Source organism: Chelmon rostratus, chromosome 2 (assembly GCF_017976325.1).
Source record: "Chelmon rostratus isolate fCheRos1 chromosome 2, fCheRos1.pri, whole genome shotgun sequence".
Taxonomy (NCBI): Eukaryota; Metazoa; Chordata; class Actinopteri; order Chaetodontiformes; family Chaetodontidae; genus Chelmon; species Chelmon rostratus.
The window spans coordinates 23698479-23976678 of record NC_055659.1 but is presented as its reverse complement, the minus strand read 5'-3'; the positions used below and the strand labels follow the sequence as shown (position 1 = coordinate 23976678).

The window sequence follows — 278200 nt, the reverse complement described above, 5'->3', positions numbered from 1 at the left end:
TTATGCATCAAGATGCCTGAAAATGTAATCAGACCGTCAACTCAACCGAAGGAAGCTGTGGGGAAAGTATGAAGTTTCTGTCAGGTACTGCTGCTGAGAGTCAGACGTCGCTGTGGTGGCAGGACAGAAAAAAGCAAATGATCAGGGAGGGAGGAATTTATTCTAATATACACGTAATGAGACTGCAGTTCCATTACAGACGCTTCCAGGTGATTTTTGGAATCACTACAATAGGAGAGTTTTAAACAGCGCCTTCCTTCAGTGTCTGGCCTCCAGGAGTCTGACCATTCCCCCCTTTTGTGCCAAAAAGGCAGCTTCAATCACCTGTCATGACAACGTCAGCACAAAGCTTGGGTGTTGATTATTCTAGTCAACACAATTTAAAGGACGAAGCAGTGCACAAGAAAGAAACAGCAGCGTTCAAGCTTGGGAGTGTGCAATGTGTGGGGGTGAGTAACAACAAGTCAGGGAGGCTGGCACCAACCATGACTGCGTATACTCCCTCTATACAATAAACACCCATCAGCATGCGTGCGTGCACACGAGTGTAAACAGCCTCCCTATTGAGACATCAAGCTGTGATTTAAGCGCTCTCATCGGTCACCGCGCTGTGATGGAGACAAAATGTCATGTCGGAGCAAAATACTTGTGGGCCAATGCTCATCCCCAGCACAGGCAGCCTGGGAGAACAAGACACACACATCTATATCGCTACACACACACACACACACACACACACACACACACATAGTTGTACAACAGGACACCTGCTGAGTCTAAGTGGTCTTGTAGCTGCAGATGAATACAGAGAGGATGAAAGTCTCATCCGAAGCAGCGCTGGAGTTACAGGGATGTACATGTTAGGGATTATTTTCTCTGCCAGCAAATGAAATGTAAAACAACTACGAATCGAATGCAGAATTCCCTACTGACTGGCCTCCAGCTGGTTGTCTGCCTTTAACACGCCAGCTCTTTGGGCCATGACTTTTACTTTCGAATGTGAAGACAGCTACTATTAGTGACATTATATTTACCATTTTCAAGATCGGTATCATTATGTAAAGTGTTCTGCACATTGCAAATGTAAATAGTGCCAACATGTGAATTTTATACATGATTATGAACACGAAAACAGTAAAACATGACAGCGCATGCACATCCACCTAACTGTGCAGCCAGTAGGGTATACTCTACTGTATGCCGAAGCTTCACGTTGCAGAAATGTAAGCTGATCATGCAACAACATGCACGATAAACACTAAGCACTAAGCATTGTAATAATCTGTGAGGTCATTTGACGGAGCAATTCCAACACTTACAAGCTTTTTCTGGAGCTTTCAACCACATCACTCAGTGTTCATGTCAACAGATGCGTCTCCGTGACAACTGAGAAAACTCTGTCCACTGATGAAGACCATGAGATGTGGTTGTGTTTGGCTGCAGTATTGTTGTAGTTTATATTACTTTACACAGGGAGGTGAGCAGAGTTCACATTTCTGCTTGACTTATTGCTTACGCCCTCCAATATATTCAAAACCTAAAATAAGTTGCCAGACAATACAACACGTACAATACTGCATGTCACATGATCTACACAGATATATATACACACACACACTGCATCCACACACTGTCTCAACCTTCACTGTTGAGTTAACACAGCGAGGGCACAAGCAGGGTCAGGGGTCTGCTTCCATCTGATTGGTTTATTGACCCTCTGTCCTGGGTTTTTACAGCCCTTAATAGTGGTTGTTGTTGAAGCTGCATCCATACTTTCTATTTCGAAATCCAATTATCATTTCTGTCCAAGTCATAAATATTTTGGCTCATTTCATAATGGAGTTGAGGGGCAGCTGGAAAGAGGGAGCAGGACGGCATGAAATATGGAGAAATACAGAGAGTGCTTTAAGGGAAATCATGAGGGAGAGTAAAATCAAGCCAAACTCTTCTGGAGACTCATCTTTAATGTATGTATATCTTGAAATGATGGCCGAGGACAAATAACCTTCACACACAGTGAGTGCACATATTGCCATTTCGGTCATTGACCAGAATACGCTTGGTATCGGGAAACAAATCCATTTTTCGAACAGACTCTCCAAAGGTTAGATGGGTAATTCAGGTTTGAGAGAGGATGAAGGCCTTTGTGTTGTCCTGTTACCTGAATTATTTATCAGCGAGCAGAAATATGGACCTGAAATAGCCAACCATTGGAAAACTAAGCTTGGGGAAGAAGTACAGACAAGAGAAAAGGTGTGTGTATGTGTGTGTGTGTGTGTGTGTGTGTGTGTGTTTCTGACAGAAGACAGATGCTGAACAGAAAGCCACTTGGTGAAAAACGATGAAGTTACTTAACTGCAAGGAGGCAATTAGAAGACAATTTATCCATTTGTGTGTGAGCTGGCGGCAGCAACACAGAGAAGGGGTGATGATGCGTTGACACACACACACACACACACACACACACACACACACACACAGGCACGCACGCACGCACACACACACTCCCTGTCTTCGTGAGTCCAGCAGGATTTGGTTTGCCTCCTTCATGTTCACAATCAAAGCCGTCCACAGCAGAACGCGGGCACGGCGCGGCGGAGACACAGCTCAGACCAGAACGCTTTCATCAAGACTTCTCCCTTTTTCTCTTTGCTTTCCTCCACCTCCACACTCCACTCTCGCAACCAAACCCTCCCTTCTCCCGCTACTCCTCATCTCGCCTGCTGTGTCTTGCTGCATTTAGTTTCACTTTTACAGTCTTTATTTGTCCCTTTATGCGTGTCTCTCTCTTTGGTTGTTTTGCGATGCTTGTGATGAACAGCTGCGACAGAAACTGCACCATGCAGCATGTGGACTGCTGGACATCTGATTTAGCCAAGTTTTGTGAAACGCTGAGCAGCATTGTCCCATCTGACAAAACTCTAATAGATACTGTTCTGCCAACTATTTTCTAGATTAATGATTTGGTCTAAGAAATAACAGAAAATGGTGAAATAACCACATTTTGCATGAGGGAAGGGAACAACATCCTAACAGTGCATACCTAATAACATTTCACATGACTGCAAAATGTGCATAAAACAACCGAATCGCTGTTTTCACAGAACAATGACAAGGCCTTAATGTTGCTTCTACTCCTCATTCTGCCCTTAAATGGGTGATTAAGGGGGTCAAGTTGTATTTAGGTGATTTCTCCCTAAAAAGGGGAGACAGAGCCACCGTCCCGCAACTAATGAACCCTGACAGCTAGTGGGGGGTTTATGGCAGCAATTTAAAGCTATTTTCAGGCATGTTTGGCCCCTTGGCTGTTGGCACACGCAACAAAACACAAATGCAAAACATCGCGAACACACACAGCATCCACGCAGACAACAGCGCTTTGATGCACAGCGTGCACGGTGAGATGTTTCCAGCGCGGACTCCCTGCGGAGCGTGGGAGAAATACACAGCCTCAGAGCCCGTAACTGTGTCAAGCACCTACTCCCACATGCGGCCCCTTGTTTCTAATAAAACCCGGATTCCTCTGCTAAATCGATATAACCTAACAGCACGTAGAGCGCTGCGTTATGCGCTGCACGGGAGAAACACATCCATCCTCGAACCAAATAAATGTTATAAAGTTGGACACAGTATGCACGACCAACAGAGTGTTTGCAGTCTATAAAGATTTCGTTAAATATCCACGAGAAAGGTTACAATTGGATTAAAAATACGCTGCGTAAAAGTTCAACTGAGGCATTTTCCAAAGTTAAAACTGGCGTTTTAATGCAAGTTTAAGCGCGCGTTCATATTATCATCATCTTCATCATCAAAACGAAATAACTGTCTTTTTTAACGGACATTTGAAGTTACTGTTGGAGCGGATCGGATGCCAAGTGCTTCCCAAGCGGCTGCGCGATTTTACACTAACATGCCTTTATCAGACAAACGGCTGCCAATGCAAAAAAAGAAACGGAGTTACCACAGATTCAAAAACACACGCTTTCCTGAACAAAACCGTGCGCTTACCTCTTGTGTCGGAGCCGTGCGCTCACAGATCCATGTCTGCAGCCTGTGCGCTGATGGCAAGCGTCCCTTCTGTCCTGTGGAGCAGGCGAGCACATGCTCAGCAGCAGCGGCGGCTCAGGGGCTCAGTGGGACGGACGCACGGACGGCTGCACTGTCCGCCAGCAGTGCTCAAGCTCCTGCTGGATGACTTCAAGTGACTGACTGAAGGAGGAGGGAGGGGGAAACATCTACCACCAAGGTCATTCACAACAAACAAAGGTTTGAAACTCCACACTTGTCCGTGATGGTGGTTTTTGTCTCTGAGGCAGAACTTTAAAGCTGCAGTGCGAATTTTGGGGGAGGGGGGTTAAATTAATATTCATGCTATTAAATGAGGGTGGGGAGAGCTCTGATAACAGCATGTGGGGCTACTAGTGCATATATGATAAAAGTTGAATAAAGCCTTCTGTGTCTCCAGAGAGAGCTGCGTAAAATCTGATGACTTGCCTCAGGTGATGTCACTTGAGTCAGCATTGGTTGGGATTTAAGTTTAAAAAGACGAAAATCGGGGGAGAAATGATCTTACCAGACCTCTGTAGCCCGCTCCTCATCATTTACTTGAGACTAGCAGCTGGAGACCACATGAGCCGATCCACAGTGGAAACTTGAATTGTCTTACACATGTGCGAAAACGCGGCACTAGAGCAGAACTGGTTGGGTAGTTGTTAGGGTTAGAATAAGCTAGTGCCAGCCAGGCAGGATGATTCTGGCTGAACTGTGTGGTAGGCCCCAGGTTATGACAAGGAAGAAAGAATGTATGGAGTAAAACAAGATATCTCTGGCTATATGCACCAATTTTGATTTTTTTTTTAAAATGTCCATCCCGATTCTAATGATGTTCTAGGAGTGAAATGCTAAAGTGGTGGACTGATCTTTTAAGAATAAAAATCTACATTTTGAGTGCTTCTCAACTTTTCTGATCACAGGCCTGTTTTCCTGCTCTGTGAAAAAACTAATAACACAATAAGAAAATACTGACTTCTGTTGTCCTGGGATCCTGTTTAAAAAGCTGTCAATTAATTAAAATGAATGAAAGCAGCTTCCACTGTTGTTTAGTTTTTTTAGTGGTGTGCTGACCCTGTTGTTTACACTCAGATTAGAGGTTGTTCCTTGTAATGACTGCAGAATATACAGTAAAGCTGTAATTTTGAGCTCAAACTCCAAGGTCAACCAACACAAAAGCAGTCATTGGTTGGATATTTTCAGCTTGAGTATCTGCACATGTTCTGTGAATGGAAAGAAAAATCAAAGCACTTGCCAAACAAACCTGTTCAACAGACGGGCACTGAGCTGATATTGTTGAAACCAATCTGAACATAGTGAAATCTAGTGAATGACTATAATTCAATACACTTGAATAGTGTAAAACACGAGACTGTCGGCAGCACGCACGTCATGACTAATTTCAGTGCAGAACAAGAAATGGCATGTGACCAATGTTCACCTTTATGTTGTGTTTGCACGTGGGTGTGCAACTAGAGTTCATGCATTCATATGAGATGCCATTTAATTGATGCAATGCCAATACAAAACAGGAAAATATGGTAATGACTCATTACCTCATTACATTTAAACATATCCCATATGTAGTACATTAGAAAACAGTGAAGCTACTGCTATAATGTGGGGGGATTTACTGTATTTCATGTAAACATGGGCCGAATCAGAAATGACCATCTCTGGCCATTGTTTGCAATTCGTCTGGTCATATTTTTTGTGGAAAGAAAATGGAGACAAAAAGAGCGTGGACCACAGCGATTCTCTGACTCCTGACCTACTGAATCCATACCTCAGACATTTATCTCCTTCAGGAGATATCAGACAGCCAATTTGGTTCAAATCTGTCTGCAGCTTTTTGCTGCCACCTTCCACGACAAGATGGCAGAAGTGGTACTTCTTCCACCAGCAGAAGCCATCTCTCTCTCAGGATAATGGTTTGCTTCCACCCCCCCTGCAGCTGCCTGCTCTTCTTTCGTTCTCTTCCTCTGGGTTTCTAAGGCAGAGGCAGGCTGCAGCTGACAGGACAGCACAGGCCAGGGGACAATTAGGGAAGCGTGGGAGAGACAGCTGGACCTGTTGCCAATTACACTGACTATGACCAGGAACCGTCCAACCACACACACACAGCACCAGCTTAATGAGCTGATGCTGCACATTTAAACCCACTTGCGGACATACTGTATGTAGACTTAAATGGACTTTCAGGAATGGGAAAATAAAAAGTGTTAGTTTTATTTATTCATCTCCATAGGAAAAAGTTAGACAGTTGTGTGTAAAAGTGCTTTCTGAGGAATAACATGTGGTGACGGCCTCTACGTACACATGGGACAAAAAAAGATGTAACAGAACAAGAAAGTGACTGTGAGAGGAGACGGAAATGTCTGCAAACGACGACATGAACAGGTGCAGATCACCCGTTTCATCTGCGACATCTACACTGTGTCCTAAATCTAAGACGATGTGTTTTTCGTCAGCTCTAGTCCATCATCAGTGAGATATCTTTCCCAGCAGCATGCTCTGCAGCTGCCTGATCCGGCTTTCCTGTGGCAGCGCCAGGCTCTTCTCCGCTCGCTCCTCCTCCTCCAACAGCTGCTCGATGTAGCAGGAGGAGCCCAGCAGGATGTGGCCTGTGGCCTGCATGGAGAAGATGGTCCATCGCAGAGCCTCCCTGGGAGCACGGCACAGCGGGGGAATTGAGAGAGAGCGGTCACAAATAGAAAACTGGACACATAAAATCACAGCATTTGAGAGATGTGGGATATGCATATGTATGAGAATATTATCAAGAAAAAAGTGACATGTCATGTCTTGAGTAACTGTCACATAAACTGAAATTGACAAGCGTGACAGACCAGCAGCCGCTGATGAGAAAATGAGTGACAGGAAATATTCACAACCTCAGATAATCATTTCTCACATTAACTGCATTTCATAAGACAGGCATCTAAGAAACAAACCTCTTGCGGTTCAACATGACCACAAAAGCCTCATATTTGACAAGTCTGCAAAATTTAATCCTCTCTGACTGAAGCTGCATGGCGAAGCTGAAAACCAGCAGATCTCAGCAGCAATGACATAACTCCCAAATTTAATCTGGGTAAAATCTAGCTTTTGTTCTTCTGCAATCTGACCGTTTCAGCTCTGCCACCCACACAGTAAAATATGAATTTAGAAATGACATGTTTAGCATTGTGTGCAAACTACTGTAACTGTAGTTAATATGATCAAAATGCAGCTGGTATACAGTAAAAAAAAATAATCTGAAGATAATTCAGTGATTAGTGGCTAAAAACCCATTAAAACAGCTGAATTTTTATCTGTAACTGGATCAGACTATTAGGAGGAATCCAATAGGAACGTTATGTAATAGTTCAAACACAAAAGCATAAAAATATCAGAAGGCTTCAGGTATTTGGCAGGCTCTATCACTCACTTCAGCATGTTTTTGGCAGCATAACAGCGCAGGTCATAGGACACCGAATAAACACCGTACAGGGTTGCTTTCACGTTCAGGCAGCCAATGAAATCCTTGGGGCTGTTCTTGTAGAGGTCAAAAGTCAGCTTGGCCACATCTGTCCGGTGCTGCGGCCTGCACTCACTGAGCCGATCTCTGGAGGGGCTGTTCTATGAGGCAGCAGGAAGAGAAACATAAGGCGGGGTCAAAGGGGTCCAGACACATTTGATGGTATGACTGCAGCAAACTGGGCTAAATGACAGCACCCAGCCTTGCCAGCAGTTAGACTGAAGCAGCTCCCACCAGCGATGGGTGAAAAGGCAAATGACAATGACGCAAAGTCAGTGTGAGGTCACTAGAGTAAATAAGGGGGGGCAGGCGTGCAAATCACTGCATGCATCAATTTCTATGGAAATTAATTGGTTTTGGGTGAATGCCATTGAAATTTGATGATACCTCCAGGTCTGATTAATATTCAACCCCAGCCTTGGATTTTTCTCTAAAAATAAAGGAAGAAACTAATCTCTGGTGTTCAGCCTGTGTTCTGCCTTTACTGACATATGACTCCCCTATTCAGGGTGAAGAACCAAATATTTGGTGATTAAATTTCACTGAAGAGTTAGTGCAGATCCACGCACCACATTCACAGCTGCTGTATTTAAGACACAGATATTTTCCTGCCTGTTCAGTCACCACTTTAAAAGACTCACTGGCAAAACAAACTCAGAATAGTCGAAGATCATCGTGTTAAGCATCACTTAACGGCGCAATTTTAAAGCTGAAGCAGCTGGTCCACAGTGTCACCTAGTGGTTGATGTGAAAAAGGTCAAAACACTATCCTACTGGATGTGGGGTCCACTTCTGGCCCTTCTCCAGGACCATGAGGACAGAGTTTTCAGGCAGCGTCTGGAAGAACTCCTCTGTGTCCACCCCTGTGCCGTCTTCATCCAGCACCAGGGCGCTGACACACAGTACACTCAATGAGTCGCTGACCTGAGAGAGCACACACATATAAGCACATTACACCCAATATGGTCCATTCTGCAGAGAGAGTGTGTATGTTATTACAGTCAGATACACCTCAACTGTTGTGAACCAACATGAGCTTTAAACATGCGTGAGCCTCACCGATGGTGAAGCAATAAGTGAGTCAAAGGTCGATCTGTATGGGGTCATTTTTATCCTCTATACAAATCGCAGGATGTCTCCCTGCTTCCCTGCTCCCTCACTCTATTTAGTCTCAACATCACTGTGTGAACGTCATCCACGCTCAGCTACATCACACTTCCTCCCTCAGCTCTTTCAACACGTTCCCTCTCTACCTTGTTCATCAGGTCTTCGAGCGTGTCTGCCATGATGCCCTTCTTCGCACTGCGGTCAGCGTTTGTGACCCTGAAGGGCCTTGGCCGAGGAGCTCGGCCCGACAGGAGCTGCTGGGTCATGGAGGCGCTGGCTGAGACGCTGGCTGTCACGCACCTGAGAAAAGATACGAGCTGATAATGCTAAACCGTCAACTCCTGTGACACTGCTGACCGGCACATTCAACTCACGGAGCAGTGCTCTTACTTGGAGAGGGAAGACGGAGTCAGAAGGCTGAGGGACTTCATAGCGTAATCCATTTGAGAGCACATCCGCCTGCGAGTGGGAGCAGCATAGGTGTAGTAGTTAGACTTTGAACTGCATCATCACTTGTAGAGGGTTATCATTACTAACAGGCCTCACGGAGGGAGCAAGTTGCAGCTTTGCGTGAATATTGCAGCATGAACGTTCATACATTTTACAGTCCAACAAAATTAAGACAATGACCTAAAGTGAATTCAGGTCCTGAAGGCCCTATTTCGTGTCAAGACCTTGATCCGTCATAACTAAATCTAATGTAGGAAACAAACCCTTTTCTTTTAAAAAACTACACACATTTCGCTGTAATATCCCCCCAAAAGACATAAATAACCTTACACTTATAGAAAGGTGGCACTTCACCAGCTGTCGTCCTGCTGTTTGTTTAATCCTCCTCCAGTGCTCGCTGTGTCCTGAGGTGCTGCTCCCGACTCTGTGTTCACCACTAAACCTCCACGATAATGTACACTCTCTTCTCTTGGTGCTATTTCTTGCAACACTTGGTCACTGAACTTTGTGCTGATGACTGCTGAGCTAGTTGCAAGTTGTCATCTTCATTGAGTAACTCTTCATGACCACTCCCACTGACCCTCCCCTGTGAAAGTCCTGCATTCCAGTTTGTTACATGCACATAGCTTAAAATGCAGCATCTCACTTACCACTAGGTTTAATTTGTACAGGTTTTTCATTGGAACTACTTTCTACTGAACAAAACACTAAGACATGCGTTATGTGGATCACCAAAATACACTGTCAAGGATTTTAAACTGTAATTTTTCAGTGCTTTGAGCAGCACAAACCAGAGAGCACACTCAAATGTGAGATGTTACTTTCAAGTAAATGTGATTTCCAAAACAATCTTGACATCAAGCTAAACTGAAAAAATCACATAAGAAGAAGAAACAGCTGATAGCTGCCATGTTTTCAACCTGTGACGCAGTCAAAAAACAGCTTTGATGAGTCGGTGATAATGCTAAACTACAGGTATTTGGGTGATGCATGCAGTTATAAATTCACATAGACCTACGTCAGCTTCAGAGACATCACTCAATGTTCAATCACACACACACAATGGTGTCAGCTTGCTCAGACAAGGAGTGTCCACACGTCACAGTATTATCATCATGTTACACAACTAAAGCTACAGGTAGTCTGAGATCACCCCTGTGCACTCCGCACAACAATTACAACCTGTGACAGAGATCTTAACCAGGTACAATTTTAAATCTCTGTTTTAGAAACGGAGACACAGCTATTAAGATAAAGCAGGAGTGTCAAAGAAAAACGTCAGTGTCTCCTTGTTCAAGACCACATTCAACTGGCAATGTTCTCAAATGGTTTAAAAAATGAAGATTTCTGAATGTTTGAATCACTGTAGAGAAAAAAAAACTGAAAAAAATAAAAAAGCATCAGATTGTGTGGATCAGAAGTGACCCGGTACAACCTCTCTGACGTGCCTGCTGCGAAACGAAGAGATATATAAAGAGATTTACTGCCCCTTAAAATAAAATTTAGTTCAGATGAAATGCGAGAGAAAAAAGACTTGAAGTCGCACTGCTGTTCTCTCACACTCTTCCTCTGCCAGTGGCTGTATTTCACTTAGTGCTTCACCATGTGTGAGTCTGAAAGGTTACACACAGCTGAACAGCACACTTCACACTCCTCAGCCTCCTGCACTGAGCTGTGGCACCAGGAGAGGAACCAGAGGAAAACAGCAGACAGCCCTGACATTATAACTACGCATACTGTTTGCCCACTGGACAGACTGTAATCCTCTGCTCATGTTTAATGTCACTCCATGACACCAGCAAACAAACACTCTGTAAAGTAGGAGAGGGAGCATTAAAACTGGGAGTCTGAATTAAAATGCAGGCTTTTCAGAGGAGGACTGTGTGAGAAACATCATACAACAGAGTCCGGAAACTGAACTAAACAGGCTTTCTTTGTTTTCTAGGATCACACAGGCCTATATGCAGCATCCAGACAGATCTCAAGATATTAAAATCCCTAAAGACCGTCAGATGCTTTGTTCTGATTGGAACATTTGCTGATTTAAAATGACTGTAGGCTATTTCTCAAGGACTTTAACTTACAAAAAAAGTTACAAAAAAAACGTCTTCTACTTAAGTATGGACAGACTGAGGTGGACTAGATGGTGGAGGGGAGAAAATGAGTTTTATACAGAAAATAGGAGAAACTGGTCACCTTCATATCAAATAAAGAGAATACAATACCACCAGAGCAAAATGCCAAATTCATACTCATAGAAATGCATCAGTTTTTTTTAAATGTGCACACAAAATATGATAAAAGCAGAAGAGGCCAACGGTGAAATATTCACACTTACTTTTCTTTCTTTAAAGTGCCTCCACGTGAGCCCGCCACTGCCTCAGCCGGCGCTAATTAACAACACCTGGAGGAGCTGATTAACCGCCACCGTCCGCCATGTTCCCGTGTGTCCCTCTGTTTGAGCCTGCTAGCTCTGTAGCATTCAAACAAAACGCTATCCGGTGAAGAAGTGAGCGCGATGCATGTATCTGACCCATATGAGGAGCCATCTTCGGCCGAGCTGCAGGTGAATACAGTCGGTGGTTGAACGCAGGTGTTTGCAGCGTGTGGACGGAAGAGAAGCAACGAGGACATCACGTGGTCAAACGAGCAACTGCTTAGGTCTGACTCCGGCAGGTAGGAAACACCTGCCGTCCTACATTAAAAAATGATGCTGTCAGCAACAGCCTCTATGTTATTAGTGATGCATTAATGTGTGAGCTGTATTTTAATGTGGAATTGGATGGAAACTTTAAATACTGTTTGCTAAGAGGGCACCATATTTCACAAATAAGAAGATAATCACACCTTTTGCATGAAATTTCAATGTGTAACTACTGTATACCTGTCAGATAAATGAAATGTAGTGGAGTACAAGTATAAAGTAGAATAAAATGGGTATACTGAAGTGATGCGTACCTCAAAATTGTACTAAAACAGTACTGGAGTAAATGTGTACCACTGGCAATGGAGGCCACCTGGGTCCCAGTTTATTTCCTGGAACATCAGCGGCTGTAGCAGAAATCTGCTTGTCGAGGCAAATCTGTGAAACTACTTCAACCCCAAACTGAAAAGGCTAAATAAAGACTGTGGTTTCTCACAGGGCTGCGCTCATTACATAAACCAGAGTAGCCTCCAGTTAAATGTTTATTGTGATAACTGCCTCATGATGATGACGACGACGACGACGACGACGATGATGATGATGAGAGGAGTTTTATTTTGTGCACATTTTCCTCTCTCCACTCCCCCAGACTGCATGGCTGCAGTGTGGGAGCAAAGCTTTACTATGAACAGCATGGTTTCTAGAAAAAGCACAAGCGCTGGGTTTCTCAAGGCAATATAAACAGCCCTGTGCTCACTGATGCCAGCTGGAGCAACAATCAAATGCTAATTTGTCTGAAAAATTGCAGGATAACTGGGGTTGGAGAGTTTCTGTGGTGACTACATAGTCTGCAGCCGCTTCACATTATTTACTGTTCTTGTAATATTTCCAGTCTTGGCTTTAACGGGACTGAAGCGACCACATCTTGAAGTGATACTCGAAATAATTCCAGGTCATGAACCAGCGTAGAGCAGAACAAACTCATATGTAACTCAGATGAGCAGCTTATTTCACTCTGTTGCTTCACATTTCGTGCTCACTGCAGGAGCACCGATGAATCATGCCACAGATATTAATCTGATGTAGAGCAGATAATGCATCAGCCTTAAAATAGCCGCGACTTGTTTGCCAAATTTATCAAGTATTTGCCAACAGAAGTCTAAAGAAAGGGTCTGTTCTTCTTTCGGAGGTCAATATCCTGCCAACGTCTTTGTCGTGTTATCACATATCAGACCCCGCTGTGGGTGACGCAGGCTCATCTGGCTCAGACCCATTCATTTGTGCTTTATGGGTTGCTGATGCTTGTAATTATACTAAGCGTGCCTGATATCAATGCAGAGTGAAATGAATTAGACTTGAGAAAAAAAACGTGAGTATCATATTGGATTTAATTGAACAACCTTTTCTTTGAGTTCAAGATTACACATGCAAACACAAGAAACAGATTTCAGAACTTGATCACAGTTTCTGACCGGTGGGTGAGTAATGTTTGAGACAAAAGACCGGCTTCATCTTACATCGTTTGTCACTGTTTGCATTGTCTTTCTGTTCATGTTTTACATCATTCTTTCCAATTACTTCACTGTTTTAAGAGTCAGTCCATGGAGTGGTTAGAGTGTAGAATGAGGTAATATAATCATTCAGATCTAAGCTCTAAAGGACAGATACTGACCGCAGTGACTTCACCTGAACTAACATTGTTTCTAACCAGGTGCCAGTGCCACCATGTAAGAAGTGAAGTCCTCTGTGAGGTGAGATTTTGTCCTTCGAGCCCCCGACAGCTCCCAGGGGCCACGCTTCTTATTTCCTCTTGCCTATTCGTGCCATCAATTCTGCGTTGGCTGCTGCCTTGGTTCTCATGTCCTGGTTCTTGGCCAGGTCAATGAGGACACTGAGGATGCTGGTGGGAACGTCGAGGGACAGGGCGAAGCGGGACCCCTGCTGGGCTCTCTTTGGCACCTGGGAAGCTGGGCGCGGGGCTCGCGCTCGCCGCAGCACAGTGTTGTGCTCTGATCGGAGCAATGAGTTCAACACGCCGCTGCGGTTCAGGATGTCGACAGCCAGCAAGTCCCTCTGTGCGTCTTCGTCAAGTCTGGCCAGAGCGGGGCTGCTCCTCTGGCTCTGGACGCACCAAGGCAGCAGCAGAGCCAGGCAGAAACACACTCGCATGCTTCTCATGGTCGGGACTCTGTCTGCAGGGAGAGAAGAAGAACAGGTCAGCCAGCGCAGGCTCCGAATTACACAACTGTAACACTGCAAGGCTCCTCTCTGTGATGGCACGCATCAGGAATTTTCTTCTTTGCAATAATGACAGCAAAGAAACCATCTGAAAACAGTCAGTCTTGACTCATTTCCATCACACATCAGTTATAAAGGGAGGCCAGTGATGTCAAACAAGAGGCTTTTAGGTAGTATGATGCAACAGTATAATGACATTCCTGTTATTTTGTACATAGAATGTAATATCCATCACCAGAAACATCCACGTTAGATTTACATATCAGCACTCCCTACCAATGCACAAAAGGACATACATGATCTGTCCTCTGTGCAGTAATTGGTAGATTTGAAATGTAGCTTTGAAAAAGACAGAAAAGCAAATGTGCAGAGGATTAGCCATTCTTCAATATTTTGTCCACTTCTCCTTCAAATTATCCATAAGTTTGTCTAATTTTCTAATGAATGATGCAATATTTTCTGACATATGTACAGATAAACTTGAGTAATCATTATCAAGTGTCATAATCCCAATCAGTACTTACTCTGTGTCACCACTGTGAGAAGTTGGTAAGTGGACAAAAAGGCACTTGTCCTTCCTCTGGTCTAAAGCAGGGCTTTCGTAATGATCTCTTGTGTTTAACCCTCAGATATCCTGTGTATATTCTGTCTCCCAGTTTCTTCCGCTTCTTCAGCTACTGGAGGAGCGACCAGTGCGGCATGCAGTCGGATACTCAACTGGACTTGTGCCTGCTTGTCCACGACTTTGTCTTCTTCCACGTCGGTCTTCGCCGTGACACTGCCCCTTCCCCTCTCCGTTTATCTTTTACATCTCTACACCCCATCACCCTCCCCTCATTTCATCTCATTTCCTCCACGCTCATTGCTGTCTTTCTCTTGCTAAAAATAACACGATGGTAATCACAATAGTTTGCCTATAATGAATTGGACAGTTGCCCCGGTCTGCAGCCAAAGCACAGCTGAAACCCACTGTCTCCATTCAAAAGTCAAGTACCAACACGCAGCAAAAAACAAATTTCACCTTCTCATCATGGTGTTATGAGTTCATATTGTGTCAATCAACCATGCAGACTGGGTTACCATAGTCTCATAATTACAATGGGGGCATATGATATCTTAAGAGACAGTGGTAAGACAAAAGACATTTTTTATTTTTCAGAAACATTCAATTAATTCTAGTGCCTAATCTTAATGCAGTTAACACAGAATTACTGACGGCCTCACACTGGCGTAACTGTGTAATGACCTTCATGAGACAATCTCCAGCAAAAGGTGTGACAATACTCAGCTAGTTTGTAGTTTTACTGAATTGGCATGTTTAAAATAGTATATATTAGTATATATTTTTAATATATACTAATATTAAAAATATATACTATTTATAATGTATTTATAAATAGTATATATTTTCTCATCAATTAGTCCGATATCAGACAAATGTTTTTTTTATATAATTTAAATTTTTACGGAAGTTTTCAAATTACAAAAAACACAAAACAGCACAGACTAGAACATTACAGCAAAATTCCACCACATTGAAACAAAATAAATAAATAAATGAATAAAGTACATTTTGGACTCTAATGTGTCTGACCCCTTAAATAAGACAAAAACAAGTCCCAGACTTGTAAGTAAGTTTCCCTCCTCCAAATGTTTGAAGACAAATGTTTTAGGACCTAAAACAAGCAGCCTACGTCACAAACTCCAAAGAAAAAAAAAAAGAGGCAGTTCTACATGAAAGAGCAGGCCCAAATTCTCCCACATTACTGTGACAGTGATTTCATTCTACAGGGAGCGTTTAGATGGGAGCAAATCCACTACATGTGATGTCATCAGTTAGAGTTTAGGGAGACGATTGCATCTTTTAAAAGGGGACTTATATGTTTTATAATAATTGAAGTAGAATAAGTAGATTTGCTCATGGTCCCAGTTTTGATAATAATACAATCATCAGTATGAGCCCTTTTTTTGATTCTGTCAGCTTCTCAGATCTGACTTTGTGCCATGACAGCCATCGCGGCTATGTGCTCATGTCTCCTTGTGCAGCATCTTGAAATGTTTGCCAGGTATGAGACTGGAAAATTCAGTCGCCATACTGAACATTGTATATTGTTGCCACTTATGGGAACATAATGTATGAGTACACAAATGTATGTTTTTACAGAACACAGAGGAGGAGAGCAGGGCAGTGTTGGGAGGTTAGACAGAGGAGCTATCGTCAAGAAAGCCCTCTGGAGAATAACAAGGAGGAAGAGGCTGTCAGGCCCAGGAGGGAGGCTGCACAAGACAAAGCCTTCCTCCTTTCCTGAGTCACCTCCAGTCCAGCCCATCAGTGGACGTATCCTCATCTGACTAATGATATGAATATTACAAGTACAGCCTGATTACAATAGCTGGGCCCTCGGGGGCCCTCAGGATTACAAGCCATCTCAGTTAACCTCAGATAAACAAACATGGGTCACACAATGTCAACGGCAAATGCAGATGTCCGGGTCACATACCAATAGCATTATTGTCAGATACAGCGTGAGGCAGAGCTACACATGGATCTGAGATGATGTAATGTCTATGATTCAAGATACAACATTCTGTATATATATCACAGCAGGTCCTGGTTTGTCATTCAAGCAGCCTACTGACGTAGATTCTTGATCTGATAAACTCAATGTATCAGAGGGCATCTCATCACAATTACTTTGATCAGTGACGTCACACTGAAGTTTGCAATATGGCTGAATCCTAAATAAACAAATCGTAGTACTACTAGACTACGAAAGGACAATAATGAATGCTGAGAAGATGTTACTCACAGTGGCCAAATGCAAGAAGGCGACCCACACCTCAAGCCATAGATCCCTGATCAACCTGATGGTTAATCCAAACACAGGGACAATGAAAAGAGGATATGTGTGCGTTTAGGAGAAAAATTAAGATGCAGGGACAACAGCTGTGCTCATCACTGTTATCTCATGTTCTTCTAGAAACCTGAAGACTACAAGACAGAGACACTGAAGGTCTTATGGCTTTCAGTCCCAGCAGGAATTGTACAATCAAATGTGGGGAAGGCATGGCTGTTAATTTCCAAATATGCATTTTAGATTTTTGTAATGTAATATGACTGATTATGCATCGCAATATACAACACTTACAGAATGAGGTCAGTCACTCACATAAAAAGTAAAGGTATCATTAGGCTTATGTACTGTATTGTTTATTAAAGACTTTCATTTGGACATAGGTGTGTTGGCACTTATTTTAAACCTTTCCAAAACAATACAATAACCCCCCAAAAAAATCACTGGTGTTGACCATGACTCTAAAAATGGTATGCTAAGAACATAAAGAGTCATAGGTATCTAAAAATGTAAAACTTTGGGAAGTTTGGAAAGTGCATATGAATAAGACAAACCACATTGGGCCCATGTTTTACAGTATTTTTATTTTGTCGGAATGAGAGCTTCTGTTATGTACAATAGAGGACAGAAACAAATGTTACAGAAATTATAAATATATTCTTGCTCCAAACCGGTTGTTTTCTGTACCAGCTGTACTGTGTCAAGTAGATGATGATTTACTATTCAATCTGCCCTCTCTCCCCTCCCCTCCCCTCCCCTCTCCAGAACTGTTCCAGGTGATGAGGACCTCTGTTGTGTAATCAAGAGGTAACAGATACTTATTTCAACAATCACAATGTACAGACTTGCTGGCCCTTTTGCTGTAAAACAAAGAGTGAGCAGTGAGTGGATAAGAGAAGGAGGTGGGGAGAAGAGAGGATGGATGGCTGCCTGTGCTGTCAAACCAACGTGTGGACAATCTTCAGGCGTTCACTCTCGCCGTGATGACGGGAGCAAAGCGTTGAGGATGAAGATGAGGAGCAAACATAGGACACTCGGAGCAATACAACATCTTATCTTAAAACCTCAGCCAGTACATGGCACTACGCATTCTGTTGTAGTCTGGTAGCTGCTCGACGGGACCTGGTGGAGAGAAGCAGGAGGGACAGATTAGAGGATATTACTACAGCGTCCACCCTGATGTTGCTGCAAAAGGTCTGAAACCACAAAGGACTCACCTACACCTGCCACAGCAGGACACTTATCGTAGATATATTTGGAGCAGACGTCACGCACCATCCTGGGGGTCACGGCCTGAAAGCAAAATCAGAACTCTTATCATGGAGACAGACCAAGTATACAGATTTTTTTTTAACTACTGTTAAGAAATAAAAAAAAATACCAGAGAAGAAATTCTGAGCACACCTACAGAGCTAATTTCCATTTGATGGTATGAACTTATAAATACAAACATGTAACTAATTATTTATCTATTTGTAGGTACTCAACACCTTTCTGGCAGAGAGCAATGCTAACCAAAAGTAAACTAACGGGTAGTTCACTATTGTTGTTTCAGATGCAAAGCAAAAATCTGTATGAATGAATTGAGGCGATAACATTGTTTCCCAAGAGTTTCATCTTACATGTACACATGGATTCACAGACACCAGAGTTTTGAAAAATTTGCACTTTATGACATTTCAAAAAAAATCTATATGTGGACAAGAGGCCCAAACGCAGAGGTAAATGTTTGTGTCAGAAAATACCTACATATCCATGTTCTATCTCATACATGCTATAACATGTGCAATATTACATTTTCCTTAAATACTACACCTATGCATGTATATTTTTATTTCAACTGTGACACACACACACACACACAACTTGACTTATCCATACCAACCATGTGCAATATAGTCAACTTCTTATTTTGTATTTTTTTATTTTCCATTGCCTTGCTATTGCTATTTCTATTGATGCTGCCTGTAACACTGAATTTCCCCAGCTGGGGATTAATAAAGTTTATCTCATCTTATATATGTGTGGTTAAGGCCTTGAAGACTGAACTATTTTAGCAAATTCTGAAAAAAACATTGCCTCATGTAAACAATTCAATTGTTTTAATTGTACAAATAGTCTGGGGCAGAAGTCGACTTCAGAGTGTCAACTCACATCAATCCGAGCGTCCCACTCTGCCAGAGGAATACGGCGCCCATAGTTCAGGATGTGTCTGCCAATGTCATCACAAATTGGTGTTGTTCCTAAAAGAAAAACAGGCATGTTGACTGGTGATCCTGAGGAGTTTGCATGTGTGTTTGTGTAAATGTATGACAGACACATTATGTACCATTGAGCTGTCCAACCAGGCTGGCCTTCAGAGCGTTCTTGCCTCTCGCTACATCACTCTCTGTCACTGTGGTACACAGGTTCATCCTGCAGGGGACACAAAGTGAAAGAATTAAGACCAAATATGTGTACTGCGCTCTAATTAAAAATGACATAAGTTACGGTGTTGTGTGTGTGTCCCGGAGTCGTTACTGACCAGGCGTTCTGGGACCAGTGCATCATGTCTTCGATGTAGTGCTTATCAGCCACAAAGTGAATGCCCAACAGGCCAGTGTCACTGTACGAGGAGTGGAAGGCCTGGAAGCTGTGACACAGTTTTTCCTCCACAGCCAGGCGAGCCAGACGGCTGCTCAGATGCTACAGGTGAGAAGAGGAAATGGACATTGATGTTCACAGTCACACCAGGACCATGTATTAGGTTGATTATCAGCAATGTTTATAGTGTTAAATGTGAAATAGAAACTGTCTTATATAGTTCTGTGCATTTCACCATAGTTCAACATATAAATGTGTATGTTGTAATATTTTTCAAAAAACAATACATTTTAGCTTTTCAGTAAATTTAACTATAAAATATTTTAAATTGCTATTTTATCCAAGGAGGGGCACTCCATGACTAATCCCAGTTTTAGCAGCTGCAATGAATTTCAGGTCTTGTTCCTCCCAACAGGTCCAGAGGCAGGGGTGAGACCCCTGACCCAGGTTTACAGAGAGGATCATAGTCTACCCCTCAATAATGGCCACTTAAGATATTAACAACCTCAAGTGGGCAAAGCTTAAAGGGGACATGGCTGAACCAATAAGATGAATTCACTTTTAAAGGAATCAGTTATAGCTGCCTATTCCATCCTTGTCTTTTATTAACTGCACAAACTGGCAAGTACAAAAGTGTATTTCACCAACCTTTCCGCCACCATAGGTGAGGTCAAAACTGCCAATGATGGAGTTAGCCACCATGAGTGGCACGATGTCTGGGCTGGTGGCACTGGCCCCTTCCACAGCGATCGCAACGTGTGCCAGAGGCAAACCATCATCACGCATACGGATCTGAGGAGAGGCAGGAAGGGAACAGATCAACAAAACAATTTACAATGACAGTGAAAATAATATCCCCACCCATGCTCTATGCTCTGTCACAGGCCAGAAACACATCTAATGCATCCAATGCATTGATCACAAATAGAAGTTAATTCACTTGAAATGAGTCTGTAACTGCTGCATTACTCTGTTATAGATTCAAGATCAAATTCAGTGAATTTCTCCAACTTGTCTTGACAATGGATTAAAAAACTAAAAAAAAAAATGGTGGTTAAGCAGTGGAACAAGAGATGTGTAATAAAACAAATAGAAAAATACTTGTGCAAAACACTATCAAATCTCACTTCACTGCCTGTAAATCTGCAGGGTGACAACACAGGGACGGCATCTCCCTCATACTCAAAAGACACTCCGCTGAAGTGAGATTTGGCCAAACCGACCAGCTCCTCGTGGTTCACACCTGTAGAGGAAACACATTAAAAGAACACAGTCATTCCAGAAAGAGCAGAAATTTACAGGCGGCCAGCGTAACTACTCAGAGTGTGTTTGGAGAAAGAGGACCTACCTCCAGCAGCAGCCAGCACCATGCGAGGAGCTTTGTAGTGGCTGTTGACATAATCCACTAGGTCCTGGCGGGTCAGAGTCCTGGGAGAATTGAATAGAATATTAACGGTGACTTAGATAAAGGTGCAGGGTTTAATATGGAACCAAAAGGAAAAGGCAAAATGTTACATAATGACAAATTCAGAGTGTTGTGATCAGTGCATTGCTATTATTGAAACCATAATTAACATCCTTATAACACCAACTGTTTGAATGCAGTGAGGCTTTGAGCTCTGAGATCTGAGACTGTGACAAATATCTAAAAGGATGTGTGTGATGTGTGTTCCTCCTGCCTGGCATTGCTGGAGGGTCCCAGCACACTGTGTGCTAGAGGTGTGCCCTGGAAGGCTGTGGCATGCAGCAGGTCCAGGCAAACGTCTTGGAGGTTACCCTCGACTTCCTCTAGCTCACGCAGCACAACACTCCTCTGCTGCTCGATCTCTGCCTCGTTCAGTGAGCAGCTCTGCACCACCTCTGACAGCAGCTCCACGGCTAGGAAAACAGAGAAAAAATGATTGTTTACAACTAAGGATATGTTCACACTTATTCTTGATGTCTTCATCTTGTGAAAAAGAATAGGTGATATTTTACAACAATGTCTCTGAAATCAGAAACTAAAAGCAGAAGCAAGCACTTAATTCACTGCTTCAAAGCAGGTTGTCTTACCTTTTGGCAGGTCTTTGGCCAGGGTCTTCATGTAGTATGCAGTGTGCTCCCTGGAGGTGTAGGCGCTGAGGTGAGCACCCATTGACTCCACCTGCTGCTCCAGGGCTGTCTGAGGGTGCTTCTTGGTTCCCTGAGAGGTGAGAACAAAGGCAAATGGAAGGAAGTGTGTAATGGCATTGTTTGGCTAACAGGTAGATATACACGTTCCAAAGGAGACTTAAAGGTTCCCTGTAGAGTTTTTTTAACCTCTAGCAAAATGTATAGCAGCTTTTTATAAGTAAGTCCTTGTTTTGTTTGTTTCACACATGCGCACAAGGGCATACATGCATGCAGGTGATACAATACACAGTGTGGCTAATTTTTTCACACTATTCAACTGATCAACAAAGGCAGAGAAGAAGCCTGCTAGCTAAGAGACATTAATATTTAGATTTCAGACTTTTAAGACATATCACCTTGTATAATGAGAGAGGAAATGCATTTAACATGTTTGGTAGACCTCAAGGATACACAATGTATCCAATGTGTTACATTGTGTAACAACTATGATTTGTTTACAGGAAAACTCTACAAGGCACCTTGATGTCATGAAGTCTGCTAAAGTCTACCTTGAAAGCCATGTGCTCCAGGAAGAAGCCTGCCCCATTGTTCTTCTCACTCTCATAACGACTGCCAGTACTGATCCACAGTCCAACCTATGACGGGGAAGAGATATGTGAAGAATGGGGGGAAAAAAGCTAAACTACAACTCTCATTTATCACATACAATTCAATGGCAGTAAATCAATAAAACGCTATAAAGGCTCCTACGTGGTTGTAAATAGACTCCCTGTTCATGTGTTCTTACAGTGCATGTGGCATGTCCAGTCTCCTCAGATGCAACCCTCAATCCATTGTCCAGAGCAGTGAGGCGAGTTTCAGGGGCTCCCACCAGGCTCTGGGCATAGCTAACTGAGGCTTGTCCACGCCTCAGAGACAGCAGGATGGGCTAGATAGGTAGAGACACCAAGAGTCATTTTAAAATCCTGCACATTTAAAAAATCTGATTTCCTGTTAAGAGGTGTTACTGAGAAATATTTTGCAAAATACAAATGTCCTTCATTATGCACATTTGAAAGTGTTCTAACTTTAGCTGTGGCTTCCTGCCTAGTTCAGCTGCCTGTTATTATTCTTTCGGAACAAAGGCCGCTGTTTCAGGTTCCATTTGTTTGTTTGTTAGCAGGATATCTCAAAAACTTCAAAAGAGCACACTTTAGAAAGCATTGCTATTTTGTACAATACATGTTCAGCTGCACATAATATGGTACATGCATGCCCTGATTGCTTAATACTATGTAATATGTGTGAGCTACTGAACACCTGTAGCCAACACTTATTGATCCATTTACATGCAAAGCAAGAGCAGAAATGCTTGGCATAGTGCAACATCTAAACTTAAGCCTGGCAGCTGACATCGACACCACTCCCACATGCTGTTGACCACCAAATAAATGTCTAAAAATAGACACAACCAGAAGACAATATCAGTATATATCAGGTGAGTTCTCTAGTTTAACACATCCATCACACTGCACTGTAGGGTTATAGTTGGGGTGGATGGTACAGGTGTGTGTTCTGCCCTGACATGGATGTTGCATTACCATGATGATTGATTACCATGATGTCATTACCATGATAAAAGTTTTGGCATATTAAAAACAATGTGCTTTATGTTGGCTGCAATAATATGCAGGTAGATGGCTATGCACATATTCATAGAACTGGAGTCACATCTAATAACTACCATTTTTCTAGCAGAGGTAACGCTAAGATGTGGAACGTAACGTAAGGAGCGATGCATGCAAATTTCTCTGTTGTTGGCTGCAAGAATCAACACAAAAGTCTTCATCTACTCACACTACCTAAGGAAGTGAAGACCCAGTGGATTAACTGTTTGAAATGTCCCCACACAAAACAGGAAAACTCTTGCAACCGTGTGTGCTCAATCATTTTACTTCAAATCAGGATTCACTTCTAAAATGAAGCGCAGGGATGGATAAATACCAACTTCAAATTTGGAATCTATCAGTTTTGCCATTTTTATGTTGCATTACAGTTGATTTTGCTACAAATTCTGCAGCTAATCTGGCTGCTAAGCATCTTCCAGTTGTTACGGGGACATTTCAAACAAAGTTAATTCACTGTGTCTCCAGCTCCTTGGGTGGTGGGAATAGTTGAAGACCTTTGTGTTGGCCCTTCCAGCCAAAAACTGAGAAACTGGTGTGTGCTGCTTACAATGTTAGCTTCTGCATTTTCGTGTTACCAGAGTCAGCCTTGTTGCAAGGAAAATCGTAGTTTCTGGGTGTGACTCCAGTTCTATGAGTGCATAGACCTCTACCTGCATGTTACTGTATCCACAGCAAAGCACATTTTTTATTATACTGAAACTTTTATCATCCATGTTGTGGCAGAGCGTGACAGGAATGACGGTAAGAAAACAAGTATACTGTCCACCCTTACTATAATCCCATCACCAATCAGCACAAGCCTACTAGTTAGCCTACATGCTGAGGCTATGCTTCAATTTCATTGATATTTGGAGACAATAAACACGCTGTTGATTTTAGTCATTTTTGCTTAACATATGCTCCCTTACATAGCCATTAGCATAAAAAGAGGTGGGATCATGTTTTGAGTGGAGTATTCTTTATTTTTATACCATCAATGTAATAAGAAACAAATACCAACAACAACAAAACATACAAACCCTAATAAATTTTTAGGTCGTGGTCATATAACCATGGCTGCAGGAAGTCAGGAACTATTTCTAGAAGGTATTAGTATAGTTTTAAATTATATCTATTTCTAAGTTGAACCCAAAATGACAATAACTGTTTCTTACAAATGTGTACAGTAACAGGTTGCGCGATGACTCAGAATTATTTAAAAAGAAAAGAAAGACAGATAAAGCTAATGTGAAAGTAGACATTGCTCACCCCTATTCCACACAATCGAAAATCAGCGTCACCATGCAGTTTTCACGTTATCGTTCGACAGGGTACAAATATAATTATTCAGCAATCAAATATTTTGACGATGGTCTAAAATTCAGGATTACAACTGCCAGCATCTGCCTTTCCAAAGTCACCGTGCTAACGCTGCTAGCAAAGAAGCTTAGCCGCGATAAGAGGGCAAGTGAGGACAAGTCATAACTTTTCAGCTGCTGACCTTGTAAATGGCCAAAGATGACTTAAACGACGATCAGTTGATTTGAATAACACACATGTTAAATGAAAGTTACACGTCAGGAAGTTGTTACAAGACGTACTTCTTCATTTGACAGGTGACCTTGCATTCGCTGCTAGCTCACTAATGCTAACCGGTTAGCCAAACCCTTCCCGTCCCTGTACAGTGGCCAGCCCAGTTAGCCTGTTAGCAAGTTAGCGTGTTAATTTAGCAAGCGGGCTAACCTCTTGGGTTACTTTCAGCGTTAGACCAGAACTAGAACAGTATCCGTAATGTTATCCCGCTTAAATTTTCCTATGACAAAAAATATTTCTGCGTGTCCTTTAAATCTGTACTTACACTGCGGTTCTTGGCAAGGACTCGACCAACAGTGCTCCCAACTCGGCACACACACGCCGCCATTTCTGAGGACGGTTATAGAAGGTGGGAGGCTCGGCTGTTCTCGTGAATCGCTTCTTCTTTGCCGTCACGTGAACATGCGTGTTACCTCTGCAAATGGGTATTATCGCCACCAGCTGTTCATTTTGTGGTATTGAGGGTAAGGTCAGTGGGTGAGAGTTCGTATTCGTAGTCATTTCAGTAATATATCAGGCTTCCTTCTTGCATTACGCATTGACTTCTGTAGGTTAGTGGTCAGGTCTGAAAGACTCAGTCTTCATCAACTTTAATTTCTTTCAACTCCAGCATGACCTTTGATAACTGCTTTTGTCATAACTGCTTCATATCTCCAATTATTACTAAATCATCATGTTTTGACACTGTTTTGAATGTGACACGTCTCATTCTTTGATACATTTGACAGACTCTTTTCCATATCTCAACTGAAATCATTTCCACAACAGGCACAGACAGAAACCTGACATTACTGCCTTGGTGGTTTACCCTGCCATGTGAACAAATTCAGTGTTGAAAGCATCAAGCCATGCAGTTTGTCTAGTTTTTTATTTGCCTAGATTTTTGACTCCACAGCACAATGGATGATATTTTGTTTCTGATGCCCACAGCACTGAAAAATGGCATTTTAGAAATTCAACAGCAACATCCCTGAAACTCTCCCTGTCTCTCTGGATAATCCACACACGTCACTGTGAACATGAAATGGAACTACTTTCCACCAAAGAAATAGTCCCTATATAAGATGTTCAGTGGAATGTCCACAGTAAGAGGGGCACTGTGATGTTAAATCAAATTATTGAATCATAATTGTTGAAAAGAGCATAATGAGTGACAGACAAGATTTTGGAATCTATTCAGTTCTGACTTTATTACGAAGTAGGCCAAAAAACCCTGAAAAAAGAAAATTCAAACCGAACAAGCATGTCAATAATTTAGTCAGCAAACCTTCTTCTAAAAAGTCTTTCAGGATCTCATGGTGCTGGTGGGTGCTGGTCTGGACTGTTTTGGAACAGTAATCTCCAGAGGCAAAGTAGGACTTTGGTGCTACTCTATGGTACATGGTTGGACTTTGTCTAGGCAGTCTCTTAATTCCTCTTCCACAAAAACATAGAGTGAGACTGTGTACTTAAGGGCAGGTGGATAGACTTCATGGTCCTTGGCAGGTGAAGAGTGAAGGTTTCAGCAGGACCAGCACAGGCGGCTCAGGAGGAAGAAGAGGAGGGGGCAGAACCGCACTGCTGGCATTTTTCAGCTGCGTCTCTGCACTCTTCAAGAACATCTTAGGCAGAAGTTTTACATTATCTGCAGCAGGATCCTTCTTCCTGACGGGGCCCCGGTGTTTTGGTGCTGAATGGCTGGAAGTCCTCAGTGGAGGAAGTGGGCAGGGGCATTTGATCTTGAAGCCCTCAACAAGCAGGTGAACTCCTACATACTGTGGCACCTCTACTGCTGCCTGGAGACCAAAAGCAACATCTAAAGTACTGGATATCATCCTCACAACATGGGTCACTTAGATGCACAGTATAACATGAAGAGGAGAGGAAAACTCTACTTTACCTGCCTATATATAAGCTGAAAGTCTCCAGTGTTTGCGGTGCGGTCTGATCTGCGGTCCAGGACGACTCGTAATGTGTCTTCCTGCACAGCAGTGCAGAGGTGGGCTGTCACAGGGGTGGAGGGAGCCATAGTGGGACTGGCATTGATTTCTATCAGCCATGGATGCAGGTTACAACCTAAGAAACACGAAATAACATATCTCAGTGGTGGTGAACTTCCTTTTGCTTTCATAGTAAAGGTACATATAAATATTCAATTGAACACAATGAAAAGAAATAAATAATAACCAGTGCAATTTTACATCTCTGAATAGGTAATTTTTCATAATCTGAAAAAGCAGTTTTAAAATATAAGATGATGCGTATTGATACAGGCAGTTTAACTTAAATATAGCGTGAACTTTACAGTGATCAAATCCTACCTAACATGAAGTCGGCGCCATAGAGCTCAAATGTGTTTTTGCGTGACTCCATCAGATCTTGACTCGTCTGTAATGCGTGGATCACAGCCTTCTTCATCCCCGGGACCACCACACTCTGCCACTGAGCTTCCCGGCCCTGCTTGGACAGATAGGTCTTGAACTGGTCATCCGACCACATGTTGTCTGCTGGGATGCCTCGATGGCGTTGTCGGGAGGGCCTCAGGTGCTTCTGGATGGAGTTATTACACAGGTGGACAGAGCTGAAAGGATGGGGAGGCCAAGATGGGAAAGAGAAATAAGAGGAAATGAGAGAGAAAGAACAGAAGCACAATGAGACACAATGACACAAGTCTATCACTACTTCTACTTCCCAGTTTGCCTTTAAATTACTTGTAAGGCATGCATTATCCATCAGATCTTGACTTGTCTGTAATGCATGTATCACAGCCTTCCTCATCCCCGGGACCACCACAGAGTTGGCTCTGTCCTGGACTGCCCTCTGGACGCCATTGAGGAGGTGGGTGACAGAAGGATGTTAGCCGAGCTGACATCAATCATGGACAACCCCTCCCATCCCCTGAATGAGACGGTGGGGGGCTTAAGCAGCTCCTACAGCAGCAGACTGCTGCATCCAGTGTGTAAGAAGGAACGCTACCGCAGGTCCTTCATACCAACAGCTGTCAGATTATTCAACTCCAGCATCACTTAACATAAGACTGTGTACAACATCACAAACCAACTTTTTTGCACTAATGCTACTTATCCTGCTCATCCTAAATCCTTTATTTATTTTGCAAAACTACATTTTTTTTTACTGTTTTGTATTTTTTCATCCACTGTGCAATACTATTAACACTGTATTTATTATCCCTTGTTGTCTCAAAGCAACAATTTTTTTTATACTCTTGAGGCAGCAGTATTCTCATAATCCTGTATATAATGTACGTGTATATACATAGCTGTTCTTCTATTTTTTCATTCTGTAAATCTTTTTTTATTGATTAACATAATTCTCCGACCACATGTTGTCTGCCGATGTCTCCAATGTCTATCTTTTATTGCTTGCTGCATGTAACAATTTAATTTCCCCAGCATGGGATTAGCAGTGCCAATTTATTTTATCTTATAATTCTATATATATTTTTGTAGTATTTATTTGCCATATTTCTCATTTGTTGCTTATAATTTGTGCAGCATTGGTGTGGGTAGAAGTACTCTTGGATATACTGTAAGTGGGCAGGTGTTTTAGAGGCAGTTTGGGGGTTGATTTGAGTATTACTAATGTCAAGAACAGCAAATACACAGATTTGAATATACCCTGAGGATAACAGCTGCTTTAATGCCATGCACTGATACAAAATCAGATCTCCCGCCAAAAACAACGAGCATGACCATTCCTTACTTTGTATCTGCCTCTCACTTCCCCTTTTTCAAAATTAACGTTCATCACCGTTTCACATCTGCTTCTGTGTTTAATTTTCTCCCACCTCTTCATCAGTATCACTGTCTTACCTGTCCAGTGTATCTAGTGAGTAGGGCTGCGTAGAAAAGCGCAAGTAGCACTTCTTATAGAACCAAACAGTCAGGGGGTTCCAGTCGGTGACCAGGAACCACTGGCGAACATCAAATTTGGTGCCGTGGATCAGCAAGGGGCGCTCTAGGTATTTCTGCACCACCCACTTGCTCTCCTTGATCAGAGTTGGATCACGGTCCACAAGTCCGAGGATCTGATCCAGATGCTTGGTGCATTTGATACCTTGAAGACAGGTGCAGCAGGTCAGCCAGGACTATGGCAGATATTCTGTGAGCTGTCTGATAGTGTCTGACTCCTCACCTCTGCCCCTGGACATAGCTCCAGGTTTGATGATCCAGATGTTGTGTATGCCATCAATGTCCAGCTGTGGACTGACCTCCACTAGCCTCTGTAGCATGGCTTCACAGCAGCTCACAAAGCGATCACTGTTCTCAATCTCTGCACCTCCACTGAGCAAGGAAACGGAGTGAGGGAGGGACAGTAGTGAGATCCTGACGGCCACTTTGATTTACCAGTTTTCCTTTACCTCTCGCTCACATACACTGTACTCACTGAACAACAAGGTGGTAACTGTCAATGAACTCTGCCCACTCCTCTTGTGTAAGAGTTTGTGATGTTTCCAAGCTTATGTCTATGTCACTATGCTCTCGACTCTCCAAGAACTCCTGGCATACTTTGAGTGCGTTGTCAATCATTTGGGAAAGGACCACTGGTCTAGTTCGCCGTTTGCTTCGGTTTCTCTTATCTGATGGTGGAGCAAGAAAGTGATGTCTCTTTTTATTTAGCTACACTGAGTAAGTACACGGTCATGTGAGAGATGCTCATACTCATAAAACTGCGGCTTGTTGCCTGTCCGTGAACACCCCGCTCCCTCGCCACAATGTACTTCAAAAGACTGGTGCAGGCTGTCCTCCTGTAGTCCTCTACACAAATCACAGAGAAACAGTAATGTGTAATAACTCTAGTGATTACTGAATTTTAATCTAACTTGATGGGCCAAAAAGTCAGATCTGACCAATGAAAGCATGCTTCTCATCCTGTGCTCCTAGTCTGTAACAGCGGGGGAAGAAGGAGTCTGGGTCAGCTGAATCAAACCAGTGCAGGTTCCTCAGGTTCACACACAACCCCACCTGTCAAACAAAGACAAAGACTGACGGTGGGCGTGACAGGAGACCGCTGCTACTGTAAGAATGATATAAGCATAAGTTGTATAATTATGCAATATAATATTTAGAATATAAATGTACCTTCGTAGTGAAGCTGCCTGCTTTTGCGAAATGATTGGTAATCTGTTCTTTGTGCAAGGTGTTGGTGTTGATGGCGTTCCTCCGATTTGTCCAATAGAAATAAACCATTTCATTCTGCACCAGGTGAGACTGTAAGAGCAAGGGAAAGGAAGAGAGCTGAATCTGGGAATCTGTTGAATTTTGCTTTTATGAACCTTAAGTTTCCTGAAAGGTTATCAAGGTAAGCAACAGCCTTTCACTTGCTGTTCACCTTAGCCTCATGTTTGCAACGTTAAATGCAATTTTTACCATGAGATCATGCAGTCCATCTGGGTCCAGCTCTTTATCGAAATTGTCTAAGAAGAACGAACAATGTTAATAGGATACAGACAGAATCCACAACCAGCAATAATATAAATGATGTCTAAAGGGTCACACTTTCATCAAGCTCACCGTCATCGTCATCACTGTCACCAGCACCATTGGAGCTGGCTCTGCCCTCATTGCTGTAACGCCGGTGAGCATGTTGGTTTGGGCTGTGCACACGCTGCTCAACCCAGCCTCTGGCCCTCAATGCTGCTCTGATGACAGGGTAAGGGCCCTGGATAGAGAATACCTTATGCATCTGGACAGGAGACACAGAAATTATGGACAACCTCCTCTAGAAATTAATGTGACCACAGACATATGTGTCAATACATCCAATGATGTAACTCACCTTGACAGCTTTGTCTGCCAATGCTTTGGCTACCCTCAGTCTCTCTGGGTTAAGAACAGGTAGGCTAACAAGACTGCGGTGAACTTTGCCCTCAGGAGTTGTAGCTGATGTACACATACGCACACACACAGACATACACACTTACAAACTGCTGCTGTAACAGGTAATGTTGCAAGACTATCTCGCAGGGTATACCTACTCGTTTGTGGGCTTTTGCCTAGGTTACATTGCCGAACCATAGCTGTGACCTTCTGATCCTTAGCCTGACCTTCTGTTTCCCCTGCAGTAACATCAGAAGCACTTTTTCATACATGTTGCATCAGTGCAATGGGCCATCCCACATCCAAATGTTCCTAACCTACCATAAGCATGTTTGCACTCAATGGAAGAAAGAAAAAGTCATATGGAAACTTAGCATATTATATATGGCCCAGCCTTCTTTGGTGGCACAACACGCCAGCACAGGGCATTTTGTTACATGAAGGACAAGAGTTTCTTACAATGTACAACAAAGCACTTACTGTCGTGCATTTAAAATAAAAAATGTCCACAAACTGGCTGATGAATAAGACATGCACCTAAATCATAACATAAATCAAATATGACTGGGCAGCACATAGATGTAATAAGTATACACTATAGGTATACCATTGCAAAGCTTAAGACAATGTAACTAAAGCTTAAGGCTTGGCATCTTCAGCTTGGCGATAAAAAGAGCAAAGTCATGAAACTTTAATACATGGCCTCTGAGTTGAAACATTTGGCCATCTGTCCTGAATGTGACCTCATGATTAATTCAGCTTACCTGATCTATAAGCCGACTCTATGAATGCAAAGGCCAAGTCTTCCGGAGGTGTGAAGTGATACGGTAGAGAACTTTCATATTTCAGTATAGACATGGGTTCCTCAGCAGCAGGTTACAACATGTTAAATGCCCAATCTGTACTTTTTGACAACATGAAGTCATAAAATGACAAACAAATGAGTTTTACAAAAAGATGAGAAATAAGCACGTTGTGTGTTTCTCATCTGGTTAGAAGTCCAAATATAGGCATGTGTTACTGATACAAGAATTGTCAACCAATTTGGGGGCAGTGCATGTTTCCAGTGCAGCGTGGGCCACCAACACTTAAAGAAAATACACCTTTGTGAATTCCAGTATTATTTCTCAGGTCTTTGGGATACTCAGACAGGGACAGTGTTTCCTGTGTTGTTTTCCATCTCTCACCTCTGTCTGGGCATTGTGTACGGCGTCTGTCAGTAGCTTGGTGTCCCTCCTGGCCCAGGTGGACAGACTGTCTGGACCTGGTGGCCTCCATATTCATCAGGTATCATTCTCCAGGGGAACCTTTCCTCTTGCTCTGCTTCATGGTTTGGTCAGGCACAAACTTCTGCAGGGGACAGTCTAAGTCTTAAATTACCACAATCATAAATGTATGCACAAACGTTGCACAATAATGTGTACTTATACAATGATTAAAACTCTATAAACAATAGCAGGTGTGACACATCTTGGTGACTTGAAGATTAGCCTGTCCCCAAGAGCAGTGGACTATGAAGTGGGTCAAATTGCTGTGCAGAAGACAGCTTGGCTACACCTGTACCCCAGGCAGGGTGTGATACTCACTCTGATTTCCTTCAGTCACCTGTTGAACAGATGCCAACAACCAAAATACCATTAACGTTATACACTGAAATCACATCAGCCTGTGCACAGAACACACAAAATATTTATAAAATGTTGCTAAAGCCACCACAGGTTGACTTACAAAGTTTAACTAGAATCACATACTGTGCAAAATAAACCACAGCCTTCTCAAACACTGTCTCCTCTACTGGAACTGGCTACTATACGTTACAGCAAGTCTGTCCTAATGTAAGCACGACTTCCCCATCTTGGTTTATTGTTTGTTCCTCTTACCTGCTAAGTTCCACAGGTGTATTAACTCTGGTGCCCGTGGAGTTTCACCAGAGGAACTCAAGGTGCGCCTGACTCTCGACCTGTTTATCGTTACCACGGCAACCCCAGGATAGCTCCTGATGCTAACCGGACAGTGAGAGCGTTTTCAACGTTTTCTGTAGACGCCGAGGTTACAAAACCTTAAAGCACACATACAACGTTGTATATTTTGACATGTTCATACCATGTCATACAGTGTCAGCAGACTGTTGCGTTTGCTTATCATGCTCGTGTCATTGAAAATGCTCGAATCCCTACTGGAGGTCATGCTAACGTTAATTGAAGCCATGGAATACATTACCCTTTGAATTCTGCATTTTAACTTTTGACACCTGCTGTATAACTTTAGAATACGGGGCCTCAATTGCACACTGTGTTGTTGCTGCGTTCACGGGTGCACTACATTTCGAAATAACCATTTCTTAGTTAAGTGAACTCATTTGGTATATTTGAATATCTTATTTTTGTTTGTGTTTTGAATATTTTTCTCAGGCTGGCCGCCATCTTGGATCCGACACACTGGGGGAGGAGGGAAGTGCCGCTGTATGTCAACTGTCACATGCGCGCTCGCTCTTCAGCCTTTGCCCAGACAAGTCCTCTCTGTACGTTCATACTGCAGGGGTGCAGACACACAAACACGCTCATTACATAATACACACAGCGAGTTCAACAGTACGCTGTACATATATCATAACACTCGAAGACAGGTAAGCCGAGCATCGTTTTTAATTGCTTCCTTTATAGCCAGTAAAAAATGCGTTATTTCTTGAAATTAACTTAAGCTAACATGCTAAAACGGTGGAAGTGATTACGTGACGTTACTTAGCTTAACGCTGACCTACATTTAAATTGTGCCTCAGGTGCCTGAAAAGTTCCGCTTCAGCCGTAAAATGTGTGGAAGAACTGCGTGTACTCTTGCCCCCGACGAGGTGAGCCGAGCCTGCTCCTACAGAAGCCGGGGAGGTCGGCGGAGACAGCCCCGCTGGAAGGATGGAGACGCGGACAAATACCGACCTTCCTACAACAAGAGCCCCCAGTCTATGAGTCCCGTGCTGCTGTCCCAGAGACATTTTGATGAGGTACGAACAACTTTATCCGTACAGCTGTGCGTGTACAGTACAATTCAATGCAGCAACACAGCCTTAGCGCTAAAAGAATGAACCACAGACGAGAATCACAAACACTTCTGTCACTGTCTTAACATTGTGGAACATTGTACGCCGAATAAAGCTTTTACTGCAAGGTTTTTGCGTTGAATAGCATTATATGGTGTCGGTGCTCATGTTTTATGTTCACTTCTTGTTAATTTGCAGAATGCTCCTACAGATGAGTGCGTGTTGGCTTCCATGCGTTGGGGTCTTGTGCCTGCCTGGTTCAAGGAGAAGGACCCGAGGAAGATGCAATTCAGCACCAGCAACTGTCGCAGTGAGAATATACTGCAGAAGAAATCTTACAAGGTGCATGCATTTTTAGGCACTGCTAAGATATACATCTTTCCTGTTTTTTATATCTTGCTCTCAGTCCTGGGTGCATGCACACAGTGTCTTATCACTTTGACATCTCTCTGAAGGGCCCCCTGATGAAAGGACAGCGATGCGTCATCTTGGCTGATGGTTTTTATGAGTGGAAGAGGCAAGAAAAGCACAAGCAGCCTTTCTTCATATACTTCCCTCAGACTCTGGGACCCAGTCAGGAGAAAGCAGGGGATCAGGATGACCAAATGACCTCAGCTCGCAATAAGGAGAATGCAGAGGCAGTGTGCCTTCCAGAGGGGGCCTCCCCCAACTTGACAGAGGTTCGTTTTGGGTTTTCAATAGCAATATAAGCACCATGAACATGTCCTTTCATCTAACACAGAAGTAGAGAGAATGCAGCTGCGGCGGAAATTACCACTGCAGAAAATATCCTGTGTGGGAGAGGAGCCAAATCAAAAGTGTGCATGTGTCCACCAGGCGGTTCTTTAGCATTCAAAATTTCATGCTACATACAAACTTGTTTTAGTTTTGATGGTAGTGCCAGGCTAGGGAATATAAAAAGTCAGAGCGATATCTGCAAAATCTGTCACATTTCTTATTACATCTGCCAGTGTATTTAAAAGATACAGTGGCCATGCCCCTCTGCTCTATGTTATGTGTTGGCCAGGAAGGAGAAGCCCCAGGTGAGTGGACTGGATGGAAATTGCTGACTATGGCTGGAGTTTTTGACTGCTGGACACCGCCAGATGGAGGAGAACCCCTTTACACGTATAGTGTCATCACTGTGAATGCTTCCCCTAGCCTGCAGAGCATCCATGATAGGTAAGGGTAGTTAATTGAAAAACATGCCCCTTTTTTCATTTGTGTGAAATCCAAAATGACTGTGTGGTGGTGTTTTAGGATGCCAGCAATCCTGGATGGAGAGGAAGAAGTGAGAAGATGGCTTGATTTTGGAGAGGTGAAGCCTCTTGATGCTTTGAAACTGCTCCAGTCTAAAGACATTTTGACTTTTCATCCTGTCTCTTCACTTGTAAACAACTCACGCAACAACTCTCCAGAGTGCCTTCAGCCAGTGGATTCGAACAGCAAAAAGGTATCCAATATACTGTGGTATTATACTCACTGTGGTTGGAAAATTTTAGTGGTACAGCTTTAATTTTTAAGGTAAATAGAGGTGTTTAAGCTGAAAAATCTGACCCTTGACCCCTAGGAGCCCAAACCCACAGCCAACAGTAAGATGATGATGAGCTGGCTGACGAGCAGCACACCTTCAAAGAGAAAGGAGCCCAGTGCATGTGAGAGTAAAGAAGAGCAAGAGAGCAAGTCTACTGGAGCACTTCAGCAGTGGCTTCAGGGCACCAAAAAGAAACCAAGAACCAAATAAAGATATGAACAAGGACTGAAACTCTGCAGTGTTTAAAAGACCGCCTCGGTCTTTTTTGTTCCACGTCATTTGGACAGTTATGAGAAAGATTCACGTTTAGGGTTTCTCTTGAATTAGGAACATTTTTCTGGGAATTATAAATATGCACAGATACTGTTTCATGTCTAAATGTTATGAATAAATGTCAGAAATAAACACAGAATGATTTATTCAAGATTTTTATTACCCTTATTACTTGAAACGCAAAGACATTTTGAAACAATGTAGATGCTATGCATTTATCATATTAATAATATAATAATGATGAATGCCAATACTTCCCCCCACATTTTTTTTTCTGCTTTTAAAGTTACAGTATGTATGCTATCTTGTAATCTAAAATGCATTTCAGAGTTTTAACAGAGTACGAACAGACAGTTAAAGATCTGATCGGTTAAAAGAAATGTCAAGCACTTAAATTGTTTGCCAACACGAGCAACTGGCAGAGTCAGATATGGAGATTTACAACACAACTTTTTGCCTTCCCCACACAATGACTGCGAGGTTTGCAGATATACAAAGTCTTGCAATAATTGACAGTAAAAAGAAATGTACTAGCTAATAGTACAGTTATGAATGATATTTATACTTGTGAAAAATCTCCTTTCCAGGACTATCAGGTAGAATGACATGCTGTCTTGATTTGGTTCATTCCCATGTCAAATGTTGTACCAAGAATAACTGATTACTACAAGACAAACCTTGTTTTCCCCACAAGAGGAACAGCAAATACCATGTTGGGACAGCACTTACATCAAGGAGCAGAGTCGGGATTCACATGTCTTCAACCTGAGCTACAATTGCATTTATTGTGGCTCCAAAATGAGATGTCTAAACAAGTGTTTCATTATTGTGGATGACAGCAAAAAAGAAAAGAGGACCTGTACACACTTGTCTGATGGGCTTGTCATCAAACTGGCTTTTCAATTCTGCACCAATTAGTGAGAGCAGACAGCATATTACTGTGATCCACACACGCACCTTCACACGTTGTGATCCTTCACTTCTGACCTCATTTAAGTTTCAGAATTTTTTTTAAGGTTGCATGAGGTAAAGTGAAACCATGGTAGCAAGTGTTTTTGAGAGTGAAACAAATTTAAGCCACAAAACAAATGAGTAAAACGGGGGGAGCAGTGTTTCCTCTATTCATGCAGCAGTGGCGGGCCATCAGAGTAAGAAAACAACCACCACTGCTAAAGAAACTGATTAAAAAAACAAACAAAAAACTTTTCTAAGTTTACTCAACAAAAACATGTATAGAGATGAGGATAGAGATAATACTTCAATTTACCACTTAAAGTATCCAAATAAAAGCAGTTAGAACCAAAACTGGGTGTGAAAGTAACGATATACATGGAACTGAAAATGAGATTAGCCCAAACCACCACCGCCATGAAACAGTACATGGGGAAACACTGGGAAGTAATAAGCATCATACATGTAAATTCCATAATGTTTCCTTAAGGTGTTCTTTGGGCTAGGAGACTCATTTTATAGAAAATGTGTGTGTTTTGTATACATAAGGAGGTGAGTGCAGCATGTTTGTGTTTGTTGTAGTATACTCTATGAGTGTGATGCTGCTTGTATGTTGGGCATTAGGGATTAACACAGTGGGCTTTGGGAAAGGGGATATATAGACAAGGCAAGACAGGGTAGTGAGGGCGGTGACAACCCCCCCCCGAAGGTCCTCAGCATCCTCAGCAGCTGCAGGTCTCCGCCGACGGCTTGGCTCGTTCGTTCCTGTCCAGCTTTATCGGCTCAGGGAACTCGTTGTACAACTCCACTTCGGTCTCCTGAAATCAGAAAACACAGCCGAGTGAGAGCTTGGCCCTGCGCCTGCCAGCTTTCACAGGAACAGATATTGATCTTAATCTTCTCTCTCTCCACACTGAAGAGACCGAGACAAACTGCAGACTCGGATTTCTCACTGGAGCCTATTACCTGTTTAAGGGCATTGCGTGCAATAGTCTGGAAGGCCTGCTCCACATTGATTGCCTCCTTGGCGCTGGTTTCAAAATATGGGATGTTGTTCTTGCTCTGACACCAAGCCTGTGCTCGCTTGGTTGTTACCTGAAAGACAAAGGAGATGATGTTATATTTAGAAACATCAGATATCAGAGAATGGTTATTTTTGAAAACGTTCCATTCCTCTGAGGTTTCGACAAAACATTTAGACCCCAAAAATGAATAACCCACAACTGTACATTTCCTCATGAAAAAAACAAATAGTGCACATAAAATAATGTGATTATCAGGCCTCACCTGTCTGTTCTCCAAGTCAATCTTGTTGCCCAGCACCACAAAGGGGAAATTCTCCGGGTCTCGAGGACTGGCCTGGATCAAGAACTCGTCCCTCCAGCTGTCTAGAGTCTTGAAGGTGTTGGGTGCTGTCACGTCAAACACCAGGACGCAGCAGTCTGCTCCGCGGTAGAACGCTACGCCTAAGGACTGGAACCTCTCCTGACCTGCTGTGTCCCAAATCTGAGATAGCGAGCAGAGAAGACATGGTGTGTTTACATGCACTAAATAACGTGATTGCTGCAAATAAAGAGATTAAGGTGATACTTTGACAGTATCCCTATCCCATTAATCAGATCTCCCTAATGTGTTTATGCTATTTGTTTGATAGTTGATATAATGTCTGGAGTTATGAGTTGTACCATTCAAGAAACTTTGAGGAAAATAAAGGGACTTTGTTGGTGTTTGTGTTCGCCATTGACAGTTTTGTTGCTTTAACAGCATTATGGCCACCATCATTGGGTTTAATGCTGTTTGTGTTACAAAATGATTGTGGTTGTGAAAATAACATCATTTAACGTAGCACTGTGTTGATGTTGTTTCAAAGCACAACATCACAAACCTACTGTTTGCACTACTGCGTTATTTATGTTTAAGATTTGCTAATATCCTTTACATCTGCGCAAATAGAACAATGCAAACATTACATACTTTTTTTTACTCTGCTTATGTTGTTTCTATGGTGTTATATATTTTCTACTGTGCAATAGTACAAAACACTGTATTCTTATTATCCATATCTTACCATGTGCAAATCAAATATTCAAGGCAATGTTATTTTTAAACTCTTTTTGTATATAATGTATAGATATGTAGTTGATCTTATTTTCTAACCCTTTTTTTATTGTCTATTTGCTTTTTTCTTCGTTTCCCTTTTATTCTTGCTATTACTGCTGTCTGTAACATCTTCATTTCCACGGCGTGAGATCAATAAAGTTATATCTGTCATCTTATCTCAAACTTAAACCCTTAAAAATGCATTTTCCTTAATGGAAGTATAACATTTTGGGATGATGACATTGGTAATGTACAATAAACATGATGATGTGTTTGAATAAACTGCTTTTGCATTAAAGTCATAGGAAGAAATCAAGCATTTATATACTGTTACACTATTTAAACCCTTGGCAATCCATCAGCATTTCAATTGTATTCTGTGATTGTTTTGGATGTGTATCAACGAGAGATAAGTCAGCGTGAGTCTTATTTCTTCAGTACCTGCATTGTGACAAGTCTGTCATCCACCATGACTTCTTTCGTCAGAAAATCAGCACCTATTGTGGCTTTGTACTGGTTACTGAACTTCTTATTCACATACTGGTTCATCAATGAGGTCTTGCCAACTCTAGGGGGGATAAAAACAATCACAGGGCAACATTCAGAGCATATAAGAAACAAGGGAAACAGAAATTCACTGTGATAAATTGACGAGTGAAACACAAAATGGTCCCTTGCTTGCTGTTTTACAGCAAGTGTATTATCATCAGACTAGATTCTTTACCCAAATGAAGTGCTTTCTTTTCAATAAACCATCAGGCATCGCTCCTATGGCTCAACATCACTCACCCAGAGTCTCCGAGAATGATGACTTTGAGTAGTACTTTCTTCCTTGATGTCATTGTCCCACAACTGCGAAGACAAAAAGTACATTAGAGGGAAGAAGACAACTCCTAATAGAAGCAGACTAATGCTGGAATTGCTCTAACAAGATGGATAGAGCCAAGTGATGACCCGTTTGATATGGGCTAACAGGTTTCACTGAAAGATGATCGGGTCTGTGTGTGTCTCGAAATACACACTCCAAAAAAATGGACTGGTTCTAGGAATGAAACCAAGTGCAATGTCTCCAATACGTGGGTTTACTTTACTTCACAAAGAAAAATACAGTAATAGCTGTAAAACAATGTGCTTCACTGGACTGTACCATGAGGCCCTAAATACAATTCATGAAACAAACAATTCACTACTTTTTTTTTTTTTTGTCCAAAATACACTGAACAATGCAGTGCTGGGGTTGTGCTGAGATGACATTTGCTATTTTTCACCACAGCTGCTTGTTTGTATTACACTGTAAAGTGGTGATTTTGTGATATTTATGCTGCTGACAAACCATTCAACAGAAAAAAACTACATTGCTTCAGTCCTAACATTACAATAAACTGAAAACAATAATGGAAGACACCCAGTTTCTCCACAACACAGAGAATGAAAGCATGAACCATGTTAATCATTACATGTCTATACTGCAGGGCCGCAACTAAAGATTATTTTCACTGGTGTTTAATTTGTTTATTATTGTTTCGATTAACTGATTAGTTGTTTGATGTATAAAATGTCAGAAAATGGTGTTTCGCAAAGCCCAAGACAAAGTCTTCAACGGTCTTGTTTAGTCTACAACCCAAAGATATTCAGTTTACTGTCTTAGAGGAGTGATGAAACCAGGAAATATTCACTTCAAGAAGCTTTTTCTTTAAAAAAATGACACAAACTGATTAATCGATTTTCAAATAGTTGGCTATTCATTTAATAGCTGACAACTAATCAATTAACAGTTGCAGCTCTAATATACTGTAGTGCATCATGATGACTTCCCGACTGAAAACTAAGTGAAACTGAAACCATATTTAGGACATGTTAGTTCATGATCCAGACCATCAGAAGTACAGATTATTTCTGCAGTCAGATCCATGTGGATCAAACATCACCAAGCATTTCTAACCTTAGTTGAGTCTGCTCTGTAATAATAAACTACCTCATACAAGTGTGATGACCAAAGTCCAAATTCTATTTACGATGGGCTTTAAAACCATAATTCCATTCGAGTCAGACCTTGGACAGAGCATTATGAAAAAAAAAAATGATTCGTTACAGGTTTTATTCACACATCATATCACTTCTACATCCACTTAAGTGTCTGAAAAGCTACGATTTAAATCCATACCTGTGCTATTCTGAGCCAAAACGAGTATAAAGCGATCGGTGCGGCTCATAATCTGCACCCCATGACACTGTGTCAGGGACTGATCACATGGCTTTAAAACACAGGACTAACGGAACCATGACTTGGCAAGCATGATTAGCACAGCGAATGCTGTAGCTGGATTCAATACACATACCGGTATAACCCAAGGTTGTGATCATCCTGTCGACCTGTCTTGGTGTAAATATTCCACTTTACAAACTATAGCAGAGAGTCCTTTCCCAACATTTTACCTAACGACTATAAAGACGTCAAATACACTTGCAAATGGTTAGCAAGGCAAAATAAACATTACAGTTGGAGATCAAATGCTACATAGCTAGGTAAGCCAATGCAAGGAAAGGATTTAACGTAGATTGGGGAACAGCATCATCATCAACTAGTGAACCTTTTCAAAACAAGTAAAGCCAGACATTTTACATACAGTGCCTACTAACATACCAGTGACACTTCTTATTTTAAGCTAACGTTTAGTTAGCTAAGCAAGGTTTATTTTTTGTGAAACTTAGTGAACGACAGCTACACCGTTAACATATATCGGTGGTAAAACCATTACCTAAAGTCAACACAAACCAACCTGAGCGCTGATCCTGCGGTAAAAAAGATCAAAAGTGGACTTTTCCTCCGCCTCGGTTGGAGCGTTAGCTAACGCACAGGCTAGCTAACAGGCTAAGAGCTCCTATAAATGTCTGTCGTAAGAAAACAACACGTTTAGAGCGTCGACGGCTAAATGATCTCCGACAGCTAGCCTCGCAGCTAACTCTAATTATCAAAATCAAAACTGCCACTGACAACGTATATCTCCCTTCGTGTAACAGAAGCGATTTGTTACAATGGTCTGTTTCGTCCCGTTCCCGTTGACGCTTGCTTTTCCTGACAAGCTAACGTGCTAGCTGCTAGCCGAGCTCACTTCCTCCAAAACAAGCTGTGTCGGTGGGGGCTGACGTCACGCGCTGGTCACGCCTTATTCCACTGGACCCGAGAAGTCACAGGAGCACGAGAGCAGTCATAAATCATAATATAGATTTAATGGCATCCATCTAGCAGATTATATGCATGGTCATACATATTTTAGTACGTAATCCATACAGCTCACAATTCCAATGGCTGAATTAGTGCTCTGCTGACATGGTCTCAAGTGAACAGTAATACTGCTACAAGTTATAAATAAAAGATGCAAATCTAATGATCACATTATATCTAACGGATTCAATAAATCTGTTGTTATTGTGCAGAAGAAGAGAAAAGAGAATTTAATTCACACCCCACACTTAGTGATTGATGCTCAAGAGCCAGTTTACGGGCATATGCAGATATGTTTCTTTTTTCATTGAAGACACTTGAGACCCAACTCCTTTCTCATCACCGCACAGTGTCTAGGTGCTGGACATATGGGTAATATGTGTAATAATGACTTTTGAAGGCAGTTCCATCAGCAGCTTCTATGTCCTCTATTGGCCAACTTACTATACCATCTGGGTATCTGATGATGACCGATGTGACATATGTAATGATGACTTGGATTTTGGATTTGTCTTATTTTATGTAAGTAATTTCACACTGCCGTCTTTCACGCCTGCTTGCTATGGTTTCTATGGAATTCACCGTCACATTTAAGGTATTTGGCAAACTTTTGCATTATAGCTACATTATCTTACCAATTCTGTTTGTCTCTGGTGTCTAGATTTTTAATTTTCAAATCATATTTTATTTACACTTTTTATTTGGATTATCTTTTGCTTTAAACAAAATGCAAATCCACCACTGAAAATATGATTTTTTTTTTTGTGTTCTCCCTTCATAAATTTTAATAACCACTCATTATTTTGATCCCAACATGGAACATATCTCCACTAACCTGAACTCTTACCAAGTGTTATGAATCGTTCAAAAATCACTTAAATAGCGACACAAATAGGAACGTGGGTTATTTTGAATGGCATACAACCAAATAGTAATACTCTGTTGTATTTAATGGTTACATAATGTGGAAATGTGTAGCAATGTGTGTGTGTTTTCTTTGGAAAAAAGATGCAATTTAAGGATACAATCTAATTAACAACCAATGGAATAAAGCACTGCAACAATGCATCTGTCTTCTCTAGCTGACTGTACGATGTGGAACTGTTTGCAATACTGTTTGGTTCCTTTCGAGTTATTTCATTGTCTGCTTGAGTTTGCAAAAGGCTTAACTTTACAAGACTCCTGTTTTTACAGATATGTTTGGTAGAAATAATTCATAAGTACTGTTATAGAAATACATTTCAAATTTATTAGAAAATATACAACTTATTCTCTCTCTTGCACACAATTGTAACCATAATACACACACACACACACACACACAAGAAATTAATGAAAGAAATATATAAAATAAATTTAATAAATAAACTGAATACAAAATCTAATAATTAAAGCTAGGAAACACTCCTCTACAATATATACACTAAACCACAATATCGACACACTTTGCCAGGAACACACAATATTTGTCAGTATATACAGTATGTTATTTCTGTAATGCTGATTTTCCTGAAATAGCAGACCTGTTATATGGGATGACGAATGCTTACTTTTACTTACTTAAATAAAGTTTTGAATTGAATGTAGGACTTTTCACAGTGAGGTATTTTCACAGTGTGGTATTAGTACTTTTACTTAAATGAAAGGTCTGAATACATCATTTGCCACAGCTTGTAGCCGTTGTTTAGCCTTAAATAATGGCACTCTTTGCCCTAACAGCTGATCAAATGTGATGCTCACACTGATTTTTCTGTGTGTTATTGTTTATATCAACTATGTGTGTGCAGGACAAGATGGTTTTTGTGTGGACTGTTCTGTCCTCTCAGGACGAATGCAAGGGTTTGTACCTTAGTTTGTGAATTTTATTTTGCTTTCTCTGAGCAGAGCACAATCACACGCGGTTAAATTATCCAATTATCTACAAGGTCTGAACACTGACCATGTTTAAACAACACACTTGTGTCTTGAAGAGGTATGAATTAGAGCCCCCCCTGAAGAGTTCTGCTCGGAGGAGTCCAAATACACTATGCTATTTTGCCATGTAAGCAAGCCACAATGCGGTTATTAAAATCATAGTTCTACTAAAACAATGGTGATGATGATACTATATTCAGTCATTGTTTCATCCCAGGTTGCAAAGTGTGACACCTGCGGCCGCAAAGGGGAACTGAAGCAGAGTCTTCCCACGCTGGGAGAGCTTCTGTGACCTGACTTGTCTGCTACAGTTTTTGCTGTGATAAAGTGGCAACGCAGGGCGAGGTCTTCAGAGGTGTGCATTACTGATGCCATTACAGGTTTTATTTTCCTGTGTTGGGCTTTCAATTCTAAAATTTTGATTAAATTTCTACGAAATCAGGAAGTAATATCCCGCACTGATTCCGCTGTGTTTCCTCGTGTTTTGTTTTCGGGGACGATATAGCCCCGATTTCACAAAAGTTGGGACTGTATAAAACGTAAATAAAAACAGTAGGCTAAAATTACGAATTGCTCATCCAGTTTAGCATGTTTCAAGCTCTAGTGACTCTCTCAAACGAACCTACACTAACTTGTGAGGTATATGGTCAGATCAAATAACAAAATAATCCTTTGTCAATTTTTCTTGGAAAATTGATATCAGCGGTACGTGTGATTCAGATTCTCGGCACCAGGGGGCGGGCTCCGTCTAATCCGTGTTGTACCACAAATGAGAGCAAATGTGAAGGTTTTATGAAGTCTTGCTGGTGAAATAATAAAAGTGGACATTTGTTTTCACCACTAATGCGTCACAGTCTGACTGTGAACCCCTTTTAGTAAACTGACATGCAGTTTAGGCCTTAATCACGACACAAAACTAATTTCACAAATAAATAACAAATGACATAATTGAATGCAATGCATTTTGACATAACTAATGCAGCAAATGGATGTTTAGGCCTTCAAGCCCAGTGAAAGAGTGAGTGAAGATGACTGTTAAAAGATCATGATCAGTTTTAGTATGATTAAATGTAGGCAATCCAAACCCTGAATGTCAACAGTATTCATGTTTTGTTGTCAATTTCCTATTTCCTGTTGGTGCATCTTCACCTGCAGTACTCCCTTTTTATATTGTACTTCTTTCATGTTTATTGTTATGCACCAAAAAAAAAACCAAACTGATTCTTCTGGCTGAAACCAAAAATCTGAACCAGAAGCAGAAACATTCAGCACCTCGGACAGAGGCAGCTCACATTATGACCGAACTGCTGCTGACTCTGCCAACACACTCTGAACACTTCATTGTTAAAACTGAATTTTATGTTGTCTTCCAAAAACGGATGGCACAGCACTGACAATTATCTGTCTGCTTTGTTTATTCATAACAACTCATTATCTTATTATCTTTCAACCAGCAGACCTTTAGTCTGAATTAAACATCTGCAGCTATGCAGCAAAGAAAAAGAAAAGAGACAGTTTCAAACAGAAATACAATTTCCAATCAATTTATTTTGTTGTTGTTGTTGAATTTATTTATATTGAATTAATTGTGGGGGGAAACCGAAGCACTCGGAGAATACCCACAAGCGAAAGTTGAAAAAGGCTTTGCCATGGTCCTGAAAAGATCGGTGATGGCCGTTTTGATGTTGATCTTTTTTGGCTTCACCAGATACTTAATCATGCTGTCTGCCATATATTCTATTATGACCTCATCCTGTAACAGCATGAGCCTTCGCAGCAAGCCGGGGCTGCCAGTCTTCTTGCACAGGTCCTTGTGCGCCGCCTTGGCTATCCTTTTGAAATGGCGGGGTCCTGGCTTCACAGTGATGCAAGAGTCTGCGGTCTTTGCCAAGAGCAATGCTTTCGTTGTCAGCGTGATGTCTTCGGTTACATCGCGTGACACTCTCAACGATGTATGTTTCATAACCCGCTCAACCATTGCTGCTGCCATCATTGTGAAGGCCAGGTCGTCCCACGCTTCACCGGGCTGTGCTGTGTCCTCACGTGGAAGTTCAGCAGCTTCATCTCTGATAGCTGGTTCATCAGTGATAGACGCTGACACTGCTTCAGACACAGGTGTGTCACTTTCCCTTTCCGAGGGGCCCTCTGTGAGTGCTGGCAGATTTACCTCTAGTCCCGTAATCTGCCTCAGAGCATCACTCACGAGGTTTGTCTTCCCTTCAGGCTGTTGTGCCTGCTGCTTGAGCCAACTCCGTGTCAGCTCCATGAAAGTGTCCACTTGCGTCTGAACCTCGCGCACAACGTGAAGCCTTTGTCCTCGTTCTGGATTGAGGTGGCGAAAAGTGACCCCTCTCAATCGTTGAGACATAAGTGTGTGCCGCTCGTTGGAAATGTCGCTGGCAATTCTTTTGTAGAGGCACAAGTCATCTGTGCCCTTCGTCGTCGCCTGATCTTTCTGTGGCGAGATCATGTCCTCCACCATCCAGTCCACCACATCCATCAGCTGCTTCAGTGAGGACGTCTCTTCAGGTGCTTGGAAGCGGTCACAATTCTTCCTCAGTTCTGCCAGAGAGTGAATGAATGACTCCTTTGCAAATCTGCGGAAAACAAAGGCTTTGATTTGACTTCCCACCCTTTTCCAGCAGGATGCTTCGCTGGATTTGTCCTCTGATTCCAGCTGCATCTCAGGTGTGGCGTCTGTCTCCAGTTGAAGTTGGTTCATTATAACTTCAACAATGTCAGAAGCGGCCTCGTCTAAATCCTGGGAGCAGATGGTCTTTAGCAGCTCCCTTTCCTGTGTGGTGAAGTCCTCATAATTGTTGCTGGCAAATAAATCATTCAGCTGGTTCTCCAGGATCTTCTTGACTGCTTCGGTGGTTTTGTCTTTGAAGCTACTGCCAGAAGAAACTTTTCCTGGTTCGTCTCCTTCCAGAGAAATGACGGGGGTCTGCCATGTGTCCCCACGTTCAGCCATCTCATTGTCCGGTTCAAACCTGTTTTCCATGGTTTGTGGTGACTGTGTTTGTGCCAGCGGAAAAACGTGAATGTTCTCTGAAAAACTCAACTCAACTAAACTCTGAACTTGAGTCGCGTATGAAAGCTACAAACTTGCAGATCGACTGTGTTCGTGTTCGGATGCGAATGTTTTCTCAAAACTCTCAACTACACTCTGGACTTGTCTCGTACATAAAGTCAAGAAGCTGGCAGATCAACGGATTTTTTCTTATCATATGATCTCCACTGCTCCACTGACGTCACACTTCAAGGCAAAAATGAGAATCTCTAAGCCCCGCCCCCAATCAACAAATCAGTAGCAACCTAGCAACAGTAACTAGGCAGGGATGGCCAAAAAATGGATGGCCTCTCATAGGCTATCTATCTTGTTCATTTATAACTACGCGTGATCTTATTATCTGTTAACCAGCAGAACATTAGTCTGAGTTACACATCTACAGCTATGCACAAATAATAATAATAAAAAAAAATACACATTTTCAAACAGAAATGTAATTTCCAATTGGTTTATTTTACTTGCCCCCCCCAATAATTACTCGTTGGAGCCTGAAAGGCTTGGCCATGGTGTTGAAGAAGGACCTGAATTTTCCTTCGGCTGTGATCTTCCTTTGCTGTTTCAACAGGTGCTTTTAAAGAATTTCAAGGATGAGAGTCATAAAAAGTATTTTCCCAATAGAAGATGGCAATCAAAGGCTGTCTCCAGGGAAACAGGTCAAACGGATGTCAGTGGCTGAGACCAGAAATCAGGACTTTGGACAGCAGCACCGCAAAGAGTTGAGACAGATCAGCAACAAACAGGCCTGTGGCTGTGTTATGATGATTGTTGTGAAGATTATTATAGGTGAGCAGCATAAGGTCCTTAAATGACCTTTACTAGATGCAACATTTAACTGATGCTTACACATTAACCCATCAACAATTCTAATCCAATAATGTACTATTTATTATTTTTGACATGGGCCATTTTGCATAATGAATAATCTTACTTTTGCTATTTTAAGTCCATTTTGATGCAAATACTAAAGGATTTTTTCTTGTAATAGAGTGTTTCTACACTTGGTAGTGCTATTTATTTATATCAGCTGAAACTACAAATTATTGGCTCCCCAGTGAAATGCCTTAACAGTCTTTTCCCATTCAGGATTTCATTGTTGGATGGGTCAAAGCCATTTTAGCTGGGTCTTTTCATTACAGAAGTTACTGCTGTTTCCAGCTAGTCTCCCTCAGACGACTATAGCGCGTCTGGTTATTTTAACACTTTCCAAATCTGTTTCAATACAAAACATTGACGTTTGTATTTATTACCAGAGAGAGGACTTGAATTCAGCACAGGGTTGCACACAGCTTTTACTGCAGCTCTCATCACAGTACACAGCTTCCTGACAGATGGTGTGTTGGCCTGTGCTTTTGTGTGTTCAGTTCTGGGAGGTGATCAGCGACGACCCAACAGGAACCGACCACGGAGACAGCGAGCTTCAGATGGACGGATCAGTGTGTTTTACAACGAGACAACTGGTAAGTAGTACATCCCCACATGTCCTGAGATCCGTGATAAAATGCACTGCAGGTTTAGGTTGTGAATGAATTGCGGATACATCAAACCAAGCTGATGTGTTTTTTATCAGAACCAGCAGCAGGTGGAGTTGTGTGGAGCGCGTCTGCACTGAAGGTCATAAAGTCCATATCAGGCTACAGTAACATACGTTTGTTTGTCTGGTGAACAGATCAAAACCCAAATTTATTCAGTTTATAATTAGAGAAAACAGAAAAAAACGACGCCAAAGAGTGTCTGAGACCGAAAATCAGGCCCTGTGCTGAGGAACATTCAGCATCTCGGACAGAGGCAGCTAACAGAGTGACTGAACTGCCGCTGATTCACAACACTTCATTGGATTTCAGGATGTTTTCCAAATGCGGATGGCACAGCACTGACAACTATCTATCAGGTTAATTTATAAAAACCCATAACTGCCTCACATCTGCAGTTAAATGTTTAGTTCAGCACATTAAAGAAAACACCTCATTAAGAGAGCACTGAAAAAGCGCCAAAAGAGACCAGAAGGAAGAATGACAGAGCAATTTAAGGTTATCAACTTTCCATAGGTAAATAAATGTTGTACACTTAACTGGAAGAAAGAAGACAAGGGAAAAGACGGAGAAAGCAAGATTTAGCCCTTCTCAAGTAGTACGCAGCCTACGAGGTATCAAATTTATGTTTATACCGTTTGTCTTTGTGGTGGCTCAGTGTATTGTCTGTTTTATAGCTGTACAGGGAAATTCAGAGCTGTGAATACAAGACATACATACGTGCATATATTTATTGTACTGTATTTTATTTTCTCTTTTCTATCAGTTGTCACGGGTTGGTTCCAGGAATGAAGCCCTGTTTTAACCATGATCTCTGCCTCATCGCGTCTGTTACTGGAGGGAGCTACAAAACCCATGATCTTATTATCTACTTACCAGCAGAACATTAGTCTGTACCACCAGCACGGGACCCGCCTACCCCGATGTGACAACACAATAATAACAACAATAAATTACCGCGGCTATAGCTGCCACAAAGAGCTGGCCTCTACAGAAGGACTCTACGAGTCTGGCCACTTGGCAGGGGGATCCTGTTGATGCAAAGACACAACATGTCATGCTCTCCACACCTGGTTTAAATTCAGGTTTATTTCTACAAAACCTGAAGCGTCCTGTTGCCAGCTTCACGTGGTGCCATGCAGATTTGCCACAGGACCAGCAGCGAGTGGTATAAGCAGACACTTCTGCCACAGGGCTTTGATGGTCGCTCAGTGTTTGTCCAGTTTCAATCCTCAGCCCCACCAAATACTCTGCCTCTGTCCATCCCTGGGACACTGCACTCATCCACACCCTGATAAATACAGTATGAGTACAGCAAAATCAAAAACACACAATATCACAGGCAGAAAGTAACACATCTGTCAGAGTGTAACTTGTCACAGCATCAGATAATTGTATTTTTGGATAAGAAAAATAACCCCACCATGATAACTCACCAGCGTTAACAACAGGCGGCTAAAAAGAGGCCCTACTTCCTTCCAAGCACCTTGATGTTGACGCAGTGAACAAGGTCCCCTAAGTGGCTGAAAAGCAGTGAAGGAGGCTTGACTGCCGGGGATGCAGCCTCACACTCCTGGTTCATCTGTGGAAGCCCTCCTGGAGTCTGCTGGACATTCAGTGAATGTATCTGAATCTACACAGGGGGGACCGTAATTAACAATGACACTATCTGCACGACATGCACTGTGACAGTAACGTTACGCAACGACAGTAATGAAGATGGAAATGTCGGTCGTCGATTGGCCGTCCGGTGAAAGATGGAAATGGCGATGCGCGATTGGCCTGGGAAAGATGGAAATGGGGAGAGGCGATTGGAGGAGAGGAGCCACCGTTATTTCGGCTGTGAACATGATCGGTTAACTATTTATGACGCAGGTGTAGAATTTACGACGATTCGTTCATTCGTTTATTTTTATATATTGACGGTAGAATAACACGGGTGCCTTTGGCAAGCCAGAAAAGGTCGCTAGCACAGACATTTCATGGCCAGACAGTCTAACAAGGACCAAAATTCATTAGTAAAACGTTTCATCGTTTAAAAAACCTGCATACATGATGTTTTTCTATGTCAGATTTCACAGGCACATGCGACGCACAGTGCGTTGTACAGAGCGCGCCGTGACGTCATCACGTCCGACTGAATGAAGCGTCATCCTTTCTGATGTAGAGCGGCACGGCGGCCTTTCTTTGCTGCTCTACATTACCCCAAAATCTTCCCGCTGTTATTCAGGCATTTGTGCTCTTTAATTTCTTTAACCATGACTCGGAAGTCGCCACTGCTGGCCGCTTGCTTGCTGCTTCTGGCGGTTCTGAGCTCGAAGGTTTCAGCGGACGGGTTGGTAAACGAGGAGGTGAAGAGGACAGTGGACTTGAGCACTCATCTGGCCAAGATCACCGCGGAGATCGTGCTGTCCAACCAGGGACACTCTGCCGTCCAGAGCTTCATCTTAGCGGTAGAGGCTGACCTGGCCCCGCATCTGGCATACATCGGAGCCTCGGTGAGACAAACACGAGTGAATGAAACAACGCCAGCACCCCTGCTTGGAACCGGCTCGCTAGCTTTAGCTTGTTAGCTACTCCATAGTAAACTTAAGCTACACATATGTCGGCTGAGCGAAACCTTACTGCTCTCAGATGTTGCATTTTTCTGTGTTAAATCGACAGCGGCAGTAGTGCACGGGCTTATAGCATGCTACTATTCAATGCGTTCATTGAATGCATGGAATGACAGCTATTAGCTAGGGCTATGTGATATGATTCAGTGAGCTCTGCAAGCTCCGAAGTCAAACGGCCGCAGTCAACGAAGGGTAGCTACTCTTTCAAGATTTATATTGCTTAGTGCAAAGTATTAGCTTCAGCTGATGTGTTGTGAGCACAAATGCACCGAACAGCTCGACCAAGATTAGATAATTCATTCAGAATTGCTAAGGATGTGGGTAAGAAGACATTAACTTCCGCAGCGGCGCACGCTCTGTCAGTGGCTGAATGACACGTATGCGCTGGGCAGCTCACTTCCGCGTGTGACTGCGCAGGCCTGCCCCTTCCACTACTAACGTGACGGATTCAATGTTGTGTTTTTAGATAGAATAATAAGCTATACATGGTTCATTTAAAGAACTATTATCCATTGCATTATAAATCTCTTGCTCGTCCTGTAATTTGCTTATAAGTGTTTTGATTTCGAAGAGACTGCTTAAACCACCATGTTTTTACAGGTGAAGGGTGATGAGGAGGAGGATGGCTCACTTGAACTCCAACAGACATCACTTCCGGGCCAAAGGTAATTCCCAAACCTGTATAAGCAGCTAAAATGATGAAAACACACTGCATAATTGTATTTAAACCAGTGTTTGATAACTGAGTGAACTGACTCTGAAGTGTCCCAGTGGCACTTGTGATAGAACTTTTTGAATTTGTTTTACCTTTTGCCAAGGACACACAAGATAAGGTTGTTGTCCCACAGCAGCAGCATTAACATCATTATGCAGATGTATGTTACCCATGCCCCTCTCTGTTGTGTCCCATCTGTTCCCATGCAGTGGTCAGTTTTACAAAGTGCAGCTGCCCTCAGCTCTGGCAGCAGGTGCTCAGGTGAAAGCGAAGGTGGAGATGACATTCAGCCACGTGCTGAAGCCCTTCCCCACACACGTCACCCAGGCTGAGCGCCAGCTGGTGATCTTTCAGGGGAGCCACTACCTGTACTCCCCGTACCCTACCCGCAGCCAGACCACACGTGTCCGTCTGGCCTCCAAGACTGTGGAGAGCTACACCAAGCTGGGCAACCCCAACAAGAATGATGACATCATTGAGTATGGACCCTTCCGCGACGTGGCTCCGTTCAGTGAGGTACAGCTCTGACCCGATTTGACAAGCTTCGATTGAAGCTGTGAGAAAGTTGCCAAAACGTTCTGCTTTTTGCATGTTCTCTGCTGTCCAGGATACGATGAAGATCCATTATGAAAACAACACACCCTTCCTCACCATCAGCAGCATCATTAGGACCATTGAAGTCTCTCATTGGGGTAACATTGCTGTGGAAGAGACCATCGACTTGAGGCACACAGGAGCCGTCCTGAAGGGGCCTTTTTCACGTTACGATTATCAGCGTCAGTCAGACAGCGGCATCTCGTCTGTCAAATCCTTCAAGGTATCGCATTACACACATTACCCCTGTTGACTGACTTGTTTTTGCTGTTAAGGTGATGGTGATGATAATAACTACATATGCCTTCTCCTCAACAGACTATCCTTCCTGCCTCAGCCCAGGACGTCTACTACAGAGATGAGATTGGCAACATCTCCACCTCCCATCTGCAGGTTCTGGATGACTCCGTGGAGGTGGAGATCAGGCCTCGCTTCCCCTTGTTTGGAGGATGGAAGACCCACTACATCATTGGCTACAATTTGCCCAGCTATGAGTACCTTTATACCCTGGGTGAGTTGATTTCTAATAACACTAAAGCTTCCTGTCCACCAAGCAGTCCAGTTCAGTTCATTGCAGCCCGTTTCTTCGTTGCCCCTCTGTTAAAGTTCCAAGCGAGTGTTGCACTGCAGACCAGTGGTTAGTCAGTTTTTTGCAGCAGTTTTTTTTCTTGCCTGCCTGCAGCCTTTTCTCAAACAAAGCTTATCTCCTTTTGGTATTAAGCAACCACATACAGAGAAGAAAGAACATGAAACATTCAATGCCCTCCGTTGTGTTCTTGTTGTTATAAGAGTAGCATAACTCAGTGCGTAGCGAGTGAGTAGCAGAAAAGTGGCGGTGAATGCAAGCAGACCAGAGGAAAGGGTTAGCAGTAATCGGTCAGTCTGACAGTAGGTATGAGTTAGATACAGCTTTCAAGGGTATAATACTGACCATGTTTGATGGAAACGCAGCTTAACTAACCCAAACATAGGAGGGAACTTGGATTCATACTCATGTTTTGAGAGGTAAAGGCAAATAACTGAGAACAAACCAGTGTCTTGCTAAGTGGCTACCTCAGCAGGGCAGGCAGCTTCCCATTTACACACGTCCTTCCTAATCACAGAGTTCCATTATGTGTTGCTAACATGTCACATGTTTTTATCGTCTAGGTGACCAGTATGCACTGAAGATGAGACTAGTTGACCATGTGTATGACGACCAGGTCATTGACTCACTCACTGTGAAAATAATCCTGCCAGAGGGAGCCAGGTCAGTGTTTGCAAAAAAAAATCTCCAATTTGTTTGGGCTGAGAAGAGATTTTTGCAGTGTTTGATGCTGATTCCTCATATTTTCCCTGTGATGTCCTATCAGAAACATCCACGTGGATACACCTTACAAAATTGATCGCATGCCAAACCAGCTGCACTACACATATCTGGATACGTTTGGCCGACCAGTGCTGGTCGCCACCAAGAACAACCTGGTGGAGCATCACATTCAAGATGTTGTGGTAAGACACACACACACAGCTGTTGCATATGTTTTAAAGGTAAACAGGAGGCCTACATATTTTCTAAATGTTTCCCCTGCAAACAGGGTTTTTCCTCGTATTATATTTCTTGGGAAACAGGAAATGCCTTGGGTGGCCTGGGATTAAACCTGAGCAGCCACAGTGTTATTAACCAAAATGTCCAGATACATTGGAGCCAGATAACCCGCAGAGCTGTAGAACTCAGTGAGCTCTCTTCTTGTGTGACCTTCAGGCCAGAGTTTAAACACTACACACAACATATCTTAGAATGAGCTTTGTGCTACCTGTAGTATGGACCTTTGGTCTTGCCCACAGAGCCATCCTCAGGACAAACAAACTGTTCTAAGAAGCAGGTTTACTGAGTTATCTGGAGTTTGCTGAATAAAAACAGGAACAGGTCTGTTTACATTTGTCCTTGTTCCAAACTTGAGGAGGTTCAGAGTTATTTGTATAAATTGGTAAACTCACTGGTAAAGCATCACTGTAGCTCAGTTGTCAGTATGTTTATGTTTGTGGGATATTATGAATATGAGAGTGCTATGTATGGCTATACTGTACTTTTAGAATACGTTATTCACAGTAATGTCGCTTCTCAGCATCAACAGTCAAAACAAGGTGTTGAGTTTACAACAATGTGTTTCAAAGAAAAACATGCAATGTCCAGATACTTGAGAAGCTTTCAGCAGCACCGGTTTTGTATTTTTACTTCATGTATTACTTGATTCATCATTATCGGAGTAGTAATTTATCAATATTTAGTCCTGCAACTAACTAATGAATTCAGTAATTATTCCAGCACTAAAAATGAGGTTATTTAACTCTCTAAAGGTGGGGTTTCAGTTTAGGGAAAGAACATCTCATACAGGGCGCCCCATGGCTTATAGGTTAAGACAGACCAGTGACCCCAACATTCCTGACTCTAGAATGGCTGGGGACCTTTGTTGTTTTGTCGTTCACCATTTCTCTCCCCTCATTTCCTCTCATCTCTCAGCCATTACTCTCTAAAGGCATAAAATACCAAAGAAAAAAAAACATTGGAGAAAAAAAAAAAAAACAGTCAACCAATCAGTCAGATACATGCTTTTGCGCAGACCATTAATGTTTGGGGTTTTTTTTGGAAACACACGACTTGACGACTCTGGGCCGGAGCTCATCTGAGATGGACTAACGCAAAGTGGAAAAGTGTGCTGTGGTCTGACGAGTCCACATGTCAAGCTGTTTTTGGAAATCATGGATGTCGTGTCCTCCAGGCTAGAGATGAAAAAGACCATCCAGATTGTTACCAGCTCAAAATTCAAAAGCCAGCATCTGTGATTGTATGGGGGTGTGTTAGTGCCCATGCCTTGGGTAATTAGCACATCTGTGAAGGCGCCATTAATGCAGGAAGGTACATTCAGGTTTCGGAACATATGCTGCTATCCAGATGACGTCTTCTTCAGGGACGTCCCTGCTTATTTTAACAAGACAATGCCGAGCTGCATTGTGCATGTGTTACAGCATTGTGGCTTTGCAGTAAAAGAGTGCAGGTACTCAGTTGCCTGCGGGCAGATCCTAGATTGTTGAGCACCTGAAGTCGTAGAGCAGTCGAGACAATTATTGTCCTCAGCTCCCAAACAATTACTGAGTGTTGGTAAAAGAAAAGGTGATGTAACACAGAATGAGAGTATATTTAAAAACAAAAACAACAACAAAAAATGTAAGTTTCAGTTTTAACATTAGATCTCTTTGTACTCTTTTTTTAAATTGAATATAGAGCAAAGCAGATTTACAAATCACTGCATTCTGTTTTGATTAACATTGTACACTGTGTTCCAACTCTTTAGGAGTTGAGGCTGTATGTGCTGTGCTGGGGAAAAACTTCAGCCTCACTAAATTTACTTCACAGTTGTGTGAATTTGAGCTGTGAAATTTTGTTGAGATCTTAATTGATAAACCTCTTTTGTAATTACCAGGTTCATTATAACTTCAATAAGATCCTGATGCTGCAGGAGCCTCTCTTGGTCGTAGGAGCCTTCTACATCCTCTTCTTCACTGTCATCATCTACGTCCGCCTGGACTTTGCTATCACAAAGGTATGACAACAATAAAGGGACCCTGCTTCCTGTTTGCCTCATTTATTCTTACACTTCCCTCCTTTGGCAGATATTCTGCTTTCTTCTGTCTTCATTCAGCTCTTGCCGCTTCACTTCGTATGTTTTAAATCGGTTTTTATGTCTTTCATCTTTGGTCAGGACCCTGCGGCTGAGGTGCGCATGAAGGTGGCCTCCATCACGGAGCAGGTGCTGACTCTGGTCAACAAGCGCCTGGGTCTGTACCGACACATGGACGAGGTGGTCAACCGCTACAAGCAGTCCCGCGACACCGGGGCGCTCAACAGCGGCCGGAAGACTCTGGAGGCCGACCACCGCGCCCTCACCAACGAGATCAGCTCACTGCAGGCTCGCCTCAAAGCCGAGGGCTCCGACTTGGCCGATAAGGTGAGTTACGCGCGATTGGATTGTTGTTGACTGACCTGGATGGGCAGGTGAGCCTCACTCCCCTCTCTGTGCTCTCAGGTCGGGGAGGTGCAGAAGCTGGATGGCCAGGTGAAGGAGCTGGTGTGTCGCTCCTGCCAGGAGGCGGAGCGGCTGGTGGCGGGCAAGGTGAAGAAAGAGGCTTACATCGAGAGCGAGAAGACTCTGACCAGCAAGAGACAGGAGCTCGTCAGCCGCATCGACAGTCTGCTGGACGCCCTCTAAACTACTCCTGCCACACTAGCACACAGAAACAGACGCACACCACCCCCGCTACAACATGCAGCCGACTATTTGTATGTATGCGAATGACGTTAAGTGTGACTCAAATGCTTCCACTTTTTTCTTTTTGTAACCATCCCTGAACCCAGACATGGACTGTTAACATCATCTTATGGTAGTGATGGGTTTATCTCGTGCCTTTGTGCCTTGCGATAAACTCGAGGTCACTGTGTGCTCAGATCTCCAGCAGCTTCGTCATGACTTTTGCTTTTTTTGTCTGTGTGTTTTTGAGTTTGTTCAGCTACATGCAAACTTTGTCACACTTTCCTCAGACTTGACGCTTCATTTTCATGTTCAAATCTGGACTTTGTATCCCCCTCCCCTAAAGTATGTATGGTTGTGGGATATTTTTTTTTTTTAAACGAGTAGCTGAAGGCCCCAAGTGTTTTCAGTCTCATGTCTTTACTCACATAAGCCGTGTTCTAAGATTTTAATCTTCTAGTTCTTCAGTATGAAGGTGACAGTCTTTTCCAATCTTATCTCTTTTGCACTTACAACTTTTTTCTACTTGCCCCTGACTGACGTTTATGTTTGAACGAATTTGAAGCTCTGATTCTGTGTCATCCCAGCTGCTTGTTTTTGATGTTCATCAGTCATATTTTCTACATTTTGTATGATTTTTTTCCCTTTTTTTTTGTAAGTGGTGTTTTTTGACCATGAGATTAGTGAATACATGAGATTAGATTGTATGCGAGAAAAGACATGGGAGATGGGACACAGGTGTTTGTGAAATGGGCAATGATGTGAAATGCTGTCAAATTGGAAATAAAGTTTTGAGAAACTGCTCATTTAGCATGTTTTTTAGATTATGAAGATGTGATGGGAGTATTTCTGCCTTTGCCTTGTGTGCAAGTTCATTTGGGGAAGCAGTACCCATAGTTGATCAAAAGAGGGTGCAATTTTGTCAAGAATAACCACTTAACCATTTTGGAGGGGTTTTTTTTCCCTCCTCAGCAAAACTGGACTGCATTTTGACCCTGTCAGGCCATTATACTGACATATAGATAGAAGTATGCCATCTAATATCCCAAAATAAAAATCAGCTACATTTGCACTAGGACTGGTGCCTCCTTTTAAAACTGGCACCTCAGTGGGAATTTCCAGCACATTGTTGCATTCCTTGTTTCAGAGTAACCCCACCTATCACCCTCTCCTCCCCAGTCCGCAGAGCAGCCGACCTGCCTCCATCACAGTCGAAGCCCAGGACAAACATAAGGGTCAGACTGAGGTCATCGCTTTCCCTCTGAGGTCACCAGGGGTCCTGGCAGGTCATTTCCTGCTCCATAATAACAGGCCCCGTTCCCCTCACAATGATAATGTTAACATATTGTATGTGCCATACAATAATCATTCTGAAAATACACGGCAGGGGGAAAGCAAAGACAATGTCTGTTAGCGCTGATGCTCGGTCCTGGTGAAAGGCCACACAATGGCATTTTTGTTAGTGTGTTTGGGCTTGAGTGGAGATTTGGAGCAGTGAGAGTTCGGCGAGCTGGCAGGTCTCACTCTCACAGCAGAGCACAGCAGGCGGACTGCTGCCGCTCACACACGTCCACCTCCACGCCAAACCACTGAGCTCACGTCTGCGTGTCACTCAGTAATGATGCTATCAGGTCAGTCTGTGAGTTTGAATGTTGGACTGACGTGACTGAAGGATTCCTTTGGGGACTGACAACTCATTTCAAATTAGTGGATTTGGGAGATTTTCTAGAATAATTCATTGGCCTTGAAAATACTTTCTTTAAAACAACACAGAACCTGAATTAATCAGTATTCTCAAGATCTCTGGCCTGCTTCCCATCCTGAGATCAACACCGTGATGGAGAGTCAAAGTGACACTGCTGCAGTCTGAATATGAATGTCACCAGGATTTCTGGAACGGGGCCTGTCTGTGTCAAATTACTAAAAATGAAATTTCAGACTTAGGAGAAAGATAGCAGTAAAGATAACATAAAAACTTTAATTTCTGCTTCGACTCACAGTCTAGATACATAAAAAGTTTGTGATCAAGCCATTTATCAAATGTCTTTGGAAATGAAATTTAAGAGAGCATCAAGAGAGCATCACAAGTCTCGAGTTGGTTTAGAGTAGGTGGTTGCAGTCCAGAAACAGAGCTGAGCACACAGCTTCTGAGTCTTGGATTGACTGTACCATATAACACTGGTCATGATGATCAATATTAAATCTAAAGCAATACGTAAAATTAAGAAAAGGTTAGGAGAATTACCCTTATTGCATGTTGGGCCACCACCTCTACCGGCAGCACTACTACTGGAGATATTAACCAACAATATCACAGAAATAATGATGCAGCCCTATAAAGACAGACAGCAGCAACTACAGAAACGATGAAGCTGAGACAGGGATGGTTCAGGTTTAGCTGTTAGAGAGCATCTTTGGTTGAGAGACAAGGGTGTGAAGTTAAAGGCTTTTTGCCAAACTGTGTAACAGATATATATATACAGATATGGCGGTTACAGCCATTCTGCTGAGCTCAGATAGCTAGCATTTAGCAGGACTGGATGCTTGATTTTTAAACTCTACACTTCTCTGGCATAATATCTTCATATGGTAAAATAGATGTCAAAAGGTTTGATACTGGCTTTAAATTTAACCAAATATGTTTGGCTTTTCATCCTCAGAGCATACACATGATTAACTGTGCGATCATCATCGGTGGATGAGCAGGAGTAAATCGCTTGATAAATGTGTCTCATTCCTTCAGCGAAGAATTTTTTGACTCCTCGATCGTGTCTTTAGAGTAGCCATGTTCTTCAGTGTAATTCTTAAAGGTGAGATAAATATGGCCAAGGATCCTGAGGAAGATCTTAAGTCATAACTTAATCAAAAATAGGCCACATTTGAGCCCTTCAGTTTAATGAAGCCATTGGAAATATTTTGTGACACAGTTATGGAGGATCACGCTGCTGGACCTTCTTCATGAAGACCATCGCTGAATATGGCCGGACCGTAAGGCTTATGTCATCACCCATCGGCTTGTTGATGCATTTGCCTCCCCAGTCGGCTGTTATATCACTGACAAGGCATTGTCTTGTGTGGCATTGGTGTTTGGTTGATTGGCCCTACAGTCTTTTCAGTTCCAGACCTGTCCCCTGGCCCAGGATGTGATTACCGGTCGCATAAGAACTGCGGTTTATCTGTTGGCGTAAGCCGAGCAGAATACTGTTTAAACCGGAATTCATGTGCAGCACTGTATCCTGATGTGGCAAACCGTGTGTGTGAGTGTGTGTGTGTTTGAGGGGGATGAGGGGGTTTGTGCAGGGTGCTGGACTGGTTGGGCCATGTGGTTGAGCTGTCATGGTCCCCCCTCAGGCATGAAGTTGATTATTATCTTCCTTTCCTGAAGTATAGTGAAGATACAGAGTGTGTTCTTTCTTTATCTGCCAGGAAAATAATGAATATGTAAAAAAAAAATGCAGTTAAACCAGGTATCAGTTGAATCCACAAGCCCTGGGTCTTGTGACGTGGTGGTGATTGATTACATTGAGGGCTCACCTGCAGTACTCTCCCTCTTAATCTTTCTCGCTCTAAAATACACACACACACACACACAAAGAGAGGCAGAAGTCACCAGTCAGGGAACAATATCCTGCTCAGAAGACCCTTCACAGCACACTCTCATAAATCACTGAGACAGAGCCACCACCCTCACTGTCAGCATGTTATTATGCACGCACACACTCTCAGGTCCACGTTCCTCACGACAGACATTCATTCAATTCACTCAATCCTGCTAGCCGGCCATAAAAGGATGTCATTGAAAAGAAGAAATATGACTCGAATCTAAACTCAAACACACCTCACCTGCGCTGATTCCCTCTGGCTCTACATAAAACACACATCCTCACAACAGCCGCTCTGTGTCCCGCTCTGCCCTGGCCCTCTGCACCGGCCATTCCTCAGTGACAGGCTGCCGGGATGAGGGGATGAGAGGCTCTGAAGGGCGAGGTGAGGGATGGATGAAAGCCCCTGCGGCTAAGGTCCCGGGGCCCTGCGTCCTGTGCAGGTGGCAGGTGTGATCTGGCCGGGTGCAGAAGCGTGAGGGCGAGGAAGAGGAGGACAATGAAGGCGTCTGTGGCCCTCGTTGCAGCTGCAGGAGGCAGGGAGGAGCGGGGCCGACAGATAAGACGGTCAGACAGACGAAGGAAGGGAAGGACAGCATAGGTAGCGCAAAAGACGGAGATGGGACTTCAAACGGAGGATTGGGCCCCGGGTGCAGAGAGACACATTCTTGTCTGGCACGGAGGAGGTGGGGACAGAGGGAGAGCAGGAAAGATGGATGGCACAGAAAGGGCGAGCATCAAAGTCCTCAGTCGTGCTCCTCTCATGCAGATGTTTACATCACGTGCACTTTTGCTCAAAGCCTCTGTGCTCTGCCTATATCTGTGTGCATATTGATGTCAACCTCCCTCTCTGTATGGATTTGTATCGATGAGACAGTAATCCTCTTCCCTTGCCGCCCTTGTGTGCAACTGTCCACAGCTCCCACTAAGACCCAGTGATCTCTGCCACATGGCGCTCCATCAAAGCACTGATGGTCACGGCTCTCAGGGCGAGTTTTGCCAAAAAATGTGCCCGCATGGCTCATATATGTCCCTCAGTGCAGAGGATAAGCGGCAGATGAAGGTCTGACGCTACTTCAGACTTTGTATCATCTTGGATCACATGAAGGCGAGTGAAACAAAGCTGCTCTCTGTTAAAAAGCACTCCCGTCTGAGCGTGTGCACAGACACACACACACGTTTCCTACTTTCTCTATCGGACCTGATTAGAGTGACAGGGGCACTTCCCATTGGCTGTGAGAGTGGCCCTCTCCTTCCCAGGGCAGCCAATTTCCCCTACTCCAGAGCTGATAGGAAACTTTGATTGTCCACTGAGCTCAGGAGAGACAAAGAGATTTTTCCTCTTGCAATCCACATATCGCTCCATCACATCTCTACCTACAATCTCCCTCCCCACTTGCTCTCTCCTCCTCTCCTCTGCCATCTCTCCCTCTTGAATTTTCTTCCTTTATTTCCATGTACTCACTTTGTGCTGTGGGCTGCTGAAAGTGAGTCCATTAAACTGGCACTGACTGCTTTGATGGGCAGGAAGTTTCACTTCATGTGGTGACATCTGCATCCTGTGACACAATCCTAGTTTTCACACATGATCGACTGTCTTAGCTTACCACTGTCCTCTAATAGCAATCCTATAAAATAACACTGTGAGAACAGGCGTATGCTGTTAAAAGCATTTGCATACTGGTATGTACTGTTGGGTGTGAAGCGAACCGAAAAGGGGGGGGCGAACAGAATAAGAGAGGCGTCCAAACATGTGGAGGGAGCCAACAGGAAACATCACCCTCTTTCACTCTCCACCCGATGCCGGCCCTCCCTGAGAACACACTTCCTGTCAGAGCTCCTCTAACTTCCTGTCAAGCCACCGGGAATCCCAGCTGGAACATTCCAGCTGTGCAGCAGTCTCCCTCCCTCTCTGGCCTGCTTGATTATTACAATTTCTTACTAGCTCAATCCCTCAGAGGCATCCATGCAAATGTATGTAGCATGCACACAGAGGACGGACTGCTCTTGTGGTGCTACTGCGTCCTCTCCTCGCCAGGGGTCGCTATACAACAGCACATTTCCTCCTGCGTGACTTGACTGCGTCTCTCCTGCAGTGTGAAGCCTCTGTGCAGAGGACGCCGGGCTCTTCCATCTCCTCAGAACGCTCTCATTTATATTACTAGTTTTTCTTAGCGCAAGGAAAATGCGCAGTGCCATTAGTATAATGGCATCAAATGAAATTGCGCATGCATGTTCATCAGTGCGCCTTGACGCGGGGGCCACATGGGCTGGATAAAAGCAGGTTTGGTGACTTTGTGTATGACCTTTTCGGAAAGAGAGCTAATCCCGAGCTATAATAGACTCCGGGACCGATATGGAAAACTGCTGCACCGTTATCTCGGTTGTCTAGGAGACCATCAGAGCACCGGGGCCGGTGGAGATGCCACGGTATTAAAAGGGGAGTGTGTGTGTGTCCGTTTGTGTGTATTGGAAAATGTTCTCTTTTTTTGTCACAAGTGTCACTCATAAATACTGCATTATGGACATACAACCATTTTTTCTCTCACTTTTGGCCTGCAGCATTATTTTTTTTCAGCATGTTGAAATTACAGATTCAATTTTAAAGACATTAAGAAAAAGGTCAGTCATGCAAGTGAATGAGGGGGGCCATGCTCGGCTCGTTATTCGATCAATTAAACCGCTCTCGCCGGACATCAATTAAAAATTGTGGGTCTTCTATGTCCTAAATTAAAGCAAACAGACTGTTAAGCAGTTGCCACAGCAATCTATTTAGCTAAATGATAGCACGGGCCTAATGTGAGGCCCGTTTGCTCTGGAGAGAAGTAGGCCTACTGACCAGACAAAAGCAAATCAGAGAAAACTTGCAGGGCGTGTTAAGCGGCTTAGCCTGTTGTGAAACTGAAGATAATGCTTATCATGTTTAGATGTGTTTATTAGGAGGGAATCATTCTCACAAGCACAATTATAGCTGGAAACTGAGCTTATCGCGTTATCTGTGTTTTATGCTGTTATCCAGGCGAGAGATAGCCTAAAAATATAAAAATCCGAGGCTACTCCAAAATGTACATCTTCATCTGCTGTATGTTTTCAAAGGTTTTAAATGTGTGGCAGTGTTTTGTAAAAGTTCAAAATGATCACGCAACATATGTAATTTTCCAAACGGTGGTGTAAATATAGCCAAAAAGAAGAGCTACACCCTGGAACAGTAATGGGACTAATCATCTCAGTGATGTGGCCTATGTTTAATATTGCTTGTATTGATATGTAAAGCGTGTGCACCAATAGTCTGCCCAATAAACTCCCTCTATTGCCAAACAGAGCCCATATTGGCAGGAGCGCTGCAGCGCGTAAAACGTGTAAATATTTCTCATTCCCTGCGCCTATCTGTCTCTATCAACCTGCGGGATCCCCCCTCCCTCCCTAAATGATGCATTAGATGCATTGAATGTATTTGTTGTGCAAGTTTGAAAAGGCGGCGATAATCTGGGAGTGAGAGATAAGGAACACCAATTTATTCAGCAGCACTTTGGACCCCGCTTCCAGCCTCGGTCGGTGCTGACACCCCCAGCAGTTTGCTGATAACGATTAGGCCATTTATTATCTTCACAGAGAACAAAGATTGCGTGGTGCCGATGAAATATTACCCCTGGTAATAATCAGAAGGAGAAGGGCCCTGGCATCTAATGCAGTGTGCATATAATATCGTCCCTTACGAAAACCGCGCATGTGTGCACGCACGCACGCACACATGCACGCAAACACACACGGAGTCTCGTGCAGAATGTGGAGAAAATTGACTAACAAAACAGTTGAAGTACAAACAAATCTAAAATTCGCCTATAATGTTGTGAATTTGATTTATTGATAGAGATAATCTGTATATGTGATAATAATAATAATAATAATAATAATAATAATAATAATAATAATAATAATAATAATAATAATAATAAAATTGGTCCTGGCAGTGCCGAGTACTTTTTATTTATTTACTGGACCATCTGCTTTCAACCTGATTGACAGCTCTCGGGTCGGACGACGGATCACACAGACCCCACTGTCATTAATAATAATTATATTCTTAGGAACAACTCATTTTTAAAGTCATAAATGCTGACTGAAATGTATTGTGTTTGCATAGCCTAATTATTTTAAGAGTTAGTATATACTAGCCTACATGTTGCAACTAGAAAATGAACCTCATATAAATAGACCAAATAATCTAGCGAGACTAATAATGCTGTTTTTCACAAACCAGACAATAAGTGTGCAGGACAAACTTTCAAAGGAGAGATGGTTCATTCTACTTGCAGGTTTCATGAGTCCAAACATCTTGAGAAGAAGTAAAGCACTCAAAGGCTATTCGTTATTCAAACTGAACAAAGTTGTATTTCCGTGGACGTCCATTGTGGATATTTTGAGCTCTCACGTCTTTGCTCTGGTGATTTTAAACACTAAAAACAAATGTTATTAATTCAGTCAGACTGCGACTTCACATTTCGTTTTTCTTTCTTTCTTTCTTTCTCTTCTTTTGTGTGTGCGTGTGCACTCTGGGGAGCACGAGCCCCGAGTTGCAGAGGTCCTCGCGCCCCTTGCACCTGCCTGGCTCCGGCGCCGCGCACGAGCCCAGGTCGCGTGCAGGAGATTTTAGGGGCTTTGCATGTTTTACAAAGTTCTAGTTATTGTGTGGGATATAAAGCACAAAAAAGGAGGGAGGGGACCGTATTTTTCTTCTCTAACACATTTAACACAGGGGGCGGGGGAGGAGCGCGGGGAGTCATGAAGTGAAATCTCCTTAAGTCAATTAGGACCGAGGCTGTCAGTCTTACACACAATATTAGTGGAAAACAAAAGTGAGGAAAAAAACACAAGAGTCACAAGTAAACAAGCTGCAGCCTCGGTTTGCTCTGTTTACTGACTGACACCCTCAGTTTGTTTTCTGTTGCCTACAAGCTGCGAAAGTTGGCCGTTTATAACTTAGCCCGACATCCCAACTGCAAACAATTATTGTGCATACATTATTTTTCAAATGGGACAAGTGGGGACCAGGGACACCCACTGGCTCTTCAAAGACCCCAGGAGTCCTCAACCAAATGCAATTATTTAGTTGCTTTGCTATTTTATCACTGCCCACGTATTTCTATAAAGACGTAAAAGGTATTTGCTAAAAATGTCCAGATGTCACCACCTTTAACTTGCAGGCCCACACAATTCTGCATCCACTTCTAACCCACAGCAAAACTCTGTCAGAAGGGTCCTAAAATGACCGGACCCTCCATAGGGGCCACGCCACTGATCACCTGTTAGGAACGGCTACTGCTTCCAGTTTCTGTCCATTTAACCGGGACCCGGAAGACGGGCTGCTGGCTGACGTGCCATTACGTTGCTGAGCTGCTGCAGCCTCTCATACGGTGGCTGAAGTTTTTGCTCATATTCAGAGAGCGAGAGAGGAAGGAGACACTGAGCGCGCGCGCACAGACACACACGCACACACGCGGACACACACTTTCTGATCTCTCCCGGGCGGTGAGACAGAGAGCAGCGGTTGTTCCGTGTTGTCTGGACGGCATCTTTGAAAAGCAGGGCTGGCCCGGACACCTTTCCCCCCCTCGGTCGTTCGTTTTGCGCCGTTATTTTGGAGAGAGGCGCCGGAGCGGTGCGGCGGATCCGATGGACCCACTTTCTCTGGTCTGACTCGGAGAGCACAGCCACTCTCCCACATAAAGCTGCAGCAGGTAAATGAATTATTATTTTTTGAAGCTATCTGCCATTTTAAAATCCTCTCTGTGAAACGTTTTGGCCGTGTAAAAATTAAAATAATGCGTATCCAAGTCTACATCCTTGGCTATAACACTTGGTTTGAAAAAGGAGCTCATCAGTCGTCATTTATATTAATGTAGCAAAAAATAAAGCTACTTTTTTGCGAATATTCGTGAGCTTTATGTTTCATGACTGTTGGGAATGATATTTGCTGGTTTTAGGCGTTCTTCACAATTGCAGCTGCACATTCAGCATTAGTTTGTCACGGCTATTCGATATGAACCGTGCACACCTCGACAACACTTGAAAGGCGGCACAATATTCATTGAAACGTCTTTATAAATACGCATATTATATATGCATTATAAAGATGCAGTATTAGCTACTTTTCTTATATTCACTAGTATATTCACTCTGCTTTTTTTTTTCTTCTTAGAGACCAGGCTAACCTTGGCTATTATTTTTTTAATTGAGCGAAAAATAAAAATTAGTCCAAAATTAACGATCAAGGCACCCAGCAATGATAACACTGCGCCCAGCAGACGTGCACGTGTTTTCTAAGATTTCGAAGAATTCACGCGGTCACGTAAACACTGTCAATAATCAATTTGAATTTGAATGTAGCCCACTTCATGCTGCCGTGGGCAAGGTGTTCCATTCCTGGGAAGGAAAATAAAAAAGCCTCGATCATGAAGTGGATTAGTGTATCATCAGCATGATATTAGTGACGACACAAGTATGCAATTGTCACGCTTTAAAATGCATAATAACATAAAATGAAAAATCAGCAGAAAGAGCAGTCACATCACATCAATAGAAGAAGAGACAGGGGCGGGCTGGGGTCTCCACAGGCATGCAGCAGCTTGGTTGGGGGGGCGAACACACCTTTTACACCAGCCTCTCTCTTACCTGTGCTGCTGTGTGCAGGATGGTCTGTTTGTGCGTGATTCACATGACATGGAGTGGCTGTGTGAAGCTCTGCCTTACTGAGAATAGAGTGTGTGTGAGCTGTATTTGTAGGTTCGGGGAACCAGAGCAAGAAAGAAACCTGAAGTTATTTTTAATGAACGAGTGACTGAATGAATGGATTTTAACGCTGCTGTTGAGGAGCTGCATCTCTGACACTTTTTTATCAAGCAGTGTTTATGTAGAACCGTCACAGCTTCGTTCTAGACAGAACTTTTCCAAAATGGTTCTGTATCTACAGCGAATGAGGTTTTGACCATAAGCCTAAGAGTCATCATCTGCTCCATAATCCTTTTTTTTTAAGTGTGCAGTTTGAGTGTTTTGTCCAGCCCTATTCTGAAATGTTATTATTCTGAAGTCAAACTGCATAAATGGGAGTGAGTGCTGCTCTCACAGCAGCGTCCAGGCCCCTCTCCCGGCAGTTATATGGTCTTGTGTCTTGGTGCTTGTGTCTATAAAGCCCCCCAGTGCCCTGGCTCGATCTAATTAGCCGTGAGTAAAGGGGACAATAATGCTTCAGCTGGTTTGTGTCATTCTCTTCTCTCTGGCTCTGCTTATCTTCACAAGCCCCACCGTGGCTCTTCAGCCCCCAGTACACACACACACACACACCTACAGACACACACACATTTGCACAGTCACACACCTCCACTCTGGATAATGATGGATGACCGTGCCCAATGGGAACAAACAGGTAGATAAAGCCAATCCCATTTAATAACAGCATGGATCGGAATGATAATCTTGTTGTTCATTAGCCACTGTGGCTCCACGGCGATACAGTTGTTGCACACAGTTCTCACCCAGCACAGGAGGTGTTGTGAGAGGGGTGGTGTTCTCCAGTCATCCCTGGGTGAAACAATACTGCTGTGTCCTTGAGAAAGACAGAGGGAAAGCAAAAGCACCCACCCTCTCCACTAACCCTCCGTCACCCTCTCCCATCTTTTGTTCCAGCACAGATACAAATGGGATTAATGAAGGTATAAATTACAGAGGGCTAAATCCTGCTGAGTAATCCATTTGGCAAACATGCAAACAACAATGGGCATGCTGCAGCAGCTAGCCCGGGCCTGACCCACTCTCCAAGGCCCAGTGGTTAGCACAGACCGAATGCCGCACAGAAACACAGGCTGACCACTGCAGGCTATATACACTGCGCAGACAAAAACAAAAAAAAGACCTTTTACTACTCAGCTATAGAACAAGAGCATCACTGGTCATCCATTCATGCTCGAACAGAGGGAGTCGTTGTTGCTTTACGTTTCAAGCACTGCATTTATTCTGCAGCATGAAATAGCTTCTTTTTATTGGACATACAAATGGTGAATTGTTGATGGTTGTTCCACAATATTTATAAAAGTGCATGGATGGCCATATTAAGGTAAGACCTCACTCCACCTGCCAAACTGTGGTGCTTCTTTTCGCTGGAATGTCAGTTATTCAGGTGGCTGGTCCTCTGCTGGCCCACATGCACTAATTTGTTGATTTTAGGAGTTGACAAGCTCAAAGGGCTGAGCTCATCAACTCACTGCCCCTGGCAATGTGCCAGTGATTTAATGACTGATGACTGACACACACACACACACACACACACACACACATACACACACACACACACACACACACACCCACACACACACACACACACTTACACAGTAGGTATAACACCAGAACAGAGTATGATTGTTGCCCTAATGACCTGCATTGTGGATACCTGGTCATCAGAGTTCTGAGGGATCTTCTACCTGAGGGAATTTATTCAGGTATGAGAAGCTTTGCGTGACACACCCCTTAAACTGCCCCGCTCCCCCCGTGATTCTGTGACGTCAGGTCCAGGCGTCAGCGTGGCGGCCAGTCTGGAGCTCCGAGCGACCCTCCAATTATTCCCTGTCAATCACACACACACACACACACACACACACGCACACACACACTGACGATGCACGTAGGCCTATATCTGTACGGGCATAGACATGGATTGTTGCGCACGGACTAATCATTTTACGCACGCACTGCTGCTAATTCTGCAAGTGAACAAAATAGAATAAGAAATTGCGTTCGCTATCTAATAGCCTTTTTCTTCAACCACGCGGGCAGAAATGTACTTATATCCTTCAAGGCACCAAATCATAATATCCCTAACAGTAATAATAATAACAGATCAACACGCCTTTGTTTGGGTTTTGATTTGTATTGAGATTTGAACGAGGCGTTGAGAGACACTTTGATGATCACCAACTGGTTTTCACAGGTGAGGCCTTGCGCCCATCCCTGGTGCCACCACGTGAGAAAGAGGCGCCATTAGCATGCAAACCGTGTTTGATTGCTCTGTCCCCGAGACAAAACCACTGTTTTCACAAGAAGAATGTCCCGCTACTAATTAAAGACAATTAGGCGCTCCCAACAATGGGGCCAATTTCGGGGTCATAAATCGACTCCTCCTCTGTTGGTTTTATAGGTGCTGAAAACGCTGTTTATTTACATAACAGCAGTATGCGAAAAACAACACAATTATTGTTGGTGATGTAAAACTCCAGCAGCAGCTTTAACAGTTCAAGAAAAACATTTTGCAAGCGGGTGCGACATTTTAGCATCATTCTGAAGTCTGTCTCACATAAATCATTTTCTTGAAATATTTTGCAGATGGGTTCATAAAGGTTAAGGCGACTTACAATGCAGTTCTCTTTCCAAATCATTATAATAGTAAGCCATGTATTGTGCAGAGTGAATTCCCCTTCATGTTAGATGTCTGTCTTTAGGCTTAAACTGCCGCTAAAAAAGCAGATTATCGAGGGCCGATTGCTCATTCAGTGTGAGCTTTATGCGAGAGAAAGACCCCCGAGAAATTACACTGCTGATTGATAAGTCTTTTAGTTTTTCGGTGCAGGGAAATGGAAATTGAAAGAAGGAGAGCAGGGATGCAGCGAGCCAATTGTGGCAGGGCTGACTGTGATTGGCTCAGACCGAGGCCCCGCCCCACGTGGCTTGATATGGGAATTTACTGGCGCCAGCAGCATCAGTCTGCGCCACATCTCATTAATGAGCCTGAGCACTGCATGGATCAGGAGGTTTACACATCCGAGCTGTGTCTGCCGTCAGCTGATCGAAACTGCAACAGGTATCCAGAGGGGACGTTTGCATTTTTTTCTTTCACGCGGAGACGGGACGCATTGCTTCGATACCGAAGCAGCTGTGCATGACTTTGTTTTCGGCCTTTAATCTGTAGGACCATAGCTTGTCTCTCATGTCAGCTGCTTTGATTAGATACAAAATGTACAGGGTGCCTCTTCTTTGCGTGGAGGGAGAGGTGGGGCGGCCACGGTATATGAATTAACATTGTGTTTTCGTCTCATTGCAGGTATAACTGAGGAGAGAGAAGGAGACCGGCTTCTTTAAAGGATTCTATTTCTGAAGCAAATAAACACAGCCGAGACTTTCACAGCTCAGGAGCTATACTGTAAGGAGGATTTAACTCCCTTTACCTTGGAGGTAAACATAGCCTAAAAGTAGCCCAACACGCAGAGACGCGTTCACGGAGACGACGGGCTCAACCATGGAGGTCGCAGCGGCCGATCAGTCTCGGTGGATGGCGCACCATCACGCAGTGCTGAACGGCCAGCACCCGGACTCTCATCACCACAGTCTGAGCCACAACTACATGGAGCCCATGGCGCCTTTGCTGCCCCAGGACGAAGTTGACATGTTTCTGAACCACTTGGACTCTCAAGGAAACCCCTACTACACCAACTCCCGGGCAAGGGTCACATACAGCCAAGCACACGGTAAGATGCGCGCAAGTGTACAGTCTGAGAAGTGCGGTGACAAATGAGGAACAGGGTTGAAAAAAAAATGCATTTTATTACGACCTTATTTGTGTTTTTATATAAGCAATCAATAACCAACCAGAGTATGCCTTATGTGTGTGTATGTGTGTAATTAAGTAAAGAAAATAGAAGCAACTTTGTGCAGAGCGCAGCAGGCATTATCTTGGACTTTTCTGGGACAATTCAGCAACATTTCTAGCAAATGACAGCGAGAGGAAAGGGAAGTATGTCATTTAACCCCTCTCTGTTGGGGCAGGGGTTTCTGGAGGGAGAGAGAGAGAGAGAGGCACTTCCCGGATATAAAATAAAAACCGCAAATTTACTAATAACAATCTTTAGTCCGAGAGCTGCAGTCGATGAAAAGATACCGAGGAGAAGCGACTTTTTTGTATGTTTTGTGCAGGCCTTCACAGGCTTTATCTTTGATGGGAAATCATTTTGGATAATTGACCGGTTATGAGAAAAAAATCTATTATTTAAATTAAGGTAATAATAGTAACTCGCCTGTCTGGAACTAAATGTCGAACTCCACTAATTCTGAGTATTTAACAGGTAAGAAGATCTTCTTTGGTGTGTAACAAAAAGTTCAAAGAAAGCATTATATTAAATAGATCGTTTTGGATTTCAGCTCGTCTCACTGGGAACCAGGTTTGCCGACCACACCTCATCCACAGCCCCGGTATTCCCTGGCTGGACCCCGGGAAAGCAGCTCTGTCCGCTGCCCACCACCATAACGCATGGGCGGTCAGCCACTTCAGCAAACCCGGCCTGCACACCACCGGCTCCGGCTACCCCTGCAGCAGCAGCACCGGCACGGCTCCGGTGTCGTCGCTCACTCCGGCGTCCCACTCTAGCCCGCACCTCTACAGTTTTCCCCCCACCCCTCCGAAAGACGTGTCCCCGGACCCCGGCCCTACCTCTCCGACGTCCACCTCGACCAGGATGGACGAGAAGGAGTCGATCAAGTACCAAGTGCCGCTGACGGACGGGATGAAAATGGAGAGCTGCAGTCCGCTCCGCAGCGGCCTGGCCTCCATGAACAGCCAGGCCGCGGCCACCACGCATCACCCCATCCCGACCTACCCGGCCTACTCTCTGCCACCCCACGAGTACGGCGGCAGTCTCTTCCACCCCGGCAGCCTCCTCGGCGGCTCCTCCTCGAGCTTCACGCCCAAATGCAAAAGCAAAGCCAGGTCGAGCTCAGGTGAGTCTCACGTGTTTTTGAGTTTACATCAGATGGCAGATCGCACTGATAAGGCCAAATGAAATGGTTATGGTTTATTCCGATGAGCGGTAAAGCGGTGCAGTTTATCCAATCCCTCACCGGTAGATAAATATTTCATTTGTTACCACCATCTATTAATATTATCATAGCCTGCTATTGCCGGGCATATCGTTTACAGAGTGTGGTCATGCGGGAATTTGCGCAAGTGTTGCTTTAATTTTTTAATATAATTTGAATCGTCAGCTCTGTTTCAATGCTGGCCTGTGCTTTCATAAGCGCGACTTGTTGCTCTGCTGGGATCACGCACAAACACGCACAAAACGGGTGATGCTTGCATATCGGACACTGCAAACCTGCCCTGACAGCTCTTATCTGAGTCCCATCGCACTCCTCGCCTCTTGTAAGCTCCCTGCACTTCACGTTAGAGAGGAGTCAACCTCAGATGAAGCTCATCAGACTAATCGGGGTTAACTATTTACTAAATGTCCGATGGGGGCATTGTGCGCACGATTAAATGAAACTTAAAGAAAGTGGGGTCAGGCCTAATTACAACTATCAACTATGTCCTTTTTTGTTGTTGGTTTGCCGAAAAATAAACGCAATTATAGTTTGACCACATATTAAACATTCAGTTGGGTACTATAGGTCTATAATCAGACAGCCAAATGGCTCATCTTCGTGCCATTGCTTGTTTTCTTTTAAACGTGGCCGTTTATTGCACTCAAAAAATGAAGGAGTCACGACGGCCTGGCTCCTGCCATATCCTGTATACCTCCAAGTGAACAAATCACGACCTCCACCCCGCCCACAGCTCTCCCCAGCACTAACAAAGCGCAGGCGACAGAGCCCTGCTGTTTGTGTTTTTAAGCATGGCCTTGGCCCAGTGCGCTGACATGAAGTTGAGGCACACAGCAGATCTGCTTCTTTGCAGAGATGAAAGTGTATTTAATAACGCTGCTGCTGCATGCACCGTCTCAACGCTTGGAGACCAGTGCAGAGTAATCCTGATTAAAAGCATGCATACTTGGTTTCACTCAAAATTCTCAAAGCCAGTCAAATTGTTTTTAATAAAACACAGTCTATTATCTGACTGTCTGGATAAGCACCTGATTCAATAGACTGCATGTGTCAGGAGTAATATTTAGGCTTTATGCCTGACATTAATGTGCAGACATTTGAAAAACAACTCAGTCTGGTAATGGCTCTGTAATTTCCCTACATTGTTCCAGCTGTTGTGCTTTGAATTAACGAAGAAAAAAAGAGACAACGAACGACACCACAGACTGTGAACAAGTTTGCTCCAAATGTAGTCGTGTAATTATCACCACTGTCATCCACTGTCCCTGTGCTTTCTAATACACCCGGGGAATGCTCAGTGGCTGATAATCTGAGTGAATGTGAGCTGTTGTGGCAGAGAAATGTTATACTGTGACATTTAAAAGAAGCTGACCAGACTGTGCCCGAATCAGTAACACAAACATATCAGCTACGACATTAAAAAGGCTCTTATCTATCAAAGTCGGTGTCCAGTGCCAGTAATGGTGATTGATTGTTGTACAAAATGCCACAATGACATTTCAGCTGTCAGCACCTATACCTTACAGTCGTGTGGCTTCCTGCTGAACGAGCCCCAAACCAGAACTACTCCTCCTCTCTAACCTGCCTATCACACAAAGCTTCCCATTTTCTCCCCTCATTTCAACACTACACATTGCATAAGACGCAATACATCAGTCATTGCAGCAAATGTTAATGAAGCCGCTTTAATGTGGTCGCTGGATTGCGAAACACTTAAGAGGAAGAGAAGGGAGGTACAAAAAAGCGGCACGATGCATTTCAAAAGGAACATAGCTTTTTGCTCAGGTCAGATTCCATTGTGGAGTGAGGGTGGGACTGTGGGTGTCACTGGCATTATAACAGGAATAATGAGATGATGCTCTAGGGAGAGAAGGATACTTGAATTAAATGAAGCGGTCGGTTTAGCAACAGGCTGTTTGAAGTCAGTCAAACCTGAATGGGCGAGGAGAGCGTGTGGGAATAAGTAAAAAAGCAGGTTTTTGTGTAGAAGAGCACAAGCATGCACAGGAAGACTATTTCAGCATTTTAAGGGTAATACAAACTTCATGAAAACAACGTTAGACTGAACGCCATTTCTATATTATTAATTGCGGCCAACTGGCATGCAAGCTTTCCATCAAAGACTGCAACACTGTTCGGCACATTTAATACCACCACCACACACTTATGTTTCCTCTGATGGGTGCCCACTGAGTTCATGAATAATGTAGACCTAATTTGATGGTGTGTCTCATTCTTCTTGTTGGACACCTCTGGACATGTTCTGGCTGTCTCTAACCTCCCCACTCTGGATCAGTTTACATAGAGGTGTCTGTGTCCATGACAGCCGTGCTCACTTGCTACACCTGCCCTCTGATATGAGACAGATTTTCACTTCATATTACACTGCCACATAGGGTCGTCTGGCACTGTACAGTCGCCCGATTGGGCCGGACAGCTGCTATGTGATCTGACAGAAGGTGAATTTTTTAATTATATAAATTTTCTTTTCGTCTCCTCCTCTTGAACTATATGCAGAGGGCCGTGAGTGTGTAAACTGTGGTGCCACCTCCACCCCTCTGTGGCGACGGGATGGTACCGGCCACTACCTGTGCAACGCCTGTGGACTGTACCACAAGATGAACGGCCAGAACCGACCACTTATCAAGCCCAAACGTAGACTGGTGAGTCCCACTTCTTACTCCATCGCTTCACTCCGAGAGAAGGCACCCAAATATGAGCACAAAGCAGATGCCTGCAGCACAATTCCAGGAAAGTTATATTTTCCCTATGATCTTCCTGGAATTGTTTGTCCCCCTCACCCCCCGATGATCCGCCTTCATGGCCTGTTACAATACTGCTACTATTGCCATTGTTCCTGCTATCATTATTGCTGGTACTTCTGATACTGTTACTGATACCAATGCCCATGCTGCTTTAGTTAACACCATGCTTGAGTAAATGAAAAGCAGCGTGGACATATTACACTCCTGTCAGGGATGTACCACTGCTCCAGAGCGGCACAGCCACTTCTGACATTAACCCCTCTGAAGCTGGACACATTTCTCTGTCATCATTTATTCATTCAAATTCATACAATCCATGTATTTTAATTATCTATCTATCTATCTATCTATCTATCTATCTATCTATCTTGCAAGTATTCTCAAACAAGAGCACATAAATTATTTGCATGTTATTATAGCCTTTTATCATGTTCCTGAGGTTTGGTATTTTACAGGATCTCCTTGTTCTGCAGAAATAACCGCTTTATTTTAATTTTGCACGCAAGTGCTCAATTTGTCAACAAACAAACAAATCCAGGCACTGTTGTCTACAAACTCAGACATGGCAACAAATACATACATTTGCCCAAATTAAAACTGTTTTCTCCGTCAATGGTTAATTGGTTACTAGAAATAAAGATAAGCATTATAAACACAAGCCACTTATAACTTAAAATATTAGTGACAGAAACAAACATCAACACAGTTACAAATAATAATAATAACTATAATACCTGGCTAAATTATTACGAATTAATTACTGGCTTTGACTCCAACAATTAAATTAGTTCGTTTTTTTTTTTTTCGTTTTTTTTTTCTGGAGTTTCGTGCTGGTATAACCTTTTCACTTTAATAAAAAGGGGTCTGTTCTATCTCATTTACCAAGGCTAATTATGATTGCGGGGGCTGTAGCCTGGGTCTAATGGTCTTCATTAACATTAGCTGGTAATTTGACGTGCAAATAAATTGTCCGCTATCAGACGATCGGTAAAGATATTATGGATGGGCTTTAAAAAAAAAAAAAAAAAAAAAAAAAACGCCCCACCAAAGCCCATTATGATTATGCCATATTTTGGACATTTTTCCGTGCTGTTCCTTGACCACCTCCACGTCGTTCCTCCTCGTGAAAAGTCGCATTACTTTTTCCACTTTGTCGGCCCGTGTGGCTGCAGCTTTTTGCATTTTCAGCTCAAGTGTTTTTCAGAGTTGTGTTCAAAGGGGCATCCAGTTGTTTCCTATCCGGATATCTGCCCGGCCCAGATAAGGAAGTCAGGCTCCCGGCTGTTTCCGCCTTCAACCAGCGCGCTGCATTCTCTGTGGCCAGACTGACATATACTGTAAAGAGATTATCACAACACTGGAGGAGCCGCTATGTGTGAAGAGACAGCCCGTGAGGGGCGGGGATTGGAAAATAAATGGATTTATGTTCTCTTGTTTGTCGTTCTCGGTGGCCGGTGGCAGCCTGCAGCCTGAACGCAGCAGCGGCTGCTCTCTTCTAAAAGACGGGCTCCGTGTTTTATTGCGCATATAAATGAATGAGTAGCTTATTGTTGCTCTCCAGGTCAACAGCGACGAGTCCACCTGAAATTAATTAAAAGGAAAACCTGGATGTTGCTGCAAAGCAAAGAGCCGGAGGGTTCTTGCATGTTAAGCTAATGTTTCTTATTATGTGTGAAGAATTGATCCGCAATGGACGCAGGAGCACGTTGCCAGGCGGGACACCAGGTCTTACATGACTTTGTAGGCCAGTTCCCCTGGATCAGGATAAATAAAGGGTTTACAGAAGGCCTGCAATATGACCTGTTAATACCAGTATATTTATTTTTAATTCATTAAATATGATAAAATGCTAATTAACCGGAAGGCGTGTACAGAATCAGGCATTCTCCAGAAAAACGTCCCCGTATCTTTCTGCGCAAATTAGAAAATGTGATCATGGTTGTCGCGGTCTGCTTACATGCAATTGATTTAATAGAGGAGTTAAGTAATTTTTCCAGTCTGAGCGTCGCTCCTTTTGATGCTTTTCTGCACATGGTTCTGCGGTCAGAGAGGAAAGCACACGGAAATCCACGTGCCGCCGCCGCCGCCGCCGTCCTCTTTGAGATCTCTTACTGGCTTCGTGTCGATGCAGAAATCACAAACTTTCAGCACACAGCTGTGAAATGACACCTGTAGTGACAGTGAGCTGTCTCCGCGCAGCTCGGCGTCCGCGCTGACCTCTCCAACATGTGAATGGCTCATTATTCATGATGTGTTTTCTCTGCTTCCTCCAGTCCGCCGCGAGACGCGCAGGCACCTGCTGTGCAAACTGCCAGACCACCACCACCACCCTGTGGAGGCGCAACGGGAACGGAGACCCGGTGTGTAACGCCTGCGGCCTTTACTTTAAACTGCACAATGTAAGTAGCCTGAAAAAAAAAAGAAACACTCCGAACTCAAGTGCGGGCTTTTTTTGAGGGAGGGGGGCGGCTGGTCGTTAACTGGTCAAGTGGGCGGACAGCTCCTATCGATTTAGGAGCAGAGAAACTGTGAGAGTGTGGAGGCAAAGCCTGCTCACCCTGTCGAGCAGAACCCACCGGTCGTCTTTTTTTTATTAATCCATCGTTGTTTCAATGGGGGGCGTTACTCCCCGGAGAGGCTGCAGGGTGGGACTGTCATTCAGTGTAACGGCGTCGGTTACACTGATGAGGATTTGTCTGAGGCTGCTCCTTTCAGCCCCAGCCAGCCCTCATCCCCATGTATTCATACTGACCAGGACGGTTCTGTTTGGTTTTAAATCAGACAAAAGCTCAAAAACGCCCCTGACTCGCCTTATAATAGAGCCATATATGCAAAACAGCTGCTCGTTATTTATAGCATTTGTTTCACACTGGTGTAACTCAAAATATGGGGCTGCCGTGAAAGACATGCGTGTAACACCTAATTGGTAATGCAATAAGTGACATGTTCCTGTGACATTTTAAATTATGAGCGGGATCTAAAAGCAGAATTGACCTGAACCACTAGAATGTACCCCGTCTGTGATGCTTTTGTCTGGCCTGCCTTGAGCTAATGTGCGGCTCTCCACAGGTCAACAGACCCCTGACCATGAAGAAAGAAGGCATCCAGACACGCAACCGCAAGATGTCCAGCAAGTCCAAGAGGAACAAGCGAGCAGGGGACGGCTTCGACGAGCTCTCCAAGTGCATGCAGGACAAGGCCTCTCCCTTTGGCGGTGCACCCAGCCTCACCAGCCACATGGCCCACATGGGTCACCTGCCCCCCTTCAGCCACTCCGGACACATGCTGCCTACTCCCACGCCCATTCACCCTTCATTCGGCCACCCCCACCACTCCAATCGCTCGCCGGTCTGGGCTGAGCCTCACTGAGGCCCCTCCAGACCCAGACCTCCTCCGCCTGTAGGAGCCACAACATCGCCATTAACACTAAATGGCCCTCCACATTGTGTCGAAAGCTGAGCAGACCTGTTGTGTCATGTACAGTGGTTGGAAGGAAGAGACTTTCGGTTGGACTTAATGACTGAAGGTCGCGTCATGCCTGACCTCACTGATGGGACGCTGCAGAGCAGGACTTTAGTGAACTCTGTGAAAAGCTAATGTGACGAGGGGTTTGTTAGTCCCTGGGTGACCGAGGCTTGCAGGAAAGGAGTGAACGGAGACGCTTGTCATTCTTTTTGCTTATTTTTACTAAGTCACTTTGGTACCCACCTCTCCTTGACCCTGTAACAGGAGACTCACGAGAGGTCTTAAAAAGCACCGCTGTTTTCACCTCACAGCCATCTCATTATATACTGAGATACCTGCACCCCGTCCATCCCCAGGCTGTCGTCCTCAACTGCTGTGGACGGACAAACTCTTCAGCGCTGGAAATCCCAAGACTGGCTCACAGCTGCAGCACCCCGTACACCTCTGTTACGAACCAGTCAGATGCAGACTACAGCACCCACAAGCCAGTGCTCTCGTCACATGCTGGATTGTACACCACCACAATGCTCACCTGTTTTTAATAATGGACTTTTATGGAAAAAAGACACAGTAAATAGAGTGTTTATAAATGCTTAATTGCTATTATTGTTGTTATATTTGATGTTATAATTATTGCTACGATAATTTATTTTCACTCTTTAAGCTTTCCTCAAAGACACATGGAAACCGTTATGATTTGAATTTCATGGTTATTACGTAAAGAAAAACACTGACCTATCTTAGATGAAAAGTCCCTGAGCTGTACGTTTTTATCATTTTTTCCATCTCACAAAAGTAAAGGAAATAAAGTTTAATACTAAAGTAAAAATCTGTCACTGCCTCGTGAGTTTAGTCCGTCTCTCTTTATCATGCTTGCATACACACACGACATCCAGCACTGGACCAAACGCTCCTTTTAATGAAGAGTGCTTGATTATTAAAATCCTAAGTGATATCAGATGCATCAAGGGAAGCTCTGTGATCCCTTAAGCGTGGTAATGCTTTGGTCAGGCTCCTCCTCTATCTGCGATGGCGCGTTGTTAAGAGAAGGCCTCTTTGTGGAGCTGAGGCCCCAGGCTGGACCACTGTACCCAGACAGCAGGCTCCAGCGAAGGGCTCCGGAGTCACACACAATCGTACATATGCACATACCCACATGCTCACACAGACACTCTTGGAAAAAGAAAAAACAACCAGTAACCCAAATTCACACCCTTATTTAAGCAAGCAACCCATGCAAGTTCTGTTTTTTAAAACCCGCTACCAGACACATTTTTTTTTAGGAGTTTGTATGTGGCAAATTCTGAGTCATGAGTGCAGTTCAGCGGGAGCCTTTCTGGCTCGCTGTGTCTGTCGGAGTGGCCCTCTCTCTTGGCTGCGGTGATTGGAGTGAGAGGAAGGACAGCGGGTCTTTAGTGGGAGAGAGAAGAGGAAGGAAAGGCAATCAGGCGACCTGAGCAAACACGTGGGGGTCTGCTCAGACCCTTCGCACACAGATGTGCGCGCAGCTGCGGCTGCCAGGAAGCAGGCGTCGACTCTGTTGCTCCCTCATCTCGCCCTCTTTTTCTTTCTCTTTCTCTTTGTTTTGCTTCTTTTTTCCCCTCCGCTCTCCCTCGTTCTGCTCTTACATTTATTCTGTTTGTCTTTTATTCTCCTCCATTCTCTCCCTCTCTCTCTGTGTCGGCCATTCTGCCTCTCCCTCCCCATTTGGGCGATTACAGTAAAATAAAGGGTCTGAAAAGGAACTTTGAACAGAGCCAGCAACTAATGAGTCTGCTCGATTAGGGCCAATTTGAGGTCATCATCACTGAGTTCAACATACCCTCACACACCCACAGCACAAACCACCCGATTAAACGGTCCAAGCTAAAAGTGGACCGCTACCCCTCCCTGAACCCTCCACCCAGCTAACATCTGCTGGACTGCTGTGGAGGTTGATCTGCTGGGGTTTCCCAGAGGCTTGATCAGTTCAAATTGGAAATAATATTTATTCAGGGATTTATATAGGTGCTGTTTTGTTATCCAGTGTAGCTGGAGCACCGTGTTGTCAGCTTATGCTACATCATAGCACCCACAACACTGACTTGCTGTACACATATGGATACAGGACTGCAGCACTGCCTCTAAGTGTTTGTTTTCAGAGAGGGGGTGGGATCCCTCTGATCCACTTGCTGAACGCCAGTGAAAATGTAACGATCGACTGCCAGTAAGCAGTCCAGCCATCTGTGTGTAGCGCAGTGCTGTGGGTGCTGGGCCGTGTACAGGCCACGGCTCCAGCGGGCTGTGTGCTGCTGCTGCTGCAGCCAGCGAGCCTGCTCGGCCTGGCTTGGCCGGACTCCCGGAGCCTGAGAGGGGGAGATGGAGAGAGCCAGCGCTCTTCAATGAGGCCCTCCAGAGGGAAGGGGCAGCCCTCCCAAAAATAATACAGCAGTCTGCCAGGCCAGCGACTCCCAGAGCTGCCCTTGCCTGAACACACACACACACACACACACACACACACACACACACACACAAACACATGCACACATGAACGTGCATGTGTACGCACACGCTAGGATGGTGTGTGACAAAGCTTCTCATGTCTGATGCAGGGGCAGTGTTTGTGGGAAGCAGGTACAGCCTGAAAAGACATTAGGCAGCAGGCACATGACATGCACACTTGCTCTTGAAATGAATGCTTGGCTGAGTGTTTTGGTAGTCAGCATGTGCCACTGTTGCTACCGCTATTAAATTCATATACAGACTCTGTAACGTGAGAGCGTTGTATAGTTTTTACTCACCGAGCCTCTCTAGACCAACCGCTACATCGAACAAGACATCCTCTCCTAACTCACATCATGAATTATGTGACACGAAAAGAGCCATAAAGTAGGATGTTACTTATCTTCACTATCAAAGTGGCGTTCCATAGAAGTGATGAAGAGGAGAGATCTCGGACGCATCGTCGGGGTGAACATGGTGGCCACCTAGATCAGAGCACAGAGAGGTTTACGACTTCAACCTGGAACTGGATGTTTCAACTCATCTCGACTCCCTACCTCCTTTTCTGCCTCCCCTCCGCTCTTCCGTTTGTCCTCACCAACCTCCCCCCACCACCACCTCCAGCGACGCTCATTCCCTCTCTGAGCTCCATGGAACTCTCCATCTCTTCACCCCCCCTCTGTCCAACCCCCCTACTACTCCCACTCTTTTCTTGTCTCCCACTCCCCCAGTGTATTTGTTTTTCCATCAAATTGAATTAGCGGAATCAAAAGGTATCCCGACCATCCCCTCACAAAGTTGAGTTAGGGAGAGAGAGACATAGAAGATGAAAGGAAGTGGAGCGCAGTTCAGATGCAGGTCTCTTAGTGTGTGTGTTGCAATGGGGGTTGACCTTTGCCTGGGCCCAACTGAAAAAGACTCCCTCCTTCCTCAGACCAGGGAAGGATATTAAGGCTGCAAAATGGGACGATATTTAGTTAATAAAAACATGGAACATGTATGTTTGTCATTATTTGCCATAAAGTTCAGCCACTCAGCAAAGTTGCTTGTTTGTTGACTTTAAGCAAAAAGAGAACTAACGCTTTACTATGCTGTGATGAAGCTTTAAGAAATGAACTGTAAAGGCTACAGAATCATAGTGAGTGTGCTATTAAGACCCACACGTGAACTTCCTCTTTTCATGGATCAAGAGAAATTCATAGAAATACCCCTCTGACAGGAAAAGGTGGGTACATTCAGTAAAACACCTGGTGATCACTATTCATAGAAACCATTTGACATTCCAGCAACTCTTAATACTTCTAAAATTAATCAACCATACCACGTAGCGATGATGTGATCGGCAGAGCTTTGACACTAATAACTGTCACTCAGAGAGGAGCAGAGCTGACAGCAGATAATCACTGATGACCTCTGTTGACAGGAAACAACAGCAACCTGACCTGTCAGAACGCCAGATCTCACTGATGATCTCTCCGAACGTCAGAAATCAGTCGGAAAAAGTCAAAAGTGTTTTGATCTTGCGTCCGTTTTGTCTCCCGCATGACCCCAATGGTCCCTCACGTCTTTTTTTTGTTTCACTGGTTTCATTGCTGTACTTGTTACAGCTGCATACCAGGCTTGACTGAAGACAAGGCTTTTCAAAGCAGCGAAAAAAAAGAAAAACAGGAAGTGAGAAGTTCAAACAGGAAATACTTATGTTCTACTATTAGGACCAATTAAGACCATAGAGGTTTGAAAAGGACAGTAAAAAGAGATTGATTACGGGGGGTTGTAAGTTTGTACAGTATTTAAGTGTAATCCTCTGCAAGGTTTCATCCTGCAGGCTAGCAACCTGTGTGCAGTAAGAGCACCCACTCCTAAAATCAGTCTACTCCTGGCTTTGTTAATATATTTTTGACCAGGTTTTATTTATGAAACTCACAGACGATGCTAAAACAAAGACCTAATCATATGAAAGCTAACTGTTAGTGTCCAATATTTCTTGAGGCTTACTTGAGATGAACGCACATTTTTTGTGCCTACAACCGTCATATATTTTGAGTGGGACACGTGCTAAAAATATATTATTATTACTCTTTAATAGTCAAACTTTTAAAAAATGTAAATGTAAAATCAAATGGCGACATTCAGAAAGACTGCTATGAATATTTCACCAGCATCGATGGGATAGCTCGCCAATATGAAAGTAGAGAAGTGAAAGAGGGAAAGAAAAGGGGAGAGTGTTTCGTATCAGTCATCGGTGGCTGGAGATAGACCTTATTGCCACAGTTTGTGGTTTTAAAAAGGTTTCTGGGTAGAGTGTAGTAATAGTGAAAGAGGTTTATTAGTGCATAGTGTTACAGGTCTTTGTGGCTGCTATGTTGTACTCCCAGATGATTATCCCCTCTCTAACTTGGTATCCTCACTCTGCTGCCAGGGATGTTACTGCCATGCTAATGTGTCTGGGCTCTTCTGTTTGCACACAAACCCCACTGAGGCAGATACAAAATCCTGACACCATTCAGCTCCCCGCACAGGAAGTCGCTGCAGTTCAAACTAAGACCATTATGAATTAGCATCAGTCATCTGACCGTTTTTCGATTCTGGTCAGATCACACATTCTTTTCTCCGGCAGTCGAGGGCGTAATCTGCTAACACAGTAGCTGTCAGAAGCGGGGTGTGGACATGCAGAGCACTCCTCCCTCGACTCACCCTGAAAATGAGGTCAGTCTCCTCTCACCTGGGACAGGGAGCATTCAGGATGTTCACCTGGGACAGGTAGTGTTCAGCTCTCATTCATGCCGTGTTCTGCTGTGCTGAGGCCCTCCTGCTCACCTGCTCCGGCAGACAAATTCATCCCCACTGTCTGAGGACAAATGAGCCCATTCATCTGGAGGCTCCCATTGAGAAACTGGGGGGCAAGTACAGTACTAATGCCTGGGAGGGCTCAGGGGAGTGGGCGTCTGGACCTGCCATCCTCTTCCGCGGCCATATAATGTCCCTGGCCATTCCCAGCCCCCGCCCCGCTCCGCTCGCTTTCACCGGCAGGTAACTGGAGAATGGCATGAGTGGGGGAGTCGAGGGCACCTTGGCCCATGGCCAGGATGGAGAGGATGAGACCCAGGTGCCTACCCCTGGATGGATCCTCTGGACACTCCCACAGGGACTGATGACCAGACAGAGAACGGGAGGACTGTGGAGGACAGTAGAAGCCCACAGAGACCTGCCATGCCCTGCTCAGAATCCCAAGCTGTTCAGCTCGCTATTGTAGACTAACGATGGTTGCTTGTATGGTGGATTAAGTGACAGAGCTGCTCTGTGGCTGCCCTGAATTCACTTTGAAGCCTACTTCACTTGGACCAAGTTGTCCTCACAGCAGTGCATAGCTGCTCTTAATGCATTGATGTATTCCGGTATGTCTAGGTTGCCTGCGTGCAGAGGACACTTCTGCTTATGACATGTTCGCCTGTATGCAGAGGTGCACCACAGAAATGCGGACATGACTGCTAAAGTTCACAGAAGGAGCAAGCCGGCAAGGCCTCATTTGAGTTCTGCACATCTTGTCACTCATGCAGAAACGCTGCATGACGTGAGGGCATTCCTAGACGATTTTTCTCAGCGTTTATCTTCAGTACGAGATTTTGTTGTGTCTATGGCTTTGCTCACCCAATACTTGTCAGGTTAATACAGATAGGAGGACACAAACATACACACACACAGGCCAGTTTTAAGAAGAGGGAACAATCAATGAAACACTGTGTGCTTCATTTGAAAAAAAGCATAATGCGATTAAAAGGTTAAAGGGCCACAGGAACATTTTGGTGGCAGATGAAATTATTATTTCTAAGGAGCAAAACTGTGGATGTAAGGAGCTCTGTCAGATCCAAACAGCTGAAAAAACGGAAGAAAGTTTTTTTTATATCTATTACTGTATCAATATTTTGTTCTTGTAAGCAGACATTTAGCACAATTAACACCGCTTATTTCCGATAAGCAAGGTCAGGAGGCTGTGTAGCATGCATTACCTCGATAACCTTTACATGCACGAACTGGACAGAGAACCTGCTCTTCAACTGTCTCTCCTTATTTTACTTTTGTTTTACTTCGGAACATTTTCGGGACAGGAGACGTGTGCAAACCTGCAACCATTACACAGCAGATGCCAGAATGCAGTGGAGACAGAAATAATCAGGGGCATCACACATGCATACACTCACACACGCACGGCAGGCCTATCTGTTGGGGATCAGAATAAAAAAGGCGTTGTGCTCACTCATTGGCTCAGTGGGATGTTGCAACCCCAGCGCCTAACTGGTCCTTATCTCCCCTGAGCAGACTGCACAGCTTGATATGCATCTGTCATATTTGTCGGAAAGAAAAGACACCGTGGTGAAAGCACGATGAGTCAAAAAAAACGGGCCAGCGACATAAACTCACTTCCCTGTGGTTTCTGCATGACCGTGATCATTTACTTGTCTGTGTTTCAAACACAGTCACGGACGCACAATATTACGCACTTGCGTTTGCATTTTTACTTGCATGTGGATATTGCAGTACACCTGATCACGCTTACATGCCTGAGCAGGTGGACATTTTGGCAGCCATGCTGTCCTGAATGAAAATGCGAAGCCAATGGCAGATTGTCATCATTCCATCATGGCCATTACCATGACGACAGATAAGGCCCTGTCCTCTTGTCGTCATAGCGGCCTTGCATCGGCTCCATCAGATGCTGTGGCTAGCTGAGCCTCTGACTGTGCGGGCAGGAGTGTCTATCTGAGGGCTATCTGGCCTGATAAGAGCTGGGAATGAGACAGCGTAGCAACACGTTTACCACCGAGCTGCTCGCAGCACCAAAGGTTGCAAAGAATATAGACAGAGTCCATAGTGCCAGGGTTTAAGTGCCATAGACAGCATCTCCATACATGTATACTGTTCCTGACACAAGCAAACATGCAGGCAAACAACAAGAAAAACTCCTTCCTAACATCTCTTTCTTCCAGTGGCTTAGGCTGTTAAAGAGGCCAAAGGTCATGTGGATAGGTATAATCTCTAATCTCTTGCTCTGGTTATATCGAGTCTCTTTCTCTGTGCTACATTTATGCCTCTGATTGACTTTTAGCCTGCCAAACCATCATTAATTGGCATCACACACACATTCATACAAACACCTTATACACATATGCACTGATGCATGCACACACACAAACACGGAGCATCTAATCCAGCTAATCCACCCTGCCAGTTGAACAACTGGTAACATGGTTAATCACCCATGTAAAAATAAAGACAAGACCAAATTGACTGATAGAATTATTCCATTTACTCTTCTGATTAAAACATTTACCACTGCCATGGTTCACTGGAGATCATCGCGAAAAAAAGAAAACAGCACATGAAAATTAATTAAAAGTCAGTGATGTAAATGGCTTCATTCAATTATTAGTGCAAATAACAAGCTCTGTAGCATGATAACTGGCATGTACAGACACATCGAATTAGCTTAGAAGAAAAATAGGGAATCAGGGAGCCACTTTGAAACTCTCTAAAAGGGCAGGACAGACTTCTTGAAACAGGAGACACTTTCTCCAAACAAGGGAAGCTCTCTCCTGAAAGGGAAGAATGAGCAGTTTACGACAGCCAGAAATGCTCGCTGGACACGAGCTCGTTCGACCTCGAGCCACTTCCCAACAGCCTTTGCTCCGAGTGTGACATCATAGGCCACGGCGGGTGTGCGTGTGTGTGCATGCGTGTGTGTTGCGGGGGGGGGGGGGGGGGTCAAAGCGAAGTGTGCTGAGACAGTAGGGTGCAGGCCGAACTACGAGCGCACAGAGGCAGAGAAAGGCAGTGAGACAAAGGAAAAGTGTGGTGGCTGAGAGAGGGCTCTCTGATTCGTTTCCTTGGCAGGATGACAAAACCGTGCGGAATGCAGTGGAGAGGGGAAAGAGAAGTGATCAAGAGCTCAAGAACGAAAAAAGGGGGAAAAAATAGACGACAGACGAGAAGAGAGAGGCCTGCTGAATAAGCCAGGATGGCAGGGACTTCCATTGATTCATTTCCCCTTTCCCACCCTATTACCATTCTCTGTTTCGCTCTCCCCCTCTCTTCTGTAACCATACAACCATCAGCAAAATGCACACCGTTCCTTCAGGACTTAAAAATTAATCTTTCTGATCCAGCAGCAGAAATAAAGTCAAGGTGAGTCAAGGTGAGTCTCTGGACATTGACACACAGAGATCTATGCATTGAAGAGAGAGGCAATCTGTACAAGTCAACTATGCAGTAAAGTCAACGCAGCCTACAATAATATAGACACCTGCAAGTGTGCACAGACTCAGCAGGCTGCGTACACACACATACACAGACACAAAATTACAGCGGAGAGGGCAACAGGCTGCCTCTGTCAGCCACATTTCACAGTGGCCGCTCATGGCCAGGCGTACCAGGCCTGCGGCCAACCACTGCTTATGCTCTGGGTAAACACCACCACCTCGGCTACATGGAGTCGCGCACACACACTCCCTGTGCCATCCAACGCGCAAGCCCAGTCACACATGCAGGCTGTGTGATTAATGGAGTGTGAGCATTAGACATGACAGCATTACTAAGCCTCTGTGATAAAGAGCCACACACAGCCACTCTGTTTCCTTTTGGCCGTTTTTGTGCCCATCGCTTGTGTCCATCCTTTGTCCACTGACTCTGGACTCCTGTCAAGTCACCTAGGCATTTCGCTCAGAAATACCCCCTTGGCATAATGTTTCATTTTTAATTTGACAGTGATGAAATGCTCTGCCTCGGCAAAGTATTTTTAATACCTCCATTATACTTTACAGGCTCTATACTGAATACTGGCAGCAGATCCAAGTTTCGAGGACACACACGCACACACACACAGACACACAGTATCAAAGGACAGTGAGAAAATTAGCAAATCCAAAATCTGTGTTCAAGGTTCTCAGTGTGAATTAGATTTTTAATGGGTGTAAATGTGAAGCTCTCAACAACATATTCTACTGTCAGTGCTGACAGAAGTGCATCCTCTGATAGTTTACTCTGAAGACTGAACTGCAGCCCCATGTTTACACAGTGCTAAGTCAGGTCATGAGTCATTTGCGCTGTTATTCAACAGTTTGAATGTAGTTTGGCTTCATTATATGCCCATCATGTGACAGCAGTCAGCCAGAGTGCCCCCCCCCCACGGCTCCATAGCTCCTCTCCCCTCCTCTGCATCTTCTCATGCCCGTCTTTCACCCCCCCACACCCCCGACACACACACACCCACCTTCCACTGGCGCCTGTACGGTTAGTTAGGGATTGCCACAGGACATCATGTGACAAACAAGCAAACACACACAAACACACTGCCGAGTGTGCACGCGCACGGGCACGCACGCAGACACATCAGCAGACGTGAAAGCATGTAAGCTACAAGCACCAACACATCCATTCGTCATTCTCCCTTCCATTGACTTTCATGTGGGCTAAGCTGAACGAGCAGCAGAGCCCTCCAACAATAGGATCCATTCTATTGGCCGCGCCAAGGCTGTGTGTCCGTGTGTGTTAGTCCCAGTAGTGGCCAGACACACCTTGAGGCAAAATGTTATCGCTTACTTACTGTAGTTGCAGCCTTAGTAAATCTAGGGTTTTTGTTGCTTGTTTTTGTATGTGACAAGATAATTTCTGCTGGTCATGAATCAGTGTTTATCAGTATTTACAGTATACGGTCTGTCCTTTGACGACTCCACTGCCATTAAAATTTCTGAGAAAGAAAGGCTTCAAGCGCTTTGATTTATTTGAGGGGATTTCTTCATTTTGTGACATATGGATGTCGCAACAACAGGAAATATTAATATCTTAAAAGGAAGCTATTATGAGGATAACACCCTGTTGATCCCCACACTCATTACTTGACCTCCTTAACTACAGTATCCAACACAGCCTCGGCTCACTTGAGCCCCCCCGTCCCAACACTCCTGACTTTCCCTCCTTGTCTGGCAGTCCTCCAACGTCTGAAACTCTAGACAGCGCTGGTTCTGCCCTTTCTACAAAATTTAGGAAGCCATTAGCAACATCAAATCATTACTTCAGGAAAAGGGAGAGAGCGATGCATGGGGGTGGGGGTGGTGGGGCGACGACGAAAGAGAGAAAAAGAACAAGAGAAAGGACAAGACACACACAGAAACAGGGAGAGATATCAGATTTCTCCTATTCTCAGTCACTCCATTACGATTACGTGCACGGACCCATTTCACTAATACATAATGAAATGATAGTCATAACAAACAGTAAACGAAATCACTGACCAAGAGGGTTACTGCGCTGGATACAACAACACACACACTCGTACACATGCAAACAAAAATAAAGACGCAGACCTCAAAAAATAAAAATGACATGAAAATGAAATCAATAAAATGTTTTTACAAGAACACAACAAGTATGGAATAACTGCAGAGACCCGGCCAACACGTGTCTGCAATACAAACACAACATAGATTCAAAGAAAAGATGCCAAAAATGCAAATGAAACAAAGTGGCACGACCACCTGTTAGATTTACGATAAAGGCCATTGATTCCTCTTTTCATGTCCTCCTCCCAATACTTCTGCTTTCCCCAGCTCTCACTTTCTCTCGTTACTGCACTGTCACCCCAACACTAATCCAGTTCAAATGTAAACAGGCTTAGGTCTTCATTCCTTACTTAAACCGTATCAAATGTATCAAAGCAGAGGCTCAGTGGTGTCCTTGGCTACAGAGGGGTCAGACTGGGGCCACACGGGGCCACACACTCTACTCAATTAGCCCAAGAGCCAGTCGGTCTGACTGACCAATGCCGTGTGCTTGTGTGTGGCAGACGGACACATGCATGGCCAAGTCTGTCTGTCTACATAGTGCAATATTTAAGTGTGTAATCACATGTGAGTGTGTGTGACTGAATGTAAATGGTGCTGTGTACTGGGTTAATAGGTCAGTTCACGGTTATAAGGGGCATGAGTATGTGTATATAATCTTGTGTGTGAGTGTGTGTGTGTGTGTGTGTGTGTGTGTGGGTCTAGCAGAGACATGGAGTCTCGAAGCTACATCAACCAAAAGGGAAAATATGTGAAAGGTTGTCTGCAGGCTGAGAACAATAATGCAGTTTGTGTCTGCAGCAACATTATTTCTCTGGTTAAGTCAGCAGCCCTGGAGGAGTCCTCCATGGCCTTGAGAGCTTTTTTTTCAACTTCTTTCTCTTTTTCCAGCAGCCCTGGATATTCTTTTTTTAAAATATAACATTGAGTACAATCGCTTCTCAGATGAGACACACGTGACTTCTACAGCCTGACCAAAGCTCCTTCTGCTTTTAAATTACTATCTAAAACAAGCATCTTTAACCAAGAGCAAATTACCAAATACAGACAGTTAATCACATCACAACTTTTAACCAGGAAGTTTACTTTAGACACTGAACAAAAGTGCTAAATTTGTCCAATTTGATGCTGATTGAAATCTCATTTTACAAGATAATTTGGTCATTTCTTTTTTCCTGAGGAGACTCTCACTTCTCACATGGAATGGTTTTTCCAAACTAAGATCCTTGCATTTACCCTTTGACCATTCCGATAACAAGTTGGCACATTCATGGTTGGCACATATGTGGGAAAGCTCTCATTATATTGTTCTGTCATGGAACAGTAGGAGGAGAGGATGGCTCCCAGGAGACTTTAATTACAATCAGTTTTCTGTGGAGCTCTGATCTCATCGGCCACAAACATCTTGTTGCTCACAGTCAAACGCTTGAGCCAATTGGATACAATCAAACTAATTAGCAAAAGCGAAACCACAGTTGACCTCAACAACTGAATCCAGACTCACTGAATAAATTCTGATAGAATATTGTCTAGTTTTTTATTGAATCGTCACCAGAGGGATTTCTCCCAGGGCCGAATCATTACGGTCAACATATTTTGTGAGCTCTGGAGGTCCCTTAGGGGCCCTCTGGTATAAGGGACCCTCCTTCCAATCCCAATCCCAAACCCATCACTCTTCCTGAGGCACTCAACTGTCAATGTGACCCTGATCTGGGAACCCACTCTTATCTGATCCCCCAGGGCTCCCTGGGGGGTGCAGGGGTAGAGGTGGGGCGTCCCAGCCAAGCCAAGCCAAGCCAAGCCATGTCTACATACCTCCCCACAAACAGCTACAGCAAAACTTTCACCAAGAGAGGTGCAAGCTAATTGTGAGAATGTATGTTTTATGGGTATCAGGTTAAACAGAAATTGGGCACCAGGACCAGATTATATGATAAAGATCATAAGGTGGATTTAAATTATGTTTAAAACCTATTAGGTATCAGGCAGTGATGTCTCCTAATTATTTAAATACCACGATTAAGCTGTGAAACTGGTCATACCATGAAGGGAAAGAGAGAAAAACCATAAATTGCCAGTGGTGAAAGAAATAATTGGAATCAAGTGAAAGTAGTTAAAGTTAAAAATATGTTTTTACAAGTCCTACTGTGTGTGTGTGTGTGTGAGAGAGAGAGAGAGAGAGAGAGAGAGAGAGAGAGAGCGATAGAGAGAAAGAGTGTGGGACTGAATGTAGAAGGTCACATTCATTGTATAAGAGGATCAGACTGAATGATTTCTATGTAAATGTTAACCTACACAATAAATTCAAACTGCAGCTGTAAGGTTAGTGTAGTGGTGAATTGTAGTGCAGTACAAATGTAAAGTTTCACAAAAGGGAAAAACACAATATACAAGTACCTCAAAGTTCTACCTTTGTATAGAACTTGACTAAATGTACTTTGTTACATGCATGTGGTAATCTCATAATATCAAATATGACTCTGAAGTGACTCTCTTGACACGTCTCATTTGTGTTTTTTAGCTCGGTGTAGTGAGAACATTATGATATACTGATAACAACATATGAGAGGACAGGCAACACACAGTCAACAGTAAAAATAATGAAAAGCATTTTTTTAAATTAGTTTTTTCTTTTTTTTTCTCTTTTCAATGAAATAATACTGATAAATGGCAAACATTCAATAACATTCTGAAACAGGTACTGATACTTCAATGCATCAGTGAATTCAGATGTGTCAAAGTATTGAGACATGACTGCTTGGGTTTAACGGGGGAAGTTACTTTGACATATTTTAGCTACTCGCCAGCAACCACTGGGTCAGACTTAGCGAAAGCAATCCCACCACATAGTTATTGAGTAGCTCTTCTGGAGCTTTCCAATGTAACACATGATCTTCTTCAGTAGGTGGAGTTTGCCCAGTTGTCATGTCACTTTAAGAACTTTCAGCTGTGCGTGGGTTGCATTTGCTTGCACTGTATTTTCATGAGGAACCTATAAAATGATGTGATCGCAGTTTAAAATGCACATCAGGTATCTGCAATGTTGCACGCCACCTTTTCATCAGCTGTCCAATAAAGGCAAAAAACGGATCTTGAAAAAGCTGTACTGTCATGTAACCAGCACTGACCTCTGAGGTGACGACTGAAAACAGAAACTTTCCTATTTTACGTGAAATCTAATGTGATGTTGATATTTGTGATATCAGGTATGACATAGAACACTGGTATTTAAGTAAACACTCCGTCAGTGTGTTTGTCCACTTGTCTCTGTGTATACGACATTGAATCTGTGTGTTTCCTTCCCTTTATCGACGGACTCCATCGTGCAGAAATAAACTCTGTCGGGTCTCGCAGCTAATCGTCCCGAGGCTCGTCCATCAGACACAGATTCAATTGGAGCCTTTTAATTAATAATGCCGTTTATCGGGGCGGGTGGGGGTGGCGGGTAATTGGGACGCCTGATTAGGCTCCGGAGGAAGCTTTTAAGCCAGCAAGGTTATCAGTGCTCCTCCCTCTGCCTGTCATCATCTCCTCAAAGTGGGCTCCGGCTTTCCTTTGCTCTTGTCTGATCACTTTTATTTTATTATCTTCCCCCGCTGGTTCCTCTGTCTTTTCCTATTCTAATCTACGCTTTGCTGCCATCAACACGTGTCTGACATGAAATTCCTTCAGTGTATCATACATCTCAATTCATAAAACGTCACGTTTTCATACATCATTGTACCACCTCCCTGCAGCCTCAGCCTGAGCCACACTTAATGCTGCAGAAAGTGAGGCTCAGCACTCACAGAGCTGGACAGCTCCTGTCCAGCCTGATGTGAATGGAGACTTATTGATCCCAGCAGGCTGTGGTTAGGGGGCCCTAATGCATTTACACCCTGCCATACTCCCGCTACACATTCTGTTTGTCCCTCTTAATTACAGCTACACCATAACGGATCCATACAACTCCCCTGATACTCAGTGACTTTCTCTAGGCTCTCCTTTTTTGCCCCCATTCCCCCTTTTCTCCCCCGCCCTGAGTTCTCTGGGATCCCTGGGGTATTATCTCTAACGGTAGTGTTTGTAAGGCCAGTCTGGTGTTGGCATGGCTGATGTATTTTGGTGTGCAGCGATGTGTTCTTTCAAATTGATTCAAATTGACCAATAGTGCATGGCAACAATGAGGAAACACCCACAACTGTCAACTGAGGCTCCACGTTGTTCTTGTTAGCTGAGGTGCTCTCACTTGGTCATAAACAACATTAGAAAATATCACTCATTTAATCCAATCTGATTTAGAGTCTATATCATCATATCACACATACTATCTTGAAGCCAGGATGTAGCTGCAAGATAAGCGAGTTCAATAATCAGTGACATAAATTAAATGGGCTGAATTACACCATAAGGACCCAAATTGTAAAATGCATTAATTCACAGGCTGTTGACCTCTAAAAGAACGCCACAGCTCAGCAAGGAAACAAGGCGATTGATTTAGGTATGAAACTAAAAAGAAAGTGAGGGGAAGAGAGATGAAACAGTGTATTGTTGTGAATTACTGCTTCTGACAGATCAAACAACAGTTTTGTTAGTGTAGGACTAAAACGTGTCTTCCTCTCTCCCTCCCTCCCTCCCTCCCTCCATCTCTGTCTTCCTCTCTCTTGGTATGCTGTGATCTCTGAGGAACGTCCCACCCTGTCTCTGTCTCAAACTTTTAACCCCACCTCTACCTCCTCAAAACTTTGTCTTAAAAGCGACTTTGTTCCATTTCTGCGCTGCCCTGACCTTGTTCTCACTCCTGCCCCCTCAGCCACTCGTCAGAGGAGCACCGTAGTGCTTTTACTGCATCGCTAACTCAACAAAAGCAGAACATCAGGTTAAAAAAAGCCTGATAGTTTAAGTTAGTTCTTCTTATGAAACCAATAGCACACGTTCAGAGGACTAACAGTAATAACAGATGAATCATTGTGGATAAAAACAAACCAAGTTTCTTTCCATGTAATAAAACACTTTAATGTCCCATGTGACTAGCATCTAACAGCGAGATAATGGTGTTAGGGGTTATGCTGGGGAGATCTGTGATCTTTGTCTGCCTGTTTAGAGAAGACGTGTAAATCATCGGAGAATAGTCTTAAAATGTGACACAAGAGAGAGGCCGATAAGAGAGGTAGGGAGGGAGGGCTGGGACAATGAGAAGACAGCTTACATACCAGTCTGTTTATGACAGTGATCATTCAAACACTTAACCTGACACTTTCAAATGGCTTTATTCCTCTGTAACACCCACCTCGCCTTCCATGTGAAACATATGATTCTGCTTCGCGTAAGAACTAAAAGTCCTGGTCAGTGCATTATGTATTACGGGGATTTTCATTACATGCTAATACAGAATCATTTTGTATGCACACATTTTACCACATTAAGAATTGATGGAATGATCTCGGTTGTGGAGAAATGTGGCGAGCCATCGGGATCGCACAGACGTTTTGCTGCGCTGAAAAACAAACTTGAATGTTTTATCTAAAAATGTTATCAGCTAAAAGAGAAAGCCTTATTTGAATTGACTATAAATTTTGCTACTTAGGTATGTTATTGTTTTGTCTACGACGGAGAACAATGAAGGGGGGAAAAAAACGCGGCTTGTAAATCTTGGGGTGGTGGGGGGTCGGGGGTGGGCTGCTCCAGGTGCTCATTTGTGTGGTGTTGTTGTACTGCGCTTCCTAGAAATCATGCGCCATTAAATTAGTTTGTCTAGAAATACCAAAACTTGTGTTTTTATGTCCTACTTTCTTTATCTGTCCAGTTAGTAGACACATTGATCACACTCACTGAACTTCTTTTACTTTAGCAAACAAAAATCAAAACAAACAAAAACCTTTAAAGGCCCTAAAAAAGCTATTTTCTCAGTCTGATTCTGAATATAAGCAATGGAGCTGGGGCGATATTTCTGTATTTGTGTTTTTCTCTCACTGGTTTGAAAAGGGGGCGGGGCGCATTTGGAATGATGTCACATACTTCTGTGCACCAATCAGGATTTAGCAACATTTGAATGAGAATCTCATGACAGTTCTGGGGTCATATGCTGACGCTGCCCGGCCACTGTCAATCAAATTTGATCAAACCACACCCACGCAGTCGTACTGAAGCTGATAAGCTGAGTTACTGAGTGACAAACTCATGATGTCGTTTTGTAACTTTAACTTTGATTGTATCTTATTAAATCATAAAAAAAGGAAAAGGTCAATTAAAGTCCTCTGTGTTAGTATTTATTCACGGTACACAATCACACACTAGGTGTCTCTGCCCACCCTACATTAAAAAAGGATATAAAAGAAGGAACACAACAAAACAAAAATTAATACAGCACTTTTGACTTATACCGAAAGTCTATGATGAGGGTGATGTATGAGTTGGTGGTAACTTATGGTACAATACTAACTCACTTAATATTATGGTCATCAGTTACCATTCCAACCCACTACTGCCTGCCGGTCCCCTCACATCCCACTTCTCTGTTGTGGTGTGGTGTGGTCTTAAGTGGTTGGACCAGGGAGTTCTGTCCCGTGGCCCATCCGTTGGCTGACTCTTAATCCAGTTAGGGCTGAGGGGGTCTGGCGTTTCCCGTCTTGGCCGAGCAGGCTGCACTAAATGAGGTTTTTACTTGCCCTAGGGGAGCCCAACTTTAATGGACCCTGGTAAATGAATACATGAGGAAGAGAGGCAGACCAGTGCAGGGAAGGCTGCTCGGACCAGAGGAGAAGGAAGGACAGTGACAGTAATTAACAGGTAAAGTGATCAGTCAATGCACTGATCAATCAAATGTGAATCAGTCTAATCAATGGCAAAGCTGCATCTTAAGGACGAGGAGGCAAACAAGTGCACTGATGCCTACCAACAGATAGGGTTATTAAATACATTTAAAAAAGGCTAAGGTAATGCTGTAAAGCTCTGAGTGAACAAACATGGAGGCAGCAGGGGTCTACACACTGCTCAGTGCACTTCCTCCCTCCCACTACTGCACAAGAAACTATTGTGTGTGTGAATGTATTTATAAGCTGTAGCCACTGTTGCGGCTGCTCGGAGCCCTTTAGTACAGTTACAAAATAGCTCCATCTATATCACTGCACTCTTTCTGCCTCACACATACGCAGACTCACAAACAAACAGCCCTCCACTCCACCCTTTCCCACTGGGTCCATGGGATGGGCAGTGGACTCAGGGGAAATGAGGTAACACATACACACCCACACCCACACACACACACACACATAGAAAACACAGTGGCAGTGTAGCGCCATTCAGGCCTCTGTTCTGCTCTGTCCATCAAAGCTGTCAACCCCCCCCCCCCCCATCTCCCCAACCAGACCTCGACCCACCTTTTAAGGCCCAGAATATTTGGTCCTGTCGGTTGCCATGGGAACCATCCAGATGTTGGCCTCTGATTAGCTGGCAACGGTCAAATGAAATCAGAAGAGGTGTGATAAGATCACGGGGCGACAGAGACTGGGAGAGTGGTGGCCGCAAGCAGGGGCGGGTGGGGGGGGGGCATAGGAAGTCATAGAAAAGGGGGGAGGTGGGCATTAGTGAGAGGTTTGCACACACATTCACACACTTTAATGCAATTCCCTGGGGAGCGCTATTTTTTCCACCAAACACTTCATTTTCAGTCTGAGCAATCTCTGTAGCATGTAAAAATGGCACCAGTTTTCACTCACTCAAAACCAAACAATCACGCTCTGTGTTCGTTTTCTGAATGAGAATGTGTCAAGAACATTTGTACTGAGTGACAACAGAGCACCTCTGACTCTTCCCCTGAGAGAGTCAAAATAGAAACAAAAGGATGTGGCGGAGCAGCCCGCTAATCCCGAGGGGTGAATGTTTAGTGACCTATATGACTTTGAATTGGCAGTCAGTCAGAGTGTTTTCTCTCCAGTGAGGCCGATTCCACCAGTGATACGAGGGACACAAGCTGCACGATCAAATGTCTTTTACACAAACTCCAAACAGCGCTTCTCTTCTCCCCTACCTGTCCGGCAAGTACCTAATCGCATCCAATCGCACCAGTCCCATTTCCTGTCAATGAAATTACATTAAACATCTCCCTTTAGGTCCTTGTCCAAAGTGACCCCAAATTCGCTGAGACTGATAAGGGTGCTAACTAGGTAAAGGCTGAAGCACTTCCCAGTGCTCGGTCAGTGAAAAGAGCTACAGTGAGGGAAGCGCGGGGGGGAGCTGGGCCCTGCCTCTGCTCGCTCCATTTTCCAATAAACTCCAGCAATCAGATCAGCGCTGCTTTAAATGGACGACTTGATGGCAGCAGGCTGCATTAGCCGCTGGTGTCCTCCCAATCCGATTAGACAGAGACAGTGACAGTTTCCAGCCAAAAGAGGCAGGTAACACACACACACACACACACACACACACACACACACACACACACACACAGCAAAGACAACATTCACCTCTGTTTGAATACACAGAAGCTCACACACGAACAGATATGAACTTGAGTTTGAATAAAAAAGAAAGGTATGAATGGGGATCACACACACGCACAGTGACACATACAGGCAGGACCTCTTGTGGCCATTTGTGGTGCTAATTGGATGGTCTGTGGCAGATGTCATCATTGCTGAGCAGTCAGCCACTTGATGTTTCCAAGTTGTTGGGCAGTCATTTGGGCGTATTAGCAGCTCCTTCGGTGCAAAGGTCAAGCCCCAGGGCCACGTTACGTGTCTGTGTGTGTGCTTGTACAGATGTGTGTACGGTTGTTTGTGTGTGTGTGATTTATGCATTTAAAAACGACTCTCTCTCTTTCTCTAATGGCTCCCCTGCTTTGAGGACCTGCCTTTTACGGTCACATAATTACCCCAGATTGTTTTTATATACACAATGGGGTACTCTTCCGTTGTGCACGTGCCTGCATTGAGAACCTGGCAACAAGCTGCTAAGTGCAACAGGCAGTGTCATAAAAATGGTTGCCATACCTCAGATAGCTAAAACCTTTTTCATGGCAGCAGCTCCTCCTCAGGACTTACAGCGGAGAGAATGGTCCCTCAGTGTGCTTATCAGGTAAAATAAACCTCACTGATGCAAAGTAATGGCTGGGTTATATGAGAATGCATGTGTAGGGGAGAGACTGGAAACTCTGCTCCTTATCACAGGGCTAGACAGAGAGAGGAGTGAGACTGTACTTAACAGATTTAGACGGTCAGTGAAGCCCAGCACCTGGACAGACAGACAGAGGGGAGGAGAGTCGCATCTCAGGTTACAGTGCAGCCGGCCCAGCCTAAATCAGGGCGATAGAGAGGAAACCTGGACACGCCAAGAGTGGTCAACAGGTCAACTTTTAGCAAAAGGGCAGGCCAAACAACTGTGTCCATGATTTTACCTTGTCTACATTCCCTTTGCGATCCACAATTTCAACAGTTGCACAGTTTTGTCAGAAGAACCCCTCTCGCAGCTTTTTGGAGCGTGTGCCACATAGCAGAAAATAAAGGTAAATGTATATGGAAAGATTCGAAAGGAGTTTACTCATGCATAACTCAGTGAGCTGATAAAAGTAGACCACCGGCTGTTTTTTAGTGTTTTATGTTGGAAACACATTTGTGCAGCGCTGCACTACCTGACGCCTTCTGATCCCGTGGCTGATGATGGACTGCGGATCAGCCAGTTAATTTAGGCCAGATAAAAGCCTCTCATCTCCGCCGAGGTAGATTACTGTAATAGCAGCCTTTCTCATCTTTTGATCTTTTTTACTGCTGCGTCGGTTCATTTGCATGTGTCAGAGATACAGCTTTATTTAGGGTGCTTGTTAATGGGAACAGGAGGGATTCTAGATACTAAAACCTGAGGCAGATTAGCACTGACCCCCCTGGATCTCACATGCTGTTTCTTCACATACATTTATGAGCATATTATCTGTGTGTGCAGGTAGACACTCACATATACTCACTATAATATTGTAAATAGACACACACACGCATACATGAGGAAGGTGTGCACAGACACGTATAATCTAATAACGCTGTATGCGCCAAGACAGCATACAGAAAAGAACACAAACACATACACACAGCATATTTAGAGACACACAACAACACACACACACACACTTAAGACAAACACAAATATTCCTTCATGCCTGCCCTTCACTGACAGCATGTTGGACTTCTAAGCGTTCTCTCAGGCCTCGGTCTGTCATCCTCCTGTCTCTCCCCGGCTGCTTCGCTCCGGCAGATATGGTCGATGTGGACGTGTACTTTGTCCAGATCATCCGTGAGATGAGATGAGAGGAAGTGGGAGGTATTGTTCTTCCTGTGGCGCTAAGCCCCTGGGCGATTACCCTGTCAGGAGGGAGAACTCAGCGCCGGCGCCGACTGCCACAAACCAGCGCTAAATCCCAACTGATCGCAAAAGAGGCCGATTTTACACTTTAGATTCCTCCCATCTCTTAATGCGGCCGATGAGGCAGAGGATCTTCGCCTCTCCCTCATCTTATCCGCTGCTGCTATCCTCCTCAGCCGGTGGCGTCAACCCCTAAGCTTGCGCTGCGGGGATAAGACTCAACGCCTTGTCAGGCCAGATCAATGTGATTTTACAATGCAGTCCGAGAGAGGGGCCCGTATAGCCAAGTGTGGCAAAACAACAGCACACAGCCCCTTCTACATTCTCAAGTACTGCGCCAAAGTCACTCTCACCACGTGTATCTAGCTTGCTCAAATAAGATACCATAATCTAACAACAATGTCGTACACGAAACCTGCCAACTGCATCTCCTAAATCTGACTACCTCACACATACCTGCACTATCTCTCCCCCTTTCCTCTCACTATCTTTTAGTTTATCAGAGAGGTTGATCTCTCTGAATGCCTCATTGAACTCCTCCATTGGTTTATCTTATCTGTTTTCTCAGAAACACTCCTCGGGACAGTTCTTCAAATTCCTCCTCAAGTCGTCAAAGCATGTCTTTTTTTTTTGGCACGCTCTCCTGAGGATACTTCCTCTGAAGATGACACTGTGTGTGTGTGTCTGTGTGTGAGAAAGAGGATGTTTATGTTACAAAGGAATTAATAGTGATACAGTAATTATAGTATTGCATAATGCAGTCAGTGATGCAGTCAATAAGATTATTATTGGGGGGTTTTTATTCAATTTCCTTCTGTGAAAGCCTGAAAAACAAAAACGTTTTGTTGGGAAAAGGCTCAGGGGCAGATTGACTGAAGGTGAAATGAGAAATAACAGAAAAATTGCTCCCCATCAGAGCATCCAGCTGCATGATGACATCCTCCTCTCTGCCAAGTCCTTCGACTGATTTCCTGTTTGGGTTTGATTATCATATAGGGCCACGCTAGTAAATCATCCCCTCCCTCTCTTCTCCTCTCCTCTCCTTACTTTTACGAGTGACAGTTGGGAATAAAGTAGAGCGTAAATCTCTGGCAGTAATAAAGCTGCTCAGGCCAATGTTCCTTCCTAATGCCGGTTCGTCTCTCCCTCATCACAAATTTGTACTTTTTGCGAGACGAGCCCCGACTGTCTTTCTGTGCTCCCACTAAGTCATCCTCAAGTGTCAGCCCTCCATCCAGGTTTAAGAGTTTTGGGAGATCCGCGCTCTGGCACAAAGGCATGCTTGACAGTAGCAGCACACGTCATTAAAACACATAGATGCATGAGCGCTCATATGCTAGGTGCTACACACACAAACAAACCTCTAACAACACACACATGCGCATGGACACACTCTCACACACCGTTCCCTCTGTCTGACCACATTCCTGTAAAGGGCGATCATGAATCTTGGCCAGGAATCTGAGTGCTGTGCTGGTAAAGCAGCCTGTGGCAGCACTCTTCCCATCCCCAATAAAGTCATCCCTGGGTGGGCAGGAGAGCCCCACACTTCCCTGACCTCCATCCATCAGCTAGGAGGGAGTGCTCATCTCTCCTCAACAACTAGATCCTAAATCCATCTGCCAGCATGCAGCACCAGCCTACACACACACACACACACACACACACACACACACACTCACACACTCAAACAAACAAACCCAAAACATACCCTCCAGCAGCATCTAACCTGTCCAAGGCCCACAGGTGTCAAAACATGCCCAAACAGCTCCTAACACTCAGCCCACAACCATCTTATCATTCAACCCTTGGATAATGCTGTCAAGTGGTCAGCTATTCAACTCCTGACTTATCACTTACAAATCCCCTTTCTACTCCTAATTCATAGCAACAAGAGCAACAGACTGTCAGTCATTCAGGAAAACTCACAGGGAGAATGATCACAAGAGCAGAATGTGAACGATCTCATGAGGCAAACACAACACACACATTTATCACAACAGTTCTGCTTCTTGGCCCGAGATGTCCAAGCATGCCTCGCGTTCAGAAACTGCATCTTTTGATCGACAGTCAGAGGATCTGAGTGCCCACAGGTGTTTCTCAGGGGATTAAAATAATTCCCCAAATCACTGCTGCATGTAATTCATAGAAAACTGTGGTCACACTGATGCCAAAGTGACTCACTGCGCTTTAGAAATGTGATCTCTGTCACAGCAAACTTCAGTATTTTTAAACAAGCCGATCTCAAAGTGACACAGCAGGGTTCACTCCAAACCCGAGTTTAACGGTTCCCAAGCCCCCATCATTGTTGGTTTCATGGTTTTCATAATTCTGCAGATGAGCATGTTTACCTTCAGATTTAGCATTAATAATGAATCAAATGCACCGCAGTATGTCTATGAAAATGAAGAATGGCACATACTTTGTGTTTAATGTTGTTCCTAAATGTTGTTGCTGAGAAAAGGTGCACAAAAGTGCCACTTGTATCTTTGTGTCCTGCATGCACTCCTGCTGCACAAACCATGTTCCTGTGATTACACCGTTTGCTCACAGAGATCTGAAAACCTTACTGTTGATGCATGTCGCGTTAATATGCGTCTACCAGGTGAGGCCACTAATACGAGCACACCTCGGAACAGTGTCCCAATTAATGTTGCTCAAGTCTCAATTTTGATGCCTCACTAATGATGTTGTCAAGTCAAAATTACTCCAGAAGCACATGGGCTTGATGCACTTCCTGAGGGAGTGCAGACTGCCTTGTTGACCATACCACAGTTTTAACTGGAATCCGCAAATCTTGTAAAGATAAATTAATTTTACATTTAACTTCTTAGTTTTATAGGCTGCACACAGCATCGACCAGTTCCACACAACACAGCATTTATAAGACGGTTTGTAACGCTTGTTCCCAGACTTTGATAGAAATACACACAAGCAAACACATAACCAACTAGACTAAACAAAAACATGAATACATTTTAAAAAAAGTACCTTAAAACCAGATAAATGATCAATGAATGGCACCTCATCTTCCATCACAATATGCTGCCTCACTTCTTGATTCACAGGCTCTAAAAGAAGCCCTCACATTACCAAACGCCAGCTGTATTGTGATCTGGACTAAACCACCTGTGAAAGCTCCCTATTACTGTGTCCCACAGTGCCAAGAAAACCATTTTTAATTTTGAGAACGACTGCCAGAGTAAGTTAGCTCTCAGATGAGCAAACAACATCTCACTGAAACCCAACGAAATCGGCTCGGGGCCTGACAGGATTCTTTCAGTGAAAAATGGATCCCTGGAGTATAAGCTTGAAAAACACAGAATCAGATGGTCATTTGGCCAGTTAGAACATGTTAGGTCAGACAAACACAGACCCCGAGGCTGCCACGATGTCACAGGCCAAAGACTGAGAGCCTCAGAGGCGTGCAGGAAAACCCTCTCACATGCAGTAAAAATGCAGTGTGAAAACAACGTTGGGTAACATGGGTTTTTCATAAATACGCCGGGACATGCATACCTAACACACACATGCAAACACAGATGTCAGAGCTCGCGTAGTTGATCAGAGTCTGTTTCTCACAGGGGTGGGACTGTGGGAACCATGCTGTCACTTCCTGTGCCCGCGGGCCTCAGCCAATCGTCATCAGATAAGAGCCACGGCTCTGCCAATCAGAGCTGGGCCTCAGCTTCACATGACGGGGCAGGGGACGCGATAAGGACATAGCTTGCCAGGGAAAACGTCTTGATCTCAATTGTACCCCCTTCAAACCGACCCTCTCCACCCTTCCCACCAAAATAGTTGTTTGGGGACAAGGTTTCTTTTTGTCTTTTGCCCATAATTACGCTTCCTTTCATCTGCCCCCCTGTTCCCCTTGACCCATGTTCTGGGGTCAGTGGCCAGGATATCCCACTCTCCTCGGGCCAATAATGTGCCTTTTAGGGTGGATGAAGAGGGGCATTCATGCCAGGGCAGACAGGAGAGCAGCGAGGAGAGTAATCACTCCATCACACTCTGCCCCCGTCTGTCCCAGCTCCTGCCCAAACACCCAAACAGCTCGCCTCGCTCCTTACATCAAAGACCTGGACCCGCACTGCAGCCTCAGCTTCAGCCCTGCGCAGCACAGAGGACGACTGTGTCACCAACCGGGGAAAAGCACAGTGGTTCATCAACGTGGCCGTAATCACAGTGGAAACCCCCTGAGAGTTTCACAATTACTTTTGATCATACAGTGAAAAAGACTACAGAGATTCAAAGAATTTAACTCATGCTCGTTTACCAGGGAGCACACATATTGGATGTACATAGCGAAAGACACACACCCCCACTGTCTTCAAACAGACTTTTAATATAAAGGGTCTGAGCAGCCGGAGACCTGCACAATGAGTCATTAAGGAAGTGTGTGAATCTTTGGGAATTTTCCATTCAGCAGACCTTGTCCAGTCAGACCTTACATACATCAGCATTGTTCCTGAGCAGCTATCACAGGTGGTGGTCTGGTTTATGAACTAGTCCCTGGACGCTGTCTGGGCAACGCTAGCTGTAGTAGGGTTATGTCAACATTACAAATGTATTTAAAGTGGAGTACACCAAAGGAGTGTCACAGCATATCTACAGCATGTCTGTGTGTGTCTGTCTGGTTTTACTTTACTGTAAAATGTTGGAGGGCCTGTCGTGACCCTGCACGCAAAGAACAATAAGCAAAGTGCGGGGCAGTATCTTAAAACATTCCTCAAAAAGAGCTGAAGAATGACTGGACTTCTGCCAAAATCTTCCACAGTGTAAAACGCCCCGCACCCTCACTGATGCATAGACCAACTGTAGTGAAATACAGCAAACTCAACTCGCAGGTCTCACATGAATACTGCATGGAGCTAATACTTGCTGTTACACATAACATAAAAAAGAAATTTTACTTAGAAGATGTATTTTTAGAGATCTTTACAATCTTTTGCAATATTGCTGAGAAAGTCATTTAGATTTTCAGAAATGTGAATAAAATACAACATAAAGGACCACTGCACTGAACACCAGCAAGGCTGTGACGCTGTGGCTTCATCAGCAGTGTGGCCTCCTGCAGCCACCGGCCTGAATAAACCTCAACCAGTCCGCCTGCAGCCTACCAGCCTTTAGAGTTTTACTGTGATCAATAGCTGGATTAATTGCTGAAAGGGCGGGGGCGGGGGCAGGGGGGTCGTCAGAGCCTCAGGCAGGGGAGGGTTTCAGTAGGTGGGGGTTAAGATGGTGCTGACAGGCAGGGAAAGCTGAAGGGATTTAAAAGGCGAGCAGAGGGGAGCGGGAGTTGGAGCACTGAGTAAGAGTAAGAGCTGGAGAGGCAGCTTCAACCCCCTCCCTCCACACTACCCCACCCCAGGTCACCTGGCAGCGCGCAGGGCGGCGGGCCGTCAGATTAGGATCTGAGAGGGGGAGATAACGAGTTTATTGCCCCCTGGACGGGGCTGTTGGAGCCAGGGAAGGAGGAGGGCAGGCCAAGCAGGCCGGAGTGGGAGCCTGAATGGTGGTGGTGGGCGTTTGTGTTTGTTTTAACCTGGGGAGATAGATGCAGCCATGCAGGGTCTTTATGAAAGAGCACCCCAGCAGGGCAGTAAAACACACAGGCAGCATGGTTAGAATACCAGCAACACCACACAACCAACAGTTACAGCAGCTCATCCATCACAGCCTCAACACACACACCTGCATATGCGCGTGAGCTCGGAGACGCACATGCACGACCTTATAAGCTCTGTGTGTGTGTCTGTGTTTTTCTGTGGCTTAGTAAGAAGTTACACCAATTGATTATCAAGTGCTCAATGAATAACTGATATTGCAAATAATTAGAATGGTTGCCATTTCCACCACTGTCCTAATTTGCGAGGGTTGAGTAAATTCATATCCGAGGGCCAGTTAGGAATTCCACTGTCTCATTGATTAACAATGTGTACTTTCATGTTATCTCCTGAGTTATTGGAAATGGGATAAGGCCGATCCTATTACAAGCAAACACAGAATAACGTATGAAATCTATATGTATTTCACACTGCTGTGATCTTCGGTCACTGAATTCTGTGCACGTATTGGGAGGCTGTATTAGCTTTGCGTGTCTGGCCCAGGCGCTGGAAGAGAGATAAGGGGAGCGGATATGAGAAATATGAAAAATAGCACTGTGATAGGATGATCAGTGAGAATGAGCAATACCGGCTGCGGTGACAAATGGGACAGGGAGCCAAAGAGGAGAGCAATGCAAAACGGCATTAGAGCCAAGGACAGAATGATTTTCCAAGAGGAGTGGAGACGAAACATACTTTCTCAGAACGAACAGGTCAATAATAACCTCCTGATATCAGTCATTTATTCTATTTCACATTTTTCTGTTTCAAGTCATCCATGAGCGTCTGTTTAACACTGAAATTGAAACACTCTCAGCAGCACAGGTGCTGCAATGTTGCTGCATGGATTAGGGTATAATACTAGAAATTCTAACAGCATGCAATATAATAAAGTTCTCAAATTAAAAGAACATAAACTAAAACACTGGCAGCACCAGAAAAGCCCTGCTTTATCTCTTGCTTCTTAATATAATCTCATTTTACAAAGATCAGATTATATTACATGGTATATTTGGGTGTTTTTCAGGGAACAATCCAACCAAACAATTGAAAATGGACAGACATCCGCAGCATCAAGAGAAATAGGATGAATAGCACACAGATCCTCCTCAAACACACAAACCCCCACTTTCTCTTCCAACACTCACTCTCGTACACACACTCAAAAGGGATTTTGGGGCCCTGTGGAGCGGCACGTGAGCAGCCCTCTGTCAGCTGTGTTTGCAGTGAGGCAGGCGAGGGGCGCCCGGCACCTCCGAAAGAGAGAAGCGACCCAGGGAAATGGGAGAAAGGAGGTGTGCCCTGTGGAAAGGCCAAGGCCCTGAGTGGAGAGAAAAGAGTGGCCACAAAAAAGACCTTTCCTCCAGAGAGAGAGAGAGAGAGACAGAGAGAGAGAGAGGGGGGAGAGGAGGAGGGAGACAGAGAGCGAGGAGGGGGGCTGTTGGAACAATGCCCCTTCAGCTGCAGGTGCAATGGCTAAGGCCGTGTGTGTGTGTGTATGAGTGTGTGTGTGTGTGCAGAGAGCACTTTCTTTTTTGTGTTAATTGAGCTGATCTGTTGTCTTTTCTCTGCTGCAAGTTTAACTCACAGCTGATTAACATGTGGCCTCTTGGAGCTCCTGTGTGTGCACTGTGTGTATGTGCAGTGTGTGTGTGTGCAGTGTGTGTGCAGAATTACAAAATGAGCTCGGCTGCCAGTGCGAGCAGAGTAATGACACAGGCACAGGGTGTGTAGGCACAGGCGAACGGAGAGTGTTAACTCGATTTGCACTTGTATGGAGCACAGAGCAATGGTTAACACATCTGAATAAAGGCTTTATGTGCTACATGTCGTACAATTGGAAGTGCACAGAGGCGTCACTCAGCCACTAGATTAAATAGCATACTCAGAGGATTAAAGGCTTTATACATAAGAACAGTCGTGCAGTATAACAACAGGGCATTCAGCTCACCTACTGTATTTACTACCACAGAGTCATATCACTATTAACACTGCATCACTTCCAACACAGCGACAACTTCATGATGCAGTGACTTTCCCTCACACACCCTGACATATTAACTTTATATTAGGTGGCAGTTATTGTGACTGCAGTGGGTTAAACAAAGAACACTGGAATATTGTTGAGTTTGACATCAAAACACTTGGGCGACTGAACTTAATGAGGTCCGGGGTCCTGACGCCGAGGGTCTGTCCCTGACAGCCGCCCCATGGTGAGAGATCCTGATATTCAGACCCCACCAGACTGGACGGCCCTGTTTGGACAACTGGTTCCTATCCCCCTCTCACATGAGGCGTCGCGGCCACAGGACGACGGCCCCTGCGTGCCTTCAGGCTGCGGGGCCTCAGTGTTAACACCGTGGCAGAAAGGTGCCCATGTACCACCCGCCGGTTTTTAGGGGTGGTCCGCGCTTACACATAGGAGCAGAATCTGTGCGCATAAACAGTGGATACATGCATGTCGGTTCAAACTCACACACATGCACACTTAAGGCACCTCAAAGCGAGAGCCCTGAAGCTGTCGGCGGGGCGCTCAGACAGCCCCAGTGAGGCAGAAACACAGAAACATGTGTAAGGCCTTAAAGAAGACACTAACTTCACAGAGGAGTGTGTCCCCTGTTCCTCCCCCATCCCACACCTCGGCCCATCCATTTCATAGGAGATTATTGGGAGAGAGAGGGGAGCAGAGAGTAAAGATGGGGAGCCGTGATATGGAAGAGAGCGAGCGAGAAAGATGAAGACAGAAACAGAGAGATTTGCTCTCCACCCCTCTCTGCAGATATTACTGCTTAATTAAAAGGGCAGCATGTGCTAAGTATTATTCCAGCTGAGATCTCTATCTTCAGCCTATGTAATAAGATCTTCAGCAGGCTTACAGCTAAATTTTCGAGCAAATTTCCTTCCTATTCTTTGCCCTTATTTCCTCTTGGCCTGCGTCTGTTTTGTGCTGTCGCTGCAATCTTTTTGCGTGCCTGCATTGCGAGTGTGTGTGCGTGTGAGCCGAGTAGGACTGTTTTGCATGTTAATTAATGTAATATTTTGTACACCACTCGGGAGCGTGTAAGTGTTCTCTTGAATGTGTTCCAATTAAGAAACATCCCTCAGGCACAAATTGGTTTGGACACACTGAAAACGTTGCCATATTTTTACATATTTGGGAGACCATGAAGAACGTGAACAAAATGCAGAGTTCACATGCCGCATAAGTGTTGAAAAGATGTTTGGCTTGCTTTGTGGAGTCTCACAGAGGAGTCCCTTTCTTCCACAATGTCAGACGCAAAGCCACCTCTCCTCGTCTGCATCGGCTCTTTATCGCGATGATGATTTGATGGTGCAAATCCAGAGATGGTGGCTGGCTTGGCTGTCAGGCTTCCTGCTTTTAAATGATCATCTCCAAAACCTTAAAGGTGGAGCAAAACCTTGAAGTATGATTAAAAACATGTACTTCCTAACGCCGCAGAATTACAATTTGCTGGAATACGCCGTCAATTTCGTCCATTCAGAAATCACCTTCAAATCAGTTCATCTTATGAGGGACAACATACTGCAGATTTACATACAACACACACTCACATGTACACACACAGTGAGCATGATTGCCAAGTCATTCATGTATCATGGCTACTGGAGGGGTGGTCGTGAGCCCCTTTTGCATTTTTTCCAAAAGAGTGGCTTTGGACTCACATTCAATCATCTGGTAAATTAGTTTAATCCTGCAGCAAATCTGTCCCTCTCCTGGGACATTTCCAGAGGTGTCAATCGGAGATAAGGCCTGTGTGACAATAAAGCCACCAGACCACGGGGGTGGGGGGGTTCACTGCTCTTTAACTCTTCTATACATTCGAAGCTATTTGATTTATGGGAGCAGAAAGAGAGACAACCATTTCGTTTTTTATTAAATATTAAAGAACAGATGTGGACAGTCAGTGTGCCGGACACAAGTGTTAGCAAATTAGCTTCTGTCTGCCAGATGTCAGATGTCAAACACACCGTGCAAGACATGCAGAAAAGTAAACCTTTAACGAAAATCACTGAAATACTGCCAGAATATACCGAATATATTTATAATATATAGAGTGGGTCTTTAGTGAAGTATTTGATAATTCATTTTTTGGGGCCTTGTGGTGCTTCATGATTTTTTCACTCTCTGACATTATTCCAGTTACAGTCCCATACTGTGTTTTCATAATTTTTGTTGTTACATTTGTATGCTATCATTGTAGATTAATATTGTTTGTGTTAAGGGATCTTTAAACTTTACCACCCACAGCAACTGGATCAGTGATACGCGGGGATTCAAAGGCATAAACATGCATACATATCAAACCCTGCAGACAAAGGCAGGTGAGCACACAGGCACACTGACATGGATGCACAAACTCAGTTGTACACATATAAACAGGCGCTGCATGTCTCTGCCTTCCTTCACATCAAGTCAAAGCTCTGCAGATCACTTCTACCCTCTATTGACTATGAATGGGACTGCAGCTGCAGAGATGTGCAGAGTTTTGATTCAGCAGGGCTTTATTCAGAGAGGCAAAGCACAATGTCATTAGCTGCCGAATTAGTAATGTGCACCTGGTATCGGGAGCATTTTAAAAGATGCACAGAAAGAGAAAAATGGAAGCTGTGTATTTGAGCATTAACTTTGACTTATAGCATTTCAGTTTATTATTGTAAAATGTTATTTAAGTGAACCGTCATCAACATCATTTCAATTTACAACTTTAACAATGAAAACATGAGAAAAACAAAAGTGGGGAGGAACAGATATTAATTAATCAATTAATTAATATTAGAATAAATAATATAACAGATACACATAAATTTAAAACTGTGTTATTTATCACAAATTGTATTTTTTAAAAACTACCAGGTACTCATGAACAACAATAAAATCTGAAATTTGGTGGATCCACTTCAGTTTTTCATCACAACAAATTTTATGCAGGAACAAAAAATACTGAGAAAAAAAATTCACATGATCTGTCAGCCAGAGCACTTTTCTTGATTCTTGTATTAAACTTGCTGTATCTGTTGTTTGCCATTACTGCGGTTAAATAATTAAAAAGTGGTATATATTTATCAGCTGAAGTTCACCTCACTCTATAGGACTCCACAGTAAAAATACTTTATTCAAACATACTCTTGAAACCTATAAAAGTTTCTACAAACAGTGAGCAGGGAGCTAATGGGAGCGGGGGAGAGCCGGGTGAGCCGGGGAGAGTCGGGTGATTTAATGTGAGTCATTTTAACATTAAAATAAGTGGGACACAGAGGAAACAAAAAGAGCAAAAGAGGAAAGGAAACTTCAAAATGCTCTTTGAGGAAAATGAGATCACAGGCTGCAATTATATAATTCTTGTCAAGTGATGGTGGCGATAGTCGAAGAGGAATGCATGCTAGACACACACACACACACACACACACACACACACAAATAAACTCCAGTGATAAACTCCAGTGGGGGAATAGTCTCCTTTACTGCATTTTTAAATGTTGGAAATGTTGGGGGTCACATGTGGGTCAGGTACAGGAAGAGAGAGAGAGAGAGAGAGAGAGTGTGTGTGTGTGTGTGTGTGTGTGTGTGTGTGTGTGTGTGCGTGCTCGCGAGTGTGTGTGTGTCTGAGTGTACATGTGTGCGTCAGGCCCTGAACACTGGGCCCCTGATAAAAGCACTTCTTCTGATTTCCTCCTTTGGTTTTTGTTTTTGTCCATTTGGTCCTTCTCTTTCTAGTTATGATGAAAGTCAAAAAGCCAAGCATTCCCAAGTGTTCCCTGATGCCAAGTGCAGATTTGAAGTGGGAGCATGACTTATGAAGCGTGTGTGTGCGTGTGTGTGTATGTGCTTTTACATGAGTGCATGAGTGCGCTTCATTGTCTCAGGGCTTTGAGAAACAGAATCAGTCTTGATATGACTCCATCACATGGACTACAACACAACCGCATTAATACAAATGTATACAATGAATAGTCAGTAACTGTATGGTGCACTACTTCCAGATGAACGCCCTGAATAAACCAGGCATTCAAGTTGTTGCCTACATATCATGGATGCTACACATCTCCATACCTCCCAGTTTACAAAACCCATTTACAACACCGGGACTGGAACACAAAGGTTCCAGTCTGAGCCCCCGTCATTCAAACACACACACACACACACACACCACAGACTGGTGGTGGGGCCAGGGGGTCTGCTGCTAGGTTCCCAGGGAGCCTCACTGGCCTGATGGAGGCACTTTGTCTGAAGCCGGGGCAGACTACAGCAGACTCCAGAGGAGATGCCTATCAGCTACTGGCTATGCCACGGCCTGGAGGAGAGAGAGGGAGAGAGAGAGAGAGAGATAGAGAGAGAAAACTACAATACAAGATGCTGAATGAAAAAACTGTCAGCATCAATGTAGAATTGAGAAAAAAGCAACTGTTCACTTCTGACAGACATTAAAATCCCACACCAGTGTGTTAATTTTTGAAGGCCACATGAGGTTGAGACAACACACAGGAAATAAACATTTCCTATGAGCTGTGTGTGTCAGAACGTGACATCAACGTTTACTGTGGCGGTCAAACGATTGAGATAAATCCCTCAACGGGCGAATCAAGTTAAGGAGCCCAACTGCTCTCCATTGCAGATAACGGTAGCAGTGGAGGCCATATGCAAGTGTTGACAGGGAGAGTGATGTATAGTGAAACTGAGGGTGAGTCTGGTCGGTGACACACTAAAGGTCAACAAGGAGCGTGACCTCTCCAGGTGTGGCCTCCTCACTCAGATCCGACACAGCGCGCACTCTTCCGCACTTTCTTCATCCCTGTTTTTATCCTCCTGAATGATCTCTCACAGGTTGAAATTTATATGCAATATACAGTTCATCTTTCACGCTGACAGCGACTCTGACAGGCATTGTAAGGTGCTGAGCAACGATAGGAACAACAAAAAGCGGATACGAGGATAAATGCAATTCCTTTCCGCCGTCTTTTTCTCTAATCTCTCCCTCTGATTACCGAGGCAGTGCGGGGTTATGGATCGGGTGGGTTAGCCGTCGTAGTGGTAGACAGATCTAATGTGTGCTGTCTGCTGCATGGCGACTTCTTAGTTAGAGCATGAGGGCATAGGGTAGGGGGGCTGGAGGGACTTGCACCGTGACCCAAGGATCTCCACGGTCTCTGTCAGCGGAAAATTAGATTACAACAGTCGGACCAGGGGGGAGGACCTGAGGAGGGGGCGTCAAGAAGTCTAAATATGGAGGCCTCAGTATGTCCATAATCACTTTATACAAGTGAGATGAACTAACAGACTTATCTCCTCCTCGCTGTCCAGATTGCAAATGCTGGTGTCAAGCACATGTGTGTGTGTGTGTGTGTGTGTGTGTGTGTGTGTTGTGAAACCTCTATGACAAAATCCTGCGCAGTCGTCGCACCTCTACCGAAACAAAACTGTACGGTGGAGTATAAATGTTAGTGAAATGTCTGAATGGATGGTTTTGACAGCAGCCAAAACAGGCCAATTCAGATGGTGCCATTCTGAGAAACAGGCACAAAACACGAAGCGGTACGTCCGCTTGTGTTAACACTCGACATAATGGAATGATCAACCCGAGTCTGAAAATCAAGTCTTTCCTGAGATCTCAAAAGCCTCACAAACTTTTTGTTTCCACTATGTCAGAGCATCGGATACATACAATTATGCACTTATGTGAAGAAAGATGATCAATGTTTGCTTTGATATGTATCAGTTACATTTACAGTCAGTCAGCGTTGGAGACAGAAAGAGAGAAGGAACAAAAAACAGGAAGGAGCAGTCTGGTGGACAGACACTGGCAGCAACTGTGGATGGTGGCAGCAGACGGCCGTGGTGACGAGAACGGGAAGGAAAAGAGTGGGAGGGGGATGATGGACAGAGACAGAGCAGAAAATTGAAGTACATGTAACATGACACAAATGGACAAAAGTATTTAGCTAATGATTTATTATTAAACAGAGCAGGCAGCCCTCCCCAGCCCGATCCCCCTGCCTTGCCCAGGCCCCGGCCCTATTGTAGGGAGATGGAGAGGCAGATAAGCAGGGCTGTAATGGTAGTCAGATGGCAGGTGGGCCTGCCGAATCCGGGGTTAATCACTGCTAAGTGCTGTGGAAAGGGGAGGACATGGGGCCTGGCTGAAACACTGTATCCTGGGGGGCATTGGGAGGACAGGTAAGTCAGCCCAGGTAACTCACCTTGGCGGCTCAGAGAGACAGCTGGACTCTCGCACTGGTTGGCTAATGGTGTTAACTCAGGAGAGTCGCCACAATGATATGTTACATCAACACACTCCCCTCCGTCTCACTATCTGTCTTGCTCTTTCAAACCATGTTAGGCTCTTTTGTACGTGCTCCATCCTGCCTTATTGCTTGGAGCATTTCCGAGTAACACAAGTGATTTAATCTGTCTGAGAGGAAGGAGAGAACACTGTGTAACAGAGTAACAACATAGAGAGGCCTGTGGACCTTTAAATGGAGCTCTTCTGAGGCAAACAAAGTTATATTTAACAAGTATTTTTTATATAACAGATGAAATGAAAGGCTAAGGCTAATCCATATTACGTTTTAACTGAGAAAATGACGATAATTAAAGTCTAAGATTTCAAATACTGTACCAAAATAACACCAAAACCGGACATGACTATGGAAATCAATTACTTTTTTCGCTCTTTAGTTGCAGTTCATTCACATTTTTACTGAGAGTGGCCCCTATCGGTGGCTACCTCCACACTCTGAGCTGCACTCGCCTCCAGCGGATATCAGACTACATGAAACAACAACAAGCGGCCTCTCCTGCCGCAGCATGAAATGCGGGCCGCTGTGCGTCTAAACAGCGGATGACAAACCCATAATGAAGGCAGTAATTGAAACAACATTTCAGGTCCACCGTGCACGTCTTGCTCTGGTAACCCTGCCGCCATCAGGCCCTTCTCCCAAATCATTCCCAAACGTCCGGCAAATCAAAACAAAGCGTGGGGAAGGGAACACAACTTTACAGAGCAGTGACTTCTGATGGGCCATTTCTGCTGGAGACTCCAGTCTGCGCGGAGGTGGGCCTTACTTAGACCTTAACGTGAAACAGGCTGCTACTCTGGGCTACATTCAGCTGGAGCCATCGAACGTACTGGTGCACAATTACTGCAACACACATGAGCTGTTGTTGTATTTGGAAATAAAAGCGACGCAAAAAGCAGCCTGCGCTGCACGCAATCTGCCTGCCCTGCGATAACAGAGATGTGAGGGGAAAAAATGCACACATACACGCACCTCCTCAATTTCCACTTTGACACACACACACACACACACACACTATCTTACAACACAACCATCAACCATATAGCTAAGCTTATACCTCTCGCCTGCTCCCATAAAATGGAGTCGTCGTAAACAACAGATGAAGTCATCTTGTTTTAGAAGAAGAAAAGAGGAGAGGTCAAGTTGAACAGAGAGCCTTAGTTAAATCATCTGCTTGTAGTAAACAGTTGAGAGGAACATCTATCAGCCGGGCACGTGCCCCTGACAGTATAATAATAAGGTAGCGGGAGCTGGAGCGTGCGCTGAAAACAGATGAAGTGAGCCACTTCTCTCCAGAAACAGAGACAGAGCCAACGAGGAAAGAAGAGGACAAATAGAGAGAGAAAAGTAGCTCATCACCTTTTCCATCAGCATGGCGGGTGGCGCTGGTGTGACTGAACACAGTAACACTGCGGACCCTGTTCATAACCACAAGGTTACTGTTCATTGTTCGATGTGACCCGGTGGACGTGAGTGACAAGGTGGGCAGCCGGGCTCTGTGCTACTGTGCGGATAATTACCTCATGACGACAAAATGAACTTTGATGTACAGTCTCGCCGCTGTAATGCTTAAATGACCTTAGAGCCGGTATTTGTGCACGTCTGTGTACATGTTTGTGTAGAAAACGCCTGCGCACGCTCATCACACGCACACAGACACTAAATGAGCACACGCTGTATCTCACACACACACACTTATACACACTCAGCTTTAGCCAGCCAGTAGGCTTGATGTCAATCAAGTGGTTGTCTAATTAAAAGTAACAGGAGGAAGCTGCTGGGGACAGCAATCGCTATCGGACTCACATTTTCATATGAATGGCCTTTTTTAATTAAACTGAACAGCTAATAAGCCTCAGTATCCAGACCATGTAGCAGTTTAACAGACAAAGAGCCACAAAGAAAACACACACACACACACGCATGCAGAGAAAAGAATGGGGGCTGAGAGGTAAAGACAGAGGGATGAATAATGACGAGTCAGAAGCAGAGTGATGCATTGCCTTTGAACCTGTTGGCTTTCCTTTGTTTGCGGAGGCGCTTTGCCAGAAGCTATTGTTGTCAACAAAGTTTATTTAGCGTTGATGGTATTAAAGAACACAGTCCGACAGAATTTGCCTTTGCCATGAGACGGGGAGCAATGAAGGAGAGGTAAAAGAAAGAGCACAGAGCGCTATCTCTCCCCCAGATGAAAAGGAGAGTCTACAAACACTGTGCACGTGTGCCTCGGTTATTCTGTCCCACAGCTAAAGGGTTATTTTAAATGTGTTTGGGTGACTGGATCAAACATAAAACAGCAACAGAACTAAATCAGCTGTCTTTATTTAAGCCAAGAAAGGCAAAACAATAACGGTATTTTGCCAAATGATTTAGGGCATCACAAAATGAAATAGTACAAAAGCAAAATGTCACTGTAAAATCCAATCTTATTCCCATCAATGGATTTAGCAGCTATTGAAATACATATATAAAAAATCCTGACAGCATAATTCAGTGACATGAATTTAATGCTTAGCGGCATGGTTATATGATGTTCAGAGCTGTGCTGCCAAGCTCTAACAATGACATTTAGCAGCTCCAAAAAACAGCTTTGTTCATGAGCCAGACATAATTAATGTGTTGATCCTCTTCTATGTGAAATTAGCAAGCCACTTAAATCCGGTATTTCTGGGGAAAAAAAGGGCAGATTTTCTTCTTTAGCATCCCTCCCTTCTCATATCAACAGTGTGTCGGCAAACATTCATAATCACACCAGGTTGCCAAAGATGTGTGTGGAGAGAGAATGGGCACAAAAGGCTAAATAAACGGGACATATGATTCCCATACTGCTAAGATTTCTCTGTGGAAGAGATTATGGTTCCATTCTAACAAACACGACAAATCTCCATTTTCCCAACCTTTTACAGCAGATAAAGGGCCTTGGATCCCTTTTCCACACTAAATCCCAGATCAACTTCTCCTTAGCTATTCAAACCACCCAGCAGGTTGTTTCTAAAAGGCTTGAAAGTGAGCCTAGAGATAGCCAGCTCTGGCATCTCAAATGAGCTCTCCGCACCGCCGCGATGTGCGCTCGACTCGCTAATTCTCCCTCTTTCTTACTTCTTCAGAAACTTTTAACATCATGACCCCGAGAAACATTTGCAAACTATAACAATAAAATTAACTTGTAATGAGCAAAATAATTGCACATCAAACGCTGCTCGATGGTGGAGCGCAAGCTCGGAAGAAAGGGCCCAATTTACAGATTACATGGCTCATGACTACCGAAGTTCAAAACACAGAGAAATTGGTTGTGAAGTGAGAAAAAAGGGCCCTTCCAAAACGACTCCGGAGCATTCTTTAAACTTGTGTAATGGATACGCTGCGGGCAACTGGGCAAATTTACCATGCAAAGAATCTCCATTCTGCACGCAGCACTTCAAAGGCGCAAGGAACTGAGTTTCAGGGAGCCAGTGGGCACAGGGAGAGGGGGGAATGAACTCGAGATGCACATTTGTCTCCCGGAGTGACAGAAATTGGCGGGGGGTGTTCAAAATGAGAGATTTAGCTGATCTAGGGCAAAGTGGTAGCTCAGTCAACACTGCAGTGCTTCCTCAATCTTCAAAAACACAGGAAAATCATAATACAGGGAGAAGAAATGCTGAGAAAGTTAAAATGAAGGCAAGACGCACATCAGAACTCAGGGGGGGCGGGAGACATTTTCCTCTTCTCTGCTGAGAGAGAGAGAGCCACAGAGAGAAAGAGAGATAGAAGATAGAGAGATAGATGGCTCCAGCGACTAGGCCAAGTTGTGTTATATTTTGCTCTATCAGGCAGCGGCCTTTTATGTTGTGTTGGTAGAGGAAGTAGACGGCAGCAAGAGATTACATTAGCAATGATAAAGTGACCAATGCCATGCCGTGTCTTACAATCAGATACACACACACACACACACACACACACACACACACACACACACACACACACACACACAGAACACGGCAGATTACGCAGAAAAACACCTAAAACCCAGATACACTCTGGACTGCGGTGGATAGCTGATATCGCCTCCACAAGTCCACACAGGGCAGAAAATGTCTGATTTTAACAAAATAAAAACCTGGTGTGAAGTGCTGAAGCTATCTCTTTGTGGACTGTAAAATTGTGCTGACACGCTTTTTTATTCCATTAAAACCTTGGATTTTATACTTAAATATACTCGAAAAGAAACATGCATGCTAAAATGTTCATAGGTCAAATCGAAAGTCACTCAGACAAATGTGTTGCTATTTGTTTAGCCGTCTCAAAATGTTCAAAAGAGACATTTTCTCGGCCATTTCTCACGTTGCCTCCGCTTCCACCCCTCACTCATTCTGTCTCCTCCAGCCTTCTCTCCCTCACAAGGCAGTCTCCTTCTCCTGTTCTGGAGCCTTATCTGATGGGAGCCCCGCCACTGTTTGCATAAAACCCTGTTTATAAGGGGTTGCATATGTTAAAACATTAAAACACACATTAGAGTGCGTGCACACACACACACTAATGCTGCACACAAATGTGCAAACACTGACAAGTTGAGCTGTTCTGACCTTGGCAAAAAGCTGTGCAACTGACGCGCAGTGGATTTGTTTAAATAAGGATTTTCCTTTTATAACATCAAGGAAAAGAAAAAAAGGAGTGTGCCTCTCTCTCTCTCTCACACACACACACACAAACACACACACACACACAACATTTAAGTTGTTTAACTACAGCTTAATAACATGACGTACACATTTATAACATGATTTATTACGCTTTCATCCTAATATCTTAATGGTTTCAAGCTTACTCATTTATTCTACAAAGAACAACATTACACTACCAAATATATCTTTATAACGTAGGTATGATATAAAGTACTATCGATATGACAAAATAAATTAATTCAGTGTTATTAGCTGAATAATAATGAGGTCTGTGTTCTGAAGTCCGGTGAGGTTTGTAACTGCTGCTGTTGTTGTTTTGTGCAAAGACAAGAGTAAAAAAAATGTTTTTAAGTCCCAAAGTGATGCTTTTAATGGCTTGTATATTTTTATTGTCTTAGTATATTTTAATTTCTGGTATATTTTAAATTGCATTTACGAATATTTTTAACTGCATGTTGGTTTATTGTTGGTTTAATTTTATTTTCTAATCTTTCTTATCTTTCCTATTATCTTATTTCTAACATGGGGGTTGCAATGCAAATTTCATTGACATGTCATGCTCAATGACAGTAAAAAATCTTGATCCTGAATCTTGTTTTGTCAGTGTTAGTGTTAATATAAACTCAGAAAAGCATCAAATCCTTGCATTTGAGAACCACTGAATGTTTTGCCTTTTGGCTTGATAACTTTAGCTTGACTTACAGTATGTGATTAATTGATTATCAGAACAGCTCTTGACTAATCTTGTCTTCTTGACTGATTAATCATCTCACAGTTAGAGCAGTAAGCAGGAGCAAACCTAGAAATCATGATTACATACATTTCAGAAAACATACACCAATTAACTACTCCATGTTTGAAACCTGCAAAGAACAGAGCTAGTCTGTAGCTCAATGGGTTGAGTTGAGGTCTACATGCACACGACTGTCCACTAACAATTCTCACAGGCTGTGAGAGGAGGATGTTTTCATACCAAGATGAAATCAAGGTATCGTACACAGCATGACAAGAGTTTATGAAGCAGATTTCCAGCTTGTCCGTCGCCCACAGTGTGAAGAATGAGTCCAGCTCTGGACCTCAGCTGCTCTGAAGGTGAAGACAGCCCTGTGCCATCATTAGGTCTTATTTTGCATTCCTATTCTTTATTGTCATTCTCTATTTTTAGACACTTATCTGAGATGACACAACTACGGCGTACTGCACTCTTCCTTATGATCTCAAGACACAAGACCATTTGATCGAGTTTACTCTGCCCTCTTTACAAAGTAGAGGGCAGTGATAATTGCTGTGCCAGCAGCCTACACAAACCATTAGTCTTTACATCAGTCTCGCTTCATTTCCCTCATTCTGCCTGGCGAGTTGACCGCTACGTGCTCAGTTAAAATTCCACCATTTGTTTTCTCAGAAAATTAGGTTACTTCTGCAAATTTACACTAATTTACTTAACTTACGCAAACCTCAGGCTCCAGCCATTCAAAAGGCCATGCTGTTTGTTTAACATGCAACTTGAACTCTGTGACTTTTACGTCAACCCTTCCTCCACCCCTTCTCCAGCCCTCTCTATTCTTAGAACCTCAGACATTGATCAGTGGTCCACGTGGTTCAAGCCAGGGACACCTTTCCCTGTCTGGGATTAAAGTTGTAAACCACAGGGGGTTTGACCAGTGAGATACATCAAGATGTGGTTTCGATTAGAGCACCACAGCACTTCCTGGGGGAAGTTTTCCTCTCAGCTCACACCCCTAGAAAATGCCTCCTTGATATTCTGGCTGCCAACAATGGCTCTCTATGCTTTGGTCAGTCACGTCAACATGTCTTTTCCTGTGCGGACAGAGGCCTTTAAACCGAGCGGCCAGGGAGTTCGGTTCCCAGGAGGATGAGGAGGGAGAGTTGTGTATAGATTGGAAAGGGTGCTGTCAACAGAGACGAGCCTTTTGCCCTGACACATGACCTGACTACTTCCAGGTCATGTCGCGATAGCCCTCCTGAAGGTTATTCAGAGTACCAGCACTGTTTCACATGACCTCCAACACATCACATTCCTCAGACCTAATATCACAAAGCTCTTTTCCTTCCTCGCTCTCTGTCTCCCCGCACACACTTGCCGACTCAAGGCCCGCTGATGTCACGTCCGATCGTGTCAGTCCGACCACATAGACTGAGAGTGTCGATCGCGGCCCTCTGATGTGTGAACATGAGACTGGGGTAGGGTTAGTGTCAATAGCTGAGTCACGGGGGTTAATGGAGACGGTGGCGAGTGCAGGGGTCTTAAATGCGGCGCGCTCTTTCTTTGGCCACGCGTGACTGAAGATCATCATCATTAGAGCTGAGGCTACGCAGCGATGAGCTCATCACAAAGAGATGATGGTGCTCATTTGTCATGTCTGTGAGGGGGAATAACTCATCCACTCCAGAGAAGCGTCAGAAAGGTTGTGAAATACATCAGGCTGTACACATTTATAGAGGGCACCATTTTCTTATAGATAAAAGTTGACTTCTTAAAACGAAAGACGTGTCAGTTTCTTGTGTATGCAAAGAAATCAGGTAGTTAACTGCTGAGAGGGCAATATGGACGAAATCTTGTAGCATGGTGTAAGTCATTTTGTATTCCACAAGTGATATATATATCGTAATGTACAGTAGTTACTTCTCTAGGAATTCAATAGAGAAAGTGTTCATAGATAAAGTTAAGTGATGTGAATGTCTACTTTTGGCTCATTCAATAAATGACATGAAAAACATGATCCTAATTCACACTGAGGCACAAAATCCTTGATTTTGTTGTCCTGCTCATTGATCCTCAGCATTGCCTGCAAAGGTCTAATACATCTAGAGAGACAAATGCAGACTGTAGAATGTAATTATCATGTATATAATGAGTTGAGATGATTAAGTGATTATCAATTATTTGACCTACTGCAGATTAATTAGCAACTATTCTGATAATCGATCAATTGTTTGTCATTTTTCAAGTAAACATTCTCTTTCTGTAGCTTCTCCAATTGAGGATTTGCTCTGTTTTATATTACTGTAAACTGATTACCGTTGGACTGTAGTTTAGAAAAAACAAGACATTTCAATAAGTCATGTAAGGCTACATTATTGTCATAATGGACCATTTTAACTATTGCACAACATTTTGTAGACACAATTGACTCACTAACGGATAAAATAATCTGAAAACTAATTGATCATTAAAAATAATTATTGGTGGCAGCATACCTATTCAGTTATTACATTTTTAGAAACATGTTGCGAAGTGCTTTACAGAAAAGCATAGATCAGAGCAGACAAAATAAACGACATGGATAAAATAAAGAAATCAAACTAAAGTAATTTGACAATAATTAAGACAAGTCTAAAATAGTATTTCTTAAAAAGAATTCAGAGATTTAACGAATGACAGTAAATCATCTGATGTTAGTATATTGTCAATATTGCCAAACCCTTGTAACAAATAATAGTCACATTACCATCCATGTGAGTTTATCATTAAACTGTAGAGTAATCTACTTCTATGTGTGCAATCTCAAAAAGCCATTGCAACCTTTCTGATATTTCTTGCTGCAAAATTATTAAATATATTTCTATTACACTATATTACTATAAATTATGTATTATTATTATTATATTATATTTAAGCACTATACAGCTACAGAATATGACTATACCTGCCAACCTGTGACAGTGTAAGTCAAAGTGCCAGATTTCTTATAGATTGGTACATTTTGTGGCGCAGTCTGCTTCCAGACTCACACAGAGCCTTTAAACCTCTGCCTGAACCCCGACTCAGTGCTCCACTCACAGTGGTTACACAGGGAGCTGTGTCTCGCTGAGTGGGGCAGGCTGGGAGTACTGAAAGGGTGCACCGAGGTCACGTGATGGGTTCCCACAGCTCAGAAACTCTGCTTCCCTTAAGCTACAACAGGAAGCAAGTTTAGGGACAGACTAATGGACAATCATTACGCTTTCTGGCTCCGTTCACTCTCATTTGTTCTAGTAGTGTGAGAACATAGCGCCTCTAGCCCCCCGGGCACAGAAAGACAGTGATATCTGCACTTTGTTCATTATGCCGCACAAGTGATAGTCCATTTTCCCATTTCTTGGCTTTTATTCATTTTAATTCATCCTCTAGTTGAGCCATTTCCCCAGCCGTCCTGCTCTGCTCAGTCTCCAGGTCTCTATCTCTTAATTCCCCTCTGATTGGTGGAACTGAATGAAGCGCTGAAGAAATAAAAAACTACATCTGCAAAGTTTGCTCTGCTCCTAAGCATCACTAAATTTCCCTGTCAAAAATCCTAATTCATTCTGCATTGTTACTTTCACAGGCCCCCTCTCTTCCCTGTGTTGAGCATGTGAACATGTGGAGAAGCGGCAGCTAATCAAAGCACATTTTCCCTCCAACACATGACAACTTTTACTTCCACTGTTCTTCTTCCAAAGTTAGATCACCCAATACTGTTTGTTACAATAGCTGACAGCATTTTGTCTTCCTGTCTCAGCACCTGTCCAGTCTGACTCAAACGGGCCAGAATGGATAGAAGAAAGGATGGGGCACAGGCAATATGGCTGCAATTGTTAAAGTGTGCTTGAGAGACAGCCAAAAGAGACAGACCCACCAAACTGGGCCAAAAGAGAGCTCACTGAATGGTGTGTGTGATGCGTGTGTATTTAGGGGGCAGTGAGGATGGGAGATGTCAACATTTTTTCTTCAGAGTGCCCATCGCCATTTGCATAATTTCCATTCCCCATGAGCAACAAAGAAAGGAGGAGATGCTCATACAAAAACCAAATTGACGGGGGAACAATGGTGGCCTGAAGGGTCATTTTCAGGGGGCTAAAATTTCCTAAATCATACTTTAAAACTTTGTCAGGCTAGTTTTGGAAAATACTATTTTGCCAAAGCTCAGTCAGACCCCTGCTTTGTGTGATTTGATGAGCAAAATGCATCAAACCTGAATAGTTCTCACGCAATCTCAAGAGGAATAAAAAGAAAACAATGCCTTTCATTTCACTTGTCAGTATTCTTTGACTTTGCTGCAAGCCAAAAATGAGCAGCAACAGATAAGGGCACAGAGGATGGTGGACACATCAATGATTAATGCTCATCCTTTCAAAGTTGAGCTTGAGATGCATAATTCACCAAAGACCACAACCCCCCCCCCAGGGCACATGAAAAGAGTGGACAAACAGCGAACAATCCAAGGGTGGACACTTGCAACAGAAGCACTTATATTCACCAGAGGTTTAAGTTAACAGGAAATGTTGACAGACTAGGTCGATTTCTAAAGAGGGGTAATGAAAACCAGCAACGCAGATAGCTGCGGCTGCTGCAGTGAAGGTTTTGTGAACGCTGTCATGGGTACAGGCGCACACACAGCTGGCAGAGGGGCAGGTGTAGGGAGTGAGAGGCCTGAAGTGAGGGCAAATGAGCGGGCGAGCAGGCAAAGATGGATGATGGATGGTGTTGATACAGGAGGCAGCAGCCCTGCTTTATCTAAGCAGCACAAGCCAGACCTGCCGGGGTGATGGGTTGGCTGTCAGCCCTTTGTTTATGGACCACCACCCATCTCCCATCTCCTATATTCCCCAAAAGCCCAGATCACTCAAAAACAGCCACTTCCTCACCGCTCTTTGTCTCTCCATCTTTGACTCTCTTCCTTTTTCATTTCACTAACAAATGGTATTTTGTCTTCCCAAGTTTGTTTCAGATGTACAGTAGCAAAGGAAGAACCATTTCATTACTCTCCATTGGTTGGCAAAAATAAATATTAACTGAAATAATTTTAACTGTTGATAATGAACTGCGTCTTGCAGACATTTCAGTCCACAGAGGAGGACAGAGAAGAAAGAGAGCAGGGGAAGAAGAGACAGAGAGCAAAGGGAGGAAGTGAACCTAATCCAACCATATCCCCACGAGTTGCACGCTTCCAATTAACGACTGGTTGGTTTATCAGTCTCTGAGGGTGATTGCTGTTTTTAATCATTTTCTTTCTCTACACGGTTTCTTCCTCTCTATCAGTTCTTCCCACTCTTATCATCTAACCCCCTCCTCGCGCTGTCTCGCTTCCCACCCCTTCTCTGTTCAGCGCTCCTTCGTTTCATCATGTTTCTCATGGAGCTACATTCTCATGCTGTGTCCAGCATTAGAGCCCAGTCTGTATGTTAAATACAAACTTTGATGTGCCAGGTTCAAATCTGCCTATGGTCCTTCTTTGACCACTGACACAGCACCTTCCACAATGGATCGTGCAGCTCCGCGTTCCAATCTAAATGAAAACTCAACACCGATTGTGCAATCGAGAAACAAAACTAGCCTGAATAATAAAGAATAAACAAATGATAAAGGGAGAGAGAAGGAAGTTAGATAAAGTTTGAGTCTTTGGCTCAGGGTTAGGGTATGTTTAGGCCTTTTCTCCTGACTCATCCAGAATCAGGAGTCCTCGAAAAAAAAAAAAAACCTTCTTTTTCACCTGCCTTTGTTAGTGTGATTGATTTGGAGACCTGAAATGTGCCTGTCACATTGATCGATTTGTCTACTTGATGGGGGGTTCATCCCTCCTCCCGTTGGCGTGGTAATAAATGGGGGATGACGGGCGGCTGACGGAGCAGCAGTTATGGCTTCTTTAATTTACCTGACGCCACACACTGACAGAGACTCATAACAAGGTGACACGGCGCTGTAATGGTTACGCTCAGTCACCTCTTTGTTGGGCGGGGAGGCGGGGGCAGAGGCGTATGATGTGTGTAGATTTTTAGGTTCGTGTGGCACCGAGCTCGTGTGTGCAGAGGCTGAATGATTCGATGCTGCCTCTCCTCCCTCTGGTCAAGGTGTTATTGAGAGTGGGACTGTTATCTCTGTCCATGAGGTCGCCCGCTGCCTCACTAACGGCAGCACACCATCCCTACCAATCCCGGCGTGCTGAGCAGCATGTCCGGGTGGGTCGTTGCTAGCCACGTCCTCCTGGGTGGGCTATAACTCATCTCCAGGCGGGGATAGGGTCTTATCTCAGTCCCCCTCCGCAGGCCTGCCCGTCGCCTGCTCTGTCTTAGTGAAAAGATTTTCTGGTGCCCCAGTGTGTGAGTTATAGTTGGGGTTAAGGTGACTGAATAGGCCTGTCTGTTTGGGTTGTCTTGGTGAATTTATGTCTGTGTGGGCCGAGGAATGTGAAGGTGCACGTGTGTGTATTTATACACCATGTGTCTGTTTAACTGAGAATTATTTACCATGTAAACAAGCTGTGTGTCGTCTCATCTTAATGTATCCTATCCCATAATTTCAAACACTATTGTCATAACTTATTTAATCATGTGAAGGGCATCGTTACAGTTGCAACTGAGCCCCCCCCATACACACATACACACTCCCCTCCACCCACCTACCCCAACCACGCCGCCTCTCTCTGTCATCTCGGCCTATCAATCAAAAATGTATTAAGTCCAGAGTCGAGGCCGATCAAAGGCAGAATTCCTGGGAGGAGAGCAGATAAGGCCTATCTCATTAATAAGTGCTTTACCATCGTAGGGGCCCGCGCGCCTCGCCACACCCTGCCTGCCTCCCTTTGATATCTAATTATCCATCCATTTCATTCTGTCAGAGAGGGAGGAGAGGGACGACTCATAGTGTCATCACAACCAAATACTGTTGCGAGTGTGTGTATCAGGATCTGGGTAAGGGGCTGCACCAAAACATCATGACATGCGGCAAATCCAAACGTGCAGAGAGTAGCACATGTAAACAAATGCAAATAAGACGTTCTTGCAAAGGCAACTGGGCCCACGTTTGTATGGCACCCCTCCCAAAAAGCTGTCATGCATGTAGTGTGAGCCTGAGATGGAGAGAGGGATCTAGGAGAGTAACGCTAACAGCCAACTGCTGCTGAGACTCCGTGGCGGCTTCCAAATCTACCTTTTAACAATCTGTAGGAGCAATGAGCTCTAAGAGCGCTCCAAAGAGCTGAAGACGGATAAGATAGTAGTGGGTGAGGAAAGAAACAAGATATTAAAACATCAAGGAAAGATATTGAGGGAAGGGGACAAAGGAAGGAGTGCAAGGGTTAAGAGGATTTTTAAGAAACGGCGGGTAAAGACTGATGGACAAAGAAGAAGAAGAAATGAAGAAGGAAGGGAGAGGCAGACAGGAGAAATGAGAGAATGGGAAATGGGAGGGAGAGAAAGAGCAGGGCATTCTTTTCCCTTCTCTCCTTGGTTTTCTGTAAGAGTAGCTCAGGAAGATAAGGCTAAAAGGTCCGTCAGTCTGTTGTGGAACAATCCATTCTGTGTCTCTCCCCTTTTTCTCTCTCTCTCTCTCTCTCTCTCTCTCTCTCTCAAGATACTGCCTTTCTCTCTGTCTAATGGCACAACTCAGATTTCTAGTGATGCCTCTCGTGATATGGCTCATCTCTGGTGGCATGGTTTACTGACATCACTTGTCCAATACAATACACTCTCATCCCATAAAGAGCAAACCAGCCCCAACTCTAATGCAACAGCAAAATTCTGCAAACACTTTGGGCTATTTCTCTTTCAAGAACAAACCTTCAATATAGCTATTATTCAAGCCAGTGTCATTTATTGATATAAAGAGAGACTATTCAAAGCTACAATAAAGGGCTGAAATTATGTCTTCATTTAACCGAGCTGTTCAAACTCGCTCCCTAATCGCTCAAAGCAGAGCTCGGAGACAAACACAAACCAAGGAGGATTTAGAAGAACAAAACCTGACACAAAACACAGGCCCACGTGCCTAACAAAGACTCCAAAGTCTGCCTCCCCATCCCATGTCCCTCTTTTAAAAAGAGACCTTCATCTCTTGGCGTTCCTGCTATGAAGAGACTTTCTTCAAGAGGAGAGAGGAGGAGTGTCAAAGACATGGGTCACAATGTTTACGAAGACGACTTTTAATCCAATCACAGCATCCCCCTGCTTTTATTTCCTGTTTCATGGGATTAAAATTAAATGAAACGTAATAAAAAAAAAACAAAATTAATTTATGGCTGAATAACATATTTTTCTGTTTAAAACGGGTTTAAAGACTGAGAGGGAATCTACAAAGGCAATAATTAAAGTCAAAGAAGCCAATTAGTTTCTTAGACTTTAAATTTTATTTTGTATTTATATATTTCTAAAGGAAATTTTGATGTAAATCCAGCAAACAATGCCAGACATTCATAGAGTATTATTTTAAAAAGACTTCACACAGACTTTTTATTGAAAAGAAAAAGTCCACGTTCTGCATCTGAAGTTAAGACACCAGTTAATCAGTAACTTATCAGCTGAGAATACATCATCATACCTCTCTCTCTCTCTCTCTCTCTCTCTCCCCCTCTCTCTGTCTCTCTCCCTCTCTCTCTCTCTGACCTGTGTGAAGCTGCCTGAGGGTTTGAATAACTGTCTGGTGCCAGGCTGCCTCACCCCAAGGCCTTGTGGGAGATGAAGAAGAGGTCAGCAGAGGTGGGGGGGGCTGTGTCAATGTGTGTGTGTGTATGTACATGTGAAGGTGTACGCCAGACAGATGCACGGAAAGGCAGAGAAATGGGGGAAAGTGTGTCAACAGAAAGACATGGGAATAGGTGGAGAGAGAGACGAGTGTGTTGCAGTCATGGGACCCAGGAGGCTACAAAACAGAGCACACACAGTTGCACAAGATCACGGGAAAGGGCCACCAAATTGGCGACAGGATAAATTTGGATCTATGTTCAAGCCAATGACAGATTCCCAATAACTATAATAATAAGCAAAACTAATTTGAATCAAATTTGTAAATATGTAAAGCTAAGTCAATTTAGATGCCATATTTTTAAGGCACACACGCGAGAACTCGAGTGCAGCTGCAACAGCCAGCCTCTTTGCTTAGCTAACGCGTTGCCCTTGCGGCAGTACTACATGTGACAGAACACCTCAGAGCAGATGAAAGAGAGGTCAACCCGCTGGGATAAACGTCTTCTAGGGCTGACCAGGGCTAGAGGGGCTGCCTGCCTGGGTGGCACTGCCTACACCCCCATATGAACAGGTCTGGTTGTGATTTGGTTCTGCGGGCGCAAAGACACAGCAGAGTCTTCCATCGTTTTCTTTTCAAGGATGCCTTGGCTAACGCGGGTTAGGAAGGGGTGACAGAGAGGTCAGGGGGGCTCCAGTAGACTGTGCCCTGAGGGTGAATCCTGGGGAGGGATAGCAGAGTAGTAGTTGGGAGAAAGAACGGGGTGGGAGGGTATCCCTCAGGAGCCTTGCCCCTCCCAAACAAACAGAGTGGTCCTCTGATCTAATCTGGCTGGACTAAAGCCCTCTAAACAGACTGCCTGGAGCAGCTACTACACTGCTCTGTGACTCGTCCGGTCCCTTGCAGCAATTTAGAAGTACTGTAGCTCCCTTAACTTCATTTTATATTATCTTTCCATCGCTAGTTAACAGGCACAAATGGAATGAAACTCATTTACATTACTGCATTGAATGTCTTGAGGGTTAGTTGCAATATATTCTGCTTTGAACTGAAGACAAGCGCTGACTTCTAAAGACTGGAGACAGAGCATGTTCAACATATTTACACTGTACTGCATACAAGAGTTTATATTCGCTGACATCCAGTTAGGCTTGTGCACAGACTTTGAGGGGAACAGCATTTCATTGGCTGCTGCCTGGGAAAGCCAACATGTCTGGCTCTTTCAATTCTCACCCTAAACATTCCTTCTGTTTCTGTGTTTTGAAGCTTTGCTATGGTTTAGACAGTAGACTAAACTTCTCACTGGCTAACTGTTACCCCAACACAATGCTAAACAAATTCCTCTTCCTCAGTGGTGCACCCACCAATCGGAGAGCAGCGTTCCATCAGCTGACCAGTGAGAGAAGATGAGGGTGAGATTAGCCCAATCAGGGGTCAGGCCGAGGTTATCACAACCACTCGAAAACTAAAACAGATGGAGAACAGAGTGCGGCACGACTCAACATCTACTGTCGGACTCATATCTTGAGGCCATGTATTCTCCTGCTCCACTGGACTGGAAGAATGTCAGACTTAGTTTTGAATTCTGGGTCATGTTGCTTTAACCAAATACAGTGTGGATCAGCAAGTCAGAGGCATATGATACAACACATGATAAGACATGTAAATCTTACACAGCAAGCTCTCTGTGCCTCACAGAGACGAATGCAGCACAGATACAAGAAAAGATGCTATATAAAGGCCACACAGAGACGACGCTCAAATGCCTCTTTCTTTATGTTCATGATTTAGATAATTGTACTGAAGGGTGTTATCACAAACAAGTTCCCTTTCATTTAAAGCAGCGAGGACTGAGATCACCCACCCACCAGGGCTAAACACATAAAATACTACACACAAACAACGCTAGATTCATCAGGAAAGCATTTTCTAAGTAACTGTTGTGGTTGTGAGGGCATATGATTATCAGACATAGCCACCTTTTTTATGTATAAGCAGAATACAAGCCTTTATTCTTATATTGTACTGCTTTCTGGTGACAACGCAGACCTGTCCTGAACTGGCCGCTCGTGAGTGCAAATGAAAACTTGTCTAGTTTGTCTCAAACAATATTCCTGTCGTCTGTCAGTCTATGCTCGCTTTTTTTCCCCACTTCGTCTATTTTTGCGTAATTGTTTGCTTGTTTTCTTCATTATCTCTCTATCTGGAATTCAACTCCCTGCAGTGATAAACACGAGGCCCCTCTCAGTCTCTTTCTCCTTCTCTCTCTCTCTCCAACTCCTTGCACCTAGATGAGATGTAATTGTGATTAACAGCGGCGTGACAAGAGGACACAAGACTTTAGTCATGATGGAAAAACAAACAAACAAAACCGATGAGATAAAATGATGGAAACATGTACGACATCTTATCACAGATGCTAATTGTTTCCGTGTGGGAGGGGAGCGTGGCCGTGGAGGGGAGCGGTGCACGTGAGGGGAGGGAAAGAGGAACTTGAGAATATCCTCCCTGCGTTTGGCCTGTGCCTGACTTCAGAGCTAAGCCCTCTCTCAAGAGAAGGTCAACACCAGGTTCAACTTTTCACCTCGGCAGCCTGAGAGAACACACTAAATACCGAGGATTACACCAGAGTGCGCCGCAATATCGCCTGGCCTTCACTGCGTTTCAGCACAGATCTACTCAGCACATTTAAAAAACCACAATTCAATAATGCATTTTTAATATAGAATAAATGCCACAACAAAGTGTCTGTTGCAACGGGGTGAGACACACTGGAAAAGCACTTATATAAGTCTGCGGCAGATATAATACAGCTGTAGTTAAATTCTATTTAAATCAAGGAGGGTATATCTTTTTGGTCAGGCTTCTTGCAAACAACATTTTGATTAGATTTTTGGTAACTCACAAAGTCAGCAGAACATCAAAGGCAACACTGGAGCTCCATGTCAACCTCCTGTACTGAAGGGGTGAGTGGGCAGAGTACAGCGTCAAAGAGTTGATGACCCTTAACTTGACTTTTAGCAGAGCAATGTGAGTGTGTGTGTGTGCATGTTTCTATGTGTGTGTGCGGGTACGGCAATGTCAGTGGCGGTCAGGTGTAACTGAACAGACAGACAGACAGACAGGCAGGCAGCAGGCTGGCGTCAGCGGCCACACGCCTGTCACGACACACCACACGCCGGGGAGCCGCATACCGCAGCACCCACACTGCGTACACACAATGAGTGCTCAGTCCCTCGCATCACGCACCAGCGGCAGCAGCAATGCGAAATATTCACACAGGGACAAAAGGTAGAGAGACGGGCGGGGGAGGGCGGGAGACCTGGGAGGTGAGGACGGAGGAAAGGGTTCAAGAGGGTGGGGTTGAAATGGCAGAAGTGATATGAAATAATAACTTGTGACAAACTTGAGCGATCAGACAAATCTCTCACTGCACAGCTGTTTGAGAGCGGACATTTTTGCACTTTGAAGTCTTGCATACAGCAAGAAAAAAGTTGTGAGGAAGCTGTTTCAAAATGCAATATTACTTTTGAGAATTTACTACAAAAATATATTCCATAGAAAGGACGCTGACATTGGTAATTAAAAAGCTTCATTTTAGAATGATTTTACTACTACTTTAGTTTTATCTACTGCTTTCAAAAATAGAGATTAAACAATCAATGTGTTTTGCAAAGAGACAAGACAAGATAATCATCAACTATTTTAGCAATCAAGTGATCATTTCAGTAATATATACAGGAAAAATTCTAGCCTCTCAGATGTGTGGATTTGCTGCTCTTCTCTCTTTTGCATGATTGTACATTAAATGTCTTTGGTTGTTGACTTTTGGTTGGACAAAATAATCAATTTAGCAATATTACTTTAGGCTCTGGGAACTTGTAAAGGGTGCTTTTAACTATTTTCTGACATTTTATGCACTAAATAATATATTGATTAATAACAAAAGAGAGTTAACATTAATCAGCACCGAAAACAATCTGTAGTTGCAGCACTAATTACAACTTTGATTCAGCCACTTCCTCAAAATACTGCAGTTGTTTCTACAAATACAACAAAAAATAATAATTTTCCTGTGCTTTTCATGAGCTGAAAAACTGCAACAATCCTTGGAAAAAATGATTAAGCCACAGTAGTGAAAGCTGACTCTAGGACCTGAGTTATGGACACGACAGATGTTTCATAGCTCTCTCCCGCCCTCTGGTGGAGCAGCTGGACACCTACACCGACTCCCTGCCTTTGCTGCGCAGTGTCCTTATTAAAATTTCCTTCAGCTCAGTCTGACCTGTTGTTTCTAACCTTGTGGGGATCTGGGGGATGAACAGCAAAGATATTAATGTCCGCCATGTGTGAAGAATTCGTTTGAGCAGTTTGTGCAACCAGGGCTGAATGGAGTACAGTGGGGCCCTCTCAAGCTATTGCCGACACCCTGAGCCCTGCACATCTGGTGTCAATCAGCAGAGCTTACACAAACACACATATACACACACATACAAAGAGACAGGCACACATAGGCAAACACTTCTGCAAAGATCCCCTTAAGAAAATCCCTCTCAACTCCTGAACTTCCGACATGACTGGGGTCAACACACTTGCCCTGGATCTATTAGTACACACACCACAGCCATGTAATAAGAGCTGGTGAGTTGTTACAGTGCAAGGAGCTCTCACTCACACACACACACTCTCTCTCTCTGTCTCTCTCTCTCTCACACACACACACACAAACACAGACACAGACACACACACACACACACACACACACACACACACATTTTCAACTCACTCACTGCATGGGGGCAAGTACAGCACATAACTAACCATTCATGCAAAAAAAACACACACACTCAAATGAGGAGTATAAAGGGGTGGGGAGGGGGGGATGGCTGTTGATATAAAGATAAAGATATATGACACCAGTCTCTATTCCACAATCAGTGTGACTAGGGAACAGATTGAATATCCTGATAGCTCAAAGGGAAGAGCTGCTAAATTTCCAGAGACAGGCGATGGGGTGAAATATTGGCCAATGCTAAAATACGTCTATTAAATGATACAGCTTCGCACTATGGCCTAGATTCTAGGCCATAGAAAAACACACACACGAAAAAAAACACTACAACATAAACTACTGAAAGTTAAACTATATTTTCAACAATTACAGCACAGTTGCATCCTTTGGTGATGTCACCGATTGCATTATCGATTAATTTAGTCTGGCTCATTAGAAGTATGCAGTGCTGCATCGGTTAATGAGCTCCAGCACTTAGAAAACTGACAGACTTCCGTTTACACGTTAGAAACTCGTAATTAAACCTGTCCTGTGTCACTTTCGTGTCACCTGTTTCTGGTCTTCTCTCTTCACGTGAGGAGCAGCAGCGGGTCAGTGGATGATAGCCTGTCAAGAAACAGTTCACAGACCCATAAAGATGCTTACATAGGCCTACACATAGAGCAAATATGAGGTCACAACCACAGTGCGTCAAACAAACTCATATTATGGTTATCTTATTTCTAAATTCGACACCGCGTTGATGTGTAAATTAGAAACATTAGCTATGTTGTGCGGGATTAACGTTAGCTTGTACGGGATACTTCTCAGTCATGTTAGCGGCTTTGCGCTGCTCTTTTTCGCAGGTGAGGAAGTTACCTGACGTATATTTGCCAAACTCATCGGTTAGTATTCTTGTATTGTCCTCGTTTGTGACAGTTAATTGAACAGTTTTAAAATACTTACAGTAAAGCACAAATCTCACTTTTGGGTGGCTTGTAAAATTATGTGCGGCATCTTCTTTGCGTACAGTTGTAGGCGCAACAAGCCGCAATGAGCTCACTGCTGCCCCCTGTGGCCAAAAACTATGAGCAAGTTCCTCTGCACATCTGCCTTTTCATTAATTAACCACATGGAAAAGGTAAACATAACCAACAAAATTAACAGCAAAATAAACATGTTTTGATTACAGAAAAGCAATGCATTTAAAATTTGCGAAAGTATACTTAAGTATTAACAGAAAAACACAAGCTCCATCTCTTGCCCTCAAAGTACTGGCTCTCACTATGCTCTTGTTAATGGTGATGATGATGTTGAGGAAATGAAGGGCCAGCTGTACTTGTATCACTCCAACTTTCCAGCAGTGAAAACTGGGGCAGCTCCAAACCAAGCGTCACCACTGTTCAGTCCCTCTGCGACTCCACAGCTCCAAGAAGAGGACATCTGGTGACTTCCATGATGTATGACAGAGAGAGGGACTGGTACCCAGCAAGAGAAGACTGTGTGTTCAGGCTCTGTGCCTCCTGCTCTCAAGGCTGCTTCAGTGGATCAACAGTCATCAAGCAAGCTGACACACTGTTTTTAATGAACTGCTCTGACTTCAGCCACAGTCACACAGTCCATATATGCCTACTAGTTATTGTCCACTTCTAGTATTTTTGTGAATCAAGGTGCAGATCACAAAGCACGGTTCACAGTGTGAGGCAAAACACATTTTGTTATTGTTCTCTCCTGGGTCATGTGACATTGAAGCAAGACTTTCAAATCTATCGCACATTATTTTAAAGCTGCTGAATTAGTACATGTATTTAAAGCATGTCAAAGACTTCCAACCCATTTTGTGATAGGATCTTATTAGTTACATCCATGCCTTTCCTGGTAAGACAAGTAAAAAAAACATCTACAAAAGTATAATCACATGCACAGAGAAGAAGACCACGGATAACAATGTAAATCCTGTGTGAAACTGCTTTTATATCATAAAACTTTTTCAAGTGCAAAACATGACTATGAGACAGCTGGTGATGCTTGTCATATTAATCTGACAAAAAAAATACAGTTCTTGAGACAATTAATGAGCAAATCTACAAATAGTGTGTTACTCTGTAGTGTTAGTGACTGCAAAAGCAGCTAGAATTTTCTATTGCCAATATATGTATTGCTGTAAAGCACATTAAGCAACGGTCCAACTGAACTTTCACAGCAAGCACAACCCTGATTTCTGACAGAGTAGCATGCTGCACCATTATACATCACCAGGTTTTGCACTTTATGTGCATCCAGTGTCATTCCTGCACTGGCAGGGAGCAAACAAGTATGCAGATTTACATCCCAATACTATAAAACCTTACCCATTCACCAGTAAACACACACACTTCGACACACCTCGAATTCTACTTCCTGCATGCAGTTAGCTAAAAATAACACACGTTGCAGCCAGTTGGCATCATAAACTGTTATTTTGTATTGCCATTATATAAAAATGTAATTACCCTGGTTCTTATGATGTTTGTTTCTGCGTGTGAATGAAGACACACTGTGACTCACTGTAATCTGCTATCTATTGCCACAACACTCACGTAATAATGTTGCCCCAGTGCAGCTGATATTTTGGATTTTCACGATTCAAAAAGCAGTCTTGAAAAGCCCTGACACAATGTAGTCTGAGGCTCTCCCATCGATGAGGCCTGTTCCATCATTGTTAACAAACCAGCAGGGAATATTTTCCCCGTTCGTCACATGGCTGCTGAAGTCCTTCTGCCAGTGTCTGTGGAAAAGTAAAAAAACAGAAACAATGATGAGATGTGTGTGCAAAAAGAAATGCTCTTTGCACCTTGCGCACATCATGTGTGTTTAAACTTTATGAGGCGTGTGCACCTGGTCACGTTGAGCGTTTGTCCCTTCACATACATGGTGGCGTCTAAGCTCTCCTGGACCTCACCTGGACGCAGGTCTGTCACCTCAAACCGAACCCCGTGGTAGAACTGACCTGGAGGAAAACAACTTACTGCATATCTTTTGATTTATTCAAAATTAGGAATTAACAAACATGAAATAGCAACAGAATCAATGCATCATGACACGGAGCTGTCTACCTAGCAGACCGTGAACTGAATCAGACAGGTGGTGGCTGTCCAGGGTGTAGAAACCCAGGTACTCTTGATGGTCCCGACGTCTCTTCCAAACCTTTGTGTGTCTGATGACCATAAATTTAACGGAGTGCCTCAGTGTCACTGTCAGGCTGCAGTTCTTAGTCAGGCTGAGATCCATACTGGAGGAGAGGCAAATAAAAAGTTGTGACCAATAGTTGACAGCAAGGCAGCAAAACTGGGATTGTATTGTTTCTTTGTGATTCATGTGGAGAGAAAGTGAAGTCTAACTCCATTCTTGGTTTGATTTAACATTTGTTTTTTTAATTACTGATCATACTTAGTGCAGTTTAGTGCATTAGTGGCATTTCTAAGGTATAACAAAACAAGTTTATTTTGTAAAAGCATCTTTAACATGACCAAAATGAGAAAATACCTATTTAAATAATTCTGTCATTCCAGTTTAAAACATACCTTATTGTCCAGTAACCTTAAATAATGGTCAAAGCAGTGTTACTCACTTGGTTTCTTTGATAGAAGCTGCATCAGACCACAGCAGCTTGACCTGCTTGCCATCATAGAAGACTGAGATGTCCTCAGTGCTCACCTCCAGCCTCAGCCCCAGCTTCTGATGGACGATACCAAGACGGCCAAAGTAAGTGTTGGTGATACCATCCTGAACAACTTTCTTCTTGCCAATAATTTGGCCATTCACCACAAAGCCTAAAAATAATGACAGGTTTGAGTTTGGTGTCCCTTCTGATATTTCTGACATTAAAGAGACGTGTGTTCTTTGAGTTTGACTGATTGGTTTGACTGATGAGGCCTGACCTGATTTTGGGTCTCTGACCAGGTTGAAAATGGTGCCTGGTTTGTCGTTGATGTTGAAGCACAGAGCGTTGTCTCTCTCTGGCAGCTCTATCATGAAATGAGGATCTCCGTCCACTGCACAAGCATCATTCAAGTATCACGTCAGAAAAAAACATATAAATAGTCAAACTCCATTGAAACATTCATGTTATTATGATGTTTAATCCTGATCTGCAGCGACAGTTACACCATTTGGTTACATGCAGCAGTATAGAGCCTAGCCCGACCTCTTCAGTGTTACATACAAGATACGGATGGATGAAATAACAACTGCTGTGAGAGAAAATTGACACAACAGAATAGTGTCTAACATTAGTCCTGATATGGCTGACCTGTAATAATTTCATTTTAGAAGGAAAAAACATTGTACATGCATGATTCATGTGTATTGAGGAGCCTAGTTTTCTATGCACCAGTAAAAACTTTAAATAGAAGATTTGATTAAAAGTAAGAGGGACAATGAAAGCACAGATATGATCAAATTTATCTAATGGTTGTACTAATGCTGTATGACAAAGCTTACCGTTTGATTGACTGCGGGAACTGGAAGCTTTGGACCAGGAACCTGTTTTTAAAGATAATAAAAGCATATATTAGTCAAGCTGTTTTCAGGCCCAAAACGAAATGAATGAAGAATGTCACACAATGGAGAAAAAAGAGATTGCTGTACCTCTGTGTCCCTGTGCTCTGTGTCGCTGGTCTGTGAAACACAACAAGTTATTTGGATGTCTTTGACACGTTCAACTCGCACATACTGATTCAACAGGTTTCTAATAATCTAACAATGTGCTAAGAATTTAAAGAGAAAGAGGGTCGTGGTTACTAGCCAGTTTAACAGATGATTTTTTTGTATTCGTATGAATAATAGAAAAGAAGTCAGCTGCTAAGTAATTAAACATGACCGGACGTATTTCCCTTCCACTTTGTTGACCACTAATGATTTCATTTTAGAAAGAAAAATGACAAACATTCATGATTTCTGTGTTTGAGACTTGTGTGCACCAATAAAAGATATTAATTGAAGATTGAAGTCAAAGGGCCAGAAACAATGACAGCATAAATATGATAAAATGATGTTTCATCCAAATGAATGCTGTATGAAAAAGCTCTCTATTTGATGGTTGATTGGAAACCTGTTATCAAGAATAATAAAAGCATGTATCTGTAAAGCTGCTCAGCCCAAAATTAGATATAATATATATATGTATATATATATATACATATTTAGAATTAAGTAAAAAGAGATTATCGTACCGCCATGTCTCTCTGCTTCCTGTCGCTGTTCTGTGAAACAGAGCATCATTTTGTTGCATGTCATTAGCTCGTTCTGCACACACATACTGATTCAACAGCTTTCTAATAACGTAACAATGAGTTACAATTTTGAAAAGAACATATATTGTGGTTAACCAGTCACTTAGCTGATCGCTATCACTTTGTTCTAGTCTTAAAAAATGATTTTAATCCCATTCAAACATGACTGGTTGCATTTCTCTCACTCTCAGTAAGCTTATCAGCGATGAGAGAGCTGCCTGGTCTGTCCTCAGTTTCAGGCTTGGTGACCACCATGGAGGTGAGGGGGGTGACGAAGCTGTATCGCAATGACATTTCCAGGGCTTTGGCTGTCTTAGTGTCTCTCTCCTGCTGAGTGCCAATGTCACTGCAAGATAAAAAAATAATTGTCTGATAATGGTATATGACTGCTAATCCATCCCAGCTGACATAGAAACCTGCTTCAAATCTTGGTGCAGGTAGAGATAAAGCTGAAAGACGCAGTTCAGATGCTCGAACCTGTTCTCCAGTAGCTGCTGGATGGTGAGGTAGGCCCACAGACGCTCTGAGAAATCCCCAAAGATGTACTCCTGCTCTGGGTAGATCACGTCTAAGTTTACCACACGAGCCTTTCCCTGCGCCCAGAAGTCCTTTTCAGTCTAGAGAAAGAAACAAAATGATAGACATTACTAAAAGAAAACGGAGTCTACAGCCACACCAGCAGCTCTGTGAGGTGCTTCGAGCTAAATGCTAGCATGCTCACAATGACAAAACCAATGCACTGAAGCTAAAGTGGTATAATGTTTACCATGTTCACCATCTTGGTGTAGTTTATTAGCATGCTAACATTTACTTATCAGACCCAGCATTGTGCACGGGCACTGGGAGTCCAGGTAGTCCAGGTCCAGGAGAAATCAGGAGTATTATTATGACTATGATATAGCTTATATATTTGTTTTGGTTGTGATTATCATTCTTGTTGTTACTGAATATATTTTTGTGCATTATCCAGATGTTTCTTTTGTATTCAACCATGCTGCAACATGTGTGTTTGGGATATCATGTTTTCATTGTGGGAGGAAAGTCTGAAAGAATTGGCTCAGTTGTGATAATATGGTCCAAGTACACCATCTGCTGGTGATCTGCTGACTGGTTTTGAGCTGTGTGTAACCACCAGTGACGTCAACCTCTCGAGAGTTTTAAGAACCTGTATGATGCTTCACTTCAGCCAGCCTCCGGCCAGCTTGGTTTAAGTGTTAGCCATCTCCTCTCCCCTCACCTCCACCACGACCGGGGCCTGGGTCGCTGGTTTCACCTCTTACAGCTACCTCAGGACTGAATGTCAGTTGTGCATCTGTTAGCAGCCCTTCGCCCAACCCTCATCTTGGAGAATTAAGCAGTGTAGTTCCAGATGACCAACAGGGTGGGTAAGCTCTAACAGGTACTCCTTTATAGTTTTCCATTTCAACCCTTTTCACTGAAGAGACACACTTTTGCCCCTTCATGGTACCTAAACAGACCCTGGCCTGAGCATGCTGCATACTGTTTGCCTTGTGGACAGTTTAGGGCTCATGATGCATCATTGGATTTAATGTTTCCTGTTAAAGACTGTCAGGCTTGCCTTCCAGCTTTTAGGTGATTAAAATTATTGTGTCTTTTTCAGTGTATTATGTTGGAGTCATAGATATGTGAGGGTGTGTAACGTTGCTTGAGAAGCACACTGATGTAGCCACACTAGTTTGATGTGTTGTGCAGTCCAGTGTGCTGATGGTACCTGCACAATGTCCCTGTTTTAGTGACTTTGCACTAATAACTGACTTAGGTCTTGGACTATTTTTTTTTTTTTTTTTGATTGTCAGGGCCGTCCACAAAAAACACATGCCCAGCCAGTTACTTTCTTGCACCTGGACTGGAATATCACTAGTCTTCCAGGTATTTGGGACCAAAGACCAGAATACTGGACAAACTGAAAATTTGACCTGATGATGAAGGCTGACGAAAAGTTAAGGGATCACTCAAGTCAGCAGGTTTATCCTCTGGTTACTATGACTGCATGTCCAAAATTTCATGGAAATCCATCTAATAGTTGTCTAGATTTTTCAATCTGGACTTAAGTGGTGGAACATCATGATGCTAGTAAGTGAGATATTTTGGAAAAAAAGTGTTTCTCAAACAGCTAGTGAGTCAAAATACCTACAACAATTTCAGTCATAATTTGACTCCTAGAATGAAAATATTCAGTCACAGGAAATGTTTAATATGAGAACAAGCATATGATTGTCTACCACGGTGTCTTATTCATGTTTTAATTGATATATTGGTGTCCATTTCTTACCCCTTTGCCGAAGACTTCCACCAAGAAGTTATCAGGGTCATTGTCCGTCAGCTGTCCAGACACCACGATCTCTGAGCCATTAAACAACTGGCTATAGTGGTTTTTGGTCAGGAAGTCCACTGCATTGTCAGGGTAACGCAGATCCACCTCCAAGAGCAGAGGGCTGGACACCTCCTCATAGAAACCCTGCAACAAAGACACACTCCAAATCATGCAGTGTCACTCCCCCAAATGTCCTTGGAGGTGCAAACAAGTATATCTTTGCTTGAAACCAGCATTATTTTTAGTCTACCTGAAGCTGAAGTGCTGCATCTGAACCCTCAAAGATTCTGCGGGCCAGCCCTTTGTTTTGTCTGCTCATCACATCAAGGAAGGAGTAGTCCACATCATTTCCGAATCCAAGACAGAACATAGACATCCTCTCTTTGATGGCAGCATGGACATTCTTCTGGATGGTCTGGAGGTTAGACTCTCCTTCAAACACACATACACGCAGGCATACGCGTATTATTATAATTATATATAGTATAATTATTTTGTGTACAAACCCTGCACACTGTGAACAGGTTTCAAAAATGGTCTTAATTGAAAGACAGCTTTTAAATCCTAAAATAATCTTCCTCATGTCTTTCTTTACCAAGAGGTGTGCCACAAACAAACTGGAAAGGACTTGATACACTGTTGTTTTAACAAATCACAGGTGAGACTTGCTGCACTTGGTCTAGATAGTAACCTCTAACCTGCGAGAATGAAGAATTACAGTCTTCCAAGTTAAGGCAGCTCACCATGGTTTGGCATCCCATCAGTCAGTAAAATAATCATATCTGCACTCCTCTCTGGAAGGTTGTGAGATTCTCTCTCTTCCACCAGCATGCTCACTGCCCTCAGCACAGCGTCATTAATATTGGTGGCTGAAAGGCAATGACACAAAGAGCAGATAAACACGAACATTTCCTGAGATATCATTATCACAGAGAAAATCAAGTAACAATTCTTCAGTGTGTTCTTTAAAGCAACAGTTCAACGATTTGGCAAAAACGCTTTCTTTGTGAAGATTCATACCACTCTCATTTCAGTCCACTAAATAAGAGGAAACGGCTTTGCAGGTAGTGAGCAGTTAGCTTAGCATTAAAGACTGAAAGCAGGGGGAAAATTCTAGCCTGGCTCTGTCCAAAAGTCAAAGACTCCACCGATTAGCACCTCTCGAGCTCACAAATGACCACTGCGTATCTTGTTTTTTTTAATCTGTACAAAAATAGGTGTAAAAAGGTGTTATGAGTGTTGTCATTTCGTGGCCACAGCAGTGACTTCCTGGAGTCTCCACATATGTCCTAACAGGCTCACAGTGATGACAAGACATCTTTTATGCAGAAATGTCCTCTGACTCTCTTTACTCTTGTTTGACAAATTGTAAAATACATACATTTAATCTGGCTTTCTGGGCATCTGAAAAAGGAAGGGCACAAAACATTTGGCATAAAAATTGGTGCCGCTTGTTTTCCTCTAACCTCCATTGTCCATTAGTTCCCTGACATAGGCAATGGCTTCAGACACATTTTCCTCTGTAGCTTTGGTAAGAGAGTCCCTCCAGGTGGTAATGGCATCATCAAACAGGATGAGAGCAAAGTGGTCCTCCTTGTGGAGGTCTCTCAGAATGGCTTCCAATGCATCCCGGGTCTGCAAAAGTTCCCAAGTTCACAAATGAAGACTACATACAGTGGTGCACACAGTATGGAGCTTACCTGCACACAAAGTTAGCTGTTCTGTTTACCTGTTTAATCTTTCTTCCACTCATTGATCCGCTCCTGTCAATCACAAACACCACATTCTTTGGGACTCTGGGCAGGTCAGGTGGAGCAAAGAAGTGCACAAAGTATCCGTTCACAATCTGAAAGAAAACATAGCATTTGATTAAGAATAATATGGACATATAACACAGGGGCACAGCTATGCAGAGCCTCAGCTAGGGAAGTACAACTAAGAAATTCATGTATAAAGAGTAGTGCAGTGGTCCAGCAGGTGAATCTCATAATATTGTACTTCAGTTGATCTAACTGAGCCTTATGTGCTACTACAAAGTCTTTACTGACCTGAACTTCCCCGAGGCTCTGTTCTCGCTTCACATCATAATTGATGATGAAATCTCCCTCAATTATGGTGCCTTCACAACTTGGACATTTCCTCTGCTGCTCCACTGTTGGTGAGAAAGAGATGTGTGCCTGCAAGAAAAACAGATTCATGTCAAATGAATTTAATGCTTGAAAAAAAAAATCATCATAAAGTTGGAATGAGAGTTTAAACAGAATGATAGAGATTTTTCTAACCCTTCACCTTTGTGTCTGAGACGGTCTTGTCCACCAGGGAGAGCAGGTCATTGGTGAGGAAAGTTGCAGTGGCCTCAACAAAAGCAATGCCTTGGGGCTCATAGATGTTTGCCACAATCTGTCTCCACACACACACACACACACACACACACACACACACACACACACACACACACACACGCATGCACACATAATCACGTGATTATTCATTCAAGTGTTAACTCACTGCGACGTAAAGTATGTAAGGCTGACACAAATTCCTTGCAGTTTGTATTCCTCACACTGGCGAATCGAGCTGTTTTTCCACTCCTGACCAGTGTGCTACTATTGAGAAAAACTAAAAGAGAAGAGCATGTTCAACCTGAAACTCCTGCACCGGCTGCTGGGGTTTAACTCGGGTCAGAATCTCATACTGGCCCAGTTTCCTCTGAAGGAGCTCCTCGTAGGTCAGAATGAAAGTTACGTTACTTTTGGCTCCAATGTTGACGGACACTGAAAACTTCTCCATCTTTCTTCCAGAGGCCCTGTAATGATGGACATGTATTACTTTAATGTGATGTCCACACCACCCCCACACATTCCAAACATACTCCATCCGTCAGTCCAACGTACTTGACCAGTCCGGCAGTCTGTCCAGAGGAAACGGCCTTCTCATACTCTTTCTTGGCTTTCTCTTTCTCCTTCACCTCCCCGACATACACCTGTCCGTCAATCTCCCTGCGAGGCACAAGGACATTGGTCAAGCGCAGAGTAAGACAAGGTCTATGCACACTTTTACCAGTACGGAGTTTTGACTGACATGCTGAAGTTGCTGATGAAGGCGGTCTTGGGGAGCTCCACTTCGAAGGAGATTTCCTGGGAGGTGTTGGCTTTGTTCAGAGCCTTGGAGGTCATGACGGTGTGGGCGAAACGAGACGCCACAGCGCAGTCCACTGTCACGCTGTACACCTCCACCATCTGAAAGGATGGACAGGGAGAGGAATTTGTTGAGCCTGTGGAGTAAAATGCTTTTTTTACAGCTTCAGCATCAATAAATCAAAGTCACACGAATTCTAAACAGTGTGTCGTGTTACAGCAAACAAGCAAGACCGGTGGCTGGGAGGACTGGCAGCCTGCGGTTGTCTTTCTCCTGAATTCTGGATTGGATGTCATGAAGAATGTCCCTAAATGATTAATGTCACAAAACACAGAGAGGTCACTGTTCTGTAAACACAATGTAAGATGAAACTTTTAGCGGTCGTTGTACTGGCAAATGCAGAAAGGAATAAAACACAGATGGACAAATCACTTCCAGTTCCCACTTCCTGTTTATCGTCTCCAGTAAAGCAAAGAGAAAATAAATACATGCCTGTGGACACCAGGGAGGGAAGAGTGGAGCGGGTGCCATCTGGAAGCAATGAGGTTTTAAAGAAAATGTGGACTTCATTGTGCAACAAAAACAATGCCCCTACTGTGAGCTAGAAGCTACCAGTCCTCTTGACCATGGTCTCATGTGCATTGAATTATCGCATACAGGTTTCTTTATTAATTTGCTAATGATACATTAGCATTAACGTATAAGGGCCTAGTTGCTAGGAAAGGTCATACCGCTATTTTGATTTCAGAATTTAATATCGACACTTACACTCGCAGAGTTTGTGCTTCTTTTCTGCAAGGGGAAAAAAGAGACAAAAATAGAAAATTAATTTTCACAATCAAAACTTCTTTTTGAGTTTTGAAGAGGGTGAAGCCAAAAATGAGTGATGTATACACACAGCATGGAAAGAACAAATGACATAAAATACTGAAGTATTTTAAGCCGAGTACCTTCATTGACCTTGTGCCCATAGCCTCTTTGGTCTCCTGGAAGACAACGTTGTATGACTGCTTTAATATTGAGTAAAGATGGGAAAGAGATGTGCACTTAGTGTCAGACTATTTGCCATGACTAAACTTGAGGTTTCCCTCAGTTGTTACAGCCTGGCATGAAAAACCCAGATTTTCAAACTATTGTGTGCCAGCAATGCATCACTAGTCCCTATGTGAAGTATTAATTCAACCTCTGTTTTTCACTAAAACATCTTTTAGAGCAAGTTTTTCAAGAAGCATTGCAGTGACATGTCTTAAAAGCAAGGCGTGACCCGTGGGAAAAGATTGTTGGATGAAAAGGTCACAGAACAAACACACTGGCAGGAATTAAAAGGCAGCTGGGGGTAGGCCAGTAAGCAAGCATGTATGTGTACGTATACGTATGTATGCGTATATATACATATGTGTGTGATACATAAATGTAGATACATATATATGTATACATATACGCATATGTATATATACATGCATATAGACACACACACACACACACACACACACACACACACACACACATATATATATATATATATATATATATATATATATATTTCATTATTCCAGTTTGCCAGATTGTCACAAAAAGTAAGGAAATATGTGTTTGGTAGGTTTTTTCTTTGTTAGAACAATGCTTCTTGGCATAAATCTGTGCCTGTTTATTTCCCTTTCCCTTTTAAAAAGGTGCCACATTTGTAAGGAACATGCGTTTGTGGGATGAGCAGCAGAGCTGAGTATGAGGGTTGCGTCCATGAAAAATGTGCCAAATCTTCTCTGCCAATGCCAAATAGCTTATTCTGCTATTGACTCTTGTTTGATAGATTGGATAATTAAAGTCTGAAGAAACAAGACATGTTGACAATTTAGCAGTGTATTCATGTAACAAACAGGAGCCTCAGTAGCGTGTGGAAGAACCATACACAGCCTGGCACCTCCTCCTCATAATGGTCACCAGCCTGGTCACACACTGCTGTGGGATGGCATCCCATTCTTCAACCAGCATTTGTCGCGAGTCAGCCAAAGGGCTTGTACTGGTCACTGTGGCACAAACAGCATGCCCAAGCTGATCCCACAAGTGTTCAATGGGGTTGAGATTAGGACTGCTGGCAGGCCACTGCATCCTCTCCACTCCACACACAATTCTGACGGTGGTTTCTGATAAACCCGGCTCTGTGGGGGCGAGTGTTGTCATCTTGGAGGATAGAGTTCGGTTCCAGACTGCAGAGAAATGGGATTGGCACTGGCTGCAGAATCTCATCTGGATATCTCTCTGCATTGAGAATGCCTCCAATGATGACGAGTCTCGTTTTTCCAGTGAGGGAGATGCTATATGTATATATGTGTGTATATAAATATACAGTGTGTGTGTGTGTGTGTGTGTGTGTGTGTGTGTATATATACACACACACACACTCAATGGGGGCAGCGGGAGGGGTGAATCATTATAAGGTCTGAAATGACAGGCCACAGTTAGTTAAACAAACTGATAAATGGGTGGATGGGAGACTGCAAGAGGAACAGAAGGCAAACGAGTGTCTCTGACTACTGTTTGATTCTGAGACAAACAGAGCTGTAGACTTGAGACCTGGACTTGTGTCAGGCCTAAAGGCCTGGGGCAATTTTGGTCTGTCCAAAACAAAATTCCACAATCATCAGAAAACAGTTGATGAAGTCTCAAGTCATCAACCAAAATGGTGGCAGGAAATCTCACTGTGAAACGCCTCCACCAACAGAGCTTTTGAGCTTTGTTGACTGAAAACAGTTTAAAATTAGGACCAAGTTCTAATAACATGGCAGCTGCACTAGTTTAGAAAATATATTCTTTTAATGCCACACAATGAAAATGGCAAAAATTAGGTCATAGGGGATTAGGGGATCATCTTAGATGATGACGTGCCTTCTTTTCTTGCAGATTTTATTTGGCCTAAATCCAGGAATTCATTGCACACAGTGACCTACAGTCAGTTTATGAGACCTTTGACCTTGTGACATGTAGTGAAGGTCACTGTTAATGCACAGTGCACAGGGACCTTTAGTCACAAAAAAGAGGACTTGAGAGTTGACCTGGACTTGACTGCTGTGAGACTTCAGTAGACTTGATGCGATGAAGACTGGACTCAACTTGAGACTTGAAAGAAAAAACTTTTAGAGCTAAAAGAAATAGATCTGCACACCAAGTAGCTCCCATTAGAACGATTTCACCATTGTGTTCTTTGATCCAGCACCAATTTCATTGGGCAGAGTCTTCTTAATTGTTTCTTATAAAAAAAATTATCAACACAAGTCAACAAATTTTAAAAAGGTCAGTGAAATTACAGTGATAGGCAGGAATTGCATAGCTGCACACCTGGAATGATAAGGATTTGGTGTAAGCCATGTTAAACTCACTGACACTCCTCTGAAAGTAAAACTTACAGTTTGCTTATGGAGATTTGACATGGAGACGAGACCTGATGCTGGAGGCATGCATCAACAGACCTGAGATTTCACTTGCAACAAAGGACTTAAAACAGCTCTTTTCACACCAACATACATCTGACGTTTAAGTCTACTGAGTATCTTTTTCTATGAAACCCAATGTGCCTGAGAGTATCTTTTGAACCAGCTATTTAAAACCAGACCCCCAAACAACAAGACTGCCTGAAAAATGCAGCCTTATCACTATTTAGCTGGGGTTTTTTTTTAAAACAGTTTTGATATTCCCTGTCAACTGTCAGTGCTTTGGTGTTCCTGGACTGGATCACAAATGCATTGGCATTTCATTTCCTCTGGTGCTTTCTTGTTTTTCTGCACAGCTTTGGTATGTATGCCCTCTAAACAGATCTTCTTTTATTCCCTTTTCAGGGAAAAACACTGTTGCTGCTTACAGCCATGCAAAGCACATCACATCCTGCGTGCCTTGAAGTTTTTCATGGGAAAGATCAACTCTCACAACTTACGCCAACTTTTACAAAATGTAGACTGAGATAGAAAATAACAAAACAGACATTTGTTTACATGCAAATGCTGCACATCTAGCTTATTTGGTGGGCCTGATTGCAAATAACAGTGAAAAGGCCTACCTGGAGGAAGTAGAGGATCTGACCCGCTGGTCAGGTCCTCAGGACAACAACTGACTGTTTCAGCTCAGATGGTTAAAGAAATGTTGGGTGCATCCTCAATTACTGAGGAATTTTAACACCTGCAGACCCCTGACTTAAGGCCCGGCAAAGAGTGGTTCACATGGTAGTCAATGATCTACCCTGCCTAAACAATATTTACACCCTAAGAATAATGGTAAGGTAAGGTAGGCTAGGAATCATTAAGGATCCAAACCACCAGGATAACAGCCTTTTCTCCATGCTGCAGTCTGGAAGAGTGTACCAGACACTCCGGCCAGCACCCACAGGTCAGCTGGATTCACTGCCCCCACTCTTATACATATATCTATTACTATTCCTACTCTATTTACAATCTTTATAATGCACAAAGTGAAGGAACGTGAGATTGCATTTAAATGTGATTGCATTGTATGATTGATTGATTTAAAATACCTGTATCAGAGGATCTCTGCGGGAAACGACCAGAGCTCCCTGGGCCTGAGCTGGAAGCCAAATGCAGATGCAGACCAACAGCAGCATGACTCTCCACACTGCTGCCATGCCTGGGAAACAGAGGAGCCTCTCCTCCAGCATGGCTGAAAACAAGTGTGGAGGGAATTCAAGGCATGTGGGGATCAAGTCTTCCCATCAGAGTTACACTCCGCCCACACTGTGTGCTGCAGAAGGAGGGAACCTCTGCTACTCTGGTGTGATGTTTTTGTGTGAGTCAGTGTGCGTGGTTTCCCGTAAATTGGTACGTGTGTGCGTGCGTGCGTGTGTGTGTATGGATGAGGGGGTGGGGGATTACGAGTGTAGAGGAGACTTCAAGCTATTTTCTAGCCCTGACTTGCCTATCTAGTGTTTCATTTCAGGGTGTACCCGTATGTGTTTACTGAATGCAGTTGTGAGTGCAGGTTTTAAGGTTGTATAGATCTTGGGATTTTCCCTTCCATGAATGTATTTTTTTCTTTTTCACATGCCGAGATGTGAATGAGGTTGATTATATGCTCACAAACTGTAAACCACAAATTAAGCCAACATTAATTACTGTTAAGTGTTGATATTTCCTTCAGTAAAACAATAATCAAAGTCCTCGGGGGACTTTTCCTTTGGGACTGTTTGACCATGAAGAAGAGTTCCACCCAGTGTCACCACTCTTTAACATTTATTTGGTATCATGTGGTTCAGGAGTCCCACAGTAGGCTCCATGTGAACTGTAACAGACCTTTTCATCAGAGTAGCTGACATTAGAAAGCACTTCGTCTAGCATGGTGTATCAGTATCATACAAAGGTTTGAAATTAGCAAGCTAGTAGACGAGTCAACTTTAGAGAGAAAAAGAGGAGCAATCAAAGCAAAGACCTGAAAATCATGAACTTAATAGTCTGAAATGAAATCAGTGAATCCTTCTTGAGTCTGTCTTAATGAATTGTGTCCCATTTATTTCCAAACAACTGATTGCTGGGGCTGTCTTCCAGCACTTCTTACTATTCTGAGATGCTCCTTCCCATTCTTTCAGCAATTACTCTCATAGAACCTGTGAAATCATCCATACAATGCTGTGAATGAAGCCTGTTTGGCACATGGTGTTAGAATATTCATGGTGTAAGTACAGGCAAAATTGAATTTTTATTGAATGACTTTGATTTGGTGATTTCTGTAGTAGACATTGATGTGTAATCTTTTTTTAAACAGTTTTAAAAAGGCCCGACACAATGTAGTCTGCTGCATCTCCATCGAGGAGGCCTGTTCCATTGTTGTGAATGAACCAGCAGGGAACGTTGTCTCCGTTCTTCACATCCCTCCTGAAGTCTCTCTGCCAGCCTCTGTGGACAGAGACAGACGTGGCATGTTGACCAAATGATATTTCAAGTGCACATGTTCATTTCTTATCACATTACATGCTAACTCTTATCGAAGCCATGTCGTGTACCTGGTCACATTGAGCTCCTGTCCTTTCACAAACATGGTGGCGTCTGGTTTCTCCGGGACCTCACCTGGACGCAGGTCTGTCACCTCATATTCAATCCCATGGTAAAACTGACCTGGAGGGCATTGTTTAAGATATAATCATTCTCCACTAGTGACAATGGCAAAATGCAGTAAAATAATTTGACCTTTAATATCTCTATTTGTGACATTGAAAAGATTGCATGTGATATATATTAAAGTATCTCTCTGTTTATACTGTATGAATAAACATGATTGATGTAAAGATTGTTAAAATCTAATATTGATTTAGGACCTGTGAAGCCATGTGTTAATTTTATTATTTAGATTAAATTGTATCCTGCTTTGTGCCTTGCTGTCTGCGTCTCTTTCCCGCCTTTGTGATTGTGGATTAGTTTCACCTGTCCATCATTAGTTTTCCCTCCTGTGTATCTAGTCATGCTTGTGTGTTTTCCCTGTCAGTTGTCAGGTTGTCTGTGTTTGTCCCTTGTCCTGCATTTGTTTCCTGCCTGTGTCATACCGGTTTGTTATTCATTTGGTAATTTATATTTCTTCTTTGTGTTTTTGAATTTTGGCCCTGCTGCTCCCTGCTTGCCTGCCTGAGTGTCCTGCATTGGGTCTTTTTTAACTGCCAAACAAAACAATATGACCTGGCCAGAAACGGACTCAGTGGATATTGGCTTTCCACCAGAGAATCTGAAGGAAGTGAGATCTGCTTTGAATAAATTCTTCATCTGTATTCATAGTTCTGGGGACATCAAGGATAAGCGAGGGCCTCAATCTGGGGTAAGTCCTGGGTTTGGGGAGTTTCAAGCATGACAGAACTATTAAACAGGACTGATAATCTTAAGAAAGCCATGTTGGCTATTCTGAATTCCTTCAGTGGCTTCCATGCTGGCCTTAGCAAGGAGCCTGTTCAGCACCAGCAGCCTAGCCATCATTTTGGCATCCTGGCAGGTTGGTTTTATGCTTATTCAGCCCACACACCGGTTAACATTCCGCCTGTATCCCAACCAGCTAACCTGCCAGCCTCCTGCTACTGAGCTGGCTAGCTTCCTGTCTCCCAGTGTGGCTCCCAATGACATCAAGGTTCCTTGTCATCCAGGTCCTTGGTCTCTCTTCTGTTGGACCTTTTCTCTAGAGCCAGACAGCCTGAGTCTGACGCCTCTTTAACCCCTGGGTCGACTACATCGCCATCTGTTCCTGTTTCCCCATCAGTGGTCTGGCCAACATCTAGTCCTGGTTCCTCATCAGCAGTCTGGCTGTTCCTGGTTCACAGTTGTCAGTCTAGCCGACACCTGCGCCTGTGCAACAGTTTTTTGTTCCTGTGCGGCAGCGATCCACTGAGCTGGAGTAGCAGCTGTTACCAGTTCCTGAGCTGCTGCAATATTCAGCACCAGTGCTGCACACATCTCCATATCCTGCTGAGCTGCAGCAACTTCCTGTTCCAGCTGAACTGCAGCAGTCTACTGCGGTGGTGTTTCATCAGGCTCCTGTTCCCCTGGGTCAACAGTCTCCCTGTTACTGGCCACAGCCCTGGAGCCCTGATACAGGCTCAGATCTCCCGCCACTTATCCCTGGTCCTGCAGTCTAGCCACCAGACTCCAGTCCTGATCTCCAAGGTGGTTCTGCCTGTGTCACCAACCTTCAGAGGGGTTCCACATCCGCAGCCAGCCTCCTGCCCAGCCCTCAGAGGTCCTGCCCCCCTCTGCTCAGCTTCCGGACCGTCCTCCAGAGCAGCTCCATCCATTTGGTCATCCTCTTGCACTACCCTTCAGAGTGGCTCTACCCTTCAGCCCTGCCTGCTGGCTTCCTTCCACACCTGCTCTGTCCTTTGGTTCTGAATCCAAGACACCTGTGCGAGGTTTCTTGCTTTGCCCCTGCCCAGTCCTGCATTCTTCAGCCACCAGGTCACCAGGCCTAAGCCTGAAAGCTGAGCAGATAGGTTAGATCTGGACCTCTAGCTAAGATCCCCTGCTGCTGATCTCTGGTCCTGCACTCAAGCCACCAGACTCTGATCCTGTATACTCAGTTTCCAGGCCATTCTCCAAAGCGACCCCGACCTTCTGGTCATCCTACTGTCTATCCTTCAGAGTAGCTCCGCCCTTCAGCTCTAGTTCTTTCTTTGTCTGTCTGCCATTTGGTGCCGAGTTAATAGAGTGGGTATTTTTCAGTTTTTGCACTGATAACAGTTCCCTGCTGCAAAACAGCACTTTGTGAGCGGTGAGTGAACCACAACAGTAAACTTGTGGGCCAGAGGGCTGAACTATGTCCTTAAACTCAGTTTAAAGCGGAGGGGAGCAGTGTATTTGGGTCATAATTTTCAGTAGGTTCAACACTATGAGTGACCCCTTTTACACTGTCACATTGTAATACTGTACATATAAATACAATTATTGATTATAGCTGCTTTAATGTCTTTCATTGATTTGATTTTGCAATAGTCTTTCCCAAGTGGTTCCAGGATAAGGTGAAATTCTGGCTGGCAATATGCAACTTTGAACTTTTCATGATTATTATTAGCCTAGTGTATGATATCAAATTTGACCCATTCTCCTTTAGGCGACACAGTGGCAAATATTTATCTGTCTTATTTTGTTGGTCTGCTATGAAAAGAAACCAAAGAAGATTCTGAAATGAATATTATTTCTTTTGACTGGCTATTAAATCTCAAACCATGCAATTTTCTCCTTAACATGTGTCAAGTTGTACCTAGCAAGCCGTGAACAGAAGGCGACAGGAGGTGGCTGTCCAGGGTGTAGAAACCCAAGTAGTCCCGGTGGTACGGGTGCTTCTCCCACACTTTGTGTAGCAGGATGACAAACTTGACTGAATCTTTTAGAGTTACTGTTAGACTGCGATCCTTGGTCAAGAGAAGATCCACACTGGAGGAGAAGATGTCAGTCATTCATCCTGAACTGGATTTTATGTTTCATGTTACTCATGTAGAGAGACAGCTCTCTCTCACTGAAGGATATAACAATGTTATGCTGCAGCCACTCACTTGGGTCCTTTGAGAGAAGCTGCATCAGACCACAGCAGCTTGACCCATTTGCCATCCTGGAACACTGAGATGACCTGAGTGCTCACCTCCAGCCTCACCCCCAGAGTCTGGTGGATGATGCCAAAACGGCAAAAGTAGGTGTTAATCTTGCCATCAGGGGGAATCTTCTTGTCACCGATGACCTGGCCGTTGACCAAAATACCTGAGGAACCAACTTAATATTCAGTCACTCACTTTTTAAGTGCATGGTATGATTTACAGGCAGTGTCTTGGTCTACAAGGAGTATATATGTGAAGTAAAAAAAAAAGAGAAAAGGTTAAAGGACACCCTGGGATCTTATATTTGTCAAAGGTTAAGATGGCCTGACCTGATACTGGGTCTCTGACCAGGTTGAAAATGGTTCCTGGTTTGTCATTGATGTTGAAGCACACAGCGTCATCTCTGTCTGGGAGCTCTATCATGAAGTGAGGATCTCCATCCACTGCAGGTGACCCCAAAGTATAATGACAGTTATAAACAAAAAAGATGTGATTTTCTTTCTGATATTGGATCAACTTGCTGACGGCAACATTTAAACAATACTGAGAGTCTACAGAGAAACTAGCAGCTCTGTGAGGCTGTAGGCGCAGTCATGCTTTGAGCTAAACACTAGCGTCAGCATGCTAACATGCTCACCATGACAATGTTAACCTGCTATTCTTTAGCAAGTGTCTATCACATTCACTGTTTTATTTTAGCATGTTAGTGTGCACAGATAACACTACAAACAAAGTATCTTTAGCTATAGCTAAGTAGCTATAGCTGACATTTATGGGAATTTCACTTAATGATGGCACAAGATGAAAAGTTAAGAATCTCTAGAGTTGAAATTCACACTGAGGAAATAAATGTGTGCACGATGGCAATCTCTTTAATACCTGTACAAATATTTCACTCAAAACCAAGACACCAGAGGAAAAGTCTGGGGATCAATAAGGACCGTGAAGATCTGTACAAAAACATTGCGCCACACTACTACAGTAGATGCTGAGATAATCCACTGCAGGTTAGGTTAAGATTTTGACCTGCTTGCGGTGCTAAAGGAAGTCATTTCAGCAACGCCATTAGGACTCATCCAGCAATTTTTACAACTGACAGACATGCTGACATTGCCATGCAGCTAGCATTGCTGAAAATGTACTTACCAAAATACGTGGGTGATGGCTGGTAAGAACTTGTGTGCACTGGAGGTATATATCGATGTGCTACACACAGGAACAATAAAGTTCAAGTTAAATTGAATTGACTTAATCCCAAGTCTCTGTTGTTGTTTTTTGAAATGCCTTACCCATTCTTTCTGCCTGCTGTCTTTGCTCTGTCAAAAACAGATGGACAAAATTTCATAAATTCCATGGTTCAAACTGAAGTACCAGCCTCTGCTGGGAGAGTTGAGTAAAAACAAGCAACATGCTGAAAAGATGAATTCAGCAGTGAGCGCTGCTTCTGAAAGGAAATGAACAAGCTTGCCATACTCAAAAAAAGCTACCCAGTGTCACTTTTTAAATCCTCTCTTTCCTCCCCTACCCTCAGTTAGCTTGTCAGCAATGAGCGGGCTGTCTGTCCCGTCCTCAGTTTCAGGCTTGGTGACCACCATGGAGGTGAGGGGCGTGACAAAGCTGTACTGCAGTGACATGTCCAGGGCCTTAGCTGTGGCGTTGGCTTTCTCGTCTGTGTCACCACTCTTGCTGCAAGAAAGAACATGTTCTGAAGTTGCCATATATGACACTCGCACTCATAAAACCTCCGTGGAACCTATAATTTAATATTACAAGATTCATCTTGGGCTCTTAGATGATGGACAAAAGTCTTATTAACAAAGATTTTAATGGGACCAGTCTCCAAGATTTCCAAGGTGAAACCGTTCAGGCCTTAGCGTGAGCGAAATCACTTAAACCGACCTCTTCTGCAGTAGCTGCTGGATGGTGAGGTAGGCCCATAGACGCTCTGTGAAATCCCCAAAGATGTACTCCTCATCTGGGTAAATCACACCCCAGTCATCAGCAGTGGCCTGGCCCTGCACCGTGAAGTCCTCCTCAAACTAGGAACGGGAGGAAAAAGTATGGGTAAATTTTGTATTATTATAAAATAGTGATAAACACATCTTCTCTCCACCTCAGCACTGTTCTAAATTTCTGCCATTTCCTTCTCCTCACCCCCTGGCCGAACACTTCCACCATGAAGTTATCCAGGTTGTTGTCCATCATCCGACCGGCCACCACAATCTCTGAGCCGTTAAACAACTGGTCGAAGTGGTTAGTAGTCAGGAAGTCCACTGCATTGTCAGGGTAACGCAGGTCCACCTCTGAAAGTAGAGGGCTGGACACCTCGTCATAGAAACCCTGGAATAAATACATGCACACATTGTGACTTACACGTATTCGTACAAAATATGCTATAAAAATAATTTTTATTCTAATTTTATCAAAAAATAGTGATTACTTTGTTATTATTTGAATATTGGCTCAAAATGCATAGCTTAGACCCTCTACCTGGAGCTGAAGTGTTGCATCTGAACCCTCAAAGATTCTGCGGGCCAGCCCTTTGTTTTGTCTGCTCATCACATCCAGGAAGGAGTAGTCCACATCATTCCCAAATCCAAGACAGTACAAAGACATGTTTCCTCCGATAGCAGAATGCACATTATTCTGGATCACCGGGAGGCGAGACTCTCCTTCGAACGCACACATGCAATATGCAGAAATTGAATGCTAAATAGAAAGTACATGGATCAAATGTGCACCTACACAAATACACAGTACATCCCACAGTTTGTGCGCACTGCGCTCACCAGAATTTGGCATTCCATCGGTCAGTAAAATGATCATATCGATGCTCCTCTCCGGGAGCTTCTTCTCCTGCCTGTCCTTGACCAGCATCTCCACGCCTCTCAACACTGCATCATTGATGTTGGTTCCTAGAAGGAAAACACACAACAAGTTGTAAAGTTCATCGTATGAGAGTACATTTCTATCATCTAGGAAGCAAAGATGACATTTAGGATAAAGGCTAGTGTCACTTGTTTGTCTGTTAACCTCCAAGGTCCCTTATGTTTCGGACATAAACCATAGCTTGGTCCACATTTTCCTTGGTTGCTTTGGTGAGTGACTCCTTCCAGGAAAGGATTGTGTGATCAAACTGGATGACGGCAAAGTGGTCTTCCTCGTGGAGGTCTTTGAGGATGGCCAGCATTGCCTCTCGTGTCTACGAAGAGTTGCAAGGTCAGAGGTCAAAATGTGGCCATCAACATATTAGAATCACATGGACGGTCTGAACAGTCCGTCACCTGTGCGATCTTCCTTCCACTCATTGATCCGCTCCTGTCGATCACAAACACCACATTCTTTGGCACTCTGGGCAGGTCAGGCGGAGCAAAGAAGTGCACAAAGTATCCGTTCACAATCTGATGGGAGGAGAATCATGAAGAACAGTAATATGCATGAAAGAATGACAAATGGCAGAATTTTCTCTGACATATGGTTGATTATTTTCATGTTGTTGGACAATCTAACCGTAGAGTCATGCATTTTATTTTAGAGCTCAGCATTAAAGTAAATTTTGCAAGTGACTTAAATGTGCATTCGGCAGACACTGAGTCCAGGATTTGTTCAGAGCTGACCTGAATGTTCCCGAGGCTGTTTGCTCGGTTCACATCATACTTGATGATAAAATCTCCATCGATGAGTGTTCCATCACAACCTGGACACTTCCTCTGCTGCTCCATAGTTGGCGAGAAAGAGATGTGTGCCTGACAGTGGGATACAACATGATCTCTTTTGGTTACTCTTAATTCTTTGGCCAGTCATCTTTATTGAATGTGCAATGAAAAGACAGATTGAAAGCTGAAAAAGAGTTGACATTCAGGAACTGCAAGACAGGAAAAACGTCAGAGGCAGCTCTTATCTAACCTGTTGCATCATGTACCTTTTTGTCTGAGACAGTTTTCTCCACTAGAGGGAGCAGTTCATTGGAGAGGAAGGTTGCATGGGCATCGACATATGAAAGACCTTGAGGCTCGAAGATGTTTGCCACAATCTGTCTCCACACAGGCAAACACATGCAAACAGACACACAGAAATCATTTGTAAGGTAAACAACTCATTTAGAATATCTGAAATCACCAGCAAATCAGCAAGAGCCAGGATGTGAACATAAACATGGGTTCACCTGAAACTCCTGCACCGGCTGCTTGGGTTTAACTCGGGTCAGAATCTCATACTGGCCCAGTTTCCTCTGAAGGAGCTCCTCGTAGGTGAGAATGAAAGTTACGTTACTTTTGGCTGCAATGTTGACGGACACTGAAAACTTCTCCATCTTTCTTCCAGAGGCCCTGAAATAAAACACAGACATAATTGACAATATTCATTTCATTTTTTTCAGTGAATGGAAGCATATGAAACTGCAGACACTGTATGTTTCTTTGAACATTTGTTTTTGTGCTCGCACTACTGGGTTTATCAACCTTTAATCTAGGCTGACTCACTTGACCAGTCCGGCAGTCTGTCCAGAGGAAACGGCCTTCTCATACTGCTTCTTGGCTTTCTCTTTCTCCTTCACCTCCCCGACATACACCTGACCCTCAATTTCCCTGTGAGGCACAAAGATGAAGAACGACATGATGCAGTTTAAGCACATTGTACTGACTTGCTATATCATTCAAAAAATTAGTTTTAGAGCAAGGATGAATGCTGCCACACACAGATGGTCATAATGCATGTAGGAACGTGGACAGAGTGGAAATCAGAGCGGGGACAGACTGACATGCTGAAGTTGCTGATGAAGGCGGTCTTGGGCAGCTCCATTTCAAAGAAGATTTCCTGGGAGGTGTTGGCTTTGTTCAGAGCCTTGGAGGTCATGACGGTGTGGGCGAAACGAGACGTCACAGTGCAGTCCACTGTCACGCTGTACACCTCCACCTGAGACACAACGATGGAAAGATTTACACACTAACGGATCCGCTCATAAGCACTTCACATACATCATTTTAATACACTGAATGACTGTAAGATCTGCTATTTTTATGATATTTCAGTCAGAATGTTTTTGGGGTTTTTTTTGTGGCTAGATCCGGTCCAGCGTGCTGCCCTGACTGGTGCCAAAGAAAATTAGAACAGCTTGAGAAAGTGTTTTAAAAAGACATAATGTCACTGATTCCACTTCGGGAGTGCTGCGATGAGACAGACTGGGTGAGTCAACCTGGGTGCTGCACGCTCCGAGCAGGGACAGTGTGCTAGTGTTGAAAACTAAACTCTTGTTGAGACACTTAAGTTTCAATCCTTTGAATCAATCTTCTGTTGTAAGTCTATTGATGTTGTGTTGATTTTGCTGGTTTCACAGCCTGTCAGTGAAGTAAACAGTGTGCTCAAAGGTTACCGGAGTCAAACAGTGGGATCAGACTTCTGTTTACGAGCAACAAATCATCAGGAAATCAGTGAGCATGCTGAGCTGACATTCCCCCAGGGTGTCTTTTTATTCCCTCTGCTATCTGTCTTCTCTAAACCTTGTAGGTCATTTTCTGTATGTGCTTTTGTACAGCCTTCATTGTTGCTAGGTTATTTTCTTTAATATTTATATGTATTTATTTATGCGTGAATAAGAATTTCCAAATATATTAAGTCTTTTTATTTGTTTGGTGAAAGCATGTGTGGAGATGAACTGAATATTTCTCACCATCACTGTCATCAGTAGAGATACAAAAAGATTATTTTCTTACCGTGGCCTCATTTGTACTTCTTTTCTGTACCAAGACAAACAAAGAAAAGGGAGAAAAAATGCTGAGGATGAAATTTTACAGGAAAATCTAAATCTAAGATTGAGCAAAGCTGCCAATTTCAACTGCCGGTGTTCCATAATGGTGTTTAATAATGTGATTCATACAACCCTGATTTTAAAAAAGTTGTGACACTGTGTGAAATGTGAATAAAATCCTTTATACAATCATGTGTTTGAGTGCTGAACCTCGCTCCATCCCTGCTTGTGAGCGACTGATCCTTTCCAGGATGCTCCTTTCATACCCAGTCATGATACTATCACCTGTTACCAATCAACCTGTTTACCTGTGGAATGATCCAAACAGGTGTTTTTGGAGCGTTCCACAACTTTTCCAGTCATTTGCTGCTCCTGTCCCAACTTGTTTGAAACATGTTGCTGGCATCAAATTCAGAATAAGAAGATATTTACAAAAATCAATGAGGCTGATGAGGTCAAACATTAAATATACTGTCTTTATACTACTACACTATACTGTGTAAAAAGGTTAGCTAATTATCACATTCTGTTTATGTTTTACAACTTTTGCAGAATCAGGGTTGTATTTGCCTCTTTGAAATATCCTTATTTATTGTTAGTATTTAAGTTTTGTAATGATGATTCAGTAACTAATGATGTCACTGTATTTATCAATGAGAATAATGTACAAGCAGGAAGATGCAAGTTATTTCTCAACAATATTTCACCAGAATATGAAAGGACTGTCTGTCTGGGAATAGTTTCTGCCAAATACCTGCAGTGATCTGGCAGCTCCACTTGTCTCCTGGAATACAAATACAGCAGAATGAACCAACGTGGTGCCAAGATATCAGAAAAAAACACTGGCATAGCATGAACCAGGCTGAAAGAAACACTTGGGATTCTGTGTCTATACATACAGAGGAGGAGACGGGGGATTAAACTAGCACTGAAGGAGCGCAGAGGATATTTATAAGAAAACAATGGCTTAATGGCTAAATCAGCCTGTCAAAATTAAACTTCAACTACTGTCTAAAACAATGTGATTTCAGATTAAGATCAGAGTACAAAAAGGTCAGTGTGTGAAGTTACCTGGAGAGCTTCATGGGCCCCGGAGATGACCAGAGCCCCCCGGGCCAGGCCAGGCAGCCAGAGGCAGGCGCTGCCCCAGAGCAGCAGCAGGCGAACACCCAGCAGTCCAGACATGACCAAACTTCCACCGAACAGTGACTGACTTCACTGCTGAGAAACAAGCTCATTGCCCAGGGGGAGGGACAAAAAGTGTGTGTGTGTGTTGTCCTGGAGTATTGACCAACAGACCTGAGCTCAATGTGCAGGAGGCCCTGAGGTACAAACGTTGGTGCTTGTAAAGCTAAAAAGAAAATATCTGTGCTCTGGCTGGAAGTGCGTGTATGTTGGTAGGACTGACACAGAACTTAACCAGATGTTTGGCAACATGACAAGCTTGATACCCAGAGTGTCAGTCCAGTCCAGGAAAATATCACAAAAGGACCAGTTAGTGTCACCAAAAACTGTTCCTCATCATTCGCTCTGAAACAGTTCTTTCGGTTACTGCAAGATGCTGGTGCATACACGTACCAGAATGTCTTTTGCTGTTTGTGAATAATCACCTGACATGAAAATTAAACTACTTATTGGTTACTTATTCATCAGCATCAGATAAGTTTGCTTTATTCACTGCACACTTAGTGCTTTTCTCCTCTTTTGCTGGACATCTTCCCTCAACAGCCTGCACTGCTTTGCCTAATGTGTGTGTACGTCATTTCCCACTGACCGGCGAGCAAACAGTAGACCACTGTAAGGAAATTAAAAAGACTCTTTTTGACACATTTTTTTAAGTTAAATCATATTTAAAAAAAAAAAAAAAAACCTGATCAGTGGCCAGCAGGCATAGCGCATGTAGCTGAATCAGACCATTCAGATGTAATACTGGAACAAACAAACCTTTGGCAGCATATCTGCAGTTCTGCCACTTTGAACCTTGTGAACAAACAGTATCATTTTACTACATGGAAAGACTGTAATCTGCTCTCATCTTCATCATGTGGTGCCAGACAAAGATGACCCATGCATTTTGGACCCAAGTGTTTGTACAGTATGTGTATACACATGCAAACACATGCGTTTCTATGCTGCATTCGGTTTGAGAGCACAACTTGGCGCTTTATGTTTGGTCATTATGATTGTGATGTTGAAAAAGAGGTTTTAAGTTTACAAGTTTACTTGATGAGGTTACCTGCCACAAGTACAGTTTCCCTGCATTTCAAGGCCTAAATATAATAAATAGAAATTACCCTCTTTTGCGATTCACCGCCTACAAATGCTAAAAAATAAAAAAAAAAGTCAATACAGGGGAAAATAATTTATTAGTAAAATGGTCAGGTAAAAAAATGAACAAAACAGTCAACACTGATAAATAACTTACTTACAGCGTATCGGCCACATTAATCCAAACCCAAGTCTGATGCACTGTGCAAAGTGCAAAGTGCAATAACTGCTTACATAGCAGTAATGTCAACACACAATTGGCACAGAATTAGCCCATTTATCTCTCTCAAATCCAGCTTCATTTAAACTGCTTTTTTTTGTACTCTATATTATGCAGTATCACCACTGACTCAGAAACAGAAAGATAACAGCGTGTGCTTCTTCAGTGCTGCTGCTTTATCCTGAATTATGTCTACTTGCTGAACACACTGGCTCCAGGAGTCTTGGTGGCAGCAGGCTTGTCCAGGACCGTCTCTGTCCCCGTCCTCACACCACTGAACACAGACGGCGCCACTTTACCCATACGTTCTGAAAACAGACAGAGACACACATCATCAGAAAAACAGATGCTTAAACCAAGTGACTGCTCATCCTCAGCAAGTACCACCAATTCCACTCGGGTGTCGTCGAGGGAAGTATGTGAGGACTGAAATGTCTGCAGCAACTGTTTCTGTTTCATTTCATTTCCTGCTGGTCTCGCGTCTGGGATGCAGTGCTCTCGCCAGCTGGCTCTCGTCTGACTCCAAATTTAAGAAGTGGGATTTTCATGACTTTACAGTCAACACTGCCTCTCCATCCCAGCTCACATGATGCCCTTTAATCATTCACTGAGCAATATTTCTAAATCATGTGAATTATCTCTAAGGTTGGAAAAAGGCATTTTTTATCTTATCTTATCTTAAAAATATACACATGCAAGTAGGTAAAATCATGTTCTCTCAAATAGTGAGATCAGTGACAACATCAGTGTGGGTGGGAAAAGTCGAAAGGGCACAAAAGCAAACCTGAGGCCCGGCTGTTTAACAGTGGGTGGGAGTTACGCAAGTGCAGCAGGTGGACGGTGTTAGCAAGAGCACATTTTTAAAGGCACCTGCAGCACTTGAGCAATGAGCAAGAAGTTAATTAAAAAAGTATGAAATATCATAATACGGGCAAGAATGAACTTGAAGTTTGCTCCTGAGTGGTATTTGGATTGTGTTTGGAATTAGCAGCAAAAATGCTTGCTGTGTTTCCAGCTAAATTTGTCTTAATTAACTCATTGAATTTTCATGACGTAAAATTAGACGTGTATAATGCTAGCTAGCACTGCTATGGCGCTGTAAATTATACTGCTCTCTACAATTAGCGTGTCCCTGGTGGTCTAGTGGTTAGGATTCGGCGCTCTCACCGCCGCGGCCCGGGTTCGATTCCCGGTCAGGGAACAGTTTTTTTCGCATAATATACAGCATAGTGCTAAATGTCAAAATAAATCCACACACACAATGCTAATATTAAATTATATATATAAATGTCGCAATGAAAACATGGACTGGGAAATAAATCTATTTAATTTATTTCTGCATTTCTACAAATTTACATTGATTAATTTCTGTATTTCTATATTTCTACTTTTGTATTCATTCAGTAATGCATAATATTGCATTAGATATGCAAGTGTCTACCTGTGTATTTATTTTGGCTTCAATGTATTTATTTGTCTTTTTATTTGTTGATTCAAATATCTAGAAGTGTGTGTGTTTATTTCAATATTCATTTTGGTCTTTATCTGTTGTGAAATATGGAATTTTTTGTTCTCTGTGGAAGAGGCCAAAGAACCATAGCACTCTGAAACAGTAATATATCCACCATATCACATTGCCCAGCGTTAGTTAAAGCCTTTTCTACTGAAGTTGCTAAGTCAGACAGTTAAGTGACTGTATATCAAACTGAGACCAATCAGGAGTAAAACTAATTCACGGTGGAGAGAGATCACATTTGTAAGGATAGCAAGGCAAAATGTCTTTACAGTTGGGATCTTTAACATCTGAAGTGACCTCATGTCTTGTGTTTCAGTGTGAGAGGAAACAACATTAATAAAAGGCTTTACTCACCACACTCAACCATGACCTCATAGGTCTTACTCTTGACCTCGCCCTTCAGTCCTAGTTTACTGCGGGCTCCCTTCAGGTCCTCCTCCTTCATCGGGGGACGCTTCTTCTTCTTCACCTCGCCTGGCTGGAGTGTAGTACAGAAGGAGGAAAGCAAAGGGTACTAAGGCTCTGCTGCCATGTCTACAGAACTACTATAAGTTCAGTATCTGGAATCACAAAACAGCATATTTGATGTGACTTACCTGTGACATAGTGATTGAAGTCGGTGTATTGAGTCCACAAACACCTCTTTCAGTGTGATAGATTCGCTGGTTGTTTTTCTATGTGTGTCTTTGTCCCCCAGCAAGCCTGACATTATATATAGTCCTGGTCCAGACCCAGTGAGTCATTCAGACCCCCTACCTTCTGTCCCACTCTGCCTGTTGTCAGTGTGTATAATTAGGTGTGACGTGAGGGATGGTACAGCTGGAATGGGTCCCCCATCTTTTACGATAAGCTTACAGGCCAACAGCTGATAATTCCGGACACAACACAAGAGGCTGTCTGCCCCCTCCTCCCCTGGAGACCCTGGCAGAGATACCCTCTTTTTCAAATGTTGGTGTTGGGACTTGGCATTAAAACGGGTATAGAGCGTCCACCACCCAGCAACACCTCACTGCTGCTCCAGTGGTTGGCCTGCCCGTTGCTGCAACTTGATTTAAGCCTGGGGGAATGTCTTCTTGGGTCTTGTAAAAAAGCATTTCCAGACTGTTACCACATGAACCAGCACAATGAGGGCTGAACTAAGAAAATAGCTGTGAAAACATTAAGGTCATTGAGGCTTTTCTGATGTGAGTCACGGGCATCAAGCAGTCAGTGGGGTCAAATGTGGCCCCACACAGCGCAAACCCCAATAGATCCTCTGCCATTCAGTAAAGTAGCAATAATAAACAATAAACCTAAATCCACATCTCCAATAGCAATTATCAGTTGCCGGAACCCAAATAATATGCTGGTCCTGCTCTGAAACCAATAATTTCAGAATTGGCAACTTACCTGGTGTGTTTAATTTCATTTTTAATCATGTATAATATCATGTTATTTTCTACATACATAATGTATGTGATACTTCATTTCAGATTTCTTTTGCTCCTGATGACAGGGTATATTTTCAGCTGTAACAAGTAAGCAAACAGTTAAGGCAATAAGACCTCATCATAATCTGAAATGGAGGAGTTAACTTGTGATGATGTGACAAACTGACTCACTATTTCAAAATGACAAACACAGTGGCGCAGAGAGAATCTGAAGGCTGGTTTCACTCAGTCACATCACAGTGGCCGGATAATCTTTCAGTGTGAGAGGAGCTAGAGCCTCTGTTCTGACTTAAAGTGTTATAAACTTACAGGTGAGAAAAAGCCAAACACACAGTCTCACTCCTCATGTATAGGCTGTGTGATTATTCCCAATGAATCATTTCAAAGCTTTTACATTAGCCATCTACTTACAATAAAAACATGTTTGCGATGGTGCTTATTAGGCCTTTCCGAGGACAAGGCTGAAGGTAATGAGCATCTCTGTGCATGTGCGTGTGTCTACTTGTTCTGAGCGGTTAAATATCTCTCTCAACCTCCTCTAACAACTTAGACTAGGCCTTTTGATATTACAGCCTGTACTTGGACCCACATGTGGCGTTTAGAATGATGATACGTGGTGTTACTGTGGCTGGAAGAGGAAAAACAACAAACACAAGAAATTATATTCCAAAAAAGAAGAAATGATATGTTTGTGTCAGGGAGGGGTGAAATTGGAAAATTGGCGTTGGTGTGTTAACTGAAGCTGATGAGCCAGGGTGTAATGTATTTTTAAGTGTCACGACCCGAGACGCTGAATGAGTGTCTTCCCCTGGGCATTTGTGGTGCTGGGTGTATTTTTGGACACATAATCATGACTGGAGGTCAGGTGGCTCTAATGGTGACTGTGCCTCTCCCCAAATCTGAGGTATATACGCATCAGAACTAAGAACTCTACCTATGATGCACTCGAATGGTTGAGAGTTTTGACAGATTTCGCTTTAAAACTCATCCATGATGGTCTAGGGTCTAGCATTCATGGATTTGATTCAGTACAAAATGCATCAGCAATCAAGATAGTGTATCACATCCTTTATTGGAAAAGCATTTATAAGGATAAGTTACTCCCATCAGTTGCCTTTGTAATCATCTAGTAGGTTCACTTTGCAAAGTACTAAAAGCCCTCTTCATCCTGGTTCAGCTGAGAGTTACCATAACTGCTGCGAGATGCTGTACTTTCCTCCATTAAAATGTTCAGTAATTTATTCCTCTCCACCATGCCAAAAACATCATAATGAAATCATCGCCATTACCTTAATCATCACAGTCACAGTTTACAGTGTGTCACTCTCCATTTACTTTAAAGAGGACCAGCAGTCATACCAACGATGCACACTTGAAAACATGCATCCAGCACATGCCGGTACATACAGGTATATTGTATATATACACTGGCATGCGCGCACGCACACACACACACAGATGCACACACACACACACACAGAGACAGACAGACAGACAGACCTTTCTCTCGACTGTCTGGTCCACAATCACTTAACAGTTTAGAGGTCTAAGCATGTCACATTCTTAACATCAGAGCCTGCTGAATGCTGCTTCATGCCCGAAGATCTGGAGCTCTGGATAAAACAGTCAAAAAAACTACACAAATCAAACACAAAACAAACAAAACACCTGCTGGTAATTTCACTCAGGCACATTATTGTAAAAAAATAAATCACACAAACAGAAAAGGAAAGATTTAAGTAGTGATAAATGGGAAATTGTGCAAGAAATGGTTCCCATATCTACTCTCCACGTTGGAGTGAAGGAATAAAGAACACTTTTGGAACAAGCATAGTCACCTTTTTGGCCCGAACATAACACTCAAAACTAAAAAAACCCCACAACTTAAAATTAGACAAAAGACATTCAAAGACAAACAGCACGCGGCCAGACCACATCAGTAAACGATCACAGACAAACTGAGACTGCAGTCCTGTGTCTACAGACAGACGACACTGGCTGAGCTGATATAAGAGGGACGTTGCAGTGTGGTGCTTGTCGTCCTGCAGGTTTAACGGTTGAAAGGACTCTGTCAGAAGATTAACATGGAAGGTTGCTGCAAGCATTTATGTGCTCCTTTTGACATGAGTAACATTACATACAAGATATGCAGTAGTAAAGTGTGTCACTGTGCTGGAAAGTGTTAAGAGTTGCATCAATACAGCGATTCAAACACTCTGACGCAATGCTCCTCTAAGTTTGAGAGTGTCCAACTGTACACACCCTCACATCCACACACACCCACACCCACATATCACACACACATCGCACTGCAGGCCATGGTGGTACGGCTACATGAGAAAACAAACAACAAAGTTTACATGGAATCTACATCAGTAATACAATCACTTAAGAGGACTTGTTAGACTATTAAATGAAACCAACCCCTTGAATAGTTTTGTTCGCATGACGTTTGGTTCTGTTGTGGCCGTTTAGATTTGCCCAACCAGCGATCCTGCACCCACAAACACTGCCACTGAAGACAAACATTATAACACCAGTGTTAATGTTCTCCTGTTATACGTGCATAAAGGATTTAACAACATTGTGTTTGTTTATGGTGGGATTCTCTTTCCTAAACAGTGTCTTTGGACGCAACACTCATCCCAGGAGTGCCACGTCGAAATACAACAGTGTTTCCAAGTACCTGGGTAACTGCTGAAATATCTCCCAGTGTGTTACATTAAATTCCAGGTTAGACACAGTTTATGCAGAAGTCCTCCAGGAGTCAACAGTAAAGGGAATTCTATTACAGTATATTCTTCTGTCATCGAAGGGCAGCCTATGTTTGAAAAGACTGTGCCAACTCCTGAAGCTGATACCCAATCTGTGGAGGTATGGAAAATGTATATACGGGCCTGTGAGGTGAACGGCTACCCGAGGAAATCGTAGCAGTTTAGCTAGGCACGCAGGTCAAACAGGGATCCCCATGCGAAGCTTCTTCTTCTTCACCGTCTTCAGGCCAGTTTGCCGACGAATGTCATCCTCATCCGACTCATCCATTTCATCATCTGCTGAGAAAAGGATCTAGAAAATAGGAATGAGGGAGAAACAAACATTAGGCCAAACTTGCTGAGCCCCATCTTTGTAATATTCTGGTTGGTTAGGAAAAATATTTGAGTGTGTAGCAAATGTTTTATTCATTGGCGGGTGCATCCTAAATTCTCAGATACTGGATTATAGTATGGCGCTTTAATAGGGGTGGGGAACCTCTGGTCTCCGGGCCACATATGGCCCATGAAACCATTTGATCTCTTTCAAGCAGTCCCTGAGTGCAACACACACACAGCGGCTGATCTCACGTCAATGCATCATGACGCCTGTCAACAAAATAAAAGTAGATGCGGAGTCTCGCGCTTTCCAAGAGAAATTGTCAAACGCTATTTTTTTTGTTGCAGTAAAGGGCAAGCCAGTGTAAGCAGTGATGGAAAAGGCTAATGTCAAGAGTCACAGTTTGAAACAGGTTAAACTGGATGAGCGACAAGGACAAATGTGCTTGAATAAAGTTAACACTCTTTGGTGGAGAACAAGCTGCTTTCACAAGACCACATTCAGACAGAGACACTGTTATGCAGGCAAGTTTTATGGTGAGCGAGCTAACAGCTAAAAAGCTGACACCTCATTCAGGAGGAAACATTTGTGAAGGAGCGCCTTGTTAGCACCGGATAAAGTAAAATTGTTCCAAAGTGTCAGTTTGTCTGGAATCATTTATGGAGATAAAGGAAAACCTGGCGTGGAAACTCAGTGATAGCAAGTGTCTGTGTGACTTGGCCTTCATGGTGGACATTACCAAGTACCTCTAAGAACTGAACTTCAAGCTCCAGCAGCTTCTCAGCTCTCTGCTTTCAAATGTGACATCATTTGAAGTGAATTAAAGCTGCTACAAATGCAACTTGAAAGAGGAAACACTGCATTTTCCCACTGCAAGAACAAAAGCTGCTACGGCATCTGAATATGTGTGAAAACTCCTTCAGGCATTTGGTGAGAGGTTTCAGGACATGAAAAGTAAGCAGAAGGAATTGAACAAATTTGTTACGCCATTTAATGTGGAACCAGCTGATGTGTCTGACCACCTACAACATGAAATCATGGAGCTGCAAAGCAACAAACTACTACTGAGAGCAGCTCTTTTCTAAACGGACTCTTGCAAAGACTCTGCTCCAGGCTGACTGACCCAAACCTGGAAAACCAGCTGTGAGTACCACCGTCATCAGAATACTTTGTTGATCCCTGAGGGGAAAATGGGCCAGCTGCAGTTGCTCCAACAGTTGTAAAAATAGAAAGGAAGTAATAATGTCTTAGAGAATGTGAAAAATAAAGAAGAAAAAAGAAAAAGAATGCCATTGCATGTACAAGCCTTTGATAAGCATCAATTAATACAACTAGGAATTTTAGCTTCAGACACACAATAATAACTCAGTAATATTCCATTACTAATGCTTAAATGAAAAAACAAATACGGTTTCCTCTCAACACCAGCTGAGAGAGTCGTTCTTTTGTTTTGATGTTCAATATCAGTTGATGCTGCATATGTGCCAAAAGCCTTCAAGGAGTAAGCCAAAAGAAACACGAGCCAGCCAGGAGTCGAACCTAGAATCTTCTGATCCGTAGTCAGACGCGTTATCCATTGCGCCACTGGCCCGATGAGGGTTTCTCTTGCAGCTCAAGCCAACACGTGTATTTCAGCACAGCTCTGCCCCTCCCCCATAGCTTAGCGCACTGCTGAAAGCATGCTCTGTGCCGCCAGCTGCAGCACACAAGCAGCTAGTAAGACAAACTGTGGCTTTTGTGGGTTTCTACTTTTTATCATGACTTAATGAACAAGAAAATAGGTGATAAAGACTTTAAGGCTTCCAAAACCTCTGACACAAACTGATATGGATGCTGTTTGACCTAAGAGCTGAATGTGCCCAAAACAGGAGGCGATAAACACACTATTTGAAGTTATGGCAGCAATTACATACGATGCATTTAATTAAATGCTCTCTATAAATCACTAGCCTAATGACAACACAATGGTAACACAATGGTGTTTGAGCCTGAGGCCCACTCTTCGATGAAGAGACCAACTTCTCAGCAACAGTTAATTTCATCAATCAAAACTATGACTAAACGTGCTTTAGGGCAATCAATCGTTCGCAACTGGACCTCGTCAGTTTGTCTTGGAAGACGTTTCGCCTCTCATCCGAGCAGGCTTCATCAGTTAATGCGCACCAGACTAGATAGGACAGCTCTAGTCTTCCAAGACAAACTGACGAGGTCCAGTTGCGAACGACTGATTTCCCTAAAGCTTACAATGACTTGGATGAATGAGAATATTCACAGGTATGACTAAACATGTTTATCAATGACCTTTTTTCCATGATTGAGACAAGATGATGACGAGACGGCGTTATTAAACACCTCTCTATTTTCAATCATCAATCATAATTTGGTAATATTCCATTACTATATGAGCAAGAAAAGGACTCGAGCCAGCCAGGAGTCGAACCTAGAATCTTCTGATCCGTAGTCAGACGCGTTATCCATTGCGCCACTGGCCCGATGAGAGTTCCCTCTGTAGCCCAAGCCAATACATGTGTTTCAGCACAGCTCTGCCCCTCCCCCACAGCTCTGCACTGTGTTGAAAGTGCAGAGCTGTGGCTCGGTGACGCCAGCCGGAGCACACAAGCAGGTACTAAAACAAACCGTGAAGCTGGCTTTTGTCCTCACTGCTTGGCCCATTCAAGGGTTAAAATGACTTGGCTTGAAAAGTAGCTTTGTGTTTCTTTTTGTGATCTACAAACTTCCAAACATGTGGCCCAATGACAAGAAATACATAAATATAGCCGTAGTGATTTTTGATTTTTAAAATAAAGCAAGAGAATACTGCCCAGAGTGTCTCTTGTATTGTGTCTTTGCATATGATGTATTACTGTCTTTTCAGTAACTAAGACAATAAGAGAAATTACCTTGCCTATAAGACAGTTTCCTCTCACCAAAACCTGACAAAGCAGCAATTTTATTACAACATGAGTTAATGCTGTGTTTGAGCCTCCACAAAACAGTCATCAAGAAAAAGATATACGAGCCAGCCAGGAGTCGAACCTAGAATCTTCTGATCCGTAGTCAGACGCGTTATCCATTGCGCCACTGGCCCAATGAGAATTCTCTTCGCAGCCCAAGCCAATACATTTGTGTCAGCACAGCTCTGCCCCTCCCCCACAGCTCAGCGCACTGCTGAAAGCATGCTCTGTACCGCCAGCTGCAGCACACAAGCAGGAAGTAAAACAAACCGTGAAGCTGGCTTTTGTACACACTGCTTGGCCCATTCAAGGGTTAAAATGACTTGGCTTGAAAAGTAGCTTTGTGTTTCTTTTTGTGATCTACAAACTTCCAAACATGTGGCCCAATGACAAGAAATACATAAATATAGCCGTAGTGATTTTTGATTTTTAAAATAAAGCAAGAGAATACTGCCCAGAGTGTCTCTTGCATTCCTGTTTCCACTAGAGGTTGACTGATAGTGGATTTTTAAAGACTGATATGATGATAATTTGGAGCAGAAAAAACCCACAATGCATAATGTCTGTGATGTAATCAAACCAAAGATCTTCCAATTCATGGACACACATGTTATCCATTGTGCCACTGTGTACCACCCTCACAGAACAGAGATCAGCAACTAACATACAAAACTACATACCTGATTACTTCCTCTTGACTTCTGTTTGACCTATACTTCTCATCTCTGCCTCATTATCTGACCACAGGAAGAACGATATCACATGTTGAACAGCTTGTTCAACAGCAGTTAAAAGGGAAGTGAAGCATGCTTGAGTTATAAATCAACATCACTTGTAACAAATGAGGAGGAAATTCATTACCAGCTGCTACCAGATGTAACAAGTAGGCGATTCCTGGCTCCTTTTGTATCCATGTTTTTTTAAACCTTTTTATTAACTTAGCAAATGAATAAGTTAGGATATCACATTTTGGGGATTTTCCGCTTGGCTTGATCTTTAACAAAAGCCATTTAAGCAAATTTTAGTACACAGTCATTTATTTTATCTTCCCTGACCCTGAATGCATACAATTTTCACTTCAACCACTCAGGTGTAATCTCCAGGCCCTTCAGAGAGTTGGCAGCCTGAGTTCTGATTTCATTAAAGTTGTCAGCTCTTCTTACAGACATAAATAAGCTAAAACTGACATGAGAAAAGGCCTGGCCAAAGCTAATTGCCTGGGTAGGAATTTCATTTTACTTAGGTGTCTCACCTCAAGCCTTTTCTCTCTCATTTTTACCCCAACAGCTCCCTGGTGGTCTAGTGGCTAGGATTCGGCGCTCTCACCACCGCGGCCCGGGTTCGATTCCCGGTCAGGTAACATTGACTTTATATATGTGTGTAGGACATAGTATTTCAGGCTTCAATTGTGTTAATAATAATATGCTGTGTTACTGCTATGCGATCTCACAAAAAAGAAGTACTTCTACACAGTGATACTAAACAAGAATATGACATGAAGCAAGAGCCACCTTGCCTTGAATACTGTGCAAGCACTAAAGCACAGTACTTCAAATCTAGCAGGCTACACAAGATTTGACTTGGAACCCTGTGACTTCCCTCAAAATCACCAATTTAACTGACTCACCAAGCGTCAAAACAGCTGTTCCTTGGGTGAAAGAATAGATAAGACTTTATTAATCCCCAGGCGGGGAAATTCGGGTATTACAGGCAGCAGGTCATAGCAGTTGGGAAAAAAACAGCAACAGAATAGAGAAATACAAAATAAAAGCTGACTATATAAAGTACTGTACAAAAGTTTTAGACAGGTGTGAAAATCCATCCATCCATTTTCTTCCCCTTATCTGGGGCCTCTTCCGGGTGGGGTATGCCCGGAACACCCTCGCAGGAAGGTGTGCAGGAGGCATCCAATACAGATGCCCGAGCCACCTCAGCTGGCTCCTCTCGAAGTGGAGGAGCAGCGGCTCTACTCATGACTCCTCCCAAGTGACAGAGCTCCTCACCCTATCTCTAAGGGAGTGCCCCGCCACCCTGCGGAGGACACTCATTTCAGCCGCTTGTATCCGAGATCTCGTTCTTTCAGTCATGACCCAAAGTTCATGACCATAGGTGAGGGTAGGAACGTAGATTGACCGGTAAATCGAGAGCTTTGCCTTTCGGCTCAGCTCCTTCTTCACCATGATGGACCGTTACAACGACCGCATTATTGCTACCGCCGCACCGATCCGCCTGTCACCCTCAAGCTCCATCCTTTCCTCACTCGTGAACAAGACCCCAAGATACTTGAACTCCTCCACTTGAGGCAGGAGCTCTCCTCCAACCCAGAGGGGGCAATTGTTTATTTTCACCAGTTAACCAAATCCAGAGAATGAACAGAAGAGAAATCTAAATCAAATCAACATTTGGTATGACCACCCTTTGCCTTCAAAACAGCATCAATTCTTCTAGGTATACTTGTGCACAGTTTTTTTTTTTTTTTTTTTTTAGATGGGTGTTCCTCACCCAGTTCTAAGCCTCCTACAAAGCTGTTTCTGTTTCAGTTAATGACTCTGTTTCAACCTACATGTGAAATTGATGATCATTATACCACGTGTTTGGTATAAGTGGTTGATCATACACCTGACTATAATCCTACAACATCCCTGCCTGTGTGCAAATATACCTACAAGAATTGATGCTGGTTTGAAGGCAAAGGGTAGTAACACCACATATGGATTGATTTAGATTTTTCCTTTGTTCGCTCACTTTGCACTTAGTAAATTGATAAAAATAAACGATTATTATTTATACTGTTGAAAGCATTCTTAGGTTACAGCATTTTTTTTCACACCTGCCTAAAGCTTTTCCACAGCACAATATATGTACATTTTATTAAAAGGACTATATAAAAGAAAGAATATGTAAAAAATATATATTGCCACTAAGAACTGTAAGAAATATTGCCATGAAAATGTTTGATACAATGAGTGCTGCAGGGACAAACATTTAGCCAATCAGACCCTTGGGTGGGACTAAAGCTGTACGGCAGAACCAATGAACAACAACAGCAATGGCGAATGCAAGATAAAGCCACGATAGAGGCTGCCATAAAGGTTATTCTAAATCGATTAAAAGCACCAATTTATTGCCTGATATCCGACAGAACTGTCAACTCGGTGAAGTGGAGTGGATGGATTCATAGGTCTGGACCCAGGTGAGGTGGATACGTTGGTCTCTAGTGATTGGTGAGGGGTGCCATCACACATAACAGTGGACTATCTCAGGTGCAAATGCACGCACACTCCGATGTGACACCATACACATTCCTTGGAATGGTTTTACACCATTTCTCTCGCTCACACAAACACACACAAACACACACACACACACAGTTTGTGACAATACAAGCCCTGACTAAGGACGTAATATTCAGCAGGACTGCGCAAATGCAGCATATTAATGTGTTATTCCCAACTTGCATATAAATGCCAAACAGTGTATGTAGCATAATGTAGCATATTTCATTATTCTATACTGTATAGAAATCTTGTTTTTATCTTTATTTAACTTTTCAGTTAACTTTTAATTTTTAACTTTGTTTAGTGTGCTGCATCACAGAGACAAATTCCTCTGCACATTGTACATCTGGCAATTAAAGTGATTCTGAAAATAAATTGGTGTGATTGTGTCCTACTGCCTTTGCCTTTAGTTGTTGATTCTAATGGTAAGCATTTCTACAAGAGCCTTGTAGGTGCTGCACTACTCAGTAACAACCATGATCTACTGTCAAGTTTAACTAATGACAACTGTGATATCACAGTTTCAGAGCCTACTGGAACAGTGAGGTAGTTTAGACATCAAGTGCTGCATTTAAACATGTAAACAAGAAACCAGATTGAGAGAAATCAATGTCTTGACTCTTGACGTGAGTTTGCTATAAAATTTTCTTGAAAATGTGCTTACACCAGACTCCATGAGTTAGGGGTGTGGGTGAATGCTGTGTAAAGCAGAGCTCAGTTTTGGATTCATCTACTTTACAAGCTTATGACTGTCGACCATGATCTAGACTACCATCACAGGTCTAGGGCATGTTCCTCTTCAGACTGAGGGTGTGCTGAATTAGTATCAAGTATTTTTGCGCATGCCAAGTTGCCAATCAGTACAGGAGATCAAGAAAAGCTGACAGTCAAAAGAGTACGACATGCTGAGACAGGGTTTCAGAAGCAAAGAAAGAAAGAAAGAAAGAAACAGAGATGTGCAGCTGTGTCCCTTACAGACTTGTGAGTCTTGACTGTTGATCAGCCTCAACTATGTATATGTTTTCTGAATAAAAATGGCCGTTGCTTTGCTCGTGATTATTTTCTTTTTTCTGTGGTGTGTCCTACAGCTGTACTGGTACAGTGAGACTTACCTCTGACTCTGAGTCATCATGGGACAGAGCTCGTCTGTAGCGCACCTTGCTGTTTCCCCGTGAGTCCTCCTCTCTCTCTTCAAGCTTTGCTTTTGTCCTGTGTTTCTTCATTAGGAAATTATCTACCACCCAAAACATGAGGGCCTAAAGGAAACACAGACAACACCGAAGTGATTTTATGTTATTCACCAAACTTGAGAAGAGCTTTCGTTTGTTTTTTTCATTTTTTTTTTATATGGCCACAGTATGAACAAACAGGGATGATTAATGCAACCAATGACAGAATCTCACGACACGGTTGTAGGACTGGTGTTGCAGGAGCTGTAAAATCAGCATACAAAGAAAAAGACATGGTGACAGCAGACTTACATTGATGAAGAACGGAACGATGAGCATGACGATGGCCAGTTCCAGGTCAGGATTCTCTATGGGGTTGAGGAGGGCCAGCTGTGACACACGCAAACACAGACAACACACACACAAGCACAGACATAAGCATTACAGCAACACAGACAGCAGGCCTTGTGTTTGAAGTAGAAGCAGTCAGATCAGTTGGGGCAATGATAGTCTGGATCTATTTAAATGGAAGAAGGATAGCCTACTTGAGCACTAAGTTGTTATTTCACGTCAGGTGGCAGGACTTATTATCAAGTTCAACATAACCACTGTGATATCACATCTATAGTTAGTAGTACTGTTTCTATTAGAGTTTCCTCAGAACACTACCAGGCCACGGCTCTGAGCTGAAAATCTGCCCCAACAGATGTCCCTGGTGGTCTAGTGGTTAGGATTCGGCGCTCTCACCGCCGCGGCCCGGGTTCGATTCCCGGTCAGGGAACTTCTTTTTACAGACCATAGCTATTATGTAATGCACACAGTGTAGAAGTGAATATCTTAGACTTCAAGGAGCGTGTGTAAGTGCTGCGTGAAACCAGCTCACTGTGTAAAGTCTAGCATTAAAACATAAGTGTTCATTCCAGTCTGACAAGTTTTGATGTGATCATCAAGTGTTTTAGTAAGCAGTCGTTGACTGTAGGTGCTATTAGGACTGCACGATAGTGGAAAATATGACATTGTGCTATCTTCTTTTTCTGATGTGTATATATACACATAAAACAGGAAACTTCACCAGATACATGTGTGTTATTCATGTACAGATAAAAAAAACTGAATTCTCATAATGTGATTACTTTAAAATTACAAACTCTTATAACAAAACAAACTCCCCCTCCCACTTCAAACACACTTGGTTCATCCCTCTGCTGCCCCTCTAGAAATCAGCTAGGGCTACTCCACTTTAAGTTTCTTACGTCGCAGTTGTATTGTTTCAATGCAATCTACCATCAATGTTCAAATGTATACTTAATCTGAAGGGTGGAAGATATACAGGCGCCCTGATGCGGCTGAGGATGGTAAAACTCTCAAACTCAAATAATGGATTTATCTACAGTATATGCCAACAGAATGTAAGCAATGATACAGACAAACCTGGGCAGTCCACGTTTTGTGTTTGTGTTAAGCCTTTTTTACATTGGGGCACAGACCCGCCCTGTGACTTTAAACCACCACCAGGAAGATGTCGTACTGTGTCGCCTGCATGTTTATCGGCAGGTCATACGAGGCTCTGCATGCAGAGCAATCAGTTTGCTATGTGCTCTGGTGAAGGGATGCGCTTGATCAGTTTATCAAACAACCAAAACGGACAGCGCTCATTTTCAGGCTGTCATAGGTGAACAGTGGGGCCTGCTTTGGTTGTTCAATAAATCGATGAAGCAAGCGCTTTAGCAGAGCGCATTGGGAACTCATCAACCTCCAAGCATCCAACAACCATTAAATTGGCTAAATAATGTAACATAAGACTTTTCTTTTAGATTTGTCATGCATAACGAGAACCTTGCAAAGCAGCAAAAAAATGTTATAGCGTGATGTGTTTTAGTTAATTTGCTATACTTGACATCATGCCTCCTGCGTAAATATTGTACTTCAGCAAATTGCAATGTCATGTTGAAACAACATGTCGTGCATCCCTAGGTCCTGTTTTTCTGATCACTCCTACCATTTCTCCTCATCATCTCAATGAGCACACATAATATGAAGGTTATCTTATTATTATTATTATTAAAACGTCCAAAAATTGTTAATAATGATTCTGAAGCCGCAACACTTTTAAATATCTTGAATTGAAAAAGACTATTTTGACAGTAATGGACATTAATTTCACCTGCTATCTTTTCAAATCATTATGAATTTTACAGACCTTCTTCCACTGGGGGATGAGGAGGACCAGCATGATGAGGACTTTCTCAAACATCATGATGAGAATGTAGAGGATACACTGACCCAACCATGCTGTGCACTGCACCGGCTCTCCTACACACACACACACACACGGAAAGTGAGACAGATTACTGTGAAAAAACCTGCATGGGTATTCAGAAATGTAGCACAGATCGCTATTAGATTTCACTGCTTCAGAGTTACACAAACTGTTTTGGGAACAAAGGAAGGCACTGGAAATGTAAGAAACGACATTGCAGCACTGCAGTACTGAGGGTAGCTACTGCCCTCCATTGGGCATTACAGGCATTTTAGGAATGTGCTGGAACTCCCACTGTACCACTCACACACACTGTCCTCACCATATTCTCCAAAACGCAGAGAGTCCCACTGCCTCCACTCTACAATGGCACTGACGGCTCTCACCCCAGCATAGATGAGCAACATGCCCAGAGAAGCATCCAACAGGAAGTTAATGAGGTATCTGGCAGAGACAGAAGAGGAAATGTTAGAGCTTTCATTCATTTCAACACAGTTTCTTGGAAATCCATCTGTAACATGCAGAATCAGGGAACTCTGAGGAGAACAGCCAAATACAGGATTGACTCACAGTGAGCAAGGATCCTCTTCTGTGAGGTCTGACAAATACACATTAGCAAAGTGGATAAACAGCATCCCAATAGCTTGTTTTGAGGTGTCCAGGAACCTGCAGGGAGACAGGACAGTTGATATGCTTCCCAGGCACTCCAGTGGGTTTCATTTGATGCCTTTGCAGAGAAATGAATTTAAGCTGGCTCAGCTGCCTCACCAGATTCTCCAGGGTCTCCTCTCATGCTTTGGCTCCCTGAAGCGTTTCACTGTGAAGGAAAGAGTGTGCCACAAAGATAGTGGGATTTTACTACATATCACTCATAAAAACACAGAAGAACACAGAATCAATCAAAAAAAATTTTTTTTTGTTTTCATTTATCAAGTTAGAACCCTCCTGTGAGCTGTCAAAGGCCCAACGAGCATTTTAATGGTTTTATGTGTTGTTTGTTTGGTCTAACTGAAAGGTTTGCACTGACACATTTATGATTTGGTAATGTGAGCTGACATCCATTTTTTGCGCAGAGTGAAGCCATCACAAGTGAGACACAGTTTTTAGTGTTAAAGGTCTGGACCTGAGCAAGGGCAATATACTGTTGGTCACAGAGGAAGCAGAACCAGTGGTCAAGAACATGAGCTAAAACCTGCTAATACCACATGCAGTAGCTGTAAAATCATTAACCTAATACACTTATTTTCAGCTCTCTGCTAAGGAGGAACAGGAAATATAGAAATGTTTTTTTTCAAGGTGGCCAAAGGGGAGAAGTGGACCAGACTCTAAATTCTTCAGTGTATTCTAATAAAAATCAGACATCTAGCCTGACCAAGTTGAGAAATTCAGAAGTAGTAGTAAAGTGATGAAGGTTAAGCTGCTTACACAGACTCAAATTGATCTGCAGTGTTTGTGCGAAATATTGTTCCCCAGGCAACAAACTCTACAACTACTGAATGTGTCCATTCGATTTCTTTGGGGTGTCTACGTTACGGGCTCTTTGGAAGTCCTCACTTTAATTATTCTTCCTGTGGAAAAGACATTGGGTTTTATAAAAGAAGGCTCATCACTGAAAGCAGTGACATGTTCAGCACAAATAAAGCTCTTGCTGTTCTTCACAAAAGTGACTTGTTTTCCATTACACCACCACTGCACTCTTCTTTTAAGTCCTATGAGCTGCAGGAGAGGGGAGTCTTACCACATTATGATATCACTTGTTTATTTTTATACCATCAGACACAGACTCTAAATGCATCGCTCAAAGCTGTGGTACCTCAGCTGGACTATTAACTTCAACACGAGCCCATAAGCCTCACAGAGAACACATTTAACAATCTCACTTCTCAAAACTTGAATTAAATACTGATAATGTTACCCAAACATCTAACTCAAGACTGTTGTGAGTTTGTGCTCCAAGCACAACTGTGACTTCAGACTTAACACACCCTGCGCGCAGCTGGGTGTGATGTGAACACAGGCGGAGGTCTACTCCTTCTGCCTCGAGCAAAGAAAAGCAGTAAAATGCTGATCATTCCTCACTGCTCTGAGGCTGCTGGGACACACAAAACTGAGACTGCTCTCATTAGGTCATGCAGCTGTCAGTGCTGTGCCAGACACTGACCGAATGGAACCACCCTAAGTGAGACTTTTCAGTCAATGCCAATGTTTCCCTGTCTATCTAAATAGAAAGCTCTGCTGTCCAACTACTATAAAGCCACCATAGCCAGAGATGGAAACAAACTGTGCTGATGATTCACAGAGAAATTTTAAAAAATGAGCTCTGCGGACAACAACTGTAAAAAAAAAAAAAAAAAAAAAAAATCAGTCTGAGCAATGTAGAGTTATTTTTGAAACGTACAATACAAGTTCCTACAAAACACTCTCAGTGAAGAGAAATGATTATGATTATTACTGTGAAGCAGCTGCAGAGCATATCGAGTGATATTTGAACCTTATTTAGGAAAAGTTTTTCTAAATACATTTGGACAGTTACACAAAAGAACTAGAGCTGCAGGCGCTTATTGCTGTTTGAGGGAACCTCCAACACACATGATCAAGGTAAGCAACTGTCTAATCCCCTGTCATTGCTCCCTTAACGTCATGATGTTTTGCTATTATTTTTTACAAGGTGTGAATGCCATCTGCAAAATAATAAGCTTTTCTGAAAACCCCAACAGTATCCAGTTTGGAGTTTTCATAACATGAGTTTTAACCTGAGAGGGGCAGAGTTGACATTTTGTAGCAGGAAGGGTCAAACACGTGCCAGGAGGTGAGTACGCAGCTTTTATTAGAACAGCCAGCAACTTCAGGAAGTCACCAGCTGTATTATCATACTGAACTGAAATCCCTGTATTTAGCTTTACTAGAGCCAGGAAGCATTACTATCTTAGTATTGTTGTTTTCCTGTTGTAGTCTCGGGCCTCCCAGCTGACATCAATATCGCATTTGATTAACGGAGTGATGCTATTGGATAATTGTCCAGTTCCATCAGCAGCTGGGGTCAGATATCTGACACACAGCAGACCTTTGGCCATACTCACACATCAGCGTGCTGAAAGCCACCACGGCGAGAAGCCCTTGCAGAAAAATCCCAAACGAGTCCATCAAGGCGCCATTCTCGCACCCCCGGTTATCAGTGCTTGGCGTCGGGCTGGATGACACCGACGTGTTGGTGAAGGACACAGCGGGCAGCCCCGCTCCTCCTGGACCTGCCAGTGCCACGTCTCCGAGCTGGGACAGCATGTTGACACCACTGACAGCATCCATGGGACAGGAGCGCAGCACGAGAATAATTAATAAAGCCGATAGCAGTGGCTTCTCACACAGACTCTGAGTGCTTCCCGGTCCTCTCCAGCAGTTGTTGGTCAGCTAATCGATATGTTAAGCTGGACAGGCTTCGGTGAAAGACGTTGGCATCCTCTGCCTTCCAAGCGCACACTCATTCTCCCTCAGGCATCCATAGAGCCATAGCTGATTTTTGTCACAAGAGAAGTAAAGCCTCTAAAAGGTTACTAGAAGTTGCAGTGGCGTACCAACGTAACTGGGACTAACTCGTCCACACACTTTAAAAACAGAGGTGCGACATTAAAAATCAATAGCAGGTTTAGAAGGTCCGTGCAGCAGTGAAAACCTTCCCTGGCTCGACCTGGAATCTTCGCTCGAATGTGCGAGCTAACATTAAATAAGACACCGCCAGCTAAACCAGTGTCAGGTAGCTACTGAACCCGATAAAACTGCTGTTAGTAACTTATTGTAAATGTGTTGTACAGCGCAGGTCGACCAATGGCAAGTGAAATTTTGCCGACAATCAAACGTCCACAGTAAAAAAAGGAGATGCAGCAGCTGAGATGCTATCACTACCTACCTTGCTAGCCCTCAAGCTAACTACTCAGTTCCATTAAGCTAACGCCGGGCAAGCAAACTTAGATTTTCTCTCGAGCGTTGAAAACGGCGCGTGCACCGGTTCCTCGTGACTTCAACGCCCGCAAAACAGCTCGTCTATATTAAAAAAAAAAAAAATGAATAATTGCAGGTCACGGCTCGCGTTCATCCAGCTGCTCCCCTGCCCAGCAGTGCCCACTCATGTTGACAGACGTTATGTCATGTGACCTGCGTGGCCGCGAAAGCATGCTGGGAAATGTATGACACACCAGGAGCCGTCGAAAATTCGTTGTTTACCGTTTTAATTGTCGTCGTCTCTTTTAAATAGCAGTTAACAATCGTCAAACATGAAATAAAAGCTGTTCCATTGCTTTGAATACAGCGGAAAGTACAAGAAAATGAGTAAACAGAGAACACAGAGGTTTTACTCACACAAAATGAAGCACGTTACAGTAAATCACACTACAGGAGTTGGTAAAAACAGGAAAAACTGATTTACAAAAGCATTTTGAGAATATCTTCTTGCTTTAAAATTGCCCATTTATTTTTAAGTTAACTGTTAAAAAGAATGACTATTTAGTGATATGAAATGGCTCAAATTATCACCTGTAGCTGAATTTGTTTTGACCATACACCCCATATGACAAAAGTTTAGGCCTAGTCTGTGCAAATATACTGTATATTTAGGGCTTTACACATTGCTTATGCGGAAAGTTAATTGCTCAACAGATTTTTTTTCACCCTGTTGCACTAGAAGATATTTGATTATATACACTATATACAAACATGCACTGTCATATTTGCATACCACCATACAGTACATGGTTTTGCTTGTGCTTCCATTACAGAATCCTTGCACTGTAAACTGCTCTTACATATTGTAGAAGCTTGAAGAAAGTAATTTGATCTTTTGAAAAGAAGGCTCTCTTACATCTGTTGTTGAGCAGACTGTATCTTAATTCAGCAGGATAACAGTAGCAAATTTTGTTAGTAGTGTGCATGTCCGGTGTTCACACTAATATCAATTTCCTTATCTTGTAACAGCTCACTAGGACTTTTAAATCTACCATCATCCGAATATCTACTTCAATATGAACACTCGCTTTCACATTTTTCACATCAGTTTTTTTTCTGTGTGCAGACAACTATTTGTTGTTGCTGAATCAATGGGCCAAATGATCTCTTTGAGAACTTTTAGTGAGTCTAACAAAACATAAGACAAAGGCTCCCAATCAGTTGATATACCAAGATACATCTGAGTTTTTGCAGTGAAATGGATTTTGTGATAAAGCAATGATTTAAGTGCTTCAATTGAAGTGGTCAGTCATATACAATGTGTACCTTCATCCGCACCAAAAATGACTTCAGTGAAATTAGACTTCGGTGTGAAATCACTAGATTAGGAGGTAAGGCCACCTCATGTCTGACTCCAGCAGATGATAGCAAGTCCAAAGAGATACCAAATATTCTACGGCGTAGTATGACAATTGAAAAATGTGATTCAGTGGTGTTCCCTTTAAGAGCCAGCTTGGGCAGGGGCAACAGGGCAGGCTTGAAATCATGAATGGACACAAAGGACCAACGTTGTTATAGCACTGGTGCTCAGTCACTCTTCCTCATAAAGAAAGAGGAAATAAAAGTGAAGAATCCGAGGCACTCTAAAGACAGAAACAAGTTAAGAAGCCTTTATTAAAACATAGCTAGAGCCCAACCTGTTTCAACTTGAAAACAAGTCCTTGATAATGGCTTGCATTTTTTTTTTCAAAACATACTGGAATCAATAAAGGCTTTTGTACTTATTTATGGCATTAAAGTGCCTTGAAATCTTCTGTCTTTCAGTCCTCACCTGTGCCTTCCTAAAGAGCACCTGAACTGTCTTGGACCCTATGTAGCTCTTCTTTGTCCTTTTTACAATGATTGGAAAGTGCTGCTTTTGTCCAACTCATGTCCATGCTTGTCCGACACCATGTGGTCTATGCAGGATTCTAAAGGATGTCCAGTGTTAGAAAAGTCAAAATGGGAAAATACAGTGTTTTTCACAGGATTAATACACAGAACAGGATGTAGTCATGTCCATGCCGATCCCCATCAGCTACGTGGCAAACTGTTGATAAAATGCCAGCTTGACCCTCTCAATGTGGTGGCAAAGCTTGATGGCCGGTCCCAGTTTCAGGTCCATACACTCTTGTACTGTTGGGAGGTTCAGCAGCAGCAGCGCCTGTCCGTCAATCTCCTGTAAAAGCACGAATTCATGACAAGTAGTTTCTAAAATTAGTTGTGGCTCAACCTTCTAGTAAAGTGATGTTCTGTATTTGTGACTGAATACAATGCAAGTGTATAATGCGCATATTGCAGTTTTAGTATTTCTAAACTGACCTGTTACTTTACAGGTGCTTAAAGGCACATGAGAGAGGGAACTATCTGTCACAATCAACGAGGAGTGAAAAGATATCTGGATACATGCTAAATCAGTTTCAGTCTGAAATCGTACCAAAGCAATACAGTTTAAAATTATACACAGAATTCACATATCCCCCAATCGCAGACATAATTTCAACTCTGCTCTGCCCATCTGCTTTAAATGCAACACAGCAAATGGTATTCTAAGTAATTGTCTATGGTCATGCCATAAGCTGCAAAGGCACTAGTCCAATGTGCTATCTGAAACAGAAAAAATACTGGGTTTGGAACTGGAGATGGACCCAGTGCCCCTCATCCTCGGCCTCCCAAGCAGATATTTACATAAAAGAAACAGTAAGAGATTGTACTGTATTCTTACTTGTACTGCAAGGAAGAACAGTTTATTGCAGTGGATTCATGAAAAAGTATCAACAAGTAAAGGCTGGCAGAGAGTGCTGTTTGACTTCATGCCTTCATACTTTACACGTATGTACACAAACTTCAGTTTTGGAAAGGCCACAACCCTCCAAAAGAAGGTCTGACTGACTTGAGATATAAATAGAATTATTATAATAGAGTATTGTTTGGTACACATAAAAACAAGAATGAAACAAATTAAAGTTTCTTTGTGAAGCCTGAAACTGGCGCTCTTGGGGCTCACGGCTTTAATTTGGCCCACTGAGCTGCCTCTTCAGTTGAATGAAAAAGGGCTTGAACCCGGAATCGGCATTAGTGGCTATATTCTTGTTTGTTCCAAGTGCATATTATCATCATAAACTCTGGTGTTGTGTGTCTGAATCTGAGCTTATTTTGCGTTTTTGCTTTCTTTGTTTTTGATTATTCAGTCTTGTGTATTTTTCTCCCTCTCTCCTGTGGATTTCATAATGTATCCATCTTCTACTTGCTACTTCTAGTGAAACCTAGTAAATGTATTATCAAAAAAACAAACAACCAAACAAACAAAAAGTCTGAGTATTTTGTTACCTGATCCAGAAAAATCCGTGCAAGAGGTGCACAGTCAGTGGTCCTGATGAAACGAACCACATCGGTGACGCTCCACTCCAGTGGGCTGGTGTCCAAACACAACTTCTGAGGAGTCTCAGTCTTTGAGGTCTAAACACACAGACAGGGTGAGTCAGAACAAGACTCAGACAGATTTCCCAGGTGGAAAGGCTCACAGCTCATTTTAACCCTTACAACTGATGCTGAGAAGAAAGGGTATCAGACCTGAACATGTCAGAAAAGAAACTCTGGCTGTTTCAACCTTGCGGATTTCCTCCCGAGCTGTTTAGAGCAAGTTGAGGTCACAGTGAGAACATCATTCAAAATGTTTTCATAATGGATTAGTTAGGCAGTGAAGAGCAGCTGTATTTGATGGAAGGGGCAGAGGGATGAGACGGTGCAAAAGAAAACCTATTTTACATTCAGTGGTACTGAACCTGCCTGAACTTTTTTTCATGGGGGGCCAAAATGTAATGATGGGCCATGGACCAGAAAGCAAACACCTACTGTATTGTAATAAGATGCAAAGTGGTACTCGAATCCCAACATCCTTTAATTGACCGACATCCTGTGCAAAGTGTCACTCTACCTTCTGTGTTCACATTATGAAAAGTAATTCAGAATTGGGGCTCCTACATATTTAAAGAGCGTTTTATCTCACAAAAAGATCATAAACAACGATTTATATTCTTTTTCTTTCAGCAGAAACATCTGGTGGGCCAACTTTGGCCCCCAGGCCCCACTTTGGGCAGCCCTGCAATACAGCATTCATGACAGATACACTGTCTGAAAGGTAAACTTTGATATGAAAATACCAGAAGATATTTATTTTCAGAATATATATTATTGCCAAGTAATTTTAAAACTTGTTGTGTCTTTTGCTACCTTTGGTGAGGGAGGACGGTTCTCGTCATCAGAGAATGAGGGCGAGCGGGGTTTCCGGCGCCGACGCGTGGGCCTGGGTGTTGCCGGTGGGGAGGGGGACGGCGTGGTGGGCTGAGACTTTCCAAATGATTGCTCAGAATCATCCTGCATATCGTCCTGTAGCTCAGAGCCAGTGTCTTCACTCAGGGAGTCATCTTCGTCCAGATCTTCTTCCTCTCCACTGCCCTGCGAACCAAAGACAAGGACAAACAGCCCGTTAGCACAGATTCAAGTAAAGTGTGAGGAGGAATACAAGTTAACATTGTTGGTTTAACAATAATACAAGTGACGCATGCTTTCAAATAATGGTTAATGAAGGAAATGTGTTACCTGTGGAGACCCAGCAGGTGTGTTGTCTACTGAGGCTGAGGAGCGTCTCTTCTTATGGACAAAGAGCTGCTTCCTCCTCTTCCTCCTCCTCCCTCTTCTCTTCACGCCTCCCTCCAGGTTGGAGTGGCCGCCGGGTGGACGGCCAACACGTTTACTCTTCTTCTTGCCATAGTAGTATGCTGGTGACAAGACAGCAGGCTTATTGTGTAATGTTGCATTTGACATCATTGAGATAGATGGAAATGAACTGATCTAACAGATTTTAATACTCGTATTTTTTATACATGTATTCTCTAAAAGAAAAGCATGTCTGTGGAGGATAAGTGCTGTCTGCAGTGAGATGAAAACATAAGAGACAAAAGAGAAAGTGCAATCATGCGTCTGTTGCTATCAAATTGCATCAGTTTCTTAACCCCTGCACTGCAAAGCAGCAGCGAGTAAACATATCAACAAATCTGTGATTTTCGGTGAGTTCACGAAAGAGGCCAATTCTGACACGCTTTCAGCAAACGATACCTGCTAACTCACTGCCTCTGGAAGGTTATTGCAATTTCTAAATCCCAAACTACGTCCCTCTGCTTCACAGAATGTCTGTACTCATTAAGGGAGCATTTATGTCCTCATTGATGATTTCTATTCAAGAGCTACGCAAATGAAAAGAAGTGAGGGTTTCTGAGAAAGGAGGAATGAATGAGCTTTGTGTTAAATTGGAGCACATTTGAATGGTGTTTAGAATTAAGGTCACAACTCACAAGCAAGTATACTGATTTCTGAGCTATTACGAATTAATCACAGCAATTAGAGGCTATGTTCATTTTCTCCTTTGATAGAGAAAAGCGGCCACCCCAGATCACTCGATAAATCATCTGAAGTCTCGACAGTCTCTAGGTCTGCAAAACACCTACTGTACTTGGTCTTGGTGAGGACAGAGCAGTTCTCTGAGCAGCGGTCCAGAACCATGCGAGGTCCAAACAGGTTCGGGCAGCACTCAAGCTTGATGCAGGTTTTCCTGCAGAAGTCTGCAACGCGGTCTGCAGTGCGGACGATTTCCACAGTGGCACGGTAACTCTTTCCCTTGTACCTGACATTTAAGGAAAAGCAAGGTTGAACAGCAAATAAATCGGGATAATCATTCATATGTCCACACAGTATTAGGTTGAAAAAAAAAAAAAAAACGACAAGCAGGTTTTCAAAAACAAGGGGCAAAACGTATCCGACCCTTCTCACTCACTACAGCTCCTGCTATGTTCGCGTTTGCTCTAACACCGTTGCTACAACGGCAAGCTCTCTTAAAAAAGTCACAAAGATGCTGTCGGCTACATCGTTGAAGTATCAGGAGCATGTGCAGGGTTCTGGTGCGCTGATATTTATTTCCACTTGTGCATTCAAGTACATGTTTAATCCAGTACGTGTCCTAAAATAGGCCAGCTGTGAACACTCCTGCTATTCCTGCAGGTTTTTACAGAGCACAGAATTTTGAGCTGAGGATTTAATGGCGTTTCCCCTCACTTGGCTTTGAGTGTCTCTCCATGGCCTTGCCAGCGGCTCTCCTGGTCCAGCTGCAGCTCTCTCAGCACACGGCTGGGCTTGTATGCAGAGTTTATCAGCAGAGTCAATACCTGGATACAAGACAAGCATAGGATTGCAACACTCAGAGTTATCTGCAGGTTGGAGGGTTAAGTCTTTTACTTTATGTCTGGTGCTGTGTGTAGCATTGTAACAACAAAATCGTTTTGCCATTTTGTGAATTTCATTACCGTTAATGTGTGATTGTTGTTAGGTGGAATATTAGCAGCCTATACTGGCCTCTACATTGTGTGACACTGGTTGTTGATTAGTTTGATTGCTATATGGTAGAAATGTCACTGCTTTACCACACAAAGCAGAGGGAGGACTCTTCTTTCAGTGTATATGAACTAAATCTGGGTTTCTTGATATGGCGCATGGTACAATGAGCAAAAGACTGATAGAAAATCAATTCACTGAGAAGGAGCACAAGTAGCCTTCCTCTTCCTGTCCATGCAATAAAGGCTTTTGGGAAATGTGGTCACACCATGATGTGAGACAGAGGCCATCAGTCATCTCCAAAATGATTTCATATGTTTTAAGTAAATATTCAAAGGAATCACAGCTAATGGAACAATTACAAGACCAAGAGTCTACAGCTATGCTAGCAGCCGTGTGACTTTGGCCTGCCAGTGCTTTGAGCTAAATGCTAACTTTAGCATCGTAACATGTTTATGCTTAGCAGGTATGATGTTTACCACATTTACCACCTTGGCAAGTTAGCATGCCAATATAATAATTAGCACTAAACACAAAGTATCAGTGTTGCAGGTATTTGGCTGTAAACTAAAGAACTGGACAAATTTAGATTTAAATTCTTTAAATTGATGCAGTATGGAAAACTTCTTCTGTCGAACCGTCATGCCTGTGTTTAAGGACTGAGGGATGTCTGTTTTTTGGTGTTATTCATACAGTAAGCAGCTGGACCCTTCTCACCTCTTTGAGCACAAGGACACAGTTTCCAGGGCCAATGAACTGAGGCAGCTCTGCAATGCGTCCCTTGTTCAGGTAAGGCCCAGAGAAACAGCGGTGGTTGAAGTAGATCTTGGGACAGCAGTATTTCCCGTTCCCCGCTCCTGCACGCGCACACAAAATGAGACACAAACAATCAAACAAGCACAGGCTACAGAGACCGTCAGAAGACAGGACATACACACAGCGTGGAATCCTTCAATGAGACCGGAGACATACCACTCACCTGTCTCTGACTGGTTGGCCATCTGCTGCTTGACAGTGTCAGGTGACGATGACTTAGGTGGAGTTCGGCTGTAAAGTGATGAAATTTAAGTCAGATGCTGAAAGGCAATTGAACTCCATTCATTTAAACCAGTCAACACCCCCACCCCTGCTGTTACACTTACTGTTTCTCAGGCTGCACCACAGCAATCTTCCTCTCTTTTTCAACTGGAAAACAAAGGAAAGACGAATGTGAGCCCAGTTACACTATTTGCAACAAATCTGGCGGTGGGTTAATGAAACAAACAAAAACAGATTACAGAGCATCTGAGCATAAGAGTCCACTGTGATGACTCATGGTGCATACCTGAGGGTTTGATGGGGTAAATGAGTGGATAGCCGTTTGTCTCACACCAGCTGACAGGAAAGATATCGAGGGAGTCCACATGAACTATCACCTCTGGCATGGGCTGCTTCAGGCCTGTACACACACACACACAGAAACACACAGACAAACAAAAACACACAAAGCGATGAGAAAAGGAAGTGACACACTTCACTCTTCATACCTTGATATTATGTTGTGTGTGTTTAAGAACATTAATTTGAGCTATAATAATAATCAAACAAACATCACACTGTAAATCTTACTTTTAGGCTATTCATCTATTGTCTGCATGAATGTAAGTATGCACACACACACCAGTCTTAAATTTTAGCATAAATGATCACACTATTGACATTGTACAGACATCAGCATTAAAAGGCCCTGAAAACTTATTGTCTTGATCAGCTTCTTACTGTAAGAGACAGATGTTGCCATGGGTGACGCCACTATCAATCAAATCCGATCAGTTTTGAGAGCATCTCTTACTACCTCTTTTAAAGAGCTTTAGGTACTTGAAATCAGCTGAATATTAAGAAGCTGTCTGAAGTGTGCAGCACTGCAACAATTTCTGCCTCCCTAGCAGACTGTATAATCTCTAAAGCAATGATCTTGTGAATAAACTGATGTAAAATAAACATTCTCCTGTTCGCCATAGAAAACAGAAAGTTAGCTACTCAACTAGGGAGCCAGGTAATTCAGATCAGCTCCACTTGCTCGACATGACACGGCCGTTCATGTGCTGTGGGACTCCCCAGAAATTAGACATGTTCATTTTCTTGAAACTCATTCTTTAAGTACCCCATCTCACCTTCCAAGCTGAGCCAAATGTATTGCCCTTTCACTCTGGTGACAGTTGCCACGTGAATGTTCTCAGGTGACAGTGGGTTGACAGCCTCCAGTTTCATGGCCTCTTTGAAGCTGTGGTCACACTGCTCCTGGCAAGTAAACAGAGAGGGAAAAACTCATGTGAGCGCTATTTCACAGCAAGGGATGCTTATGTGATTTTTGCCCATTCTGAAAACCCATACATAAAGAAAAGAAAATATTTGCCTTTAGTAAAAGGGCGAAGAGTTACAGTGAGCCTCCTGTTAACAGCTCATCACACTTCATTCATTCGGTGTCAATCGAATAAGTTAAATCGCATTTCCTGTCACATGACCAGAAGATGTTATGACAAAATCTTTTCTGAACATATCAGATAGCAAAATATAAAACTATAGAAATAAGGCTGCAAACAGAAGGACATTTTGCTTACATGCCTGCTGTAGAGAAACTTTCTAAATTCTGAGCCATGTTCAACCTCGCTCCGCATCAAACCTGTCCACGTGACAAGCAGTTTGAAGAGGTGGCCGCGACGTACAGAAGGTATCACACTATACAGGTTGTCACCGTACATTCTTTTGTCTGTCTCTCTTTTAAAAAACAATCTGGACCTAATCCTATCAATGGCATTAAATCACACACGAACTTAAACCTGTCTACAGCAAAAACTTCATTTTATTTCAGTAAAAAAGCTCTCCTCAGCAGCCTGATCTGCTGCTTGCATAATGCAACCCAAGTAATAGGAAGGAGGCTCCGGCTCTGACAGCTTGCTAATGGTTGAATTAATTTTTATTCATTCATGCAGGCACACCACATCATAGCACAGACACCGTGCAGCCTTCTTACAAATGCAATATAATAATATTAATCTACAACAAATGTCATGTTTAATTGTCATTTCGACAATGGCCAATGAGAACAGAAGATGCGCTGAGAGCTGGTTAATCGTTTATCTCACATTTGACTCTTTCTCTAAAGGACCATTGTTGAAAGTGTGGGTCTGACCGGCATTTGGTGGTGAGATTGTTCATGAGTCGCCGGTCATGAGACAGTCCTTTGCACTTTTGCCTCACCAGTGTGAACTTGTAAAACGGAGGCTAACTTACAGTTGGGAAGCAGTGCTGTGGAGCTGCTTCGGCCTCGCACTGTTTCAGGTAATCTGCCCAGTCAAAGTCTGGACCCTGGTATCCTGTACATGATAAAATAAAGAAAGAATGGACAGAAAGCGAGATGCAAATAAAGTCAGGGAGAGATGAAAAGAAAGCATCCGTGATCTAATCATGGCCATTCCTTAAGTTCTGCTATCACTGACAACTGATACAATAACTGGCTACAAAAGGGACATTTGGCAGAGCAGACCTGGTGGGGGACTGAGAGGGAGCCCATTTTTTAGGCTCCATTGAGCAGGGAAGATCCCTGGACTGTCTCTGTGACACAGAAAGGACCTCCCGGCACCCTCTGACTCCTCAATTCCACAAAGGTCGTCCATCGTCACCAAGAAGTACTGCTCACTGAACACCTGAGGCGGAGAGAAGGTCATTTAAGGACATTTCTGGACATTCTTAATTGACGGCTGTAAAGTTTCAACCATCTGTTTTCCTATCATTGAGTCACACTAAAGTAAAGTAAATGACATCTACAACACTGAGAAATCTTGGGTTGAAAAGGACACAGTTTCAGCCATGTTTGTGTTCTTTCAAGACTCGGGGGATCATTTTTAGCTACAGAATTAACTAAATTAACACTGTGTGGTAATGAACATAATCATCCAAGGTCCATAAACAGCAAACAGGAGAGAAACATTGCAGCATAGGAGAGCCAGATTTGATAGGAAAGTCTGTTACCTTGGTGACAGTGGCAGGCCTGATGGAAATAGGAGCAGCAGGGTCAACAGCCTCCAGTTTCATTCCTTCCTTGAAACAATGAGCAGCAATGGCAGGCTGATCCTGACACGCACACACACACGTACACACGTACACAGTCATTTCCAAAAGCTCAGCTCTTAGCACCCAGTTTAGAAGAGAATTTTGCAACTCTTTGCTTATTGCATAATGATCAGACCTTAACTAGCTGATAAACAGTAAGAGCAAATAAGAGCACGGTTGGCAGTACCTTACTGAACTCTGCAGTCAGAGCTTCATCCTGAGGCAGGTCGCTGATCCGCTGTCTCACCTCCTCCCACTCTTTCTCTGTCCGCAGGGCCAACAGGTCTGAAACAAATAAATGCAAATCAGATGCTGAAGAGCTAAACCTGACTTCCTGATGACTGCTGTATAGTCTGATTATCAAAGAAATATTTAATGAAAAGGTAGAATGCACATCTGATTTTACTCAACGTAGTCCTTTATGGGAGCAACTACACCTGGATGCCTGAATTGGCCAAACACAGTCAGCATGTTCTCCCTCCAAAGTTGGGATGCTGTGTAAGATGTAAATGAACATAGAATGCAATCGTTTGCAAATTTACTGTGTTTACCAACAATGGTTTTACCAAGTGTTCCTGAGCTCATGTAGTAATATCCTTCATACCTGTGTCATGTGTTCACAAAGTGGTGAACCTCGCACCATCCTTGCTTATGAGCGACTGAGCCTTTCTAGGATGATCCTTTCATACCCAATCATGATACTATCACCTGTTAACAATCAGCCTGTTTACCTGTGAAATGATCCAAACAGGTATTTTTGGAACATTCCACAACTTTCCCAGCCTTTAGTTGCTTCTGAAACATGTTCCTGGCATCAAATTCAGAATAAGCACATTTTTACAAAAATCAATGAGGCTGATGAGGTCAAACATCAAATATTTGTGTTTGCACTGTTCTCAATTGAGCAATGTGTCAATCCTGTTTATGTTGTATAGTGTGCCATCTTCTGCAATCGGGTCATAGGTCACCACAATTAATTAAACTAGCAAACAAAACAACAACAAAAAATTGTTCTCCTCAACAGTCTTGGAACCACAAGACACATTAACTTCCTAATAGACGGTGCTATGTTCCAGACGCCCTTATAAACAAGATGATGTGCAGAATTAATAAGGCTGAACTTTAGTTGATACCTTTCATTACCTATAGAAAAGCACTGCATCTTCCTTTTTCAGTTATGAAAAACTAAAATACAAGTAACATAAAAGGCTATAATTATGATCACTTCAATGCACCACTAACTGCTCACTACACTCAGTTATTAACTTTCAAAATCACGCACACACACACACACACGGCAGTAAAAGCCTGGCATTAAATATCAATAAGCCTTTAGCTGTAGTGGTACCAGAAGGTAGATCAGCTGTGTCAGGAGAGAGATACAGCCTCCGGTGCTTCGTACATCTTGCATATTAACAAAATTTATTCACTTGAAGGGCATTAGCAGATCGTGGCCCCGAAAACAATGATCTATCTAAACCTGCATGGAAAATCAATTTCAAGGTCTATTGGGATAACATCACATTTTGAATACTGCTTGCTTGTATTCAATCACTATGCACTTGTCAAAGTATCGGAAAATGGGAATATATCACAAATAATCTGACAAATGAAGAAAAATTACGGATCTGATTGAGCAGGTAGGAATAAACATGAGATGTTATTTTTCTAGAAACTAGTAAGAAAACAGGTATATAATTGGGCATGCATCCAGTGCATGGCTGCCTCGTGAATTCTTCTTGTGTCCTTCCATCAGAAAATATTAGTCATGTCTGCTTTGGCAGTAAACCTTGAGATCTAGAAATCATTTTCTCTTTCTTCCTTTTGTTTCTAAATATATAAATCTGACCTGAGGTCAGTGCCACTGACCTGAGGGAGGCCTGAGGGTGCAGCCGTGCTCTTTGGCCCAGCCGGGTGGGTGGAGGCGTGGGTGGAGGTAAAAGAGCCAGAGGGTTGCGGGTGTGTCTGGGAGGCCCTCGGTGCCTACCAGGCGCAGCTTCAGCCTTCCTCCGACGTTCTCCTCTACCTCGGCGGCCCAGGCCAGCCCCAGGTCAACACTGTCCTGGAGCTCCACGTAGCAACCTGCACACAGGAGCTCCACTGGGTCTCTTCCACACTGGGGCTGCAGGGGGAGGTGGGTGAGGGGTGGTAAATGAGAAGCTGATAGCACACACACGAACGCGAACAAATGAACGCACGCCTAGGCAAGGAGAGGAATTTGTACTGGGAGAGAATGCACTGCATGACTAAGTGGCAGAACTGAAGCACAGTCGCTGAAAACTAGCTAATAGCTCCAAAGAATTTCACAGGCTGCTCCTACAGCAAATTTGCTTTCAGCAGCACAGCCTTGGTGCCGTAAAGAATTCTTAGAGCCTTGTTTTTTTGTAGACTTGGGACTTCACGTCAGAATGCATGCAAGACTTCATAATAGATATAAAATGTCATTTAGCTCAAGTTCATGTTTATTCCAATGGACATTTTAAGCACGAGCTGCATTTTTGCCATTTCAAAAGGAAATGGGCATAACACACACACGGAGCGCTTGGAGATTTAAGTCTACACCAAGACAATAAATACAAGTAGCAAACTGTAAAACAAAACATGACAGTAGAACAGACTACGTGTGTGTGTGTGTGAGAGAGAACACTGCAGAGTCACTGCTGACGATTCTGATCACCTGAGGTCATAAACTGTCAACTTGCTGTTTTTCTAATGTCAGTTGTATTTAGCCAACTTGCCTCACCACGTGAACAGTAAAGGAGGAGGTCTGACTTCATGATGACAACAGTTTTTCTAACCGCATTATATGTTGTTTTAAAGTAATCAAATTAATCAAATCAGTACTGATAGAGGAGACTGTTCTTGGCACAGACAGAGACTAACGCCCCGCCCTGGGTGTGAGTGAGTTTGTAAGAAAGACAGCTGCTCCGTTCTCCTGCCTTACCAATTCCAGCAGGCTGGCAGGCACGCTGCACTCCTCTGCCAAGGCCTTTTCCAGCAGAGCCTCCCAGTCTTGGTGTTTCTCACGCACACCTGAGTTGGATCATACACACACAGTGTTGATTTTATTAGCCAAACAGCCAACTGAGCTCAGGATCACACATACACTGCACCCAAAAAATAACTACTGGAATTAACTGAAGGATTAATACATCTAATAAGACAACTTTCATCTATATGTCATGCAGCAACCACATCCTCAACAGCCCAATCAGGCATTTCTTTGGTGTTTAATTTCATACTATTTTTTGTTTCAACAGGTTGACATGTCTAGGTGTCAAGTGGTAATTATGCTGCATTAATGAAAAAAACAAACAAAAAAACCCCCAGAAGATAAACAGAAAATTGCTTCAGCACTTTGCATCAAAAACTGCAAAGCTCTAGCCCATTTTCCAGAAAAAAAACTATTTGTCATGGAACTAGAACATCAGAAGGGCAACAAGAGTGTTTTATCTGAGACTACTGTGGCAGCAGTGTACTGAAAGAACAGAAACATTCATTATTCCTTGCTATGCTGATCAAAAGTGCAATTACTTAGCTGAGTTCCATCATTAAATAGCATTTTGGAAACAGGTACATGGTTTAAAACACTGTGCACCCTCCACTGCAGAGCCTGTTCATCCACAGCTCGCCTGTCCCTGAAGCCCTCCCAGGAAAAGGAAAAAAACTCTTAAAGTGGAAGCACTAAATTTGCACTTAACTTAAAATACACAACATCCGCAATTCATCATTAAAACTAACTGTGAGAGAATTTAATTGCCAAAATAAAATGCTAAAATTTATGTTTGGCATCAGGCCAACCTTTCATGGCTGACGATGGCTCTGCACATCAGCCATGCTTTATATGATCACTGTACAGAGAAAAAAAACCAGCAAGCATGCAACTTTTCCAGTGTCCACCATCCCAACGCCGGCCACGCCTCACCCTCGGGAGCTCTCATGGCCTTCCCATGCTGGCGGCTCCAGCCCAGCGGGTGGAGGTCTGCCGTCAAGATGTCACACCAGAAGTCGGCACGCCGGTCGTCCTGGTAGCCCTCGTAGCGCAGCAGCAGCAGCTGGCCACATGTGGTGATGATGTTGGCCACCCAGTAAGGACTGTCGGCCTCCGAGCGCACACACACCTCCAGCTTCATGCCCGGGGTCAGTCCTGTCTGCAGGCCCTGGTCCACCTGCAGAACGGAGATACTTAGAATCATTAACTTGATTGACACACTCACAGTTACTACATTTTGGTCTGAGTTCTGCAGCTGGTTACACTAAACATGTACAAACTTGTGCATATCTTATATGTTTTCTATCTCATTTGTTTAATGATTTCTACATTTTCCTGGACAGCACATGTGTGGAATGTGCTGTACAAATACAACTGACTTGACTTTTATTTTTAAGCCATTATTGGCTCTTAATCCAGCTAAACCTTCGGTTATCTAAAGAAGCTGTGTTACCACTGGTGACATTACAGTGACTTCTGTGTTTTCTAACTGTTAACTTTACTAGGGGCTTTACTGGCTGACTCATTCCATACATTTGAGTCATATTTTCAGACCTAATACATAGTTCGAAACCAACCAGCAGTTAGTTGAAACTTAATAAGGACTTTGCACAGATGTTTAGTAATAGATTATGAATAGCTGCTGTGTGTTGGCTGTGAAGGCTGTCAGCACCCACATGTTTGAAGGCGTGATGGGGCACAGACACGGCTCCAGTCTCCTCCAGGTAGTCATCCCAGCTGAAGTCACACACATCCTGAGCTGAGTCTCCATCTGGAACACACAACACATTTCTCTTTCCCGACCTGCTTTCCAAAACATATTATCTAGCTGATTTCACGCAGCTGTTCACAGAGTAGTTCTTACCAGACTCCAGTGACTCCTGACTCATGCTGGTGCCCCCTCAAGGCCAAGGCTAGGAGCTCTGAGGAGGAACAGAGGAGGAGGATCATTATCCAGCGAGAGTAAATGAATGAGCGTTGGTCCAAAACATAGAAATGCAAGTGTCTACCCGAGCCGCCTTCCTCACAGTCATCTGCAGCACACTACACTGTGCCTGTGCGTAATCAAATCACCATCCGCAGATCTGAACATTACTCAACAATCTCTGAACTCGATACTCTTTTCAACAAGATTAATGAGACAGGTGACACTGCAGCCTGCTCAGCAGTTCACAGGCCAAACCAAATCACCAAAAAGTTACACAAAGAGCTAGAAACAGAGATCAAGACTTTCTGGCACCTGGGACAGATGACATCTACCAGCCCACAGCTATAGAGAATTAAAATATCATCAGTCAACAGTCACACACATTAATGTGACACTAATTAGCTGGCAAAGCAAGCTGCAACTTCAGGTGAAGCTGCACACTCAAGAAAGACATAAATTCAACAGCCTTAATTTACAAACGCTGATCCAAGGCCAAAGTCAAATGAATTTGCATTTGTTTGGATTTTTGTCCAGCCATTCTAAAATCAAGGACTCCTCGGCCTTGACAATAGAGTTGTTCAGATACCAGATCCGTGGTCATGTTTCTACATCTTCTATCTGGTCCTGGGCTCAATCAATTCAAAACATGAGAAGCGGTGAACAAAATCACAAACTACAAGCTGCATTATTTGCCATTCATGTGGGGTGGCACAGGCTACCACCTACATAACACACCAGATGGTACGTGATCGGCGGGAAATATATTAAACTATGCTAATCTCATCCAGCTCCACCTCTACTTGTGAAACTCATTTGGGCTCATCTCTTTAGAAAAGCGAGATCTTATACCTTTTCCTGCCCCGATGTGAAGATTTCAAACAGCGCACTGACATGAATGTGGACACACACATCAAGCGTTGACACATCAAACTGACCTGCGGTATTGTGACAAGCAGATGAAATAAGTTAATACAACAAGAGAGATGGCATGAATGAGAAAGAAGGGAGCGCGGGGCGTGACGACAGTGGAGAGAGCGGTGTATGGGATGCTGAGGATAGCTGCTCTGTCACGGCAGCTCCATTCAGCCGGCCTGTCAGGCCTGTCTTTGTCATGTCTGACGTCTCTATTAAAACCAGGGCCACCACCAGAAACCACCCCCTCCCGACGACCGGACTGCCACTGCGACCCCCGTGCTCCGCTGGGATCAGCGCCACCTTTCACCCGCGACCTTGCCCCAGACTCCCTCTGTCTTTCTACCCCCTCCCTCCGACATATACACACACACCAGAGGGCCTTATTGTCTCTGGGGTCATGCTCCAAACATAAGAGTGGAAAAAAGAGCAGTGGAGACAGGAGTAGAAACACAGGCCTAAAGTTACGAAGCTGTGTTCTAACACCTGATGCTGCGCTCAGATATTAGACCAATCATGAATTCATGGTGGGATTTTAAATTGATTCTTTTTTCTAATGTCTACCTACAAACTCCCAGGACCCTCTTCTACAATCAATTTCATGACTTTTCGCTTTTGATGCAATTTCAACAAGACAAAACTGAATCATTCTCAGCAGAATTAAGTAGTGTCTATATTCCATGTCTAAGAGGTATATTGATTACAACACTTCTGAGAAGTATCATTGGAAATTTCCAAAGACAAGCTTTCAATATTTGCTCCTTATTCGACCGCCTAAGCTGTAGGTTTCTACGGCACTTTACTTGGTACAGCAGCAGGGCTCCTGTTTGTACGGGCAGACAGGAAGAAATGCAACTTCCCCTGTTTCATACACAGTAAGTGGTCTGTGTGGACCACAGCTAGCAGCAGTCTGCCTGAATCTTTCTGCACCACCCGAGACTCTGACTGAACCTGAAAGAGAAAGGGAGCGCACACTCCCACACAAACACGCACATACAAAACAGGCACTCACAGATGACTGGGATCCATACTACATCCTCTTTACAAGCACTTACTAAATCATATTCTCATCAGCACTTAGCATGCGATTGAGTATTTCTAAACAGACTTTGCTGAACCTCTGAGGTCTCTGGGCGGGAAATGCAATCTGATAAAATGTGCGTTCGCACACAGCACGGCTTCTCCAGGAAGTAAAATCATACTCAACTTTCAATAAAATGAAATTAGCTGCTGGAACATTTCCCCAAACACTGTTTAATGGCATCTGCTGATCACCAGTAGATGACATTACATTATAAGCAGTAATGTAGCGGAAAATAAGGCAATTAGTATGTCCTCCAGTGTGTTTGTGTCCACACTCAAACATAAATACACCCATTTTCAGAAGAATGCTGATACGATATTTTTCATTTTATTTGTCATGTTTTCGTAACATGGTGTGTTACAAATTAGTGTCACTAAAAAACGTAAGGTCCATTTCAACCATACTACAAAAAGCTTTTTTCCACACTCGGCTGCAGTGTTGTGGAGCTGCACGGTTAGTGTCGGGTTCATGGTGCCAGATTTCTGACATATCAGTGTGTCTGTTTGTGGTGCTCACAGCACTGAAATCCAACAGCTGTGTGCAAAGTCCACCGAACTCCCAAAGACCAACAGTTCTCACTGTGAATAGTTTTCATCAGAACATTTTCTTCAGTAGAGAGCACTTCCAACGCCAACTGTTTACAATGACTTCTGTGGATTCTTATTTTTTTCCCCCAAAACATATCCAATGCTGTGAACCACAAATAAAAAATCCACTCACCTGTTTTGTACTGGAGTGGTTGCAGAAATTTCACTGACTGACGTCTGAAAACCAAAACTATCTGATGAGTCAACAGCACTCTACTGTAGGCAGGTGAGAAAATATGGGGGGCCTTTTATTGTAATTCAGGCAAAATTACCTCTTTAAAAAGGCTGAAAAAAAGGAAATGGAGATTTACATTTCATGGCACTCCTCATACTAGTTGGCAAACAAATGATTGTGCAGCCCAGTGGAGGTTCCTATCAGGTTTCTGCCATGACTTACACCTGCCAAGGCGATCTTAATAACTTTAAACCCCCCAAACCACATTAATATGGACATTACGGTTGCCAACAAAGGGTTGCACTGAAGCTCCAGCAATGGGAGTTGGCCTGCTTGGTCAGGGGACGGCGATCCACGGGCTCCGTCAAACTACTTCTGTCAACTGGTCGACCTGCTCCAACTTCAGACCAAACGGGGTGCCGAGGACACAAATCCACATTTCCTCCGCACAAACAACACCGCCGTTTCATTCAGTGGCAGCGACGCCGCACGTTGCCATCGCATAGCGGCACGTCAACCGGAGCCGCGCTGCCAGCGGATCACTCAAGTTGCACAATGGGGAAGTTAAGAGCCGGGAGGAAAATCGGTTGCAATAAGTCAACGCGGAATGTGACAACCGACCGAGCATCATCCCGTCCATCAGCTGGTGAGCGCGGACTGCAGCGAATCGCCTTCATAAGCCGATGAGTTGATTTAGCTGTTTGTTCCGAGCCACACAGAAACACAAATCGGCTGAGGTCGTGCAACCTTCATTATGTAAGTCTTCCACATTATAAATATACGTAGTTACTCAAGGGCAAATCACTGGAAATTTCCACACAATCCCCGAACTGAAACTAGCTTAAGGTTGCACTGCTTGTGCACGGACGAACCGCAGCATTCAGAGATGGGCCATTAACGCAACGGCTTTGCAGAGAGAGACTACAGCGCCGACGGTCTAACTTTCACTCTGACGAGAACATGGCACATACCGATCGAGAAGATTGACAAATTGCTGTCTAATAAATAAACACGCCGTCCTAAATGTGGAACGACCGTGTGGGACTCGCCGGACACATGGTAAAATCGCCTGTGTCCGAGTCAAGTTACTGAACGTCACAGCTTGAGCAATAAGAGCAGGCTGACGAGCAATAAGGGCGCTTACACTCGACCGAACCCGACTCGTCTTTTTGAGAGACGGGAAAAAAGGCGAACGCGCCACCACACTGCAAAACACCGTTAGGGATTTGTGACAAACAACACAGAGTATGTGAATATTTAGTCGCAAAATTCGCCCCTTACCGTTAAGTAGTTTTTCCAAGTCGGTTTTTTAGATGCCGTTCCTCTCCGCCTGCTCGCTCGCAGCAACGTCAAGCTTACGCGAAGGAAAGGAGGGATCCCCGGATGAACGCTTCAAAATAAAGTGTTCAGAGAGGCGGGAGTTGCAACCGTCGCCCAAGCAACAGCGGGACTTTCCGCGTTGAGGATTAAATCGCGAGACTTCCGGCGTAACTCTGGCAGCGTCCCGCTAGCTTGACGCAGTTTTCGTTCACGACCTCATTCCAATATGGCACAAATGGCCACTGCGCATGTTCTGCCGCCTATATGCCTCTGAGCCCGGCTACATCACACCGACTTCCATCTTCACACACACAATAAAATATCACACAGCCAGAGTCAAGAGCAAAATGTATAATACGCACAAAAGAAAAGAAGAAATTAAAAAATAAAGCAGAACGGCGTCCGTTTGCATTCATTCTCACAAGGACGTGACGTTCACGTGAACAGTCGTTGAAGGGTTTTATCCCCGGCGGAATCCACACTTAGTTACTGGTTGAGCTGGAATTAATTGCACATGTAATCGACCCACTTACGATAAGTGGAGTGTTTTTTGCTACAGAAAAATCATACGTTTTGTAATGAAGTAGCCTATAGATTGTGTTATTGAAGATGACCTCGAGTTGCTTAATTTCCTCTCAATATAATATTTGTTAACTAAACAAGAATGCACAATTAAACGCTGAATGGGCAGTTACTTTTTAAATAAATCACAATAACGCCCGACCTTAACGACTGGATGAAATTCTACATGTGTCTGCTGGTACGGTACTTCTGCTGCACAGGGATCTCAAGTCGGGTTTTTGGAGGAGAGGGCGGGAGAAACTGCTGGAAATATGCCTTGACACTGTGAGTGCAATGCTCAAAGTCTCTCTATTTCCTCCTACAAATGTGCTTTCTTCATTAAATAAGCGTGTTTGTCGTTTCGGAAGGCGTTTCTATGAGCCTTGAAGCCTAATCTGTAGCCCGAAACAGGTTTTTCCGCTCATTTGGACCATTTATAGGCTACTGCCTCACAAAATCCTCCACAATAGACCAACCCTTCGGATGTCTATCATAACAAAAGAAAAAAATATCCGCGTTTTGCATGCGTTGAGATGGAAACAGTGCAATAAATCCGGGCTACAGAGAAGCGATCGGATCTTGCCTGAACAGTCGAAACAATCGGAGAGAGCCATGAATAAATCAAAAGGGGGCAGGCATTTACTCCCAAATTCGTTCAGTCATTTTATTAAAGTGTAGAGCTGCTCCCTCTGTGAGCTTTCAAACAGAGCACTCGACAACTAATAATAGGGAACTGGGATAATCAAATAAACACATTTGTTGATTTTCTTATTTCGTTTTTTGGCTTATGCTTTTTAATCTGACAATTGTGTGTGGTCGCTTTATTTTCAAAGGGCTACAACTTTAATACTGCGCTGGTTTAGCTGTTTACATAAAGGCACATTACTCAACAACTTGGACCGGGTTTACTGCTCAGTGCATGTCGCTGTTTTTTTTCTTTGCTTCATGCCTGGTATTTGGGTATTTGTTCCCTGTCCACATCCTGCAGCAGGCAGCGGATTACAGCTGGGGACAGAGGACGAGGACAGGTCATGAGCCGTGCGCACTGCAGGAATGTCTCATCGTCGTTCGTTCACACGTTACACGAGAAGGCGCAATTATATCACCTGACCGCTAGATGGCAGTAGATCCCGATAGGTCTTTCCAAAATCCCTGCGGTACCTGGACACGTTTAGGTGCATTTACTCAAGATCTCACGTTGTATGAGGTGGGCTACTTCAGAAGCTATGCCACAGTGACCAACATAGGCACCCTAAAATCTAGCAATCACTGGAGGCCAGCAGTGGCCAGAGGACCGCACCAAAACAGCAGGAATGCGGTGATTAGTACTGGAATTTCTATGGTATGTGAACCTTTACAAAAGGATTTCTGTTTTTGTAAGAGCTTCTGCATATGAAGCCTTGTGACATATGAGTCTACAACATGCCTAAATGCTTTTAAGAAAGAATCCGCACAACACAGGCTGACAGGGATTTAGAGTTAACAATGTATTTATTTATAATTAGATGTAAAAGATGAGGAGTAAAAAAAGTACACCCGCTCATAATAATGTACATATTAATTTGCCATATACAGCACTATTATTTTCACATTTAAGTTACTTCATTCAAGTAATATAACACACATAAGACCCGACACTGCTTACAGTGAAATGCCCATCCCTCCCACACAAAATGACACACCCTTCAATACATATAGATATGCCATTGTTGCAACTTTCCAGTAAATCTGATGACAGCCCAGAAAATCAATATTATGTATGGAATGATTGTTTGCACTCTGCTCCAGTTTGATGTACAGCAAGAGGTTGGACATCAACAGCACAAAAAGACTGCCATGTAGAAATCCTGTGCTGAACTTAAAAAATGGATTACTTCTTGTGAGGGTATGTGAGACTCTGGGGTGTGCTTAGAGCACCTCCAGTTTCTCAAGACATATGCAGCCAGTGAATGAGGGAACTATTCAGTTCTGCAATAACATTATTTCAATTCAGAGGGATTCAACTTCTCAACAACTTTGTAGCCCAGTTCTTTTTACGATGCCTATATATCTGCCAGTTACAGGGATCACAGAATCAGGGGATCAATTGAGGATTCATTCAACAACATACACTGTTACTGACAACAGTAGCACAAACTGTACCAAAAAAACAACAACAACAAAAAAAAAACATACAAAAACTGCACACACCCACACACTTGTATGCATGTGGTAGGACACAATTATACACAGGTGGAGTGTAATAGTAGGCATACAGTAGGTAAAGCATACAGGGTGAGTACCACTAAACTCTCTTAACTTGCACGTGCAATGCTGGGAGTATATCTTCTTTAAAACTCCATAACGGTGTCAGGCTCGTGCCTGTGAATAAAAATGTTCAAATACAGTACATTAGATGATTCGTACAGATTCAAAGTAGGATCAGACAAAAAAAGTAAGAAAAGACAGAATGCATCATTGACTACTCCCCCTGCATTGATTAGGGTAGCACTAGTTTCTTAAAAATATCCCTTAATTTCATGGAGCTTTATACTCTTTTATACACCTATACAGTTTAACAGCTGAGACAGGATTATTGCTTTAGATGTCAACAAACATCCTGTTTTTATTTTTAGTTCATCCTTTGATAGAAGTCACAGTCAAGCCCAAATCTTTGATGTTCTTGTTATCCATCCAGTTGAAGTTGGACCATATGACGATAAAGGGAATAGGATAACAGTCTATTTCAAAGTGCAGGGCCAAGAGCATGCTCACAGGGGAGCCATTTTGGTTTTTTCATTTGCTTATCATGTGTTCCAGTCTGGGGTTGACAAAGGAAAAGCCAGCGAATGCTTGCTGGTCCATGGAGTCAATGAGGTTCTTGTCCGCGTGGGAGAGCCGCGGCTTTTCGCTCAGGAACTCTCTGTCAAAGTTGCTGCAGTCACTGGGGGATTTCTGTGGGTGGCAGGTCAGTCAGGTTAATGTAACAAAGCATAAAGTGATCAGTAAGCTAGATGCATGCAATGATCTTTACACACATGGATTTCAGGTACGACATAGCTTGTTCAGAAACAAAATCATTGGCTCATACCACTTTGGGCTTAAAAGGTGGGTCCACTTCTCTCTTCTCCAGTGCTGACCAGTTGACGGTTTTGAAGAACGGGTGTGCACGGATGTTTCCAACCACACCCAACCTGCGACTCGGATCTCTCTCAAACAACTGGAATAATGATGGAGGGAATGAGAACAGCCATTTTGATTACAGAAACAACACAGACACGTTGATGTGCTGCCATATTGAGATAATGTTTTCACTGAACGCCACTCATTCTTTGCCTGTGTGGAACAAAGCATCCCAAATAGTATTGTATGTGTGTCCTGATAGTTACCAGTTCAAGCAGGCTCTTGGCCTCCTTGGTGATCCACCGAGGGTAGTGAGGTGTGTCCGACCTGATGGACTCAAACAGCTCATCCTCATCGTCGCCTTGGAAAGGTGACTGGCCAATCAGCATCTCGTACACCAGCACACCGAAAGACCACCAGTCTACTGAGAAGGTGTACTTCTGTCCTAGCAGGATCTGAGATGAGAGACAGATTCACAAAATACCAGAAGTGAGTAAGGAGAACACACACTGTCTAGATATAAGCACTCTGCTGTTGTTCACCAGTGTTGCAGCAGCCAAGTAAATGACTCGGTATAGGGACATGTGCAGACACTGCAAAGCCTCCTAATGGCCACTAGGGGTCACAGACTGTGAATGAATGAGGGGACACATGGCACTGTGAGAATGGGGGTTCAAGTTAAAAAAAATTGCAGAATAAATATGTTTTAAGGATTCTGAAAAGTAGTTGTATGAAATGTGATGCTGTGATGATGTGAAGTTAACCTCTGGTGCGATATAGTCTGGTGTCCCACAAAACGTGGTGGCTCTGGCCTCTCCAAACACGTTCTCTTTGCACATGCCGAAGTCCGCTATCTTTATATGTCCGTCCCTGTCCAGCATCACATTGTCCAGCTTCAGATCTCTGAGGAAAGACATAGAAATAGATATAAAACAAAGTACAACCACTTATGCTACAATATATTCTGTTTGAAGTGCTGTAGTGTAAAATCCAAGAAGAGATTCAGTTCCAGCCTACTCCGTAGCAGCAACAGGTTGTATATAAAGACTGTAGATACTAGAACATAGTAGCTGAGGGGTCCTACCTGTAGATAATTCCTTTTGAGTGGAGGAACTGCAGTCCCACAATTATCTCAGCACCATAGAACCTGAAGGTTGAAATGTGCAAAACAACCATTAAACATAATTTTATTGTGACGTTGAGAAGTTAAATTAGCTCTTAACTGTGGAAAGTAACACTTGCTGTATTCCACATAGTTCTTTACATAGCATCCCAGTGTGCTTACGTGGCTCTGTTGAGATCGAAGCGACCTTTGTCTTGGATGTGGAACATCAAGTCACCTCCATTCAGGTACTCCATTACAAAGAAGAGGTGCTCCTGTGCAAAAACAACACATTACTGTCAGCTCACTGTTGCAGACAAATGAGACATGAAGAGTGCGTGAGAGAGAAAGGATTCAGATAAGGGGGGCTGGAGTGTAAGTCTTTACCGCTCTTAACGTTGTGGTCCTGGTTGATTCCCGCTTTTAAAGTGTTTTACAGGCAGAGATGTTCAGTGTGTGTGTGTGTGCTTACTTTAGACTGGAATGTGGAGTAGAGATGCGTGAGGAAGGGGTTCTCCCAGGCGAGGGCCAGGACTCTCTTCTCGACCATGGTACACTCGACATCATCATCCATGAGGACTACATCCTTCTTCAGAGCCTTCACAGCAAAGTACTGTCCCTGCCCCTTCAGCTCTGCCAGCAGCACCTGAGGTGTCACAGCCACTTAGAGTAAGTACTACATCAGTGTGATCACACCAGTTTCATGGAGTACAATCATAGCAAATTACAATCAAAATAAGGAGGTTATTTATATCTCCTCCTCTTTTTGGTGTCCTTACATGCTCGGTCTCAATGTACCTCAGTGAGGACATTGGATGTTTGATGCACTGCCACTACACTACTTTGGGTCTGGTTATAAATGAAACTTCTACCCTCTGCTTATCTGTTTTCTTCAGATAGGCCAACGTTCATAGGCTGTATGTTTTTGTCAAACGTTACCTGTCATTTATAGTGATGGATGATAACTAAGCTCTCCCACTTCAACCTCTGTGTCATTTAACAATCAGTGGGGAGCTGTGTTGCTCTAGAAAGCCTAGTTAATCAAAAATGAGGTCAACTACATCTAAGGTGGCAATTAATTAATTAATAATTCATAAATTATGAATTAAATAAAAAAATAAAACAAGCCTTAAGGAAGCCCAGTGAAAAGAGACTGATGACATAAGACACTAAGACATACTAATATGATAAGAATCTGTCTCTAGTCGATGTGTGCCTTTCAGTTTTATTAGAATTCACCGCTGCTTCATTTCAAACATCCTCACATACTTCTTTTTCTTAATAATGCTAATTCTAATGGTTCCAAGCTACATACAACATAAAGATATAGACTGTTTCTGCCTATTTTACTGCCATTTTCATGGAAATATTTGTTAGGTAGTGTTCATCTACAAAGCAACATTCACATGTAGAACATTCAAATACTTTCAAGATGAATGTTTTTCATTTTACCATATACAGCATGTGTGACATTATTGGCATAACAATTCTGTGCAAAGATTGAAATTTACAGTGTCTTCCAATCTTGTGTCACACAATTGCATGTTACATTTAGGAAAGGATTTAAAGATGGAGACCATTGGGCCTACCTTGCCAAAGCTGCCTTTTCCCAGCACCTTGTGGAATACCAGGTGGTTCATGGTGAGGCGCACCCTGGGAGCTGCAGGTGTGGCTGGGGCTGGGCTCGAGCCCTCACCAGCCTTGCCATTGCCATCTGCTATAAAATCACATTTGCAACCACAGAGTAAATACGTATGCAAACCTGAATGCAAAGATGCATGCAAACTCATACAACAAAGTTTTGAGAATGTAAATAAAGTTAAAAAGACTTATCAGCGACAACATTACACCTATTTTACACTTAAAGATAAAACTTGATTTAAATCAAACAACTTTGTACTGTGCACTATAATGAACACATCTTACCACTAGGGTCTGCTGTTGCACTACGGATGTCTTGGTAGACCCCAATATCTGCTGCATTGGAGTCATCAGACTTCTTCATAGATTTCTAGGGATAAGAAATGTTTCAATGAAACACTCTTGACATTGTACACTGACATCAGTCATTTGTTCTTATTTTTGTTTAAACCGACTGGCATAAAATATACACACAATCTACAAAAAACATAGTTTAGTTACTGTGCAAACCTGAGACACTTGAGACAGAGCCTCTGCCAGTACTTTCTGGTTGATTCCACACAGATTGGCCACTTTCTTCTCACAGTAACTATGTACATTCATGCCACAGTCTGAAAGGCCAAGTAGAGAAAGGGAACACAATGAAAGAGGAATATGTCAAAATGAGAACGGCAGATATAACATTTAAGAAAAAAAAAAGACAATGAACACATTAGACTCACCTTCACATTTGAGGCCCTGTCTGTAGAGACCCCACAGCAGACTGCCACAGTGGTCGCAGAATGTGGGGCTCTTGTAGTTATAGTACTTAAAGCGATGTGGCATATCAATCTTGAAGCGCTCTTTCTGAAACTACAAGCACACAGAAATCCATTGAACCCACAGAAAGCTAATATCCGATGATTTAAGTAGACACACGTGGGACTATATGTCAGTACATATATGCCAGTTAAGTTGCTTTGAAGTGCCAGGTAAATCTCAAAGCGAAATTCCACAGCCAATATTTGAGGACACACCTCCAATGATGAATATATTCAATCTAATATTGTTATTGTTTGTAAAATTTGGTTGTACATGAAGAATTTGATCCTTGCCCAATGATGCATGAGCTACTTCATAACAGTGAAGAAGTCAAAAGTCATAGAATAAAGCTGGAGAGAATACAAAGTCATTACTGAAGCACAGAAAAGTAATAAAAGCTAATAGTGTAAAACAACATGCAGTTGATTGTCAGTGTCAGAGCTGATGTGAGGCTTTGCATTGATGTTGGAGAACATTAACTTTGCTCACCACAGTGTCACGACTGTTGGCCGCTGTTCCGGTGCACCTGCCAATGATTAATTCGGCGCATTTCTTGTGGATTGCAGCATTGCATTCTGAGTGAAATAAATGACCAAATAAAAAATGTGTTAAATGTAAAGAATTCAGAAGGATAAAATGTGATTAAAAAGGCAGACGGCTGTTAATGAAACACTCACGTCTGCACTTGTAACCTTGCTTGTTGAGCCCCCTGTATGGGAGAAAAGGAATAAAATTAATCTCTTGTAATGGGTGACACGAAGAAAAAAAAGATTTTCTTTTGCCCCAATTGAGAAAAATATGGCAGCTGATACTGGAGCAATATATCCAGGATGGTTTTCATTACTGGGATTGTGGTTATGATAGTGATGTGCTGTAGCTAGCGTGCAGATAACATACAACTTTACTGTCTCCTTTATGCAACGGCTATCTATATCGGTACTGTCCGCAAGCCTTTCTCCAAAGTATTATGCAAGTACAAAGAAAGCATGAGAAAAGAATAAGACTTATTACTTAAGTTGGCACAGCAATGACTCATTTGCTATCAACATACCTGAAGATACTTTATCATTCTTCGATCACAAGACTGAAACTTGTATGTGTAAAGATATAAAATTGCTCTGATGATAAGTAGCCACAGAGTCACACACGTATGCACATACCAAAGCAGTCATTAGATTTCCCCCAGACTGTCTCTAAAGGGGATAAATAATACTGTAGTTTGGTAGATATGGGAAGAGCTTGGCTCACAGGTTAATGCTGCTGACATAGTTGGAAAACAACATGACAGCCTTGTGGGATTTCCCAAGACAGTGACTCATGCTCACAATAGCAGTCCTGCTGTTGTTTCTACCATTACTAACCCCCCATGGACTGCACCATTTAGGAAACTAGAACCGCTACTAATTGGTCTTTTGAGAAACACCCTTGGGGGGACTGGACTTTTCTTATTGGACAACTGATATTTTGTCTCATTTGGTACCCAGAAAACATAGTCACTGACAGCACAAATGTTCTGGAATTATCAAAGCTGTGCCAGTGGCATTTTGGTAAAAATACAACGCTGATTGTAATAATATCCAGAGAAAAACAAGAAGACAGCCAAATTAGCTGCTTCTGGATAATTCCTGCCCAGACAGAGCAGGACTGAAAATAAGTACCTTCAAGTCTCCCCCTGGAATTTCGAGGGTACTCATGACATACTGAAGGTCAAAGTCAAGTGAAAGAAGTATTTGATATGCTAACAGGCTCAAGTACTCAAACATAATAATGACACAATGTAAGAAAGCCAGGACTTGGCATCTCACCACAAGAACTCTCTGCAGACAGAGCAGAAGGTGGGCTGGCCAAAGAAGGTGGCCATAAACTCATGGTTCTTGATTAAGTGAACCTTGGGCTGCTTGAAAGCTCCTCTCCTCCTGTTGAGGGTTGTGAGTCCATCCTCAGGAGCAACCTTTAATGATGGTTTAGAAGCCGCTGTGGGGAGAGATCAATTTACAAATCAAACTGCTGTACTTATGTACTATTCAAAACAGATGTTGTACACTATTCACAGTGGACATAAATCAGTCATCAGCAATAATAGCCCTGGGGTATTTAGTCATATTAAAGCCCTATTAATTAAAGAAGGAGGGCACAGTGACTGCTGCTAAACAGAGGGTAAACACAGAAAAATGCCATATTGGATAAGCGGCTCCCACTGACGCAAGTCAACAGGGTGGGGTCAAAAGCCACCCAGAGAAGAGAGCCTAAGAGGCGTGAGAGAGGTAAACAAAGAAGGCAGAAACTCAGGAAGAGATGGGGAGGGTAGGTGGGTGGATGGGAGAGATGGAGGCATGATTCAAAAAAGGAGTAGCCCCTAAAGAGACAATTGATAGACAGGGAAAAGTGGGAAGAGTGATGAGGTGAGAGAGATAAACTGATTTCCTCTCTGCCATTCTAGTGACAGATGTTTATGTTTGGACAGCGCTTCAGTGAGCTGAGCCGAGAAAGTGGGAGTGAGAGAGAGGGCAGGAGAAATAAGACAGACAGAGGAGGCAGACAGCATTGAGGGCTGTTCACACATGCCTAAAAATACCCCAGGCTGCTTTTCAGGAAACCTGTGGAGTGTGTAGGAGGGAGCTGATGGAGTATGCAGCTCTTTCATAATGGTAGACACACTCCCCCCTCATGACCCTCTCCAACCCTGAACAGTGAACCCCCAACTCCCACACAGAAACTCCCTCTGAATGGAACTAGTTTGTAAGTCTCACCCACCCCCCAGTAAGACTGGGTTCCCTCTCTGGGGTGGTGAGCTGGCAGCTGAATACAGCACTGCCAGCCAGTACTGCTTTCCTTCACTTCTGCTTCTAACAGCTGAAGTGAAACTAAAATAGGCTTTTGAAAGCAGATAATGGTAGCAATATGATTTTAAACCCAAGCTGCCAGTGGTGGAACATTTGTGCTGCTATTCAGTATGTTTAAGTGGCCAAATTATACCAAAATATCCCAATGACTCAATGTTTTCCTTTCATTCCTGACAGGATAGACCATAATGATATAGAACTCTTGATTTAAACACATAATACAAAGGCATAAAATAAAAAAATGAATATCTTATGATAAAATACCAATATAGACCTTATATACTGCAATGTGTTTGTTTAACCCTATCCCTACATTAGTACACTGTATCAAGAAGAATAGGCATTAACACTTCTCATTTCATATGATGACCCATACATTACACATATGCATTCATTACTGTGCTCAGCTTGGCTATTTATTCACAGCTAGGCCTGAGGCCAAATTCCTACCTGACCTTGAAGGATTGTTCATTGCATTCGCTACATGGCCACACCTGAAGTCAGCTGACAAGCTCAGTGAGAGACAAGTCACCTGCATGCAGATTAACCCTTGACAACTTAAGGGAGACGGTTTATTGCAGGGCAGTTGGCCACAAGCAACGAGGGCTCCACACTATTACAAAATGTTTAGCTTTGGTTGTGAGTAAGAAGTGCAGGGACATGAGCATCCTTTCTGCCAGTAGAGGGCATTATGTATTAACACTGACGGAGAAAGACTTTCTGTGGGTCTATTTGAGAGTAGTGGTAAAAAGAAGGTGTAAGGAGACAGCAAGTCAAAGGGGCAAGCGATTTTTCTGGAAAAGCTATGGCCAGCTTGCAGGACACCACTCCCTGGTGGTCTAGTGGTTAGGATTCGGCGCTCTCACCGCCGCGGCCCGGGTTCGATTCCCGGTCAGGGAACATTATTTTAAAGGCAGGGAAAAACATATTTTCCAAGTGATCAGGTACTTAGGCCTGCCAAAGTTGGAACATTTTTGGTTATTGACATGAAAGATTTCTGTCTGAACTGTTCATTTGAACAGAGTTTGGTGTCACAACGTGGTGTCACATATTTGTAACCAGGATGTAAATGTGACGGCAGTTGTGGAGTTGCTTGATAGACTACTGTCAATGAAATCTCATCAAACCACATCCACGTGGTCCTGATGAAGCATATTCATTTTTTGAGTTTTAAGATCTTAATTAATACCTCTGAATGTTTTTTTTTAACTTTAACTTGTTGACATTTGGTCAAGCACATCAAATGTTAGAGAAAAATACTGAAGGTTTGAAAGCAGGTTTCCAGAGGTTTTAAGACATAGCAGTTTTACCTGCATCACAGTCCTCCAGGAAGAACTGTACAGCCATCTGGACCTTCCCTGAAGGATGAAGGTCCACCCAGAACTCAGCGCGGCCGTTGGTCTTGGACTTCTTACAGCGTTCTGCTAATACAGACACGCCCACCGTGGCCTTGGCCAATGGCTCCTCAGTGCTCTGCATGAGAACCACTTCTAGGACTCGCCCCTCATAGATGTGAGCATCAAAAGTGGACTTCCAGGCTGGATACATGGTGGGCTTCCTCTGGACCAAGGTCTTTCCTCGCTCTGTGAAAGAAGATTGGAATTATCACTGGGAACAAAATTTTTTATTTTTTTATTTTTTCAGGAAAGTCGAAAAAGTGTGTGACAGCACAAAGCCCCTGGAGTGAGTAGTCAGTTTGGTTATGGATTTTTGTTCCCAGCAGATGGTGGCTGTTAAGGCAGTTAAATTCAGGACATCTGGTTCATATTCACTGTGCCACTCCACTTTCTAGATAAAATGACAACTGGTTCCGTGTGTGTGCATCTGCACATACCTGTGTTGACAGACTCCTTCATCTTGATGGCACAGATGGGAGGGTCAGACAGGGGAGGCAGCACACCCACGTCATAAGCATTGAAGGCGATGCGCAGGAAGGGTGCCATGGTGACAACTCACCTAACCTCCTGGAACAAAGATAGACTCACAGTTAGAACATCTCACATACACACCCACACGGACACACACAGACACACACACACACAGACACACACACACATCTTGCATTGCTTAAGTTCTGCACTTAAAACAAGAAGGAACAGAGCTGAACAGTGTCCTCAGATGGGAACTATAGAGGAAGTAGAAGTTTCCAAGTCAAGACACAACTTTGGAAACTACCTGACAGTAATGAGGAAAGAAGACAGAGTGGTAATCCCAAACCGTGCAAATGGCAGCAAGAGAGGGGAATGAGACAGAGAGAAACAGAAAATCAATAGGATCACATTTCCAAGACAAATAGAGACACCCAGTGTTGGGGGGGCAGGGGGGGTGGAGACAAAAGATAAGCAGTGAGTCCCTTTGCTACTTTCCTGTTTTCACATTGATTTTGTGGGATTTCTTTCCAGCACGCATCACACTCTGTAATGTCTTGACTTGTCAACACAAGCATCAGTCCTGGTGATTTTCTATATAGAACTGCAACATATGTTTGTGAGTCAATCTAGACCAGTATAAAGCTATCTCCAGTCCAGATCTTAAAACTGCAGTGTTTGATCTGCTATGCAGACAAAGACAAAATGCCCACTTAAAGTCACTTGTAAAGATCAAGTTAAAACTGAAACAGAAAACACTTGCAAAAGTGTCACCTGCTTGCTTCATGTAAGATGAATTGCTTCACTGACTGATTTGTTCATTTCCACATGTGTTTCGTACACTTCCTCTTAACGTGTTTCTTGTGGGGTTTGAATACAATGTGTGTATATATATATATATACACACACGCACACACACACACCGTGGCGCCTTCTATACTTCTTTACACAATAATTATGACGCAGTGCGGTAGACTCTCCTTATAAAGCAGTATAAAGTGTTAATGAATGGCTTCATGAAAGATACAATTATCTCAATTTCATGGTGCGATAAATAAACATGCAAACACACACACAAACATAAAAACCACTGAACAATGTTAAATTATTTTCCATAACACAAGAAGAGCACATTTTGGGCAAGTCTTTGCAGCTGACAGATGACAGGAGGCAACACTGCTGCTTTATTGTACCTGCAAAATGTAGGCCAAGGGAGTATTTTTGTTTATCTGCAGTTTTATATACTATGTGTCTGTGTACTTTAAAATAACAATATTTATCAAATCTAATGATCCTGCAATCACAGTAAATATCAGTATGACACCACAGAACTAATCAAAAGGTAACACTCATCTGGTGTTGTCAGCCATAGGACAAAGTATTGAAGAATTCAGTGTTATTTCACACTAAACTGTCTTACCTAGTTGAGACTAGTATCGGTTCCCTTCAAGGTGCCTTGTTATAATAGATTACGAACAGTGAAATTTTCTAAATTTGGGGGCCAACCAGTCACGCCTCATGTTGAATAAAGAAACTGTACTAACAGATATTTACTGAACCTTTCACGCTATCAAAGCTGCTATGCTATGTCACAGACTTGCAGGGCCCAAAGGGCATATTAGCCCACATCCTAATTCCCCAAGCAGCAATAAAATCCCACAAAATTCCTCCACACAGCACTTCTTGTGAGCTTCTAAGTTCCTTAACTTGATCTCATGTAGCTTTAGTCTCTTGCTCCATTAACATAATCTTGGCTTAACAGTCATTTCAGAGACACGCCTGTGATTTGATGCAAACAGCATCTCATTCCAACCACACAATGACGTGTAGCTGCACGATTAAATAATACTTCTGTACACTCATTTCTAAACGCATAATTCACAGAGACATGTCCTTCTGTGAGTTAGTATGAAAATGGACATTAAACTCCAGGACAGGAATGTACTGCAGCCTCCATATTTCTAATTAATCTAAGCCTAACCTAAGCTTTGTTTACGTTCATGTTCCTTCTCACATTGCTGAATGTCACGCATTATGGGGTCCTGACTGACTGAACTGGTGTGTGGTATGATATATGTACATGTGTGCTGCTCAGCCTGCAAAGGTAGAGCAGATGCTATTTTGGGCTCTGGAATTTTTGACAGAGGAATCATTAGGTTCTTAACAATCCTGTTAGTGCAGCTGAAACATTTTGTGGGAAGAGGAAACCTTGTCTCTAATTCTCTGCTGCTTTTTCTAATTGCTATGTGCAGCTGTTTAGCAGTACAAGGTGTTACTGTACCTGCACTGAAAAGGTCTCAGGTGTCAACCTGTACAATTATATTAATGTGTGTCAGTGAACAGAATTCTTGATAAACTGGCTCGCTCAGGATCTGTAGCGATAAGGAAGCAGTGGAGCCCGACAGAGGAATGCTTGTGTTCTGGAGGCTGCTGGGTTGATATCCCAAAAGTCTGGATGGGGAAGTGAATGACTAACACTGACATCTGAGTGTCAGCCATCACTAAAGTGCCCTTTGAGCAAGCCTCTTAACCCCCAACTGCTCCAAAAGTCAAAAGTTACTCAGTAGTCAGCACATAGGTGAGAAAATGTCAACAGTTCTGTTTAATTTAAAGTTAACTGGCAACCAAAATGGCATACGAACAAAGTGTTTGACTGCGACTGACAGTGACTTTGTGACTACTGGTTGCAGCTAGGAAACACAGTATGCATTTTCAACAGTTACTGTGAAATCAAAAGTCAGCTATTTTGACAACTGATATTGTTTCACTAATTAAAAAAAAAAAAAGCTAGCTTCTTAAATTAAGGGATTTGCAGCTTTACTTTGTCATTTCTTGATAGTAAATGAAGAGTCTCTGGGTTTTGGATTATTGGTTGGACAAAAGAAGCAATCTGATGACGTCATGTGGGGCTCTGACAGATCGTGATGAGTATTTCGACATTTTACTGACTAAACGATACTTATGGATGGTTGATTAATCGTGGCAATTTTGGGCAGACTAATCGATAGTGAAAACAACTGTTAGTTGCAGCCCTAATCCTCACTTCTCCTTTGCAGAGTTGCACCCTGGACAAGCCACCAGTGCATCACAAGGCTGACATATAGACAAAACAGCAATTTTCAAGTTTAACAATTTTGGTGGAAACGGGAGCACCTGGAGGAAACTCTCACAGTCCATGCTCCGACATGTCTACACAAAAAGGCCTTCAGCCAGTCAATTCAAACCCAGGACCCTTGTTTTCTGACGGGACAGAGCTCACCACCGAGCCATTATGCCACCCTCTATTGTTCTGAAATCACAAATCCCTGCTGAGGGGAGTCAAGTGTATGCCTACACTGTAAAAAATATGAATTTAAGTTTATGGAGTTCATATGTATTCATATCAAGTGTCGAAGCATGTTGATGTGTTGTATTGGGGAAAAAGCTACAGTAATATATGTAATGCATAATAAATTGTGCATTTCCAGCTGTCCTCCTCAGCTGGGTCTCCACTGGGCTGAGAGTGACACATCTCTGTTGTTGCTGCTGAAGGCTTTGACTGACCCTGCAAGCCTGTTGGGGATCTAGCAACTCCTGAACAAGCAACTGTTTCTGAGTGAGGTCAGGAGGGTTGAGAAACTGCTAGAGCTCTCATGATACTGCCCACGCATGCACACATACAGACAGACACACATACAAAAACAATATTAATCAAAGTTACGGAGTTTGCCAGAAGTGAAATACACACAAAGACGTACTTTCTGTAGAGTCCATTTCCAATTTTGTCTCCATTTTACACACACACACACACACACACACACACACACACACAAACACACACACAGGCCTTGGTACATAGAAAAGACAGCCTTGTTTCCCCAGAGAGAGTGGAAAAAATGAGCGCATGCAATTGGGGAAGGGGTGGGTAGAGGAAAAGAGCAAAAGAGAGGGAAACAAAAAAAGGCAGACAACATACTGGAAGGCAGGCCAGTGGACATAAAGAGAAATTAGACTCAATGATAGTACCAGATTTGGCTTCACTGGATCCAGCCACAATGAGGTCAACTTCCAGTGAGATGGATTTGCCCATGAGTGTGTGTGTGGCCTCCAGGAGCCATTTAGTTACCCTGAAGTAAGTCATAAGCTTTCGTCCTAACTGAAATGACTGCCAAGTGCCAGTAAATGTAAAGCTGCACTACCTGCCTGTGGTGTATGTGTTAACTTCGTACAACGCAAAAAGAATTCACTTATTAAACACTAACTGGAAGAAGACACAGTATGCGGAAAACATGACAGTAAAATGTAAGTAACTAGAACATGCCATTAAATGAGACTTCACTTGACAAGAAAATTGCTGTTGTCTATCATATCAGCTCTGAGGAAGTTTACGTGCTCCTATTCCCATAACTTCAGGATACTTGCACAATTCAGCAGCTATATAAAAACAGATACATGGAACTGTTATCCCTGTGATGAACAGGACAACAGAACCAAAACTTAAATCTACTAATAAATAGATTAGTATACAAGGAAAATATCCTTTAGTTTGAATGACGTGAAACAAATCTCCCAACATGCGATAAACACAACACAATAACAAAGCCAGAGATGCGTGTCTGTCTACAACAGATAGATTAGCATCAAAGTCATACAATGCACCACAAACAAGTCAAAGGTTTGGTATGTACTGAAGAAGTGGACGTGTTTAGTGGATAAAGCGATCAAACAGGTCTGGCAGGCTGGGGAGCTTCTGTGTGTGTCAACCTTTCATCAGCAGGTCTGAACGAAGACAGGTACAATTACACAGAGAGCAACAACAGCAGAGTTTCCTTCACATATTAAACAACAATCGTTGTGTTGTGTTAGCTGTTTGTGCTATTAATGACAGCGATTTGAATTCTGCTGCTAGCAGAGTTCAACTGTAAATCCACAAATCAATGACAGAGAGATTATCAGATAGTTAACATAGATTATTAATCCCTGTTCTTCTTATTTGTCAGACATAGAATAGCCTGCAGAGCAGCTGAAATAGAATAGAGTCTTGTTCAAAGATATATTAATTCTACATTGTGAATGTTTAACAGCACAGCATTGATGAACAGTTAACCCTTACCTGAACTAGGCCACCCTTTTGCTACAGGGAAGGTTTGTTTACATATACAGGAGCATGGGTGTTTACATCCTGCAGAGTAGAACTTGAAGCCTTTTTTATGCAATACGTAACCCCTCAATTTTAGGACAGTCCAGTTGGATAACAATCTCAAGGCAACCAATTAGTTCTTTATGGGCAGATAGTGGAATGTTCTTCTCCTCCTAACAGTGAAGACCTGAAGACCTGACCTAAGTTCAACTAAGTATGTGTTTCACTTGCCACACTCAAGACATAAAGCCCCTGAAACAAGCAAGAAGTGAATATGGCTACAGTCCAGGCCTGTTACAGCATCAACATGTCTGCAGTGGGAAAGGGTCTATTTAAACTTTAAATGCTCTAAACCCACTGGCCTTCTTCGTGGAAGATATTTGCACATGTCACAACTAGAAAAAAGAAAAGAATGATGGCCAAATTCCATTTCGCATCCTCAGTTTCAGAGTCCGGGTATTGGGCAAGGTGGCCCACTGTCACACTGTGATGACTTACTGACACACTTGAAAGAACAGAACTATTGTTAATGTTATTAGTAAGTGTACAGTAGAACAGATCAAATCTACTTTGACTCAGCACTTTGATATCTTTTTACCTGACTGACTGAATAGTTTCACAGATGTTTTCAACACAGGTATGTTAGCCGTGTTTGTTTACTAAGCAAGGGAGCTATGGGGCTGTGAGAGGGCTTTGAAAAAGATGGAAATTATGACTGCCTAATTGACGGAAGAAAGCCTTCAGTGATGAAAACCGGCCTTACAGGAAGCTAAATAAAGCTAGAAGATGAAATGTAGGGCACAGGTAACAGATCAACCTGTTTAGAAAATTTCCATCAAGCAAAACTTGTCACAGCAACGTCACAGTTACCTAACATTACGAAAATAGAGCTGTCAGTTGATATCAACCACTGAGAGTGTGTCAGGTTAGGTGGTTTCTGACTCACTTCATGTTGACCTGTTGGTGTTGTCAAGCAAAACTAGAAATTGTTTAACACATTGGCATACTATATGGTGTGATGTTTTTGGTAATCATTCAAATAATATAGAGAGAAATGTGACAGAGGATAATAAAGAAAGATGACACCTTTCACTTAAACAGAGAAAACTTTGTTCCTTTTACAGTTACTTCAAGAGACTGTGCTGTCTACACAAAGTGACAGAGCAACAGAGGGAGAGTGTGAGTCTGAGCTAAAGATACAAAGGTCTAGAACACACCCAGAACAGCCTGGCTGGTTGGAGGCGGGCCTGTGCGTGGACTGGCAAATTAGGGCTGAACAAACACGCTCCACATGATTATAATGAACCTGAGCAAGCGTGGTCACACTCAGCCCGGCAACACTCGCACCTAAACCTAATAAGCTGTGTAGTTGTGTGTGTAAATATCTATTCCAACGTGAAACTGCTCTTTATGATAGTTCAAAGAAAAACAATCCATCCACACTGGAAGTTAAACAGTGATCATGGAAAAGGGCTGTTTCTAACCTTGATAGCAATGCTGATCATAGGTGTCTCCTGGGATATTGTTTTGTGAGTCACACTAAAGACCACTGCGTTTTGATGAAGTTGCGTTAGGGCCTTAGCAACTAAATTTGAACTTTGTCAAAATTTCATCATAAACTGCACAATGCCTTCAAGAATTATGGCAATTTAAAACCCCGATTCCAAAAAAGTTGGGACACTGTGTAAAACATAAAGTTAACAGAATGTGATCACTTGCTAATCCTTTTTGACCTACACTCAACTGAAAACAAAGATGATATATTTAATATTTGACTTCAACTTTATATCTGCTTATTCTGAATTTGATGCCAGGAAGACGCTTCAAACAAGTTGGGACAGGAGCAACAAAAGACTGGGAAAGTTGTGGAACGCTCCAAAAACACCTGTTTGGATCATTCCACAGGTAAACATGTTAATTGGTAACAGGTGATAGCACTGTTATTGGGTATGAGAGGGGCATCCTCGAAAGGATGGGTCAAGGTTCACCACTTTGTGACACACATCAGTATAAAGGATCATTGGTATTACTACATGGGCTAGGGAAAACTTGTAAAACTGAAAACTTGTAAAACTGTCAGTTCATTTGCAAATTATTGTTGTCTGTTTTTATAAATGTTTTACAACTTTTTTTCAAATCAGCATTGTATGTTAAATTATTCATGCCTACAGGAATTTGGCTGACCAGTTGTAGAAAAATGCTCTGGAATATCAAGAAAGTATTCAAGAACTCTTTCTGAGGTTAACACCAGCTGGATCTTGTGGGGGAACTGGTTTAAAAGTGTTTTGTAAAGAGTTTACAAAGGCTGAAAATCTGTGATAATGAGAATAGGAGTGTTTTATATAAATATGTCACACATTGAGTAAGATCAAAAACATTACCTCCTTGGTGAAGGTAATAATATGAGCTATAAGGTAAGTTTTGAGCCCAGTCAATCATTTGATTTTGTTTTTCATTCCCAGTTTTGACACTCAAATTCCTGCGCAAAAACCTAGTTCTTACAAAGCTTTTCTTAATCCACAAGTTTTTCACTGAGGCAAGGTGGCATGTATTATTGCCGCATTAGCACAGTCTCAAACGCACATAACTGCACTTGTGCGTGCACACACATTAATAACCTTGAACAAAGCAGCCTTTAATGAATTTCAGCAGAGGCTGGCTTGAAAGAATCAAAGCCCTCCTTTCTTTCACTAACCAAGGTTAATGTCTAACACACCCTTCCACAAGCAACCCCCTCCCCTCAAACACAGACACACACGCACGAACACAGAGGTTATGTTAACAGACAGTATATTACAGATGTTGTCTGGGGAGACACCAACACCTACAGACAAAAAACAAGAAAATATGCATTTTACTGTCCTTCTGTGTTGTTAAATTTTCAGTCTACCTCTCTTCCTCTCACATACACACACCCAGCACCCAGATCAAAGTAGGACAGGAAAGAAAAGACAGTGAGATTTGAAGAATGAGACCTGAGCAGAGGGTGCTGGTTCAAGGTCAGAGACAGATGAATGGCTGTTGTTGTGATACATTTATACCAGTGTTACTGACAGCTATAATTTCAGGATGTACCTTGAACTGACGTAAGGCCAAATCAATGTGAGCTGGTAATAACTGACGTTCGGAATGACAGTATATTGTCACTCTTGCGGAGTGCTAACCTTTTCTGATTTTCTCTCCCTTCCTCCTGAGTATCACTGAACTCTTTGGCACCGTGTCAAACCTGCCATACCAGCACAGAATTAATCCTGCCACTGTGTGTGTGTGTGTGTGTGTGTGTGTCTTCTCCCCACATGCATTAAGAGCGGTGTCCATTTCTGCCGCGCACACAGTTCAGAAAGCCTTGGTTAAGAAAGACAAAATAGCATCCGAGCATGAAGCGCCAAGCAGCTGTGTGTGTGTTTGTGTGGGACAGAGAGAGAGAGACAAAGAGAGAGATGCAGTGACAAGAAGTCGAGGGCAAAGAGCTAAACTATCACCACCCAGTGCTGATTTAGAGAATCCATTACAAAAGGCCTGTGTTTGTGTGTGTCTACCTGTGTGTGTGGAGTTATTTATAACAGCTGTTGCTCTTTTTAAGTAGAATACATTGTTGTACATTATGACAAGTGTTGGAGTGGAGATACTGTACTTTCTAATATTTGATGGCACCTGAAACAAAGTGTAGGTGTTACCGAGGCTTAATATTGTAGATTTTTTGATACAATTCTACTATATCGTGCCAAAATACTGCCTGAGTTTGATATTGAAACCAAAACTATACTTTTTTACCCAACACAATATTTTGTTGATTACAAACACACTCTCCTAAACACCTTTTTTCAGTTAATGAAAGAATTTCAAATTTCTCCAAGTGCAACATTACTAAAATTAGTGTCCAAATCTGGAAATATCTCTTTAAAATCATGGACTACTAACTGATGTGATGGTTTTTGACTTTTCATTTGCTGTACCTACTGAAGTTGAGCCAACTCTGCCATCCTGTCTCAAATTAAATGATCAATTATTCATACAGACAAAAACAGTCTAATATCAGGCCAAACATTGTTTGAATCATACAAGTCAGTGATGTGTTTATGTGTGTGCTCTACTATGGAGAGATCAGTGCTGCATGGGCAATTCCTCACTGAGCAGATGTCCCAACCGTGTCCTCCAGCAGCACAGAGCCACAAGCCAATATTGACACATCAGTAACTGCAGCCAGATAGTGTTACCTGCATTCACAAAGCTGCACTGCCTCCAGAAGATAACAACAGGATAGAGTCTTGCCACAAACGCAGAGCTGTGCTGTAGTGTGTGACACAAGACTTTCGTAAGTGATGGAGGGAATATTTCAAAATAGGATAATGTGTTTAGTGTACCTGGGGAGCTGACAAGTCGTGTCGGAAAGGCTGAGTTGTTTACAGCCACAAGAATGCAAGGTAATCTTCACACACAAATTTAGTCATCCTACCGACAGATAGAATTTTTTTTTCATTTGTTTGGCACAAATACATTGTTCTCCTTGTGTTTTACATGTGGTCTGTTTCACAATAACTGACTTCACCCAGAAAAGGCTATGATGGATGGTCAGAGAGTATGTGATGGTAATAGTTGCTACACCTGAGTGCTAAAGAACCTTTGATATCTAAGGCTCATGGTCTCATCTGAACAATGCACCGGCTCCAGTACAAGTTAGACCGCAATGTGTCAAGTGCTGTTGTTCATCACCTGTTTTGTCTTTGGAATGACCGTGACACTGGCAGCTTTCGGTCAAAGCATACCAGAAACCAAAGGATGAAGCCTGGGATTTAATGCAAGTAAGGTCAACTAAAACTCCACATATTTACGTTTGAACTTCAAGAAATTAGGCACATATACACATTTTCTGACTGCATGTACAGTGAGTCATTACGATGTCAGTATTTTTTACATTTTGCATACAATCTGTGGGACTTAATAGGGAGACATTATTGTCAGTGCCCCATTTTTGTCAACTTGTAGGATCACTAAGAGGACCCCTTAATTGTATACGTTAAAACACCCTGGATTGAGTGACTGTGACAGATGAATTTGAGCAGGCTAAACAAAAATGGAATATGTTTATCAGGTGGCTTACATTAATTATTAAGGGGTTTAACCACTTAATTTGAACCAACCCAGTAGAGGACATTTGAGGCATAAAATTAAGGCGTTTCAACGGGCATCTTATCCCTTCATATGCTATAAAAGGAAACAGACTGTAAATAGGATAAAAGAGTTCAAGTTAAACGAACACATTCCTGGTTTGTTTGGTGCTGGTCGTTAGAAGAATGAACGCCACCGTTTACCCCCACTTTTATTTTCCTCTAACGTTAGCAAGCTAGCTACATCACTGAAACAGACTCCTCTGTTGCCATTGGATACGACACTTAGATAGAGGAATTTATGGAGCATGCGAACTGTCTCTCTGATGCTGAACGTTGTCCCCCCAGGGGACAAGTAAAGTTTTGTCACATTAACTGGACCTGCAAGCACTGAAACACGACTAAAGTTACGTAACTTCGACTGTGACACGACGAGAGAGGGAGACATTCCGCGACAGTAAATCCTCTCATTCCCAGCGCCAGAGAAGTCCCATCACAACTGCTGCCGATGTGCTGTCGAGCTCCGCGCCTCTGCGGGACGAAACACCGACCGAGGCCGGCTCAGAGCAAAGCGGGTAGCTTTTGACACCCAATAAGCTACAACGAGCTGGCAAACAAGCGCTGTTGTCCCAACTGTCAAACAACGCCGAGCTCAACTTTTTCCTGCAAGTTTAGCCGCTCCACATCAAGCTGTGACTTACCGCTTCCGCCGAGCTGAAAAGAGTGCTGCTGGCCGCGAGCCTGTGCCGGGTTTGGTCCGTGAACCACGGTCTTCGCTAAGGTCCGAGTAAAAAGTCTTCAGCGGTGTGTAAAAGGAAGTGTTGAGGTCGGCTGTTGTTAACTGTAGCTCGCTCTCCGTCCGTCTGTGCCTGTGTCTGGCTCTGTACTGCGGCTCTGTGGCAGCGCGCGGTGCAGAGGAGTCAATGTGTGACGTCAACCAGGTGAATTCCCGAAGACACGCGCGCGCGCACACACACACGCACTAGCACACACAGAAGTGAGACTACATGTTTGTTAAGTTCACACACAAGTACGAAAGTCATACTTGTACTTTGTCACTATGTCAATTTACACTTCTGCTACGTTCCATAGGGACATATTGTGCTTTTTCCTTGACTACAATTATCTGACAGCCTCGGTCACTAGTTACTTTACAAATTAACATTTATGAATATCTACAAGCACAGCTGAAACGAATAGTCAAATATTTTTAATAATTGTTTAAGTCATTTTTAATGCAAAAACATATTGTGGTTCCATCTTCATCACTTAGAGAATTTGCCCCTTATTTTAATTATTTTAATATATTTTTGATCATTTTGAACATTGAGCATTTGAGAAAAAAAACATTGCGAATGTGTAATTAGGATGGAATTTCTCACTACTTCTCTTTTACAAACCAAACTGTTGACAAAATAATCAGCATTTGCAGTCCCATATAGAATTGTCCGAAATCAGGTCCACCTCCACCAAGTACAAGAGTAAAACCCTTCTTTTACATTGATGTGTGAGTAATAATAATCTAATGACTTAACATGCAGTATTATAACAGTCACATCGGCTCTTTTTCTGCATTGAGCACCTTTAGCCTACTTTTAACGCTTTAAACTACATTTTCCTGATTGTACTGACATACTTTTACTGAAGTCACATTTTCAATGCAGGACTTCTACTTGTAACAGAGTCTGTGCAGTGGTATTAGTACTTTTACTTAAGTAAAGGATCTGAGTATTTCCTCCACCACTGCCTTAGAATAGAGGATTATTGTTAAATGCTCTGCACTTACTTAACTGTTTTTCCTACACTGGCAGGACTGGACTGACAACATTGGAAACCTGATATTTGGAAGCTGGCTTCTCTTAGCCACAGTATTGTGAGTAATGCTCTTCCTTGATCTGTTTTGTCTTGTAACATCTTGCTCTGAACCTGACACAGTTTCAGACTTATTATCTAAAACACATTCGTTTTGAAAAGCAAACGAAGAATGTGAATGTGAAGCTCTGTGGTTGCACACTGAGCATTAATGTCCCCCAACAATTTTTCCCTTTAGTGGAAAATGTGAATTTGGCAGGGGTACCAGCAAACCAGGAAATCAGTGCAACGTGTTTGCTCTAATACGCAATTTGTCGTGTAACACAAACACACAGGTTTAGAGAGCACAGCTTGTGGGCTGATCCAAACAGCCATGCATTTCCATATTGGCCCTGCCCACAGTACCTCCACATTCCCACTCCTCCTCTCCTACACAAAGCACAGAGATCCACATGGTGCTGAGTCATCAGCCCCCACCCACCAAAACTGTATGCCTATAAGAGAGAATGGAAACTGGTAAATTTAGACTGTCTGTCTCAGCTTCTAAAGGGCTATTTATAGCTCCAAAAAGTTTACAACAATGACGTATAGAATAGGTGACCAGGTCTGAATGCTGATAGAGGTTACTACGTAAGACTGTGGAGTTACTCATCGCCTCATCACCACCGCAGACTTTTGGAGCATGGGGCAACAACTCAAGGACAAAAGATTTTAACACAAAAACCTCTCTGCCGTACAGAAAACTTTGGACTCTGGACACGAATTCGCAGTCAATCATATATTCCAATGTGATCATTTCAAGATCACTCTAAACTACAGTATAATTTGTGGTTGTTATAAAGAGTAGCATTACAACCCCACTAATTCCGATTTACCCTGTTAGCCATGTGTCCAGTAACAGCAGACTCACAAAAGACCATAAAATAAAGACTTAAAGACCCATGACAGGGAAACGTCACTTTTTCCACCACTTTCACTTCCTGGAAAGCTGTCTTCACCGATGACCTCATGCTGCACCAGTGGTTGTAAATAAGATTCCTTCTAACTATTTCAGACTTTTGATCAGTCATCACCGCCCGTCCCTCCCAGCAAATAAACCCGCCTCTGGTTTGCCAAGTGATAGCCGGTGGACTTGCACTTGAGTGACCCCTTCCTGTTTTTCATCCCGCCCAGGCATTCTAGTTCTGCAGGAACCACATCAGATTGGAGAAGCAAGATTTTCTCCTCAACACGAGCAAAGCAGACAAGATTTATTTTCACCATCACCACACTCTGAGGGAAGAAAAGTAGGACAGAGGGGGCATCATTTTCTGATGTCACAATTTATGTGATGCTGATATGGTTAATTTCTCTTGAACACCTGTGGTTGCGAGAGGGAAAAAATTACCAGCATTTAAATTAGAGGCACCGCTGTCTGCTGTAAGAATTCCAGCTTGAGTGAGTGAGTTCACTTTGAAAGGGATAAACCTGCCTGTTGTTGAGTCTCTGTGGGTCATAAATTCACTGTGAGAACACCAGTAGTGTGACATGACACAGCATATACTGTTTGACACTACTGGCTTCATATTTTTCTGTGTGAATGAGATTTGTATCTGGGCAGGGGACCGAGACGGTTCCTGTTGCGATGGCCATTTCTGCCATCCCAGCAGTGCCAGGGCAAACATCAGAGTGAGTAATGAGAGGAACAGACAGACGGAGGGAGGGAGGCATGAAAAAACAATCCCTAAATAAGGAGAGAAATGGTCCTTTCATCAAGAGACACGCCACAGACTAAAACTGCCTTTCTCTATCTGTCCTCATTTCTGTCTCCCCTCTCTTCAGCTTTTTTCAGTCTTTCGTGTGTCACAATCTCTCATCCCCTCTACCTTCCTATACGCCTTTCTCATGTCTCAAGGCTGAGAACTACATGTTTGTAGACAAAGAGACGTTCAACATTCTTCTTTCAAGTGGCCATGAGGTAAAACAGACCAGTTTTCTAGACAGACACTTAGCCCATACATGGCAATGTGATACTGGTGAAACATTCAGTCACTGGTTATCTCTAAAAGCAGCGTAACCTCACTTTCCTCTTTTACACATTGTCAAAGTGAATTTCCTCTCAAGCGGTGATAAAAATGCCAAAAACACGTCTACAAGTGTTTGTGTAGCCTCTGGTTTAAAATGTCGTGCCAGCCACCACAGCAGATAACACAAACGGCTGGAATATCCGCAGGGCATTTGTACTCAGCTGCTTATTTTATGCCCTCATTCATACTTATCCTCTGTTGTGCTACATATCCTATGTTGATGATGCTGTGAATACGAGCATTAGGCAAGAACAAAGATCTGATGGAACGCTTCCTCTTCAGAAAACCCTTGGCCCAGTCTGGTCAGGTGCGTATTCAGTGCAGTGCATACCGACTGTACTGCTAATGGAAAAGGATTTTAAGAATGCAGCATGTAAGCACAGCATGACTGGTGTCATGTAGGCTACCCAGCCAGGGCAGAATGGCCCCTTTGACAGTCCAGCATGCAGTAGTTATCGCTGTCTGATCTTGAAACAAGGCAAAAACGTTTTCTCTGTTTGATTCTGAACCTTTTTGCCTGCATGGGATTGGGATTCCTCCAAAAAAAAAAACAAAAAAAACCCAGACAGACGAAAACAGAGATATATACAACAAAACCTGACTATTGAATAAGCATAAAGTTGGTGTGAACACTTTAATACCAGAACCACCAGGACATACGGCCCGTTGTCGATGGCGACTGGTGACACTAAGCACAGCTGGCATCAGAGAGTGAGAGCATTTCTGACGGCTTAGCTCTAGTAGAGATGGTAACTTTGAACCAATAAGCAGCTTTAAACTGTGGCAAACAGTGGCGGAAAATGGATGAGGAGTATATGTGATGAATAACAATGTCGAGAATAGTCACCTTTAGGTCCTGTTCCCAAGCAGCGTTTGTCTCGGCCAGTGTTGGAGGATTGATATGTTAAATTGCATCAAATACCCTTGGAATACGGTCGCTAAGGTTCGTGTTAGGCCTAAAACAGCTCTCTAAAAGGCAGTTTGGTCGGAGAAGAGGAAATATTATAGAATATTTCATGGCAAAGCTTTGAGCTGAGTGTCTAAAAAGATTAGACAGAGGAATGTTGTAACTTTTAACTAAGGTATCAAATGCAATAAATAAGTTACTTAAAAAAAGGTTAAAAAATAGACCATTTCTGAATCCATACTTTAAATACTGGGTCTATCTGGGCCTGGTGAAAAAAGGGTTTGATGTGGCGCCTACACTGATGCCAAATTCTTGTAGTATCCTGAACCCAAGATTGTTAAGAAAGCGCTCTATTGAATTTCTGACGTATTATTGGCCTCCTGGATGTGGATTTGAAACTTTTCAAGTGTGTACAAGGTGAAGCTGTCCTTTTCCTATTTTTAGAGGTTCTTTTCTTACTATTTGCAGAGACTGCAGAAATTGAAGGTTATTGATTCAAACGCGCAGCTCTGGTTCCCTAGCTACTAACTAAAAGGTTTTGTGAATGTGTTTCCATGAGAGGCCACTGAGTTCATGCTATAGGTGGAACAAGGTGTCTTCAACTTTCAGATGCTTGAAAGAGCAACTTTCCCATGCTTCCAATGCCGTTCCCACTTCTCTCTCTCTTTTGTTACTTCAAGTAAGTATTGGGTCATTGACGCTCCTGGGATCATGTATCTAGAGCAACCCCAATCTTCCTATTTTCTGTTCTGCCTATTTTCTGACTGACATGCAATCGCTCCATCTTCACTCGTCTAATTGGAAATGATCTTCTGGTCTTGATCTCTGTATCCAGTAACAGTGTCCTCAGCAAACACTCTCCCGTGTTCCCTCCCTTTCTTATTATCTGTGTAGACGGGCTTTTGAAATTATTAATGAGCAAATCAGATGCCATTTTTCAATGATCAAAGGATCTGTACTGGCTGATAAATTAAAACCACGTCCTTTTCCCTTTCTTTAGAAGCTCCCAAATTGGGCCTGCTCTGGTTAACTTGCAGTCATTAATATTGCAGATGTTGAAAAAGAAATAGGCCAAAATGTTTTGTGCTGTTTCTTTGTCTTTAAATATTCATGCCAGCCACTACTTTCCTGGTCGCGGTCCACCGCTGTCTGACTTGGTTGTTTTGGCTGTGTGGAACTCTTTGGTATAACTAATTAACTTATCTGAGATGGCTTGTATTACCCAGCAGTCTGGCTGCGGCTGGGAAGTAAGAAGCCTGGAGAAAAGAAGGGCTGATTGTGGTCTCTCCTGCCAGTGGACGGGAATGTGTATTTTTTAATTTGGCCAAATTACATCTGCAAAGAGGCAGCAGTTAACAGTAATGATGTGTAATCCCTCTGGCTAATACAAATATGTCACCTTAATGTGACCTAAAATTAGAGTGTCTCCCTCGGGCCAATCCGTGCGGTGGAAATGAATAGAATGCACTACTGTTAAATTCTGATCTAGCATGACCTACGTACATTAAATGGCTTGACAAATACAGTATTTCTTGTTTTTTTAAGGTGGGCCTCACAGCCTTTTGAAATAATATACATAGGTGCTGACAAGAGACTGAAACCTCAGCACAGCACTGATGAGTGTATGTGTGTGTGTGTGTGTGTGTGTGTGTGTGTGTGTGTGTATGTGTATGTGTGTGTGTGCAGAGAGAGAGACAGACTTAGTATGTGTGCAGCTTATTGAAGGGGCCAGCTAGTTGAGGAGATGATACACATCACATATAATAACATTGTACTCTTTCCTTCTCTCGCTTCCCCCTACTTGTTTACTGCCTAACACAATACATGTTATCGATACAAGACCGATACTTCAAGTTTCTATTAATTATTGAAAAAGAACTGCTGGAACTTTAAGGGCAAGGCATACAGTAGCAAATTTGCTCTACAAGTGAAAATTCAGCCTGTGGAATTGCATATTATCAGTCTCTGTTAACTCAAACCTCCCCATCACAAAGTGTATCCTGTTGATAAAAAGACATGTGCAGGAGGGACTCTCATGTCCTCAGTGATCTGCAGGTCTTATACAGTTCAGATGAGCTCTGGTTGGAATGATGCACTGCTGCCCTCTGCTGGATGAAACAAATGCTTAACTAAACTGTGCTTGCCAATACCACAACAGTGGAGCCACAACAGTGTAGCCACAAAAGTACTTATTTCAGCATCATCCCAGTATTTATCACATGTGGGGCGTAAGCACAACAAAAACACTGTACGGACAAATTCAATGCAGAACAACAACCCTCCAATGAGCACTGCTTTTGTGAGCCTCATAACTTTAGCTGCTAGGATTGTATGACAGTTGATTGAACTTCCTGAATATGACCAGTTTGAGTGTGTGTGCAGTGTTTTCGTGCCAAATTCTATAATATTCTAATGTGTTGAGATCATTCTGTCTCGTCATGTACACGTAGATACAGGGTGTTTAGTTATGTTATAGTTTAGTTATGTATTTAGTTATGGCCTTAAATTTACTGTACAAGTGAACCTTTCTGACACATCATCAACAAAAAAGGAGTATTGTGAAAAAGGTAGTGATTATATGTATATATAAGAGAGATATTGCAACAGCACAGCACTGCATTGTGAGAGCACATTAAGTAAACTTTTTAAAGGAGTTTATTTTTATGCATATCTATATACATAAACATTTACAATGCACTATATGCAAGAGGTACAATCCATAATAACGCTATAGGTATGGCACATAGGAAACAGGTAGAAAAGCTGAACAGTACTTGTCTGATGAACGAATGTGTGCTTTAGAAAGAATGTAGTTTGACAGGGTGAAAGATCACATGTAGTACAGCTGCATTGAGAATGGAGCAGATGGTGCATTTAAGTAGGTTCTTTTAATATTTAGGAGAAACTATACATGTGTGATTATGTAAAGGAAGAGTGAAAGTCCAGTGTCCTCCCTGCTGCTGAAGACATGAGCAGCTGACAGTTTATAGGTAGTATGACAATGGATTTAGTTCAGCGCTTTCCATTAAGTCCAAGTGGTTAAAGTACGATTCTATCCAGCACTGTATATACAGCAAGAAAAATGCATTAATAAAAGTGGCACAATAGTATATTCTCATGTTACTGGATTGTAACTGAAGTGTTCAGAATACAAGAAGATTAAAGTATATAAGAGTAGATCAAAAGCAAATGTTATCAAGGTCTCTTCTGGAGGCATGACAGTAGTACAGTACTGTGATAACAAAAGACGAACAAGGAGTACAATTTCATTTCAGGCACATTCATCATCATTTGCAAATTGCACTGCATTCAACTAGAAGAAATCAATTGGCACTTCAGAACTGTATGACAGATTCGTCAAAAACCTACAGACTCAAATACAAAGTGTCTTTGAAAGTGGTCATCCTTCTAGGAATGCTGTCGAGTGGCTGTCATGCTGAGGGTCATTCCATAGCTTTGTAGATTCAATACAAGAGTAACACTCCACTAGAAATATAATGTACACACAACGTGATGGTTAAAATGACCTCTTACTCAGAACATCATGTAACACCATTTCTATACAAACAGGTCATGTAATTCACTTCAATATCTGCAGTGTATACTTCACATATATATTCAGAATACCAAATATCTCTCTTAAACGGTTACCAGTATTTTCCCTTCTACTTGTAAATACTACTATGGAGCAAAGTTTGTTTTAGATGTTTTTGCAAAGTGATCGCAGAACACAGCGTGAACACATGTGACGTTCTGCAGAACCAAAAGAGTGCTTTAATAATCCAGTGGAACCTCAGAAAAAAGACACCAACGTACAGCAAAGTTTAAAAAGTTGACTTTTGTGGGATGGTCCTTTAGAAAAGGGGGAACAAAGGGCATAAAGTGTTCTGTTAGATGAAACATTTGATGTAGCCAAGCTGCTCCTAAAAAGTGAGGACTCCTGTGAACTCTGCTGGATCTGCACACTGGGAAACTTCACACATTAGAACAAACTCCAGCAAGAGGTTTCCACAACCCTCAGACTCCCCTGCTTTTACCTCCCTTCCATTGGGTGGCAGCCTTGTCTAAGATCCCCCCCTGCTGATCAAGATGTCACATGATATTCCACAACAGGTCAGATGTGATGAATCCTGACTGATGGAGTGAGCTCAGATGTGGCAGGTAGCTATGTTGTCCTCCACAGAGGAGTTCTAGAAGTCCTGGACAGCAGGCCACATTCATTTAACTGAGCGGGTGCTATAAAACAGTAGCCTCCTCCATTGCATTGACCCATCTGAAGGACAAGAAAGAGGAACGTGAGATTTAACATGACAAAGACACTTTGCCTGGCATGGAAATGACTTTTTGGCCAAAGAAAACAGTTGCATAACGTCCTCTTTGTCCGGCCTTGGCTTGAGCACTAAACATTTTGAGCAAGGGGTGGGAGACAGCGATAGGCTTTTACCGTGCAGCTCACAAAAAGTTTCTATTGGTTTCAAAATAGGATATTACTAAAGTACTGTGTGTAAGTACAAACTTGAGGAATCTGTGCATGATTATTTCCATTTTATGCCGCTTTAGTTTTTCAAATGTGACGATTTTTGTCTTTTCCCTGTATTAAACGGCAGTACAGTCAATCATTTGTAGATGTGGACTGTTGGTCGGACAAAACAAAACAATTACTCACGTGAGCTCTGTTTCATTGTGACTATAATACAGCACAAATGGACTGATCAGATTAATCCATAATGAAATAACGATTAGTTGCCGCCCAATATAAAATAGTTAAAAGAAAGAAGAAAAATAAGACATTAATGCATAAGTACTGATTATCTAATCTATCTATATATACTATATCCACACACAGTTACCATTTCTCTGTATTGAGTAATTTTACTTTTGATACTCATAGTACATTTTCCTGATAATACTATTGTACCTTTACTTGTATTGGAGTATTTTTACAGTACAGTATTAGTACTTTTACTAAAATAAAGAATCTGATTACTTCCTCCACCACTTGAGCTTGAGTCTTTGGCGAGCCTTGTTTAAACTGTTTCACAGTATTAAAAACACACAACTCCTTTGTTAAGTACATTAATATATACACAATATTTTTATTTTTGGGTTTGTTTTTTTTTACCAACAAATCAGTACACATCTTTAAAAAGAATCTTAAAACCTTTTTGTTGTGTCTTTTTCATGATTTTATAACTTTATGTTTTGTGGTTTGTACACTTCCTTTTATTATATATTTGGTCTAGTACTGATATCTATAGCATTTACTTTAAATTTTTTAGCCCGACTGATGCTGAAAAAATGAAAATGATATGTCAGAAGATTATAAACAAAACAATATTAACATTGTATCTCCCTGGTGGTCTAGTGGCTAGGATTCGGCGCTCTCACCGCCGCGGCCCGGGTTCGATTCCCGGTCAGGGAATGTGCTTTTAAAAGAAACTTAATTTCCATGAAATATGAAAACGATATCTGACCTGCGTGCAGTGTGTTGGTCATCGGCCCTGAAGGTGTAGTACAGGGTCTTCTTGTGGTACAGATGGAACACGTTGCTGCTCTCCTCTCCCTCCGGCCTCTCAGTCAGCTTGACGGTGAACCCCTGCAGAGGTAGACTCTCTGAAGCCACTTTATCCTGAAAACATCAAATACAGACGTACAAGTTAAAGACTGCAATCCTACTGTCAGCAAGTAATACATCAAATGAAGGCTGCTTCTCGCTTCAAGAAGAACAGAACAGAGTGGAGCGACATGCATGCTTGTCAGAAGGAGCAGAGAGAGCACAGAGAATCCCTTCATTAGTCACACAAAGTGTTGTGCTCAGGAGGAAAGGCAGAACAGTGGAAATGTGAGTCTTAAACAGTTCTGGCGCCGTTAGCCGGACATGAAGAAGAAAACGTATAGACGAAGGCTGTGGGGAGATGCCTCTATGATCCTGAAAGTGTGTGAGAGTTTTGGGGCTGGTGTGGGAGACTCTGTGCCCCCTCACCTCACGTGCTGTGAAGGTGTAGAGCACCTTGTCTTTGAGGAGGAACCACAGCCGCTTCCACTTCCGCTTGCTCTTCTTCCGGCGCTGCAGGCTGCCGCTCATGGTGGAGCCCTCCACGGCAAGCGCCAGCTGATAGACACATCAGACGCACATAAACCTACATTAATGCACGTACATGGATAGAGGGGCTGGATAATAAAACAGAGTACAACCAAACCATAAATTACAAAATGACCAGGCATTACATTGCTGTTGTTTTGTCCAACCCCTGAAGATAGGAAGACGGTTTGACAAGCAGATAGTGAAGACTGCTGGCAGCTGTTCTTCACTATAGACAAATGTCTCCAGCTGATCGGCCATCACACATGCCAGACATTCCACTACACAAGCCTGAAATAAGCACAAACAGGTCCCTGGTGGTCTAGTGGCTAGGATTCGGCGCTCTCACCGCCGCGGCCCGGGTTCGATTCCCGGTCAGGGAATGTTCTTCTTAAGGCACATAATAGATGTTTCATATACAGCCAATTACATATAGCATACAGTAGGCCATTATGCACTACAAGTGAGCATGTTTTCATTCAAACAAAAGACTAAAACTAACCTTGAAACTGAATTAGTGACTTTACGTGTGTGACGCATTGTGATTAAAACTGAGCCTGTAAGAGTTGTTTGTTTTGAATCAAACAGAGGTACAGATGGCAGATGGGAAGTATGGTCCACCTGGTTGAGAGGAGAGGTGCTCTTCCTGCTCTTCCACAAACTCGGGGGCTGCAGGCTCTGGAAGACCGCAGAGAGGGGACGGCTGGCCCTGTGAGTCCGAGGGCTGGAGTTACCACAGGCCCCCGACACACTACCCCCTGCACACACGCACACACACACACACACACACGCACACACACACACACACACAGTTAATACCATATCAAAGAGGAAGAAACACAGCAAGATGTTTTCCTTTCCACTGTACTCCCCTGGCAGTGAGACACTGCTACGCACAGAAATCTGGGATTCACCTCTTTTCCTGAGCTCGGCATAGCAGTGGTCACACACTTTGGCCACCCTGTCTTTGAGGTACTTCAGTGGGTATCTGTTCCTGGAACAAGCTCGGCACACCACCTGCACAGAGCCACAGAGTGAAAATGTACAAATCACAGAGAGGAAAACTGTAGTAAAGATAAATCACAAACAAGGTCTGCGTGTCTGACCTTGCCACAGGCGTTGCAGTGGTGTCGTCTCAGCGTGAGGCTGAAGTCGGAGGTACAGTTCATGCACATCATCACATGAGAAACGGGCACCAGCACAGGAGCCGCCTCACCCAGGGCCATCCACAGCTTCTCACGGGCCTGTGGACACACACAGCGCATCAGACAAGGTGAGAAGGATGACGTTACTGCAGATGTTACTGTGTGTTAGTATGAGGCAAGACAGATGGTGAGGATGACAAAGCTCTTCATTATTATAATTAGTTAAAGGAGTATAACACATTTTTGTAATAATAATTTCAGTGATTAAATGCATTTTTACCAAACTGAACAAGAATTATTACCGTTACTTCTTTTCACTTTTCTCACCTCACTGCAGGGTCCACCGAACGTGCAGAGTCCTGCAGCGTGGTCTGCTATGGCTCGACTCAGTGTGTGGAACCAGTCCTCCCTCTCTCCAACTGAACTGAAGGGAGAAACAGCCAATCACACCTGACGCTCCTCAAAGGCTTGACACTTACAGTATAGAGTCAAACAGGAGAAAAGGAGTCTTGTGCCTTCACACTGTTCATTTCAAGACATGGTGGTCAGATGCTCACCTGGCTGAGAGAGTGATGGTGATGTCAGACACCTCGATCCTGAGGCAGTTCAGTACGTTGTCGAGGACAGGTTTGCTCACCTGTGTGTGTGTGTGAGGGACAAAAACACATCAGAGTTCAGCCAGAAATCATTGTGTGCAGAGATCGAGTTAAAAATAATAAGAATTAAAAATTGAAAAAACAGGAAGGGGAAAGTTGATGTACCTTCATCCCAGAGAGAGACAGTGTGTTCTTAAGCCTGTATTTTCCATCCTGCTGAGGGTAGGTGTACAGCATTATATCATTCATCTGGTAAAGACAAAAAGAAAAAAAATATTATAATATAATGATGGATAATATTTACTGGTTTATCATGCTCTTCAAAAGAAAAACAGAGTAAATAAATGAAACATTTAGTTTTGGGTTACAAAAAGGAGTTTAAATTCCCAGTTTTTCAGAATATAATACCCCAAATTACCACAAGGTGGCGGTGTTTCCTTGAGGGGAATATCTTAAATTGTTGCACACTCCTCTTTGTTTATTCTTTCTTTCTTGAAAGCAACTTCATGGGCTCAGTTACTTGGATTATGTTTCCTTTCAGAGCATTCACACACATCTGTGCAACCTCCCAGCACAAAATTCCCATGTATGCGCGCAACAAAATTAAGGCATTAAAAGTGTTTATTTGCTTGTCAGACCGAAAGTATTGTGGTCCCCGAACACGCTGAGAGTCCATTGTGTTATGAGAGGTATTTCATTTTTTCCCAGACAAAAGAGGTGACATCATTGGTCACACCTAATGTGTGCTCTAAACATCCGCTGGGGCCGTAAAGGCAGCATCCAGGAATTCTCCACCCTTCTCTGGGCTCCAGGCCTCTCCTCACCCTCCCAGCCGTCTCAGGCTACGCTGAGAACCAGGACTGGGTGGAACCGGCCACCTTCACCACAACAACAACACAAACAGTCGCAGTTACGGGTTCACTGGCTGGAGACAAAACAGTGCATGATAGCCAAGCCCGAGCCCTGCTTTCGACCTCTGGGCTGCAGCCACCGCAGTTCGTGTGCTCCACCCTGCGCTGCTCACTTACCCAAAGATTCCTTCCACAGAAATCCAAGCAAGCTCCAAGTTAACGACTTTCCCAGATGAGACGCAACATGCACCTTCTTGACCCCTTGGACCCCTAAGACATATACTTTTTCAACAGTGGCGTTTCATCTCATCCACTGCCCTCTCTCACCTGCCTCTTTCACTCACCCTCTCCTCCCTCTGGCAGCTTTTTGTATCTCCATCCTCCTCCTAATCCCATCCCTCACTCATTCATTCCGCTTCTCTTTCTTCTTTAGAGCCCAGCTTTGTGACATGGCTGTAGCTTCTCCGTGTTGCTGAGGTGAGTGATGGCTTTCATCTTCACTGTTGTTTGGACTCTCTTTCTTTAAAAGCCCATAAATAACACCTGACCCACTGAAGCTGTCCACTTCAAGGGAGGGAATGGCTTTATATCCCTGATAGCCTACAAGTATCAACCACTAGCCCTTTTCAGATATCGCTCAATTCTGTTTGAAGGGACTGGGAGAATGACGGAAGAGAGGAAATAAATAAAATAAAATAAATCCATATCTTTACATTATACTCTATTTGGATCAACCAGCATGAGGCAAAATCAGAAATGCTGCTCCTGCGGATATGTAGCTCAAGCATAACTCACAACATGAGACAGCACTGATTGCACATGGAACAATAGAGTGGGCTTCACTATTTCACATTATGTGTTTGTGTAGCACCGCCACCCCTCCTCCACCACCTCCTCCTCCCTGCATTCTACAGGGTGTCTGGCCTTCACTTTGCTGTCAGTCCCCTCCCAATACACAGGAAGCCAGCATCCAGTGACCCACACCAAACATCCTGTAAGGAAGTGGGGCCCTGGAAAACAAGCACTGAGAGGGGAGGAGAGGAGAAGAGCGGAGAGGGAGGCCCTTTCTTGATGGGTGTGGTGGCAAGTGGAGGTCTCACAGCCTTGGCCTCGCGCCCCCCCCCCTCCTCTTAACCTCACCTACCTCGCAGACCGACCGCCGCCCAACATTCCCCCATATTTTCACAGACCGCGCTAGCTTTTTTTTTGCCACTGCTTCAATCATTGCAGGTGTTTTCTCCTCTCTTCACGTCAAATCACTGTGTTGATGGTTTAACCCTTTTGTCCTCACAAACTCACGGTGTGCCTCCCAATATTGTTCAAACCCACATATTTTAAACTCCAGTGGAGATCCAAAAGTGCCCAAAGATACCAAATATGTGAGGCTGAACATCCTCTACCTTCAATGAAGAGTTAAAAAGCTAATTCAGAATAGAGTGTCGGACAGCTCGGAATGATAAAACAACCTACAAGAGTACAAATAGAATGAGAATATTGAAGCCACTGTCATGTCTGCACCTTGAACATCAGCCGGTTAGTTTAGCGTAGCATAAAGGATGGAGACAGGCGGAGAAAACTCTCCACTGGAGCTCCGTCCATCAGTTAAACAATACACCTGCTAGCACCTGTGAAACTCACTAATTACCACACTATATATGGCTTGATTAATCTGTACAAAAACAACATCATGTGAAGTTACCAAAAAACTATAGACTCCAGGAAGTCACTGAGCCCAGCCAAGAAATAGCCTGACACCTGAACCTTGTAAAATCACAAATTGCCTTTTATTTAACACACATCAAATAAGGTGTTAATTAGTGAACTTTAGATGTGCTGGTAGGTGGATTTATATATATTTTTGTCATTTCTGCTTTATTATGATAGTGACAGATGGCGAGAGGCAGGTTCATGGTACACACTCGACCAGGTGAGGTTACTGGGCGCCCTGCGGCTGGATTTTTACATCTTAATCTGACAGAGCCAGGCTCGCTGCTTCCCTCTGCATCTTCATGCCAAAATATATAATCGCCTGTTGGCGGTCTTTAAGAGACAGATATGGAAGTCAAATGGATCTTCTCATCTAACTCTCTGCAAGACAACTAATAAGCATATTCCCCTAAATTTTGCATTATTACTTTTAAACTACAGACGGGAACAATAGCCGTGTTTTAAAGGTTTAAATAGTAGCTTCACAGGTAAAGTTACATGGAATGAAAATATTACCAGAAACAGGTGTCGGGGCTGCCTGCTTTTCTTCGAGACCTTCATGAGTGTTCCCTCTTTGACAAACATCTACCAAAAGAAACAACACACAATCAGACAAAGCATATGAAAGGCATGTTAGTCTGTCAACTATGTTTTAGACCGCATGGAGGCCTTCAAATACTGTCCTTCGACATTACAAAACAATGTGTTGCTGTGTTTTGAATAGTAACACTGGCCAGATGCGGCTACGCTGTGCTCACCCTTCCAGGTTTCAGGAGGTCCCTCTTGCTCTTCACGCTGTACTCTATGTGGACCAGACGCAGCAGGTTCTCCTAAGGGAGCAGAGAGAGCATGGAGATGGAGGGAGATTATCCAGTGATGGACGGAGGAGAAGACAGAGAATGAAACTGTCCCTGTTTGTTCGTGAATGAAAGGGCGGGAGGCGGAAAGGGATGTGATACTGAAAACTGAATAGAGGGGGACAGAGATAGAGGGAGCCTGTGTTTTCACTGTCTGTCAGCCTGTGTGTGTGTGTGTGTGTCAGTGCATGTGCATAGGAGAGGGAAGAGTGCGATAAACAGAGGAGGCAAGCCAAAGCGAGGCACAGGGGATCTTGACAGAGGCGAGAAGACAGTGGGGGGAGGGTGAATTATCTCCATGAACTGCTCATGTTTGAAGGGGAGTGTAAGTCATGTCCACCCTTACACTGCACCCTTTGTAATGATACACCTGGGACTTTCTGATGACATCAGCTTTCCTCGCAACTTGCGTTAAGCAACAGGCTGCGAAGGCCGGCGCCACAGAGGGATAGACCTCTCCTTCACTCGTTTCATTTAGAAGAGGGATTGATACACAGAAAAACCTCAGCTGTCTGACTTCTTCACGCCTGATCTCCATCTGAAAATTGCTCTTTCACTGCCAGGCGGAATATAAAGACGTGTCTCAATGACAGCATGCTGGGCTGTGAATATGTAAAGCTCAATAGGAGCTAAACAGTCTGATTGTTCTAAACACATGGAGTGCATCCACAGTAAACTCACCCCCTGTTTCAGATTGTCATTGGCCTGGTCTGCCACCTCGGACACGATCACCAAGGCAGCTGCAACACAAACACAGAGAGAGAAAGAGAGAGATTTATGCGCAGCCGCATTCAATAAAGACACACTCAGTGACTGTGACTCAACAAGTAGGGCCTGATACATGTCGAGCAGCTGCACTGTCGATGTGTCAGTATGTCTCTGAGCACTGAAAAGACACCACTGTTATGTTGTGGGTATGCAGATCACAGCGCTCCAACCTTGCGTGTCCTCGTATTCTTTAGAATCAGGAGAGAGGTTGTTCAGGTAATCTGCAGGAAACACAGGAAAAAAAGAGTCCATCCGTGAAAATGTGGCACTCAAACTGACTGTTTACATACAATCGAATGCTTACTAAGAAAATCTGAGACATTGTTTTAACTGTAAAGCGCACCTTGCTCAACGCATGAGACATTATGCTAATACTCCTGTCTTAGCCTTTGTGAATTTAAAGGCAAGAGTTTGTAACTTTTGAAAGAAGAAACAACACATTCCCAGTCATACATATGAAAACTCACTTTATCACACTTGCTACGACAGCTATATGTGGTCTGGCAGCCTACAGCAGGCTGTGCGAACAGTAGCCAAAAGTGGCTACTGCTAACATGAACAAACCTTAGATATTGCGGTGTGATTCACATTACCAAGTCAGCGTGCTGACTCCTCTCTGTGTGCTGCTATTACACTTATTATTAACTCATAATTGCCACTACTGGCCATAATGGCCTCTATTCAGCAAAAATGCAACAGGCTTGTGTTAAAGATTGCTATGTACATGTGTGTTTGTGTGTTACCTGTGAGTAGCATTCGATATTGAAGTACTCTCACTATAACCTGCAGCAGCTGGTGCTTCAGTGGGACTTCAGCTTCTTCTGGGCTTCTTGTCTGCACACACACACACACACAGTAATTAGATTTTTAAACTATTGTTGAGTTATTGAATTGTTTAACCATATACACCAATGACACCTGATCATTTCTGCTAAATAAAATTGCGCTGAAATTAAAATCTTTGTCCGCGTGATGTCCCCTTGGTGTCCCTGAACTGCACCCAGAAAACAAAGCTCTATGTCTTCTAAATGAAGGTAACCTCTATAATATGATGCTGCGAGTCAAGGTCATAAGTGACCAAAGGAACACTGTCGGACTGACTGACCTTCACACGTCTTTGCAGCACACAAAAAACCTGAACACCTCCCATTCTTCTTCTCAGAGTAGTCATTTGTAGGTGAAAGGGGACAGAAATGGGAACAATCAAAGAGAGCTTTAGAAAATCAATCAGCATCTAATTGTCTCTGACAGGTATTTATGCCCTGAGAGGTAGAGGAGCAACGGGGGACTGGGTGTGTGTGCACACACACACACATACACAAGCAGTCTTTTCTAATCTAATGAAGTCCTATCCTACATTAGAGAGGCACAGATAGCACCCTGCGGGAAACAGCGTCTTCATCTTATTTACACAGCACACACATACACAAACTGCACGCACAAACAAGAACCCATGCAGACACACACTTGACTCATCTCACACTCATTCACAAACACATATGATATATTATTGATGCGCCCCTCTGCACACAAGCAGGAACATACACACACACACACACACACCAACACTGGGCTGGTGATGAGATAACACTGATTAGGCCTGCAAAGGGGAGGGATGAGATGCGGGTTAAACACACCGCTCTTTGTCTTCATTATCACAATCTGGAGTGCAGGAGTCAAAAAGTAAAACAGAGAGCTGATGCCTCTTTTAATGAGCAGGCCTTTACGAGTACTCACTTTCTCTTTTTGTTCTCCTAAACAACCCTCCCCCCACCTCCTCTCCTGATCACCGCGTGATGCATCCAGTACAATAATAACCAGCCCTCCATTATTAAACCCGCTCGGCTTCAGAACATCCGCTCTCCTCAAGTGTCGCTTGCAAATTGTCTTCCAATTGACACTTGTTCAGAAGAAGTGGCTTTCCAGCGATGGTAATTAGCGTGTGGTTTGTTTGGGTGAGTGAGCCAAACGGGGGAGAGAAGAGGGAGCGTGTGTGATGCCTCGTGCTGGGAGATAAACACACACACACACACACGCAGACACACATGCACGGACAAACAAACACACCTTTCAGACTCCGTCACGGCCAGCTGATTTGCTGCCCGCACACACACACATACACACACTCACACACACACACACACACAAACACACACAACTGATCTAATTGGGAGTTGTAAAGGAGGCTGCTTCTCTAATTAGCTTCTGTCTGCCTCATTGCCCAGCTGCCTTTACAAGGAATTCACTCCATCGCTCTCTCCCTCTATCGCTCTCTGTCCACCTGCTGCACAGCCTCCTCCTCTCCTCCTGGGCTTCTGGCACAAGAGAAAACACCCGGGCTTCACACAAACGCAGGCTATGACATGAATATGAATCCAAGCTGGAGCACTTTGGAAAAAGATTTCATAAAAAACAGTTTTGCATGATCCACTCAATTTGTGTACGGACATGCCCCTGCAAAACAATCAAATGCAAATACACAGAGGCGCAAACATCTTCACGAAAAGGAGGGGGGGGGGCACAAACACACACACATACACACTCACGCCCCACTGTGTCAGCCAATGTTTATAGATGGTGCGGTAAACAAGCAACTGGCTGTGGAGAGCAGGCTTTAATCCTGTAAGGGTCCAGCTCTGATCCGATCAGGGTGTGCGGCTACTTCATCACTGTCATCACCACATCCACAATGAAATTACTACCACTTATACTGCTGGACTTGGGCTTGTAGCAATAAAGGCGGAGGAGCAGGAGGGTGGAGGAGAAAGAAACGCACTGAGGGAGGTAAGGGTTTAAGTGTTGACACAGAGAACGAGAATCAAAATGGCATCTACTGATGATGAATGAACTGTTTTTTTTTTAATTTGCAAAAGTAGCAGTAAATAAAAACTCCTCTGAAGTGTAATGACTTGTGAAACGTCACACGGCCAACAGATAAATGACCGTTGTCCCTCTCAGTAGTAGGTATAGTGTATCCCATGACCCATACCGTCCTCCTTGCTCTCCCTCGGCCCTGCTTCCCCCTCATTACAGTGGGGTCACACACATCCTGCAATTCCCATGGCAGTGCTCTGACTCAATGCAGCATCCATCATATACACACAATGCCCAGCTGTGGGAGGGTGGGAGGACAGGCCCCCGTATTACAGGCTTACATGCGATATGGGGAACGTAAATACAATATGCAGTGTGTATATGCGGTGGCAGGTGTGGTGGATATGCCTCTGGGTGTTCGTTTTAGAGGTGCAAGACAAATCAAAGCCTTTACACAAGTGAGGAGTAGGACAAAACTTTCATTCTGACCACCCTTTCTATGGAGAAAAAATACACTAGTGTCCTTAGATACGATGATACCCTTTCTTACACTTGTCCTTTGCAAATTATTCCTTTTATGGCTCCTCCAGGAAGCAATTAGTGGTTTATGATGTGAGAAAAGGGACTGATATCAACTTCATGAGGCTAGAATGAAGTGGTGCATTGTTCACTTTGATCAAGGTTATCAAGGGCTAAATTGTTGTGTGGTGTAGGCCAAGTCTGAAAACATGCTGTAAGATAGTAGAGGTCAGTGTTTGCAGTCTTCATCTCTCACCTCCACTCCCTTCTATTTACATTAACTCCACCAAAGTCTGGCAGAGCCAAAGTTTTTGTGGGAAGGGGCAGCTGCTGCTGAATATTCATGAGCAGAGACAGTTGGTGCCTTGTCTGTTCGCTTTTCTTATCAAACTGGAAACGCCTGGAAGCACTCACAGTGAGCCCGAGGACAGCGTGGAACTGGTAATGCGTATATTTGGGGAGAAAGGTGCTGAGCTGAGTAGGTATCTATCTAAACTTTAACATAAACAGAAGCCCGGGAAAGGCTTTTTTACTGATGTCTGACACAAAATGGAAACATGAAAATTGTACATGAACACTTTCTAATTACTAAATAATGGCTAAATGAGAAGAAATCACTGCCTCACTGTTTGTTTTTTTTATTCAGGGTGACCTGTGTGCTGAAACACAGCAACTTTAACTCAGTGAATTGTGAATCAATTTTATGGACCAGGACACAGCCGCATGGAAATGAGTAATCTATTGCTGTATCTCTGTGGTCTTATCCATAGGCTCTCTTAATACCCTGTCCTTTAGTTAAAAACAGTCAGTTGTGCTGTTACCAGCTGCGACTAAACCCACCCCTATTCAACATGAGGATAAAGCATTGATTACGTGTACCAGGCACACAATCTGTGGACCACTGTGATGGCCCGAGAATGAGATTTTTTTTTTTTCAGAATTTTGATCCCGTCACCCAAATCCCACTTCCCCGCTCTCCAGGGAGGATCAAGGATGAAGGGATCCACGGTGGACAAAGAATGAGTGTTTGGTGTTGAGTGGATATAAAATATGCGAGCATGACAGTGGAAAGGTCAGTCCCGTGAAGAGGGGCGGGATAGAGAGGGTTTAGAAAGGCCATCATCCCCCCGTGGAAGCTGGGCGACAAAATCTAAGTTGAGAGTGGCTGAGTGGGTGCCAGGGGAAATACCAGCTACGATCTCTGCTCTCTGGAAACACCCACAAGACTTCACTTTCACTCCATAAACATGGAAACTGAACTTGAGATCTGAATACGTGACAGTAAAAATACTTCCACCAGTTTGCCTTTGCAGAGGACCCTTTGGGATGGGAATGGGGATAGAGAAGAAGACTAGCTACTGGCAGGAGACACAATTAAGAGCTGCCTTTACATGTTCAGGTCCTCGTCTGTCTGCTCAGTGGTTTACCTCATATTTCTTGACGATGCCGGCGAAGGCCAGGTTGTTCCTGCAGCTCTCCTCCAGTAAGGACATGCTGCGATCATACTCTGAGATATAGGTGTCAAACACCCCGAAGTCCTGCCGACGTGACAGGATCACATCTACTACCCTTTGGCTCTCCTCCCTACACAGACAGGAAGAGAGAGAGATTAAGTACATCCCCTTTCATCGTTTCTAGTTCAGTGAAGGTGTAGAATTTAGACGAAAATCCAAAGTCTATGATGTGAAGTGCATTGCAAGAGTCTGTGATTTATTTTTTATTCGAACCACTTTTCCTCAAGCCTGCTGGTCCTCCAGTTACTGATTTCCTACATTTTCCATAATGATGTTTGACAACCTCATACAAACAGATAGAAACACTTTGCTTTCAGTTGTAAGTTGTGCAAGGACACAAAATGCTTTACCAAGTGAACTTCAGAGGTGCTGGTAGGCAGACTTTTTACCTTTGGCCGGAGCCTGGCTCGTTTCCCCCTGCTCCCAGTCTTTATGCTAAGCTAAGCTAGTCAACCGCCCTATATTTAATGTACAGACACAAGAGTGCTCAAAAAACACAAGCACAATTACTACCAAATTAAGCCTGAAAAAACTAACCCACCAATGCTTTCGGATGGATTATTTAAAGGACAATGTTGAACTCCTGGAAAAACACCATCCGTTTGGTGGCACTCGCTGCCATGCAAGGCCTCTTGGTTAAAGAATGACCTCTTAAATTATCATATGAATTTTAAAGCAGGGTTAGAATAATGTAGAGAAATTATTGTGACCTCACTGAGGAGTGAATTATGACTATAGTGGAAGTCTCTCTAATCGACATCCACGCTGCATTCGTCTGTTGATGAAAACTGAGCATTAACTGTAGTGTACAGGAACAGGCCACAGCACAAACAAACAGTAATATCCGTAGTGTTTTTTTACCACTGGCTGATGCGTTCCTCCAGCTCGGTGAGGATGCTGCTGTGGAGGGTGTAGACCTGGGGGAGTACACCCAATATCTCTCCTAACCTCTGCTCCTCCAGCACGGGCTCCCCATCCTCACCCTCCGCCTCTGCCACTGCTAACCTGAAGTCCTGCACGAGAGAGGGGAAAACAGGGTTGGCAAGGGTTTTCAATGTGGGGCAGAAAGAGAGCGTAAAAGAAGAATGAAGGAAACGGTAATCAGGATGAAAGGAGGAAGGGAGGGAGAGCAGGAGAAATGAAAGGCATAGAGGAATGAGGAATGAAGTGGGGGAGAAAAATGGAAGGAAGGAAGGTCAGATCCTCCTAAACATCCTTCCTGCTACCCTCCCTTCGAATCACCTCAGCGCCTTCCCGCCACTTTGGGCTCTGTCCAGGCATTCAGGAAAGGCGGCACTGCTTGCACAAGAGTTACACACCAGGTGCTGTTGCATAATGACCTTGGCGCTCAATGACACAATGCTGTTTTGTATATAGTCCCCACTTTTCATGTCTCTGTAGACAAGAGCCTAAAAATTCACTGATATACAATGAATTCGGGTGCATTGAAGTCCATTCAGCACACATAAAACATAAGCAACAGGCATTAATAGCTGCAGTGTCAGTGACTAAGAGGACTAATATAAGGAGTTATGGCACACAGGAGTGAAAAAGCAGGGGAGAGGTTATTTATCTACTCAGCAAATGAAGACAAAAAAATAGATGAAAGTAGGGGAAACGTTAGGAGGCGTCAACATGCTTTAAAAAATCTCAGTTTTCTCTGTGGGCAGAGCTGTCTGGCAAACTAACGTCAAGCAGTACATAAAGCCTCAGAGTGTCTGTAAGGGATAAGAGCCTGGAGCTCATCTATTCCAGTTCTGTGTAAAGCACAGACGTAAAACAAATAGAGTCGTCCCAGTTGGCTGTGAGATAATGTGGCGACACAGGGCGCTTCAGAACACGCCATTCATCATGCACAATCGATCGCGTATGAGTTAACATTCATCACGTCTGCTGGGCAGAAGAACAGCTACTTTAACGACTCTGGTTGACTTGGTCTCCCAGGTTACACACACATGCACACACACACACACACACACACACACACACACACACACACACACACACACTCTCAGCTCCATGAATGAGAGGGGCTTTACTCTCCATTTCGCCAGTTCACTCTCCACCTTATCCCTATTTTCCTCACGTTAGGCAGGTCAAGAAGCAGCGTTAAGCAGTTGGTCGAGCGGCCAGTCATGCTCGGTCATAACTCAGCACAGGGAATCTGCTCAGAGGTCACGTGTTACCAGAGAAAAATAATAAGTCTGAGCCGCACATGTCGAAGCTGTTACAGGGAAAGTCCTTTAGAAGAGGAGCACGGCCCCCCTTCCTATGTGGAGACAGGGTCTGGAAATTCTTTGTATTCTTGTTATTCCTTATCAAACAATGGAACAATAGCTCATGTGTGCCTCTCACTTAGCGCTGCTCCTGTTTTTTTCCCCCCCAAACTGTGTGTTTGTGCATGTTGCGCCGCTGGAGCTCTTCCCAGCCGAATCACTCAGTTTCTTGCTAATTGCAACATCAGTCTGCATCAAGCTGTAACTAATATGTCGACACATCGCTGTTTGAAGTTTGAAGAATAACAAGACCCTATAACACTATACCCATGCATTATGCAACAGCATAATGAAAAAGCCCTCAATGTCACCTCTGAAAGATGTCAAAAAGATTCAATTAAGGGGTAGGCCTATGGCAAGCCAAGGTTACTCAATGTTTTTCCAACAGAGAATTAGTGAAGAACCTATATTCTATCTAATCTGTAAATCTACATTCATGCTGAAAAATACAATTGATAGTTCAGGCTACCTTGCTGTCACAATGCCGCTGCTGATGCCCATATTGACCCGCAGCATATGTTTCTGTCTGTACTTTGGCATGCAGCTGATGTCATGATGAGCCTGCAGAAATGTGATTTTTAGAGGTGGCCATTGTATTATATTTGCATTAGTTGCTGTTTGATGGCATCAAATCACACATTGCACAAATCTGCTGCTTTTGTACTCACAGCAGGCTTCCATAAGGTATGCTGAGGGGGCATATGTAAGAAATTCAGGTTATGCCCTTATTCAAGGTTATAAGGTACAGGCTGACTGATGGCCCTCCCTGGGTTCAATGACTCTACCTGTCAGATCTGTACTGGCAACCATCACCTTAATAGCGTCTCTGCTGCACCATTCTTTAAAAGGTGTGACCTCTCCTTCGTGACTTTGCTTTCTGATTAAAATCAAAGAATTGTTCTAACTGTTTCAGTGTCATTCATGTGGTGTTTTTGGTAAACATTCTTCTTTGTTCCCAACTCTGCAGGGTTGTGGTTTTGACAGGCAGTGAGTGAGAAATGATGGAAATGGATGACAGCACTTGGCTGTGATGCATGGCCGACCTCGAGAGGCTTACCACAGCTCACCTTTAAATCCTCTGTCCTGCATTAACTAAACCCATTACTCTACTGAGAGGGAAAGCCTCCATTTCATGGCCAGCCGTATCATAAGGAGCTCATACTGTGCATCCAATCTAACCAGTAAAAAAAGGCCGAAAAAACAGCCTTTTTGTGACCTTTAGGTGGCGGATTGCCAGCTGAGTTGTTCGAGCATCAGAGTACACGTATCAGTTGAGTACGGATACCAGCACGGCATCAGCAAGAGCGCCTGGTGGACGCACGCTGCGTCATCTTACAACTGACCACGCCAGAGGACAACATGTCAACTTTGTCAAGACCAGGAAGCAGATCTGGCTGCAACAACACTGATAAACCTGAGCAGAGCCTTACAGCACTGGGGAGGAGAAGAGGGAGACAGAGACTGGGGAGCAGACACACAGGATATGATGTTATCAGGAGGTTTTCAAGAAAGGCCTTGAGGCAGGAGACATTCAGCACTATTGTGACACGCTTACGGCGTGGCAGCAAAGGTTTTCTTACCTCTTGAAGGTACTTAAGGGCGCTGACATGTCTGAAAAACAAGAAGAGAGAAACATAAGATTGAATTAAGCTGCGGAATTTACAACTTTCCTCCAACAATGTTTATCTTTCTACAAGACTTGTTAAATTATTTTATTATGCATGATGAGAAAGGTACATTAGAAGAATGTTTAATTGTGTAGCAAGGTAAGGGCAAGGCTAGCCAGTTTAATATGTCACAAAAGACGCTTGTGTAATTGGCTGTCAGCTTCTCCGCATGCAGCTCGATGAATTGGCGAAGGAGCAGGAGCGATACAGTTGGAAGGAGCAGGAGAGGTTCCACAAAAACACACAATCTGGATGCAGCGTGTTTGTGTGCGATGACATGTGATGTGTGTAAACGGGGAAATCCACAAGGGCAGATGCTCACAGTCTCTCTGAGTCGACGAGCTCTTTGGCGACGTAGAAGGCTCGGGATCGTCCATCAATCTGGGTGACAGGGAGGGAGAACAGTGGGAGATGAATGAACACAGCTAATGTTGAAAGGCTCTCTGTGGGCACTTATTCCTCTCGCACATTAATAGGAACAGCAGCCGAGGAGAGTGGCGAAAAAGCAAATTCACTTTTTTTCCCCCCCTTTTTGGTTAGATTTCTGCTGTCAAAATAAGACTGATTATTTCATTACAGTGGAGCATAGACATGAAAGCCTTCTCAAATACGGGACTTTTAAATTCGGATGCATTATGTATGAGAGGCTGCGTGTGTGGTGACAACAATGCTGCCCATTGATTTAGAGGCTAATCACAGGGTCTCAAAACATCCGAGCCGAAACATAACATTGAAGCCATTTAGGGGTTTACCGGCACAGCTCCTGTGCTTTATCAGTGTTATTTTTTCCTATGTGGGGCATTTCACAAATACTGCATTAAAGGCACTACTGATCCTCATTTCCTCGAAATAAAACCAAAACACACTTCCATTAGTTGAAACTGTTCCTGGGGCCGAGTCGAGTGTCTCTGGTCCTCTTCCTCTCTGTTTTTCCTTCAATTTATTGTATTTTTTTTTCTCTTTGAAGAAGAACAAGGAAATGTGTGCAACATGATGGGAGCAGTGGTCTGATATTATTGTGGCAGCAGCAGGAAGGGTGGGATCCATCTCTGATACTACTGTAAAATGGCTGCCTTCTACTGTACGGAGGTCTGTGAAGTCTGAGGCAATACATTTCAACTTGCACAACGGTGAATCTGTAACATGTATATATTAAGTCCTTGATTCTGTCCTATTATTTTATGGTATGATATCATTTTAATTCAAATCTGACAGATGCATGTCTAAAAAGACCTATTAATACAATAAAGCATTCAATAGGACCCTTGCAGCATCATTTGCCCATCGTGTTGATTTGCTGGACCAGTTTGTAGCTCAGAGGATTGACTGAACCACCTTCCACCCTGCCTCCATTCGTCTCTGGATCCCATATCTCACCTGCCGGTCATAACTTTGCTCCGCCACCCCCTCTTCCTCCTCTGAGGTACGCCCGTGGTCTTCGTCTGCTGACAGCCCAGCAGAGTTCATTGGGAAAGGCTCCGTGTAGGCACTGCCAAAGGAAAGAAAAGACAGAATCAGTACAGCAAAAGTACTGACATATGAATATTTAATACTATACCAGTATCAATACTAGAGTATGAGTTCAATAGCATTGCTTTATTATAAATAAAGACACTGGATATTTTAAACTGGAAATGCAGGGAGGCATTAAGGACACATATCCCTGATAGCTCATTATATTTATTTATAGCACATCTTTGCAGCAACATATTCTCAAAACACCGAGCAATACTCCAAGTCCCCTCTAAATATATGTGTGTCCTTTTCCTGTGTGAGTCTCTGAACATTTCCACTCCTCGCATAAAGTCCTCCAGTGGCACACTGTAATCCCTTTCATGATTCGCTCCTCTCACAGATGGCACGGCTGTGTCCGCACACTGCTAATCCTTCTGTGTGCTGCTGTGCCTGAGGGGGGCACGCTTTAGGTCATTTCACATGTAATCCTTTTAAATGCTACCTGTGGTAATTATTAATGTCCTCTGGCCCATTAAGACCCATATAGCACCAAATTCACATTGCCGGGGTGATAACTGGATAACAAGAATTCTCAAAGCAGCTATATGACAGCTACAGGACAGCTTGTTCCATAGCTGTCATATCAGAATGCTTGTTAGCCACCGAGACTGTTGGCAGGTTTCACAACTAATGGGAAGATTCATGGCATACCTGCTATACACAAAGTTCACTCTGGTTTTGCTATAAAAGCTGAATCTTTATGCATAACATGGAACATAAGTGGGACAGACTAACAATGAGATGCGCAGTGTAGAATAGCAAAAAGAATAGGAATGCACCACCACAAGGACGGTTAGATTTCTTAGCCATTCAGTTCTGCTCCAGTAAGTGTTGAGAGAACTGTAGGTGCTGCGACGATGTGCTTCTTTTAGTGGAACCACTGACTTCCTTTTCTATAGCAAATTTCTACCCAATCTGTGCAGGGTTGTTTATATTATATATATATATATTCTTCCTCTTTCATTTTGAGAGGGAATGATTGATTTATTCCATAAAAACAAAACAAAATCAAAAATGTATGTTTTTTCCTTGAAGTGTGATGGTGTGATGTCAAACAACCTTACAGCTGTGATGATAGCCGCAGTGATTAAAAGGTTAATTGATTAGTTGATCACTGGAATAATAATTGGGAACACCAAACATTCTCTGGTTCTCAGTTGTGAGATTTTGCTGCTTTTCTGTATTTTTTGTTATAACAAACTGAATAATAGGTTTTGGCCTGTTAGGCAACAAGACAAGCATTTAAAGATGTCACACTGAGCTTTAGGAACTTGTGATTTTTTGTTTTTTCTGTCATTTGACAGAAATAATGAATGTTGGCCCTGGTCTTAAACAGCCCCCTGTGTGTAGAGAATAGATGGCTATTAGAAGACCAAAGGTTAACAGAGTTACCCGCTGGACTTCATCTCCATTCAGACATACCCATGCTTCATGAGGCTCACACGAGACCGCACACACACACACACACACACACACACACACACACACACACACACACAAGCACACACACACACACACACACACACACACACACACACACACACACACACACACCCTTCAGCTCTGTTGGTTGGGCTGAAGAAAGCACCTACAGGCCATTACTCATGGTTGACCTCAGAGTCGACAGGTCAGCCTGGTGTGGGCTCCTGGGTGATGCTGGGAAGGAGAGAGAGCTGAAGGGACGGCTCTTCTTTGAACTCATTCTTGAGCTCTGATTGATTCTAGTGAGAGTGAGGGAACTCCTTCATATGTCCTTCATAAGAAAAACCTGCTCTACAGTCTCACCTTCACCTTTTACCTTCACCAACAGAAAAAATCCAAAACAATTATGATAAATAGTTACATTTGAATAATGTCTTCTTTAAATTGCGTCTCATGTTTTTTGGACAGAAAGCATTTACATGCTCTTCCTTGATGTTCTAATTTTTTTAACACCAACGTGGCCAGTTCTCCCACCATAAACCACAGATATAGCTTCATTTAGCTCCAGTCAGCTTCACATGATTCTATATCTAAACCTTGCAATATTGGTAATACATGAAGATCTTTAACAAGACCATTAAGGTAATGCTATTATGTCATCTGAACGTAAAGCCTTTAACATGGTAAAGCTAAATTTACCATGTCAAATTCAGAGGAAGGACACAATGACTGTCTGTGAACGGACCTGTATTCCACCAATCTTCCATGGATTTGATGATGCTTGTAATATATAATTCAATTGAGCCAAACAAAGAGTATTAAAATATATATTAGGTGCAATCTGAAAGGGCCTTTTCCATTTGTAATGGCACTATTATAGGAAATAGCAGCAGCTGAATTGGTTCATTAGCCTGCTAACTATAGCAGATGTTGATACTGATGGGGGAGATTAAGAGAAGGGAGCAGTTTTAGATCATGTGCTGCTTTTAGTGATGATGATTACATGTCGCTTGTGGCTGTTGTGCTGCTGCTGTTGTGACAGTGTGATGAAGTGATGTTTGAAGACTCTGGCGCTCTGACTGCTGCTGTCTCACCTGTGATGAAATGAAAGATGGCTTTGGATGATATTGACCCTACATCATGTGACAGGCTGTGATTCAGGGCCACATATGCAACAGTGTTATAACCTCCGCTCACTTGATTTCAGTTGATTTATCCTCTGTGCCACGAAAGTGCTTTGAGGTGTATGAAGTGGGAGCCTGGGGGCATTCCTGACAAACTGGAGCAACAATAACGGCAGATCTGGCATTCCTGATGAGACCACACCTCATTTTGTTGTTCAAGGGAGAGTCTGGGAACCTCCACCCCACCATGGTGACCCCCTTCTCCTCCCGTCATCCTATCTGTCTTCTCCTGTCTCCACCTCCCTGCCTCCGGCCAGAGACCCGCCCTCGTCCTGCATTTCCTGTAAACAGGCTGGTGGGAAGCTCCTAGGCTGGACACTTCCTCCCCGGGGATGACCTGGCAATGACCTCAGAGCGCCTGGCACCAGACCTGGCGAGCCAAATGACACACCCTGTCCACCACCTCGCCACACAGCACACAGCCACCACCCAGTACAACAATGTAGTTAAGATGGCTCCCTCATCACTACTAACACTAACATAACAGTGGGTGGAGGAGCTGTTTTAGAGGGCATGGCAGAGCTTTGTCATCACAGTGAAGAGGTTCATTCTGAACTGTTTGAAGCGAAAATGATGCCAAAGGGTACGCTCGAGCTGCACAATTTTGCATACATTAGCAGTATCTTACTGAACATACCACTATAGCTTTGTTTCCTGTGTGCATAGGGACAACAACACATCTGAATTACTGCTGTACTCTAAGTCGACCTGGAACTGCTTAGAGTTGACATGAAGAACACTTAATGGGCGTTAAGTTGCGCACAATCACAAATCCTGGGCTTTTTTTTGCTAAATCGCCCTTTTCAACACTCATTTGTTGCTACATGGCTACTTGGCATGAACAATTCTGCTGAGACTGCATTCTCAGCAGGATCCTCATCTTTGATAAAGCAGCACTGAGTTATAACTTTGTGTGCATGCACATGTATGTACACACACACACCTGCAAACAAACACCTTAGGTAGGTTTGCGATGAATCATTAGCGTGCCTTTTCTTTTTCCATTGTACACGATGGTAGCTTGCTAATGAACATGTCTCTTAGCTTAGCCTGAATGCGTGTGCTGAAGTAGCGTCTGAACAGTACTATACATTAATCACACAAGTGGAAACAAGCCAAGCCTGTGGCACAGCAGCTTTGTGAGTACTCCTTAAAATGCATGTCTGCTACTGTAGGCATGGTCCTTTGGTGCACTGCTCTGGGGCCATTCTGTCATTTACCTCACCACAAAAATCCACTTTTTCCTCTGTGGGTCCAAAACAACGTTGACTGTTGAATGTGTCTCAATAAATCACTGCCATCATCAGCTAGGCAGCCACGGGACGGCGACAATGTCATGCTTTGAACAGAGCTTAATGTAAGATGCACACACAAAGGCAGGGACAAACACCTACACTGGCTCACTGGCACATACACACATATATGCACGCACACTCAAATAAACATAAACCAGCCCCATATAGACACACCACAGAGTGGCCCTGGCAACAGAAGGATCTCCAGGGGGAATGTGGCGAAGGCGAGGAAACAGGACAGATAGGTTATTTGCATCATTGTGAGTAGTGTGAGACCTCCACCACACAATGAGCCACATCGATAACATCATTGGGACAAAAAGAGCCCTCACTGAGGGACCACTGTCTGGGAAATGGACTGGTGTCAAATGTTGAGATACTATGTTTAGAGTTTAAAGTGCACTGGAAATAAACAGAGGGGAAATCATGGTATGGTGTCTCCTGCTACACAAAATGACTGGAGGAGAGGTTACTATGAGCTTTATGTGTGTGAAAAGTCATATAAATGATATGAGCTGCGAGCTGGACCCTTTTCTACATCAGCAAAATAGTTATGAGAGACAGTAGCTGCACATGAATTATAAAAACAAAGGGCACCGAAAGGAAAGCAAGAAGCATTTTGCCCTGAGATTATATTAAGCCTTTTAAGAAGCTCTTGGTAATGGCTTGTCTCTCAAACCACACGCAGGTCATCAAACACAACTATTTTATTAAGACTGGGGAAAGACTGTGGGCCGCAGTGGCTGAAGCAGTGGCACTGGCCGCTGTAATTTGGTACAGTTTGACCACGGTGATTCCTCACTCTGTCACACACTGCAGTAAATCCTGTTGCCCCTCAAGGGTCCAATGAAAGAGAAACACTCGGGAGAGAGCTACTTTAATAAAAGCCCTCCTAAACTTAACCATAAGTGTCAGGTACAGGAGAGCAATTACACCAGAACTGCTCTTGCTCCCTTTCTCCTGTTCTCACTTGCCCCTCCCCCTCCTTTATATCACTTTATCTCTACACTCTTTGTTTTCTTGCTCTTCTGCGCCTTCTATTAACACATCCCACCCCTCGTTCTCTCGCCTTTTTCCTCATCCTTCTCAACTTCCTTGTGTGAAAGAGACTCCCCCACACTTTTCCCACTTTTAATTGCAGCCCATAATGACTTTCTCTAATGTGAATAACCCGGGCTCAGTGAGCTACCCAATTGCCATTACCTGTTCTATCACCTCAGACTTGCAGAGGAAGCAGCGGCACCAGATGTGACCTCTAAATCCACCAAATGAAAAAAAACAAGAGTAAGCTCTCCCACAAGCATTGTCCATCTTCCCAAAGCCAGCGATGCCTGACAATGCAGGCTGCTCATCTCTCACTGAACACTTTCCTACAAGAGGGAGATCTGATTCTACTCAGCCAGGTGTCCTCTGCTCATCTGAGATACAGTGTAAGAATATTTGTTGGCCGTTCAGGGGTCAAGATTGCCCCTCAGTGCAGATCCAGGTCTGAGCCTAACAACTCAGCTGACCATTTCAAGAGTCCTATTCTATAGACTACGAAGTGAACATGCAGGATATGCTTAGTTTCTACACTTTAGTACTGACATGTACAAGACAATGAGCAAACACATGATCCTAAATAAATAGTAGGAAATAGGATGTTGCTAATGATTCTACTGATTAATTGTGTAGTCTATGAAATGCCAGAAAATGTGTCGGGAAAAAAAGTGGAAAATCGCTATCTTGATTTCCTAGAGTCCAAAATGATGTCTTCACATAGCTGGCTTTGTCTGTTCAGCAGTCCAACATTCAAATATGTTCAATTTACCATCATAGATGATTAAGAAAGCCAGCAAATATTCACATTTGAGGAGTCAGATCCAGTGAACGTTTGGTATCTTTGCTGAAAAATGTTCTTAATGGTTAATCCATTACCAAAACAGTTGCAATTGATTTCCTGTCAGTCCCGTAATTTATTATTTGTCAAACTGCATAAGATGTAATCATAGTCATGGATGGTGTTGATGAATAATACTTCATACATCAAAGGGTCAATACACCCAAATTTGTGGTGTCCAACCATGCAGGTAATTTTGGTTTTATTTGCCTAGAATTTGAGATAAACGCCTCTGAAATGTCTGCTTCGTCCCCAACACAGTGGAGGTGAATAGAATTTAATTTTGGAGGGTCACAGCACTGAAAAAATGACCAGAAAAAACACAGTCATCAGTTTTCACTGGGTCTATTTCTTTGGTTGAAGTTGTTCTAGCGAATGTAATTTTCAATTCACTGGAACTTCAATTCACATCTGTTGTTTTGGGTGTAGGTCTATAAAGGTATTTTGGATTGGCCTTGTTGAGTCGGAATCAGAAGTTTCAGAGAGAAATCTCAAAACCTGGCCAAGTAATAACAAAAGAGTGTGAATGGCTAGATATCACTTTAAGGTAAGGCTAAACATGTAAAGTAAGCTAACATGTTTTTTGTAACTTGGTTGAGTCAGCCCTTTCAGGTTTGCTTGAGATGATACAAAACCATCTTCACTTTATTAGGCTTTTACTTTACCTTTCAGCATCTGCTTTTGACATCTGGAGTTTGCTGTCAATCCCTGGGAAACTGTTCATATCCACATAACCATCATTCTCATTGCAGGGAACTGTACTGCGGTTTGGGTCTTCAAAAAACTCAGTCACTGTGTGGGATCTGGTGGGTCTGCCTGGGATTTGGATGTTCTCGTAGTCTGAGCTCATGGCTGGGATATTTTCGTAGTCAGAGGTGTCCGCACTGGGGAAGGAGATGGAGCGGGGTTTGGTCAAAGGCAGCGGCATGACGGAGCGCCGAGAACGCTCCTCAAAGGACTCCACTCTGGAGATGCCCCTGCCGTAAGATTTTCTTCTCTGGTGGTGGACAAAGGAGGATGGCAGGTCTAAAGGACGCTGCTGGGGGTTCACTATGTGGGACTGAAGCTGAGGAGAGCTGCCGGTGCTCCTGCGATCAAGCTCTATGACTCTTACCGGGCCGTGGTGGCTAGACTCGGAGGAAGAACGTGAAGAGCGGACACTTCCATCACTGAAACCCTTTGAATCTGTCTTCTTCTTGAACTTAAGAGCCAGAAAACGCTTGAAGGAGGATTTCTTCTTTTTGGGTATGTCATTAGGTTCATGCTGGATCAGGACGGATGGGGAACTCTTGGTGACTGGTCTTTTAGTAATGTATGCCAGCTCAAATGGTGGTGGGATGTCCACTAGAGAGGTTGGTGTGGAAACACCACTGGATGAATGATGGCTACGCTGGGAGAAGCTTCCAGAAGAGGTTATGACACATGGGAGTGAAAGGGTATCATCCTTCCTCTTCATCCTGATCTCATCCTTCAGAGACTGGCCGATTTCTAAGGGGGTAGTCAAAGACAATTCTGGACCTTCTGCAGACCGGGAATATAACAAGAAGCGGCGAGACTTCATAGATGGGATCAAACAGTTGGTCCCAGGCTGCTGTGAATGGCCAAGTGGTTCATTGGTCTTATCCATGGCCACTGTACAGTAGTCATGAGTCTGGTACTCTGTCCCTGTCTCCTCTGGTACAGTTTCTGGGACATAACCCGGAACTTTCCCAGAATAAGAGCGTGATCGTGTGACAATCGTCTTCCTATCAATTGTCACAAAGTTCTCTCCCTCTGAGTCAAACCCTGCCTCTTCGTAAATATGTTCTTCACTGTCCGAGTCTGTGTCCTCATAGTAAGGCACAATATGGCAGTCCAGTTCCTCAATGTCTTCTTCAAAGGCCTCAGTGGTGTGGGCAAACACCACCCTGTTGGTGAGCTCTGGGGTGCGGCCCAGGTCGAGGTCAGCTGGTACTGTGATGTTGCACAACCTGAGGCGAGGCTGGCAGCTTGCTCGCTGGCTGAGGAAAGCCTGCTCTCGTTTCGCCGTCCTCTCTTTCGCACTTTTTCCTTTGATATGTTTCTTTTCCGTTTCTTCCTCCTCGTCCTCATCGCCTATCTCGACATAATCCTCCGATGAGACACACTGATCGAAGTCATCCGCTTTAGTGCACAGCGAGTCGTCAATGTCTGCGTACTCATCTGCTGACTCATTGCCCTTTGCTTTTTCTTTGTGCTCATCTGACTGCTCAGTGGCCTCCTCGGTCTCACCTGGTACTGAGAGGGATTGCTTATCCTCCAGCTTGTCCACATCATCTGATGACACATAGTAAGGTTCCTGGTTAGACGCACCTGCTGTTTGCATTTCGTCTGAAGGCTTGTCATCAGTATCATCCTGACTCCACTCTGGGTCCGCAGTGTCAGCGACATCTGCCGGAACAGCCTCAATGACGGAATAAGGCCCGAACACATCCTCAGTGCTTGATGTGAATCGAAAACAGCCTGAGAGGTCTTTGGTGGCCCGTTCTGGTTGCCATACCTCTGTTTCAGCTGGGTCACATGACTCACATGTATCACTGGCATCATCTGTGGGGCCAATCACATCGTAGGGATACTCCTCATTTACAGTTGGAAGCACGCTGAATCCAAATGCAAATTCTCCGGCGTCCAGCTCGGTCTCGTCCGGACAGTGAACACAGTCCTCACTACGTCCGCTGTACGGTGCATTAAGTTCAGTCTCACTGTCCTGATCACTCTGACTGAGTGACTGCGTTTGATCAAAGTTTTCTTCCTCTACGTGTCCTGTAGAGTCACTGAGTATTTCACTCTTTTCACTGCAACTCTGTCCCTCCTTTTCTGCGTCCTCTCCTGTTTTATCCTCCATGTCAGCAGGAAGAAGTGAGAGTACTGATGTATTCTCATCATCAGTATGATTGCCACCCTCGGGCTGGTTCAAGTCATTGTCAGTGTTTTCATCCTCAGTAGTGTCAGCAGTCGAACCATCATCTGCTTTGACTGTGTCCTCAGAGCCAATGCTGTCATTGTCATTATCTAATATGTCCACTTCTTTTTCTGTGCCCTTCTCAATTTCTCCCTCTACTGTGTCCTCTTTGTTATTATGTCCCATGCCATTGTCATTGAACTTGCCCTCTGCCTCACTTTTCTCCTCTTGGTCCTGATTCTCCTCAGCCATTTCATGGAGATCTTCCGTCTCTCCATCAGAGTGTGCCAGGTCCCCGTTACTCAGGCTCTGTGGTGGGCAGCTCTCCCTGTGTGTGTGAGGCCCACACAGGGGTCTGGGCTTGGGGGCGACAGGAGGTTTTGGACCATGGACAGGGGGACACGGCCTGGACATCAGCTTGGACTGCACTAAGATGGTCAGATGACTGCGGACCTTCGGTTGAGGGATTTGCAGTGGATTTTGAAAATCTGTGCAAAGAGAGTAAAAGTTAATTCAAAAACTAATATCTTTTTACTGCTTTCAGTGATATCTAAGGTTACATAAGGGCAAATATGTGTGTCTTGTTTTGGTATAGAATGCTGAGAGGAAGTCAAGTCCTATACAATAGTCAGTGACATGCAGAATACTGCAGGGGACATTATCAGCAGGAAAAACAACAGAGCCACGGGGTACTTAGAGAAGGAACAATAACATCTCCCTGTCTGGGAAATGACACATGCGGGTTGGACGCTTACAGCAGATTTTTCATATCAAATTTAACAAACGATTGGCTAGTTTTACCCAAAATCTTGTCAGATGATTTTATTACTCCAAAACATCTGCATCTGTATTACAGTGGCAGCATGGAGGATGATCAGGCAGCTTTAATCTGTAATCAACTAATCAACTAATTCTGACTTGCTTTGTCTTGCATCCAGATTTAGATGTTACCATGTAAAGCAGCTAAGTCTTACAAATTGTGAAGTCATTCATGAGCACTGCTTATGAAATTTAGAGTTGTCATGAAACACACCCGTACTTAACAAAGTGTGTACACCCCTAGTCTCTTCCTGTTATTTAGTACCTGCCCTGACGCACATCCTATTAAACCCTGTGTGCACCCTGGCTATCTCCGAGTATTTTCTCTTTCTCTTTCTGTCATCGTCTTCCTCTCTCACTCTGTAGATATCAGATTTTTTTTTCAAGAAACTGCCTTCATTTCCATACATCGCTTTCTGCTCCCATTTATTCATATTTTTTCTCTATAAATGTCACCATGCTCTGTCCCTTAAGAGTTCCAGGTTCATTAGGTACTCCAGCAGAGCCTCCTTGAAGGACTCCACACAGGATGTCCATGGGGGGAAAGACATTAACAGCATGGCCCCCCATCACTCCACCATGAACCTCTCTTGGAGCACAGATTTTCACAACACAAATGGACTTCCTTCTCGTCATTCTTCCCAGATTCTCACGAAAAACTTACTCACACTGCTCACAGAAACACACACACCACCACACACACATATAGGCATACACTTTTTTTTGCTGAAAAGGTCCTTTGAGTGCGTCAAAGAACAATAAAGCTGGAAGAGAAAACAAGGGTCCCAGTCTGACAAAGCACCCAACTGCAAACAACAGGATATGAATTATGCAACAAGAATTCAATTACAACAAATGTTTGAAAAACAAAGGAAGAGATAGACACTGGGACCTTGGCTGTGCCAAACTCACAGGATATGATTTCAGACTGTGTCCTCATCACTAAATGTCACCGGCCAGCTCTCAACAACCTGTCCTATCTCCAGTGTGACAAAACTATACAACAGAATGGGAGATTATTACTAAAGTAAAGGTTTCCCTTGACAGTTAAGTCACATACAGGAAAACAATTTTGAACTTCTTTTATTCAATAAATTCACAGGGCACTGCACTTGCAAGACAGGTGACCATCTGTATAGAACAATGGCTTTGCCTCTTTTCACAATCACGGATTATAATACTATAATCTAATCCTAGACAGAACATTTAGTGGACACTTCCCTCGAAAGCAACTTTATCCAGAGCTATGGATTTAAACTGAATATAGGATTCATCCCACTTTTATTGCAACTGTATGATTAATCTATAGGTGATATTATTTGAATATACATATTTAATATTACCTATGCCTAACTCATTTCATGCGCTACAGCAGGCTGCACAGAGTTGCACTGGATATCAATTTGTATGCACAATAACAGCGGACAGGTGAAATATGCTTTCCTACAAAATGCCTGGGAAACCAAGTGCATCGATTAACGCCGCATCCTTCACACATAAACACACACATGAACGCACACCCACGCCGCTCACTTTTGTTTGCTGTTAGACATCTAAAGTTTGGTTCCCGGACTCAGAAAGCACGAGCGACCAACCTGCGTTCATTGTGGGACATCATCATCCACGGGAGAGCCGACAGCTGTCCTCATGTCTCCCCGCAGCGTCCGTGCCCCTCGAAATGACTTGGAAACTTAATCCAAACACAAAAACATCGCGGGGAAATCGGGTGGCAGAGAGAGAGAGAGAGAGAGAGAGAGAGAGAGAGAGAGAGAGAGAGAGAGAGCTGCAGAACACGTTGTCTTGGTTTTCTCCAGGGGGTGGGGGGGTCGAGGAAGACGCCTGTGTTGGCAGAGTCGCAGCTGAGCTTTCAGCCGGCGTGCATCTCCACCGCTGATGCTACAGCACACTGGTGCGCTCTTGTGTGGAAACGGGAGGTGCTGCCTGGCGCTTCCTGAGGCTGGACTCCACAGCGCAGCGCGGACACGCAGCGCGAACCAAACCCACTCTTGCATGTTTCGTTTTTGCAATCATTTTGTCTCAGTTACTTTAGTTGACTTTTTGCACATGGAGCATCAGCGGGCAATTATATTCACATCTGGCCATGTATTGTTTCAGGGCACTGCTCCACAGATGTGTGAAACGGTGCCATAGCCCAGAGGCGGCAGGGCAGACTAGAGTTGGGTAAGACTACATCCACTCAGTATGAGAGATTCGGACAATGAATGTAAGCCACAGTTCATGTGTTTCTGTGCTGACGAACAGCTTTAAATGACATCTGCCCGTGTTTTGGTGCAATGTACATGCCCCTACAGAGTACAGTTGGAAAGTTAAGACCCACAGTTACATGAGCGGCTCAGATATGACATACTTTTCATGCATGGAAAGACTGGAACATCATGTATAGAGATGCAAACTGTATAATCAGATACTCAGAAATCAAGCATAGATTCCTCTCAGTGTTTTTCTCCAGCATGTTTTGCTCATGGATTATTTCCTGAACCAGAGCAGTGCATAGAAAGGTTCCTAAAAGCAGTTTCCAAATACAGTTTCTCTAGGACACCAAAGCTTTTGCTGTTGGCCAGGCTTCCTGGCCCGGCATCTGTTGCATGATTGAATGAATGCAACCCTTTAAAACCCTCTCTTCATAACAGGAAACTGCTCTCCCTGTTTCCTGCACAACAGGCAACACTTCCTTAGCAACAGATGGGAAAGGTTGGCGATGTTAACCCCTTAGGTTACCTCTAACAGAGCTGATTGAGTGGTGCTGTGCAGAGCTTGATGGTTCGAGGAACAGACAAACTTTGACCAGCTTCAGTGTGGGGACTCATGGTGGGCTTTCAAGGACAGAGGCACCTTGTGCAACGCTGGGGGAGACTGGGATCATCGCCCACTTGGGGTCTTTGATTTGACAGCTCCCAATGCTGGTTTAACACCCACACATTGAAGGTCAAACAATGGAGTATACTTGTGGGATTCCTACTGCAGAGTTGAAGTGGATAGTGATAGAGTAGAGAAGAACAATAAAAGAATTAGCAGTGCTGTATCGCTGCAGGGCTCCGGTCCTCACTGCTGCAGCGGCATACAGACCCATATATTATACACACAGTGAAATTCCCATTCCAGATGGTTTGGTGCAGGAAGGATTAAGCTCGGCTGCAGGTGCACAGCTCTGTCAGACTCAAAGAGGTGGTTAGAGAGTGTCCGTGTCATAATCACCTCATGGTATCTTTCATATCATCTCACACAATAAATATTTTCGTGCGTGCAACAAGACAATTTCTAAATTATTAAGCAATTCACCAAAGAGGATATTAAATATGAAGTCATTTCTGCTAAAGATGTGACCATTGTGTTTGCTGCAGTAATTAAGCTGTTTATTTGTGCCAATAGGATGCCTTGTAATCTATTTTACAATACGCTACAACATCACTGAAAACAATTCAGTCACTGTGACTCAGTTGTTTTGCATCCCCTTGTTACAATGTGACACTGTAATAGCCATTATGGAGTGTTGAAGCCAAGACAATTTTTAATGTGTCAGTAGTAGCACATTTATAGCTGCCATAAAGTAACCTTTTGTTTTTGAGTTGGAAGACTAAAGATAGCTCCACGCTGGTCTTTTGGCAGTGCCAAATTACCTCTCTCAAGAGTATTCTGCGCACAATTGCCACATATGACCTTTTTTTTTTTTTGGTTTCATTTGCGCAAAATATGTTTTGCTTTTGCAGGGTGTGCAAATAGAACCTGTCAAGATTATTGTGTCATGTGGCTGCACAAAAGAATGGCTTTAGGAGTAAATATCCCTCCAGATGTGGCACAGACGGTCAAAACATGTTTTTGGACGGAGGACACAAATTTCCTGGACCGCCTGTAGCTGCGTGCTGTGCTCTGTCACCCCACCTGGAACATGACTTGACTGGAAGAGAAAGGGGGAACGGAGATATTGAAAACATTCCGTAGTAGCAGTGAACAAACTGACTCTATCTCCCCTCACCTCGGCTGCACACACGACGCCAAACAGGAAAGGGATCAGGGAAAGGGGTCAGCAACTTGTTCCCAGGGCTGAGACAATCCATAACACCTGCTTTGCCAGCGACAGGACCCTGGACTGAATGGAGTGTTTTTATTTGCCTCTGAGAATACAGCATCGTACTTTAATGCAGCTGATTACTGGAAAGCACACATTTTAGTTTTTGGCCACATTGCGTTCTCTCATGTATGTCAGTGGCGGCTTTGCCATGGAAATAATTTCTAAGAAAAGAAGGCACTTATGCGAACCGTTATGCAAGCTAGCTGTGGTGTATGAAGTTCAGGTATTGATCTATGTGGTGATCAAGTACAATCATGCTCAGATCTTTCACGCTTTTAAGTGACCCAAACACCTTTGTAATTGGATGGCAAAGCTTTTGACTGCTGTAATGGATCGAATCATTATTGACTTATTTTATTGATTCCCAGCTGTGCACAACCAGTAAGGACCACAGCCCTCTTCTCAGACTTGTGTATTTGCCCTGAGCTTTAGATTCTGATGAAGGGACTTCACAGCAGATGAAATGTATATATAACAGAGCAACAGACTTCATTACAGTCACAGAAGCGCAGAGATGCAGAGATTATTTTAAAGGATTATTGGACTTTGGTAGTTTTTGCAAAAGAACTGTGATAGATAATGCATTATTAAATAGAACCACATAAACCGTTGGTGCCCAAGAAACTGAGATGTCTTTTTGTATGGAAATAGTTTTGTGTAACTTGAGTGAGATAAGAAAACCCTGATGTCAGCAGTGTATACTCCATTCTCCCTATAAAATAAAGCCAGAACCCAACCCCCAGCGACTGCCTTTGCACACACACGCACACGTGCGCGCGCGCGGACACGCACACACACACACAGCAGAGCTTTGCAGTAAACAGGTGGACCATGGAAGTCAGCACTTCATCAAAAATCAGCAAATACAGATTTAATTCCCCACAGGTCCTTCAGAACAGCAAATCAATAAATCTAGCCTGTATCATTGTTGTCATTTCAATAACACAGACACATGATATCACATTCAAAAATGTTCAGGGTATGTTGCTGTTATGGTGCTGCAGTCATTGCGACGTGTTTTTTTCCCCCATGTGTAAGCACTTCTTAAAAAAATGACACATGACCCAAATAATGATTGAGCAGCGACAGTGGCTCATTAGGTCTCATTAACTTTTAATTTCAAAAGTGCTGTTTGTGTTAAGTCTAGCCTACTCCAAGAAGAAAAGTCAGCACTGCTCCATTACCAAAAAACAGAGTATTATAGCCCTGTAGGCCAGGCTCTGAAGGCCACAATAGCTGTCACACTGCCGTTAATTAGCCTGAAGCCAAAAGAGTAGGTCAGACTCTGATAACAGATGAATTTGTTATTCTTTTTCTCCATTGCTGCAGAGACAATTCTCCAAGCTACACTGCAAAAACAATGATTTACTGGTCGAAAATAAAATTCTAAAAAAAAGAAAAAAGAAGCATTTATGTCCTCTCCAAATAAAGCACAATAGCACAGTCAAAACATTACGCGCAGCTTTTGGCGTCACAGATTAACGCTGTCCAGTCCTTTGATTGTTGGAGACTCTGGAGCTTGTCTGGCTTGTGTCTCTGTGGGTCTCTCCTGAATTACATATTTCCTCAATCTCTGCAGTATGTTTTGTTTATCATTTTAATGACCTCAAGCACTCAGGTCCCATGTGGAAATACAGCACGAATTCCCTGCATGGAATCTGGTCTGTAGCTGTGTCCTGTACATAGAGATATACATTGCATAGAGAAAATTTTGATGCTATTTTCTATATTCTGATTTTGTCAACTCTGTCTGTGTGTTTTCTTATTTCTCAGCCAAAGGAGCCTGGGAGGATGCAGATGCTCCTGCGGGGGAAACACACGTCTTTAGCAGAACTTTTCCATAGACTCATGCATCTGCAGGTATAAGCACCTTGTATGATTTATGTAACAACATGCAACAGAAGAAACCTTATAATTTGAACTCATATACAACGGTTACATGTGTCTGTCATGAGCTAGAGTGCATTGTGCAGCTAAGTTGTGTACTTCTTTGAGATACGTCAGAGCTGCAAAGTGAAATATCATCTTTGACGGTTTGTCACGTGAATGAAAAATCACCCAACATTCTGCACAATACCAGCACGAAGCATAAGTCAAACCTCTGATAAATCAGCGCTATTCATTCCGAGGAATAGCGTGGGCATAAATTGTGTGCATTACAATAACAATGATACTCCGACACACACATCACAAGAAGGAAAACAGATCTGGGGGCTTTCCAACTTCTTCTGACAATGCATCTTTCATCACGCAACCTGCGTGCACAGATATGAGTGAGCGATGTGATGCCCGCATGCATGTGTGTGTTCACTCAGCCAGGCTGTCTGTTGTCTAGATAGCTGCACCAGAGTGTGTGGAAAACACAGATGGTTGTTGCTTTTGCTTCTTCCGCCAGACCTATGTGACCTTTTATACAAAGATAACAGGGCAGTCTCTTATCCCCAGGACCCCCCCCCCCGCCCATAAAAAAAAAAAAAAAGCCAGGCCTGGCAGCTCAGACAGAGGACTTCCTCCCTTCGAGCTGTCTGATAGAACAATATCAACAGCCAGCACCACAGCCTCCCTTTAGTGTCTCCACCAGCCCTTTGTTTTGGAATAATTAAGTCCTTTCTAATCAAGACGGGTCTCTGACAGACAGGAAATGAGGGATCTGCATTAAAAGAAGATGAGGTTTGCAACAATGTGAGACCCCTTGAATCTCACTGGTCATGTATAATTTGCTCCCAGATGAGACACACTGTTCATGCCACAGTGACAGTCAAATCACAGGTTCGAGCATATTGTGACATTTGAATCAGAAAATTTGGATTTGTGTTGGTGAAAAGTCAGTCAAGACAAACTGCACTGGGCTCTCACTTTTGGATTGTTGCAAACATTGTGCTGTTTTTGTGCACTTTTATACTTCAATTTTCACTTAAGAACACTACATCACTGCTGTGTTTTTAGTGGTGATCTCTATTGCACGAGGAAGCAAGCTACACAGACAACACCTGTTATTAGACAACAAGAAAACATGTTAAGTGAAACATCTCCTGACTTTATCTTATTTCATGTTCTCACATCTATAACTTCACTCGAGGCAACTAATTCTGTTCTCTCTATCCACTGTGTTAATGTGTCCTCTCTGAATGTGAGCCTTGCCAGCTGATGCTCAGATTCACTTCAGGTCACTGTGAATTTTCCTTTAGCAGGTCAAATTTTCCCTGGACACTGATGTTCCCTCTGTGAAGACAAGGTGACCCTATAGGAGGCTGCTTTACAGGATGTAGAGGCTTATTTGAATATATTTGACTGCTAATATCTGTTTTTTTCCTTTACTTCTTCGTTTCACTCTCCACCACCCCCATTCATGTTGTGGTTTTTCTTTCTTTTATTTCTCTTTCTCTCTCTCTCTCTCTCTCTCTCTCTCTCTCTCACGCACACACACACAGTGAAACACACTCAAGGGACATGAGCGGTCTAGCTGTACTGTCTCTGGTCAGATATTTTGCTGAGGTGGTTTCAGCCAGGCTCTTGTGTATTCTCACGCATAGTGAGCCTCGGGGGATGAAGGGCGTGGTGGGGGAAGGAGGATGCTTCATGTATAAACTGGAGGGTTTTCTACCAACATCAGCACAAACTGCACGGTCAATTTTCACTCATGGAAGCTGCAAAACCACCAAAGTGTGGAATATGCCTCAGTGTGTATATTTGATCATGCGATTTATCAGGACAACAATGCACAGGTCATTACATTACTACAGTCTGGCAGCGTGGTTAAATTGGTGATAGTGAAAAGACGTTGACCTGTGGAGACCTTCAGCAAGCAAGCACCTCATCTGCCTCTCAGTGGGAGACAGCGGGGGGGGGGCACTCAGAATTACATTATCTATAAGTAATATCTGCCCCAAGTGATGGGTGTCACTCTCATCGCTGCATCAGATGTCAATAGGCAGCTATCACTCCTTTAGAGGCGATGTGTTTCCATGGCAACCCAGAGGTCAGAAGGGTCAGCTCTGATACAATGAACCACAACCAATCGTTACTGTAGTCGCAACACATTGGCAGGGTGATATTGCCTGAGTTGTCGATTATTTGGTGCAGTGAAAATCCCCCCTGCTCTGTCTCCCGGGACTCACTTTCACTCCTCACCCCTCATTGACCCGGCGGCCATTGTCTGTAATGCCCACACTTTGTGAGCACGTTCTCGGCTGTGCTGTGTCGTATTGGTTTATGAATTCGACACTGTGGCGCCAGCGCAATAACTGAGATTTAAATGTCAGGTGATGGAGCCACTTTAAGCTTAAGTAGGCAATAAAGATATACTGCACACAGAAAGCGTCTTTTTAAGTGTCGAGTGTGTAAAGGTTAAAATATTTGTTTATATTTTATGTGTGTGTGGCGTGTGTGTGTGCATGGGTAGACAAATATATATTTTGTGTGCTTTTTTCATTTTCCTCTAATGAGGTTAAGTGGCACCTGGAGCTGAAGCACAGCTGAGGTCATAGCCGGACTACCACACAAAATAATTTGGAGCATTCATTTTTGTCATGTTTTATTCAATTGAGGTTGGTTCCCCTGTAGTGAAGCCAAATTCAACCCATAGCACTGCGCTGTGGCGCTGTGGCAACAAATATCTGACTGTTATTGAGAAATACATGTTGCAATAGAAGCAGCAACTCAGACCAAGCTAATGAAATGTGGCTGATTGGATAAAGTAGATGTATTCAAATGCCATCGCTGTCAATGAACTGAGTTAGCCAGCAGACTGTCATGATACACAACTGTCATTATCAGCATTATAGCCTCTCCAGCTCTCTCTGTGTATGTAGACTGCATCCCACACTGAGCTGATCTAACCTTGGAATAAGCTGTGTAGCAAATGCTGCAAGGCAGAAGAGTTTGAATGCTTTTATTGTACCATTGCAAAATGTGGCTATGACGGGCTCACCGTCAAAAACAATTCTATTTTGTCAATTGTGTTGCAGAACATATGAAGATGAAGGAGATAAAAGATAACATTCAGAAAGCACAAGCACCAGTGCTCTTTCCACTGGAGCAGCAATAGGTCCCCACTGTGACAAAATTTGTACCTTCAAGCAGTATGCACATTTTATGAGCTCCATTACAAAGTTTGTGCTAACACAGACATAAACAGGCAATAAAACAGGCGATATCATCCTTAGGGCAAACCTCACTATTGGATTCCTGTTCACCTCAGGATGGACACATGCTTATTGTGCTAAACAAACCCCTGCTCCCTTTAGCAACAACACCTTTCAGCATTTTTCCCCACCTGCCTTTGGGAGGCAGGCATGTGTGTGTGTGTGCAGGGAGGTGGCCTACATTAATCCACAGCTGCACTTTTCATTACTCTCATAAGGTGAGGTCAAGGGGTGAGGTCTGCTCAGGTCGTACAGCGTAGGTGCACATCTAGTGTCAGTGAAATGAGATGTAATATGTGGCGGAGCCGCTTTTATCAAACCACGCGTCCTTGTGCAGACAGTGAGCGGGGCGGACGGTGACAGGCAGGGAAATGAAGCTTTAGGTGGCCGCTGAGATGGAACAGGAGATGTCTCAGTCAGATAGATAGCAGCAAGCTAACAGCAGTGCCACTGAGCTCCCTGCAGAGACTGTCAGTGGAGCACAACGTAAATTATGAGATGGACACACTTGCACTGCAGGCTAAACGCCACGGCAACTTCAGGCTAAAGACATTTTCATCAGCGAGGTGCATGTTTTCAAATTTGAAGTATCAAATTTGATGAGATTAAAACACATTTATAAAACTGATTTTGTTTTGCGCCGCTGTGACCAGTGTCCTCACCTGCAGAGGACAAGGCTGTCACCATCTCATCTCCGATGTGCATCCATTACTGTGTGGAATGATAATGGGACAGAGCCACTACAAGGGCAGAGCCAAACACTAACATGATTATGGTAATGACTGCCAACAGCTACTCTTCTAAGCGCCAGGGAGATGCGACCGAAAAAGCAATTCCTACCAATTAATCAAAACACATAAATAGACATAATGTCATTGACTTTCACTTCTGGCAGACAAGCGATTGGTGACTGTTGTTGATACCTCTAAAGCTATTCAATCACTGTGATGCATGGGGTTAGAGGTGGGGGAATTTGGCAGGCTACAATACATCATGCCAATGTTTAGCTTACACTTTGTCAGCAAATGCAATTAGCGAGAATCCAAATTTTACATGTGAGAGACCTGTAGCAGATATTTCGAGCATCCATCTCTGTAATTGGGCTATGAAAATTGGAAAGTGGCTGGTTGTATTTCATATTAAACAGTCCCGAGGGGTTCCCATTGTGATGACGACCTGCATGGAGTAGAACTATGATTTTTCCTCTGGAATGATATGGAAAATATATTGAAAACAGTGCTTTTAATTCTGTAAGGCGGTGAGAAGTCGGAGCATGAGGAATGATAATTAAACAAGACTATGCTAGCGGCTCTGTGAGGCTGCACAGCGGTGCTTTGAGCTAAACCACTGTCAGCATGCTGACATGCTCCCAGCGACAGTGTTAACATGCATAGAGCTAAGCAGTTATAATGATTACCATGTTCACAGTCTGAGTTTAGATGCATGCTAACGTTTGGTAATTAGCAGAAAACATCTAGTGCAGCTGAGGCTGATGTGATTCGTTTCTGCAGGTTTTTTTTCTTGAACCCTTGTGTTTTGGCCCGATGGCGGCACTAGATGAAAAGTTTAAGGATCCCCAAAATGAGTACATTTCATCCCCTGGTGACCATGAACAGCGTAGTTGTTGAGTTAATTCAAGTGGACAGGCTGAAAACAAAGGGTATAAATGACACTCTGTTAAGCTAGAACCAAAATGATGCTTTGTCTGAGCACATTACCATCATGCACTGATTACAGGATGAGCAGCATTTCAACAGATAATATTGGACGGACTGGAATTATTATGTGATAGAAAGCCATGCTAATTTCAGAGGCTAATCAGAGTCAGTGTGAGGTTTTAAAGTGTATTATAACAATGCTCTATCTGCTCGACATCCCACTAAATGTATCCTCCACTGCCGAGGGGAGCGGCAGCCACGCACACAGGGTGTAAATCCCGACACCTTCTGTGAGTCACCAGCATTTCACAGGATCCCACCTCAGCACATTCGCTCAGTGATCTCATGTATGCGTGATCAGTTGAGCATGTGCTTAATGCAAGAGTTAAGTACTTCTTTGTCCACAGAGACAGATGGTTGCCCTCCTTCCAACACCACCTCCCCTTTCCTCCTTTTCCTTTTCAGATACATAGGTTTGATTTATGTTCCACCCCCATTAACAACGCTCTCTTTTGCTCCTCTTTTCTTCTTTTAATTGCATCAGTTTTTTCTGTCTCTCACCTTTTCCTCTCCACACACCGAAGCGTTTTGCTGAGGAAATGATAAGAGAAGGTACTTCTCTGTGGGGTTAGAGTAGAGCGTATGTGGCTGCCGGCTTTGAATCAAGAGACAAAACCTATTGTGTGCTGATCCACCTGAGGCTGGACCCACGGGCAGCACTGGCCTCCCCCCTGAGACGACTTTGTCGTTTCATATAAACTACGTGGGAAATGTTGAGGGATACCTCTCTTTTATGTTACTGCTCTTAGGTAATATGAAAATTTCAAAAACCACAATAAACAATGATCTCTTCCTTTTTTCTCCCATTCGTGTTTTTATTGCCTTCCCTGTAGCACATGGTGGGATTTTTCAACCTCAGTATCACCATGGGACGAATATAACCAAGACAAATATATGACTCTTATCAAACAGTAGCTTAAGGGTCGCTGTATATCAGCGAGGGTCTGCACTCGCAGGTATACACCTTGTGTTATCGCATTATGAAGAATATAGCATTGGAACTCCAGCTCTTATTTGATTTCTCACAATTCATATCAAGGCATATACAGTATGTTGTTCTTCTTATATGGCGGCTGAAGATGCAGCAGATCAACATTCACAGAATTCAAGGCAGTGACATGGAGCTGATAACAGCTGTGGGCAAGCCATCCAATGCTGGGGATATTTGGGGGCAGGTCCCAAGTGTGCGAAGCAGAAGCACCCCTGTCTGCTCATATCTTCAGCCCCTGGAGTGCGTTGGATTCAGCCTGTCCGTGAACATCATAAAGTGGTGAATGGTTTGTGTTTATTAGCAGTGAGGCGATGGCTTAGCCATGATGGAGTTGTATTGATCCTCCGTCAACACCCCACATGCTAAATCCTCATCTTGACAGCTCTGATTGAACACTTCACCGATATTTGCTCGTGTGTGAGTAAGTAATAATTGTCAGCGACAGGTCTGGTTTTAAAGTAAAAATGCGACCTTCTCCAAAAACTCCCACCTGCATCAACAAATACTGTCATATGTTTGCAGAGTGCAAGTTCAGAATTACAACATGTTTCTATTAAATTCAACTGCAGCAGTGTGGTTGCTGCAGCTCAGATGTGGTACAGTTAAATGAAAGAGCAGACCACCAGTTTGTTGCCAAAGCAATTAACTGAATTTTGCAGATGGGTATTTTGGACCAGGAGCTTCCCACTTTTGACTGCTGCTGCCTTACATTTTACTGTCGCCATGTGTTTAAAAACGGTACCGTTCCAATAGTTCAAAGATGCGTAGTCCCAAAACTGTTCCAAAAAAAGTCCCACCTTGAGGTAAATTCATTTGTTCAAAAATATAGCTTGACGCTAATGAGTACCATTTGTCCCCTGCTGTGCCAATAGATGACTTCGCTCTGAAATAAGCCAGGTTGATCGACTGTAGGAAGACAGCATGTGAAATGCAAATAGACACCAACAAACCTGATGAGGGCCTGCCCACGGCTGTTTAATAAGTGTTTGCAGGGACATCAAAGCAGTTGTGTGTGTAAAAAGTGCCAATTGTGTTCTACAGACGGTACCTGTGCGCACAAACACTTGGCTGTTAAAATGGAGTACACCCCTGGCAGGAGACCTTTACAGTCTTTGACTCAGTGAGCTGAAGATACATTTAGTGGAGCGGCGATGGTGGAGTGCACACGAAATGCACATGACAGAGCATATAGAGAGCAAAAAATCAAAGCCATTTACACTCGTTTAATCTAATTATAAGAAATTAGATTGTGTCCTCTTATCTTCGGGGTGGAACTGAGCTATCAGGTTCTTTAACTTTTTTTTTGTTTTTGTTTACTACTTTCCCTTTAAGAGACAAGCAACTGTTGGTATCTCACAAACTGACTTCCAGCTCCCACTTGACGAAGATTTCATTCATAATGAAGCATTCTGGTGACTTTGTGGCGACAGTTATGATCAGTGGCACAATCATCATCTACTCCTACAGAGAGTTATAAACTTAATGACTCAGCATAATCTCATTTTCTACTACATTATTAATCTGCTCCTCTGCAGCTGTTATCAGGAGGGACAATCTGTTCAAAATGAATGGTTTTATCGTGTTTGTTGCAGTAGCTGTGCAAGCTGTTCGTACTGCCTCACTGGCTAATACTCAACCAAAGGTGGTATGATGTCTCTATGAACATTATATTACTATCAGGACATACAAAAAAAATCTATACGTGTAGATTTTATACTTTGTTCTGTGTTTTGGATGTTTTGGTCAAAGATACAAAATCCTGCAGGAGAAAGAATTTTTTTTTCATTTTTACATGTTTACATCCATGTGCCCAGGGCCCACTTACAGATAACGGCAACATACCGTGCGGGTATAGCAGTGTAACAGGGCTGCCACCAAATGTTCCACAATTTGCAATAAAACGTATAAAAGTACTTCCCTAAATTATGACTCTGAATGTTTGCGCTCACACGGCGCACGACCCACACACAGCACAGGCTCAGACTACAGCTGTCTGCAAGCTGTTTTTGGAAAAGCAGTAAATCCCCACTAGATGAGGTGTAATGAGGGAGTGCTGGGCTGTGATCCTGTCTGCCCCGGGCTTAATATGGTAATACCTGCCCCCACAGCACCTGGGCCGTCGGCAGAAAACACAACCAGGATTTACTCTCTTTATTACCTCGGTGGAGCATTTAATTTCCCGGGCATTTGGGTGGGTTAGTGGCACAAGCAGGTGGGTGTCAGGCCTGGCAATCACTCAGGGTGATGCTGGGAGACAGTGACATACGATGGAGTCATCACTTCAGGCAGGAGGGAGAGGGGTGGAAAAACAGCAAGGGTAATCCTTCGTTGAGTAGGGGGTGTGTGTGCATCATACACTTGCAAGTGTTAGTTATGAATATGTGGATGTCTCTGTGTTTCTATTATACATTCAGTATACTGAGTCATGTGACGGCCATTACCTCACTGAGTGGCCCACAGGAGCTGATAAACACCACTTGGCTACCACCTTAATAAATAAGTAAGCACCCAAATTGTTTTTAATCAAGATCTCAGTTTAGTTGTGCTCTAATGAATTCATTATGGTGGATCGGGGAGAGCACTGAGCTCAACACTGGCTGGCAAGTTGCTTACATCGGCACAAGGGGATGCACTGTTATGTCATCAAGCAGAGCTTAATCTCAGATCATCACGAATCGCACCTTGTTTAGCACTTCTCATTTTCTGTTTTTTAGCTCCTACTTTCTGGAGTTTTGGCCATGTTTTCTGCCTCCAAAATAACTGCTAAGATCTGGGAACACGGTGGCAGCAAAGTCAGGCAAGGCGTGAGACATGAGCAGTCAGATGTCCAGACAGGTTTGCACAAAAGTGAGCACACCTGATATGCTGGCAATAAGGTAAGTTACTTATCTACACATACAGTAGACGAGGAGCAACATTAGCCTTCATTTGGAGTTGTGTTTGTGTCCACCTGACGTAAAGTCCAATATTCACTGTCCTTATAGCTCTGTTTTGGTCTCCACCACCCCTAAGAAAGAATATCTGGCTCTTTAGCAGATAATCTTCTCTATGCCATTTAGTGTTATTACCAATAATGATCACCAAAGCTACAAAAACAAGATCAAAGTTGTAATAAACTGGAACCATCCTTCAAAGTGCATTATTCTTATCATGGTACTCATATGAGTGAGGAACTGAAGCAGGCTCAACTGCCTCCACAACTCAGAGACGCTAACAAGCAAACAGCCACATCATACTGTCATTATGGCTGTTTAATGCGGTGATGAATTCGTAAGCACATTCATGCATTAAATTATGAGTCTTTATGCAGGCTGTGTGCAGATGTATAGCCACCATAAAGATTAAAAGTCAAGAGGAAAACACAAGTGAATCATTTTATGATTCATTAATGTGTGATATGTCAACATGAGAAATATTGTACATGTCGTTCTTTACGTACAGTTACGGTTATGGTCGTGCACCTTGTATAAGTCGGAGTGAAAGATGAGTGAAAATAATACTCTTTTCATTATGTGATAGTCAATCTGAAATACCACAAGTGCGTATAAAAATGATTTACTGTTTCAGTGGAGGGGACATCTAAATCTTGCCAGAGAGAACTGCGGTGCTACAAGGCTAAAACACATTTTAAAACATATTGCTGCAATCAAGCTGCTATGACAGAAGAGCGTGTTTTCTTTCAGCTGTCACTTTTACAATACAAATCTCACGGGCAAGTGAACTCCAGGGGCTGCCAAGCTGTCAGGTGCACCACAGTTTCGTACTTTAGTGGAGACAGTGAGAGATTTCAGGAAGCTTTATCTCCTGTGACTGTTTCATTATGCTTATGACATGTAGCCATCTGAGCCCACTGACAGAGGAAAAAGTATCTGTAGCCCCGTCACTGGTTCAGAGCCCCAGCCATCCAAGCCACCAGCCTCTCTCCTCAGCCATGTTCTCGGTGGAGAGGAAGGATATACCCCACTTCCTAAAGCTCCACCCTGCCCCGTGCTCTGCAGAGGAAAGAGGAGAACATAAAATGCAGGCCTAAGGAACCCCCTGGGGCTTAAACCTTAGGGTGGGAACAGCACAGACAGCTTGAGCCCAGCAATGAGTTACACAACAAAATTCACCAAATCTATGTAGAGGTATCTGCACATCTCTAATCAATGAGAGGTTTGAGGTTTTTGATGGAGAAAAGAAAGACTCTGTCATGTGCAGGAGCAGGAATGAAAAATGGACACTTGGGGTTACGGTTTTGGTTATTTCTGCCCTGAGGTGACACAAGAGTGGCACTTCAGGTGGCCATAGGGGTATTTGGGCTGACAAAGACCTGCTCGCCCAGTGCACACTGCTCTAGTCAACTGCTGCTCCTGGACAAAACACACCACACAACAAACCTGGGAAGAAGAGAGCTCCTCTTTGATTTGTACCTTCTCTGTCAGATTCGGCATCCTGCTTGGATGGAAACTCTAAATCTCTTAGAATCTGTTGTTCGCCACTTCACTCCTAGGTGTGTTTCACTCCTGTGATGAAATTCTTGGGTGACTGCTAACAGGCTGGATGTTGTCTCTGCAACACACAGTGTCTCTTTTTAGCAAGAAGGGGACAATAGCGATGAAGGAAAAGTAGGAATGGCAGAGCAGGAAGCGTGCTGAGGACGACAGGAAATAGGAAGCGCAAGCAGGAATAAACGCTGTTGAAATAGCCGGAGGGAAATTTCCGTTCCACTGTCTTAAGGTTCTCCTGCAAGTAATTCCTCTGCTGTCCTTGAAAGACACAGACGGCCTCTCCCAAAGATGAGGGATCTGATAGAAGGACTATATCATGGCTGATATTAACACTACACTGATACGAATCAGCATAATGCAGACATGGGTCCACTCTGTTGTTTGATGTGTGACATTTGACCGGCCTGAGCAGTGTGCGTAGTCAGTGCTTGTTGTGATGTTCAGACTGTACCTGTGAGCTGGTGGATGCAAGAGCAAATCTAGCGGTGCAGCTGCCAAGAAATCAAGCATTTAATGACACTTAAAGGAATAGCCTAATGTTTAACTCTTTCTTGCCCAGAGCTAGAGCAGAAGATTGACACCATTGTCATGACTTCATTCCAAATATGTAGCCGGTTAGCTTAGCTTAGCACAAAGACTGGAAACAGGGGGAAATGGCTAGCCTGGCTCTGATCAAAAGCACAAAAATCCACCACCAGAAACTAAAAACTCACTCATTCACACACTGTGTCATGTTTGACAGATGTGTCCTCCTGCTTCCAGTCTTCATGCTAAGCTAAGCTAATTACCTGGCTGTAGCTTCATATTTACCGAACAGAGAAGTGGTATCAATTTTCTCATCTAATGTCTGGCAAGAGAGCGAATGAGCGTATTTCCCCAATGAATGAACTATTACTTTAATCTTGACAACAGATGATGTAAATTGAAACCAGATGTTTATTTTCATTAGTCTTTGTTGGCACTGTGATTTGGCATCATACTGTAGTTTGTTTTTTCCTTACTCAGCTTTTTGCCCTGCATGTATCCACATGAAGCTCTGTGACAGTCAGAGTTTCAAATAAACCATTTTTCCTCCTTTTGGTCATCACACGTGGTGAATACAGACTCAGAGCCTATATGGTCAAAGGTATGTTGCACTTAAAGTTAGCTAAAACTAAATGTATTAATGTGAAATATAACTGCAGGATCAATGTCAGACTTATAAGACACTAACTAGTGCAGTGGCTGCATTTAATAGCCTTTGAGTTAAATATCACGTCGTGTAGTGGGGCCAGCTGCTCCAAAGCCACCACGTGATCAACACTTCTTGGTCCAAGTCTTCAGGTTTTTTCCCCCTCCATCTTAGAAATGACTCTTAGGGAACAAACAGCAGGAAAAAAGCCATGAGCAGCAAGATCATGGCAGGTCCTCCACCCCTGCAGGCAGGAAGTGCCGAGCACAAATCGTCTGTGGGGCTCTGCCCATCAGAAACAGGAAGAACAAAGTGCAAACCAGCAATGACGCCACACCCCTCATGCTTGGAAGATGGATTGTGTTGTTGAACACCTTGGCGAGGTTGCAACGACCCCATGTACTGTAAGATCTGGTCCAGCCTCTTCACTTTGAGACATGTCACAATGATGACATTGGCAGTGGGAACCTAGGATTTCTTATAGACACCACGATACTCCTTTATCAAAAATAATGCATAAGAACTAGAATGTGGAAAAAATACTTCAAGGGATTTTAATCTTCAATGGGGAAACAAACAAAGCTTGTTATTTATCCATTATCCATTATTATTATAGTGTTTGTTTTTGACTTGAAATAAACACATAGTATATTGACTCGCTGGTCCTCCTGCTATCTGCTATCTTTCCTCATCTTTTGCCAACTAAAAAAGACCAAGACAAACCAAAAGCCACAGCCCTGAACCATCAAACACAGCGTGGGTACATTTTCACAGCAAATAAGATCTATTTCTAGAGCTTCTTGGCAATAGTGAATATATACTCCAGGCAATTTCAGATAAAGGTAAACACATCCATCACATATTAAATAATTTTATAAATACCTGTGCAACACATTTCCTGCTTTAATACACAAAAGGTGATCAGAGGGGTGTGTTTTTTTCCCTGGGAATCTATTCAAGGAGGCTTGGGAAGCGTTTAGATGCACACATCTGAATATAATGTAATAATATATGAAGATAACACAAGAGTGTGCGCAGTAACACACACACTCACACATATTGGGATCATATAGCAAGACAACACTGCTTTGTTGAGTGTATATATAGAGTCTAATTACGTTGTGAGCCGTGGCGATAAATCACTAGAGTCTTAATCAAAGCTCTACAACAGAGAGAGTCATCAATCACTCACTACAGCACAACACAGCATCAGCCTGTAGCTTCTCCTTGTCTTCTGGCTGGCAGCCCCGCTCCGTGCCTAACATGGGACACAGCGCTGTGACACATCATTAGCACAATCAACACCACTTTGGACGCCCTGACGGAAAGCCATCAAATGGCAAATGGATATGAAGATATATGGGGCCATAAAGCTGACAAACCCTGATTCCCATGTCAATGCATGTACAGGAAATCTGCAAAGGAAAGACACATTTCTTCTCTGCTTTCTGAAAAACTGGAGAGCCAGATGGGGGAAAGACAGCACCTCTGAGGTTTTTCTTCCAAGGAAAGTGTCATTGTACTGATAGCCGGCTATGATCAAGTATTTCAAGCAATGCTCCATTCAGCTCTGGACTCCTCAGTCTCTGCATGGACGTGTTAGCTGTAGCTGGCTGTGATGGATGGTAGAGAGCTGGGTCACCTCAAAGGCACCGTAGTGCCATTCAGAGTGTCACTGCTTAAGGTGGGGGAATGACAGATGGCATTTCAATGGAATCTATAAAATTGTGTCACCACTGGAAGATGTTTTGACTTCTAGTTCTCTGCTGCCCTACTTTAGATCCAGTGTGCATTAAACAGTGCTTTCAAGACCTTTAAAAAAAACGATGGAGGCAAATGCAATAGAGGAAACATGACTTCAACCTGAAGATCTGTGCAGAATCAACCGAAGAGTCCAAGAGCACTACTCCCACAGCGATGATGCTCATTCATAATATAAGCAATTTATAAGTGTCTCCTGGGCTTCTGTCTTCCATGTTTTCTGATGAAATTTCACCGCATTTCCCTGTTTCACATGAGAGCATAGCTGAGGTTAAATGAAAGAGGACAAGACAGACAGAACAAACAGAAAGAGAGAGAGAGAGGAGGCCTGAGATGGCAGGCAGTCAGCTATGAAGGACATGGCCGCAGCAGTTATTTTTAGTTATCAGTTTTCGGAGGCTGTCATTCGGAACATCTCATTAAAAATCAGGAAAAAAAAATCTTGATGCTCCATCAAACCATTCAAATCACTGAAACTAAGAGGAAAAAAAGCTCTATGTCCTGCTGTGCATGCTCTCTCTCCCCCTCTCTCTCCCTCTCTCCCCTCTCTGTGATACACACATACACACACACACACTCTATCCAATATCAGCGTCAAATAATTTGAGAGCACCAGGCTATCAGTACATACATTAGTCAGATCTTTGGTGACCTCTGCAAAAGGTATCTACAGCACATTTCCTTTAGGGGTTACAGACAGATGGATGAATTATGTTCATGTGCCCACAGGCATGTCTCTTAAAATGCATAGAAGTCCATCCAAGGCTTATTAATCACTCTGTAATGAGAGAT

The 278200-nt window shown here is 43.3% G+C and overlaps 13 protein-coding genes and 8 non-coding genes across 30 annotated transcripts; 8 read left to right on the top strand and 13 right to left on the bottom strand.

The window, feature by feature from the left end:
• Positions 1-6325: 6325 nt before the first annotated feature.
• Positions 6326-9556, bottom strand: cidec (cell death inducing DFFA like effector c). The gene is made up of 6 exons (XM_041960549.1): positions 9458-9556; positions 9068-9136; positions 8824-8977; positions 8345-8494; positions 7481-7671; positions 6326-6715 (listed from the first exon to the last, which is right to left on the bottom strand). The coding sequence occupies exons 2-6, from the start codon at positions 9130-9132 to the stop codon at positions 6535-6537; spliced, it is 741 nt and encodes a 246-aa protein (XP_041816483.1). The 5' UTR covers positions 9133-9136; positions 9458-9556; the 3' UTR covers positions 6326-6534.
• A 7872-nt stretch (positions 9557-17428) lies between these two features.
• Positions 17429-25200, bottom strand: LOC121618843 (cytochrome b-c1 complex subunit 1, mitochondrial). Its single transcript, XM_041954475.1, has 13 exons — positions 25064-25200; positions 22347-22487; positions 22108-22194; positions 21500-21629; positions 21127-21325; positions 20796-20875; positions 20575-20690; positions 20096-20239; positions 19389-19549; positions 19194-19279; positions 19019-19107; positions 18082-18157; positions 17429-17986 (listed from the first exon to the last, which is right to left on the bottom strand). Exons 1-13 carry the CDS (start codon positions 25124-25126, stop codon positions 17922-17924), a joined length of 1437 nt encoding a protein of 478 aa, XP_041810409.1. The 5' UTR covers positions 25127-25200; the 3' UTR covers positions 17429-17921.
• Positions 25201-25986: 786 nt separating this feature from the next.
• LOC121613051 (tubulin monoglycylase TTLL3-like) lies at positions 25987-33477 on the bottom strand. 2 transcript variants are annotated; one of them, XM_041946311.1, is made up of 15 exons: positions 33379-33477; positions 31805-33149; positions 30776-30856; positions 30577-30680; positions 30312-30483; positions 30168-30214; positions 29880-30008; positions 29648-29762; positions 29460-29555; positions 29185-29377; positions 28933-29081; positions 28611-28854; positions 27099-27358; positions 26678-26853; positions 25987-26573 (listed from the first exon to the last, which is right to left on the bottom strand). In XM_041946311.1, exons 2-15 carry the CDS (start codon positions 31899-31901, stop codon positions 26268-26270), a joined length of 2169 nt encoding a protein of 722 aa, XP_041802245.1. In that variant the 5' UTR covers positions 31902-33149; positions 33379-33477; the 3' UTR covers positions 25987-26267. The 2 variants fall into 2 exon arrangements, with proteins under 2 accessions (XP_041802245.1, XP_041802254.1); XM_041946320.1 differs by having other exon boundaries at positions 26452-26569.
• Positions 33097-35657, top strand: hmces (5-hydroxymethylcytosine binding, ES cell specific). The gene is made up of 7 exons (XM_041946332.1): positions 33097-33243; positions 33397-33615; positions 33850-33993; positions 34107-34331; positions 34679-34833; positions 34912-35104; positions 35222-35657. Exons 2-7 carry the CDS (start codon positions 33427-33429, stop codon positions 35393-35395), a joined length of 1080 nt encoding a protein of 359 aa, XP_041802266.1. The 5' UTR covers positions 33097-33243; positions 33397-33426; the 3' UTR covers positions 35396-35657.
• A 76-nt stretch (positions 35658-35733) lies between these two features.
• LOC121613072 (ras-related protein rab7) lies at positions 35734-41618 on the bottom strand. The gene is made up of 6 exons (XM_041946344.1): positions 41290-41618; positions 39299-39361; positions 38951-39077; positions 37697-37915; positions 37376-37504; positions 35734-37227 (listed from the first exon to the last, which is right to left on the bottom strand). The coding sequence occupies exons 2-6, from the start codon at positions 39349-39351 to the stop codon at positions 37132-37134; spliced, it is 624 nt and encodes a 207-aa protein (XP_041802278.1). The 5' UTR covers positions 39352-39361; positions 41290-41618; the 3' UTR covers positions 35734-37131.
• Positions 41619-50395: 8777 nt separating this feature from the next.
• On the top strand, positions 50396-57257 carry rpn1 (ribophorin I). Its single transcript, XM_041953592.1, has 10 exons — positions 50396-50749; positions 51467-51531; positions 51791-52097; positions 52189-52398; positions 52494-52686; positions 53325-53424; positions 53528-53666; positions 55640-55759; positions 55919-56164; positions 56243-57257. Exons 1-10 carry the CDS (start codon positions 50510-50512, stop codon positions 56423-56425), a joined length of 1803 nt encoding a protein of 600 aa, XP_041809526.1. The 5' UTR covers positions 50396-50509; the 3' UTR covers positions 56426-57257.
• Positions 57258-65507: 8250 nt separating this feature from the next.
• Positions 65508-78975, top strand: gata2a (GATA binding protein 2a). 3 transcript variants are annotated; one of them, XM_041948113.1, is made up of 6 exons: positions 65508-65804; positions 70154-70577; positions 71248-71823; positions 74428-74585; positions 76961-77086; positions 77757-78975. In XM_041948113.1, exons 2-6 carry the CDS (start codon positions 70349-70351, stop codon positions 78054-78056), a joined length of 1389 nt encoding a protein of 462 aa, XP_041804047.1. In that variant the 5' UTR covers positions 65508-65804; positions 70154-70348; the 3' UTR covers positions 78057-78975. The 3 variants fall into 3 exon arrangements, with proteins under 3 accessions (XP_041804047.1, XP_041804063.1, XP_041804055.1); XM_041948129.1 differs by having other exon boundaries at positions 65509-65804; positions 74440-74585; XM_041948121.1 differs by lacking the exon at positions 65508-65804 and adding an exon at positions 69819-69913.
• A 55073-nt stretch (positions 78976-134048) lies between these two features.
• Positions 134049-147503, bottom strand: LOC121611892 (inter-alpha-trypsin inhibitor heavy chain H3-like). Of its 2 annotated transcripts, none has more exons than XM_041944620.1 (23): positions 147363-147503; positions 143791-143850; positions 143609-143632; positions 142784-142941; positions 142597-142701; positions 142346-142508; positions 141992-142102; positions 141751-141879; positions 141432-141548; positions 141169-141337; positions 140446-140571; positions 139953-140134; positions 139661-139846; positions 137845-137984; positions 137553-137713; positions 137308-137337; positions 136724-136753; positions 136577-136618; positions 136015-136128; positions 135705-135906; positions 135190-135365; positions 134972-135083; positions 134049-134861 (listed from the first exon to the last, which is right to left on the bottom strand). In XM_041944620.1, exons 1-23 carry the CDS (start codon positions 147501-147503, stop codon positions 134720-134722), a joined length of 2820 nt encoding a protein of 939 aa, XP_041800554.1. In that variant the 3' UTR covers positions 134049-134719. The 2 variants fall into 2 exon arrangements, with proteins under 2 accessions (XP_041800554.1, XP_041800562.1); XM_041944628.1 differs by having other exon boundaries at positions 143791-143826.
• Positions 147504-148057: 554 nt separating this feature from the next.
• LOC121611908 (inter-alpha-trypsin inhibitor heavy chain H3-like) lies at positions 148058-158838 on the bottom strand. Its single transcript, XM_041944639.1, has 22 exons — positions 158719-158838; positions 158402-158431; positions 157613-157636; positions 156661-156815; positions 156383-156487; positions 156067-156229; positions 155824-155934; positions 155519-155647; positions 155186-155302; positions 154935-155103; positions 154691-154816; positions 154392-154573; positions 154056-154241; positions 153801-153940; positions 153427-153587; positions 153191-153217; positions 153048-153107; positions 152231-152344; positions 151863-152064; positions 151571-151743; positions 148842-148953; positions 148058-148734 (listed from the first exon to the last, which is right to left on the bottom strand). The coding sequence occupies exons 1-22, from the start codon at positions 158830-158832 to the stop codon at positions 148596-148598; spliced, it is 2739 nt and encodes a 912-aa protein (XP_041800573.1). The 5' UTR covers positions 158833-158838; the 3' UTR covers positions 148058-148595.
• A 1156-nt stretch (positions 158839-159994) lies between these two features.
• On the bottom strand, positions 159995-179836 carry LOC121616804 (store-operated calcium entry regulator STIMATE-like). 2 transcript variants are annotated; one of them, XM_041951622.1, is made up of 10 exons: positions 178913-179836; positions 176601-176649; positions 176403-176498; positions 176155-176276; positions 175773-175885; positions 173885-173962; positions 173516-173659; positions 166040-166147; positions 162006-162129; positions 159995-160443 (listed from the first exon to the last, which is right to left on the bottom strand). In XM_041951622.1, exons 1-10 carry the CDS (start codon positions 179136-179138, stop codon positions 160328-160330), a joined length of 1176 nt encoding a protein of 391 aa, XP_041807556.1. In that variant the 5' UTR covers positions 179139-179836; the 3' UTR covers positions 159995-160327. The 2 variants fall into 2 exon arrangements, with proteins under 2 accessions (XP_041807556.1, XP_041807550.1); XM_041951616.1 differs by lacking the exons at positions 166040-166147; positions 173516-173659; positions 173885-173962; ... (3 more) ...; positions 176601-176649; positions 178913-179836 and adding an exon at positions 162248-162392.
• Positions 161265-161336, top strand: trnae-cuc. The gene has a single exon. It is a non-coding gene; the product is annotated as a tRNA-Glu (tRNA).
• Positions 167690-167762, bottom strand: trnar-acg. Its single transcript has one exon. It is a non-coding gene; the product is annotated as a tRNA-Arg (tRNA).
• Positions 168591-168663, bottom strand: trnar-acg. Its single transcript has one exon. It is a non-coding gene; the product is annotated as a tRNA-Arg (tRNA).
• trnar-acg lies at positions 169187-169259 on the bottom strand. The gene has a single exon. It is a non-coding gene; the product is annotated as a tRNA-Arg (tRNA).
• trnae-cuc lies at positions 174282-174353 on the top strand. Its single transcript has one exon. It is a non-coding gene; the product is annotated as a tRNA-Glu (tRNA).
• Positions 179837-180047: 211 nt separating the features above from the next.
• On the bottom strand, positions 180048-199322 carry sfmbt1 (Scm like with four mbt domains 1). 4 transcript variants are annotated; one of them, XM_041951859.1, is made up of 22 exons: positions 198061-198536; positions 197922-197965; positions 195143-195200; positions 194955-195049; positions 194212-194455; positions 193231-193319; positions 192156-192408; positions 190474-190571; positions 190206-190307; positions 189721-189880; positions 189468-189550; positions 188348-188474; positions 187519-187632; positions 187337-187379; positions 187174-187241; positions 186912-187051; positions 185919-186028; positions 185315-185490; positions 184410-184588; positions 184041-184265; positions 183138-183266; positions 180048-181986 (listed from the first exon to the last, which is right to left on the bottom strand). In XM_041951859.1, the coding sequence occupies exons 3-22, from the start codon at positions 195165-195167 to the stop codon at positions 181846-181848; spliced, it is 2601 nt and encodes an 866-aa protein (XP_041807793.1). In that variant the 5' UTR covers positions 195168-195200; positions 197922-197965; positions 198061-198536; the 3' UTR covers positions 180048-181845. The 4 variants fall into 4 exon arrangements, with proteins under 4 accessions (XP_041807793.1, XP_041807773.1, XP_041807802.1 ...); XM_041951839.1 differs by lacking the exons at positions 197922-197965; positions 198061-198536 and adding an exon at positions 199245-199322; XM_041951868.1 differs by lacking the exons at positions 197922-197965; positions 198061-198536 and adding an exon at positions 198935-198965.
• Positions 199323-201314: 1992 nt separating this feature from the next.
• On the bottom strand, positions 201315-222302 carry LOC121614715 (protein kinase C delta type-like). Its single transcript, XM_041948735.1, has 17 exons — positions 222130-222302; positions 211168-211297; positions 210644-210916; positions 208296-208464; positions 207168-207199; positions 206980-207065; positions 206412-206541; positions 206200-206300; positions 205975-206059; positions 205638-205765; positions 204521-204694; positions 204232-204323; positions 204031-204093; positions 203711-203849; positions 203213-203401; positions 202915-203043; positions 201315-202778 (listed from the first exon to the last, which is right to left on the bottom strand). The coding sequence occupies exons 2-17, from the start codon at positions 211274-211276 to the stop codon at positions 202620-202622; spliced, it is 2058 nt and encodes a 685-aa protein (XP_041804669.1). The 5' UTR covers positions 211277-211297; positions 222130-222302; the 3' UTR covers positions 201315-202619.
• Positions 210162-210233, top strand: trnae-cuc. Its single transcript has one exon. It is a non-coding gene; the product is annotated as a tRNA-Glu (tRNA).
• A 6562-nt stretch (positions 222303-228864) lies between the features above and the next one.
• Positions 228865-259889, bottom strand: fgd5a (FYVE, RhoGEF and PH domain containing 5a). Of its 2 annotated transcripts, none has more exons than XM_041957894.1 (21): positions 259639-259889; positions 254970-257712; positions 248387-248498; positions 247332-247390; positions 246923-246953; positions 243928-244079; positions 242980-243136; positions 238963-239053; positions 238390-238440; positions 238133-238191; positions 237353-237424; positions 237111-237179; positions 234202-234285; positions 233998-234077; positions 233768-233864; positions 233402-233539; positions 233210-233312; positions 232917-233053; positions 232197-232325; positions 231688-231842; positions 228865-230486 (listed from the first exon to the last, which is right to left on the bottom strand). In XM_041957894.1, the coding sequence occupies exons 1-21, from the start codon at positions 259646-259648 to the stop codon at positions 230450-230452; spliced, it is 4566 nt and encodes a 1521-aa protein (XP_041813828.1). In that variant the 5' UTR covers positions 259649-259889; the 3' UTR covers positions 228865-230449. The 2 variants fall into 2 exon arrangements, with proteins under 2 accessions (XP_041813828.1, XP_041813835.1); XM_041957901.1 differs by having other exon boundaries at positions 232224-232325.
• trnae-cuc lies at positions 231564-231635 on the top strand. Its single transcript has one exon. It is a non-coding gene; the product is annotated as a tRNA-Glu (tRNA).
• On the top strand, positions 232607-232678 carry trnae-cuc. Its single transcript has one exon. It is a non-coding gene; the product is annotated as a tRNA-Glu (tRNA).
• Positions 259890-278200: the final 18311 nt, after the last annotated feature.

Excerpts from the sequence above, each read along its gene's own strand:
- cidec (XM_041960549.1), bottom strand. The coding sequence starts at position 9,132 with ATGTGCTCTCAAATGGATTACGCTATGAAGTCCCTCAGCCTTCTGACT. Across the intron at positions 8,495-8,823 it reads TCGAAGACCTGATGAACAAG|GTCAGCGACTCATTGAGTGT; the intron begins GTAGAGAGGGAA and ends GTGCTCTCTCAG. Across the intron at positions 7,672-8,344 it reads AGAAGTGGACCCCACATCCA|AACAGCCCCTCCAGAGATCG; the intron begins GTAGGATAGTGT and ends GCTGCCTCATAG.
- LOC121618843 (XM_041954475.1), bottom strand. The coding sequence starts at position 25,126 with ATGGCGGCGTGTGTGTGCCGAGTTGGGAGCACTGTTGGTCGAGTCCTT. Across the intron at positions 20,240-20,574 it reads GCAGATTTACAGGCAGTGAA|ATCCGTATGCGTGATGATGG; the intron begins GTGAGATTTGAT and ends GCCTCTCCTCAG. Across the intron at positions 17,987-18,081 it reads TCCTGCTGTGGCAGGTGTAG|GTCCCGTCGAGCAGCTACCA; the intron begins GTGAGTCCTTTG and ends TCTCTCCACCAG.
- LOC121613051 (XM_041946311.1), bottom strand. The coding sequence starts at position 31,901 with ATGAATATGGAGGCCACCAGGTCCAGACAGTCTGTCCACCTGGGCCAG. Across the intron at positions 30,857-31,804 it reads TACACAATGCCCAGACAGAG|GGGAAACAGAAGGTCAGGCT; the intron begins GTGAGAGATGGA and ends ATGTTACTGCAG. Across the intron at positions 26,854-27,098 it reads TGGCGCCGACTTCATGTTAG|GTTGTAACCTGCATCCATGG; the intron begins GTAGGATTTGAT and ends CGTGTTTCTTAG.
- hmces (XM_041946332.1), top strand. The coding sequence starts at position 33,427 with ATGTGTGGAAGAACTGCGTGTACTCTTGCCCCCGACGAGGTGAGCCGA. Across the intron at positions 33,616-33,849 it reads CCCAGAGACATTTTGATGAG|AATGCTCCTACAGATGAGTG; the intron begins GTACGAACAACT and ends GTTAATTTGCAG. Across the intron at positions 35,105-35,221 it reads TGGATTCGAACAGCAAAAAG|GAGCCCAAACCCACAGCCAA; the intron begins GTATCCAATATA and ends CTTGACCCCTAG.
- LOC121613072 (XM_041946344.1), bottom strand. The coding sequence starts at position 39,351 with ATGACATCAAGGAAGAAAGTACTACTCAAAGTCATCATTCTCGGAGAC. Across the intron at positions 39,078-39,298 it reads ATCATTCTCGGAGACTCTGG|AGTTGGCAAGACCTCATTGA; the intron begins GTGAGTGATGTT and ends TATCCCCCCTAG. Across the intron at positions 37,228-37,375 it reads CACGCAATGCCCTTAAACAG|GAGACCGAAGTGGAGTTGTA; the intron begins GTAATAGGCTCC and ends TTCTGATTTCAG.
- rpn1 (XM_041953592.1), top strand. The coding sequence starts at position 50,510 with ATGACTCGGAAGTCGCCACTGCTGGCCGCTTGCTTGCTGCTTCTGGCG. Across the intron at positions 50,750-51,466 it reads TGGCATACATCGGAGCCTCG|GTGAAGGGTGATGAGGAGGA; the intron begins GTGAGACAAACA and ends ATGTTTTTACAG. Across the intron at positions 52,687-53,324 it reads TGAGTACCTTTATACCCTGG|GTGACCAGTATGCACTGAAG; the intron begins GTGAGTTGATTT and ends TTTATCGTCTAG.
- gata2a (XM_041948113.1), top strand. The coding sequence starts at position 70,349 with ATGGAGGTCGCAGCGGCCGATCAGTCTCGGTGGATGGCGCACCATCAC. Across the intron at positions 74,586-76,960 it reads TCAAGCCCAAACGTAGACTG|TCCGCCGCGAGACGCGCAGG; the intron begins GTGAGTCCCACT and ends TGCTTCCTCCAG. Across the intron at positions 77,087-77,756 it reads TTTACTTTAAACTGCACAAT|GTCAACAGACCCCTGACCAT; the intron begins GTAAGTAGCCTG and ends GGCTCTCCACAG.
- LOC121611892 (XM_041944620.1), bottom strand. The coding sequence starts at position 147,503 with ATGCTGGAGGAGAGGCTCCTCTGTTTCCCAGGCATGGCAGCAGTGTGG. Across the intron at positions 143,851-147,362 it reads GCAGAGATCCTCTGATACAG|CAGTCATACAACGTTGTCTT; the intron begins GTATTTTAAATC and ends TCAATATTAAAG. Across the intron at positions 140,135-140,445 it reads TGATGGGATGCCAAACCATG|GAGAGTCTAACCTCCAGACC; the intron begins GTGAGCTGCCTT and ends GTGTGTTTGAAG.
- LOC121611908 (XM_041944639.1), bottom strand. The coding sequence starts at position 158,832 with ATGTCTGGACTGCTGGGTGTTCGCCTGCTGCTGCTCTGGGGCAGCGCC. Across the intron at positions 155,648-155,823 it reads AAACTGTCTCAGACAAAAAG|GCACACATCTCTTTCTCGCC; the intron begins GTACATGATGCA and ends TCCCACTGTCAG. Across the intron at positions 152,065-152,230 it reads GGTCAGAGACCCAGTATCAG|GTATTTTGGTCAACGGCCAG; the intron begins GTCAGGCCATCT and ends TTGGTTCCTCAG.
- LOC121616804 (XM_041951622.1), bottom strand. The coding sequence starts at position 179,138 with ATGGATGCTGTCAGTGGTGTCAACATGCTGTCCCAGCTCGGAGACGTG. Across the intron at positions 176,499-176,600 it reads AGGAGACCCTGGAGAATCTG|GTTCCTGGACACCTCAAAAC; the intron begins GTGAGGCAGCTG and ends GTCTCCCTGCAG. Across the intron at positions 173,660-173,884 it reads TCGTTCCGTTCTTCATCAAT|GCCCTCATGTTTTGGGTGGT; the intron begins GTAAGTCTGCTG and ends TGTTTCCTTTAG.
- sfmbt1 (XM_041951839.1), bottom strand. The coding sequence starts at position 195,167 with ATGAGTCAGGAGTCACTGGAGTCTG. Across the intron at positions 188,475-189,467 it reads CACAGCACTGCTTCCCAACT|GAGCAGTGTGACCACAGCTT; the intron begins GTAAGTTAGCCT and ends TTTACTTGCCAG. Across the intron at positions 184,266-184,409 it reads CACCTGCTGGGTCTCCACAG|GGCAGTGGAGAGGAAGAAGA; the intron begins GTAACACATTTC and ends TTTGGTTCGCAG.
- LOC121614715 (XM_041948735.1), bottom strand. The coding sequence starts at position 211,276 with ATGGCACCCTTCCTGCGCATCGCCTTCAATGCTTATGACGTGGGTGTG. Across the intron at positions 210,917-211,167 it reads GAAGGAGTCTGTCAACACAG|AGCGAGGAAAGACCTTGGTC; the intron begins GTATGTGCAGAT and ends CTTCTTTCACAG. Across the intron at positions 204,695-205,637 it reads GAAAAGGCAGCTTTGGCAAG|GTGCTGCTGGCAGAGCTGAA; the intron begins GTAGGCCCAATG and ends GTGACACCTCAG.
- fgd5a (XM_041957894.1), bottom strand. Across the intron at positions 238,192-238,389 it reads AGAATACGAGGACACGCAAG|CTGCCTTGGTGATCGTGTCC; the intron begins GTTGGAGCGCTG and ends TTTGTGTTGCAG. Across the intron at positions 233,865-233,997 it reads ACCATCACTCTCTCAGCCAG|TTCAGTTGGAGAGAGGGAGG; the intron begins GTGAGCATCTGA and ends TTCTCCCTTCAG.